We start from the raw sequence: 236487 nt of genomic DNA on the forward strand, positions 1-236487 counted from the left end.
TTTTGTCTTATTTTCTGTATTTATGCACACATCTGAAGGATCTAACTATAATTCAGTGAAGCTAAGGTCTACTACATAACTCATATTGCTTTTTACAATAAATATTATATTATTTACAAGCAAAACAAAATGCTCGACAGTGAAGGAGAAGCAGTTCAATACCTAATACAGATAGGTTGTATATAAATTAACTGGTAAATTTAATTTTTAATACAAAACACCTGAATGGATATTAATCAGGTGTTTAATAGTGAAAAAATAACAGATAGATAGATAAGCACACTATAACAGGTATAATATGTGTACGGGCAACCGCACATGCCTGCTTACTGTGCAATATTGTGTATTCTTGCAATTTCATCTCAATGCATTTCGTCTCATTACACTTCTTTTAGCAATAAAATCGGTGTTCGAGTAGCATTCAATCTAGGCGGTTTTATTTAGCAAAAACCCCTCATCAACCAATCAATCAAATTATCAAGTAATATATTTATCACGGAACTGTGGGCTTAAAATCCCCACAATATGTATTAGTATTGTTTAAAAACCTATTTTATAAATTTGCGTTATAAAATAAGAAGAAATACCCAGACGTTTCTAAAAATAGCATTTCTTTTGGGAAATAAATATATTCAATTACGCCAATATAGTGTTGTCGTGGGCGCCTTTTGATGACTTATTCTATTTTTCCATTAAAATACACTCGCCCAATCAATTATCATATTCATTCACTCAAAATGTCTAAACCAGCAATACTCTTTACACTTCGATCACAAATTCATTCATCGATGATCGATCATTAAGGCAAGTTGCTATTGTATTAAAAATATGAATTGGGAACTATTTTTATAATAAAATTGTATGTTAATGTCAAATATAAAAGGTATTAAATTTCTGTTCTTTCTAGCAACTATCTATAAATTACTTCACATTAAAGGGGAGGAATGTCGACAAAATGTGACATTGTATAACAAGGGATAGGAGGAGTCACGAAACTCATATAAAATTAATGAAATCTAGAACTCCTCCCAACTTCCTGAGAGAGGTTTCAGAGGTGTGCCATCATACTTCAATTTTAGTGTTACACTTAAAACGAAACTTTAATTATTAACGTGACCAGCTGTGAAATTAAATGAACAATGGCCTAATTTCGGTCCCTAACAACGTTAATTAATTATTGATAATCCTAATGACCAAATTAAATCAATACGAAACAAAGAATTGAGTTTCAATTGTTTTTGTTACCTTTCTACATTACCAATTCAATATCAGATAAATAATTAGTTATATTACTTTTTACTAGAGATCCTCGATGGGTTCGCATAGGTGCAATTATTATGGATATCTGTTTTTTTAATAAAATAGTGCAGTCAATCAGTTCAATCTGTTAAATAGTTTCTAAATGTATCTATTAGATCATAAACAAACATATCAAAAATCAAACCTAATCTATTGTATACATCGAAAGGAAGAAAAAGTTTTAGGTATAAATATTTTTTTTAAACATGATTCTTAAAAACCAACCAGCGACTCATATTTTAAACACGTTCTTCTTTAATAAACGTACCTAAAAGTTTGAGTAAAATTTTGAAAATTGGACATCGTCTCGTCGTCGTGACGTGAAGTTTTTTCATATACAACAAAAGTTGAGCCAAATCTCCACAGACCCTGTATATAATGAAAGGAAATTGCGTGCTAAGCAAAACTTTTATTCCGTGTCAAGGGACTCAACGTAATAAACAAAAAAAAACTTATATTTGTTGTAAAATTCTTGGATTGGGATTTAAAATAGTTTAACCCTATGGCTAAGGTGAACCACTGATTTTTATGTCACAGGATTGGCAAATGAAAAAATATGTATGTTCGAAAGAGGTATTGCCAATTTACTTACATCGCGCGGCAACACCATTGCCAAGCTACGGTGCTAAAAGAATTAGCCATGTCATACGGGACCGAATCGGAATCGTTGACTTGTAATATAATTCTTATATACATAAGCACAGAGTAAGCCTGTTTTCAAACGGAAAATTTTTGATTATCTCTTAAATAAACAAAACGGTTTTCAATTATCAATTGTTGTCATAATATATATGTAAATATCTCTTTTATTTAGTTTTATTGGTGTCTAAAGGTGCCGTGTATATGTATTATAGTAGGTATATATTTATATTTATGTATGTATATTTGTAAGTATTTTTAAAGACCTATTTACCTATGTTAGGTAAATTATAGGTTAATCTTTTCCCACTACTTCCCATCAACCGCTTTCTGTTCTTACCTAATAGTTAGCTGGTAGTTCTCTACCAGAATAATGCCATACGGCATTATTCTCGCCAAATTGAACAATTTTTAAAATTGCAATAAATAATAAATAAATAAATAATTATTTAACAGCTTCCATCTACAATATATTTCACCAGTTTCCTGCCGATGCCACTACCTCGAACACACAATACAGAATATTAGCCCCATAGCCGCTAAAGAAGGGACTGTCGCCCATACACATGAGCAGCACTACGGAGATCACTTCTTTATATGAGGGAGATATCTCTCATGAGTTGCCATTCCGGTGGACTAAGATGTTACGTTTTTATAACGTATTATTTTACTGGCGACCGAAGCACAGCTTACGGAGCAAGCGGATTGACAATAAATTTATCGAAATGATCTCCTACTCTCGGTTGAAACTGAAAATAACGAATATATTTGATCTGATTTCAGAAAGAACGTAATCATATCCATGTAAGAAAGAAAGGATTTCATTGACGCATTCACTTCCCTCACAAAACAGAACTAGGTATAATTTTTCCATCTTTTTTCTAGTATTTAATAAATCGCTCAACGCGTACGATTTTGTACGGAGTTTCCGTCTTTAAATTTCTTGTATTTTATAAATTGGTCATTATATTCAGTGCCTTTAATTTGTAACAATTCTAATTTACTAAAACGTCAGTTGTCAGTGGAAACGTGTCGAGTATTTTTCTAATTCCGACTGTTAATGTTAAAGGTCGTGACGGGAATTCAGTTGGTCGTTTTAAAAAGATTACGACTTTAATGGACTTTTGTTTTACTTGTAAAGAGAAATGTTCGACTTTTGCACCGTTTAACTGCATTAATAGTCTCATAGAAGAAGTTCTAATGTTATTTTTCTTCTGGAGTTACATTGTTTACGTGCGATTTTCTTGATTACTTTTTTAATTGTAATAGCTCACTTTCAATTTACATTATTTCATTTAAATATCTTTACAAACTTTGAATGTCATATATGTTTATATTTAATAAAAAGGCTAAAAAGCAAGTTTTAAAGTTCTAGCTTTCGCGATATTTCCATACAAACTTTCATCATTACTTTCAACACCTTGCAACGCTTTTTTCACATTAAAAAGTAGCGTGTGTCCTTTTTCAGGGTCTAGAATCTGTGTACCAAATTTAAATTAAATTGGTTCAGTAGTTTGGCGTGAAAGCGGGACAGATAGTCAAACAGAGTTACTTTCGCATATATAATATTAGTAAGGATAAGGATAATACATATCTATAGAAAAGCAATAACACAAACATATTATATATTGGCGAATACAAATGTTTTTATAGTGAGTTGATCGAACACGCTACTATCGGAAGCGATGCGGTGTATTAAACCGCAAAACCATCAAGTCAAAAACGCTATATATATATTTAACTGCATTATATAATACATACTGATTATTGTAATCGAGTATTAACGCGAAAGTTATCAAGAGTTTGTTCGTTTAAACTTTATTTCTGCGTCCCGATATAGCCACTTTGAAAAACTTTGCGATACTTTCCAATTGAAATAAAGTGGAAAGTTTAAAATGTGTTACCAAGAAACGATCGTATAAGGTCTCACTGCAAACCTTAATACTTTAAATTGCAGTAATTACAAAATAATCTAATTTTATTAATTAAATTATTCTCGTCGCAACATATGTAGTCTTAATGTAATTGGTTTCTGAAATATAATTTATTTTGAAGGTCTCGATGGTCTGGCGTTGGATGTTTAGTACACATTACTTCCGATGGTCTCGGGTTCGATTCCTCCCACGGTATAAATATTTGTATTAATGAATATGATCAGTCTTTGTGTTTTTCATATAGGTATACTTACAAAAATAAAATGTTTCTATATATATATATATATATATATATCAGTTGTCTATTATTCATAACACAAACTCTACTTTGCTTGGGTCTAGTTGGCGCTGAATGAATCTTTCTGAGGTATTATTATTATTATTTACTCGGGTCGGTGGGGTCACTGTCACGATGAGGGTCGGTAGATACTAATTGAATTATGTGAACCCTCCACTAAATATATATATATTGGGTTAAGAATCTAACATCATAACGGCTCAGCTAAACGTAGTTTTCCCATATAAATTATTGTACTGATATTCAGTATAAAAAATAGGAATTCGTGGATGGATGAAAATTTAGGAGTGTAGGGTAAAAATTGTAGGGTGGACCATAGTGGTGGATAAAAAATAACCTATTTTCAGACCTATCGAATACATAAAATTTCATCAAAATCGGTACAGCCGTTCGAGGGGTATGTTAACTAATACTGTGTGAAAAAACACGAGAATTTTATATATTTGACTAGCTGTTTGTAACCCTTTTACCACATTAAAAAGTAGTCTATGTCCTTTCTCAGATTCCAGAATCTCTAAGTACCAAATTTCATTATCAATCCAGTAGTTTTGGCGTGAAAGCCAGATAGTCAGACAGAGTCTCTACTTCAGTATTTATATTAGTAAGAATAGAAGAGTAGAAATATATATACGGTGCGGAGCTGTATAGATGAGTGACCGATGACATCAGATAATCTTGTAGTTGAAATATGGAATTTGTCTATCTAGTCTATAAGAGGCCAGTCGTGAAAAAACGTAAAGGTTTTAGGTTAGGTGTACACTTTTCTTAGCCTACTTGATGGTAAAGAGGTTTTGATGAGAAATAATTATACTACATATCAGGTAGTCAGTCAGTGTCAGCGATAAGGCCGCCTTTTGATTAGTACATTTATGTAAAGTTTTATTTTTTGTAAATATTTTCCGATGCGCAATAGTGCTATTATTATTATATTATTATATAATACATGTTATATACAGTACTTACAGGTGAGACTTATGTATCTAGGCGTACTCACTGTAGTAGTAGAAAAATAATTGTTATTATCAATGACTAAAAATATATAGTGGCTTCGTGTATAGATAGGTATATATAATTTTATTTAATAGAGGCTACGAAGCTTACGGTTCACTGGATGTTAAGTGATTACCGCTGTCCATGAGTACCTTCAGCACCAGGGGAATTACGAGTAGAGAGAAAAGCGTGGTATGTCTTCTCGGAAGAAATATGCGCTTTTCATGAAGGTTTCAATAAAGTATTGGTCCGGTCATACGGCTGGTAGGAATGAATTTATTTATTTTGGCTTATTTATGTTATTTAATCATATAATGTTTTAACTTATTCAATATTGAAAAAATATATTAACAACCAGAACAAACTGTATCGTCACGGCTGTTTTCATAGGTGAGGTAATCAGCATCATGAACTGTCGATGTCCGACCGACAGACCTGTCCACATTTTGCGTATATGTGGCAAAGGCGAGCTACCGCCTTCTCTCAGATAACTTTTGGTGTGATATCGCTCTTTTTTGCAGCGGAGAATTAGTCAGAAATATATATCGACATAGATTTTTTTTACCAATATTTATAATTTTAATAACGACTCCACGACCTAGGACAGATGTGCCAGCCGAAGGACGAGGAAAGTCGATCTCAAATGAAATGGGAAAAGGCTAGGCAGTGTGAGAGAAAGAGTTTAATAACCTAAATATATACAAACTAGCTTTAGCTCGCGGCTTTGCTCGCGTTAATTTATCCCTTTAGGGATGGGATTTATCAAAATTCTTTCTTAGGCTACGTCATAGTAGCTCTATGCAAGCAAAGTTTCAGCCCGATCGATTTAAAATTGACGAAGTTTCATACAAACTTTCATCCCCTTGGGGGTAGAATTAATCAAAATCCTTAGCGGATGCCTACGTCATAATATCTACCTGCATACCTAATTTCAGCCCGATCCGTCCAGTGCTTTGGGCTGTGCGTTGATAGATCACTATGTTAGTCACCTTTGAATTATATATATTTAGATAATAGTAAACGTTTTGCGATAAAATAATCATACAGTTGACAAAAAACTGTTTGTAAGGTAGCCTTATCTTCCCCATTAAAGTGTCAAAGAAAAGAGGTTGCGCATTTTGTTCCAGAACTTTTCCAATATTGGACGTAAGGACGACAACCGTTGAAATTGAGTATTTAAAATAAATGTTCTTGTCAAAATACTTTTACAAGTTATGCAATTAGAAATTAAAAATTATTTAAAATATTGGAACAATTTTATAGTTTTTATGAACACTTGAAATGCCTGAAATATTAGAATAGTGTAAATTTTAAGCAATATCAGATTTTTATATTTTTTATTTAGTATAAGAGATATTGATAAAAGTAAGAATGAATGAAATAGATAGATGCTTGTATAGACGTTTATTATAGCAGAGTGCAGTGACAGAAGTATTATAAAACAAAATGTATAAATATAACTCTCATATTTTAAATATGGATAAACGAATATAAAAACTGCCAGTGACTCTCATTGTAGATCTAATAATAAAAGAATTAATAAAGTATCTATATATTAGGAATATGTTGCTTTTATTTTGCTGTTTTTTATACCAATTTTACCTAATAGTTTTCAATTAGTAATCTTTGCATGTATACGAAAAAACTAGATAATTGCATTGACATCTGTAACCATACAAAAGAACTCGGTGGTCTAGCGGTTTAGCATATCGCCTTACTTTCGATAGTTTCGTGTTCAATTCCTCACACGATACAAACATTTGCAATAATGAGTATTATTGTAACTAAAGTACTAGAACTATAACTACTAAAACTAAAAGTACTAGACCTATAACACAAGCTTTAGCTAGCTTAACTTAGGTCTAAATGACGCTGTGTGAATTGTTCTGAAATTATTTACTCTTTATAAATATTTATTATTTATATTAGTACACGAGTAACTTTTTTACGACTTATTCTACATAATAAATATTTAGAATCATCACGTACAGTAGGATCGAGAAACACCACCTTCTTGTAAATTATTTATTTTGTTTGTATACCACCAATCTCCGTCTGACTCACACATCACTACAGTCTTATACATGTACCTACAACATATTGTTTAGATAAAATATCAAGTTACAGAATAATATGAAACATGGAGGTAGGAATACAGGATATGTCTGAAAAGATTCAATGGTTAAATGTTTATTACCAATTCGACATAAAGTTGGTTCTTTAAGAATATGCAAATATTATTTAATTAGATATTCTTAAGATGGGCTTCGGTGGGCTAGCGGTTGAGTATAGCGCTTTACTTTCTATGGTTATTACAAAAAAAAACTGTTTTTAAATATTTCTATCAGATATCTTGTTACCGTAACATAACTTTACCATAGCTGCTGAGCTTGAGACTAAATGGCGGACCCTGGGATGTATATGTATTATTACATACACAATAATTTCTATCCCACCTCTCACGGCGCTCTTTGTCGGTATGTTAGAGGTTTCCATTTAAATTACATCTACGTTCAATGTCGCCACCATATAAGTCACTGTAGGGCAGTATACACTGACCCGACTCGTTTCAGCTTAAATTATGTGCTATAATTACTCAGAGGGTGTAATATAATTCATGTATATCTATATTTTTGGTAAACATAGAGATTTATTTTTAAATTTAGATCATCTTTTATTTCACATAAATATTCTATTAATGTACCTAATTATGAACATAATTAAATTAAAAGAGCAACACGTAAGTTTTCTGCTCATACTTCTCTTGATGAATCTGCGTTCCGAATGAGTGGTAGAATGAAGAATAGAAAAAAAGAATAAAATCGAAAGTGCTTGTACTAAGTTTATTTGAATAAAGATTCTTTCTATTTGTGTTTGAAGTTTGAAAAATTGACTGGGATATTATGTGCGATTTTAACTCATTAAGCAACACATAGTGTATCTCCAGGCACTTCATTTATCATATTATGGTCATGGTCATTGTTTTGCGTAAACATTCCATCACGACACCTCACATTCTAACTCCAAAGCACTTGGAACTGATGATAGATTTGACACATCATAAGAGTTTATAAAAACCTATACCAAAGATAATACTTTGTACGACGTCATCTGAGTAGGTACTCCTTTCTCAACTATTTCAAGCACCTTGCCTTGTATTTGTTTCGATAGATGATTGACATAAGTTTGGGGGGTAGAGAGGTATGATATCATAGTAATCGGGAATAGTACCACGGCCTTCACATGGTAACACCATATGCATAGTGCCCTGTCAGTTAACAGACTTGTGACATTTTTAGTGAACTTCGCAGGTTGTTTAATAACAAATACTTACAACCTGGTACTAGTTATCTATTAAATTATTTTTTCTTTTGCACAGAAGATTGTATGGCGGACTTAAGGCCTAATCTCTACTATTCAACCGTCGTGTTGATTAGAGATACCACTATTATAGACATATTTTTTATAAACGATATTTTTTCAGTTAATCATCTCAAAAAAAGCCTTGTATTCAGCAAAATAAAACCCGTTAAACCGTAAAACGAGATTATTTAATTTGGTAAATTGGAGCCTGATATAAAGGTATGTCATATAAAGCTTGGAACGGGTTTAATGCGAAATAAATGACTGTCATTTATGAAGCAGGCTATCGCTTCCAGACGATGACACTAAGCTAATAAAACGAGAACATTTAGTAGCTACCTACGAGAATGCTACGCATTTTATATGCTGATAACAGATTTATTAACCGACTTCGAAAATAGAAGGCATTCCCAATTGAAGTATATTTTTTATGTGTTTACGACAATTTTTTTCTTGAATGAATGATGAATGAATGCTTACCACCGGCCTGAGGTAACAATGGCAGAACACCAGTTGATATGAATAAGATGAACATGAAGTCAAGTCTATTATCCCATCGTAGTAAATTAACCAGGAATGAACTATGGTGGTTACCATAAGGGCCGCGTGGTGATCAACCAAATGTGCTACATTGGGTTCTATACAATTACTAGCTGTTAACCGCAACTTCGTCTGCTTTTAAAGACAAAAGAACCCTATATCTGTCTCATGATTAAATACATGTTTGCCATTGTCGTAGTATAAAAAAATACAGTCTTTACATACAATTTCATTAAAATCCATTCAACCATTATTATTGAATGGTAATAAACTGATGGACAGACAGACAGACTTTCGCGTTTATAATGTTAGTATGGAAGTAGGAATGTTCTAACAGAACTTCCAAGGTTTGCTCGTTTAGTTCTTGGTAGTGTTACTACTTGACTTTGTTTCGAGTTGGTGTAGTATTTAAAAGCCCTCTTGTATGAAACCCGACAATCTTACCCTGTAACAGTTAAACTTTATTCAATCCGCAAGCAAATTTGAAACTTACACTCAATGATATTAGAATCTATAATAAAATGAACTATAGAGGTCAATAATAATAATAACCCTGGGTAACACCCACAGCACCATCTAGGCCAAAGCTAAGGAGAGCTTGTGTTATGGATAGTATGTAGACAACAGATATACGTAAATATATTTTTTTTATAATATATATTTTTTGTAAATACATACATAATATACATAGAAAACACCCAGACTGATACAAACAATCATACTCATGAATACAAATGTACCCGGCGAGGAATCTAACCCGCGACCATGCGGTATGCTAAACCGCTGGACCACCGAGGCCGTCAATACAGTCAATATAATATATAGACCCTACAATACTCATGAAACTGAGGTTCTTTCATCAAGCAACAAAGTGGAAATGTGAAAATATATTCTGAATCTTTTATAGTAAATTAACTACTTAATCAATTTGAATGAGGGTATTATTAGTTCTTTTAATTTACTTACTAATGATATTTGTTCAATTTTCATGACATTATCACTGGCTTTTGGTTTAAAAATATTCTTTACGGTTAACCTTATATAATGAAATTGGTATTCTGCTCTATTAATTATCTCAGAATTTGCTTCTTAATGAAATTCGTTAAATTTCATGAATACTAGGCTTGACTTACTATACCATTATTGAATAACTCTGTTTAATGAAATTGTCATCGTATTAACTATAAAAGTAATGTACTGTCACGTTAGGTGGTGACTGGTATTTCAAAAGAAAGGAAAAAGGAGTGTAGGATGTAAATGTTGGAATTCTACCGAAGTAGGACCAAAATGTAGGTGATAGAATGAGTGGACTGTATGTGTGATATAAATCATACAATGGATAGAAAATGGTAAATACTTATAATGAAGATAGGTACGTGTTACATATATATAGGATAGGTTGTGTACAAACGGTTGTAGTCAAAAAGTGACAATAAAATATATGACAATTCAAAAAGAAAATACATTTAAAATTGGTAGAAAAATAAATGTATAAAAATATGAAAAGAGTTTGCAACGAGGAGAGCGTGGAATAAAATTTATTACAGCAGCGTTAAAAAAATTACAGAAGGAGATTTACACTAACACAACATATTCCTAATTATGTTGACCCCAGGAATAAATGGGACTAAGGATTAATGGTTTAGATTGATGATGATTTACAGTGCTATGAACAACACGGCTAACTCTCTGGCGCTGATCGGTGGTGGCAGGTTCTCTAGATCGAGGAGTTATGCTTCATTAACTTCTATGTTGCTGCAATACGATGCACCTTCAATTAATATGCTCAGGAGTTTTATTATCCCTCATGAGTAGGGACAAAAGATCATGCGGCGTACCTGATGGTAAGTGATTACCGCCGCCCATGAGTAACCACAACATCAGGTGAATTGCAAGTACGTTGTCGGCTTTTTAAAAAGGAATCAGCTCTTCTTCAAGGTTTCAATACCATATCGGTATACATAATTACGTCAGAGGGACTACCAAATAGTACGTTTGTATTTTATTTTGCGTAATTGTAATATAATATGATGTTAGAGACACTTCTCCCTGTCTCTTGTCTGGTATGTTTTCCCTCGTAGGTTCTCTCCGAGTTCACACTCGATTCAATCTCTTCTTTGAACAACGGACATTTAATTCGTCTCTCCATATTTTTAATTTGACATATTTTTTTGTGAAAGGTATTTTTTATACATAGATAGGTCTAACGCGGTAATTGTGACAAAAACTGTTTGAAAATGCTCTGGTGCAGAGAATAAATGACTGCCAAATGATTATTCATAGCACTTTCATAAACATTATATATCGTAAATATTTCTGAGCAATTATTAAATTATTTATTTTACGTAGTTCTGTCAACTTCTTCAATTGTTTATTAAAAGGAAAATATAAAAAAATTAAACGCATAAATCCTCTTTCTACTAAATTGAACTATAGCACTCTTAACGTCAAATTTCACGGGGTTACCCGATTAAATTTTCAGTGAACGACACAGAAGGAGTAATTGGTAATTTCACGAACTGACATGGGTTCGACAAATTGCCTGTTAAAACTTGGTGTAGACTCAAAATTGAGAAGCCTTGGTTAGTGATGCCAGATTAGTATTCCCCCTAAATGGGGGATTTTTAGCGATGGGCAAAATTGGAGGGAAGGAATGTGTGATGATTGATGTCGGATATATCGTGGGCTTACGGCGCGTACGATTGAAAAAAACAAGAACACTAGCGTTTAAGAAAAAAGAACAGGTGGCTAGAAAAGCTGAAGATCGTGCCCAGTGGCGTGCCTTGGGAGAGGCCTATGTCCAGCAGTGGACTGCAGTGGGCTGATGATGAATGATGGCTAGAAAAGACCACCAGTCTTAAAAACACATTGAAGAGATTTAAAAAACAGGTAAAGGTAAAAGTCAAGTATCCAGGAATTCTTTATTGGGGGGATTTTTGTTCAAAATATATATATTATTTTGGGAATTTTTAATAAAAAATGGGGTAGAGGGATTGTTAGTATTAGAAACTAGTGATCCTCAACCTGACATTTCATTGCCAGCAGTGACCCTCATTACTGGAAATGTAATGACAGGTTGACTTCCATGGGGACTCCTTGGCATGACTGTTTTAGAATGATTTAACTACGATAGATTGACTGATTTTTTCATGCTCAATCCTCCACTGGTGCTTCACCAGCATATTAATGTAAGCAGGTAAACCATGCCATAGTCATCCATACATAAAAAATACAAATTTTCGAGGACTTCCGATAGTCATCTGGCAACACTGTTCCTGGCCTATACTGCTAATATTGTTAACATTAATAATATTACAGGCTTTACACGTTGAATATTATTTCAAGGTGCGTACATTGAGTACTAGCGTCGTACCTACCAGAAGTAAAATTAGAGAAAATTGGGATTTACAAAGAATCTTTCGCAGATAAACTATAATGAAATTGAATGATAACTGACTGTCAAGTCAGAAGACAAAAAAATATTATGTATATTTATTATAGGTTTATTTTAATATTTTGTATTGGTCTGAGTGTATTTTGTACATTAAAGTGCGTATCTACTATATATACTATCAGTTGTCTAATACATGTAGTATTATGTTATCTGTGCTAATATTCTTAACACAAGCTCAGCTTAGTTTGGGCTGTGTATTACTGTCTATATAATCCAGGGTTATTATTATTATTATTTACAAATAACGGAACCATCCGCTTAAAAAGGATTAATGACACGTACAAAGTCGAGAGCATCACCTAGTCTATGCTAACATCATAAAGATGATTTTGAATTTTCGTATATATAAATAAACGGTTAACGGGTGGGCCAACAGCTCATTTTCCATTCCAATTATATTGGAAAAAAATGAGCCCACATGTACAGTAAAAGCGTGTAATCTTCCATTCCTTGGAAAGAGCCATGTCTCATGCATACCTAATTGATCATTCAACTAATCATACTCTGTAGAATTATATGCTATCTCTGTCTAACCTATAATAAACTATAAGATATAGGCAGGAAACATATTGATAGAATTTATAATTTAAAAATTACATTAAATGTAAAATTGCTGGGTTTTTCTTCGGCCGCCAATTGCTAAAGCACGTCTTATTAAGGATTTATCATACAGTAGTTAGGAATTAAAAATTATTTTATTATAATTTTTAATTTATAATGTTATATTTATAATACGCATATATACAATATTAGATAGGAACTTTATACCTCTATCTCTATCAGATACCTCTTTAGTTTGCATTATTAGTTTATGCTAAATTACTTCCTAAAGGATAACTAGTGCACCGCTCACCATCGACAGGAAAATTATCCTCATACAGCTTGCACTTAAATTGTGGAATGAACACCCTGCCGAGGTTTTCACAAACAAGAAAGGTATATTAAGGGTTTTTATGAGTCAGCAATCTGTACGAAATACTGATGGAGATTCAGTGTATATATAGCATTAAATATAAAATATTCTTCATTTCATCACAGTTTCACGCAAGACAGCAGTTACTTAGTTCTTGTTGCTAAGTACACTAGTTGCTAAGTACTAAGTAACACAAATAACAGTTACTTAGCAACAAGCTCTTGTTGCTAAGTAACTGTTAAGTGTTAATACTTTTGATTCCACAACCAATGTGCCTAATAGATACCCCTGATGTTTGAAACATTAAAGCAACTTTAATCGCTGAATTGCTTTAAATACAACATGTCATAGTTAATTTTTCAACCTAGTCGAAACGTCGAGAGAGGTAAATACCTTTATTTGCCATAAAATTATTCGTGTTAAGACCCGGTTAATAATTTAAACAACATGTCATGTCTCGATTTAGTCATCGCAATATTGACATCCAGCCAACTTTCTAATTTCTTTATGAGTGAGAGATTTTTATTATGATATCATGACTAATTAGTGCTATCACAATTCAAATAACTTCTATCGTATACGTAGTGTACTTCAACATTATTTTGTTAGGCGAAAATTTATTATTTTTTACAACTGCCACACACATTTTTTGTAAATTAATTTATTGTCAAATTTACAATACTCAAAAATATAAGTACGTGCTTACTTATTTATTGTTACTTATTGTTTTCACAACCAACACTGGATATTAGAAATTTTTGTATTATTTTTTTAATTGTAGCACTATTTTATTAGGGTGCGACGTACCTGCTTGAAAATTTAACTAATTCATAATCTATAAAATTACATAGAGGAAATATACTGACAGCTATTGTAATTTAAAAAGTAAAATTACAGTGTTTTCTTCGACCTGTAATTGCCAAATCACTTTCAACTTATTGTGGATATAGCATTCAATAACAAACTATTTTTCTATACATTTCAATATATAAGTTCTATAAATGCAAAAATTGAGTTGCCTTCTTACGGTTTCAAGCAACATAAAATTTGCAAAAGAGAAGGACTTGAATGATTCATTGTGATGTTACGGGCAGAGATAGTTTTTTTTTATAATTTCAATGCACAAATAAAGGTGCACATTGCAAATATTACCTTACTTTACCTTGAGGTCTTTTCTCCCAGTCAACTGTGCAAACTGAGTTATATATCAGCAATGCATTATCTAAATGAAACCTTAGTTCTTCTTGCAAAATCAAATAACTTAATTGATCGTCAATCGTCTTCATCGTTGTATCATTTTTTTATTCTATACAATAATATATGTATAAAAAAACAATTAACACCATATTCGCAAACAAATAGATTTTTCAAAAGTTGTGAAATTTGCCTGCATTAATGACGATAATAAAAAAAATTACGTCACGAATATGGTCCAAATATATTTTCTCTTCAAATCTATCCAAAATACTTATTATAATATAATTTAAATAAGACCAAGTTCAGAAAATAAAAAGTTCTGAAATTATTAGGCATAATATTGGCACTTAAAATGTATATTCATATAATTTATATAATAACAATGTTTAATAACATTGAAATAAATTATATTAACATATGTTATGTTATTTATGTATTTAGAAGTTAATATTATTACATAAATATAACAATAAAGTTGCGAGGTTCTTTACTGCATACTGTTTTTCACTTTGATATAAAAAGAGTTGAATACGTGTGAATAAATCTTCTACCAATCACCCAATGGGTTTCGCTAAAACACCGCAATGCTTTTGCGCAAAATTATGTCGTTTGCTAAAGGGCTCGAAGATTCTGAAAATCCTTTATTGGGTCCAAATTTAAGGGGACTTTATTGGTGTGGCGGTTGGCGAGATGCTAATAAATTTCGTAATGCGCTTTCTAATATTGCTGTATTTTGTGCAGTAACATTTATTACGAGCGAAATTATCGAGGTATATTGTTTACGAAGCGACATAAACAAAATGCTTTACAGTATATCAGTATCTATTTTAAGTGTAATATCTGCGTCAAAGAATATACATTTCATGTTAAATCAGAAGAAATTAAAAATGTTAATTACTCTAATATCTACATATGAGATTTCAGATTCGAACAAAGTAGAGGATGATACTATTAAAGAGATGAAAAAATATACAAAATATGCTAGAATAGTAACATATACGTATTGGATACTGGTTTTTGCGACTAATATCGGAATGATAGTAACTCCTCTCATTAAATACGCATCTGCTGTTTATAATGTTGATGTTGACAGTTCGGAAATGTATCCTGAAATAATCAGCTCATGGTTTCCATTTGATAAGACTAAAAAACCTGGTTACATTATAGCAAGTGTTATACATATTCTAATGTCCACTTATGGCGCTCTTGCAATAGGCGCTTGTGACATGTTTGCTATTACTGTTCTAACATTTATTAAAGGTCAGTTAATAATATTAAACAAAAAGTGTATTAAAATATTTGCAAGCAATTACTCCGAAAGTAACATTTTGGAGGCTATCAGAGATTGTCATCGACGACATAATATTTTATTAAAGTAAGTAAAAATAATTCTTTGTATGGTGACCAAAGTAAAAGTTATATTTTGTCAAGAGAGATATTTCGTCATATATTCATAGATGATAAGATGTGTTCCTACGATAATAAAAAGCAAAAAGAGGTAAATAAAGAAAATTGTTATTAGGCTGATAAAGTCCATAAATAAAGCACTCTCTATTCTAAAGTAGAAGTCCAGCAGGTCGACGATGTTACTTTTTATGATATTGAAACTATAAAAAAAAAAATTTATTGCTATAGGCAACACGGATTTTTTTATGTAACTTGTATGTCACATAAGATAACGCCTTACCTAATAGTGAGCGATACTGATTAGGCAGTTAAATACATATCTGTAAACAGTATCACAGACATCATCTAAAGACAAATGTATTTTTATCATGCTCCTTTGCTTCCTTAAACATACAACACTCCTAAAAAGCAAGCGTAGTACAATAACTTTGTACAAAATCTACTTCATGTAGAGATGATTCCTTATTAATATATAAGTGTGTACATAGTCAATGTATAATATTTGTATATTGGAGTATATAATCAATATTTATATATTTTTAGAATCTATCAATTATATGACTCTTTGTTGTCACCGGTGATGTACATATACGTATTGATTTGTTCAGTGATGATATGCTGCAATGTAGTTCAGTTCACATCGGTGAGTTGGTGACTGGTATATTAAAACAAAAAAGTAAGATACGGCTTGGCTTTGAGAATTAAATGAGAATAAAGTCTTTTTTGTCTTGGGGAGAATTTTCCCCAAATGTTCTTCATCCTCAAAGATAATCTGGAGGATGGAATATGTAGGGTTGTTTTATATTAATCATGGCGTACTTTAAAGCGACTAGCTGAAATCATAACTCATCAAGATTGAATATTTGGGGCTAATGTGAATACGAGATCTTACTTTTTTGTACAAATTTTAACCATTAGATTAGTGTGCTTATATTTGCTTAATTAAATAGATGCATGTATTTAATCTAAGATGTCTTTAAAAGTCAAGATCCCTAAAATATTTAAACAGAGAATGTACATATATAATAATGCATTCTACCAGTGCTAACATACGCTTATAAGACGTGGTCGCTAACTACCGAAAGGGTCACTGCGCTGCAAGTTGCCCAAATAGCAATGGAACCATCTATGCTTGGAATCCACGAGACATACTGCGGAACACCGAGACCACGCGACGTACTGGAATTATCAACGTCATCCAATGAATCACACAGCTTAACTTACTATTGTGACGAAAGGCGTAAGATGGGAAGCAGAAGCTTAGATAGACCAGCTGCCAGATGGTTGGACGACATCAATAAGACGACAGGGCGGAACTGGACCAGATGCGCCGCAGACCGAAGACTGTGTAAAACTAAGCAAAGGGGCTGTAATGGCTCGGTGGATTGTATGGGTGTCTAAATGGTGAAAACACGTATAGAATATGATAATAAAATATATTGAAATATAGTTGCGAACTATCTAAAGAACAATGAATAAATAATTTAAATGTATCAAAAAGCATGAAGAACTGTTCTAATAATATAGATGCATGATCTAGATGTTAAAATAATAAAAAATATCAAAAGAGGCTAGGCATATACTGAAGCAGAGGAAGAATATATATTAAAATACATTTTATATTTAGTGAATTACAGTCTTCCTAAGACTCTTAATAGGGTCGATTATTTAAATTAGTCTTTAAGATCTAAGTATTTACAGGTTTCACCGCTATTCCAGTAAAAGTATCGCTTTGCGGAGCTCTCTAGTATTAACGATTTGGTACTTATAATATTAAATTGAGTTTAACTGAATCGTTATAATAATTAAGTTTCTCTTATACAGAACGATATATCAGCAGCCCAAAAGCTCTGGATCTTACAATATACATTTTATCTCATTTCACAATTGTTTTTGTTCTGCTGGCATAGTAATGAAGTATTAATCGAAGTAAGTGTTTTTGAAAAACTATTGTTTAATTTAGTTTTAAAATTTGTAAATATTTATTGATTGTTATCTAAGAAGAAGATAGTCATTGTCGACTATCATCGACGTTGTGATCAGCGCAACATTCAACGGCTAACCACATTTCACTAAGTATACTATAATCGAATGTGTCCGGGGAGGGGGCGAGTTTACCGTCCTCTATTGAAATATTGTTTTTTGGGTTGTTAACCTGAATTATGCCAAAAAGATCGTCAGTTTAAATCTGCCCTACACTAAACAATTTTTCAATCAATTCATATTTCTGACTAAGTCCAGTGAAAAAACATATTACATACAGAATATGAAAAATTAATTCGAGAGATGGCGGTAGGATCTGTCTGTAGAGTTGGATAAGAATATATATCATATTTAAATGTTTTTTAATAAATTAAAGACTATTATAATAATACAGGTCTGACCAAATCATTAACTAATTAGTGAGGTAATTCATTGCAAAATCTCTTTCTACAGAGTATAAAAGTAGATGGAGGAGTATACACAAGTGAGTGGTGGAAAGGTGATGTACAGACACGCAAACAGATTCTACTACTCTCTGCAAAACTAAACACGAAATTTATAATGCATGCTGGGCCATTCACAGTTTTGTCTGTACCAACTTTCATAGATGTAAGTTTTGTTCTGTAACATCAAATCTGAGCTTTTTTACTATATTTATACAGCCTTACTTCCGGTGGTCGCGGGTTCGATCCCTCGCACAGCACAAACATTAGTATGATTGTTTGCATCGGTCTGTGTGTTTTCTGTGTATATACATACCTATATGTATTTATATTAGTTGTCATACATATAAAACAAGCTATAACTATGTTTATAACCAGATATAGCTTCTTTTCTGATATTTATTTATTTATTCATGTAATATTATATATAATGATATAGTATGGAACTAGATGTAATTATACTGAAAATGGAACATTTCACTACTAACTAGATGTAATTATACTGAAATGTTCCATTATTATAAAGAATTTATATATTTTTGTAATTAGGTGTATAATTCAACTAACTTATTTTTTTTATTTAATTAACATCATTATCATTATCCCTAGCCTTCATCCCTATAACTAGGATCGGCTCTGTCTGGCTATGTCATATTCCACTGATTCCTACTGGATGTTATATCTGCACTTCCTTTAGAATTAACGTATTTTTCCAGTTTGAAATACGACTTACGACTGTGGAATTAATATTTTTTTCTAATTTTAATGCTAAGATGAACTTTGCTACCAATATTGTTATTGATCACAAGTATACTAATATTATGAGGAGGTAAAATTTGCGAGTACGGATTTTGGGGGTAATCTTCGGTACTCTCTCTCTAACATCTCTCAATCGTCTCTCAATAACATCTGATTTTGAAAAATCTTTTTATGTTATAGGGATTGCTTATTTATTGACTACTAGCTACTCGTCCCGACTTTGCATTTCGTGTTTCTTTGGGTGTTCATATATTATACATATTCCTTCATCTTGAATCCCTCTATCTATTAAAAAAAACTTTACAAAATGCGTTGTGTAGTTTTAAAAATTTAAGCATACATAGGGACGGATACACAGCGACCGCGACTTTCTTTTATACTATGTAATAATGATGATTATTTATTAATATGCTATATAACACCACGAAATGACTAATAACAGCGGAGTTGCAAGAACAGGTAAAATCTTAGTGAATCAACCTAATCTAATATAAATATTTAAAGTTGCCTGTACTAATTTTTTTTTCAGATTTTGAAGGCTTCATACAGTTTCTACACGTTATTCTCACAAATGCAAGATGTAAAATAAATTAGTGGCTATTCACCAAAAACACAATAACGCTCTCTCGAGTTCTTACGATCCTACTCATGCCTTATAGATATTAATTTTATATTGATGCACCTGAAATTACTATAATGCATAACTTATATAATACTATACTTATTTCATTTCCAAATATTGTTCTTATTACACATTTTTACTACTGCTACTAGTTACTTCTACCAACGTTTAAAAACCTGTGCTATAGTTTCTATTGAGTAAGTGTTCTTGTAAAATAAACTGTATTGTGATACATAATAAATTAATAATAAAATATATTAGTTGTATTACATAAAAGCTTGATTTTTAAATACTGCTAGTTATTGCCCACGAAAATAACTGCATGGTATTAAATTTAAATATTTATAAATCCTACGTTATTGCATCTCTTTTTATATCTACTTGAAATTGTGATACCTGATTAATGCGACCGGCAACGACAGTGAATATAGAATAAAATAAATAAATAACCACTCTTATAATAATGTATTTAGTAACACATATGACACAACAATAGCAAAACAATATAATAAAATATATATGTCAATAATTGTAAACAAAAATATGTGGTTTAAAATAAGAAACAGATATAAAAAGAGGACTGTCGGCAACATTGATGATAAGTGTTAATGGTCGCTTGTATACATGAAAAGTGCTACGACATCACGTTGTCAAGATCCCCTGTGTATTCCAAGTAATGGCTTCACCTGAGTGGTATACTCAGGTATAGCTATTCCTCTGAAGTAATATATGTCTTATTACATATAATTTTATTGTTTTATATCACTTTTTAACCGACACACAGATTTGAAGACAAGCATCTTGGCGATTAAAATAAGTAAATAGCAGGTATCCATACAGATGATTTTTACAAAACTGTCTTGGTAAATGTTATAATATAAATTTAACAAACTCACATGTTTACAATTGAAATTTTTTATACTTAATTTAGATGTGTTAACCGACTATTAATATAGTCAAGGTAACTTATTTTAGATTACAAATACAGGTTTAATCCTTTTAGAGTATCACCAGTTCGCAAGATTCAGGTCTGACTTAGTTTGTGGACTACTGATAAGAGCAATTAAATTTTATTATCTATACATGTAAATAAAATTGGAGTATCTGTTTGTAATATTGAAATAGCCGTTTTTACTACATGTATATAAATATAAATACAATACATATATAAAATAACATTTTTTATCATTTTTGTCAGTCTGTCTGTCTGTTTGTTCCGGCTAGTCTCTGAAATGGCTGGCGATTTTGACGGGGCTTTTATTGGCAGGTAGCTTATATTATTATGATTTAATAAGTAGTAACTTAGGCTACTTTTATTTTAGAAAAATAAAGTTAAATTCCACGCTGACGAAATCGCGAGTACAGCTTGTAGTAAATAAATGACAATCTATGGGTAAGTAAATTAATTAATGTATTAAGTATAAATAAAGTAAGTTTTATAATAAAGTAAATAAGATTTAATTACATTCAATTTTTATAAATACTGCCTTCAAAATGTTTGTTAGGATTTCTTTTCTTCTTCTGGTAAAAAAATTTAATACTGATATATACCTACATATATTACTTAATAAATAGCATATAATTAATTAATTCAGCCTACATACACATATGTATAGTATATATTTCTTATTGAGGTTAAAATGTTTAATACTAATATACCAATATCATTTAATAAGTAGCATGTAAATGACATTTTGAAATCATTCATTTGACTGGAAAATAACAAGTTGTCACAACAACAGACTAGAATTTCACCCTCGCTACAAAATAATTGGGCGTTCGATTTCTTATCCAATAATATATCATTTTACATGACAATCAAAGCCTGGTGTTTCTTATACCTATAATTTAAATTAAATAGCATCTTATAGCTTAATTAAAGTAATACTGTTACGATGTTTGTATTTGAACTTTGTTTTAATGAAAAGAAATTAATACTCTTTGTTGTTTTATCTTACAAAAAGACAATTATTTATTAATACTAAATATAGTGAAATATAATATTTTATATTAATATAATCAAGTTGTTACTATTAATAATAATAATAATAGTTGAGATGATCTCTCTCTGATACTGAGATTATCTCAGGACAATTCACACAGCGCCATCTAGACCCAAGTTAAGCTAGCTAAAGCTTGTGTTATGGGTACTAGATAACTGATACAAATACATAGATAATTTTTTTTCGTAAATACATACATATTATACATAGAAAACACCCAGACCGATACAAACAATCATACTCATGAATACAAATGCTTGTGTCATGCGAGTAATCGAACCCGCGACCATCGGACGTAAAGCGGTGTGCTAGACCGCTATGCCACCAAGGTCGTCAAATTATGAATTATGAAACTATAATGTGTAAGTAAGATAGAAAAGATATCAATAAAACATGTATTAGGTTACAGTGCCATAGCGTTGAATAGGGATCTGTTCCAGGGAGGTAGGTAACCTTAGGACGGAGAAGAATGTCTTAGAGGTTTTCTTGCGGTGAGTAATACTGCTACTATCTTTCTAAAATTAATCATCTGTAACAATAATATAGAAAGCAACATCAAATGAAAGTGCTTGTATGAATATACAACACAACCTACTTCCATTCTGCTTCACACTTATATAAAGACATTCTATAAACAGTTGCAAGTTCTTCTAAGAAATCATTATAATACACAATGTCTATTAAGAAACTACTATCGGCTCTCGAAAACCCTGATCATCCATTACTTGGTCCAACTCTAAAAGGTCTTAATTTATGGGGACTGTGCCAATCAGCTGGATGGACCTCTGTAGCATACAATATTATACACATATCCGCCATATTATTCGTAATTAGTCAATATATTGAACTCTGGTACATACGATCAGACCTGCCATCAGCTCTTCGTAACCTTTCTGTTTCTATGCTCAGTACAGTCTGCGTAGTAAAAGCTTCTACTTTCGTATATTGGCAACACGATTGGAGAGACATAATGAATTTTGTATCTGCATTAGAAATATATCAAATTTCTAAGAACGATAAAGCAGTGAATTCCATTATCAAGAAGTACACACAGTATTCTAGAAGAATTACGTACGTCTATTGGTTTTTGGTTATTTCAACTGTCCTAACATTGATTTTGGCACCTTTGATTAGCATCTTGTCATCACCTGAGGATAGAGTAAAAATTAAAAATAATACAAAATCATATCCAGAAATAATGAGTTCTTGGGCGCCTTTTGACAAATCAAGAGGTCCTGGTTATATTGTTATAACTATTGAACATGTTTTGATATGTTTTTACGGTGGAGGTATTGTAGCGAATTATGATACTAATGCATTTGTGTTAATGTCTTTTATTGCTGGGCAAATGAAAATTATAAGGCAGAATTGTGAACGACTGTTCGAAGGAAGAGATACTAGTCACGATGTAATATTAAGAAGAATTGCATGTTGTTATCACCATCATATTTCTTTGGTCAAGTAATATTTTTTTTTTACTATTTTAGTATATTAAGAATTTTATGACTATATAATGTATAATTATATATTTCATGATTAATAGATAACACTATTAATATTGTATTGGATATTTAAATTAAAGGAAATCCAATGCTCATAAATGACACTAGTATATTTTTAGAAAAGCATAGTAAGTGCAAAACCATCGCCATTATACTTACAAGATTACTGATTATATATATTATAATATATTTAATAATAATTTGGACTCTATAATTTAGTAATTTCCTTTTTTGTACAATGATTGGCAAACAAGCATATGGTGTATCTGATAGTAAATCGTTACTGTAGCTTATAAATGAATTAATATACATTACTATTTGGGTGTCACACATGCGTTGCAGATCCTTAGGAAACTTAATATAGCCATCTAGAAGAACCACATGCTCTAGTCTCGCGAGAAAACCACGATAGGTAGTTCATTCCAAAATGTAAGTGTACGCGGGAGGAAGCTCCTGAAACCGCACTGTCTGATACCATTTAGGTTCCAGCGTGTGGGGATAAATTGCCTGTTGATGGCGAGCGGTACGATGGTAGAAGGTAGCCATGAGCATCATGTCGAATAATTAATATATGATACTGAATAATTATTGAGTAGAAATTGTAGTTAAAATCACTAAATGATTGTATATGTTTTTATTTCCAGGTTTGCAAAAGTATTCAATGATTTATTGTCACCAGTGATGTTCTTGTACGTAGTTATATGTTCTCTGATGATCTGCGCCAGTGCAATTCAACTAACTATGGTATTAATAACTTACTCTACATTTAGACTAGCGTCCCGCCGCGACTTCGCACGGGTAGTAGAATTTATACACCAAAAATGCATTACTAATGTACATGAAACCCACATAAATATCCGTTCAGTAATTTTCGAGATTATTCTGAGCATACAGACAGATGCGATGGGTGAGGTTTGTTTTATAATATGTAGAGATAATCAATGTCGGTCAGTAGGTATTATCAATCCTCCAAAGGTAAATATCTCTATATAATTAAAATATATTGGTTATAATTATCGTCAAAAGTATTGTACTGTAATATTTATAGTAGTACTAGGCTTAGTTATTTTAAATTTTCGTCTTTTGTACACAATTTTAAAATAGTTAGTCGGATCTGTACATGGATAATTTTATGGTAAATAAGGGTATTTAAATCTCTCGACGTTTCGACTAGGTTCCACTAGCCGTAGTTACACACTAACTAAAGTACAGTGATATTAATTTCGGTAGGTGTAAACAGTTTTTTCATCATACATCACTAGACTGTCCAATGAAAGACCTCGCAATACCGCACTCATGGTAGAAGTCAACTAATAACCACGGTTAGTGTAATCTAGTCGAAACATCGACGGTGGTAAATATGGTAAAAAAACTAATTTCATTATATTAGATAATAAAATTATTCGTTTTAAGACCTGATTAATTATATGAATCACTAACCTTTTCTACAATAATGTACTCGTATTTCCTTTTAAAAAGTCAAGATATAATTGATGTGTACATTTATTAAAATACAAGCATTAGTTAAATATATAAGAAATTGTAATAGTTAGTAAAATCGTATTATTATAACGACTATACTAATAAAATGTCAATATTTTAGAAAAACACAACAAACATGCAAAAGATATGGATATCAGAATATCTTATGTCACTCATAACCCAACTATTTATGTATTGTTGGCATAGTAATGAAGTTTTAGATATGGTGAGTATAGTAATACTTTTAAAGAGTTAAATTCGTATATCAAAGTTCGGGGTAGACTGTATGTTGTAGTTTATTCAAGTAATAAGAAAAAAGACTGGGTAAACGGAGAAAAATATATATTAATTTAGACTACTGACATAACAGAATAGAAAGAAGGAATTGAAGTATCAAAAACAAGAATGTAATATAAAAAAACTATAAATTCAAATACAAATTTAGAATATAAAATATTTCTTCATTAGCCAGTTACACTTTACAAAGTCGATTTGCGTGAGCACCTATCTCTGAACCGAAATGCAAACATCGTGTTTCTGTTGAAGAGTTATAATAGAATTGACCGTGATAGTCAGAATGACATGGCGTCTTAATTCTTCTAGAATTGGTAATTCATGACAACCATTGCTTATATAGGGGTGGTAACCCCTTATATAGGGGTGGTAGCCCCTATATAAGCGATGGTTCGTTAGGGCACAGATAACATAATATTACATAATTAGGGATTGTATAGTCCCATCTAGAGATCCTAGAATGCAAGTGACCGATGGATGGTGGAACTGTGACATACCCACCACTGCTTCGATAGTGATGGTCTTGGTGATCAAGCCTTACTTTTGATGGTCGCGGGTTCGATTCCTCCCTCCATGTAAACATTAAAATTCATTATTATTTATATTTGTCTGGGTGTTTTCTATGTATATTATATATTTACAAAAATAATGATTTAAGTATTTGTAACAGTTCTCTAGTATCCATAACACAATCTAAATAACTTGAGATTGGATAGCGCTGTGTGAATTGTCCAGGGATATTTTTCTTATTATTGCCTCTTTAATGGACTGTCTAGGTTATGTAATGTGTTTTTATTGAAATTGTTCAGAGCAAGAAGGTTGACCAGGGTATTTATAAAAGTGACTGGTGGTCGAGCAACTTGCGTATGCGACGGAATATACTGTTACTGGGTGGTCAGCTCCGGAAGACAGTAATCTTCACAGCAGGACCGTTTGCTGTTCTCAGCTTATCCACATTTATTGCAGTAGGTTTCTCTGTGTATACTGTAATAATTAGAAATCCATTATCTTTAAAGTAATTATTCTATTTACTCTAATAATATTCACTAATTATAAGAAGGGGATCTATCCGACTTACCTATATATAGAGATATATACCAATAGAGTACAAATTAGGCGGTGAAATTACAGGATAAGAGACATCTTGGTCCTTCGAAATGGCAACGTATGAGAAGTGTCATGTTAACATGATATTCATAGTGCTGTTCATGTATATAGGCGACGGTTACAACTTACCATCAGGTGGTACCCTTATATTATTTTATAAACGCTCTTTAAAAATCTTATATTACTAACATTATAAATGTGAAAGTTTGTGAGTATGAATGGATGGATGAATGTTTGTTACAATTTCACGTAAAAACTACTAAACGGATTTTGATTAATATGCTTATACATCAGAAAAAACAACTATGATTTAAAAGAAATATAATGTAAATTCAAGTAACAGTGATGAAAATGAAGTTTCGCGGGTCAGATAGTAATAAAAATAATTAAAAGACAAGCACAATTAACATACATATTTTACTCAGGATTCACACAAAATTTGTATTGTGCGAGAGTCGAACTTGTAATCATCATAAATAAAGTGGTATGCAAAATCGTTAAACCATCCAGAATGTAGAGAAGAATAAATATATAGTTACGTATAGAATTGAGGGTTGCATACTTGAGAATATCCGAACAATACATGCTGTGAATCTAGGAGCCACCTTCTGAATCGGCGGGCACCGACGACCCAATTGCTTAATGAGAGTTTCTTTAGATGTCACGTGAAACTGTGATATGAGGTGCTAGCAGAATCCGCTGACTTTGCTCACGTTAATTAGCAAACGAAGTAACTTATCTCTTAATCTAGGATATGATTAATCTAATTAAGACTCTAGAATATAAATTGATTTATGTTCTATCGGTTTAGCACTCCGTCTTCCGACGGTCGTGTGTTCGATCCTCGCATTATACAAAAATTTATATTCATTAGTATGATTGTTTGTATCGATTGGGATCGATGTTTTTTTATTATTTTCAGATAAAGAAAAAATTCAGTGTATTCTATCAGTTGAAAGCATTCATAACACTACTCTAGCTGTTTTGGGACTAAATGGCGCTGTGTGAATTGTCCTGATATATTGTAATCTATTTTTGAAAATATATAAAATTTTTCAAAACAACTAGACGATTTATGAACACTGGCATATTTATGATAATATTACGATGATAATATATAATTTTTTATTATTTTCAGATATTGAAAGGATCTTACAGTTATTACACTATCCTGAGTGAGAAAGCAGACTAAAGTCTACATGCTGTTTTGTTCTACAAATGACCTGAATTTCTGCGTATTAAAAACATCTCGAAAATATATAAAATCACAAAACACATGGCTATTCTCTATGACACTCGCATTTGCCAATTCACTTGTAATGATTTAAATAATTACTTAATAATTATTGCGGCTAAGCAACTATTATTCAATAATGAAGCATAAATTTATTAAGCAATTTTCACATAGCATTATTTATTTTATGACCACATCGAAGAGTATAACCTATTACGAAGCAAGTAGTATCAATTTCCACCGTTTTTGTTATTATAAACTGGTTTCTAAATTCGAATTGGAGGATAATGATATTTATTTATTATACATTACATTTCGGGTTATACAATATATTTAATAAATGTTTTTTATAACTGCATATTCCTTGAAACTTTGTCGTATTATATCTATATAAAAATCTATATAAAATTACAAGCATGGTACTGTATCTCTTACATATTATATTACTATTTAAAATCATGTTTTTTGATGTCCTATTGTCCAGTTGCTCACTTTATCTAATGAGTGTTCTAACTGTATTTATTTTTATTATACAGAAAAGACGACAATACTTTTAGAGCATAAATAATATGTAATCATATCTGAATTTCTAAGTGATAAATTAATAAAGGATATAAATGAATTTTAATTTAATAATTTGAATAATATTTCCTACCCTTATAATTATAATACGAATAGAAAATTGAATTAACAAATGAATAAGCGGCTGAGCTAAATATCCATTTGTAATTGAATTATATCCCAAAATAACTCCTCATTAATATGATATTCAAGTAATCTGAAAATAAAATATCACTCATTATTTTATGTTAATGAATTTTATTTGCAATTTCCAATATTTAATTTTGGAATAAGGTCACGTGTCGCTTATTCATCGGCACGTACGATTGTGGTCGCTAAACCGGATCAAACTGAATTAATCTAGCAACTGATGATTCCTGAAATGTCATGAGATCCTAGTATTGCAGAATTTATTATTATTACTACTACTACTACTACTACTACTACTACTACTAATTTATACTGTTTTATTACACATAAACTATAATTAACTTAACTATAAAGCGAAGTGAGTGAGTCAGTCTGTATATTTGCGATAATTTCAAAGACTAGTGAGTGGATTTATATACGGTATTCATTCATCAACAGAGTGATTTCTAAGACAGGTTTAGGTGTATAATTGATAGATTGATGTGAAACTGGGGCGAGTTACAAGTACATAAATAATAAAATGAAAGGAATTTGGAGCAGTTATTTCTTCATTAGCAATCATTATGCTTTTTAAAATTCTACTAAACTCTTATTGTATGTATAATAGGATAATTTTGTAATCCCAAATCGTTGTGATATCATGTATGTCATGTATTCTAATATGTATAAATTTAAAAAGATATAAATAAATAAAATATAATAGATATTTCATAACTATAATATAACAACTATTTTTATACCTTTTTTTATACATATATGTTTTTTTATAATATTATATTGTTTCTATATGAGATAAGACAGTTTAATACATAATATTCTACAACTATACCGGTACCGTTTTCTTTAGCTCGTCGTCTTGGTCTCCATCCTTCACAACAATAGTAATTAATTTCAAATTATATAATTATATCCTATGGATGTTACTACTAGCTATATCAGAGAGTACAGGCGTCATCAAATTTTTTACTAAATAAATAATAGATTTATTTCTATTACTTTTATTTAACCTGTGGCGGATGGACTGTATTAAGGCTGGTTTAAAATGAGACACATTCCTAGGTGAGGTAAAATATGTGTATTCAGCTAGCTAGCAAAAACGAAAAGACCAGGGATACGGCCTTAGAAAACAATGGGTATGTGAAAACAGAACATAAAAATATATGATTAAAAAGGTTTCCTTAGGCAACATAACCTATGTGATAACAAAATATTTTATAAAAATTTATAATTTCTCTAGAAATATTTTCTTGAAACCTTAACATAACAGATAAATAGACAATTTTCGCCTCGTTATGGTTTTATGATTTTATTATAATATAAAGAAGGTAATAAATTCTAAACAAAAATAATATCCGTTCAAGTTCTTTGCGTAATATTGAATCAAGACCCTAACTTTTATGGAGTAAATCAGACTCTACTTCATTATACCCGTAATAATGTGCCAGCTGGCTCAATAAATGAGCCTAATAAATGTGGACCATCAGAGGACTAAGTAAATAAAGTAAGTAAATATTACTTACCAGTTACGACGTATGTATGTACAGCTTCAGAATGTGCCCACGAGTTTGTTTATTAAAAAAATATTCTTTGCAAACAATAAAGTCATTAAGTATGTTGTTACTAATAATATGTTGGTATGTTTCGCGGTTACATGTATATGTAAATAAATTTTGATATAATTGAAGAAAAGTTTATGACTAAATCAAATTTCTTGCCAGTTCTTCTAGATTTCTTCTAAATTTCCTGAACTGTACAAAAAAAAAGTAGAACAAAAAATCAATAATAAGTATTTTGCATATAGTTACATGAATATATACTTGACAAAATATGGACTTGAAGTCCACTGAACACGATGTCCACTTAACTTAGAATTATATTTCATCAAATAGTATTTTAATTTGTACTGTTCCATAGTAAAAAGTAGAAGGTAATATATGAATGCTTCAGTCAAGAAGTTTTTTTAGAATTCCATTGCCGATTCGTCGAGTTCGTTACTTTGTTTTCGTTTTGTCAGGCGTCCATGGTCTACAATAACTATTTACCTTTTTAGCCATTATGGTATAAAAAAAATCTTGTATGTTTTTTAAAGACCCATTCACTACTCTTACTACACTACACTTATTCAGTTAGACAAGTTGATATTAACCTATATTGTCATTAATTAATATTATTACTCTATGTCTAAATTTAACAAAGAATATTTAAGACGTGAATGAAGTGAAAACCGCTCATTTATTAAGACGAGTATCATTTACTTTAAAAGCATTTGTACAATTAATTCAATAGTATCTCTCACAAAATTTCCTTCTTATAAATGGGTACCGAACATTTTCTCAAGATAATATTTGAATGAACACTCCCATTTACTTAAGTGTTTTCCTCAGCCTTAATTTAATTGCTAAAATACCTATTTAGATTTCATGAATAGTTCGAATATTTAAGTACAATTCCAACACATTTATTTACAACAACAGCAGTTCGAATTTCAAATTGTTAATTTAACTCGCATTTATGTTATAAATTGAAATGTAATGTATAATACAATAAATATTATTATCCTCCAATTCCAATTTAGAAACCGGTGTATAATAACAGAAACGATGGAAATTAATCCTATTTACCTCGTCGTAAGTTGTAGTTTTCCATGAGATTATAAATAAATAAGTCTTCATTTAGAATTTAGGTAATATTATGATAAAATATGTACTTATTTATTCAATTTCTAAAATATGTTCTGATAAGAGTGTTCGTGTTTTTATAATTTTTTTACGTGAATTTTATTAATATTTTTTTAAAGTATTGTACTTGTACAATAATATTTTATTAAAATTTACAGCTTCTTAATAATTATTAAGTAATTATTTCATAATTTACAAGTGAACAGACAATGCCAAGTCGTTTGTAATTTTTTATCTTTTGTTCAAGATATTTTTAAAAAGCAGGAATTAATTATATTTATTTTAGAAGCTGCGCAAAACAGTATGTAGACCTTACTCATATTATTACACATAACTATAAGACCCTTTTAATACCTGAAAGTAATAAAACCATTTAGTTGTTTAAAATTTTTGCATGCAAAGATAGATTATATCAAGAGATAGTATATTTTTTATGCTATATAATGCGATTGAAGTCGAGGGATGCTGCTAGTACCTAATATCAAAGAGATTTTCCTGACATCTAAAAAAACTCTCGTTAAACAATTGGGTCGCCGGTGCCAGCCGATTCAGAAGGTGGCTTCTTGACACAGCACGTTTTGTTCAGATATTCTCAACTATGCAACCCTAAATTCTGGTTTCGTACTACTATTTATTTCGTCATTTATTTATTCTTCTCTCTAGAATAGAGATTAAGTACAAAGCCTTATTTACGCTGATCGCAGTCTCGATTAAAAAGTTCTCGCAAAATACAAACATTTTTATTCTGATGAATACACTATACATTTATATTACTGATGTAAAATTGTTTGTGTTAATGTGTTCTCTTTTAAATTACGTGTATTATGTATGTATTTATAAAACGATTTATTTAAGTATTTCTATTCTTATGTACTGGCTATTCGCCCCGGCTTCGCATGGGTATACATGTATTATATATATATATATATAAACCTTTACTCTATCTATTAAAAAAAACCCGCTTCAAAATCAGTTTTAAAGATTTAAGCATACATAGGGCCGGACAGACAGCGGCCGCGACTTTGTTTTATACTATGTAATAATGATAAATATTGATGTAGGTTTACTACGTTTGGGACTAGATGGCGTTGTGTGAATTGGTGTTAGTTGATGACTTTCTCTTGTCGTAAATCCGACCAACAGCGACCCACTAATGTACCTTTCATGCGCTCATACGTGACTGGTAAAACCAACTTTATTTATAAAGACTTGGTCGCATTGAGTACATTAAAGTTGTTCAGAATCATTGTACATATAGGTGTAGAAACGCCTCAGACGAGTCTGTAGCGTTTCACGTTCAGACTTCAGACGGTTCTCCTCAGAGTTCTACAACTGTTTGAAAACAGTTGAGCGCCATTAGTGTTAGGTATAACAGCCTTTATTCATTTATTTATTAATTCATAACTTTTATTACATATTCTAAATAATGATTGAAAAATCGATAATAAACAAAATTAAATACAGAGACTGTAGTTGCCACTTTGTTCCTTGGTGAAAGTAATTTAATATTGAAATTTATTACATACTCTGCCGACCCCAAATAATGGGAAAGGCAAGGCAATAATGATGATGATTTATATTTATTATAAACCTTACTAATATTATAAGCGTGGAGTTAATTAATAATAAAACTAACCTTACCTGTACTTGATGTTCTATTATAATTATGCGAGCTACGAATACGTCTATTTTCTATTATTTACAGAAATAGATTTCGTAAAAATCGTTTCCACGGATACCTCTATTACTACTATAAACCTATTTCAGTTGCAAAGCAGCTTGTTTTGTCAGCTGTCTGTCTGTTGAAGAGTGAGATAAGGCAGAAAAATTATAAGTGAAAAGACATAACATCTTATTCCTCAGGAATGGAAATACGTGAGTGGTATCAGAGGTGTCTTGATAACGATGGATTGTCATAGTGCTTGACATGTATGTATATAGGTGATGTTACAACTTGTTATTTATTATATATTACAATTTTAATTACATACAAAAAAAACTAATAATACATAATAAGATTTGAGAATATCAATGCATATATGTATTCTTATATAAGCTACGGATACTACTTATTATTATACGAGTATATTACAATTTTAATTAGATACAAAAGAAAGATCTAATGATACATAATAAGATTTGAGAATATCAATGCATGTATGTATTCTTATATAAGCTACGGTTACTATCTATTATTAGATATTACAATTTTAATTGGATACACAGAAGGATCTAATAACATAACGCCTACAAAATCGAGGGCAACATCTAGTATCGTAAAAATAACGACATAACTAATTTGATTAATTATGAAATAACATGAATATTAATAACAAGGTTTATAATTAATTTATGTTACAATTAATTTATATATATTAATTGTATTATAACAATATTTTATGAAAACATTATTCAATAGTCAGCTGAGTTAACAGCCTTATTTTAAACCTTTAGTGGAAATAGCATTTTATAACAAAAATATGTAAGAAGAACAATATTTGGAAATTAATTAAGTATAGTAGGTATTGTATAAGATACATTATTAAATTAATATATATATATAAGATGTGAGTTAAATCATAAAATTTCAACATATTGTTATTTTCTTCCTTATGATTTTAGAGGGACTTCTCTATTTTATATCATGCATTTGTGAAAATAACGTGTAGAAACTGTATGAAGCCTTCAAAATCTGAAAAAATATATATTGGTTCAGTCAACTCCGAATATTTATCTTATATTATATTATTAATATTTTAAACATTAGTTTGGGAGTATGGATAGGTAGATTGTTTGTAACTCTTTCACGCAGTAACTACTGATTTTAGTAAGAAAATAATAATAATAATAATCTCAGCACAATTCACACAATTCCTATCTATCTAGACCCCAGTTAAGCTAGCTAAAGCTTGTTTTGTAGGTACAAGACAACTGATACAATTACATAGTTTATTTTTTTCGTAAATACATACGTATTATACTTATACAAGACCGATACAAACAATTATAGTCATGAATACAAATGTTTGTACCGTGTGAGGAATCAAACCCGCCACCATATGAAGTAATGCGGTATGCTATATCGCTAGACCACCGAGGTCGTCGTCGAAGTATTAATTCTAGAATCTTGTATCGTATTTCAAATAACTAAGAATAATATGTCAATTTGAAATACAATATATGTATAACTGTGTAATGAACGTTTGAATAATTGTAAATAAAAAACTTACATCTATAAAAGTAGGTACGGATAAAACTGTGAATGGCCCAGCATGCATTATAAATTTCTTTTTTAGTTTTCCAGAGAGTAGTAGAATCTGTTTGCGTGTCTGTACATCACCTTTCCACCAATCACTTCTGTACACTCCACGATCTACGTTTATACTCTGAAAGGGTGTAAAGAATATAAAGAACTAAGAGTCATATATATCTTATACAATAATATGTAATAATACATAATAATTTATTAAAAAAAAACTTTTGCATATACAGAATTTTTAATGTCATAAAATCTTGTGTGTATATTTATATTTCCATCTGACTGTACTGATGGAATAACAGATTAATAAATAAAAAAATCCAAGAAACGGAACAAGGAAGGGAATTGGAGTCACGCAATTTCACCTAAAACCATTAGTCCCTGGTTACAATAGGTAAGCTGACCTGACTCCATTCTCATCTAAATATTCATTTAAGGGTGCCTACCAGTGTGTAATGGATCGGTGGACTATGTGGTTGTCTAAATGATATAAACACGTAGTTTATGATAAAATAATATATTGGAATACAATTGCGAACTATCTTAAAGACAATGAGTGGTACATGCTGATGCGGCTCGAATGCTCAGACGGTAGATGATGTTGTCTTCAGCAGATTACAGGATTATTGGAATTATATATTTTGATTACAGTCTTGAATTTATTGGGCCATACTATTATAAATTACAATTTCAGTGGAGTGAACAAAGGCACGTTGCGTTGATTTTTTAAAGTCTGTACATCGCGGATTTAAATTGGATGGGTGCTCACCCAGAATGCTCACGCTCCAATCAGAACGCTCCTTTTGTTGTTGCTTGTACGCGACAATGAGTAAATAATTAAAATGTATAAAACATGACGTATGTATATAAAGAACTGTTTTGAAAATGTAGATTTAAAAATAATAAAAGTATCAAAGGAATTCGGCTGTTGGTTGCCAACACAGTGTAACATTTAGAGTAGCCTAGTGCATTAGTTCATATATCAAACGGAAATATGTCACAATTGTAATCCCAGATGAGGTAATTAGAGAGTAATTAATGTTGTGGTAAATGCAACACTTGACATGTCCACAATTCGCTTGGTTTATTTTGAATTCAACATGGCAGGGGCTCGCCTACAGTCATTGATTTGATTTCATGTGTTTTATATGTTCTCTTCAACAGAGAGTCAATCAGAAAATTTGACCAACAAACCAACAAAAAAATTTGACAAAACAAGACAAGACAAGTTTTTTACTGTCAGATTTAAACGAACGACCTCTTGGCCGTAGTTCTGGGTAGGATACAACTTTCAAAAAACGGCAGTAAGGTTGGCTATCACCCGCAAATATACTTAAGTAAGTCTTGCATGTATCACAAAGTCATTGATAGTTGACAATGACTATCACTTCTAAGATAACTGTCGTAAAGAAGAATATTTACAAATTTTAATATTAAAAAAAATACAAATGACACTTACTTCGATTAATACTTGATTACCATGCCAGCAGAACAAAAACAATTGAGAAATGAGATAAAATGTATACTGTACTATCCAAAGCTTTTGGGCTGCTGATATATCCGTCTGTATAAGAAAAACGTAAATATTACAATTGTAATATGATATAACATTATAATTAATCGTTTAATCTTAGAGACAGCTATAAAATCGATCATTTATTTTAACTTGAAAATTGAGAATCCCGTTAAAAAATAGTTTCTAAAGGTTAATTTAAACTACAGCCCTAAGTCTTAGGCAGAATTTAATTCATTAATGAAACTAGTCTTTTCATATATGCTAGCATTTATTAGGGGAGCCCTTTGTTCAACAGTGAACGTCTTCCGGGCTGAATTTAATTAAGCGAACATAAGCATAACAAACTAGCTATTAAAATTTAAACAAAAAAGTAAGATACCATATTCGCGGTAGTTCTGAAATTTTAATCCAAAGGAACTGCTTTATTTATGTTCGTTTAAGAGTCGTTATAGAAAGCAAATGCCGAGCCGTGACTTCAGCAAATCGTTTCAAAGTACGCCATGTTTAATATACAACAACCCCACATACCCCATCCGATTCTCTCTGAGGATGAATGACCTTAGGAGAAATTTTCCTTAGGCTAAAAAAGGCTTTATTTTTAGGTAATAACAATGCTTTTTGCATGCTGTATCTTACTTTTTTGTTTTCATATAATATGTCAGCAACTCACCGATGTGAACTGAACTACATTGCAGCATATCATCACTGAACATATCAATACGTATATGTACATCACCGGTGATAATAATGAGTCGTATAATCGATAGATTCTACAAATATGTAAATATATACAATATACTATATTATATTGATATATAGACTATATATAGTTATATAAATTCACCTAAGTGAAGTAGTTTTTGTACATAGTTGTTTATTCTATTCATGCTTTTTAAGCCGTTCTATATATAGTATGTTTGATGAGGCAAAGAAGGTACCTAAGGCATGATAAAGGTACCTTAGTCTTCAGACAATGTCCGTGATGATGTATATACATACATAGGCGACGGTTACCTTTCTATTATGTGGGCTTAGCTTGTATATCATTCAAGTTACATAAAAAAGTCTAGTAATTGTCTACAAGATGGGAGTTTTGTATGTAACTTGTAATGAATATTTTATTTGTGGTACATCTTAGTCCTCCAGAATAGTAACGCATTAGTAGTATCACGGGTGTCATACAATAAAGTAATCCCTAGTGCTGTTTATGTATATAGGCGACGGTTACCGGTTACCATCAAGTGAATCGTTCGCTTATTTGCCATTCTAATAATTAAAAAAAAGCACAAATAATGCATAAATTATAAATAATTTTAGAACATTAGACAATCATTCATATCATAAGAAATTATCATCGTTGCTCTGTGGGGCCCTCTATTTAAGATTGAAGAGGGCTTTTTATTATTTATAGCCTCTATTCAGATCAACGTTGCGTACTAACAATTTTCCTTAACTACCTCTTTTTTATTCTTATTATCATAAGCACACATATTACCCTGGGGATGAACATGTGATGAATTATAGAACTCTACTTTAGTTACCATACAAAGAATTATTTTTACTTACTTTAGTAAAATATTATGTCGCCCATGACAATCCCTTATTGCCTCCAAAATGTTACTTTCCGAGTTGTTATCGCTTGCAAATATTTTAATACACTTTTTGTTTAATATTATTAACTGACCTTTAATAAATGTTAGAACAGTAATAGCAAACATATCACAAGCGCCTATTGCAAGAGCGCCATAAGTGGACATTAGAATATGTATAACACTTGCTATAATGTAACCAGGTTTTTTAGTCTTATCAAATGGAAACCATGAGCTGATTATTTCAGGATACATTTCCGAACTGTCAACATCGACATTATAAACAGCAGATGCGTATTTAATGAGAGGAGTTACTATCATTCCGATATTAGTCGCAAAAACCAGTATCCAATACGTATATGTTACTACTCTGGCATATTTTGTATATTTTTTTATCTCTTTAATAGTATCATCCTCTATTTTGTTCAAATTCGAAATCTCATATGTAGATATTAGATTAACTAACATTTTTAACTTTCCCTGATTTAATGTGAAATGTATATTCTTTGACGCAGATATTACACTTAAAATAGATACTGATATACTGTAAAGCATTTTGTTTATGTCGCTTCGTAAACAATATACCTCGATGATTTCGCTCGTAATAAATGTTACTGCACAAATTACAGCAAGGTTATAAAGCGTATTACGAAGTTTATTACTGTCCCGCCAACAACCACACCAATAAAGACCCTTTAAATTTGGACCCAATAAAGGATGTTCAGAATCTTCGAGTCCTTTAGCAAACGACATAATTTTGCGTAAAAGCATTGCGATGTTCTAGCGAAAACCATTGGGTGATTGGTAGAGGCTATATTCACACGTATTCAACTCTTTTTATACCGAAGTGGATGAGAGTATGCAGTAAGGAACCTTGCAACTTTATAATTAAATTTAAATGATAATTTCAACCTTTAAATATGTATGTATAATATTAAAATACTTATTACATAGAAGAGGGTATTTGCTTTTTTAAATTTTAGGTCATGTTTTTTCGATATATATTTTTTTTAACGTTTTTCATGTGTTAGTGCTGAACTTTCGTTTAAATGACATTAAAGTAATTGATTTGAAGAATAATAGATAACAAACATTCTTTCTCTTCAAATCTACCCGAGATTTGAAGAGAAAGTGTGATCAGTTCATATCTGGGATGTGATTTTCGGAATTATTCCTATTTACCGTCATTAATCAGAAAAAGCCAACGCGAACAGCAAGTTGATTGCACTATAATATACTAAAATATATCTATGATATTTATTTACTTTTTTAACTTATATACATATACTCCTATATAATTGTATAAAATAAAAATAAAATATTTTAATATACATGCTACAATGATGGAGACGATTGACGGTCAAGTAAATTATTTGATCTTTCAACAGGATAACCTAAAGTACATACAGCTCTGTCCGTAATATCACAATGGATTAGGTATGCCTATACTTCAAGTCATTCTCCTACGTGAATATTACGGGGCTTAAAAGCGTAACAAGAAAAATCATTTCAACAGCCTATAAATAAAAATAAAAGTAAAAAATATATCAAACTATTGAATGACAGATCCTCAATAAGTTAAAACTGATTTAGCAACTGAAGGTCGGAGTAAAATACAGTAATTTTACTTTTAGTGTACTTTTTAAATTACTTTCCTGTATGTCTATCGGTATATTTCCTGTTTCTAATAACATGGGCTATGAATTACTTAAATGATCAATTAGGTATGTCGCGCCTCAAATTATATTATTTTGGGAATTTATTTTAGATTTCAATAGCACCTACGGCATATTGCCCATATTACAGTAGCGAAATGTTGCATGAACTGATTGTGGAACTTGAGTACATGGTTTCTGCTGTCAGACAGTCGTAAACTATTTATACTGAAATCAGATGAAAGATTTCCCATGATTTCTATATGATCTGCTGTACGGGTCGTCATTCAAGTTGATATATCAGTGCAATGCTTTTCTTTTGGCGATGACGAATTGTAAGAAATTGATGTGACATTCTGTGACTTTGACATCTATTTAGATTTCCGACTTCTTAGGCACATATTCTTTTTATTTAATGCAGGTTGCCTAGAAATCAAACATTATTTGGGAACTCTTCCACGAAGGCTGTCCCATTATCCGAGATCATTTCTAGTAAGGTCCCTCTTCTCGCAATGAAACGATGAAAACTCAGTATTGCAGAATCAGTTGATAAACTGTGTACTACGTAAGAAAAGGGTCTCATGTGATGAGTAAGTCTCATCTTTGGTAAGTTTCCAAAAGGTGGACCGATCGATCTGCAGATCTGACAGGAATTATAAGAGCTCTGATCGTTGACCTGATGTTGCACATCAGATCTGATTTTTGATGATAATTTCATTATTACGGATATTAAGGATTTTTACCATCAAGCAGGATCGGACTTTTTGTATCATTGTCGATATTTTTCGACATTGACAAAAATATAAAATACAATAAAGATATATGAAATAAAACTGTAAAAGAATTCGATTTTGTAATTATTTGTGAACCAGTACATCAAACATACAACATCTCTATTTTTTAAATTTCCTAAAGGTTCTAACAGGAAAATCCTTAAATTTGGACTCAATACAGGATGTTTTAGGAATCTCCAGCCCTTTTATAAATTAAATTACCGCGTAAAAGCATGCCGATGTTCAGCGGAAGTCAATCGACATTTGCCAGTAAAATTTATGTGCCGTCAAAAATTTGGGAGTATGTTGGCTAACGGAATTTGTTAAACAACCTTTATACGACCAAGGGAGTGTCATTCGTTCTATTGTAGTTTTATTTTATATGTGTATAGGTAAAAGGAATAAAAGAACTATAAATTCAAATACAAATTTAAAATAAAAAATACATTTCCGATTAGCCAGATACAACACGATCTTATGTTCTTTTTATGTAATAGGAACGGCAGACGAGCTGACAACCACCTTGTTGGTGAGTGGTAATCGTCGTCTACATACATGGTGTGATCCGGCTATAGAGAGAAATGTAGCAAAATTACAGGGAATGAACTCATGACATCTAATTTTTCCAGGAGAACATGATAGGCAGTAGGCGTCTTATGTTAACGTGATGTCCGTATTCTTGTTTATGTAGCTATCAGTTCATCACTCTCGATGTACGTGAATGTAAAGAATAGAAGACATACAGAATATAGAAGATAGAGAATAGAAGATATACAGAATATAAAAATAAATAATAAACCTACTATATAATAGAATATTGCGAGTAACCTCAACAGATATATTTCCATCTTAAGCATAAATAATTTAGTCAACAACTTCATTTCATAAAATAGACTTCTCAAGTTAATCCAAGCCTGTTCAAACTTACTTTATAAATTAAGTTGTTGTTTTTATGTGTTTTATTAAAAAATGAATAAAAACACTATGAAAAGGACAAGATATCTCTTAATATATTAATTGACATTAACTTTGTTAACACAAACTAAAGTATTAATACAACACTTTAATTTACTTTAACAAAGTTTAAAATGGAAGAGTTTTGTTTATAAATTCATTATATATTTCTTATAATACCTTAAGTGATATATATTTCTTTTTTTACATACATACTTCTTAGAATTATAATACTAAATGGGGTAGCAGATCATTGAGGCATTTTCAACTGTTGACTTTATTGGGTGAATATAATAAATGGCATTCCCCACATTTCAATGATCATATTTCAGACCAACACAGCAGAGAACATTTCTCCAAATTTACTATATAACTTACGTTTGTTATCAATGTTTTCCATCGTCGAAGAGTTAGGCAGAAATATAACATTGATTACAGAAGTTATAGAGTTACACCACATGAAGACTTTGATTTCAGACCTTTAATAAATAATATAAGATTTAATAATATAAGAATATCCCCTGGATAATTTACGCAATTATCCCGTCCCAAGCTAGGCAGAACTAATTTTATGGGTACTAGACAATTGATATAAATACTTAGATATTTTTTTTGTAAAGACTTGCATACTACACATAGTAAACACCCAGATCGATAACAACAATCATACTCATGACTACAAAAGTTTGCACCTTTCGAGGAATTGAACCCACGACTATCGGAAGCAAAGCGCTATGCAAAACCGCTAGACCAACAAGGCCGTCGGAATTCTAAACCACTTGTCAATGATAAGGCTCTTAATGTGATTATCACATAACATCAGTAAAGCTCGAATTAGGTCTAGCTCATACGCTACACTCGCTACAACAATCTCCAAGGCGTATAAAGTTTTCATTGCTTATTAAACATAACAAAATTTTCATAATTCACTTTGTAACTTTCATTGTTGACGGCACAACTTATTTATATAAGGATATAGGAACAACGAAAACAAGAAACTTTTTAATTTTCTACTAAAACATTGTTTTCGTATCTCCAATCGTTTAGCTTTTTGTATCTAGAATGACAAATATGGTGATAATCAAGTAATATACATTGCAAATAACATAAAAAAAACAAAATATATTTTCATAATTCATGTAGGGTCTATTACAGACTCTTATGATATGTCAAATCTACCGACAGTTCAAAATGCTTTGGAGCTAAAAAAACTGAATCCTTTATAAAATACAGATTCATTTATAATTTCAAATTAAGGAGAGTACAGATCACCAGCATATTTTGTCTAATTTTAGACATTTTTCTATATTATACTTAATCAGATTTAATTAGATGAAAATATATCTTGAACCAAATAATATTCATGACATACTGTTGTGATATACATATTATAATAGTATTTTATAATGATCTTCAGATAATGAACATTTTTCAAGTTAGAATATAGGATAGTTATCTTAGAAATACATCTAGATGTACAATCATATAAAGACGCTCTTATTTAAAGTAGTTGGTTAAGAATAACAATTATTTATTCGGGTCTTAACACGATTAATTTTATGGCACGCAAAGGTATTTGCCTCTCTCGACGTTTCGACTATGTTGCAGTTTTTAATAGCTGACTGCAGCTGTCAGCTCGTGACCACTGTTAGTCTGAAATTATTCGTGTTAAGACCCAGTTAATAATAATAGCTAAATGGGTTTTTCGAGCTATTATCAGAAATGAAAACGTATTTTATATTCGTAATACTTTATTGGTACGTCTTAACAGAACTGTAGCCAAGACAAGAATGAATAATTATCTCTAAAATCGTTTACAGATCAGTTTTGTACCCTCACTATTTTAATAATAATTATGAAACTAACTCGGTCGATATCAATACCTTCTATTTGTAATTAAACAATTCATTATTAATAGCACATAAGATCATGTTAATATTCCATTATTATAAATATATACAACTCTGTATATTTATTATCGAAACTATTATAATCTAACAATAATATAAATAATATGTATATCAAACATGTCAGTTTAAGAATAACAATGTTTTCCTAAATGGTGATAAAGGATACCGAGTGGAAAATTTGGAAAGCAATTTGCAGTGGGCGTACATTACTTCACATCCCTTTGATGAGGGTATTATAAAGTGGTGACAGGACCAACAATGTGTTTTAGTTTTACAAAATGAAACCCACATGAATCTCAAGTATACATACTTTATATTAACTACATGTAACTATAATATATACATTTTATTTGCAACTACCGACCGAAAGGCCAAATTATCTGCTCTAACTTTAAGTTTCAACTAACTTTAAAATTTAAGAAAATAAATATGTAGGTAATTGTAGGACTTAAGATAGATAAGAAGCTTGCAGAGAGTTCTTTTACACTTTCATATGAAGATAAAAAAATACAGTCTCACAAACACATCGAATTATAAAAAGAGATCAATTTCGAAGGACAAGTAACATATAAAAATATTTTTTTTTAAATACAGTTTCACAACCCCATCGAAGTATAAAAAAGAAGAATTTCGTAGTTCAAGGAAATATTTGATTTTATTTTGCTTAATCCACGAACTAACTGTTCTGAATATACTATAGTTTACTCCTCCATATGTGCCCCAGACACGGATGATCCAATCTCATCCATTCAATAAAGAACAAAGTCACCCAGCCCAATAAAAACATGTTTAGTACTTATAACTCATGTATACAGCAAACTGTTATTATATGGGAATCGATTGGTGTTGATTATAATGTGAGGCAGTGTGCAAAACCACTAAACTACCGCGATCAAATAACATACAATTTTATTATAGTGTAAATTAGATAAGTTTCCGACCTTATGGCAGGATTTAATTTACGGTTGTGAAACGTGGACCGTAATAAAAAACACGTGGATACACTAGAAGCCGAGATGAAAATGTATGTACCTACATATATGGGAGTTACGGAATCTTTTCTTACAGTCAGCAGTATCTGTAAATGGACGACAATAGAATACTATGAAAATTTCGAATGTCATGAATAAAAACAAGGAACAGAAGAAGCGATATTTCATAGAATTTTTTAACCAATTAATAAAATATACATTCATAATTTTATATTTATTTAGGAGCGAAATATGCATCATCGTCCTTAATACTTTTTTTAAATGGATGCTTTATTTTTATATGTACAAAATTTGTTAAATTTCAACTCAATTTGGTTTTAGTGTAAGATAACCTTATATATTTAACTTACATTAAAATCTTAATTACTTCATCAACGCTATGCTTCTTCAAAGTAACAAATCCTATCCAGTTAAGAGATAAATCGGAATTTGTACCAATCAACGTTAAGTAAGAGTTAACCCTCCGTCTATTGTTTGAAGTTTCTGTACACTTGCAAATATCGATGTAATTAACGAAACTATTGTTTACAATGAAGTTTATAGGAATAGTGAATTATAATAGCATGTTATATATATACATAGGTCAACGATTCTCAACAGTTGGTGCTGCTGAACAATTTTTCTCGGGAAAGTAATGAATATTAATTCAAGAAATGTTTACAGGAAAGGTAGTGTATTTATTGAATAGTAAACAAGCTGGCGGCCTTGATGGTAAGGTAAACAATTATACATGAACACCACGTTATTATGTGATACCACTCATGCATTGTGGACTGAAATATCATGAAATTCCAGTGCATAATCAGACTCTAAAACCGAAACTCAATATTAATAATAATAATATACCTGAACAATTGCGCCATCTAGTCTCAAGCTAAGCAGAGCTTGTGTTATGGGTATTAGACATCTGATAGATGTACTTTGTAGATATATATTCTTTGTAAATAAATAGTTAGGAAGCACCCAGCATTTGTATTCATACTCGTTAATTATTAATGAGTATTAATACAAATATTATTAATTACAAATGCTTGCACCGTGCGAGAATTCTAACCCGCTACCATTAGAAGTGAAACGGTGTGCCAATCGCTAGACCACCGAGGCTGTTGAACTCACTCATCTGAAATAACAGTCGTGAAGGTATATTAGTTAGGATTATATAAAATTCGATAGTGCACTTGATAGAGAAAGTGGTAACCGCCCACAGACATATACAACTTTCTGGCTTCTCTTAGTGCCAGAACACTACTCCCTCTTGTCAAAGTTACTCCTAAAGTATTTCAAGGGTCACTCTTGGTCTCTTCAAAGGAAATATTTCTTTGAATATTTGGCCATGACCTAAGGATTACAACGTATTAGTTCAACATTTAATTTATCTTTTACTATAGGTATTATTTTCAGTAATTGCAATAGCATGTCGAGTTAGCTTATCAGATGGTAAGTGGTAACCACGCATTGGTTTTCTATATACATGAACAGCACGAATATACATTAAGTATTGCATGTGATACTTTGTGAGAAATCTTTTAGCTGTTAAGCTGTAATTTCACTGTATTACTACAGAACTTTCAACAGAAATACATCTTGCTTGACGACATATATATCCGAAACAGTTACCAATAAAGTTTCTGTGGTATATCCAGACAGAAGTCCATTTATTATTTGTTTTTTTTATTAAATTTGTCTGAATAACTTTGGCTTAAAAGATCAAAGATTAAACCTTTGGTCATTCCTATATAGTTGTATTGTATATACATACATTGTCGCTTAATGGAGTTAAGGATACTTCGGAAATAGTAAGCATTAATCATATTTCATTAACTCGATAACTTCACGGTCTAGTTATTACCGAACCATGCTCATATTAAATACTTTAGATATATCTACTATATACCTCATCTCGTATACCTCAGTATATATATGCATGCTGTTAATCACTCGTTTATATTTTTATTAATCAACCTAGTTTAAAAAAAGGTTCTTAATTCGATGTTATAACATTACATTTTACAATTAAGATATTAATAAATTTCATCCTTAAATTCAAATTCAAATTCAAAATATCTTTATTGATGTAGGTCTATTACAGACTCTTATGATATGTCAAATCTACCGTCAGTTCGGAATGGTACCGAGTGGAACATGTTTATAATCACAGTCATTAAAATTCAAATTTGGGAGAATAGAGTCCTCCTATAGAGAGATAGGCGACCACCAGCATATGCTATCACAAAGAACAAAAAATTTAATCAGTGTTCGCAACCTGAACAGACCAGTCCCCACAAGCAGCACCCGTTCATGAGTATGACGGATGAGCCAGCCATCATTACACTCAACCATATTTGAGGGAGCACATTGACCCGGTCCACCACGCCGCCACAAGTTTAAACTTAGAACAGTACAATGTCTTATTTCGAAACATCAACACCAAGTTTAGAACCATATGCTCCTAAAATCTATGATTATGTCAGAGCAGTAGAGTACAGCTTTGTAGATAGCAACACGGCAGTTACTATAATAAATAACAGAAATAGAAATAGAAATAGAAATAGAAATAATCTTTATTCAAATAAACTCATTACAAGCACTTTTGAATAGTCATATTTTGATTCTACCACTCATTCGGAATGCAGATTCATCACAAGAAGAATGAGCAAGAAACTTGTGTGTTGCTCTTTTTAATAGATGTTTTTTTTTATATAAATAATTACAGTATAACAAGTAAGAGGCATGCGATAATCAACATAGAAGTCGCTACGCACTCATTATTAATGTAATCAGATAATATTGTCAGTGCGGATTTAAAGTTTTTCTATAAAAACATTATTATCGTTAACGAATTCTTCAAGAGGAAGTTTTATTTGACATTTAAATCTTTTTTCTGGCAGATTTATAACAGTCTCTGGTATTTTATGTAAAACCTTACGCAATTGCCATAAAACGAATTACTAACTTTAACCAAACGACATTTAGGTAAAATCAGTTTGTTATTGTTACGTAAGCTTTTATTAGTGCAATCGCTAACTCTTTTGAAACTGTCTATATTCCTTCTGGCATAGATGATATTTTCATAAATGTATTGAGAAAACGGTAGGATATTTGATTCCTTAAAACACTCTCGCAATGACTCCCTGGAACCCATACCATAAATGGATCGAATGGCCCTCTTATGTAAAGTAAATATTGTATTTATATCAGCTGCTTTGCCCCATAACAAAATACCATACGACATAATGCTATGGAAATAGCTAAAATAGATTTAGCCGTTGCCACGTCTTATCTAATTCTTCTTTAAGTCGACTCGCCAATTTAGTAATATGAGCACCCCAAACTTGGAATCTAATGTGATACCTAGAAATACAGTATCGTCAACAAAATTAATAGATTTATTGTCCAATACGATTTTTGAATCTACCGACCTTACATTGGGGAGAGTAAATTTGATACATTTAGTTTTATTTGCATTTAGTAGCATATTATTTGCCGTAAACCATTTTAAAACATAAGAGAGAGAACCGTTTACTTCGTCCATATCATCAATATGTCGATTGACTTTGAATACTAATGAAGTATCATCAGCAAACAGAACTATGTCAGCTATCTTTTCTACCATATAAGGAAGATCGTTTATGTAAACTAAAAATAAGAAAGGACCTAGAATAGAGCCCTGAGGAACACCCATTTTAATACTAGTTCCCTCAGACTTTACACCATTTATTTCAACAACTTGCATTCTATTATTTAGATAGGATTTCATCATGCACATTATTAATTCTAATTTTAGTGTTTATCAACGCAATCAAATGCTTTTGAGATGTACACCGATAGCATCCTGTGACCTCTCCCAACAGTCAAAAATTGTTTCATTAAATACACCAGCGTCAGTAGTTGATTTACCGGCCGTCAAATTGCCGACTGTGAAGCATCTATTTATTTTAAAGTGGTGAAGCATCTGATTGAGCATAATTTTTTCAAACACTTTACTTAGTACTGGTAAGATAGAAATGGGCCTATAATTACCTACTTCAGTTTTATCCCCTAACTTAAAAAGTGGAGTTATTTTACTATGTTTCATTAAATTGGGAAAAACACCGTCAAAAATACATTTATTGAAGATAGTTACTAAATATGGAGCAATAACATCTATAGCGGTGTTAATAACTTTAACAGACATGCCCCAATGGTCTTCAGTATTTTTTAAATTTAATTGTTTAAATGTTTTCGTAATTGTAGCAATGTCAATAAATGTAAATTTAAATGTAACCGGACACGAAGCAACATTGTCAATAAGGAATGATTTAGCTGTGCTTGGAGAAGAGTCCAAAGAGGACGTAATATCAGTTGGAATACTAGCGAAAAATTTTTCAAAAATATTGACTATTTCTTTTGTGGACGTTACTAGTTTATCATTATAATTTAACGTAAAATCATTATATGGACTTTTAACTTTGCCAGTTTCTTTATTAATAATATTCCACACTGTCCTAATCTTATCCTTGGATTCTTTAATTTTTTTATTTAGATAATTAGACTTTGCTACATTACATATCTTTTTAAAAGTTTTTGAGTATCTTTTTACATAATTTACGAATGTACTATCGAAACGGTATTTTTTTTTGATCATATAAATCAAATAATATATTTCTACTTTTAAGAATTCCCTTTGTAGCCCATTCTGAAAATTTTGTTTTGTTACTAATACTGATAGTTTTTTTGTTAAAAGCCTTATTATATTCGTAAGAAACAATATTGAAGAAATCTGTATAAAGTTTGTTAGGTTCATCAGATTGAGGACAAAAATCTAATTTACTACGAACTGATATTTTAAATTTATTTATCTTATAACTAGTCAAGTCTCTTTTTAATAAATTAATTTTCCTAATTTTGTTTACGTGATTTGGAAAAATTACTAATTGACCACAGTGATCAGAAGGAAGGTTGTTTAATATTATTTTATCTAAATATTCACTGTTGCTAAATATGTTATCCAAACAAGTAGCAGACGTGGCTGTGATACGAGTGGGTTCGTGGAAGACATTACTCAAGTCAAAAGATTGAAATAAACTCATTAATTTAGTTTTTGTGGTGTTATGTGATAAAATGTCAACATTGAAATCACCACACACTATAAATTTTTTGTTAATATTAAATACTCTTTTTAAAATATCCTCCATTACCTCTTCAAATAAATTATAATCACTATTTGGAGGTCTATATACACACATAACTATATAATTTTCTAGTTCCACACAGGAAATTTCAATACAACAATTGCCAATATCACTTCGTTCTTTTACTTTTATATTATTTTTCACCAATATCATGGAACCTCCTCTATTTACTATTTTTCTATTAAAGCAGCTGACAATATTATAATTGTTTAAGCTTAACATCATATTGCTCACTTTAGCCAATGTTCAGTTAAACATAGAACATCTATATTATTTTTTTCTAAAAACAATTGAATAATTAATTCACAGCCGAGAAAACTTTGTATGTTCTGGTGAACAATTTTCAATTCTGATAGCTTTCCCTTTGTCTTTTTCAGCAGTTTAAATCTGCAGTCATATTTAAATTATTGTAAATAAAAGGATTCTTACTAGAATCAATATTTATGTCAATATTTTCAGAATGTTTAGTATTAACATTAGTACAAATACTACTAATTGGATTAGTGCAACCCATTATATTACTTATAATCATTTATATTATAAGCTAGTAAACTAGCTATATTTCTTATTTGTTTTTTAGGCAGATAAAATCTATCTCCAGTCATACAAAAGTTTGTAACAAATACTATCAAAAAATAAAAAGTCATTATGACGACAAGTCATATTATAAATTAAATTATTAATATAATATATGAACTTATTTTGTTCAATAGTCAGAGAATGACAGTAAGGAAATGCACATAAAATTATTTTACCTATGCCCATCAGCAATATTAAGCAAAGAGTTTACAAGTTTAATGACATGACTTTTTTTTACATTTAAACAGTTGCCTAAAGCAATGACTAATGTGGTTAACTTATCATACCTACCATTAACCACCTTATTTAAAATATTAGGCAATGAAGCACCAGGTAGACAATTATTTATAACATGTTGAGATAAACTTTCTGATAATGAACGGCCCAAACCCTTACCATATTCATCTGAATAAATAATTGTCCTTCGTACTGGTGCAACATTACAATTATCAGTTTTTAAAGACAAGTTAGAATTGAGTAAATTTGAACAAGGAGTGTCAGTCAAGACTGATGTGATTGACTTATTGTTATTTCCATTAGGGCTATATTGACAAGATTTAGGAGATCAGGTGTCTCACAACAACACTATCAAAGGTGAACCGCTCCATGTTGTAATTACCCAACTCTATTAATTTATCCAGTGATTTACTATAGTTATTAATTTCATGTTGAGCACACTCATATTTATTTGTTAAATTATATAATAAAGATTCCAACTCTTGAATTTTACTCTTTAATTTATTTTGTTCTAAATCCTTATCATGTAAATTTGTTTTACAATTTTGAAGTTCTTGTAACAGGTCTAATTTTTGTCTTCTAATATTTATAGATTTTAAACATTTAGTATGAGTTCTCACTAACTTTTCTGACTTTTTAATAAATTTGTTTATTTTTATATATTTTTTTAATTTATTGACACTATTAAATTGACTAGTACAACTATTTGTGCTGGGTGTATTTGTTAAATCTATGGTCACCAACGGCTGAGTAGACTATTTGATCACAAGTGACATTTAACAATTCTGTATACAGATCTAAGGTGTTATTATAGCTACTCACCCGTTTGTGTTCCAACATAGATTCACTATTTGCTTAGCTTCCTTAAGGTGTCTCTAAGGTGAGTGATACGCTGTTGACTCATATGTGTCCCTGCAGTGATCATATTCATTATTTCAGTCTATGTCAACGCGTATCACAGAATACATTAATGTTTACAAGTTCCCCCTTCAGGGCCACATATTTGTCAAATAGAGATTTCATCTCTATTTCACTATCATCCGTTCCTGTAACAATACTTTATTCTCTTGGGTTTTCTTTAATTCAAATACCTTAAGTTTAGCATCAAGATCACAGGCTCTTCGGGACATCATTATTAAATATGCTGAGTAATAAATTTAAATATAAAGGAATTAAATGGAATTTAAAACTTGTGCTATTTCCTTACAATAAAATTTATTTATAAATATATAAAGTAAGTAATGTTAGTAAATGTTAAATATAAATAACAATACTAAAGATTATTATATGTAAGAACTTACAGTTAGTACTTACAATAATATTTTTAGTGGGTAAGAACCACAATATTAACATGTAACACAAAACAAGTAATAATAAAGGAATGTTATAATAATTTAAATTGAATTACGCGATAACATATACAAGATTGATGTAAATATAAGTTTATTACGAACTTTGACAGTTGACCGGTAGGAAATATTTGGTCGATTTTTGTACACAAATACAATATAAAAATCTTGACTTTTCAAGTAAATTATATAAAAGTATTTAATTATTACGGCCAGCTGACAAAGACAGTTATCGGTAATGTTGCCAGTCGAGAAAAAAAAAAAAAAAAACCGACGACTACTATATGCCTACAAGCGAGGCTATCTAGAGAGTTCTCGGCCTGTTAAATTCATTTCCTTAACATATTTTCCCTTCTATTTTTCTTGTAAAACTATTTTTACTATTAAACTTTTTAGATGTATTCTAAGTGACTAAACCCTCATGAAGTTAAATATATTTCATATTTTGACATGTTATCTGTTGCGGCACATATCTTACGGTCGAGTAGCTTTTAAAGTCAAATATATAAACATTATTAATATTTTATATTTATGTATGTTGTATTTTTAGATAAATTAATTCTCTCATTGAATCTATTTGAAATCCTAAATATACAAGTACTATATACCGAAACTACCATCTTAACAAGTAAATACATTCTAAGGCTGTAAAATAAAGTTAGCACAGACAAGGGATCACTTTGCAAACAGCCACCCGAAGCTTTGGAAGATTCATCTCCAATTATCCATTGTTAAGTAAATAGATAGAAGTTTAATAACTATGTTTAGGTGACAATGAAAGTTAAATTGAAAGTCAAATGTGAGAGAAATAAATCTTTAACTTTAAGTTAGATATATACGATAATTATGAAGTGAAGAAAATAATGAAAAAAAAACAATGAATAATGTTAATAATAATCTCAGGACAATTCACACAGTGCCATCTAGCATCTAAGTTAAGCTAGCTAAAGCTTATATTATAGATACATGATATAATCATATATCTATTAATACGTACATATTATACATTCAATAAAATGTTATATACAGACACTATATATACGATAGTTTCTTATTTCTTATAAAATAAGGCTATTTTTAGGTAAAAGTGAGGTATCCATGCAGATGATTTTTTATTCTAACTCTTGTTAATATTGGATATTTGATATCAATAATTAAGAATTTAATCTCTTACTAAAAGTTAACTTTGTTTTACGATTTGGTGTTGACATTTTTCACCTAAGAACCACAACATCGATATAAGTTCTTAAGAATTCGGGAGCGCCTCTTAGGGGCTCTGTTTTTATACACCTAATCTTGACTTTTCAATCCCGTTGGTAATCCTGTTGGCATCACAACTTTTGGAATATAAAATCTTTAAGACTACGAAACATTTACCAAAGTCTTTTTAAGTTAAAAGCATTTATTTATTTATATAGGACACTAGCAATTACGCCTCTGTTTTTAGATGAAATATAGCATAGATAAAATACAGGAAAAAACATTAAAACTTATTTCAATAAAATGTTATACACAGACACACTTTCTTATTTCTAATATTAAATACAATATTATGTATATTTAAGTATATCCATACATAAATACTAATATTATCTATATTATAAAGTAACCCCTTTTTTAATAAACAAAAATATTTTGTTTTCTAAAATATATATATTGTACATTCTTGTTTTGATACTTCACTTCTATTCTATTGTCTATCATACAAATATATATATTTTCTCCTTATTCCAAGTCTTTTCGTATTACCTTATTGAAGTTTTATTTTATTCATGTATATGAAAAAAAATAAAACTTTAACAGGGGGTATGTTCATAATATTGACTGGAAAGGTTTTAGACTTTTTATATATACATTTACATTATTTCAAAATATTCTTACATCATTGCTTTCCATCTTTGTAACACTCTTTATAAGATATCACATTTTAGTACAGATTTTAGTTCGTGTATTTTATTCAAAAGTGTCGGTAATAACATAATAATATTATCTAGTTTTCAAATATGCCTCAATTAAATTGATTTCTGTAAAGAATACTTCAGTTCTATTAAATAGTATCTAGGTATAAATTAAGACTATATGGTATATCTATTCTCATTCCGTACCTATTTAAAGTACTAATTTTAAAATCTTATTGAACACAAAACAATAAATATTTATTAAGTATTTTTTAATCCAATAATCAATTTAATAGGATATAATAAGTATTAAGATAACATTCAATTTATAGCCATTACATCATCGATATTACTGTAGAAAAAGCAATAAAGGGTACTTTTATACAGGTAATATGGAGTTAACGTCCAATAAAATATAAATAGAAATTTCGTAATAACGACACAGTAAAGGGATCCAATTGCCATTTCATTAAAATATAAATGCCTATAAGTATTTTCACGACGATCGTCATATTCGTGAACAAGCGCTGTTTGATAGTCGGTTACATAGTAGGGATGTCTCTATGATGTGCTCTAATCACTACGACCGATTTTTGTTGTTATTCGAACAATTGCATACTTTATGTTTTGACTGTAATGAATTCGTGCTTTTTGGTAGTTTCTATTTACTCTATTTATTTTCTTGGCTTAAAAATATATAGTTGTAAAATATTTGTTTAAAAAAGCAACTGACTAGTTTCTGCATTCTTCTTGATATATATTATTGACTTGTTATTTAAAAAAAAATGTAATTCGTCGTAAGTACTTGATTTATGTTTATTTCAATAAATATTATGTCTATACTATTCTATTCGCATATTATTCTCTGATTGGATAAGTAAATGTGCCGACATTTTTCTAAGTATATTTGAATTCACCCTATCTGTACTAGGCTATCACCCTCTCTTGGATTCATTTTAGCCTTTTATCAATATTCCCATAATCGAAAAACTTTTCGGTATAACTATAGAGTGTGACTGATCATTCAGAAATATAAATTGACACATAATATTTTTTATTTTGTCCAGAACTTATTTCTTTTTGGTGGCTAGAAGTTAGATTATTATTACAAAATACTTTAATGTTGTCCAGACACTTAGTCATTTCTTTTTGGTGTCTAGAAGTTAGGTTCTTATTACAATTTGAAACACAAATCATTTATGTAAGGTACTCATATATTTACCAGTTGACCCGCGCAACTTCGTCTGCATCGTACTAGCTTGACAATAATCATTATATTTAGGCCAATTTACATAATATCTTTTTAAACTATAGCCTAAGTATTCTTCAGATGTATTGGCTATATTACTGTAATACATAATCAAAATCCGTTCAGTAGTTATTGCGTAAAGAGTAACAAACATTATTAATATCCGTTTACAAACTTTCGCGTTATAATATTTTTAAGATTACAGCTCATTTAATTTACTAAAAGCAGGTATTTCAAGTGTATTAACTTCCCAATATTTAGTAGCGAACGGATTAAATCACCTTATCGGCAATAAAAGCCAGATAAATCAGGGATAGAATGTGATTAGCCTTAACGAAATTTGGATTCTGTTGCAATTTGACTCATTCCTGCGATGCCTTAATACGAAGTAGCTACAGATAAAGTAAATTGTCTACTCTCTTATATCATTTACAAATTACTATACTGGTTTGTTTTTCAAATTTCGTATTTAGCACACTTTATAAATATAGTTAGTTGGGTCTTAACATGCATAATTTAAAGGTAAATAAAGATATTTGCTACTAAGAACGTTTCGACTAAATTATATTAGCCGTGGCCGCAAATTGTCTAGAGAATAGTGATGTCAATGTAGGTAGATGCCAGCAGTTTATTTAAATAAATTTATTATCCAACTAAAGATCGCGAGACACAACACTCACGGTATCTGTACACTTATTGACTAGCAAACTTTGTATATATTCAGTACAATACTTATTGTTAAGAATTAAGAAAAATAAAAATTTAGAAATAAAATAAATACTTATTTAACACTTGATTCCACATAGATGATAAACTTAAGCAATCTTACTGGTTGAATTTAGAATATCTTTTAATTTCTATCGCCTCCCATGCTATTCGTGGGTAATAATGGCGATCAGTAGACAGAACTTAAGTTTTCCTGTCTATTTCAATGACTTATAGTAAATAAAGGTATTTACCTCTCATGACATTGTTAACATGAACATTAAGATCCAATTACCTATATTTATTATATAAAACGCGAATGTTTATAAATAATTATATAAAATATTAATAGAGGAACGATATTACAAAATTAATATATTATTAAATATGTGATTATTGTTTAATTTACCTTGTAATCTATGCAATTTTAGGAATTGTTATTAAGTTCAACTTAAACTAAACATTTACATTAAAATTGTATGTCTCAAGAAAGTAAATTGAAGCATAAAAAGCTGATTATTATTTACTGTCGCCCAAAAGCTATTGAAATTAAGGGTATTGCCTGTCAGGTTTTTAGAAGGAGGTAAAAAATAAAAGAAACGTGATTAAGAAAGAGAGAGAAGATATCAGTGGTCACGGGTCCGAAAGCATAAGTTGCGTTCGTACCCTACTGATGGGGTTCCCACAAAAGCAACATGGCGGGATGTGTAATAGGGTATGAAAATTTGCGCAGACAAACTCAGCTAGTCTTATATATTTTTACTACGTCTCAATCACAATTTTTTTGTTTATTATTACGTATACAACTGGCAGTGTACAAGTGATTTTGAGTAATAGCTCTTGGAAGTTTTTAATTAAATTCTCTTTCCGCTGGCACAAACACGTAAATAAAGAGTATATTTCTGAAAGACAGATTGTTACTTCTTTGCTCTGAGGGATTTCTTTTGAATATTTGTTTATATATTCCACACCTCACTATATGTTGCTAGCGACTTTGTCTGCCTTTTTGTAGATAAAAGATACAACCTTTGTTCGTTCTTGTCATACAATATATCTTTACGTCTGTTATTAAGATTGATTAAAGCAGCAAACAGACAAACTTACAAATTTATAATTTTAATATGGTTTACTCTGTATCACTTGTGTAGTCATTAAATATTCCTGTAGAAATTCTCTATATTGCGGTTTGGCACACCGCCCGGAGGTTTGATTCTCGCGCGATACAATCATTTTGATGTTATGAGTATAATTGTAATATAAATAAATTAAGTATTAAAGTATTTTTATCTATTGTTTAAACTTTTCTTAGTTTGGGACTAGATGACGCTGTGAGAATTATATTGGGATATTATTGTAACAATTATTATAATAATTAAGAGCGATCACACGATGTAGACCTTTCACAATACCTCTATTGTCTGTATTTTGGTCAATATTTTCTCTATTTGCCCAATATAAATTTTAAGTAGCTCTATTTTTTTTAATTTTTTATTAGTTAGAGCAGATGTTTGAATTAAATAGTCGAAGGGTTATCTTATAACAATATCTTGAAGGTTATTGAAACTATAAAATATGCTGACTCAACAGATGTGTTAAAGCGTTATTGGGTCAAAATCAACATAGTAGGAAGGCTATCTTTAGTATTTATCATAAAAATGTCGCGAAAAGGACAACTTGCATAATGGGATGAGGGTCCATTATATTACTAGGATACTATAAAAGGAACCCTTAACCCTAATAGAGTCTACATACGATACAATTGACAGCAGATCCATATATTTTCCGCACTGCTATCCTAATATGACCGTCCTTTAAGGGATTCCATAAAATAAACAGTTATGAAACATTCGATGGCCACGGTGATCTAACGATTTAGCACACTGCTTTATAGTCGCAGGTTCAATTTCTATAACGGTACCAGCATTTATCGATCAGTGTGATTGTTTGTATCGGCCTGGATGTTTTCTATGTATATTATGTATGTATTTACAAAAATATATCTGTATATATGTATGCAATTCAAATGACATCAAAAATCTTATATTTTAGTCCCCTATGAACGTCACATTTTTGTATTAATATTTGTTCCTTACCGTATTTATGTCAGTTATCTAGTACGGGTAACATAATCTCTGCTTAGCTTGGGACTACATGGCGCCATGTGAATTGTTCCGAGACATTATATTATTCTAAAAAGTATATTTTTTTCTATTTCATATGTAAACAAACAATGACAAAATAATGCACAAAGTTTGATGCTATTAGTACTTACTAGAAATAATTCAAAATATTAATTAAAATAATGCTTTTGATATCGACCCAAATTAGTCGAGCATTTCCATCATGTGGGCCGACAGTCAGAGAACAATTGGTTAGTTATATATCTTATAAGTATACATAATACACTAAACTACCGTTAGTTAGTAAATATTTATCCTTCTGCCTTATTCCTCGACTTCAAAATTATATCAACCCAGTCAGTTAATATCCAGCGAGTATAAAAGATTTAGTACAAAATAACTCCAAAGCGTAACAAAGACACCGCTGAAATTATGAACCGAGAATTACAGATATACAATAAATGTCTAGCTACCACCTTAACATTCCTTAGTAGCCAGCAAAGTGTAATAAATACCAAAATGCTGCTTAGCAAATTCTCCGCAGTCAGTCTTAAATTTCTCTATAACAAAAAAGTAATGAATTCACTTGAGTTCACTTCAATACATTAATTCATTAGTAACTTGATTAAAACTTGAAAATATCCAGAATCCGTTAAGTTATTGTTCTTTAAACCGATTAGCAGTTTCCTTGATCTTTTTGCGTTAAATTTTTATGGGTTCTGAATAAACAATATCTTTGGAATTTCTTTTTTTATAATCAATGTCCTAGTGTCTATTGTAGTTATAACGTGTTTATTAATATTGTTTATAACTTATATTAATATTTGGTTACGTTTATTGTTAATTAATTATAATTATCAAAATTGTTAATAAATTAATATTATACATTAAACATAACCAGACGTATATCAGAGTTACGCGATTCACCATGATCAAGTATGGCCAATCCACTGATCCTTATCAGCCGTAATATCTGAGCATAGTCTTCTTTTATATATTTTATGATTCACACAAATCATCCATGTTTTTGGTCGACCTTTTGTTAAGTTAAACTTTTTGCTAGGTACTTATACAGACATGTAATCTGTGCAGATACCAAAGCTAAAAAACCACAAAAACTTCAGTATAAAGTTACAATATTTTACTTTTTGTGTATTGAAACCAAATATCTCACCTATTGGAAAATCTGCCAGCGTATATTATTAGTGAGCACGTTATGGCCCTATTATATATTGACAATGTTTCTGACTGATTACCCCATCCGGGATAACAGATCGTCTGTAAGAGATTGCTTTAAGTGATAAGACCGCCTTTTGTTTAGCACGTTTATCTAGTTTTCTTTTTATGAACAGTTTTCTGTGCGCAATAATATACTATGGGGTTTGTTATCTTTCACAGCCTCGGTGGTTTAGCGGTGTAGCACTGCCTTACTTCCGATGGTAGCGGGTTCGATTCCTCGCACGGTATAGACATTTGTATACATGAGTATAATTGTCTTCATCTGTTTGGGAGTTTTTTTATGTAATAATTGTAAATCATGACAGATAATAAATATTCTGAACATAATAATCTATAAAAGACTAAAACAATAAGAATACAGATGATTATTATTAGTAGTTTTACTAAAGTAATAATTGGTAATTAGTATGGAACTAAATAGACTTGTAATTTCATTACTTATTATTAGATCTAACAGTTTTTCATAATATCTTTCAAATTTTTTAATATTTCTTTTCTAAAAGGCGCTCTGTGAAATGATAATTGGTTTCGTTTAAACTATTTTTAACTGACTGTCTGCTGTAGAACATAAATGAAATAGAATGAAACGTTATTTTTTTTATTTATTACATTATATTAGTGTTGATTTTTATAAGACCGTTGTGGATTAGTGATTATGCTCTGTATGTATTGCACTAACTCATACAAAAGCCATAAATTCGAATTAAGGTAAAATGAAAATTTTGCGGTGATGGAAACACCGGTAACAAACCAAACTTCGATTATATAAATTCATCCAATCCCATAAGGAATTTCAATGTTCTAGGCGAAATATGTGTATCAAAAACCATGATGTATAATTTTAACAATCTCTCGAATTACCTCCTCTTTAACTAGGTATAATATTGTTATTATAACAAGAGTGGAAAATAGACAAGTAATGGAATAATAATTTCTCTTAAATAACGGCGTCAGCAAAAATAAAATCTGAGCTCAATATTCAGGTAGATATAATGCAACACCGCAGAATAGGATAATAAGCTCATAATTTTGTTATAAAGCTTAAAGTCATTGAATTTATGATTTAATATTAGAATTTATAATTTTATGAATATCCAACTCAGCGTAACTGAGTTGGATATTTTGTGTTGGATGAACTGCGAAAAATTATAGAAAGAAAATTGAGAAAATTTATTAGATATAAATAAAGCGGCTTAGCTGTAGTAGGTAGACAGAAGTTTATAAATATTTTCCAAAAGTTACTAGCTACTACTCCCCAGGCTTCGCCCGGATGTACATGTATTATACATATAAACCTTACTCTTAAATTACTCTATCTATTAAAAAAACCGCATCAAAATCCGTAGCGTAGTTTTAAATATTTAAGCATACATAGGGATGGACAGACAGCGACAGTGACTTTGTTTTACACTATGTAATGATAGAAGAGTGTAGCCTCCTGGCACAAGCAATTTTTATGCTTAAAAGGAGCCTTGAACAACTGTATAGAATTTTTTAAACATTATGTCACCTGAATAAAGAATCTCGAGTTTTGAATAAGAGGTATCATAGGAGTCACATTTTAAATTTTAATATGATGCCTGTATCATATAGATAGACGATCCTACCACATACCACGTATTATCAGGTGGGCCGTATGATTATTAGTCATTCCCATTAGATATTTAGTGTATATTTATTGTAACTAAGGTTTGTTTAATTGTTCTTCGAACCTTCCGTTATATCTTCCCGTTCAATTTTCTAAAAGCGTCTGCCTTTTTAATAGTATATTAGAATATATAAGAATAGAATAGATTTTATTCAAATAAACTTATATTGAAACAATTTCGTAGTCTTAATTTTTTTTAATCTACCACGCATTCGGAAGGCTATCTCATCACAAGAAGAAAGAGCAAGAATCTTGAGAATTTTAAGTAATTTAGTGTAACTTTATAGTTTTCAGTTGAAATGTGTGAATACAAACTACCAACGAGCACTAATTCAATATCTAAATAATAATTACACGACCAACTGGTTGAGTAGTTTTAAAGTTTTAAAAACCTTTGCTCCTAAGAATATCCTTCAACTCTTATCCCTGACGGTCTGGGTAGCGAACTCAGAAAAAGGTCGAGCACTATAGATCTATATAGGTTGCAGTACTACAGCTCCAAGCACCTGAACATAGCCCAAACCCCCCCAGTACACAAAAAAGGTTGAGTAACTAAATAAGCATAAATAAGTCCCTGTGATTAAAGCAGATTAGTCCCTACTAGCAGCACTCGTTCAGAGTATGACGGATGAGCCAGCCATCACTGCGCACGACCATATTTTAGGGAGCCCAATCACCCGGCCTACTACGCACCACATGGACATTTGGCGCGTGGTGGGCCAGGTTCAGGTGGCGTGTGATGGGTCATTGGGATTTACGTCAGCATGGCTACTCAAGACACTGACACACTATTAATTTATATATATAAATTTTGACACTGGAACACAAATTGTGTCTTGTCGCTATCCAACACTTAGTAGACTCATTAGTATGCCGTATTTTAACAGTTATAAATAAATTATACGGATAAGTTAGGGATTAAGGAGTATCTAATATAAATGCAAATACATGTTACTAGAGTTATGAGCCTGGAACGGGCTGATAACGAATTTAAATACATATTTGTACATTTACACTGCTCATTAGAGGATTCTTAGTCACCAAGACATATCTTCACGGCTATAATAGTCTATGGGGTGGGTAGTCGAAGGCATTGTCACTGGCGATATCGTGACCAATGTAACATTCGACATTTTGATTGACACATTTTGCTAAGAATATTAGTCGTAGTTTACTAATATTATAAATATAGATGGCAAATATTGTTATGAGGTAAGTAAGTCCGTAATATAATTTCATTTGGGAAATAAATTCAATGTTTGAAATATTCTTCATTTTTATTCTACAATAAAAAGTCTACAAAAGGCGAGCTTAATGTCATAGGGCATTCTATACCAGCTAACCTTTAGGTAGAAATAGAAAGCGTTGTAGGGCCGTGATGGCGAAAAACTGTGACATTAATACTATATTATATTATATAATTAAAAAAAAACATTATTACAGAGGCACATATTATGTAATATATACAAAATTTAGAAACCCGCTGTTTATGCCACATTAGGTGAGCTACTAGTAACATACAAAAATAATGAAGCATAGCTAGTACTTCAGAAACTTCCACTCATTATACAGAATTACATTTTTGCCGTTCGGAAAATATAGCACAAATGCGCTATACAAAGTAGAAATACTGTATGAATAACGCCGGGGTAAACCACTAGTATTTGATACAACGAGCCTGTGAAAGGCCGTAGCAACTTATTTTCAGAACTTTCAGAGCCGCGTGTTCTTAAGTGTTAATTATCTAAATGAACACGGAATTTATTAAAGAATTTGAATTTTAATGTACAAATTTCAAATTTTCCTATTAACTTCCTGAATATAGTTATTAATTTGAATGCTTGTATTTTATGCTAATTAGTTTCTCTATCATTACCACTTCTATTTATTTTTCTATTTAAAAGACTATAATTTGTAAATTCACTGCATTTATTATACAAGTTGCGTATATAACAAATATGAACTATCAGCTAACTTTTAACTTGACTCTATTGAAATCTGAGATATAGTCATAAGAATGTCTAAATATATTTTTATTACATTTTATATACCCGAAATAATAAACAAACTGATAACTCTCTGAAAACTGCATTACTTTTTCACTTATACATATAAACACCATAACGTATATCTGTTTTTTTATTTATTTTATGTACCTGAAATGACAAACAAGCTGAGAGCTTACTTGATACTAAGTGACTTCTTTACCTATATACTTGAACACCGCCACGAAAATTTCTCCGTAATGGTAACGCATGCCTGTCGTACAACGACTGCCTTGGTACCATGTAATTTCGCTGATATACTTACTCTTCAACCGAAACTGCTTACGAAGCAAACTGCTTGGCGACTGAAATAGGTGATACAGGTATATCACGCAGATGACTATGTACAAAGACTGCTTCGATAACTGTCCACGTTTTCGTTTTCCAGGACCTCGACTTAACAAAAACTCGATTATTGTAATTCATTTTGTAAGTCCTAAATGTCTTGTATAAGTAAGTATTTTAGTTTCATTCTACGTAAAAATAAAGGAAAGCAGGAACACAAAACCTATCTTTAAACTTTCGTGTTTAGTATACATTATTAATATAGTTAAACGAGTTTTAGCACCAATAAGTTTGTTGAAAATAAAGGTCTCGGCGTTTCGACTAGCCGTTACGAGCTAATTCAAATTGCTGACTAAAACACTAAACTAAAGTATATAATTAAAGAACACAAAAAACTACTGAATATAGAAATACAACTTCTAATTCAGACAGATAAATGCGTGTGAAGTAAGAACAAGAGATATAGTCAATTGACCTTCAGAATATTGCTAATTTAGTCGATGTACGTTTGACGAGGGTACTGTTTGATTGACTGGCCTAGTCACTTCTTTCTCATAAATCTATTTACGCAGATGACTTTTATTCATATGGAATACTGTGGATGCGATTTCGTCCGCGTGGAGTAGCATTTTGAATTATATAGGCTAATAAATCCTTTAATAAGCTATTTACGGCATTGAAATGTGTACACAAACTTTCATCCCCTATTTTATTTTAACCCTCTTTTTTTACAAATTTTGAATGTCTAAAACTTATAGCTTTAAAGATGACAATATTTCCGTAAAACTTTTCATCTCGCCTTTCAACCTCTTACAATTATTTTTGCGCATTAAACATTTATTTTATTAGCTCATGTCCTTTCTCAGTATCTAGATTATCTGCGTACCAAATTTCATTTAAATCAGTTTGGTAGTTTTAGCGTTCAAGCGCGACAGATAGACAGACTTACTTTAGCATTTATAATATTATAAATATAAACTCCAAACATATATTAAGTGTTATTGAATGTCAGCGTCGATAAATAGACCTAAACACTTGTTTAAATTATTTTTGTTACCAGATCTTAATGATTTACCAGAGGTAGAGTTTAATAGTCATCGTAATCAGCACTGTGATAAATTTCAATCATCGCTCCGCAACACTGTTGCTTAGTTACTATGATAAAAGAAAATAACAGCCTTGTCATTCGATACCAAATCCTATTGTGAAGACATTTTTTATGTACGTCTATCATTTGTAAATATTTCTACAATATAAATATATACTTAGCCACAACCACAAGCCACAAACCACAAACAGACAGCGCCTATCAACCGCACTGTGGTTGATAGGTCACGCATTCTGACCTTCTTCGGCCATGTATTTCGCCATGGTAATGACTCCATAGAGCGTCTCGTAGTACAGGAAAAGTGGAAGGTACCAGGCCACGTGGTAGATCACCAATGAGATGGACAAACCAAATCAAGGCCGCAACTAAGTGCTCAGTTTACGAATGTACCCGGAAAGCTGCAGTCCGCGACGAATGACGCCATATTACCAAAAACCTCACTCATCGATTCAAAATGTTGACCATGACCACTCTGACAAGAGTGTACCGACTGAGAAGAAGAAGCCACAACCTTTCTCTTCATTTCACTTTGTGGCGAATTAACTATTATCGCGCGGCCTAGTTACAATAAAATAAAAGGCCTATCATTCGAGACCGAATCAATTTCTTGTACGTATCTATATAATATCAATTGTAAATACTTCTATATTATAAATATGTACATAGCCACAATCTGGACTCATCACTTCACCTCCTCTTATCCTGCTGCTGCTACCAAGAACTCAATAAACATAAATAATAGCGGCTCCAACATAACCGCTAAAACCTCCCTCTTCTTGGTGCTTCTGTTAAAAGAAAACACAATAATATTAGCGATTCTATTTTATCGCTAAACACTCTCATATAAATTATACCTGGAATATACTGTTATTTAGCAATAATTTTGCATTTTCAAAACCTAAGAAGGTTAGTTCATGTTACAATGTGCGATATTATTGGTTAGGTTCTTGATCATTTTAAAGACATTTTTATAGCTTTTTTATTCTTGTATAATAATTAATATAGGTCCTTTCTATTCTCTTCGAACACATTTCTATATCACGTTTGTATTATTATATAAACTATCTTAATCCTTTATTCTATTCTATTTACTAAATTATCTGTATACTAAAGTTGCATCTATGTTATTTAACTATGACAAAAGTCACAGTATATACATATATGTACATGAACTACAGTAGTTATTTAGTGAATTTTTTAGGCTCTGTGCTATTGTCGACTCATATATATAATAATAACAGTAACAATATTCTAAATCCTGTAAGAAGCTTACAAGGAAAGTCTATTAGTGGTCAAGTAACCAAGTATAAATATTTCAGACACGTGTTATTCAAATATGTACCTACTAGGGAGATAAAAGAAGAAGTACAATAGAAAATTAATTATCACAGCATTAAGAACGCGTTTTGGACATTATAGATTAAATTCATTTGCCTTTTTAAAGCATGGATAGATTTTCCCCGACTGCAAAACACTCAGTATGGTAGAAGATCTGCATTACATATTGATGGAATGTGTCCAACATGCACTTAATAGGAAATTGTATATAAAAAATAGACTTGATGATGGTAGAAAATTTTCATTTTCATTGGATAGTAGAAGATAAGATTAGTAATAAGATACGAGGGGACTGGCATATTATGATAAAATTGTCTAAATAATTTAAAAAAAACTCCAAGATTAATTCTCATTCTTTATATTTGCTATAACGTTTTTGAAACATTTAATTTATAATTAACTACACTATAAATATAGTTAAGAATAACTTTCACTAAGATCACAACGACATTGAAACAATAAATATTATGATTATTGTAAACACACGCTCTCATCCACCTGGGGTGGATTGAAAGCATAGATCGCAATTTTCACCTATAGTAATTTACTTACACTATGACAATATTTACAATAAATAGATTTTTCTTCTATATTTACATTCTAGTCTCATCACTGATATAAGAACCAATAAATATTAGGGTTTCTTACGATTAAACCATATTAGTTCATGGAACAAAAATTGTTCTATAACTAAATATATGGGGTAACAAAATACAATTTGATGGAATTATTCTAGCTAACGCCACGATCACAGAATTTTTAATCCTTACTAATATTATAAATGCGAAAGTAACTCTGTCTGTCTGTCTGTCTGTCTGTCTGTCTGTCTCGCTTTCACGCCAAAACTACTGAACTGATTTAAATGAAATTTGGTACCCATATAGTCTAGACGCCGAGGAAGGACATAGGCTACTTTTTAATGCGAAAAAAGGGTTGTAAGGGGTTGAAAATGGTAATGCAAGGTTATCTTTATGCGGTTGAATACAAACTTATTATAATAATGGCCTAAATAAAAAATTAGATATTTTGGAAAGTCTACTTTATAATTGTGTTATTAAGTCTATTTTCAAAAATTTTTAATTTCTGAATTACACCAGTATTGTACTAGATATGCGACTTATTAACACTCATATGTCATAAATAAACATATATGTCATTTGTATAAGTTGCGCGCGCAACTGATTATTGTCAATCCGTTGTCTCCTTATGAATTTAAATGAATAAACGTTTGCTCTGCAATTTTATTTTATAAATACATAAATATAATCCTGGTATAGCCTATAACTGATGACCCTGCTCTTGGACAAGAGCGTAAGAACATATTATTAATATTTTTGAAGAATAAAACAACATATAATATTAAAAATGTTGTCAATACATATGGACAACATTTCCTTGGAAGAAACAACATCTACCGTTCCATCCGAGCTATTCAGGTTCGGAATACGCGTTTCTCCATTCTGGCCAGTAGAGTCAGAGATATGGTTCGCGCAAGTAGAGGGATAGTTTGCAATTTAGAATATCACATCTATTATTTTGATTTAACAAAATTTTATTATGTTATTGGCCAACTGGACCACCAATTTACAAAAGAATTTAAAGAAATGTTTAAACTGTTTATTATATATAAATAAATATGACATTTAAATTTGTAAATATCACATTGTCACCATTCAAGGGGTAAAATAAAATAGCAGATAAAAGTTTTTATGGAAATTCGTCATATTTGAAGCTAGAACGATGAAGCTTTTTTCTTACGCTTTTTTGGGTCAGTTTATTTAATAAATACCTTACTAATATTATGAAAGTGAAAGTGACTCTGTCTGTCTGTCTTAAAAGCCAAAACTTCGGAACTGATTTAAATGAAATTTAAAGTCTAGATCTTGAGATAGGACATAGGTTACTTTTTAACGCTAAAAAGGGTTATAAGAGACTGAAAGAGGAATTTTTTAAAAGTTTAAGCTTCAATCTTATTTTTTTGCGTATTGATTAAATATAATTAACGAAAATGGGTTGTAAGGGTCAAAAGGGGAGTTAAAATGTTATATGCATGTATTGTCATTTTTTAAAGCTAGAAACTTGAAACCCATTTTTTAGGCTGTTGAGAAAATATCAGTACTTACCGCCACAGGACTCAGCCATAAATGGTTACAGTATAGCGACATCTTATCATTGGTACATGATGACACTAATATAAGTAGCATTAAAAAAAAACAAGAAAAAGGGTTATAAGGGGTTGAAAGGGGAGATGTAATGTATGTATGGTATGTATGGAAGTATCTTCATTTTAAAGATAGTAGTTTGAAACTTAGTTTTTGGCTGTTGATTGAATTGTATGGAATTATGTATGGAAATTTCATTTTTGAAGCTAGAACGATGAAACTTTTTTATTGGGTTAGATTATTAATATATATTTTTTATTATTTGCTCAAGGTCACTATTTTACGCGGACGAAGTCGCGGGTACAGCTAGTACATTAATAATAAGAAGTTTAAACTTTTGAGAAAAATAAAATACTACACGTATTGAAGCAAATAACTTGGAAAAAAATGAAATTAATGATGTCTTGGAGAAAGACATTACACATTTTAATATGGGACCTATAATTAATAACAATGTTCAGAGCAAGGAGGAAAATGATGATGAGCTCTGGAAGCTTGTAACATTTGTTAACCGAGATACAAATATAAACATAAAATATTAAGGAAATACCATTGTTACATAAAAAAGTGCGTATGAAATTAAGTTACTGGAAACTATTAATTGCAGTATCACAGTACCAAATCATAGTAAATAAGGACAGCTTTATGGTTTGGTAGTTTTTGGGCACGTCTCTAATTGTCGATAAAGTTTACTGTTTAAATTATTTTCAGTATATATACTTTCCTATTACATGCTTCCTTTGTCACTTAATAGTTTCATAAGCCTAATGGACTTAGATTTAATGGTAAATCACATTAAACTTTGAAGCCCACTGCTAACTTTCAATAGATTAGTGCTGTCTAATATTAACAACCGGATTACCTGCTTTAGATGTATCTTTACACAAGCAAAATAGTTTTAATGTATCAAGAATATTTCCTTAAATATTCAGTTTTAATTAAATTGAATTTATTAAAGAAACAAAATGAAATTTATTAAAGATTTAAGGTTTGATCACATTAATAAATTAATAAGTACATTGAATTTTTTTTTATAATTTCTCAACGATTTGGATTATAAAATTTCGATGTTCAATTCTTACAAAATTATCACACTCGTGGCAGGATAGATTTCTAACTACAGAAGCCTAGGAATGTTAGGAATGACATTAATATCGTATAAAATGTACCTTAGTGAAAATGTTGTTCTAAATTTATAATGTACAGATTATATTATTTATGTTTATGGTGTTATTTCTATTCATAATCATTTTACAATATTCCAGATAAACCATGACTCTTCTATCTAAATATGTAACAAAATTGCGATCTTATTAATTCCTCAGCACATATTTTATACGATATTTAAGTGAGCATACAATTTCATTAACAATTGCAACACCTAATAATCTAGCATTGACACCGAAACATTGATATTTATTATTAAAAACTCTCTCTTCTTTGCTAAATAAGTACATATATTAATAAGTTAAACCTTGACCAGAAATATAATAAAATTCCACTTAATTTAATAAAATGTTGTTTATCTTATTTTAACTATTTTTTATGTTTCTATCCACATCTATTATAATTATTTGTGTAAAGTTAAATTATATTTCTGATCATAATACTATTAAAGAAAAATATGCAGTCTATAATAAGTTATGCATTCAGTAATATTACTGAACATATTAAGTACAAAATTACACTATCGAATCATTCAGCGTATCAGACTTAGACAACAAGGGTACACTGCTGTAATCTTTCAAATGCTCATTAACTTTTTTAGAACCGTTATCAAAGGAACTAGCTGTTGGTATTTTTGCTATCCAATTATTATTACCTACCTTATTCGATTTATGATTGCCAACTGAATTCATTTGACAATCCTTCAGTTTAACCTTTGGTTGTCCATGACTTACAGAATTGTGATTCAACGAATTCACATTTAGTGATATGGAATTTGTTACACTTATTTTTTCTAATTCGTCACTATTGTCGTTTACTCCATTAGCAACAGGCTCTGTGGGGTCTGAATGTTGTCTTTGTACTTTAAGCTTTTGTAATAGAGGTGTAGCTTCTTTTTCTAATTTTTCTAGTTTACTATTGTCATTTGATTTTTGTAAGAATATTCCAGAGCCTCTTCTACTGGACGAACGGGATCCATGATCTAAACGCTGCCTGAATGGTGTTAAGTGAGATAGAGAACCGCTTTCTGATGACTGTGTTTGGTGTTTTATCAACGGGGGTTTTTCTTTAGGTGCATTTGGGTCTACTTTTTCACCTAACAACCAATACGTGACTAGAACTCCTTTACCCTGTAACAAATTATTTTTAATTATAGGTTTATAATACATATAGTGATGAAGGACGCTTCTCGTTTCTTTGTACACTATTCTCATGGAATCTACATATGGATCATTTTATCTAATAAATAAAAAAGTATTTACACTAACAACTAAATTACTTAAGTTTTTAACAAATAATGTTCCGAACAATAACAAATTGAAGTATATTGTTACACATATTTTAACCTGAATTGTTAATTTATCATACAAGCAATTGCACTTTACCTTCATAGCAACTTCTCCCCGACACTCCAATTGGAATGACTCGTAGCTATCCAATAGACTCTTAGTATCTGGTGATACATGAATCTTTAGAGCTTCTCCATTCGACTCCATCCGTGATGCTGTGTTGACTGTGTCACCAAATAAGCAATATCGAGGCATTTTCAGACCAACGACGCCAGCAACACATGGACCTGATGGAAAGAGAATTCTATTATTTACAACCACAAACAGACGGCCCATGCCCTTTTTAATTTATTCTATTTATATTTACAATTACCTTTTTTGTTTACACGATGTTCCGCGCATTTTTTCTATAATTGCAATTCATTAAACTTATTTAGAATGGAAAACAGATGTTTGAAATGTTATCACAGTTTTTAAATATCGTTCAGAATGCTATGGGTTTAATTGGTCTGCTGTTATAACATAAATAGATGTTATAATTAGCTTAACTTTTATGTGTATATTGCGTTGCGTTACGTTATAACAAAAATATTTTTTTATATGCTTTAAACTTGTAGTAGTCCTGTTATAATTTCTGATGGAGATATTCAGTGGATATATAGCAGTAAATACAATTTATTCTCGATTTCATCAAAGTTCCACGCAAGACATAACTATTACTTATCAACAAGAGCACTAGTCTTAACTGTGATGGATTATACTTTTTATTCCACAACCATTGTGCCTATTAATTTCAAGGCACTTAAATGTCACAAAATCTTATATTCATTAAAATGTCTTTTAAAATCTGTTACTTAATCTCTATATAAAAAAATATCAATTAGTCCCATATACATATATTTTTATTACCAATTTATTTAATAAAACAGACAGAAAAATGTAAATATCTAGAAATAAATAAAAACATCTAGCTTAATATTGAATTGGAAACATAAAAGTACTTTTGTTTAACACGATGCGTATAAGCTGTACTACGTAAGTTTCGAAGGATTTCCCGTCAAACTTACTTTAACAAAGGCGGGAAAGTTTGTCAAGATAGCTTAAATGGATATTGATACTTTCAACCCCGACAAACTGTACGTGTATTTCTTTTAGTAAGTTTGTAACTTTTAGAATTTGATCGACAATTTAAGGGAATAAACATGACTAGTGTAATAGTGAAAGCATTTTTTAAACTTTTTGAAAAGTAAACTGAGAACAAATATAGGAACTTTATTAATGACTCCATTGATCTAAATTTTATATTGAAAATAAAATACATTTACAAAATTACTAGTTTCATTTTATCAAAACATACACAAGTTTTATTACAAAACTAGCTACTCGCCCCGGCTTCGCACGGGTGTAGATGTATTATATATAGAAATCTTCCTCTTAAAAAACTCTATCTATAAAAAAAACCGCTTCAAAATCCGTTGCGTAGTTTTAAAGATTTAAGCATACATAGGGATGGACAGACAGCAACAGCGACTTTGTTTTATACTATTTAATAATTTATATGAAGTGTTTTTAATAAATTCATTTCAAAATACATAATTTTTGAAGTGGTATACTTCTATATTCTATTTCTTTTAATATACAAATATTAAAAGAAATAGAATATATATCCTTTGGCAATCTATATATCTATCAAATAAGGATATTTTATGTTAGGGAACCTGTATAACGAATACAGAATTATCGATGTAGAAAAAATATTGTAAAGTCATGTCATATTGTCAGGAAGATCCTTAGCATGGCTCATTAACTGAAATCATATGGATACGTTAACAGACTTTCGCAAATTGCTTGGAAAATTGCATAGTGATTTCTTTATAGCTTCCAAGCCCTATAATGTTTAGATAATACAACATTATTATTACTTAGTAATAGTATAATAATCGTAATATGTTTACAAAAAAATATACATATAGAACTGTATAAAGCCTATATTACTTTCTAATAACGTACATAGTATAATAAAAAAGATTTTTTAAATCAATTATAAGCAAAATAATTAATTCTATAATATTACTATTGATAATATATGTAAAACAGTGAAAGAATTGCTGGTTAAAAAAATATAATATACATAATAATCAAAAGGGAACATACAAAAGTATAAATAAATATTATTATACATGTAATATTATTCATATTCTATATTAAATATTGGGGATCATAAAATTTACTTCCTCTTCCAATATTATTTTAGGAGGCGATGTGATTTTAGGTTTATATTTCTAATTAAGGCCATGATTTATTATATAACGCTTTAAAATAAATATTTTTTGCATAGGAAAAAATAAAACATATCTTGATTTTACTTTACTACAATACTATAAGAAACTTCCTAGGTATCTATCTGCTTGTCTGAACTATTATAGGTTTGTCTAATTTTATATTACGTACTATTTCATTTGATGTTTTTATTCAAAATTAAAAATAAACATTACAAATTTTACCATTTTTTACACATTCTAAAAAAGAAAGAAATAATTCATTTTTCCTTCTCTTTAATAAAGGATAAAACTGAATAAACTCAGTGTGTAAACACTTTTTATTTATCAAGCTTTTATTCCATTCTTTATATGAAAGAAAATATATATTAATAATTATATGTAGCATATATTACTGAGGAAATAACAAATCTTGTTTTGATTTTGTATTTATCTACTAGTAAATTTTCCTTGTGCTTTGTCTGTGACCCTCTCGGCTAGAGATAAGTCGATACCATCTTTAGAAAGGGCCAAACTATCTTCGTCATAAGGAGCTTTTGTCCATTCTTATGCCAATTGCGTTTTGGCGATTATGGTTAAGAGCTATATGATGTTCCGAGTACTGAGATAAATCTTCTAGTAGTTCTAGAGAAAGGATTCAATGGTTATATCATAAAAAAAACTAGTTGTCAACAGCGACTTCGTATGTTTTAATAAATTTGCATTCTGAAATCATTATATCATATTATACTCGTATATATTTATAAGATAAACATTATTAATGTATATATCTGTATTGTACATAATTTTTTTATCTATTTAAAGAAGATAGACGATCACGGGACCAGACTTAACACTCGTTTATTTCAAAACGTAATCTAGAAGGGAAAAAAATGGGGATGAAAGTATAAAAGCTTACGAAGTCGCGGGTAATAGTTATAGTTCTGGTTATACTTATCTGTACCCAAAGATTATCTGGAAGAGACTGCAAAGTATCTTTTGTATCGTCATAAGCTGTATTTTTTTTAATTTATACTACTTTTAGGTGGATAGAGAAAGTAAATGTAAGAAAAGAGTTGATGGCGCACGAAATAAACAAAAATGATATGTCTATAAATACACAACATTTATGTTTATAGTAAACCATTTATAGTGCAATAAATATTAAATAAGTATATTAAATATCTTACCAGAATGTAATCCAATCCTCAACTTGAGCTGATCATGAGGTCTGTGTCTGATACGGAATCTTCTAACAGCATCTAACAAAGCCAGTGACATCCGCGCAACTTCGCATGCATGCCGTGTGCCATTCCTCTCAGGAAGACCAGATACAACCATATACGCGTCGCCTATTGTTTCTACCTATTTAAAGGTTAAGAAAATTTATGGTCCTCTTCAGAAATTAATTGACTAAATTCAAATTCAAGTTAAAAATCATTTATTCATGTAGGATATTTTGTCCGTTTGCGAACGTCAAATTATTTATATTAATTTTTTTTCCGTACCATCCAGTTCTGTATGGAGATTCAATGGCAAGAAACTCAATTGAATTTCTTTTTTTTAAAGCTACATTATTTACAATATGTGTTATGACTATACATAAATGTAGAAGAAATTACAGACAATCTTTAAACTATAAGTGTGCGTTTCAAACTCTTCCTAATTTTCGTTAAAAAAAGGTATTAAATTTATTCTTAACGTATTTTACACAATGTAAGTACTTACTTTATAAACATCATAGTTCCCTACAATTGAATCGAAGCATGTGTATAAATCGTTAAGTAAATCAACAACTTCCATTGGCGTAGAAGCTGCAGAGAGAGCAGTAAAGCCAACAATATCAGAGAAGTAGATGGTAACTTGTTCAAACGTTTCGGCTACCACAGATAATCCATTAATTAGTTGCGATGCTACAGACCTGCAGAAAATAAATTGTTGTAATACTTAGATGACGCTATCTATAGAGTAGTTAGAATACTAATGCTGCATTTATTGAAAACCAACTATCCGCTCCGGCAAATACCAATTATACATATGAACCTTTCTCTTGAATCACTCTATCTAATGAGAAAATTGCACTAAAATCCGTTGCATACTTTAAAAGATCTAAGCGAACAGACAGCGGAAGTGAGCAATATTTTATACTATATAGAGATTTTCTAAACATAAAATCATTTTCTATTTAGTATCATAAATACTAGTATAGAAAATGTATACTTTTTCTGGTACTAAAATAACTGTCTTATTTTAAGAAATAAATGTTAGATTATTTTTAATAATTATAAAAAAATATATTCCTGATTTTATTACAAAGTCATCATTACTTAAAATATTATTATTTTAAAATATAAATGTTAACATTTAAATTTACTTAAAACGAATAGATTTACTTACTTTGGCAATAATTGATACAATAACTCTTCACATTTTTTCTTTTCCTCTAAATAATCTTGGGTACGTTCATCTACTAAGAATTCTAAATTATTTGCATATTGTTCCATACGAGATAGTAAATTATCTAATATATTACTACTTTCTTGAGTTCTGGTGACAATAATATTATTATTATTATTAATAATTTCATCCGTAAATATTTAGTAAAATTTACTTCAAGTATTATGAAATAAAATATAGCAATTAAAATATAGAAAGCATAGTTAATAAAAGTGTATAATGTAATTTTAATAAAGAAGCAGATTATTTAGTATGATGTCGAAAGCAGAAATATAATATTAATAAATACATAAATATTAATAGAATTATAACGTTTAACAATTACATATATAGTGAAATAAATATTATAATTAAAATTAATAATGGTGCATATTATTAGTTATTTTTTTCAGTATAATTTACTTTATTTTCAAGCAGAATACCATATTTCATTTTCTGCCCTGTATTGGTATTAAGGAAAAACAGAAAGTTGATCTTGGCAGAAAAATAAACCCATATAATCATTGAACTATTGAACTATTTTTTAATCTAATTAAACATTCTATTATTAAAGAATGAAAAGAAATCTTATCTTAAAAATACAACAAAACCTAATAAACATAAACCGCTAATAATGCACATGTACAGTTATTCTGAATACCTAATACCTAGGGATCGCAGTACAAAAGCAAGTTAACCGAAAAGATCACAGATTCAAGTATCGTTTCCAACAGGGTTACAGTACTCATCTAAGCCGCAGATTTGTGTAATTTGGAACTTTTACCTACAATGTGGTTTCCCCTGAAATGCATGAAGTTAGAATTTCGGTAATTTGACTCGAAAAGGGACGAAAGGAAAATAGCATTGGTACAAAGTTTTCATATATTCGAGGAGTTTTTATTTCCAATGTTCAACGAGAGCTGACACCTACCGAAATAGTTTCTGGAATACTAACATTTTCTACCAATTATTTTATTATAAACTAGCTGACCTGCACAACTTCGTCTGCATTACACTTACTTGATATTTATCATCATATATATATATATATATATGATTATCATTATTTGCCTAATTTACATGTGTTAAGTGTACTGTAAAGTTTCATCAAAATTTGTTTAGGTTGAAGATATATAATAATGCATTAGAACTTTATTCTTTGTGAATAAAATAAAATGAAACAAAGACTAAATATTACGGAAAGATCGCATCAGTGAATATTAGTTTCAGATCGGTTAAAACTTTTCTGAGAATGTACAAACGCACAGACATGAGTCTAGCATGTACAAACGCACAGACATGAGTCTAGCATGTACAAACGCACAGACATGAGTCTAGCATGTACAAACGCACTGTGCTGTGCGTTATAAAAAAAATTCAAGATTTTTTCTCTACTAAAAACGTATCATATAATAAATTATTAATTAAAAAAATTATCATTAGCAGGGAGTTTTTGTTACACTTACAAATACAGCCTGTGAATGATTTCCTTTAATGTATGACTCAATGTAATTAAATTTCTATTCATTCTATAGTTTCAGGAGTAATTCAGAAATACTTCAACAGCTGTAAGCGAAGAACCCTCCGTTTCGCAATAAATTCCCGTTCACCATTAATTCAATCACAATGTAAAGAATTTGCTTATTTATTTTTAATTTATCACCCGATGTAACTTTAGATTTATGTGCCGAAATTATTCGAAGAAATTCCTCTTATAGTGTTTTCCTGTTAGAACGAGAGTATTTGCGTGGAAATGAATGTTCAGAAAATAGGAAAATTTAGACAAGGGAACCGCACTAGAACAAAGTTTAATAATAAATAAATTAAGTAGATGAACTACATATAAATAAAACAGTCGAAACTTAGAGTATGTAAATGTTGCTAAAATAATATAGATCTATATAAAAAATATTAAAACTACGAATTCAAAAAATTCTGAAGTAACAGACACTTTGAGAAATTCTATGAAACTATACTGTTCCTAAATTTGTTAGTATGTACATATCTAAGAAAGCATAAAAAAACGATGAATTAAACTGAAATGATAATACAACACTTGTAGGCCTATAATATTCTGCAGTTCTACGTTAATAATGAGGTTAATGATGATGATTCCACAACCAATATGAGGGACATGTACATAAACATTACTTATTGAGGCGCCGTATCGCTATCTTGAGATGTCCAAAGTCCGGTCTCTCGGCAGGATCCTCGGCCCAGCATTTCCTCATCAGTTCTGCTGCATCGTCAGCTTCGCATGACCGAAGGTTTGTCACATTTGGCCTAATACCGCTGCCTATCACCGTTTCTATAATTTCTGATGAATAAAATTAATTATGAGTTAAATTTAAATACATCAGTTATAATTGTTTCAATTTTTTATATCTGTCACTATCTATCTATAGTTAGTACGATTAGTACTCGAGAATTAGTATAAATTATTCACATTTAGTACAATATCGCATATATTTAAAAATACACTAAAAATTTCACTCTAATTCATATAAATACTAGTCATTTCAAGACGTTTAAATATTATAAAAACTTATTTTTTGAAACAACAAACAAGCTGGTAGCACACTCAAAGGTAAATGACAATTTTTGCTGATATACTGGTGTTCAATAAGTATTTTTTTTTTTCTATTTGACTCAGTCGACCTAATTACAATTATATAAATGTAAGAACTTTCATATCACCAACCTTTAGGCGACATTTCAATTCCTGGTCCCAACCAGAATACGCCCTGTCTATTGACTATCTCGTGCATGATTATCCCAAACGAATATATATCACCCTTCTGTGTTCCTTCAGGTGGTGGTTCTGACAAACGGAGTAACTCCGGCGATGTCCACAATAAACCTATATTAAAATAATTATTACATTAAAAATCTTAAGTAACTTCCAAATAAAAATAATTCTAATAAATTGCACCTAAGTATCCCTATTTTTAGCAGGAGCTAAAAAAATGAATTTACTATATATTAAATTATATGTACAATATTTCTTTTATCCAGATAGGCGCCAATGGAAGATATACAAGTGGCATACTGTGCCGATGCCAAATAATGGGATAAATGCAAGGCAATAACGATGTAATTACTTTAAATTTACATATAAATTTAAAAAAATGAAATAGATTTAAATAAATAAAATAATACTTACGAGTCCAATAGCTATGCGCTCTAGAGTCTTTCTCGCAGCTTCTCAACGCGTGGAGTCCAAAATCGGTGATTTTTAATACAAAACGGGAGTCCACTACGCAGTTACTCGACTTCAAAGCCCCATGAGATCTGATATCCGTTCCGTGGAGATAATGCATGCCCTGATTAAGAATTTGCTCCATTAGTCACGTTTTTAATCTGCATAATTCACTCAACGCCAATTAGTCTCAAAATAGAGCTTGTATTATAAACACCAGACAGTTGATACACATAATTTACTTAAGTATTTTTTGTAAATATAGTTCAACACACTGTTTTACATCCGATGGTAGCGCGGCGATTGTTTGTGTCGGTCTTTGTGTTTTCTATTCCCCGTACGGTACAAACATTTGTATTCTTGAGTATGATTGTTTGTGTCGGTCTTTGTGTTTTCTATATATATTATTTATGTATTTATAATAATAATGTGTAAGAATTTCTATCAATTTTCTAGTACCCATAACATAAGCTTCGCTTAGCTTGGGCCTTAGATGATGTAGTGTGAAATGTATGAGATATTATTATATTGAATCACTACCTCAGCAAATAGCAACTTCGTTCCTTGCCTAAGGCAAACAATAACGAATTGTTCTCTTTCTGTCTCTGATTTATATACTAGTAATATGAATTGTATCATATTTATTTTATGAACATTTACAATGCTCTGCGTATAATAAAAAAATTTGCAAACCTTATTTGCTTGGTTATGTTCCTCCCACGTGCTTACCTTTGTACGTTTTTCCAAGCCTGAAGGTATTATCATGCCTAATTATATACCAACATGCTTGGAATTTTAGAAAATTCTAATAAATCTACGTTATATCTTCGCCCCCGTCATTTCTGCCCACTCAATATTAAAACTCAAAATAGATCATTTTAATGTTCTATTCCTACACATAGTATAATAATTAAGAACATTCAATAAATTCTAATTTGTATTAAATTGCCAAAAATTAATGTAAGTACTAATATCCCTTCAACTGTTAGCTGTCAAAATGATATTAACGCCCTATCTGTTAGATCATTTATAGGCCTTTTCGCAGTCACAGGACTTGGGGCTATAGTAGTCGAGTCCAATAAATTAATCCTTCGCATATGTGACAATAAATATTATGTATACTCAGTTTTATTTTCAAACGTTTTTAAGTATTATTTTAAATATAAACTTACAGCTTTTTTCTTAATATGTGTAAAGAAGTATATTTACTGTCGAACTATTTGTGAAACTCTTTGTTTTAGAAATCTCGTATAATTACTATCGAATTAAAGATTAAAATTATTTTAGTTGTTTTATATACTAAAAATGTGAAATTTATAAAAAAAATATGTTTGAAGTAAGTGTTTATTTCTTTAAATAACAAAGCTGTCGTTAATTTTTGTTCAAGAATAAAGCAATGTTAATTAACTTCATTAGAAAGTACAAAATCCTTCCTTCTGGAATTTCTAATTTTGTAATTTTCTAAAATGGATCAATCCAAATATTATTAACATTATTAAGTTAAAATTTACTTAAGCATTAAGTAATTCGTTTTAAACATAGAAAGCTTCTTACCCTCACGATGTCGTGCATCAAACTGACTTTGAACATCCAATCCAATTTTATGTTTTCATTTTCAAGTATATCTTGAAGAGATCCTTTGGGACAATATTCTGTAAGCAGACAACAGTGGGGCGGATCGACACAAGCACCGTAGAACCTGGCCAAATGATCGTGTTCCAAATCCTTCATTTTCTTCAACTCTAACAGCAAAGGTCTAGTAAGATCTATGCGTTGTTTATCCAATTTCTTGATAGTAACTCGACAACCTTTGTAGAAACCACATGGAGCGAAGACTTGTCTGTCGCCTGGTAGGGACGCAACTTCATCTGAGTAGCCAGTCTGGAATTAATAAAAATGTGTGAGTATTTTTTTAACGAAGTAAACTTTGGATAAAGCGTGGGTATTTCTGTCTCACTTAAACAGTCAAGTAAAGTGCTTTGTAAATTGTGTTTCGATTGAAAAGCGATATGACAGTGAAATTACAGGACAGGATATGGAAGCATGACACTTTAGTCTTACAGAATGACAACACTTGAGGTAAATTACAGAGGTCACATGAACGTGTGTTGTCTACGGTCCTGTTTATAATAAACATAAACAGCAGGTTACGATTTTCACTTATCATCAAGTGAGTCGTTAGCGTCTGTACCTAGATACTATTATAGTTAAAAAAAAAACTTTATTATCGCAGACAACGTGGAGATTACTAAAATGTCGTTATCTCCCGTCATGACAAAATACATAACACCCGTAAAATAGTGCAATATTTTAGGATCACTATTTAAAAAAAACAACCTAGCAACTAGTAATATTGCTATAAAATCTATTAAGTAATATTTTATTTTATTCATTAGTAATAAAAAAAAGTCCTATTTATAATATTAACTTAGATAAAAATAGAACAAACATAAAAAGTGGAAAAATATATATAATTATAATTTTTACATTTTTCAATTAAAAGTTATTGCGATTTCCAGGTAACTGACGAAATGACGCAGATTTTCATGTATTTATAGATATTAATATTTCTAGGGTTGTCAAATATTTTCTTTTGTCATACGAAATGTCACAGATATTCGCGTATTTACAGATATTCATATATGTATGGTAGTTAAAGATTTCCACGTACAAGGTATCACATATAGCATGGATTCTATGTCCGATCGCTGTCAATAGCTGGTCTTCATGGCCATAACTATAATATGACAATAACAGAGACAGGAGCTAATTATGGGATATACTCATAATTACGAACGTCCATTGCAGATACAACGTTCAGCCTTCAAACGCCATTCAACCGGCTTGTTAAGTTAACACTTAATTACTCTTGTCTTCCACACATGGTACGGTATAACGATATTTTTTGAGGGAACTGATATCTATTGCTATCTCAATTTGTGATCATTATATGGAGTACCTACTATATGGGTATGATCTCCAAAAGTCTGTGTTAATGGTTATCACAATTTAGTTCTTTTTTGTGGTTTCATTTTTAAGTTGTAGACTTTTTTCTTTTATAGAGATCTATTTGTACATCATCTCTCGATTAAAACAGATGTTATAATAAAATAGGAATAAGGAAAATAAATGTAGCGATATGAATGTATATTTTATAAGGAGATTTTTTTCTAGGAAATATATAAAGGACATTCATAATATACCACATACATAAAAAGCAAGAGCTAGTTTCTAAAATATATACATAAGATAAGATTCATAAAGTATTACGTGATTTATTCGAACCTATATAACAAAACAATAAAAAATCAAGTATAATCAGGATCTTTATTTGAAATCGTCTAATGAACTAGAAAAAAGGTTCTAAGAAGAAAAGCGACATAAAGGAATTGAACACAATGATTGTATAGTACACCTTTTATTTAAGAGGTTACAAAATTCTTTCCGTTGTAAGCATAAAAGCAATTTACCAGAATCAACGATTATAGGATTCGAAACCAGGGAGTCTTCGCTAATACTTTTTATTGTTAAGCAAAAATTACTACATTCGAATAAGGAAATCTTGTTATTTGTAAGGCTTAAAGAAATAATCGTTTCTATTATTTACGGTTGAACAATTTCGGTTTTTGATGTATTTATAGCAGAAAGACAGCCTATAGCAGCAATTTAATGTTAATAATTGTAAATGTTAGTAACATTCATATAATTAATATTCATATATTATAAATACATTTTGCGACTTATTAAGTAAATATCGAACTTTGGTTCCATGATTTCAATATTCAATAACACATTCTATAATTATAAATGAATCCCTAATCATTTAGTTAAGTTTCTCGTTATTGTTTTAATAAATAACGTATCAGATTTTTTTTTAATTCTTCCAATTTAACAATAAAGTGTCATCTATATGTGATACCTAGTTTGTTGAAGTAAAAATTATTAAAATATTGTTTAAATATTAAAAGTATCAAATGTCCTATTATTTTTATATATTTATATCACAATGAATATACTAATTTAATATGCAGATAACGATATAAAGTTAATAAACATTTATATATAATTATAAAACTTATAAACGACATACATTAAGCTCGCCAAATTGTAACAGTGTTATAAGTGCAATAAAATAAAACACATCAGCAATCAACCAGAGAATTGATTATTCGCACTGTCAACTGAATTCTAGTGATGAAACAAACATTGTTTTTTAAGAATGACAGTAGATATAAATCTCAATTTAATTTCTATATTTTTTTTATGTAGAAATAACTGATATACAACATAACAATATATGAGTTATTTCTAGTTCGATACCCACAAAATATAGATAGATCTTACATTATACATAATCAAATTCCAAAGTACAAAATCTACGCTACAAAATACCATAACTGTTAACAATTGACATTTAATCTAATAAACCAACCATAAACTGATAATTAATCACTCGATTATCACGAATAGCAAACATCCATTGTACAGCGTCAGTCATCCGAATATGACGCCACGGTGAATGACGTCATGATCAAATATATTAATTCTGTCAATTCGGGAACAATTAGCCGCAGATGAAACGCGGGTTTCATCCTAACTTTGATTATTACAGTAGTTGAAAATTGTTCTATTATATGTATTATATTAAAGACATAACTGTGGTTGTACACATACATATACCAGATCTATAATCAAAACTTATATTGGAGGTAATGTACAAAGTCATTATCGTATGTTACTATATCAAATTCCTTATTAAGGTACGAACAACTAAAAGCGTGAAGAAGAATTACTTTAAATGGAGAATCTCCAAAGAGGTTATAACCAATAATTACTATTATATCCTATAAATATAGTGAAATCGATATACATAGGTAAGGGTGGAGTGTTGAAATATTTGCAATAAAAAAAAATTAAGTTAATCTGTCTGTATAGCCTGCGCATATATAGAGGTGAATACTGTTCGGCTGTACATTAGAAATATTGCTAAAATCATATCTACGAGTATGTATGTATTTGTTTAAAGTTACAAATGTCGAAACTATATATTTCAATGTCTATATACTGGCGGTATCTGATTTCCCTGGTACAATATATCAGGTTAATATATTAGCGAAAATTAACTCATAGTTTCCGATTCATTTTAGGCATATCCTAGATGTACAGGTCTGGTCAGATATTAGTTGATAGTCTTTATTTTGTACCACCCAAGGCTGGATTAAGAACAAAATGAATTGTTTAAATGTCTCTAAAAAAATAAAAAATGTCATGAACTTACTCCAGTACTGAATCTGCGCGCGATTGAATGCATGCTGCCTCGGAATCTGCCACTGGGATGAAGTACATCGGTCCAGCTGACACGCCACGTCATCATCGCTATCTCCGCTTCCAGCTTATAATGCCTGGTAATAAAATCATTTTTTTAAATATTCACAATGGAGTAGATATGTGTAAATTCCTAATTTAAAATTTATCATAGATAGGGTAGTATTCAAAATAGAGCAACTATTTATAATATTATAAAAAAAGATACAACTGAAGCAAAATTTCAGTGTCTTGATCATAACCTCTTGCATTTACAGACACACTGTCACCCACGACTTCTGTAAAAATTCTCACCTCCTATATATTCCCTGCTTATATTATCTTTTGAGGTAGAAGATTATGTTGGAATACGATGACGACCTCATGATACAATTTAACTACGTCTCAAAATTGTGAAATGGTAACAAACAGATAGACACACTGACTTTCGTATTTATAATCTTAGTTTGGATTAGTACGTCTACATAGTATGGAACAAAGTCGTCGATACCGCTGCAGTCTGTACGGTTATATCGTTTAAAATACGCAACAGGTTTTAATGTAGTTTTCAGCAATAGATAGCGTGATTCAAGAGGAATATATGTATAATACAAGAATATTATTGTGCAAAAAAGCCGAGATATTCAAAGATTTGTAATGCTTCTATGCAAAGCTGGGGCGGATCGCTGATAGATAACAAAACTTCACTTCTTTTCACTTATACCACAGATTATATAAGCCCAGTAGGAAATAAAATATATACAGTGGCCTAATTTTAACAATAGCCGAAACACATTCAAAAGGAACATGAAAAATTGCTAGATTTTTCCTTTTGTTTCATTTTCCCTATGACGCGAGAATCCTCACTGAAGTAGTTGATTTATTGTTATAGTTGGAAGTCTATTTGATGACCGGATATTATGATGAGTTGGTCCTTTATGAATGTGATGCATGATAAATCTTGGTCTCGACAGCAAATGTCATTGACCTGTTTACTCTTGCTTAAGGGGCATACATACGAATCTCATCTTCAGTCTTACTTATTTCAGCCGCCAAGCAGCTTGCTTTGTAAGTTGTTATTCAGTTGTAAGGTCAAATTAGGCAGTGAAATTACAGCATAAGAGGGATCTTAGTCCTCTATAATGGCAACGCATTTGTAGTATCACGGGTGTTACGTGATAACGTGATGTCCGTAATGCTTAAAGTATATCGGCAATCATTTACTATTACGTGGATTATCCAGCTTCTCTGCTATTTTAATGACATAAACTTAAATATTACGTTAATACCTAAAATCTTAGTCCAGACATCAAATTTCATTGACCTGGATAAAATCTTAAGGTGCATTCAGACGATAATATAACGACTTTCAATATAATTATTTGTCTGAGAAATATTCATATTGAAAATTTATTTTTATTTTTATTTAATTACAAATATAGGTACCTACTTCATACTTAAAAATATTGGAATTATTATTTATTCAAATAAACTCAGTATAAACAGTTTTGAATAGTCATTAGTTGTTTTAATATACTATTTATTTAGATTCAGTCAAGAAGAATAAACAAGAAAAAAAAAGAGTTTGTTGCTTTTTTTCTTGTTATGAAAAAACGGATTGACATAACATTGTCCAGAGAAAGTTTGACATATACATTTGTAATATTTATTATGTATATTGGTAGCTGTATATTTTATTATTATTTATTTTTATAAATCATCTATTAAACCTATAATATCGATAAGGCAGTATAGCAGTTGCATTCTTGCCACGTCGATAAAGCGAAAAAAACGCTTATAAATTTATGTGTTTATATTCAACGGGATACGAAGTAGCAGTCATTACAAAGCAAGCTAGTGGTAAACCGTTATTACAATCATACATCTGCGAAATTAATTTCATTAAACATTTTGCGCAACATTAAACGCATTTACTTTTCCGATAACAAAATAATATTGGGCACTATATATAATATAATGTGGAGCCCAGATAATATATATGTTTTGTGTGTAGTATAATGTGAATAGAGTTTTTGTTGGAACAGTAATATAAAGATTTATTTATAAACGAGAGAAAATGGACTCACAACTTGTCTGTGATAGATTGTAATGAATTAGCTTCGTATTTACTTTGGCTTTCTTAGTGGGCACTAATTGCAAAGTTAGAATCATACATTTATAACGTCTTAATATATATATATCTAATTCTTCAGTATGTGTTTGCTACCTAACTAGTAGCAAACACATACAGTAGCAGTTGCTACTAAACGGCTGGATCGATTTGGATGACATTTTGTATGTATATTTCGAAACTATTTCTCATACTTTCCGATCATTTCAGATCCGTCAGTTTGTTCCTGTTATAGTTACGTTACGTTAATAATAAAATCAGCGTTGTTACAAAATATTTCATTCTATAAATAAGCTAAATAAATTATCACTACTAGAAAGTATTAAAATTTATAAATTGATATATTTATTTATTAAACTAAACCACCTTCGAGTATCTCTTCACTCTTTAACGACCTCGGTGGTCTAGCGGTCTAGCACACCGCTTTACGACCGATGGTACTATTAAGATTCCCTACGGCATAAAATATTTTAAATAAATGAATATATATATATATAAATGTTTTCTATGTATAATATGTATGTATTTACAAAAAAATATATCTATGTATATGTATGTGGTTATCATCTTAATGATATTTCATAATAATAATAATCAATGAGACCACAGTGATAGTAATAATAATAATAATGTTAATGTCCTGAGATTATTATTATTATTATTTCATCAGCTGTAAGCTGTGACACACAGATAAATAATATATATTTTTTTTAAATAAATATATATATATATATATAATTTCTAATTAGTACTTTGTCATTGTGAACATTAGTATATTGTATGTGGTTATACATCTTAATGATATTGTAAAACATAATAATAATAATAATAATAATAATAACAAAGACTTTCTTGTTGTTTTACTCACCTGTATATGAATACTGATAGAATGGCCAGCACCACTACTACAGAACTGAGTACAATACTCAGTATAGCGTACACAGGTAGAGCTGAAACAAAAAATTCAATTTAGTCATTTTAAATGATTACAAACAGACATACTTCCATAGTATTTATGATAAGTATACCGGTCATCTAGTACCCATAACAAACCCAAACTCTACTTAGCTTGAGGCTAGATGGCGATGTAAATTATCCAGGAATATTATTATTAGATCAGTAGTATCAGAAATAACTCCACAATATTCAAGTTCAAACTCTAAATCTTATACACATATATATACTCGTATATAAATTTAGTATCAAAGTTATTTATTAATTAGAGGTGCCCATTAAAGTAAATGTTTTCCCCCAAATGGACCTTCTACATACGAAACGTGATACTTTTTTAGAGTGGTGGCTGAAATGATACACTTACGATGTAAGCCAAGTACAAAGTACTAGAAATATATGAGAGTTTCAGGTACCTAATATTCATTCATTTTATTCCATACTAGCTGGTATGACGGACGTCTTGACTTAACTATGAGTATTGAGCCTGCACATTGTACATAGTATGTATGACACATAACGACCATTTTAATTTTATAATGTTCTCGTCACAATAAGAAACACAACAAACTAAACTAAACTGGTTTACATCAAATAATCTAGCGCTTAATTCAATGAAAACAAAATGGCAAATGTAAAACAAGTAACGACAACTGTTAGTATGAATCATCATGTTTTGTACTTTGTTGATGAGACTTCGTTTCTTGGTATTGTAATAGATAATAAATTGCAGTGGGGTCCACATATATTTCAGCTCGGCTGCTTTTGCTATCAGAAAAATTCACTGATACTGCAACAGCGAAACTAGTGTATTTTAATCCATAGTATAATGTCGTATGGTATATATATAAATTGATGTAGAATCAATTTTTATATTACAAAAAAGAGCAATTCGTTCAATATATAATTTATCTCTTAACTCTTTAAAGAAACAGGTATTCTTACTGTTCCCTCTCAATATATATATGAAAATATTATGTATGTACGCAAAAACTTAAATTTATTTCCAAAAAATGTCACTTACACGCTTTTAATACAAGGAATAAAAATAAATTAAATATGCCTAGTTATCGTCTCAAAAAAAAGTACATCTTTCATGGGACATTGTATACGTTTTTATAATAAATTGCCAGATAGTGTTTTAAATTTAAGTGAAGCCAAATTTAAGATACATGTAAAAAAACACTTTGCTCTAAAGCTTATTATAAAATAAACGACTACTTAAATGACTACAATGTGTGGACTTAATTACAATTTTAACTTTTGTTATGAGGCATATAATTTTTCCCATTGACATGGATAATGTAATAACAATAAAGAAACTTATTATAAATTTTGTAATGACATATTGTAAATTAAATAATGTAAATTTAATATTGTAATATATACAGCCTAGTAAATAATATAATTGACGTAGTGGAGTAACCTGAAACAGTCATGCATTTTAAATTCAAACTTGTGGCGGCGTGGTGGGCCGGGTCATGCTCCCTCAAATATGGTTGAGTACAATGATGGCTGGCTCATACGTCATACTCGTGAACGGGTGCTGCTTGTGGGGCATTGTGAACACTGATTACATTTTTTGTTCTTTGCGATAGCATATGCTGGTGGTCACGCTCTATTCTCCCAAATTTGAATTTTAATAACTGTATTTATCATAAACATGTTTATTATTTGAAAAAAATTAATGAGTTTCTTGTCAGTTCTTCTCATCTCGATATCATTCCGAACTGAGAGATTTGACATATCATAAGAGTCTGTAATAGACCTACATGAATAAAGATATTTTGAATTTTGAATTTTGAACAAAAAAAGAGTCAGCGAAATCGGTTTAGCCGTTCACGGCATCACGATATACATATATTACACAATAGTTAAACCCGCTAAACTTTGTATCGCTGATTTTTTTTGTTTCTTAATATATTAGAATAACAAAAACATTATAAGTTTTAAAAAGTCATTTTTATTTACACTTTAAATTTTAAAAACACATTTTAAGTCAAGCTTATCACAATAAATTTTATCTAAAACCGAATCTAACTTAGTTAAGCAGTTTTAGAGATAACTGCACATAGATAAACACAAAGATTCTAATAGTCATTGCTTAAGGTTCTATTACGTTGATAAAGTCTCCATGTATTAGTTTTTCTTAAAAAACTATTACGTGTAATATTCTTTCTTCACATAAAAAAGATATGGAAAACATATAAACTATCTAAAAAGAGCTGAACATTACGCGTCCTCCAACATATAATATCGTATTTAAATACCGAGAATACATCGTTATGGTATAATATTTTCTTCCCTAAAAACATCTTATATTGAAGCAAGAAGGGGCTGAAATCAAATTATCGGCACACAACAGATAATAAAAGTTAATTTTACGGCGATGCGAACTTACCCCAAGGCTCATATTACAAGGTAGGTGGGCAATTTCATACAAGCACTATAATAGGGTACAAGGCAAGAATAATATATAAAATAAAAATAACTATATAAAAGAAATAGCTACTACAATATATACAGCATCTGTAATGTATAAAAAAAAACCAATAATACAAAGAAAAACATGTTAACCAAACACATGACTTTCTTTTATTAACGATAATTATAAAATATATATAAATACTAGCTGTCCTGACAAACGTTGTATTGCCTTAAAATAAAAAAAAAAAATATGGGTGGACTACCCCTAACATTTAGGGGGATGCAAAATAGATGTTGGCCGATTCTCAGACCTACTCAATACGTTCACAAAATTTCATGAGAATCGGTCAAGCCGTTTCGGAGGAGTATGGGAACGAAAACTGTGACACGAGAATTTTATATATAAGATATATTTATCTCTTCTATGTAACGAGTTTTATATGAATCTTAATAAATATATATTATTTTATTTTATTGATATACTTTGTATTACTATAAATCTATTGTAATGTATACTGCTCGTAACTAAACATTTGTGTGTGTGCTGAAGGTACAAATAAAATTCTTATCTATCCATCTTTCAAGTAAATATTGAAACAAAATAAATAAAAAACGAAATAATTAAAAAAAAATGATTTTTCATTTTTTTGTAAAAAGAAAACGACTTCTGTCGTCTACCGATTGGCATACTGCTTTACTTCCGATGATCGCGGTTTCGATCCTCGCACGGTACAAATATTTGCATTTTATTTTATATACGATACAAGCATTTGTATATATTTGTATTATATATATATACATTATGTATGTATTTAAAAAATGTATCTAAGTATTTATATCAGTTATCTAGTACCCATAACAGGAGCTCGGCTTACCTTGGGACTAGATGGCGCTGGGTGAATTGTTCAGGGATATTTTTTTTTATTATATTTATTATTAAATACGCGTAAATACGGATGTGGTGTAAAAATGACGTGAATGCAGACTGCTGAGAATATTTTTGTTATTACATTTAGCTAAAACAATAATAGGATGTTTCCAATTTTCGTCACGCATCTCCCAGGATATACATCAGCTTTTAAATTGCGCGTATCTACAGATATGAGCGTCACCGTCTGCATTTGACGATCGACTGTAAAGAGACTCCTAGACTATCAAATAAGTTGCACACAACTTTACTTTTACTGCTCACAGTGTTGTCTCACTTTTTTTATGAAAATGGGAAATAGTCTGTTACTTTATTACATTAGTGAAATATATTCGACTTATATATCTGTGTAAATTATATTAAATTGTGTGGAAAAGTTTCTTTCTGAATTTATATATCTATAACCATGTTTTGTAAGAAATCTTGCGACTGATAATAGTGTCAAGATTTCAATAAAACACAGTTCTGGTTTGACGTCTTCCTTCTTGGATACAAGGCCAACAGACAACAACAATTGCTAAGAACGCGTTCATTACTTAAACCCTAAAATATAATGAAATCATCAAATCTTGCTTATGCCTAATTCCACCTATTATATTATGTTGAAATAATACTAATATCGCATTTGACGGTTAATTATCAAGAAATTCCTTGACGATCAAATTGGAAGCACGTTACAGCTGTCTTACCCTAGCCACACATTTACGTTAAACGGTTAGATGGTTCGTTCCGATAAGACAATTTGGTTGGCGTATTAGTTGCTACTTTTAGAAATGTGGCTAATAAATTGTATGATTCACACTCGCTTTGCTTTTAAGCGCTTTTGCGCTTTATGTTATATACGACCTTAATGAGTTGTTATATGTAGCTTCATCTATCAAGCCACTTAATCAAGCGCTAATGTTTAGTTTCTACTGGAATGGTAAAGACGTATATGCATCTTACCTTTATACTTACTTAAGTTATACGCTTAACACGCTTAATTCATATTCACCTACCTCATATTCGTATATTGAGATGCTTTATTAAGCGCTAATTATTTTTTCTACAATAATAAGTACACAAGCTGCTTTTAGTATTACCTCATGATACCATCTGATGGGTACTCAAATGACTTTTATTTATGCATTAGGCTGATTTATAAACTTTTTTTACTTGTATAATATAGTTTTTTAATAGGCTATATGTGTGAAAATAGTAGACATAATATAAGTAGTATCACCAATATCATAAAATACATTCATGCTCTTAATGCCATTCACACAGTGTTTGAGATTTTGTATCTGACTGTGGAATCCGTTATTTCATATTTTGCTTTATATTTTACAGTAATGCAGTCTTAATCATCGTCATCATCATTTGCTTCATCCTTATCCCATTTATTTGGGGTCGTGGTAATATATTTTCTCTTCCATTCATCCCCGTTCGCAATCATCTCGTTATTTACTTCCATTCTTACCATATTATCTTTCACACAATCCATTCATCTCTTTTTCAGCCTTCCTCTGTCCATATAACCATCCACATTCATATCTAACACCTTTCTTAAAATATTATCTTCATTCCTATGCATTACATGCCCATACCATAACAGAGGATTACTCTTCAACCTCTCCAGTATGCAGACAGTAATACAGTCCTAATGTTAAGTAAAATCACATTTAACTATGAATCACAATTAACAATCAAATTTAACTCGTGCTTTTTTTACAGACAATCAGATAAGATTGACACAAACTAAAATCTGTACTCCATTCAAGTTGCTCGTCTGCGATGGCCCTAAGAGCGTTAAATACATAACTAAGTTTCATCTCAATCCAGTTACATCTTGTTGATAGAGCTATCAATACCATACAACCCCATAATATATAAGGGTCATGATTATATGGTGGTTGTGAATTAAATCGATATTCACGAAAGCGTATCCTATCTTTGGAATCTAGATTATTAAAATAAATACCATGGTAATAGAGTTGGGAATAACTTAAAGTAAATCTGTCTCAGTGTTTACCCCAATGAAAATGTAATATTCCATTTCAGACATGTAAATTTACATTGCCTCTAACTCCAATGTTTACCAATCTATATCAAAGCACTCCGTTATTTTGTTTGTTTGAATATAGCTCCTGTGACTGAATCGTTTCATCTATTATATTAATAAACATTACTGATATTCTGATAAACATATGGAAACGATAAAAAAGCAAAATAAATCAGTCTTCTGAAAACAGTGGAATATTTCATTTAATTCTGTTTCATAATGTGTAAGAGATACGACATTTTTATTAGGTACTTATTTTGCTTTAGGGCTTTATTTAAGAGTATGAAACAAAGATTATTCGTTTAAATATTTGAATATTACATAAGGAAAATTTAAATTTTTTATGAAATTATAAAATTATTTTATTCCAATATATAATTTCCTATTAATATTTTTAACTTTTTTTTCTCTATTCGTGTGAATAATTGCCTGGAACAACAAATCTCAAAATTCAAATATCGAATACCACGAAACAGACCAAAAATATTTTTAAATCTTTCGTCTTAAAAAAATATTATACCTATAGTTCATAATATTATAAGTTAACAACAATAAGTAACTACAATTATTGTTAGAAATACAAATGAATCCCGTTTACATTTAAAAACTTATATATTGTTTTTAGCATGTTATTTTATTTTATTAATTATTTAATTTAGCACATTTTTATTAGAGTTTTAGGTAATATCCCCACGAATTGTTCCCAGCTCTAGAATTTGAATATTTAAAGTCTGGTAAAAAATATTATCTTTCACAATGCTGATGTATTATTATACTCATTTCTTTATATATATATATATATATTACAATTACATATTAAACAGACCTTTATATAATATTTATATACAATTTTTGTATGTCTATATCTCGTACGACTTATAATTTTGACTTTTTATTATATATACGACAATATCTTAATGTCTCCTTTCATTTTTTCCGTACACGTATGTCTGATTTAGTGAACACATTATCCTATAACATTTTCTAGGTTTGCTGAAAGAAATCTCTTTTTAGAGATAAGCTTCCCCTTGTACATTACATTTGCCTTAATACTGTTATTTTTTCCTATGTTTGTGTAGAATAAAGAATAAATAAATAAATAATAATATAGTCATATTTCGTGATTTAAAAACGCAAGAAATAATAACCTAAATACAGTTGCTCCCGTGTTGTTTTTAATATTTAATGTTGGAAACAACCGCTTGTACAAATATTTGCATAGGATCAAAGATATTCGGATCATGAGGTCGAAATAACAAATATTATATAAAAGAATAAATAACATTGGACATTTAATTCCCGTCTCCCAAAAGTAAGCAGAACTTGTACTAGGTCATAAATGTTTGAAATGAAATATTTGTATTTTGTGGATATCAAACCACGACCTTTGTATGTGGGTAAGTATGGTAAACCGCTAGCTACACAATCGCGATTCCTATTTGTTTAATAATGAAACGAATTATAATTATTTTAGTATTTTAATTTATACCACATCTCTACAGTATTGCCATAATTATTATATATATATATATATATATATATATATATATATATATATATATATATACTAGCTGTGCCCGCGCTTTGACCCGCGTTAAGTTTCAATATCTATATAATACATTGATGGGGTATCGTTAGTAATGTGGCCTAATACCACCCTTTTCAACCCTTTTTACGTCAGTATATTAAGCTATATTACTGTAAAGTTTCATGAAAATCTGTTCAGTATTTTTTGCGTGAAAGAGTAACAAACATCCATTCTTACAAACTTATTAAGATTAAGATTAACTTTTCAGAAGATTCAACTTTTCGTGATATAATTCAAATATAAATAGAATTCATGAACGTCATTCGCTTTGAAGCCGGTTGAAAAGTTCTAATGGATTTGCTAAATGAAGTACGAAACATGGTTATGTATCCGTGATACTCAACAACCTTCCGTCATTATGCTGCCGCGTATCAGTTTATCAATGCACGAGAGTTTGCTTTATCGCTTTCATACCTGAATTATACGGGAGTGAGTTACAACTTTAAAATATTTAAAAAACTGCGACTAATTCTTTTGGTGGATAAAACTAACATAACATCATAGTGATTGTCTAAGTCAGTCCACCTAATCTCTCAATTCATTAGCGATTAGTTGGTATAGGAGTTATGTAAAAATGTAATTTGTAAAATGTCTGTAAGATATTCCTTATTATATTTATCGAATTAGGTGTCATTTTGCGGAAGTTAATTTTATTACTTAATGCATTTATATCATTTTGTTTAATTCCACTACCATAATACTCATATACTCACACATAATGTGTGAGACCACAAATATTCAAAGCGAAATCCTGACCACCGCTACTTGAAGTGCGAGCTCAGTCTCGACTGAGTCACAGTTTGATCCCGGGCAATAAAAACTAGGCTACCAGCTATATCGAGCTTTACTCAATGCCTGATGATGCCTCGTTCAGAGGCGAGACACGTCTTGCAGTGTGGGTGTAGATCCAATAATGATCGGAATTTGATCACTAATGGTCATAACGCTTCCAGTAGCGGTGGTCAGGTTTCCGCACTGAATATATCACATACGCTAATAGAGAATTTAAACAAAATAATATAAATTTACTAGCTGTACCCGCGGATTCACCCGCGTTAAATTTCAATATATACATTTTAATAAAATCATAGGCTATATCTATGTGTTATTCTGATGCATAAGCTATATTATTGTGAAAATTTCATCAAAATCCGTTCAGTAGTTTTTGCGTGAAAGCGGAACAAACATCCAAACATTCGCGTTTATTATATTATTAAGATTCTGTAAGATTTATGTTATATTAGGGATTCGCCGCCTGGAACAAATGCAATTATTGTAAACGCAGTTTTTTCTGAAGTCAATATAACACAATACCTACATATATTGTTAAGGAATACAATTTTTTTTAGTTGGGGCAGCTGTTTTTCTCTGCCCCTCCTCCTAATAGACCCGTAAGTATGTATCTCTCTGTAGTTGTTTGAAAATAAAACATAGCCCATGTTTCGTTCTGATAATGTTATTGTCTACATATTAACTTATTTAGTTTATGAATTACAAACTATAATTTTTTTTAGGTTTTTAGATTTCATATTTATATAAGTATAATTAGTAAATCACGGGATCTTACCACGTTTTATTTTTATTGAGTTAAAAAATAACCCGTTGTAAGATCCCGTGATTAACTACTTATTATTATACTTATAAATAATGACCTCTTCAAACTTAAAACATTTCAAATTTATATTTTTTTATTCATTCAGTACATGTCACAGTCAGCATCATTGTAATGCCAAACAAAGTAGAGTTTACAATATTCGTACTAAGAACAGACAGACATACTCAATTTTTTTAAATACTGACATACATATTTACGGAAATGCAAACAAAACGCATGAACCTCCTTTCTTTGAAGTCGGTAGAAAAGTTTCACTAATGGATTTGTTAAATGAAGCATGGGAAATGGTTATACATCCGCGATTTTCAGCAACCCTTCCATCATTATGCTGGCCGCGTATCAATTCATCATTGCACAAGGGTTTGGGTAGCTTTATAGTACAAAATCGAGTAGCCGGTACCCGCGAATAAAATAATGACGTTAAACCTCCGTGTCGATAAAATCATTAGCTATTGTACTAAAAAAAAATAATCAAAATCAATTTAGAGAGTAAAGAAACAAAATTAATTGAAAATCTTTTTTAAGGTATGTTCAGTAGGTAAATCCATAGCAATTTCGTTAGGTGTCAGGGAGTTGACCTATCACCATCACTCGGTTTTATACGGTTTATGTGTGTTTAATAACCGGAGTGTTTGTTATACATATAATAATAATAATATAATAATACATCTGAAAATGAAAAAAATAATACATACTGCAAATACAAATAACGTACATAGAAAACACCTACTTCAATACAATCAATATACTCGTAAATAAAAATGTACCGTGTGAAGAATCCAACCGGTTACGATCGGAAGTAAAGTGCTGTGTTAAACTGGCAGACCAAAGCCAAATAGTCTATTTAAGACTTGGGTTCACTTTTCTCCAATATATTATGGAAAGCTTCTAATAAAACTTAAAATTTAGTGTTTGTGTTATGTTTTAATATTAATGTGAATTCAATACAATCGCTCTTGTTAAATCTAAAATTCAGTCTATATATTGGCAAATACATTCGTCATACTATACACATATATACGGTATATACGAGTAATCTTCGAAAGGAACAATATGTCACGTTATCACTTAGCAAAGATTTAAAGAAACATCCCCCTATTTTGTATCGTTTGTATATTTATTTTTATCAATTGTGCCGTTCAATAATAAATGCTTGTAAGTCGGTACAAAGTTACTTTTATGACTAGAATTGGTAAACAAACTCAAGGCTTACTGTATGGAAGGTATCTATAGTTAAAATAATCAAAAGATTCGCAGTGTGCTTTGGTATACGTATTTTGATTCAATGATGAGATTAAACGCAGAACAAATTGCAAAAAAACGTCCAAAAATTTTGTACATATACAAAATATACATGTACAAAATCTATCGTGGTATACAATTGTATTATTACTATTCAGACTATCAGATTCAAACAACGAATACTAAATTCAGACGCCTGAAAACCATTTTCTCTTATACAAATACGATTTTAAAAATGTATAATGAACACTTACAGTTGTCGGGACATAAGGAGCCGTCAAACCCACACTCTGGAGTATCAGGCGGTGGGGTGAGTCGCCCTCCAGCCCAGTGTATCGGCCTGTCCGGTATGAACTGAAGGGATGAATTTGCGGCTACATACGTCGCTACCACCTGTTAGGGGAAACAATATCGATTAGGATAATATTGCAGACAAGCTATTTTGTTTATTTTATCTATAATGTGGAATGCATCCACGTAACTGTAATATCTCGCTCGATCAGAATAAAAAGTAGATAATAAGTTCTTTTCCGCAACAATTTACATCTGTTCAGTTAAGACTTCGAGCAGAATTTTGCATTTATAATGGAAAACTAATTTTCGTAATCTAGACGTCAAGTGCTACTAGTCATCCTAGTCTTATTAGTCCAATCTATCCTATTTGTTATAATAGCCTTATGTAGTAGTCTTTTACTGCTACTATTAGTACTCCTAATCCTACTAGATCCACTAGTTCTATTAGTGCTACTAATCTCGCTATCCATACTAACATCATTAGCTATACTTCTGTGATTGCTGAGAAACATTATATAAATGATAGAGGCCTTATGCAAAATCATTAGTATCCATACTAATGCAAACCTGCATCTCATCTACGTATATCTACTGACAAGGCTACTTTGCAAACTACTGTTGTATTATGATAAGTTAAATTTTAAAAAAATAGTCAAAAAAATATATTGGCAAGAGAAGTAACATATTACAGTAATGAAGAAAATCAGATTAATATAACAATAAAGTGACTGATAACAAAGAAACGAATTGAAAACCTACTTTTCCCACTTCCGCTTTTTCCTATTGTTTACTTTTCGAATGTAAATAAAGAAATCCGAATTGAATTGTTTTTGTTCGCAATAAAATACAAGCCGGGGGAATATTAATTAACACGGAGAAACACGTTTCGAAACATTCAGAACAACCAGTGTCCGTGTCAGCTGCTAGGTATTTGCAGCTAAAAATGATTCCCGAACATGGCGTCGTGTGTAGATATTGTGTACAAATCAGTGTCGCTTAGGGCAACTACAAACAGGCGACTACAAGAACCCTGAGTCCCTTACCCCTATCTATAAAAAAATGCTATTATAAAAATGAATTGTGCCCGCGGTTTCACCTGCATAAAATTTGTAGCCTATATTAGCTGACTAGCTACTCGCCCCGGCTTCGCACGGTATATGCACATGTATTATTAATATAAACCTTCCTCTAGAATCACTCTATCTATTTAAAAAAACCGCTTTAAAATGCGTTGCGTAGATTTAAAGATTTAAGTATACATAGGGACGGACAGACAGCGACAGCGACATTATTTTATACTATGTAATGATGTATAAACTATATTACTGTAAAGTTTCATCCGTTGAGTAGTTTTTGCGTGTAAGAGTATCAAAAATCCCTCCATCTTTTCATCCATACTTACAAACTTTCGGTTTTAATATTAGTATGTTAACTAACTAAACTCAATGAAATTTTGTCTACAGGCTAAGGCAACTAATATCAACGTTGCACATTAGTCAGATTTTGTTTAAATGAGAACAATATTTTCTTTAGAATTACGACTAACTTAAATCGATTTTCACCAGAACAAAAAATCTTATCGTTAACTCATTCGTATGAAAAATCCAAGACTGTATAAACATTTGAAAAAATAAAGATATTGGAATTATGAAGTAAAAAAAAATTCAGAATATACAAAAAAAACTTTAATATGTACTGTAATAATGGAGTAAGCAAAGTAGAGGGGAACGTAAATATTTACGGCAAAAACATTGCTATCACGCCTCGGTGAGGGGAGATGCAAGATGTGAATAGAGATAGAACGAATATTGAGAATCATCATCATCATCATCATCGCAGCCCGGAAGAGTATTGAGAATACCTACATGGTAATTTTACATCGTGGGCACACTCCCCTTAAAATATTTTGTGCACCTGTACATTCGTAGACTATCTTTTTTATTTTTACATTATTTTTATTATTGGCGGTAATAATAATAAACGATAACTATAAATAAACCATTTATAAAACACTAATTATCAATTTTATAAAAATAAAACAGATGATTTATAAAATACAATATAATTTAATCTGTTTTTATTATTAACTCTATTTTTCTCAGATTTATTTATGCCAAATGTAGCCCAAATGTAAAAGCATATTTTTATAACTTTTGAGTGAAAGTTTTATACTTTTGAAATTATAACTGACAGTGGTAAGAAAATCACTCAGACGATGTAAAAATGCTGCGTCAAATTCTGTTTTCTAATTTTTAATATTATCATAGCAGACAGGACAGACAGGGCAGATTTATTCATTTTATTACGGATTTTATAATACGTATAGATGATAATAAGATTCTAGAATTTGATTCTCATGTGTTACATTTATTTTGTAATAGTTGTTAGATTTGTATTTGGATACTTGTTTTATCGCATGCCTCTTACTTGTTATACTGTAATTATTATATAAAAAAAATATCTATTCAAAAGAGCAACACATAAGTTTCTTACCCATTCTTCTTGTGATGAATCTGCATTCCGAATCACTCATTCTGAATCATTAGAATCAAAATATGACTATTTAAAAGTGCTTGTAATGAGTTTATTTGAATAAAGATTATTTCTATTTCTATTTGAAATTAGAAACTGTTCCAGTTTAGAATATAGATTGGTATTCATCTAACTCGTATGGAGAAATGTGAACATTATTATATGTAATTTGAGTGATATAGAAAATCGTCCGTGTGAATTCGTTGTTACAAAGTGAAAGATTAATATTTGTTTTGCGACGTGATTTGGAAGTGCCGTGAGGGCGTGCTGTTTGCTTTTACGTTTTGTTTAAAAGGATACATTGTAGCGTGAAAATGCTTTCAGACGTCGCCTAATATTTAAATAAGTTTACATACTTCAGAATTGTGATCCTAACTAATATTATAAATGCTTAAGCGAGTTTACACACACACACACACATACACATACACTTTGCAAGTAAATAATACCTTATTTAATTGTCATTTTATAAATTGTAATTCCAACCATTGTGAATTGTAAGAGGAGGAAACTGGTACCTAAAATTCAAGTTTCTACTTAGTTTAGGTACCAGGAAACTATTTAAATTGTAAATATCGGATGCAAAATATAAATTATTATTATTATTATTATTATTATTATTATTCTTCTTTAGGTGCCATCTCCTAGTTATATCGCCATCGCCATAATGATCGCCATACTCCTTCGGAGTTTGGCGATCATTATGGCGATCTTTACTTTGTCAGCGGCGGTCCTGAAAAGGGACCTGGTGCTCAACCCAAACCACCGCCTGAGGTTATTTAACCAGCAAGGACGGCGTCTGCCTGGTCTTCGGCAACCCTGGATTTTTCCTTGTATTATTAATTGCAGAAGATTGTATTTTTCATTCCGCATTATGTGACACAGGTATAGCAGTTTACGGCGTTTGATGATTATTATTATTAGTTTGTTTATTAGGGTTTAAGGGCTTAAACCGTTATGAAATTTAACAAATAATAATAAGAAGGAGAAGGAGAATAATATTTAAAGGTTTCGGTGCTTTAGAAGATTTAGAAGCTGCCTTATACTTACATACATATATATAGAAAACACCCAGACCGATACAAACAATCATATTCATGAATACAAATTTTTGTACCGTGCGAGAAATCGAACCCGTGATCACTGAGGCTATCTATGATACTGTTCATGTAAAGAGCTGACTATTGCCACTGTGAGTCGTTAGAATTTTTATCATTCCAGCAATATAAAAGGCTCTTTCAAAATATAACTTAGGATGTTATTGTAAAATTTAATGTGGACTGCAATAAAATTTTAGAGAGGTTTGTTTTGTAATAAAATACTGAATAATGTTTTTATTAGGCGCTGGTCATTAAAGTTTATAGTGAGTTCAAGTAAATTTAAACATTTAATATTTCCAACTAATAATTATTTATTTACTACTCATATTTTTTTATACAAGTTGTAGGCGATAAAGGAAACCAATTGTATTGTAGGATATACATATATTGTATATTATAAGAGTATATTATAAAGAAACACTACTAACTAGGGCCAGGAAGGGAAATCGAAAGGAGCAATATACAGCAGTGACAATTTAGAAATATTAAGCATATAAAATAGGTTATAGACAAATAAGTGGCCTGTATTCCACACAAGTATACGGGAATAGGAACTAACTACGAAATAGGTTTATCTATCTCTACATCACCTTTGCATGATAATAATGATTAAATTACTTCCTATTGACAAAAATGCAATAGTATATGCTGGACATTCTTCGTAATTTAATTTAAAAATGAATTATATTTGAAAATAATAAGAGCCGTTTCTTGTTAGTTCTTCTTAGCTTGAGCACTCCGAAGTGACGGTAGATTTGACATATCATATGAGCCTGTAATAGTACTACATGAATAAAGACATCTTGATTATTTTTACATCGAATTTTATATAATTTGTTATAGAGATTGGTTGAACCCTCAAGAAAAACATAGTATATTTTTTTTGTGGATATAAAACTTAAGGGGATGGAAGTTTGTATGAGGAGTTAATTATTTCTTATGTAAGGAATAACAACTTATCATAAAAATGGACTATTCGGAACTACTGAAAGTATTTAGTACTGATGTATATAACACTATGAACACACTACATTGTGTAAAAATAAATTTATGTATATATAGAATCGTTCGTAAATTCTTATAAGCCATATCTTCCCATAAGCCAGATTGAAGTCTGAAGGATTATCGCAAGGAAATCCATTCAATCCATGTCTAAAGCGATTTAGTTTACAACAGTCATTGTTGGTTTGTTTATTCTACATATTTGGAGGAAATAGGGTCGGTTAAAGCAATTATTGAATGCAACGGAAAGGCGGTCTTTGAATATTATACGAATTTATTTAAAAAAACATTTTCTATTTTCCGCCATTTTAAAGAGACTTCCAAGTAAAATATATTTTATCTACAACAGAAAGACAAAGGCACATGACCAAATCTTCCATACGGACTAGAAAGTCCTCAATTTATGAACGATTTGAAAAACTTAAAAAATATTATAATATTTCAAATTTTAAGTAGTTTATTTTAAATAGATTTAAAATAAAACAAATATTTTTATAATAAACGTCGACCGCTATATACATCTTTTTTGTACATCTCACAACGTCATCAAGTAACAGAAATGAATATATCATATATATGCTTTACTTCGTTTTGACTTTGTCTATTATACTCGAAATGTATTTACCATACATTATATTTTTATTCTGTACCTACTTCTTAAACAGATCTATATCTCAGACTTTATTGTTTTGTTTCTTATAAAAAATATTACATATTCTTTTTGTATATCTCACAGCGTAATCAAATAATAATAAACTATATACGCTTTATTATGTTTTAATTTACTCAAATTTACTCGATGTCTATATAATAACTATACATAAATTTATCTTTCTTATACAGCTCTATAACCTAGACATACCTTTTTTCTAAATATATAAAAACCTTTTTTCTACGTATTACAAATACAAATAATTTCAAAAATGATTTGACATTTAGTATAGAATTGTCCATAAACATAGTTGCATAATCTCTATTGAACGCCGATCGCAAATAAATCCTTTATGCATAAAGCTATTTAGTTTACAATAGTTATATTGTCCGTTTGCGTATTGTATACCTATATATGGGGAGGAAAGAGGGTTATTTGCTATAGTAACTCAATGCAGCGTTGAGTCCAACTTTGTGCTTAATGTACATTAAACGGATTGGTGCTTTAAAAATGTACAGTTGCCTTTTTCCGCTCTTTTCTACCGACTTTAAATAGGAAGTTCTCAATTTCTATGTATATATGTTGGTATATCTATATCTCTATTTATTAATATATATACATAATATGAAAATGTATCCAATCGCTGTCTGTATATAAAAGGAATATGATATAAAATATTATTGGTGCATTTTATAAACATAGTAGAACGCAAAATAATGATTATTAAGATTTTTGTGCGCATTAATCTTGGAAACAATTTATCAGAATAGAATAGAATATAAAATAATTTATTCTTCTTTATTTTTCTTTTTATTTAATTTATTTTTCTTTAAGGCTTCGTATTCATATATAAAAGGTATATGGATACGAAGCCTAGATCCAGCATAACTTTTTTTATATATCGATTTTTATTATTCTCTTTGCGAATAAATTAACAAAAAAAGAAACTACTAACAAACAATCAATGACAAAAGCATAATCAAAATCTATTGAGATTTGCCAAAACATCTCGTAACTAATCGAAATTTAAAATCACAAGTTAAGAATAATTTTCTTTCACGTGAAAAATACAGTTTTACTTGGGTATATCAAATATTAACTAGGGATAAATAAAATGCCGGCCGATAAAATTTTCCCGTTCAAATGTCTGCGTAGAATCGAGATCAGAGTTTGGGTGAAATAAACATTGGCCATCTCGATTTAAGTGATCCAATACGAAAAAATATATGCGATTATCATTCTTGATATCCAAGTAAAGGGAAAGTTAGGGTTTCCTTATTTCCTTTTGTATTATATTTTTCTGACCCAAAGATAAAATGAATGACATAAAATTGGACAAAGTATCATTTTATACAATTTTTATATCTTAACACAACTGATCTGATCTGACTGATCTGATACACAACATCTTTTATTTGATTTTTGGTTCTGTCGCACAGTTTCCGGATTCTGTTGTGTATTAAAGGACCAATATAACCAGTTTAGGGTAGCTTACCCTATATATTGATGCTTTTCATTATAACAGCGGATGTTTATCTGTATTTCTAACTGTTACTTTTTCACGACCGACAAGGATGAACGGATCTTAATGAAATTCGACATTAAGATTTTATCACGAGAATGGACTCAGGCTAACAATTATCTAAAAAACAAACCTAGACATAAATAATCACATCTATTCTTTACAATATTTCCATAGATACACAATACTCCATGGTACATATGATATTGGTTTAGGATTCCATCGCGGACAAAAAACTTGACTCGAAATTTATATACCTATATATTTAATAAGTTCCCATTCGAAAAGCTGAATTAATATTTTTCTATTTGCTTCTAATCCTATATCTAATAATAATTTATATATCATCTAATCGGAAAAATAATAAACTAGAGAAAGTATTACGTTGGAAGCTAATAAGTTGTAATAAGTTCGATACCCATGAGTACCAAAATCGAAACGGAATTCTACTCGATTGTATCGATTATTCGAACTCACAACGGTGAATGAGATAAGAAGCAACTTCTCAAGTCCAATACCAAGACTGAAATCAGTATGGGAAACTTTTTCAACGATTGTTTCAGTTCAAAACTTTTGGGAATATTACATTTTCAAGGAACATTTATCTCTAACCCACATTTCAAATCACTTTCCTCGGAGGAATATCAATTTAACAATAGGGTATTACATATATTCGTATATTTTGTACTTCGCTAATTATATTTTAATATTATATATTACATTTACAGTTTATTTTTTTATAAATAAGAAACGTTTAAAGAAATATAATATTAAATTTTTTATTGTTTAATTGTATTTTTCTGAAAGACACTACTTTTCAGAAAAATACACTATCAATACTATTATAATTTTCGTAATAACAAAAAAAAAATTCGGACTATACTGTAAAATTGAATATTTATTATAAATTTCAAATCAGATATACCTATATAAACCTGAATACCAGAAGACAAGTTTTATGCGATCGAAAAATGTACATATATATATATTTCTTCTCACTTTTATTTCTATTGAGAAAATTGATCTAAATATATGGGGTGGTACAGTTCAACACAAAAGATGTTTATAGACAGCTCAAATACTTATCAATAAGGGAAATAAACAAACAAATAAGATAATCCCCACGATATATTTCGACAAAAGTGAAACTCCTACTATACGGTAGATTCTAATCCTACTATACGGTAGTATAGTACGATATAATAATTCTTGTTCCTAAACTACGCTATTCTAAAGATTTATCCCAAGATACATCACAGTTTTAACTGTGGAGATTTGTGCGTGAGGTTTCAAGTTTGTTGACTACTTTGAACTTCAAAGTTCCATTAATTACTCACAACATGCAGACTGTATTGTGTATAATTCACTAATTATATACAATAAAATACAATATACCCTGAAACTAATACACAGCCTGCGGCCAATGGCACGAAATGAACGCAATTATTTCTGACTAGATTTAAATGTAAGATTATTGTTATACCGGCGCAGACATAAAGATAATCAGAAATGAAAGGTTGTATTATAAATATAGCGTCTATTCGTTATTGTAAATATTTATTTCATTCAAAATTTTGAATAGATAGATAAATTGTTTCACCACTGCAGACATATAAATTTACTGAATAGTCTTTGTACAGAGTTGTCTGCGATATAACCTCTGTCTCACCTATTACTGCCGGTAATTAAGCAGGTTGCTTTGGAAGCTACATTTCGGTTAAAGGGTAAGATACAATAGTGAAATTATAGGAGGCATGAGATCGCAGTAGTCAAGCTCATTAGCTTGGTTGCTATTTTAGTTACATAAAAATAGTAGATTAGATTAAACAAGTTCCAGGATTTTTCTATATTTATGCCACCTAAATATATAGTCAACTTTTAGTTAGATTAGGTAGGGCAGATGATAACACCTGAAAGGTGACTTTTCGTTTGGGTAGCATAAATATCAATAAAAACAATCTTGGAATGTTTATCAGGTTCCAAATAGGTAAAACAGTTTATACAATCGGTCAAGTATAATATTTAGAGTCTCTATGAGATCGAGTGTCAATTTCACTAAAATGTTCAGATGGATGAGGGGTATTACAACGGGTCACCAGGCTCCCTATAAATATGTATATTATTGAGAACAATGATAGCTGACTATAAAATCCTTAAAATATAAAGTTGATAATATTTGTTTAAAAGAGCAACACTCTAGTTTTTAGGCTCATACAGCTTTCCGAGTAGTAGTAGTAGTAGTAGAGTAATAGTAGATTAAATAAATTGAGTAATTAAAAGCGCTTAATTAAGAATATTTTTATTATAAATAAACATAATATAATCTAATACTTGCTTTTTATAATATTAGTCAATTAAGCTGAGTGGGCACACATTACTTCAACAATAAAGCGGAACGAGACAGCGATTGCCGCTAAACAACAAAACGACATAAGTTTAATTTCCACTCTCACAGTACGAAATAAAATCTCTCATATTAATAACGTCATTGAAATATAATTATAATGCGACCCGTAATTATAGTTTTCATTTGCAAAACTCCCCTTTGTGTTAGGGACACGTTTAAGGCCTTTTAACTAATGAAATCTCTTTGTGTTGCTAATGAAACGCCTCGTTATACAATTAGCAACATTTGTTTTGTTTCTAAACTTTTCTTTGTCCATTCCGTGTCCTATTTAAGAGGAAAACACTCCTGGTTTTAAATTTCTAAATTATAAGCAATGTACATTATAGCGGAAAAGATAATATTAATATATTTATTTCTAACCAAATATTCTAACAATATTGGCTCACATTAGACATATCTTAAAGACTATTGTAACATGTATATAGAAAATATTAAAAATAATACGACAATATAATAACATTGTCTCTGTGATCATGGCACTGACTACGGTAATCTGCCACGGTAACAGCGGTATACCACTCCATTCGGCCAGTAATCTTCCTTCATGAAGATGGACAGCGGTTGGTGGGGACCCAGCCCACATATACTATGAAGTTGAGTCCCGACTACATCTGCATTACTCTCAATATTAGGTTACTAACGAGAAACTATCGAGAAACAATAGAGAAACTATTGACAAACCGAGGTAGTATCGAGGTAGACTTTGTGCAAAAGCGTCTATAAGTCATCTTTGTTAGTAATATTGTTAGAGTTTACTTTGTAAGCCATGAAATATATCAGTGATATGACAGGATATAAGGCATCTTAATCCTCCGAAATTGCAACACGATTATAGCAGCGAACACAAGCAACATCATATGACGATGTAGCCGTTTTTTTTTTCGAACTACTCTAATGCTGTTGGCCGCAGCTGGCCTTTAGCTTCAGCTTCAGCTTTACCGGACGTTAGGGGGCGAGTACAGATGGTACTCCAAACCCGCGGAAGGACTTATGGAGCGGCTGAAGGCCAACCTGACGGGACGCTTAAGTCTGAGGGCACCACTAGCGGTTCGAGCCTCAGCTCAGGTAATTTCGATCCCCGTTTGAATTGGACGGGGGATCGATCGGAGGGGGATGTAGCCGTGGTGCAGTTAATGTATATAGGCGACGGTTACCACTTACCATCAGGTCAGCTTGTTTGTCATTCCAAATAAAAAAAAAGAAATAAAAGTAATCTGATATAGAGTATTAGTAGTGAACCGTAATAAAAAGAATAGAGTACCACAAGGGAGCTTGAGTGACCATAAAATGCCGAGAAATATCTTATCAGGATTTAATATTAGACGAAATCGACCCTGTGGAGATTCGATAATGTGATGCTTCAAGATGTTCAAAGTCGAGAAATCGATACTGAATATCATTATTATGATATGCGATACAATTATAGAAGCTTTAAGATATTGGTAACTGAAACGAGTGAAAGAGTTTCTTAAATGTCGAAAATATTACTGCTATCTTAGATAGTGGTACAACATTTCGATTATGAATACATCGGCACTCCAATACGATATAATACGAGACAGAAAACTACTTATTTTACTCTTCTCTTATCCTTAATATCTGAAGAATTTCATAGTAGACTATGTTATATAAAGGCCTCTGGACAACCATATGTTATTTTGTATAATAACATTATATATATATATATATATATAGATATATATAAAATGTAATACAATATATGGTAGTATATATTATATAATAGGTATCTATTCCACCATTATTATATCTACGGCTATATTATTCCTAAACGATATCGGCTACTGAATAATAATAATAATATAATAATATCTCAGCACAATTCACATAGCGCCATCTAGTCCCAAGCTAAGCAGAGTTGTGTACCCATAGCAGTGTTATGGGTACTAGACAACTGATATAAATACATGGATACATTTTTTTTTGTAAATAAATACATATTATACATAGGAAATACCCAGACCGATACAAACAATCATACTCATGAATATAAATGTTTATACCGTGCGAGGAATCGAACCCACGACCATCGGATAGTTAAGCGGTGTGCTAAACCACTAGACCACCGAAGCTGTCATGATGAATGAATCATGTCAAAATGAATGAATGTACTGATCTATCTGGTCTTAAACTAAGAACATATAAACAATCCTGTTAAATCTACAATGAGGTTCACTGATATTATATTAATTTTATAATAGAAGTATTCATTACATCTATTGTTTTTTATAGTTCACTCTGTCACTACAGTCTGCTGTAATGAAAGTCATAAAAGAGTATCTCTCTCCTCTTGTTTATTACTAATCCGATGAAGTTGTACAGGGTAGTTTCAAAGGTTTCCAACAGGATTATTATAGTACGAAATAAATCCTCTGCCTTCCGAGATACTGCAATTCTAACTAAAAATAAATGTTTCAGACATCTGTACAGAACATTTTTTTATTTGTAATGGGAAACAAGCTGACGATCCACCTGATGACAAGAGAATCGGTGCCTATATACATATATAGCACAACGAACATCACATTAAGACGTTATAGCGTGAGTAATAATATTAGTAGTTAGAATAGTCCTATTGATAAAAATCTAGCGACTGGTGAATAAATTTTACCGTAGTCTACTCCTACTACTTGACTAAATCCTTTTGCTACTAATCTAACAGACCGATACAGACAATCATACTCATGAATACAAATGTTTGTGCCGTGCGAGGAATCGAACCCGCGACCATCGGACGTAAATGTTTTTCTAGTTTAAAGACCCATTTACACTTAGTTGACTTTCTGTCTGTCGGTCTGTCGACTAAAATGTATGTTCCGTGACTGTTCAAAGAGTCAGTCAGCTTTCATAGCTAGCGATTTTTCTTTTTGCAGATGATCTAACACTTCTTTGTAAGTCTAACAGAGTGACATCGGTATAACAGTGATATTCTAGATGTTATCATCTAGATGCCACGCCTCTTATCATGTAATTACACTGCCGAATACCTTCAACTGCAATACAGCTATAAAGCAAGTTGTTTGCCGGCGAAATATGACCTAAGGTGACCACGCGGGTGAGGGTTGAAGGGGATTGTTAAGTTGGATTGATAAGCAATGTACCATGTCAGTTTGATCTCTACATGGTTCGTCCTGGAAACCATTGTGACAATTTCATGGCGAATTTACCACGATGAGCTAACTGACCTGACCTCGTGTTCTTCTTATCATCCTCCACTAGAGCCCCGTCAACGTAAACCGTTAGCGCAGGCGGGTGCACCATTCCATTGTCATCCATAAGAAAAAAAAACAACGCAGAGAACTTTTTACATAATTAAAAATACTAACTCCTGATGAATTAAAAATACAATTGTTAAGAAAATAATTTAATCTAAAAGATAACGGTAAACCTCACCCACCCTGTCTTAATTTATATTTTACAAGAAGCCTTCATTTATAATCTGAAAATCATAACGTAATTTATCATACAGCTTAGCTATTTTGGATGGTGAAATCATAATTGCGATTTGATGAATAAATTTGTTTAATTTGCAAATATCCGTTTCACATCAGGCGTTCGGAATAATTCATTGGAATTGAATATCAATGAACGCTTAATGAGAACTAATTAATCACCACGCACTCCAAGCGAATGAAAAACTATTGGTTTTTAATTACAATATTAAGATTCTTCTAGTAGATCCAAATATATGGATGAACCTAACCTAATCGAAATAGCACTAAACATATTATTTAGAAAGTTTATATATTTAGAGCTAGTGGTTTTCTATCCTGAATTATTATTCGTAAGAAAATCAAATCTGACCGACTAAAATATGTGTGTGTCCATTTGTAACTTTGACTGTCTCTCTAGTCATTAAAAAACTAATAATTAACAAAATAATGCGACAGACGACTATTGACTCTGGCTCTATCGTAATCTGCCTACATGGCAGGGCACGTGCCATGTTAATTTGAAGTATATATAATTAACAAAATGTGGGCATGTTAAGTATTCCTTATTAATATAGTTAAACAGGTTTTAACATGAATAATTTTATGGTAAATAAAATTATTTACCTCTCTCGTCATATCGCTGTAGCCGTCACGAGCTGACTGGAGTAACAACCCGTTTAACTACATGTATTAATATTGTGTACTAAACGCGTAAGTTTAAAATAAGTATATTAATATAACAAAATACTCGTTACGCGGACTGTAAAAAATTAGGGGTAAAATGTAAAAAATTGTCTATGTGGGTAAAATTAAAAAAAATTCAATATCAGAAATAATTTATTCATGTAGGACATTTTAGCCGCTTATGAACGTCTTTTTTTAGATCATTATTTTTTTCCCCTACCGTCCAGTTCGGTATATAGATCCAATTGAGAAGAACTGGCAAGAAACTCAATTGAATTACTTTTTTTTTAAAGCCATATTACTTACAATGTATATTTATATAGGTGTCTATGTCAAACATTAAATGAAAATCCCGTGCATGAACAACTATTGCCACTATTGGTATCTTAGTCTCATCTACTCCAGCCGCCACGTAGCTTGCATTGCAAGCTGTATTTCAATTATACGGTGCGATTAGGCTGTGGCAATTATAAGATAAGATGCGTGATATCTTACTCCTCTCTAATAGCAACGCATGAGCGGTATTACGGATATCACATGACGCATGAATGGTAACTACAGATATCACGTGACGTATGAGTGGTATTACGGATATCACATGATAACATGATATCCTTAAAGCTGTTCATGTTACCACTTACCCTAAGGTGAGTCGTTAGGTTATTTACAATTTCTCTCAGCAGGATATAATGGAGTAGGTGTGGCAATATATTTTAATATTATTTATATTTTAGGCCGCCGATAATTTTAATAGATTACTAGTTCAATAAAAATTCATTGGACAGCCGATTTTTTAATCATTGAGAAAGACTAGGCTATATAACATCACGCTACGACTAATAGGAGCGGAGCAGCAATATAAAGTTCTACGGGTATTTTTTTTTTTTAATTTTTATTTTGGGCTATTGTCAGATGTGTAGCACCTGTAGCACTGCGACCTACATAGATCTATTGTGCTCGTAATAGACCCGTCAGGGACAAGAATTGAAGGATATTCTTAGGAGCGATCGTTTTTATCTCCTCGGGAAAGAGTGTAAACTTTCCAAAGGAGATATTTCGTTTATGCATGAGTGGGCTACAACCACATAGGATGTGAAGCGGCGTTTCCTCTTCAGTTTGGCAGAATCTGCAGATACTTTTCGTGCATAGGCATATATTACTTGAATATGTACATGAAAAATGCTGAATAATTGTAATCAAAACAGTTTTAAAACTACAGTTTATAATCCCAAGGCCAGAGGTTAAAACAAATAAAAAAAGTATGCTACCGACCATATTATAGTTACAAGTCCAGTTGTCAGACGTATTATAATAAAATGGTATGATGGAATGTTTTTTTTACTATAGTATTAATGTCATTGAACTTTAGTTTCTAACCAAAGTGTACAAAGTCACTGTACAAAAAATTCAATTTAAAAGACATTACCAGTGTAGTTCCAATTATAGATATGCGGTTAAATAAAAAATCGCTTAAAAAACGTTCCTTTATCAATACGATTATATGTAGATACACGCTTATAACGGCTAAGCGTTATTTACAGCTTATTTATAGACTAGTAATTTACAGCTTTATTAATTAACTCACTGAGTTGTGACTTCGTATTTTTTTTGTCTGTACTCCAATTGGCACCGAATAAACACAACATTTTTGGTGATACACATACGAAGTGGAAACAGCACTCAAATCGTTTGAGCTGTTTCTAGCGCGCTTAAACACACAGCAAACAGATAAAATATGTATCTAGTAGTCATTGTTTTGGGTTCTATTACATCATTTAAAAAAGTAAACTTTTATTATAGATGATGTTATTGCGACACGTTTTAAATAAGAAATTGCTTAATTTTTTTGAAAATAAGTATAACGTATAAACCGTTATAATAAGCTTTTCCATCACTACAATGATTCTCATTTATTTTTAGATACTTACTTGACTTATGATTATGATCTTAATTAGGATAGTACATTTATTGAATTATAATAGAAAACCAAAGATTAATTTGATTAATAAATTTGAAACTAAAAATAAAATTAGAGTTAGAGGTATGTGTGTAAGAATTAACAGCCTGATGGCTTAAATATATTTCTTTACAATTCCTGTATCAGTATTTGACTTCCACGACTTATATTATTGTCATCCTAACTGATATTTATTTTTATTTTATTTATTTATTAAAGGAAAACAAAGGCTAAAGTCATAGTAAGCCACTGACGAGCTTTCACTAGTAACAATAGACTAATTCTTAAAAAATTTACATCACTACGTATAAAAGCATTATAAAGTTAACAGAATATGAAATTAATTAACAAGAGTACAGTAACTGATATTATAAATGTGAAAGTAGGAATGTTTGTTACGCTTTCACGCAAAAACTACTGAACTGATCATCATGAAACTTTTTAATCATGTTCTTGGAGGTATTAGAATGAACATAGGATACTTTTTATTTAAAAAGAAAATTATAAAAAAAACAAATAATAATATATCAACATTTTGCTACTTCAGCGTCATCTAGCAGTCAGTAATGAAGTTATGCGAGGGAAGCGGCGGATAAAAGCTAGTTATAGTATAAAATACACTCTATTCAAGTTATAGTTTTAAGTTAGTAGTTTTTCAGATGTCAAGCAATTACAAATTTAGACTACAAAAGGAATGTTACAATAATATCTTTTTTACACAAATTTGTGTAAAACGTCGACGTGTGTGTCAAATTTCAGTATTAAATTATCATATTTTATTGTTTTATTTTAAACAGCATGGCTGAGTAGCATTTGTTGGATATTCTATGGTAGAGTAGATAGTACCAATCTACTCTACCATAGAATATTCAACAACGTTCATCTCAAGCAGCTGTCGGTTGTTTTCCATTGTTGTAAAATCGATACAATTGCAGCAGTATAGCACAATAGTGGTTCACTGACCTGAAATTTACTTGTTTCAGGATTCATGTCGAGAAGCGAATATGAGGCGACTCGATCTCCGTTTCCGTCAATTATGACTTCGCCTGTAATGCCTGTAAATGAAATGTATAAGAATAGTAATTGTATATTTAAACTTATAACAGCTAATTTATTATTTTGTACACAATACTTGTACATTAGATATAATAATAGTAAGTATTGAACTAATAACTCCTCGCAGATCAGTGGTTTAAAACGCTACTTTATATAATAACTAGTTATATTCCGCTGCTTGCTTGGAATAGTGCTACTATATATAGAACTATAAACTTAGCTTTCAATAGGGAAAGAATTTTTAAAGTCCGTCAAGTATTTTTTTAAATTGCAATGAATAGATTGCATATATACAAAAAATCAAATCTTATTATATATATTACATACGAGAACGAACGTATTATAATTCTATTTAAATTAAAAAAAAAACAAACAGTCGCGAATAATGTAAATGTATGTATGTATATTACATTATAAATGTATTTCTTTGATAAGGAAATCATATCTAAGCCATACTGCAAACTGTAGATCCATTAATTTAAGTAATGTTTTTAAATTAATTATAAAATGCAATATTTCACAACTTACAGAAAAAAAATAAGAAAGAAAGAAAGAAATAAAGAGAATTTATTTAATGAGCACATTATGCAGTAGCGAGTGACAACCCTAACTTAAAATTTATTTAAGTAATTTTGAAGACAAACCTTGAAACGTTCTATTCCACATGTTTTTTATAACTGCAGCTCCATCTAGTGGTCCTGAGGTACTGTCCAATTCTCTTAGAGTATCGTTCAATGCTAATGCATACAGGAGCACAGCGTCATAGAAGGCTCCCACAAAAGTGGATACCACTTCACCCTTTCCGAAGGTGTAATTATATTTCGTAGCCGCCAACTCCTTAACCTGAAGAATAATAGAGGTTGTAAATATATATAACTAACTTAAGGATACAAAGATATGATAACATAACGATGATAATAATCATGGTAACGGTGATGATGATGATAATGATGATTGTGGTGGTGGGGATGATAATGATGTCTACTCTATCATCTATGCCAAAATTTCTCAAAATATCTCTATTAGAAACTTCTTAATTTATTTATATAGGTCTTCAACACACAATTTTCACCAATTTAGTCTTTATACAAAATAATTTACATGGGCACCTCAGTCTTGCCTATAACTACCCCCAAGCGGTTTACTTTGTAAACTGTATTTCGGTTGAAGGGTATAAAATTACAAAGTACACGCATGACAACTCAGTTCTCTGAAATGACAACACAAAGGATAACTCTGTCTTCCCGACTGTATGTAATATTGTTCATGTACCTATATAGGTTACCGTTTACTATCAAAGTGTTTGTTTGTCACCCTAATTTCATAAAAATAACTATTAGAATGTCGAAAATTTACACAGAAAATAAGACAAATTGTCGTCTCTCAAGATATACGCAGACATTCAGTATTTATGGAATAAGAAACTTCAAGATTTAGGTATCCACTTGAGAAGTCGCAACGTAATATGTTACATACATAACTCCAAGTTTATGAACCTTATATGTTTTACAGGTGTAGTGTATACATCTTTATTAAAATCTTTCTAAGAAGCTAAACATTTGTGAGCACACAAATATTTTTTTTATACAGAAGTTGACTTTGTAAAATTCTTAAAAAAACAAATAGAATACAAAGTATTTAATAGAAGGGATTTAAGGTATTATTAATCGTAGAGTTATTACACAGTAAAATGATTCTTAGCAGATGTACTCTAAGAGCTGAGCTGATGCTACAGCGGACTTTATATAAAATTTATTAATATTAATTTACTCGTAAAAGTGCTACTTTTCGTATTACTAATATTGTATGAAATAGTTATTGATCATATTACTACACACTCTAAACAGTGTCCATGCGTGTATTCACAATACACGCATAGACATTGTTTAAAGTGTATTTAAATTTATTGTATATGTGAAATTAAGGAAGGCACAGGATCTTAAAATGTTTTACCCGAAATTGCGTGCATTGCGATATTACAAATAATTAATTAAATATGCAAATCAAATAATGCAAAGCAAAAATTTGTTATAGAGACAAATAATTATATATTGACCAAAATATGATTATCGATGTAAATAATGCAAGAGCTGGTTTAGTATCATGTAGTAATAATGTTTGGGATTTTTGCACATATGTATAGCTAGCAAATATCGGGAACTTGACAATAATAAATAAATATATCGTTCTAATTGGCAACATATGATTAATAATGGGCGTCACACTATAACGTGATATCTATAGTGTTGCTATATAGACGGTTACCACTTTTCATGAGGTGGGCCGAAAACTTGTTTACCATTTCAATTACATATAAAAAAATATTATCACCTGAATTTAACAACTCTAATTACCTATTATAAGGATCGCTATTTCTAAATAAAATCCCTCTTACTTGCTAAAAACGTAGATTTCTATAAAGAAAGTATGTAAGAATACACTAAAAATAGAATATCCGGGTTATAAACGCATCTTTTAATATGTAAAAAACTTTATATCTAGGTTATTATTCTAAATTTGTATATGCTATATTTTTTTAGTATCATAGTTTACTGGACTAAAATGTTTTTCATACATAATACTGAAACCATTCCATAGAGGTCGAATACTAAGGCGTGTTTCTTATATAATTTGGAGTGGAAGTAAGGTTGTTTTTTCTTCCATTTATTCCTGTTTGCAGTCGTTTTTGTATTCAATCCCTTTGAAGCATTCTACACTGTTGTACGAGTAGCTCCAGTATAAGAATAGATACTTCCTACAGTTTGCGCACTACAAAGATACTCTCCAAGAGGACAGAATGGCCGAGTAAAGGGAACATCCGGAGATATAAATTCTATAATTAAAGACTAGACGCCTTAATAAGTTTTTAGCGAGGTACACTTTCCAGAAAGTCGTCTTCTATTTCAGCCTATATCAGCTGGCAAGCAGTTTACCTTGTAACTTGCTTTTCAGTTGAAAGGTCATAATTGATAATATCTTTAATCAAATTAAAAATTCGATTAAATATGCAATGACAATATTAGTTATTGCATGTCAGTGAGAACTAATTATGTCATACAATTTTAAAGCCATAGTACCACATTTAAGGTACACTATAAATAAATAAATACTCCTCACAAAGTTTATACAAATCTATTTCATTTTTTTTATCCCACAATGGGGTTAAACAAGATCAGAAAAATCGTGATATTCCTTCTTCTCCGGTGCTTGGGCAATAGCATTTTGTTTAGCAATTTAAAAAATAAATGAATTTATCTAAATTAGAAAAATTACATAGAGATAAGATAGTTTTGGTCAGCTTACCTGATCAGAAAATTCATGATATTCTTTCTTCTCCGGTGCCGGGCTGGTGACGGTGAGGACCGCGCTGTACGCACGTTTTGCTCTCTCGTTCCTTTCATCTGTATCACCTTCAACTTTCCACGGCTCCTTCGAAGACGCTGATGCTAAACTGAAAAGATAATGTTACATTAATAACATTTTATTGTCAAGACATCTCAATATTAAAGAGTAAACGGTCTACTCACGACACCAATATGATTTAATGATATTGAATTGCGCCGTAGTACATCTTTGTATATTCTTGAATAATAATACACTAACAAAGCAAAAATTTCGTGTTGAGTTCAAAACTAAGTAACATAGTTGTTCATTTGTTTGGTTTAGTATCGATTCTGCTCAAAAAAAAAAGCACAAAAGTTGTATGAATTGATAGACCTCAGAGTATAGTTAAGAGTTTACTATTATACGACTAACTAAAGCAACAATTCAGTGAGAAAAAAGCATTTCCAACTCCTTTCATTTTACACTTTGTCAAAAAAAAAACGTTGTTCTTCTATACAATGATGAATTCAGAAATTAAAGTAAAGTAAAAGATATTATATTATATTTCCCATTAGACTGCAAATGGCAACCGTCATCCATATACACGAACATCATCATTTCACCACCGTGAGAACCCTCATGCGTTTCCATTTCGAAGGATATTATGGCATATAATTTTCACTGAGCAACACTCAAGTTTCTTGCTCGTTCTTTTTGTGATGAATCTGGATTCCGAAAAAGTTGTAGAAATAAAAATAATATTACTACTCTAAAGTGCTTATATGAGTTTGTTTTTTAATTTGATTCCAATATTTGTAGCGCCAACAATTTTCTCAGATTATTAGGCATATATTTACGTACGTATGGTATATATTATTTGCACCGCCAACAACTTATCTCTGCACAACTCATGGTTGACTGGTAGAAAATGCCATTAGGTATTAAGTCCGCCATATGTTCTTTTTACTTGTGTATGACGTGCATTAAATTTATTTAAATAAATAAAAATAAAGTTATATGAATAGATAAAATGCTATAAAAGAAAATACCAGGTAACAAAAATAAATTATCTAAAGGATGGGTGTGATAAAACTACAGGTTTATGCCTTAGTGTCACATGTGAAACCTCTATTTCACACCTTTACATTCACGTCCTATTTATTTTACGGCGTCTAGAAGTCTTACACATATGAAGTAGTGAATAAACTATGCAGACTTGTAAATAAACAAGTGTACATTTTATATTAATCTCTATATCTGTACAATAAGATTTACATTAACACGATTAGATAATTAAGTGATAAATAAAAGATGTTATGAATGTGATAATTATAAGGGTATACAGCATTTACACTAAAAGCATCTTAAAGTATATATTATTATTAGTGTACATTTGGTAGTTAGATACTGCTTTTTACACGTGAGTTCGTCCGCAGACACACAACTCGTATATATCGATTAACAAAGATAGTTGTGTCTGCAGCGGGAACACAATGACTATTTTATTGAAAATCAGAATAATTTTAGTAAATGTGTATATTTTCCAAAAGGGCTCACAGCGAAAAAGTGACAAAAAATAGATATCAAAATAATATAAAATTTACAAAAATAATGGTGTTCAAGCTGCCAGCAAAATAGTAGAAGGTTATTCAAGTGTCATTCTGTTTTAAACTTTTCTCAATTATTTATAATTGTACACATTATATAATCACAATTTTTACCGTAATGTTTTAACTAATATTTAGTCAAATTTTTCGGGTTACGAGTCAAATATCAGGTTAATATATTACTAGCTATTCTTCTTAATTTCTAAATTGCTGAAAACTGCATTAAAGTCCGTTGCGTAGTTAAAAAATCTAAGCAAACGAAGAGCGAGTTCATTTTATACTATGTAAAGATATGTATGTAAAAGATTTTATTCTGCAAGCCACCAATTGTATATCAGTTAAAGAAATAATCAGTAAACAAACAAGATTAATAATTTTATTATATATGTATGTATAAAGAGATTTGTTCTAAGTGACTGATGTCAACACATTCAATAGCACAAACTAAAAAACAAGCGCTAGAACCTTGAAATTTTTAAGAAAGATTTATATATATCGTAGGTTTTCATTAAGAATGAATTTCCTGAATTCTATTGGGATCGGCAATATTGGCTTTCGTGCAAGAAAAATCGCAGTTAACAGCTATTCTATTCTGAAATGTCAAGTATTGATTACGTTGAGTACTATGGCGATTAGTGATAAAACCTCTGACGATCCCATTTGGGATAATGGGTGTAGCATTATATATATACATATATGTATATAATTTAAAATCTGTTAGGACAACAGATGCTACATTCCTGTAGCTAAGTATTTTCGGGTACGAAATTCTGTATAACAATAATTAAAAACAACAATAATGTGTAACAGCGTAAAACTATTCAAATGCTTGGCACTCGGTGTATGTCGACCTAGGGATGTACAAATACAACTAAGTACTCGATGTTTTTTTTCGATACTAAGCACTTTTGACATCGAATAAATCTTACTAGGTATCGAACGAAAAGTACTCGGTATCCAATCAAAATAGATTGATATTACGCGACGCTAAACTGCAATATGAAAAGAAATAAACATTATAAACTAATAAACCAATTAACGAAAAATGGCAATATGGTTAATTTATATGCGGTCGTAGTGAGAGCGAGAGGAAAACCTGCAAGATCTCTCTACAATCTTCTCAAAGATCTTGATATGTCTAGAAATGTAAGTGTTATACAGGAACGTGTATCTACAACAATACTAGCAGGCTCCTACCAAATTTAGCAGGGCAGGGAAAGAAATACGAGTGGTGAAGGTGAGTATTCACGTACGTCGGAAAAAGAGCCTATTAAACCTACACCCGGATCACAAGTTCCATAAACTGCTCGCAGTTTCCCTCTCTGTTATAGGATGGACACGTTTCGTCTCACTCTTCAAGTATTGATACTATTTAAAGAATTAAACGATTATTACCGAGAAGTGATTAGATTACTGCTTACATGAGTATCGATACTTTGTAAATATCGGAACAACCCTATGACGACCCACGTACATCCAAACCGTAATAAAACAATAAGAACAAGTTATAAAACTACGTGACCGTTATGAATATACACGTTGGAGAATTATTGTAAAACTATTTCTGAATATGTCCTTACGTTACATTACAAACGAATTCATTTATATAAAATGACAGTGAAATGTGAATATGAAATGTATTCTTATGAATTCGCGGTATTTGCTAGTTTACATTCGCATAAAATCTTAAAAATGTAAAATTGTAAAATGTAGCGTTGAAAATTGGAAACAGCAACATGCAAGTTTTAGCACATTCTTATTGAATTGAATTTTACATTTCGAATTCGATGAAATAAAAACACGACTATTCAAAAGTGCACAGGTGGTCACACATCTTTACATCCGACGGTCACGGGTTCGATTCTTCCAACGCTACAAACATCTGTATTCAGGAATATGATTGCTTGTATAGGTCTGGGTATTTTTTATGTATAATATGTATGTATATAAAAATGTGAAACTGTGTGTTTATACCAGTTGTCTTGTACCCATAACACAAGCTCTGCTTAGCTTGGGGCTAGATGGCGCTGTATGAATTGTCCTAAGATATTATTATTGTTATTTTTATTTCATTGTTATCTTTCCATATAATTTTTTATGGATCCTATGGATGGATTATGGATAGTCTTGAGACTAGCCATAAAAGATTCGTATAATGACATGTATGGAAATGACATCATCACGTCATATATTCGATGTAGTTTCATCAGAATCATAATGGTTTCCAATAGGATATCAGAGCACCATATTAGTAGTTCCCCAGTTCTTCCTACTTAACAATCCTTTAATCATCTTACCTCACGTTCAGAGGTATATTTACATAAATTTCTAAAAATAGACTACTCCGAACATTACAAGAAAAATGTTAAGGAAAATATAGTTTAGTCATCTTTAGAATTTCGCAAAACCCTATTCTCGTAACAAAGACACAACGTCAGTCTGTCACAAGCCTTTAGCGATAAACGACATAAGACTGGCACTTGAAATATATAATTACATACATATATACATCGGTAGTTCAAATCTGAAGATAAAATATTGTACACAATGAAGTTTTTTATTATAAAATATAACAAACTTATTTTTTGACGACTTCTAGGATTAATACTCGTAGAAAATTTCTATTTGTTCCTTAGATACTAATACCACAGATAACATAATATTACATACTAACATAATGTATATAATACATACCTAAAAAATGTATTGAATGTTTGTTCATTATCTAGAATCTTATACGCAATGCTTACTTTAATAAACAACACAGAATGTATCATAGACGTATTTTGGATAGAAAAATTATTATTAATAATAATAATAATCATAAAAGCATATAAAAAGCGACAATAGTGTAAATAATAATAATAACCCTGGACAATTAACACAACGACATGTAGTTTCACGGTAAGCAGAGCTTGTATTATGGGTACTATACAACTGATATAATTACATAAAGTACTCAGATATTTTTGTGTAAATACATACATAATATACATAGAAAACAGCCATCAGATACAAACAATCATACTTATGAATACAAATATTTGCACCGTGCGAGGAATCGAACCCGCGACCATCAGAAGTAAAGCGGTGTACTAAACCGAGATACCACCGAGGCTGAATTAAAGAATGATATGGTTTCTTTGTCAACCTCAGACTAAAGTCACAGAGACGGAAACTATGTACTAAATCACCAAGGAAAATAGCGGAAAATACTGTGGAATGTAGATATTAAAGCATGGTTCGTTTTTAAACTTCAGTTTCCTAAAACCCGCCACAGAATCTTCGCTGTGTGATCCGTAAAATATAAAGAGAACTCACAAGTGTTGCTCATGACATTCAAGATTAACTCCATCGTAAAATTGTAATGTGTGTATTAACATGCCAGTGTTATGTTTCGTTATAATCTTCTTGGTTATTAATAGAGATTTGTTTAGGTTGAAGATTGTTGCATACAAAAATAATTTGCATCCTTGCAGGTTACGAGAGATAAAGAAAAAATATTGTTTGAGTCAAGATACAATACTACAATATTTCAGATTAAATTAATACATTATGTATGTTTCTTATCACCAGAAGGTAAGTTAACTTTGTGGGGTGCGCCTAGTGTATAGGCACAATACATTTATTTATTAATTAACAGAAGGAGGTCAACAATATGGAAAAATGAAAAGTCCAGAATGATATGGTTTAAACACGGGCACATAAGCAGATGTAGAGAACAAAGAGCTTACTATCGAAAGACGTGAGCTTCGCGTAACCTTTGAAACCGACTAACTTGCTGTCGCTGCGGTCATATTGTTTACATTTGAAATTTGATTTGATTACATTAATCTGCCTTTGGCCGGCAGGACTCCAGCGCAATGCAATGCGCTAGAGAACTATGCTATAAAATATATTATTGCTATTAAAAGTATTTTATGTAGTGTAATATATATGTATGTTTAATACTATATTAATAAGTGTATAAGTATGCCACAATATTAATATATGACAAAATCATTGGTGTCGGAGCCTTTACGGTGGCGATCTTAGAAGCATTCTTAGAGATTTATTTATTTACATATCTTTATTGATCTATGTTTTTTACGTAAAACTATAGGCGAACAATATGCTAGAAATATTCTCTACCTACTACTTAATCTTTGAAATGATATAAATTTTTTAGTTATGAGAACCATAATAGCCAAACAAATTATTTGGAATTTTTATTCTCGTAAACTTTTCTACTCGAGTAAATAAATAAATAAAAAGAGTGTTTTTTATTTATTTTATTGATTACTTTTAATCCGAATAAATTAATTACAATATTAACCACATTTATCAATAGTAATATAAAAATATCACGTTGCTAGTGTGAAACTCAAGAGTACAAAAATATTTAAAATTTCCCAAAGAAATGGAATTGGTTTCAATAGTTGGCAAGTTAATGAATTTAGGAACTCTTTCTTAAGCTAGTAAGTACATTAATAATGTTATTATACAAGCAAAATGCCTACTCCGCCTCCTCAAGGCAACTCCTTTCTTCTCCGAGTAAATTTCAATATTGAATTATCCAATTATCTATCTTAATATAGTCGATGTTTGTATACAATACCCAATTACTGGTGTAATTAACTATTAGACGCCTATCTATACTAATATAGCTGAATAATTTATTTGTTTGTTTTGAACATATTAATCTTTGGAACTACTAGTCGAATTAGTCATACATTGTCATCAATATATATATATATATATATATATATATATATATATATATATATATATACATATATATATACTGAACTGGGTAGTAGGGAAAAAATATAAATTACAAAACATTACGTTAATAAGCGGCTAAAATGTGAAAATTTGAATTCAAGCTAAGCATACCTTGTGTTATGAGTACTATGTAGAGACTTTATAGAAATACTTAAGTACTTATTTTGTAAAGACAAATCCAAAAATCCATTACAAAAAAAAACATGGAAGATACTCGGACAAATTCAACAATATAATATTGTATCGTGCGAACAATAGAATCCGCGACCATTACCAAAACCATTTTAATAAATTAAACGAAGTCGCAGTTAATAGTTAGTATAAATAACTTCATTTTCTGGTACAAACTAATCGTAAGCAATTTCAGTTACTTTTATGAGTTGTTGATTCTATTAATCTTTTCAAAGAGCCTATTCAAATTGTTTCAAGTAATTTAAAAACGCTTGTTAAAAAGTTTCACAACGAACCCTCATCCCAATCTTGTTAAAGTATGATGTGTCTTTGATCAGACAGAACGCTATCCACGTTGTTACTTTCTATAGGTACATATATACCTATAGAAATATATATATATATGCCCATTGCAGTTCACTGCTAAACATAGGCCTCTCCCAAGGTACGACACTGGGTATGATCATCAGCCCTTCTTGTCCAATCTTTACCTTCAACCCTACATAAGTCTTCTCTCCACCTAGTTTCATTTGCCATAATATAAGTTATATATTGTTACGTTTATTTAAATGCAACATGACAAGTCTACCGCTGTCTCCTGGCTTTTATGAGTTTCCACCGCTGCAGTATATGAATTAACACAAAGTTTTATGTCGCACAGATTTCAACGATGAGTGAAAATGAACCTTTCAGTCTAGCTCTGGGCAGTAACAAGTTTAAGTAAACCACTAAGCCACAACAGTCTCTTTACTTCCATAAGTATCTCTAGAAGTATTTAACTCTCATTAAGTTTTACAAGTAATATGCTATATGCAAAATGTTAATACTAAAGAGAAATATTATATTATACTTATTTATATATTATAATCGACTTTATCGCATTTTGAGATAAAAATAGCGTATGTATATCCTCGCGCTATGTTGAATTTTCACGTCAAATTTCATTAATATCTGCTCAATTTATCGTGAGAAGGTAACAAATAGACACAATTTCAATTTTACAACATTTGATCATATGTTAATATTTGGACAATTTCCACTGAGCCATTTAATTCTATTTGTAAATATATATACACTCAAAACACCCAGAAGTATCATGATATAATCGAACCCATTACCATCAGACGTAAGATGGTGTGCTAAATAGTATAGAATTTTTAAACCACTACCAATTTCAGCAACCCTATGAACATCCAGAGTCGACTTGGATTTACTTATCTGTAACAATTCATTTAATTTGACCTGTCTGAGTCTACTGTTTGTTTGGGGCCAATAAGCTCTAGAGACTGCATTGTATTTGTCATCTTGAATTATGAACTAAATATGTAACTTTGTATTATATACATAAAGGTAAGAAACACATAGAATTCTTTTGCGTTTATAATTATATGAATTTAATTAATTATAAATTACCCTATATTTGCTAGAACTCGAGGCACATAAAATTCTAAAACTGTATAATTTTGGCAACCCTATTCAAGATTTACCGTTATCTGTAACTATTCATTCGATTTGGACCTATCTACTGTTTGTTTGGGCACAATAAGCTCCAGGGACTACATTGTATTGGATATCTCGAATTCTGAATTAAATATGTAAGTGTGTATGTCAGAACTACAGATTTCAAATGTAATTTAGTTTAAGGTAATTTATACTAATATATAGTTAAATTATACATAGAAAATACTCAGATCGATACAAACAATCATACTCAAGAATACAAATGTTTGTACCATGCGAGGAATCGAACTCGCGACCACCGGAAGAAAAGCGGTGTGCTAAACCGCTAGACCACCGAGACCGTAATATGTATATAATAAAACCAATTGGTTTGCCCTGACTAACAACCAAAACTACTAAGACTAAAATAAAATACTTGAAATCGTTTATTCCCATAGGACTTGTCGGCCTCTTTTTCACATATATTTTTATCCCTATCCTGACTTCTATCTCCTAGAAAGGGATCTAGGGCACTCCACACCACTGCTCCAAATTAGTCCCTAAATTAGGGATGGATGTAGGCTGTCTTATTTGAATGGATATTATAAGGCCTTTGAATAAAATGGTAGTTATGAATATAGGTTTTTATACTTACTTTGAGAAAAGTTCTATGTTGAAAAACACGTACTCCCCGGATGAAACCATGTTGAGATCATCAGCAGCTAGCATTATCTCCCTGACTGTGCTCGGATTCGCGCAGACCACGACAACTGTAACAAAAATAATTTAATTAATTTTTATAATAACTAGTGGTTGCCTACTGGTCAAAATTCAATTATATTTAATTTATATTATGGTTTTATTGTCAAAGATTATACTTCTAAGTAAATATGTGTCGTCAAATACATGGTAATGTGTGTTATGTGCTTTTTAATAATTTAATGTATTTATGTATAACCTTTTAAAAAATCGTTAGCAGTCTGCACTCCTTCTCCATATAAACTATAAGTGTGCGAAATTTCAAATACTCCTCTATCCGTGCAATTTACATAAAAAGCGGTAGACATTTTTTTCAGGTATCAAGGTTTAATACAAAGATAATATAACCCAGAACTAACTTTACACGGCACCATGTAGTTTCAAACTAAACAAAATTTGTACTGTTGATATTAAACAATTATAAAAATACTTGAGTATATTTTTTTACAAATACATAACACAATACACACAGAATACACACAGAATACACGCAAACAAATATAAACAGTTATACTCACGGATTGTCGAATTCGATAAAATTACTGCTTGAAATTGTTTTAAGGTTAAAAATAAAAATAAGAAAGCAATATTTAATTTCTTGTAATTTATATTACTTTTTATTTATTAATATAATAGAAAATAATTATAATTGAAGTACTTCTTTCCTGAAAATGTATTTCCTGAGTTAAAATTACAATACACTACCTAAAACATACTAAATTCAAACAAAAGTACAGCACTTGCGAGTATACTTTGTTGATATTTTATTCATAGTATTATACAACATGAATAAAAAATAAACATCTATTAAACAACCTACAATGTATCATCTAAGGTAAGGTTGTAAGGTAAATTGGTCGGAATATTTACATAGGTAAATCATTCTTCAGGGGTGAAACGAGAATGGCGAAATCTGACGAGGGTTGTTCATTTAAAAATGTCCCTTCAACATTTTGGACGGCGTTAAACGTAATGTCTTGTGAAATGGTATTATTCAAATAAGCTTGATTCCAGCCAAGTTCTGACAGATATTATATTGACTTGACAATCTTCAGATTTTTATGTAAGAATGGTTCGCTGATATCGTATCCCTTAAGGGAATAATACTGTAATGTTTCGTGTAACTGAACTGCTGAAATCTTTAATGATACTGGTATTACTTAGATGATTTTTAAGAGACTATTTTTTTTTAATAAATTTATTATTTGATTTTTTTTTTTAATTGAGTAATTAAATTAATCGAAAGTGACAACCGTTGTCTATATACATAAACACCGTAGAAATCTCGTCATCATGTGACGGTAGCGATACCTATATTATTAATTCGTTGACTCTGTGATTTCACCATGTTTCATCCTTCGCCACAAAACTTAGTTTACAAAGAAAGCTTCTTGAGGTCCATACAGACGACTTTGTACAAATTCTATGTCCGAGAAAAAATTGATGGTAATTGGTAATGAAGAAAGTACATATTATATCTCAAGTATACATTAATTTCCTTTTTTACTGTATATATCGTAATAAACTGATAAATTTATATGATTAACTAATAATGAAATGAATCGGTTTAATTGATTTGTTGTCAGTGTTTCCATCGACGAACAGGAAATGTGGCAGAAAAATATAACTCGCTTTACATACCAATCAGTCAATTTATCCAGCCCAATTTGGAGACGTAAAAACTGGTAAATAGATATAGTGAAAAAGAATTGTCAATCACACTAGATAGTGTAATATAGCTATGTATAATATATCTATATTTTTAACATAAACATAAATTTATAACAATATCTAAAACTTCGTCTTGAATGTAAACAGAAATATGAAAGCAAAATGTTTGTAATAGCGTTTGCGTTCCTTTTTCGACAACTTCCAAAAACTGAAAAGTTTGCTCATTGTGAAAATTTATATTCATGGAATAAAGTGCGTAATTCGCACACCATTATTGTATAAAACGTTTTTGATAAGAGCAATTAAAATTTCGTTTTTAGTATGCAGATTAATAAATATGTTCAGATTAGTCAATATGAATTTTTATATTATGTAGTTTACAGGTTATGTCCCGTTATGTGGGAAGAAAATATATACATATTGAATATTGTTACATATATTCAACAACGTCATTTAATCCCTAGCCATCAAAGCGTAGCTTTTGTTATAGGTATTAGACAACGGATATAACTTACTACTTTATTTCACAAATACTTAAATAGTATATGAAGTTAAGAATAGTCGTTAGTTTACATTATTATTATAAATAATAAAAGTTTGGTACTTATGTAGTATGTTCGGTTCGGTTCTGTTCGATGTTCGGTTGTAATGAATAAACTAAATAAATTACTTGACCGATTACTATCTATCACTTTGTTAATATAATTAATAAGTGCCGATTAATTATATTAATAAAGTGAATAATAGTAATCGGTAAAGCATTTTATACATTACATATGTTATGGTAATTACGATACTTATCTTTCTTGATTTCTCGACTAGATTAAACTAGCTGTGGTAACAAGTTAACAGTCAATTTGTCGTGTGAAACCTGATATTATTAATATGTACCTAAAATGGTTGGTTCAATTATAGAAAGCTATATTATATATTTATTTAAGTACGTATGTATTAGGATATATATGAATTTTCATTATAATTGTACCTACTTCGTTTTATTATTTTTATTTCATGTTATTTTTATAATCACTGTTTCCAATATGGTAGACTGAGAGAAAATGTCTTATGGCGTTAAGTCCGCAATATGCATCTTTGTTTTTGTATTTGTGCATTAATATCGAAGTAGAATTGAAGGCGAGCTAACGTACTTCCATGGTAGTTTCTAAATTTTACGATATATAATTAAAATAAACACAGCGCGTATTATGTCCATAAAAATCAGTAACACACTTAAAATTCTGAAAAAGTCACACATAGAAGCCTATTGAATACATAAATAACTGTAAGTAATTAAAATCTATCAAATATGACACAAAATATGTCTTGATTATTTCACATTTCACATTTTTACTAATTATCAAATAATACAACTAAAAATATGAATTTGTCTCAAAATATGTCTGTATAGGTTCATATTTTTATTTGAGACTAATCTTATGAATAACGAAGATTTATCTAAATAAATCTTAGTTATTCATATAAACCATAGTAGTATAGCTGACAGAAGACCTAACTGATAATAAATAGCAACCAAAATAAATATATATATATATACACCTAAATTATTTAACTATATCTGTAAACGTGTGTGGTGGTAGTCGCATGAAAAATTAATCAGAAAGAAAAATTGCCTCTCAAAGTTTGTTAGTTTTAGACTGATTGGACATCTACTTGGTGTAGTAAACTACTGAGTCACGACGGTCTCCTACATAAGCACTTAAGGATAAAAATAAAGGACAGTTCATAACAAGTACACAAGTGAAGTACACAAGAGGGCCTGAAATGTATGCTACTTAAACATAACTCGCTGTAAAACATAATGGGGTCTTCCATTATCAGAATCTACTAGGTAATGTAATACTTTAACATATTCACAATAAAACTTTGATATTATTGTATGTCATCGTTTATTTATTAATTCAATAAACGATGACATTATGGTTTTAAATTCTATATTTATTTCACTTGGATAACTGAACAAATAAACGAAAGTGATAGTTTCTATACAATAATGATTTCGTTTAATGTAATACCAGCCTGACATATGTGAGGCATAATCTAATACAAAAAAAACAATCTACATAAAAAAAATATAGGTCATAATAATAATTCAGCACATTATTTACACAGCACTATCTCGTCCCATGCTAAGCAAAGCTTGTGTTATGGATACTAGAGAACTGATAATACGTAGGTACGTACGATACGTAGATATTATTTTTGTAAATACATAATATACATAAAAAGTACCCAAACAATACATACAATCATAGTTTAGGATAGGAGCGACTTCCGATGGTCATGGATTCAATTCCTCGCATGATGCAAACATTTGTACTTATATGTATGATTGTTTGTATTGGTCTGTGTATTTTGTATGTATATTAGGTATGAATTTGCTAAGACAAATGTATCAATGTAATTATATCAGTTCTCTAGTAGCTACCCGTCATATAGGCTCTGCTCAGTGTGGATCTGGACTGAGTTGTGTGAATTCTGTGGGTTAAAAAAAACTGTCGTACAAATCTTCCGTTTATACAATATACAAATGTAAACGGCCCTAATAAAGTTATAAACAATATCGTATAGTAACCGTAGGTACAACTAGTCATCATTACCTGACAATATTTATTTATAAACTTCAATCTAACAGAAATTACATACTAGGCATTCATATACGTACTTGTTATCCGTAATTTAGGTATTGTAATGCTTCATTATACCATTGCTGTCGCGGTACGTCATAATAATATCACAGACTTAGAAATAAACTAAGTACATATTTCTGATGTGAAACTGAAATACTGACCTTGTTATTAAAGTTATTTATAGATATCAGACTCCTTCCTGCACTAAAACATCGTATACCTACAATGACATTTAATTACAATCGTCCAAACTTTATTTCTCCATAAAATTTTATTCTAAACACGATCAACATTTTTTGGAGTCAATTAGAAGGTGTCTAATTTATGACTTCTAATTCGCACGCAAAATAAATGCCGTTACAAAACCTATTTATAGCTAAATCTGTAATTCATGCCAACCAATTAGTACTTAGAAGCATAATAATCAATATACTCGTCTGTAATAAAATTAGGATTGCTTAATTAATAAATAACAGTGGACACACCCCACTCAATTATTTAAATCTATATTTACATCTACATCACCTGAACTAATATCCAAAATTAATATTGCGAGAATAAAGCTTTTAATAACAGCTCTAGCATCAAAGCTAGAGTAAGTAAAAATAGGTATTGAAATACAAATTCTATTAGCAATAGTATGACCCGCAACCCACTGACCCGGGAGTAGAAGCCCCCGGAGACGAACCCAAGCCATAGTGGCTCTCCCCGAAGATCCAACCTCAACCCCTGTAAGGGGGTGAAGAAGCCTTGGAGTGAATTATTATTACACGTACTCTTAAATATACATATTTACATAAAGTCATATTTGTTTGTAAGTACCAAACCTAACCTAGATAACTGTAAACCCTACATGAGTTAGATCGTACTAGAAATTATACAAGTAAGAATGAAATTCAAACACAAATAATTTGCATGACTCAACCTTGCTCTATAAAAGACATCAGAATATAAGGAAAATATACAACACAATCAGTTTTAAAAACTTCGTAATAAACGAAATCGTAGTGAAAAAAGTGTGTTTGGAATTTAAGAACGTTTAAATGTATTCATATGAATTAACAGCACTTTTCACTTCAGTTAGACATTTTATTAAAAGTCTCATATAAAATCTATCATTTGTACATATGTAATTCGAGGGGCATATTAAATAAATATAAGTATTCACGCAAAATGTTTATCAAAATCTCTTTATTTCATACTCACTTCTAGTGTTTAAGGATAATTTTTGAAGAAGCTGCTTCAGTTTGGTCGTAGTGGTGTTCGTTTCGTCGAAAGGAATATTGGGAATGGTGGCTCCTGATCCTTTGGTCTTTAGAACTGTGAATACAGCGCTAAGGGTTAAGAAGCAAGGGCTGTTGCCTTGTCCAGTGGTAGGGTCGTTATTGTGGTACAGCATGCCGAGCTTGCGCCAGTTGAATTCCTGTAACAATGTTACAAACGTTAGTTAGAACTCGTTTGAGATTTTGTTAAACAATCCAACATCAATAAACAGACAGTGCTAATCTATAGTAGAAAAATAGAAAGTTACACGCTATTTTTTTTAAGTTTCCAGTGATACAAGATACTATATCAAAATTCAAAAACCGTTTCATAAGATCAGTTTGTCGGCAAACTCAAGACATGAAATATGACATATATGTATATGCCAGACTATACAACATTATCCTTAGACGTTGCCACTTTAGAAACTAAGATTATACACCTCTTGTCTCAGAAAATGCTCTTGTACATTTTGTTGAAAGACATGATGTGTCCCATGGGTGATATTAAGAACATAGTTAGAGGTTACTGCAGTTGTACTTAAATCTGATATAATATTGTTTACATTTATTGTTACAATACATTTACATCCACAATTTAGTTGTAAACAACACTGTTATTAAAGACAGCATCACAGCAAAACAATTAACGACATAAAAACCTAATAATATAATATTTTAATTGTAAATATAAAAAGAAGCAAAGAAAGCATAGTTAATATGAAAAAAAAAGAGAAGAAATAACAACAATGACAGTGATTGCAAAAGAATATATTAAAACAAACATAAATCTCTAATTAAAATAAAATATTGTATTTTGATACCAAGCTCTCCAGAATTTGTTAGTAAATTACATCTTATAAACTACATTCATTAGTCTGAAAACTGGTGACCATGCAAATGGTATAAGAGAGAATACCAAATGTCGCTTCCTTTTTTACTATTTTAATAAACAAATCTACAGGATTATTATTCTTCTTGAAACACTTAGGCTTTACAATTATATGGTGAACCTTTAATATTTTATATAATTTAAAGATGCTTTAGAAATTTTTTACACCACAATGTCTACAAATAAGTTTTACCTTTAGCAAAGACATCTCCATTTCATTCTTTAAAATAAAAGTATTATAAATATACTAACAAATTTTATGAATGGCAACATCAAGTCAACTAAAGGGACCAAAAACTTTTAATAATGAGACTATAGTGATAGTAATGTATATTTCTAAATAAAACAGAGCTGGCCTATTGACTAAAGCCCATTTATTTTGGCCTTTAGTCAATAGGGCAATAGTAGTAAAAATAACTTGAAAAGCAATACTATCAATGCTATATCTGAAATAGGTTTCATTTGCAATATCGCGGTGTATGATGATACTCGTAAATATCTCAGTTACGATGCTATACCATTACATTTAACTGTACATATCTATACCAGAACAAAATCGAAATTATCGTGTTATAAACGTATTTCATAAATGAATCTCGAAGTGGGAGCAATTTAGAATATCGAATTCGATTTAATTTTCTTAATCGGTGTTCCTAGAATCTAGAGGGGAATATTAGTCAACTATATTATAATAGTTAAGCCACTTGGTCAATACGGTAACCAAGTGGCTTGAGATTTCATCAAGAATTTCTTCTCTTGTACTATCGTCTTATATTTTTTTCATAGTTGTCTGTTAGGATATCCGAAATATACAAAAGATATACGAATGATACAACATGAAGTGTTATTATAAACAAATTTATAAATATATTTGATTACAGTTAGTTATTTTCCATATCATATTACTGGATTATTTCATTATGAATACAGGATGAGTTGCATGATAACTTAGTCATCAGTAATGGCAACGCGTGAATGGTATCACGGATGTCACCTGATAACGTGATATCCGTATTGCTATTCATGTACATACCGCTTACAATCAAGCGAACCATCGGTTTGTTTTACATCTCAATGATACAAAAAAATACAATAATGACTAAAATATATAAACAACTAAAATATATAAATGTTCTGTTAATGTTCAGAAACAGAAAAGTGATTCAAACAATATATCAGCACTAGCAATTAAGGTACGAACATATCACTTGATACAATGACCTAAAGATCATCACGATATAAAAACATGTTGTTATAAAGATTATATGCCCGTAATTATTCTATCAATTTATTTTATATTCAGACATATACCACTAATTGTAGAGGTACATAATTGCGAGGGTCGAATCGAAATGTATTATAATTTATATAAAAACTAATATTAAATAATTAAAAGTCTATTTCGAAATTAATTTTGTTCTACAGGAAAACCTTTTTATCAAATTATTTTCCTTACCTCATTGTAATATTTTTGTTAAATTCGTCGTCGTCATTATAATTATTATTTAATGAAATAAATATAACGTAATCTTTAACCAACGTTCTTACATTTGAAGTCAATAAAATGTTCATTTCAATTTAATAAATAATTTGTTAAAAGTCGTAAACAAAAAGTACAATTTTTTCATTCTCTAGGTAAGTGGAACCAAGGATAAAATAAAATTTAAAATGTTGTTATTTGATTACATTCTTTTGGCAAAAATGTCACGCATTAATGATGCAAAACACACTTCATTACATAGTATAAAATAAAGTTGCAGTCGCTGTCTGTCCGTCCCTTTTAAATCTTTTAAATACACAACGGATTTTGATGCGATTTTTTATAATAGATAGAAAGATTCAAGTGGATGGTTTATTTGTATAATACATGTACACCCGTGCGAAACCGGTATGGGTAGTTAGTTATTTATATAACAACGATGAATGCGTAGTGATCAAATATGTACTGAATGAATTATTTCCTATTAATTCAAATTCATATCTGTTTAAAGTCACGCACACCAAATGGTTGAACTAGAGCGTTTATCAGTCAAATCACGTTTCGCATCAAGGCGCATTATTAGTGATGAGGACCCTCAGAAGTTTTCGGCCTATCACGAAGAAGGTAACGGCAGTAATGGCGATTGTGTTAAGTTTACACGATCGTTTATTATATTTACATTTTCTAACAATTCATTAAAATGTAATAATGTTTCATTAGATTCTTTTGATTCTTGAATAGAATATAAACTACGTTGCGCAATTCTTGAATATATTATACATTTGACAGCCATTCTGAAATTGCTATACGCATTATAATTGCGTAGTTAGGTATTTAAAGAGAAGTTAATGTTATAATTATAGCTTCCTTATGTACATATACGTACAAAGTTGACAAAAATATATTAAATTAGTCATAATAATGGAATGGATTACTATGTAAGATTAAAAATATAAGTATGTAGGTAAACTTAAGAAGAGGCCAGTTGCAACTACTCATAAGTTATTACAAAATGCTATTTAAAGATAGATTCATATTTCTGTGGTATTTTATGTCTTTATGACTACTACGTAATATCTTCGTTAAAAGTAAATTAATTGTGATAATAATTTTTCCTAAAGACATTTTTTACTTATTTGTTGTTCACGTATAAATTTTGTTTTTTGTGGAACAAATAGTACTTGTTATATTATAAAGAAGTTTTTTTTAATTATAAGAGATCACATATACCGCAAATATTTTTGTTAAATTATTTGTATAACGTAAAAGGATATTTGATGGTTTATAAAAGTATACATATCATAAGAAACTTTTGCATAAACGTTGAATTAGCATACAATTTATCTTATACCATTATTATTACTTACATTACATTAGTATTTTGTATAATAACTATCTATAACGTCGCTAAAAATTAACGTCGTTATGAGAACGTCCTTCTTTTGGTAATTGATTGACTTATTTAATGTTAATAATACTATGTAATATTATATTATCTGTGATAATACTAAACTACCACATGTATAATAAAAAAATACATAAAATTATACTATATTTCAATACTAAATATATGATCTTAAACACAGTTTTCGACCACTACAAAGTTATTTTCTCTTCCAAGTCTAATTTAAAATCACAATGAAAATAAATTGTCTTTGTGACCACTAAATTTCTTTTACATAATGTGTTGAATAGTAAACTAGTACCGCATCTGATTTGCACTAAAAGTTATTACATCAAGTAAAGACCGATGAGTGCGACGTCCAAAGAATTTTTATTTAATTTAACATTCTTCCCATCAGTTCACTCCCATTACAAATTCAGATCTCATAAACTGTTATCTCTAAATCACTTTTTATTTCATACTTAAAACTCTATTATTTGAATGTAATTGAAAACGTCAAACGAAATTGAGGTTATTGAAAAGGCACAGGAGAAAATAAAACCAAAACAATTTTAAGCGAATAACAATACAACTGCTGACGCAAACAAGTTACAGAAAAAATAAGGTACTACGGAACAACATTTAACACACGGAAATGATTACCTCAAAGACTTTCCGGATTGCAACACCAGCTTGTATGTAGCTTCCCATCATTCTAGTTAAGGTCATGTAACTAGGGTGTTTATAGCTAAAGGCCTCTGCTTGTGCTCCAGCTGTAAGTACTGGTATACCCCATGGACCGGCATATCTAGCTACAGGTGCTATGACGTACTCGCACCCCGGTCCAATGAATGCATCTGAAAATGATATAAGACTTACCCAGTGTTGCGATTTTTCTTTCAAAACTAATTCACTGTATATATTGAACTGATAATGTAAAGTAACATGAAATAAACATAAGTCAAAAATTTTCCATTCGCCGAAATATTTTTGTTATATAACGAATAGATTCAAACATAAGTCTCTTTAAAGATTTCATGGCTGGCTTATTTAAGTTTAAACTAACTATTATATTAGTATGCTCTATTGTTACGTTTGCTGATAACACAAAATATATATATTTATGGTAATTAATCGTGTTAAGTCAATTTTTTCGTAGGTTCTAAAATTTTTGCCGTCTTAATTACATATAATTCGTCTGTATTGTTTAGAACAAAGATTTATAAGTATTGACAAATGAATATTACATGCATATAACGAATAGATAAATTAATCATTAATAAATATATAACTTAATTAAAACTCACCAGCAGATTCACTTATGTAGAATTCGAAAGCAGCTAAAGGTCCTTCTACTGAAGAACAGCCCGTGTCTCTGTAATCTACTAAAATTTTCCATCCAGGTAATGGCCCATCAGGCCTAGTTACTGCCGGTACGGCCATTTCTAAGATAGGCAATACTTTCACTAATGAAAATACTTGTCTAGGGTCAGCTGGTAGTAATACACCTAATTTCACAATCTTTTTATGAAACTGATGCCTCTCAGGTCTCAAATTGAAATTAGTTTTCTTGACGTGATATGGATATGACGACAAATTGTGTGGAAATCCGACGGCATGTAAATCGTCATAGAAAAACTTTGGCTTGTGAAAATTATATGGAAACTCAGTGACATTAATAGATTCATCTTTAGTTTTATAATAATCATCATAGTATTTACTAAGATCTTGAGTTTCTGAGCCAGGGTATTTATCGTCTTTTTCCTGAGTATCTGCATCTCTTTGAGGTGTGCGTCCTTTTCTAAGATTTTTGCTATGCAAATCATGTTTATGCCCTCGTTTTATTTTTTCTCTAGAAAACGAATGTGCGTCATATGTCACTTGACTATCTTTATATGTCTTTATATTTACATCACTAACACTAAAATCACACGTAATTATCACATTTATAACACATACATAGAAAACAAGGAATGAAAATAATATTGGAATTTTGACTAATTTTGGTGGTTTCTTGCTTCTTTTAATCTGCTGTGTTTCAACATTGTCCACAATCTCACATTGTTCTCGGAGAGCATCTTGTGTATTTTTAATATTGTTAGCTTGTATTGTGTTGGAGTTTGAAATAATTTCTTCATCGTCAAACGTCTTTGTTGAATTTGTTGGGAGGATCGTGTGCACGATCTCCTCTACCATTTTATCTTACACGAGTTTCATTTTAGTAGGTTTCCACTACACCGCGTTTGTGATCTATTTAATCAATATATTTATATCGGTTTTTTATTTATATTATGTACGAATAATGAAACGTAAATATACTGTGTACCATATATATAGAATATAACTGGTTTATAGCCATATAATTGTGTCTAAGGTCAAAAATCAATATAAAATATTCTTAGAAGCATTTGTTTAAGATTGGTAATACCAAATAACCAATCCTAAAAATAAATTATTTCAAGGAAACTGTAATAGAAGAATCCTTTAGTTAGTTCTCATAAGAACAATTTAATTATAATTAAGCTATAATTATAATTAAATTGTTATTATGAGAACTATTATTGTAATTTTCCTTTAACAGGTTATCAATGAATTAAGATGAAGGAATATTTTTTTTATTCTAGTGTTAAAACCCAAAATATTCACGAATTCACAAAAACTTAAAAAATATTTCTGACACTAGTTATAGGATTATAAAGTTTGTTTTGTTACGCAAAATAAGTGATGTCACGTTAGTGAGAGGGAGTCTCACAAACATGAGCAGCTCGGACAAGGTCAAGGGGAGACTATATAAAATAATATGTAACACTAAATTTTACATTACATATACCGTAAGACCGTAAAGCTTACCTAAAATGCTGTTGGATATTAGGTACAGAAATAGTTGGAACAGAGGTATCCGCGTAACAATTTTGTACAGTCTTCCTCAGTAATTAAAATACGTAAGTACTGCAAAAACTGTACGTAATATTTGAACAAAATTCCAGGAATCACTACCTAAAAATGACCCAAATGGCCCATTGTCAGACCTTTTCGTAACGTTCCATATTTGAAACGTGACATAACATACGGAAGTTAATTCCATTGAACTTGAACTTAGTGGCCTTAATTTAGTTAAGGCATGTGTTTACGATGTTGGAAATAGAGTTATACCTATACAATTTGCAATTAAAAAAAGACTCTATCGTTATAAAAGTATGTATGAAAGTCGCTCTGCAGCAATGTTGTTATTATTAGTCGTAATTCTGACCTTTAATATCTCGTAGACGTAGGTAAGTAAATGCAAGCCGACTCAGATCTTCATAAAGTAGTTATAATCCTAACAGTTGTATAAATATCTCATACGCTTTGATATTACAGCAGACTTGCCAATTTCTTATCCGTCTGTAAGAGCTTGTATTTGCTGAGAGATTCTTTAGTTTGTCTGAATACAGGTACTAATATATTATCTATTTAACCATAATAGTTCACAAAGGAAATAAATAAAAGTAGAAAAAATCTATGTCTACTTATTATTAATAATAATCCACTAGATCTGTGATAAAATAAAAGTGATTCACACCATACTCGTAGTCGAACAAGGCAATTAAATATGTGGAATATTTTTATTCTGTAATTAAAGTAAACAAAGTACAATCCAGTAACGGCTTTTCCAAACCAATACTATATTGACATGTTCTTAAAAATACTTTATTATTTCTTAAAATGCTGGCAACTTAGGTACAACCGTGATGTTGCAAGGTTGACTTACTATCAGGTGAGCCGCAAGCTCGTTTGTTACCAATGTTATAAAAAAAATCGATGGTAAATAAGCTGACGACTCACTTGATGGTAACAGGCAACTGTCACCTAAGAGTACTAAGGACATCTCGTCATCATGTGACGCCTGTACCACCATACATTCGTTGTTATTCCTAAGGACTAAAATGTCAAGTTACCTTATCCAATAATTGCACTATCTTAGCACTCCCCTTCTACGAGAACACATCTTAGAAAGCAAGTCACTAGTAGTTCAGTACATGAATCAATACAAATTGTAATTTTAATTATGTTTTTTATTACATAAATATGAAAGGATGCATTAGCTATGATCTGATTGATATTGCTTTCAACAAGGACCCTATTCCTCACAACATATACAACCCCATCTTCTTTTTTATAAACATAGTATGGATAATTTATTGCTTACTCTAAAAAATCACTACATAATATAAAACAAAGTCGCTGTCGCTGTCTGTCCGTCTCTATGTATGCTTAAATCTTTAAAACTACGTAACGGATTTTGAAGCAGTTTTTTTTAATAGATATAGTGATTCAAGAGGAAGGTTTATGTGTATAATACATGTACACTCGTGCGAAGCCGGGGTGGGTAGCTAGTAAATGTATAAGTAGAAAGAAAGTAAGTTTGATGACAGAGGATAATAGGTAAAACAAAGCTATGCAATGCAAGTACATATACGAATTGTAAGAAATCTTGCTAACAGGAAATCCTGTTTCATGTTTGATTGAATTTCCTTCCTTTAAGGACGAGTACAATATAACAAACTAGAAATTTGTACAAACAAATAATTTTAGAAATTACAAAGTTAACAGTTTTGTTTCAAAATCGTGAGTGTATTTCATAACAATTAGCGAAACAACAGTCAGTCAAATACTATTTTCGTCTAAACATATGCGCATAATGTATACAATATGCGCATACTATTATATTATTAAGGCACAATAGCGTTTGTGGCACGCCTTCTATATTTTTCCATCGAATAACAATGATCGGTTTGATTCCGTTTATCGATATTATTCCAAGTTTTTCCAATTATAATTTGCAATTTCCATAAAAAAATTCCACATGTAGAATATTGAGATATGTATGACACTTACCCATACATCGGAATAAACTATGTCTGTTTTAAAATTCGGAGTTGTTGCCTAGTAATTTATTACCCCGATGCCGATACCATTAGGTAGTTAGTTCAAATCTAGCCGACAGCAAAAAAACTGTATGTATCTATGTTTCTTATTGACTTATATTTCCAATTATAAACTGCATTAATCGGAAAGAAGGATGTAATCTCGCCTCCCCATGTTAGATACAAAAATAACAACAACAACTCGTGCCCACGTTTTAGTAAATATATCAAGTTTTGGGTTCACCAAACGTCGACAGTTGACATGCCTCTACCCTACCCTATCTCTAATACCAGTCGTGAAGGTATAACAATTGTTTTGTGAGAAATTAATTATATTTATCATTATCCATTCTTTAACATAAAACCTGTACCATGTCAGATTGACCTCCACGTGGTTTCCCCTGGAAATCATTGCGATCAATTCTTGGTCATCAGCTTATCATCCTCCACTGGTGCCCCGCCATCGTAAACCGTTAGCGCAGACAGGTACCATTCCATCATTATCCACAGAAAACCTGTCGTAATTGTCCAAATATTCAATAAGAAAGGAGGAAAAAACAATATTAATTCCAATGCACGGTATAGGCTAATGCTAATTCGACACATTGTAATAGAGTTGCCAGAATACAATTTGCACAGACTATAAAGCCAAGTCTATTTTATTGCTTAGTTTCGGTAAAACATGCATATCATCAATAAATCACCGGTCGATAGCACTTGATTCAAAGTGCTATATACAATATATTTCGTTTGTTAGTCTTTAGAATAACGGCTTGTAAAATTTAATTATCTATTACATTATTTTTTTTAATCCGCTATTGCGTAGTTTAAATAAAAATAAAAAGTTTACGTAATTAATAATATTGTATATTTACCCCGAAAGGTATATGAATACTGAAATGTATACTGAAATGAATACTGTATACTGAAATGTGAATATAATTATTATATTTTAATCCCATATATCTATTACTTATATATACTATTTTATATGTATTATACAAAAAACAGCCATTTCAGTTTTAAACAAAATTTTTATAGTATACTATCAACAGTAAGTGCATATAATAATGTGATAAAAAACTATTAAAATCGATTAAAACATCAAGAAAACAGTCTTTATAAATAATAATATTAGTAACGATTAGTTTTCAATTCTTGTATTAAAATCATAAAACAGAATAACTGCTTTTAATATAAGAATTGAGACCCTAGAGACCCCGAGAAATATATTATATATACATCCAGGATAATTTATTGTTCGTTTATTTACTGATTCTGATTATATATCTAGTTTAGCTTTCCTCGATGAAGGGCTATCCAATAGAAAAATGTTTTTTTAGTACGAATCAGTAAATTAATAAATAATAAATAACCCTGAACAATTAACACAGCGCCATTGAATCCCACAGTAAGCAGAACTTGCGTTATGGGTACTAGACAACTGATATAAATACTTAGATATTTTTATGTAAATACGTAAGTAATATACATAGAAAATACCCAAACCTATATAAACAAACATACTCTTGAATAGAAATGTTTGCACCAAGCCGGAAATCGAACTCGTGACCATTCGAAATAAAGCAGTGTACTAAACCGTCAATCAGAATCAAGGCCGTCAAGGAGAATCAGTAGTTCCTAGGATTACTGCGTTGAGTAAAACAAATTATTCACTATACATAGATATAGATATATTATAGAAGTATATAATAAAGTTTCCACACAACTCGCCCAGTTGCTATTAAATTCATTTAAATAGGCTTATTATAATAATATTACGCCGCGGTGACATGAGCTGATATTTAAATATCGATCTAAATACATTATAAAATGTTTCATAATTAAAATGGGATTTTAATTATACGAAATAGCACGACGTCACTTCAAATTTGGTCTAAAGTACATATATATGTTCATTACAATGATTTATGTATGATCATATTATAAAGTTTGTTCTTCTTGACGGCCTCGGTAGTCTAGCGGTTTAATGCACTTACTTCTGAGTTTTGACGGTTTGATTCCTCTCAGGATAGAATTATTTGTATTCATTAGTATGATTGTTCATATAAAATGTCTAGACCAATGTCTGGGTGTTTTCTATGTATATTATGCATGGATTCAAAAAGCATATATAAAAAAATATATATTTAAGTATTTTTATCAGTTGTTTAATACTAATAACGCAAGTTACAATTACCTTGGGGCCAGATGATCCTGTGTTAGTAGTCCAGAGTTATTATTATTATTGCTAAAACTGCGTAGTGGCTTAGTGGTTTTTATTACGACGTAGACCCCACAGGTTAGTTCAAATTTGATTATAACCATAAACATTGTGTAAATTTAAATTTCTGACGACGTTATAATTTCTTCAGTGATGGGAATATCGATAATAAACACAATTAATCCGAGATAACGTGATAGACTTCATGTTACATATATTCAAATATATCCAGCAAAATGTGGTTATGTCAAATATTAAGTTTACGACGTCGATAGTTAATAATATACATGATGAAAAAGTAATATACGTTAAGTAGTAGTAAGTTTAACAAGGTGCCAAACCATTACTTACGAGGAACATTCAAAGTAAGATCTATCCAGGACAAATTGACTGAGTTCAGATTACGTTGGTACGGTCACGTCATCAGAAGATCAGAAGACCATATGACCCAAAAGATACTAAATGTCAATCCGAAACAAAAGAAACGTGGAAGACCTCGACTTATATGGATAGTCGCCATCAAAAAAGATCTAATGTGTGAAAATTTAGACCCAATGAGGATCCAGACACGAAGTCTCTAGAGACGGATAATTAGGAGAGCCGACCCCAATTAAGATGGGATAAGGCCGGGAGAGAGAGACAGTAAGTTTGCCCTATGGTGGACTGGGAGAAAATACCTTATGGTGTTAAGTACCTTTATTTTTGTATTTGTGCATTAAGTTTTAATAAATAATAAAATAAATAAATATTATGAAGGTATATATTTTTTTTTTGGTGACAACCCTACAGCAATCCCAAAATTCAGTTTCCCGTGAGAAATAAAAGACAAAGGCCTATTTCAACGTTCTATCTGTGATCCACCTTACTCGGATCATTTATCTCAAAGTCTGTCTGCGTTTGTTCCCAAAGACAACTGATATTCAACCCGGTGTCGCGGAAAAAATATTATATTAATCGTGTCTTTGTAAGAAGAACTATTTACAAGATTTATGTTTCCCGATTACATTACTAGTTATGCCCGCGGTTTTGCCTGCGTGAAATTTATAGTCTATGTTTTATTCTGATCTAAACTATATTATTGCTAAAGCTTCATTAAAATCCATTAAGTACTTTTTGCATGAATGAGTAACAAACATCGATCCATCCACACTCTCAAACTTCCGCGTTTATAATATTAGTAAGATTCTAAAAAAATGTAGTGATTACAAAAAAACAGTGTCTTGTAGATTCAAGGCGAAGGTTTCCATAACATATTAGACATTGTCAATAATCCAGCGGTACAGCACAACGTCTTATTTCTTATGGACACGGGTTCGATTCCTTACTCGATCTTATCACTTGTACTCAAGAGTATGATTAAATTAATCTGGGTATTTTCTGCGTAAATAATACCCACATTGACAATAACGACAAACAAATAAAATGACTTTATCATTAAATTTATCTTAATTCAAAATTTGGTAAGAATTGGACACATAAATTATATATTATCAAACTTTCGTGTTTTTTGTATTTATTATTTATATTGTTAGTCGGATCTTAAAACGAATAATTTTATGGTAAATAAAGGTATTTACCTCACTCAATGCTTCGATTAGGTTGCAGGAGATAAATATATTTACCTCTCTCAACAGTTCGACTAGTAAAGACTTGCACTGGTCACGAGTTGACCACGGCTAGTGCAACCTTTATTTACCATAAAATTATTCGTGTTAAGACCAGGTTAACAATATAAATAACATAAATTAAATTCACTGCTTTTGTTAAATTTAGTTATGGTTGCATACAGTCAGAATTGAAAGTCCTATTTATTAATCTATTTGATTTGTACTTCTAAATTTATTTTTATTCTGTTTGCCACATTTCCCTGAAAACCTGTTATTGGCTTTCTTTAGAAATGTACTGTCGATTTAATATACTGGATTGTAAATTGATTTTCTAATAAATAAATGCGATACACATGCACTAAAATTCATTCAAAGTCATGCCATCTAAGAGTGAATTATTCAAACATCCAAACATCTTTGGAAATTAGAAGCGCAATCACTCACCCAATTAGGTATAGCAATTAGCTAATTCATACGTCATGCTCGTGAACTGTCTGAGTGATCTAATACTCTCTTTACATTCCTTGTTATCTTATCACACCCTAATGAATTTTCTAGTTTTCTCGCTAGACTGGACATTCCATATCATTTTCGTAACCCGAAAATTTCTAATAACAACAAAAAAAAAATTGATGACTTTACAGTGATTATGGCTACCCTCAGTGTTAACATTTTACAGGAAGAAAAGGTTGTCCTTTTCTCATTGTACTTTTTTATTTAAAAAATAATAATGCCTTGAAGTGGAATTATTAAAGTAAGTGCTGAGATATAATGTAAAGGAAAATAAGTTTATTTGCCATTTTCATCAACTATATTAGCCAAATTTTAGTTATATATTTAGCTAATTAGCTGATCGACCTGATTAAGTACAACCTAAGTACGAAGTAAGTGCAACAGTCAACTATAGAGCACACTTCCGGTGTCCGTGATAACCATACATTGCAACTCTTGAGAACTAATCCTGTGATTTCACTGGATTAACCCTTTACTCTCATCCATCAATCGAAACACAGGCTGTGTTTCGATTGACGAAGAGTGAGAGTGAAAATAGCGAGCATCTTGGCGGATAAAATAGGTGGGCTAAGGTACTCAAACAGACAACTTTATATAAAAGCTACTTTAGGTCTTCTGACATTTCCAATAACAACTTACTTTCGCTATCTACGCAAATGAGTTGAGACTTGAATAATGGTTTAATCCGACTAAGCTGCTCTTTGAATTTAAGAAGTGAAGTACTAATAGAAATATCCTGTGGCAATGCGCCTAATTTAAGTAAATTTTTTTAAAAGTAGCTTGAGAGTTTTGTTAAAGAATTATTTACATTTCTTTAATGGAATAAAGGATAAAAGAATTGTGTCTTCTTTTCTTTTAAAAATATTTATTTTTGTAAAAAGGAGCCTTATTAAATGTTTGAGCTGAGCATTTGTGAGTATTACTTAAGTAGCGTCTTATCATAATTTCTTGTACACAACACTAACTATAAATTTTTGTATCTATACGAATAAAATATTATATTTGGATTTGATTTTACAAAATCATCAGTTAGTTTCATATATTTTACTAATTTACACAATCTTTTAAGTGTAAGTATATCAGAAATAAAATGGAGTCAGGTAGGAATCTTTTTAAAATTAATTGTATGTATTTCGTTTCCTTATTATATCATAACAGTAAAATAATATTTTATAATAGATAAAATTAATTAAATTGTACACAATATATAATTTAAATAAATAAAAAACTACTGTAATGACTATATATTGCCGAATTGTTAGTTGGATTACTCTGTGAAACAATACAGCTTTATAAGTTATAGATTATTTCGAATACGAACTATGGAAAAGATCGATCGACAATAGTCGATCTTTTCATTTCGTTCATATAGGTCTTCTCACTAAATGATTACTTAAATGACAAACCTACATGGCGATGCGTTCGTGCACGGGATTTTCCTTTAATGTTAGACATAGACATAAAATTTATTTTTATTGCTTATACATATTTGACACAGATAAGCACATAAAGTATAAAAACTGGCTTTTAAAAAAATAAATTGAATTGAGTTTCTCGCCAGTTCTTCTGAATTGAATCTGTATATCAACCTGGACGATAGGATAAATATTAATTACAAGAAACTTGACGTTCTTAAGCGTCTAAAATGTTCTACATGAATAAATGATTTTTGACCAAAAATCTCACACGACAAAAATTTAAATACTAATTTGTTATTATTAAACTATTATAAAATTATTATTAAACTGCAATGTATAGCGAAACAAGTTTTAATTGGACACTATTGCGCGTAAACATCTAAAATTTAAAATGCTATAAATCCACATTAATATGACAGATCCTACAGACAATATACAAAGAAATATAAAAATAATATCATAACACTTAAGTACAGATAAAGAATTCAAATGAATTTTTTAAAGGCTGTAAAAAAATACAAAAATCAAGATAGGAAACTTCTCGACTAGACGCTCTCTAGCAAGCCATAAAGACACGGAAGTACATAGTACGTGAGTAAAATGTCGGTTTTTTTCATAGAATACCTTATTACATTGATGTAATAACTTGAGAACGAATTATGTGCAAATCTGTATGAAGCCAAGCGAAACTAATGCTTATGCCATTGTGATAAGGTTGTAATCCGGTTCGCACCGTAATACCGAAAATGGTGACCGTGACTTATCACACAATCTCGTCCAAAAATAACTTGGAATCCGACTATTTTTAAACTTTATAATACTTGTTTCAAATTAATGAGAATGTAAAAAAAACACAATTTTAGATATGTATTAAGTAATAATATAATTAAAATTGCTTTTTTACTGCACAATTTTTATAGCCGTGTAGAATATGTATATTTTTATAAGTACTAAAAATAATTTTTAAATTTAAAAATCGTCATGTTCGAGTCGGTATTGCACATGGAAGGTTCCGTAGATGTACAAATTTTGTACATTGATAATGTGTTTATGGATTTATATTATTATTAATTATGACAATCTTAATAAATATTTTGTTAATTCAAACCATTTTTAATCATAGATACATTCACAGGTAAAAACAAACAATCTTATTGAAATTATGTACTACCTGTATAATTACTGGAAAGTAGTTTGTATTTTCTCAATGTTATATATATACATCTACAAACGTTATATTTACCGTGAATACATTATTTATAACCTAGATTAATAGTAAGTTAGTACATAGCATAGTTTCAGCAAATATTCCATATATGTAATAGGTACAGACGGACAATAAACTTACAACTTCAAACACGGAACCCTACGAAGGCTGCGAGTAACACTCATGATTTTTGTCTTATTACTAAGACAACTCAGGTGTGGTGACCATGAAGTCATCGCGGACTCTACGTCTAAAAATAACTTCGGCTTCGGATATTCTTGTATTGTCATTGGTATTGATAAAAACGTCTATTAAGTCCGATGTTTTTGTGGCTGCATACTAAACTGTATTTTCATTAGCACTTTGATCTTAGGGCTTGCACAGTCGGTACGTTAAAATCGCTTACTTTTTGCGACTGTTAAACAAAATAAAATAATTTGTTACTTACTTTATAGATTTCCAGTACGAGATTCAATATATGTATGTATATTCTATGGGTGCGAGTTAATCATAATAATATCTCAGGACTAATCACACAGCGCCATCTAGTCCCAAATTAAGCAGAGCTGTATTATGAGAACTAGACAACTAATATGTATACACAGATATTTGATGAATAAAAAAAGTTAAAAAACCGTCTTACTACCCATGGTCGCTGTTTCGATTCCTCGCATAGTACTAACATTTGTATTCACGCGTATGATTGTTTTTATCGCTGGGTGTGCTCTGTATTATGTATGTATTTACAAAATAAATATATCTAAGTATTTGTATCAGTTATCTAGTACTCATAACACAAGTTTTGCTTACCTTGAGACTAGATGGCGGTGTGTGAATTGTCCTGGGGTATTATTATTGGGGTGCCTACTAATATTTTTTTCTTTTAAATTATTACTCTTTCCCATATTTACATATAATATTATTTCATTTATCTAAATATATATAACTCAAAGGTGACTGACATAGTGATCTATCAACGCACAGCCCAAACCACTGCACGGATCGGGCTGAAATTTGGCATGCAGGTAGATGTTATGACGTAGGCATTCGCTAAGAAAGGATTTTGATTAATTCTATCCCCAAGGGGATAAAATAGGGGATGAAAGTTTGTATAAAACTTTGTCAAATTTAAACCGATCGGGCTGAGACTTTGCATGCATAAAGCTACTATGACATAGGCATTTCCTAAGAAGAGATTTTGAAAAATTCCACCTAAGAGGATAAATTAACGCGGATAAAGCCGCGGGCAAAAGCTAGTACATTCATAATTTAAGAGCGATGCTCTTGTCGGTGGAGCTCTTGCCATTCTATATCCGATCTTCCATCATACTCTTTATACCTTGATACGACACGACTCCAATTCTGTCTTTCATTTGCTGATATAGCTGTGCCTTGGTCTTACCCTCCCTCTCTTTTCTTCTATCTTTCCATCAATAATTATTTTCATAAATTCATCGCGCCGTATCAAGTGTCCTAATAATATTATTTAACGGCAATGAAAATCGCACAAAAAGAAGATATATCCGAAAGAATGCCCATCGTATATGGAAGCCCTAACGTTAATACATTATTTTCAACCGACTGCCAAGGAGATGATTTTTAATTCGATTTTATTTTTATTTATGAACATTACACGATATCTTCGCCAAAACCAAGCGAATTCAGGGGATTATTTTTACTATCGCTGGGGTTTATTACCGGATTGGACCGCAATTACGATTGGTAGTCAGTTTATTTGTGATATAAAAAACACTTTTAACTTTAAAGTAAAATTAATTAATAAGTTATCTGTTAATCGAAAGTTTTCATACATATAAAATAGAGTGTAAGTGAAACACATTACATTTGTGAAAACCACAGCCAAATATTTTAAGCAATTACTGAAAGAAGCGCTCCCAACGCATGGACAAAATTTTTATTCAGTTAATAAAGTCTCCCAATAATATCTTTTCTCGTATCAGTATCATATCCATGGACGTTATATATTTATTGTATATGTATATAATGTATGTGTTATTGTTTATATATACATTATTGATTTGACTGTATAGAGCTTATATCTTTGCCTTTCCCCATAATTTACACAAAACTATAAAAAAAACAAAATTCATAACGTTAACAAGAAATTGTGACTTTATTTTATTAAAATATTAACTAATAAATAATAAGCAAGTATAATTAATAACATAAATAAATAGACGTTATAAATAAAAACTTAACGTTAACATTAAAAAAACAGACTAGTATAGTCTCTGTTTTTTTTTATAAGCACGAAACATCCATTTCTTGTCGGCATGTTCGTCTAATTTATCTGATGATCAATACTTTTTATAGCGTTCTAAAATTGCAATCTAATTTTGCTATCTTTAAACTAAATTGTACCATTAATATTCTGACATGAAGCTATAAATAGCTTTGAAGTATTTATAACTAATTCAACAGTCTTAACATATTTTAACTTTTTTTGTTGGTAACCTTGATGTAGCGGTATAACACTCTGCCTAACTTTCCGGTGTTAACAATTTCAATTCACGCGCAATTAGAATTAAAAATTAATGATGAAATGTTTTATTGGTTAAGGCATATAAAAGAAACGCGACTTCGCGACTCCAGCAATGATGCTCGTAGGTATACCATGTGATTTTTAGTGGAAAAAAAATCCCACAAACTTCCTCAACACCGAGGGTAGGAAGGTCTTTTAATGATTTCTTGTTAGAAAGATGGAAAGCAATGAAGTAAGAATCTCTCTCTCTCTCTGCCTAGCCATTTCCCATTTCATTTGGGGTCGGCTCTCCTAGTCTTTCTTCGCCAGGTACATCTGTCCCGGGTCGTCGAGTCGGTTATTTCCGCGTTTTTCAGGTCGTTCATGATAACGGACTGCCAAGTTAACAGGGGTCTTGCTCGTCTCTTTGGGCCGGTATTAAGATGCAGGACTTTTTTGGTCATATGTCCCTCTGTCTTCGATGGGCCGCACCTTAAAGCTGCCTAAAATGTGGTTATTCCTCACTCTATCTAACAAGGTGACTCCGCCTGCCCATCTTAACATTCTCATCTCGGTCGTGTGTATTTTGTTGATCTGAATGAATGAATGAAGTAAGAATATTTTGAACTAATGTCAAAATATATATAAAAAGTCTAAAACCTTTCTAGCCAATATTATCAATATTTTTCCACAAGAAAAAGAAAAAGAAAAACTCCGGCAATGGCGCTCGTAGATACACCATGTGGTTTTTTAATGAAAAAAAAATCCCACAAACTCCCTCAACCCCGAGGGGGAGGAAGGTCTTATAAAGATCTTTGCACTGGATAAGAAAAGAAAAGGGTATATAAATAAAAAAAAGTACGACATATGGCATTGTTCAGAATTGCAGCAGTTGGTAAACATTTGCCTAAAATACAGTCATTGAGGTATTTTTGTTTAGAAAAACAATACTGTAATGTATCTTACATAAGAATCAATTTAAATAAATAAATACAGATTGAGATTTAGATACGAATGAAACTAGAAAAGCTTTTATTCCGTAGACAATATTAATAATATTTATATATAACACTTCTTTCAACACTAAAACAGAACACTAATCTATATAGAAAAACAAAAAGAATGAATAAAAAAATATATAAAATAAAACATGTTATTGTAGTTTGGACTACTGAGAAAATATCCACCACTATAGTTACAATTGGAGATTACCGTTGAACCAATTCTTAGACAGGACATGTATTTGAGTTTAAATTAAAAAGGTCTATTTCATAGTCAACAATATTATTAATATTGTCTACGGAATAAAAAAAAATCTATAATTAGTGGCTCAAAGAGAAACGGGTTGTCTTTGATTAAACGCCCTCACTTTGAGGTTTATCAAAGAAAGGAGTTCTGAGCAGTCTAAGTTTTTGATGTGGTTATTTTTGTACGCAGAACAATGTATTCAAATTTAAGCCTTATTTACAAGCAATGTACGATGTTCTTTTGCATCTAGCTCCATAACAATTATCGTTATTTATGCACTTAAACTTGAGAAATTTCATAATCTTCCGTTGGATATTCTCAATCCTATTTATGTGAACATATTGTATTGTATGTGTGTACTCAAAAGTACTAAGCACGTACGAATAATAAAGAACTATTCTTACACTGGAAAACAGAACACGATCTTTTAATAAATTCTTTCATTTTATTAGCTTTTATATATGTGATAATTCACACAACGACAACTCATTTTCAATCTATTTTATATTTATCTAACTATTCAATCATAGTCATGAATACAAATATTTGCACCATGCGAGGAATCGAACCCGCGACTATCAGAAGTAAAGCTGTTGGCTTTAGCCAACAGCTTTATTTATACCGCTATACCACCAAAGCCATCGCTATTTTATTGGTAAACTCTGTTTAGAACTAGATAGCGCTGTGTAATAAGCAAAAATTTTTATATTACTATAATTTTTGTACCTCTATGAAATTGATAGTTATGAATAAATTATTTATATGTACGATATTTCAAAGTAGTTTGTGTTGCAATTTTTTATTTAAAGATGGAATTATAGTTGGTTTTACGTCACCTGATGAAAGTAACTTCAAGATCTAAGATGAAACACGCTTAACCAAAAGATAAACATTTTTAATTGCCACTTCAAGTAGCTTAGTCTAATTACATTTTGTCTATATATATATATATGTATATGCATAATAAATAAAATTCATTTACATACAAAAATAAATTCTATTTATAAACAATGTTCCACATTTGAAAAAAATCCATTTCAATTTAAATTCGAACTACTGTTTTGTCCATGTCATTTAATATTCAACTCTAAATATATATAATTTTAAGCTATTTTTGGTTAGAAGTACACCTAAATATTTATTAAAATATTTGTATTTTATTATCATTACACGACAAAAATAGACTTAAATTCAAATTAGTCGTAAACAATTAATACGAGCTATTTATCTCAACTATTTTTAACATGTCAATGACATTTTGGAAGATATTTAAAATGAATCTATATTTAGATCTAAACGGTCAGTCATTGACCAGTAACAGATTACTACGGACAAAACATTAGCATACCTACTCCTTATGTATAACAAAAAGGAAACCGTGCCGTATCTTGCACTCGTGCTATCTCTTTCCTTCCCATCGGCTTTAGTAAAAACTTTTTTTTATGACTGTAATGGTAAATAATGTCGAAACGCCTAAAGAAAAAAGATAACCGTTTTCTTAATCTATGGTTGTATTACCAAAGGAATTTCTGTTCAATGTTTTAAATTTGTACCATATAATGCCCAAATTTCACGATTATGGAAAATATGGTATTTTTTTAAATAGCTAATAAAATAATTGTGCATGCGCCTGTACTAACGTTAGGATAGCATGAAGTCAGGACGGTTCCCTTGGAATCAACCACACACGTGGTAGGTTACACTGTTATTAGTCCCTATTACTGTTTACAGTAGGAAGATGGTATCCCACTATACTCCCCTCCTCTTATCTTTGAGAACATGGAATCACTGATAATAATAATGGGGATAATGATTTACCGGACATTTCTATGTCGTGATTATTATTCTTTTTAGATCACTAATCAAGCATAACATCCCAGTGAGGCGAGAAATTTTACCATTGTACCTATATCAGAATTTCTCTCTTCTTTCTACCATCATTTTTACATAGAAACACAAAAATAAGCCTCCGGCAACGAGGGTTCCGCAACTCTGTAATATCGCTTTGAAATATCAGTGAAGGAACCTCAAAAATTACATTTTCCTGTGTAATTATTTGATTTGATGTACAAAGGCAACAAATAATTTCGCATAAAAATACGACGTTCTAATACTTCATCCATTTGTTTTTTAATTTCCGACGCAAAAAAATCAAGCTTCTATATGTATCTATATAAATAGGACCTTTGAGTTAAGTTGACATTTTCGTCAGTCTATTTCTTTACTTGCTGCTGCGAAACAATGCAACAGATTATATATTTTTTAATCTACAAAGCTTTTATAATCTTTTGCAACGTAAATTGTTACAACTACCGGAAAACATTAATTTCAAACAGATTTAAATTGATAGCTTTACGATTATGTATCAATCAGCAGTTACAGTTGCAAACCGTACTTACAAAGGGCTTTGCATCTAAAACCGTCAAATGATTTATGCATTATTACAGATCTGTTATCTATACTAAAATTATAAACAGATAAAGTTTGTGATGTTGTATCTCTGAATCCATTGAACCGATTTTGAATTATTTTATAGTGTTGGATAGCCCATTTATTTAGAAAGGAATGGATATGCTAACATATAACATCACGCTACGATCAATAGGAGCGGGGCTGCAATAAAAAATGTTTCATGAAGGGAGCAAAATGTGGCGCAGAGTCAATAGCGAAGGATTAATAATTTTGTAATAAGAGTTGCATGCAATATTTCTGTGTTACTAAACGAATGCACTGGTTTTAATGCAGACATTAATTACAAGTGTACTAGCCTTCAAATAAATTAAGGTTAGTCTGTTAGAACTGTGGCTAGACAAATACTTAAATTTTGTATCTTCTGTTTGATTTCATTATTAACGCTAGTTACGTTATAAAAATAGAAATTAAAATTATATAAAATACAAGTCAAATATGCATACAAAGAATTCTAAATATAAATAATGTGAGCCTGTACCTCATTTTTACAATGATTTTATTTATCTAAATGTAAAAATTAATATGGTATTAATAAAGTATTGCTTTTTTTTGTTTTTGATACATGAATGTACAAAATTAAATTAATATTATATAATATAAAATACAAATTAAATTTACACACAGAGTACTATATAGAATATACTCTGTGTGTAAATTTAATTTGTATTTGAAGTATTCTAATTACAAATAAGGTGAGCATGGACTTGTGTCTTATAATAATTTAATTATCTAAATTTAAAAGGAAATATTCCAAGTACATAAATAATTAATGCTGGACCGAATTAAAAAAATACACCTTCAGAATTTCACGCGGATAATGCCATTGAATACAAGTAGTATATAAAAAATAATAGACAATTGTAAAAATATCTCAGCGCCAACTAGTCCCAACTAAACACGGCTTGTTATTTTTACGTTTGGTAAAACTTCCAAAGTCTATACCGCCTGGAAGCTCTACTTATGACTAGACGACTACAGTTGCTAGAAAGAATTAACTTTTTTTGAATAAATAAAACCCAGACAAATGTTTGTGTAGTACGAATATGATATTTACAAAGTGGAGTGAATTTCCAAAAAGACGTTAAGAATACTTTAATTCATCATCTACTGACACTATAGACTACAAAATGCAAAATCAGTACAAATTCCTAAGGACGACTATAGATTACAAAAAGACTCAACAAAATTCGTTCAGTTTCACTTTACAAAAATATCTCTATAAATATACACATAAAAGAAAATATGCAATGGTTGATTTAACCAATCCTCCCCCCTCCCTCATCCTTCCCCTAGCCACGAAATGACTAATCGTTTATGCTAAAAGTATTGTAAATTCTTTAGCACACTGAAAATTATATGCAGGCTCTATTGTGTATGAATAGTCTGTGACGAAATGTACTGCAATTCACTTTTTGTAAATAACAAATTCTAATGAATATGGAAAATTTTATTACGGTTCACAGACATAGGTTTGGCTGTACGCCCATAGGAGTATGACGCACTCAAGATAAATATACGTTATTTTAATCCATATTGAGAACATATGCTCGCAATTTGGGTATTGGTGTAAGCAAGTCATAAAAGTACGGTATTCAGAAGGGAAATAAAATTATCATAATACATGACCGATAGGCAAATTCATACATTACTAAGTACCTAAGTACATAGATGAAAAATGGCCTATTGATTTATAACCGTCAGGTCATGGGTTCAAATCTGCTTGACACGGAAAAAACTATAAGTGTCTATTTATATTTCTAACTAACTTTCCCATGAACGAAACACCGATAACAAACTTAAAATTAATTCGACTGACGGTGATACGTCGGCAATAGAATATACCATGCGAAATGTATGCTTGTCTGCTGTTATGTTAACCACGATGTGGATAATTGACATGGGCTCTGATTTAGTACACCATTTTACTTCCTATGGTCCCGGGTTAGATTCCTCTCACGGTACATACATTTGTATTAATGAGTTTGATTTTTTCCATGTATATTATGTATGTATTTACAAAAAATGTATCTAAGTATTTAATTATTTATATCAATTGTCTAGTATCGATAACACAAGCTATGCTTAGCTTGGCATTAGCTGACAGTTTGTATATGAGATATTATATTTTATAATATAATCATTATTAATCATACATATTAATATTATGGAACTACTATGTAAGATTTTAATATTTAATAAATACAATTATCTAATTCAATATCTTTCTATTGAATTTAAAGTTTTACTTTCACACAGCATATGTTATGTGTATGTATACTGTTTTAAACTTGACGCGGTCATTATTTAGCTCAGCAAATAAGGATAAAAATATAATAGGGTACTCAGCAAATAAATATAAAACGTGGTAAGATCCCGTGATTTTTACTAATTATTATGTGTATGTTTAATTAATTATTATTAAAAACCACAGTTTCACAAAATAAAATAAAATAAATTAATTTAATTGAATCTGTGACACAAATTCAAAACGTAATACCTACATATTACACCTGTGAATACAAATAATTCACATAATATCCACGTGTTTGAAAACATGCCGAGTTGTTAAGTTAATTTTGACGTTTTTTGTCCGTGTCTCGAGACACTCGCACATACCCACCAGCCGTGACAGCCTTGTAGTCTAACTTATAGCAAGTGTAGCGGTCGATTACCTCGCGAAGTAGCACACAATTAAAAAAATATAATCTGCCCACCTTATCTGAGCCGTATATCAAGACATTTTTTAGTAGAAACTCCTTGAGAAAATGTTTACCCTTTATGTAGGTAAATAGCGAGTATGCGTAAGTTGGATGTAGTAAGAATTATGTAAGTACGAAGTATGTCATATTACCCACAATTTGTCCGCGTGAAATATAACGTCTTTTTTATAAATATAAATAAAAATTATAAGTTACTTTTTATAACATTAGCTATCTGCAAGTGAAAGTCCCTATCAAAATGAGTCCAGCCATTTCAAAGACTGACAAAAAGAAATCGAGAATTTTTTTTTTTAAAACACAATTTTTTTATGTGAATTCCGTATACACTGTCGTTAGAATTCCGTGAAAACTTTAAATTTAAAATTATAAATTTTATTTTAGAGTGAAATAGCTAAATTAAGAAGTAGCTAAGGTTCTTCCCTACTACACAAGCAGTTAACATATGTTTTATTTTTGTTTATGCTAATGTATTATTAATAATAGTGATAAAAATAACTACTATTAAACTATGTAAACAAGTGCAGAACTCATATTACTGTGTGTTTGTTTATTTGAACAAATCAGTTCAAAAGAGGAGAATCACGGTTACCTGGTATTTTCTATAGCCAAGTCAATTTATCAATGTAGCCTGTCGGAACTTGAATGATTCAACAGCAAAAGTATTTACATCACTCCACTCTGACTTGACAACATAATATCCTGAAAATATTCTAATATATTACGAAAGTTGATTTCTTTATTAGTTATCTCTCTGCTTAACTACGAGTAATACTCTTGTTTGACGTATAAATGATACAACCATGAAGACAAAGCCATGAGTCACATGTATACTAAATGTGAAATCTATATGAATATCGCGTATAGTATAGGCACGAATTTAGACAATATAGTTTTTCGTTTCTGTCAGACTGAGAAAAGTAAAGAGCTTTTAATATGTTGTACAACTATCTAAGGGAATTTAATGAGCTTACTATATTTTCGTCTTTCATAACAATCTAAATTTATATAACTCTAAGGTGACTGACATAGTGATCTATCAATGCACAGCCCAAACCACTGGACAGATCGGGCTGAAATTTGGCATGCAGATAGATGTTATGACGTAGGCATCTACCCCCAAGGGTATAAAATAGGGGATGAAAGTTTGTATGAAAGTAGTGTAAATCCGGAAAAACTATACCTCATGATAATACTGATAACACTTCTTAACGTGAGCGAAGCCGCGGGCAAAAACTAGTACTATTATAAAATAGTAGTGGAAACGTGATTAAAAGATTCAAATATTATATAGCTAACAAGTTATTGTATAGTAATGTATAGGCTTATTAATAATAATAAATAATTAATGAATAATACATATTTATTTGGCAGCAATTTAATTAATAAATAAATTCCGAATGATTACCGTATCAATTTCATTATTTAAAATGGTTTCATTTACGTTTTCGTACATTACGTTTCGTAGTTTAAAAAAATATTATATATATATACATATATTTAATAATAATAATAATAATATTGTAACATATACACTACGAAGCAGTTGAAAGATTTGAAAGAAAAATTAAATACCGTTGGCGCTCGGTTCGGATTTCTTTCGGCCCAGAAATCTGGCATGAAAAATCAGATGGAATTCTTGCCAATACGATTCAAAAGAACTAGGACAATGTTTGGTGTCCCATTTGCTTCTAATATTGGAAACAGCGAAGCAAAAACTATCCTAATTGTATCTATTATTCTACAGAATATTATAATGGGACGCCATACCAATTCCGACATGGGTAATAAATCTCTCTTACAAGTTTGTAACCATATTATTATATGACTTGTAAATTTATTATCACACATAATTAATTATTAATTTGTTAAGAATTAGCATTATCATTTGTTATTATAATACTTATTAGCATTTAAGATGTTGCAGTGAATTTCCAGTTTGAAGTAGTATAAGGTCTTAGTTCCCAAGACTAGAAAAATTGTATTAGAGACTTTAATTTCCTATGGATGAATGGACGAATGTTACTTCTCTCTCTAGCTCTTTCACGCAAAAACTTCTTAACGGATTTGAATGAAACTTTACAGTAATATAGTTTATACATCAGAATAACACATAGGCTATTTTCATGCGGCTGAAACCGCTGATACAGCTAGTATTATGTGTATAAATATTGTATAACGTGATGTGAATATTTCATTGAAACCTAAACCTTACCATTTCTTATCATGTATTTGAATATCTATATATTCTTCGTACACTCCCGTACATATATTATGCAAACAGAACACATCACTTCGTTATTTTCTCTATTCCTGACATTTGATATCTCAAATACAGATATCGGTATACCACAATTGGATGTCAGTTTGTTCATTGACGTCAATATCAGACATGGGTACATATCAATACACCTAATGCATCCACACACACTTAAAGTGACAACAAGTAAAATGGTTTTGCAAGTGAAGTGTGATGGAATATTTTATGTTTATTGCATGTTTTTTTGCATTGAACTAGATTGCAGAATTAGGTACGTAGTTAAGGCTTCTAGTGAGATAAGACTAATATTTTTAAGGATAGAAACAGTGCTATACAATATAAAATTTATGATATTCCTTTATATTAAATAACTAGCGGCATAAATTTCAACACTTATATACCCTTTTATATTGATGACTCTTTAAAACTGTAGTACGCATGTATGGTAACTGTATGATGTAGATTTACGTATTCTTTTTCATACGTTGGGTTACATTATTGAAGTTTTATTCGTTTTCCATAATATTGTAATGATTATATTCATCAGGAATAATATAGGATTCAAACGCTAAATATAAGCTTTCGAATCAATCGAGTAGTTTCGGAACCTACACAATGCAAACAAACAATAAAATCATTCCTCTTTATTATTACAGTATAAATATAAAATATTTTGATAACACCGCCAACGGCGTAACTTTATTTTGAAATTACTTTTGTGTAGTGTGTTTTTTGTTATGATTCGTATTATTTTTACTTAAAATTATATTGATATTACAAATCATACTTTGTTACTTTGAGCAACTAAAGTTATTAATATGCGTATACCTGAATAAGTTTTATCATTAAAATTGTAAATACTGTAAAGTTAGTGAAAATATGTTTTATTCTATTTTATTTTTATGAATTGCATAATTAGAAATGTGACTTTACATAAACAATTGGCTGTAATCGGGACAAAATTACCATTCACTACATAATAGTTCATTTATATAGCTTATATAATATTACGTGAGAATTTCGCGGGTAGCTCTTGTTTATGAGTGAGAATCAGTGTTTCGCCTTTTCGAGGGCATAGCAATAAACCAAGCTATGACCATTTTGCGTCACTGTTATTACTGCGGTACATGTACGTATGTACACATGAGTTCATGGGTTCTATCTTATTACTTAACTTTTTTTGTGTATTTAGACATAATAATAATAACACTGTACAATTCATATAGCGCCATCTAGTCCTAAGCTATGCAGAGCTATAGGAAGCATCTATACAAAATCTACTAATCCTATTTAAATGAAATAAGGTACACAGATAGTCTAGACCCTGAGAAAGGACATAGAATGATAAGATGAGCATAAGGTCAGGTCAGTTTGACCTGTGCGATTAAAGAACCAGGAATTAACTACGATGGTTTCCAGGGTAACGGCGAGGAGGTCGATCTAACATGGTACATTGCTAGCAATGAAGACAATCTGTATATAGTATCTCAGATGGAAAGGGGATTACTATATTTATTGAGTTCCCAATATTTCGGCAGTATAATATAAAACGTGATTTTTAAGAATAGAAGAAATTAAGATCCCGTGATTTTTACTAATTATACGTATTATAGATTATATTTTATATAAATATTTTAATAAGCTCTTTGCACTAAAACACTCCATATAGCTTATTAAAGTATTTATAGGTAAATGACTCATTTATAAAATAATTAAAAATGCAATCCAAGGTCGAAGTCGCGGTCACAACTAGTAATAATTGTAAAACTTAGTATACACGAGCATTTTAAGGACATACCGAAATATACCAATGTATAGCTTAAACAGACAATGTCACGGGTAAATGTACCTATAAGTCCACAGACAATAATTAAGAAACTAACAAAAAAAGAATACAAAGAATAGAGCTGACGACACCATCATGGCCGCTCGTAATTTTCGCGGTTTTTAGTCGCATCACTGCCAACGGTATAAAGTTTTAATGATCAAAATCATTGTCGATTTGGCACATTAACAACATAATAACAATAGATATTCGTGTTCAACGGAAAACATCAAAAGATTCGCTTGTGTGCACAACAAGTGCTTTATGTCTATTAGTGTCCTTTACTCTCATTTCGATTAAAAAATAATGTATGTTTTAAAAATAGAAGTTACTTAAGTGTAGTAAATTAAATAGTAGTACCTACTGATCAAATTTCGATCATAATTAATATAAGTCACAAGTTTGAACCATTAAAGTTTATTATCAAAGACTTGCTTCATGCGTTAATATATAGATTACTTTGATGGCACAGAAACAAACTAATTCTTCTAATCTAATTCTAATCGATGATTTGACAATAACAATATTGACATTGACGTTCTGTTATCAATCGTGAAACATAATGTTTTATTTATTGATATAATGTATTTTTATGCGTAATTAAAAAAATATTAGCATTCTTCATGCCTGCTATAGAGAAGGAGTGTGAAATTTCGCAACAAACTATAAGTGAATGAAATTTCATACTTCTACGTCCGCACATTTTCGTAAAAAGGGGTACAAAGTTTTTGTTCACGTATTAATATTATTATAATGCTATAATAATTTATGCTGTAATATAGATGTATAAATTTGATTGTATGTAGTGTATATGTAGTGTTTTAAAGGAAATTTATGTATATTATAGGTTGCCAATAGATTTCTTTCTCTTTTCTACTTTATACTAATAATAAGATTGACTATGTCCGTTGGGAATTCATCTTCACACCAAATTTAGTTAGGTTCAACCGTTCAGTTGCGAAAAAGTAATTATTTCACAGATACACATTAGAATATATATTAGCATAAATTAACGAGAAACCTATAAAAATATTATATACTAAACTAGATAGATTATATTAGTTACTAAGATATGTGACACCATATACAAGATCCGAGATGGCCCAAGATTTATTTTAGGGAAATTTAGTAATAAAATTACTGATTCGTTCAAATAAAGATGTTTTTATTCGTACGAAAAAGAAGTTTTTCAATGATGAAGTAATCTTATGATGTATTTTGTTAATTTCGTTGAGTATATTTTGGTAGGCTGAGTATATTTTAGCGAGAATGCAAATAAAAAAAATAATCCGCGCGAATAAAGACTCTTTCCAAAAATGAGCAATGATATAAAAAAAGTATACGAGAGTCTAGTAGGACAACATAAATCAGAACCCTTGACTGTAATTACTGGAGATTAATCCCATCTACTCGGGAGATTTTATCTAATTTCCAATCTTCCCGTTGATAGGCGATTTTGATTTACGCATTGTCACAAGATCCGAGATGGCCCAAGATTTATTTTAGGGAAATTTAGTAATAAAATTACTGATTCGTTCAAATAAGGGAGTTTTTATTCGTACGAATTAAAGAAGTTTTTTAATGATGGAGTAATCTGAGGTATTTTGTTAATTTCGTTGAGTATATTTTAGTAGGCTGAGTATATTTTAGCGAGAATGCAAATAAAAAAAATAATCCGCGCGAATGCAAATATAAAAATTATTTTTGATATATATTTAATTATTATACTTAATTGTTTGATATAATTTGATATATTTTTTTTTTACACCAGATAGTAATGAGTTATATGAATATAAGTGGATGGATTGTGTTTCTTTAAAGGCAAGGCAATGATGATGATAGTAAGTTATAAATATAAGTTTTCTTTATAGTGATAGTTTAGAACTCGCTTAGATTTGAACTCGCGACCTCTTTACATATAAGTCATCGCATATTCGTAAAGCAATCGAACAAAAACGAGACAACGAAAATTGACAAATGATTTACAAAATATATTCGTTTTACTCATATTTAATATGAATATAATGGAAATGTAATCGCAAAAACGTAGAAAATGTAAAACTCGTTTCCATAATACCAGTAGCGAGCCTGAAGGAAAAATCTAATAAACTCGCTCCAGACATATGTACATAGAGAAATGTGAATTTGTAGAATAATAAAATGATAACACCAAACGAAAATACGTTACTTATAATTCATGGAGGATTATTTTTTTCAGCTTGCAACATTTTCGCAAGGTGTACGTGGGATCTTCTCGACTGAGTACAAGAAAGTTTAAATTTGACTGTCTGTATTATACACGTGTATGGTATAATATTTTCATGGATTAATTTCGTCATATTTCTTTTAAAACTTAGTCGTACATACTGAGTTATATAGAACATATGTCAGTCGACAGCCATCTTGTCTTTATTGGAAGTTTTCGGTTTAAGTATCAGTATTGTGATTTATTTATATAGTTATCAATTTATTACATATACATTTATATAGTAATACAAAGGTACATTATATGTGTCTTGTTTCATAAAATTACGAGGTTCATAAAATGGTTGTCGAGGATAATTAAAGCAAATGTTAGAAACAGTTGGAGCTAATTGGAGGGGGCCTTTGAGAGGTCCTTAATAATAATAGTGCACGATACAAATTATAATATTTCTGCATGTTGAAATTATATTAAATTGTTAGTTGTGATTATAAAGAGTAAAGGAAATAAATAAGGCTATAGTAATAATAATTCTGTATCCTGTTCTGAAATAAATATAAAACATATCCATGTCATATATATTTTGGTTTATTTGAGAAGCGGTTAACTTTCGCAATTTTTTTATATTTCCTTTTTACTTCTTTACCTTCAAGCAAGATATCTTTTAGAGAGAAGCGAGTATCACTTCTTTAAGACTCTTAACTGTACATATATAAATTTAACAGTAATGAAATTCTGGTATTAAATTCCATGAGAGCACAAATCACAAGAAAGGGCTAGTAAATAAAATAACAGACCCAAAGTCATAACAAAACTAAATTAAATAATACCAACACAAGCGACAAATACCAATTCCGATTGTTGACTCAAACTTGTGGATAGGTAACTGTCAACCCTCGTCATTAAAGTTGTTCATAGTGAGGCAAAATGTTACGATTTTCTATGACAACATAACTTTTCCCAGGGCTGCCAAATATTTTTTTTACAATTTCTTATAAAATAACATTTTTTTTCGGACTACTTTAATGCTGTTGGCCGCAGCCTTTACAGATTCACTGGACGATAGAAAGCGAGTGCAGATGGCACTCCAAACCCGCGGAAGGACTTATGGAGCAGCGGAAGGCCAACTCCCGCCTGAAGGACAGATCATTAGTCTAGTTAGGGCACCGCTAGGGGTTCGTATTTCAGCTCAAGCTGTCGTAATTTAAGGGGATTTATCAGAAGAGAAATAGCATGGTAATAGTATGCTAAATCAAAACGTAAATATTCATGTAGCTCTATTACATATTATGGACACTTATAATAAGTCAAATCTACTTATTTATATAAAGGGCAAAAAGACGAAGATAGATCAGTTAGCTCATTTTGGCGAATTCGACTAGAATTAATGATGATATTACTACATGGAGGTCAATCTGCCATTGTCATTGTAATTTTCATTACTAAAAATCCCCCCTCTGTACCCATAGAGGTTGTTATATAGGTGTTATATAGCAACACAATTTCACGTCCTATTTCACATTAATTCTGCCAGATGAAAATTGCACTGGTTCAAACAATGCCTCGGGGCCGCAACGAGCTACACAGTATTATTATTCCCGTCGGGTTAGGTTCTTCTCACATTACTACACCATTTAGTTGCGTCAATAAATCGTATCGTATTTCGTGGAGCTTAATAAGATATTGCAAGTTACAGTCAGTAATATCCTTCATTGGATTTACTTTTCTTGATAGATGCATTAGATGAAGTAAAAAAATTGGTACATATTATTTATACTTACCTAATAGAAGATCTTCCCATGTTGTGTTCTCAATATAAGGAGCAAATACAATTTATAATTGTATAAAAGAGATCTTAAGTATGTAGTTAGTGTAGTAAACATTGTAAAATACACGCATATGTCATACACATGCAAACATACGTATATATGTACAAATATACAGGTAGAAGTTATGCGACTACTATATGGAGTTGAATTATTACTCATTAAAATGGGGAAATACTGTAAATAAGCAATGCAATGACCGTGTTTATGGAATACTTTATTATACAATTTTAGATGTGATGTTATGATGTTATTATATAGAGTAATATTACTAGTTATTTCCGCGACTTCGACTGGTTTTTTGGGACAATAGAACCACTTTGCCCCAGTCGATTTTTATATTAAAGATTAAAATTCCGTTTAGATGTTTAGACATAAAAAGGTAATAGACAGATACATTTTCGCATTTGTATTATTAGCTTAGGTTATATGTCAATTTTCACTATAAAACACAATAAAAGTTGAATCAGTACCCTTCTTTGCAGATTAATTAAAGAAAGGCCTTGCTATTTAAAAATTGTTATTCCTTTCCATTTTTATTCCATATTTCGGTACAGTAGTAAACAACGGAAGCTTGCGCCTTATAATAATGTTGTCGAATTTATTGCGTTCATGTGTAATTATTAATTTTATTTAACGATTACATACGCTTTTAATATTGAATTAGATATTTTTTAAGGAAATGTTTTTCAGATAGTATTTTTTTGAACATATAAAATGTATGTCGTATAAGTACTGTTATTTATACGTCATTTATTGTACTGGAAAATACTCTAGTTAACCATTATGGTCACCCATCCAAATAATGGCTGCCCTCAAAGTTGCTTAACTTGATTAAATAAGGCGCATTATTTACCTTGTTTACGTCTCATCAAGTAACAACTAATAAAGCATGATTTGTTGTGTCTTAATCTGTATGTTTGTACAATCTCTAGTACAAAAGACGTAACGATCATATCCCGAAAAGTAATTATCAAGGGCGGTACAGTGTATTCTGATGACGTTATAAGTTTATATACGAAACCGTCACTTTATTTGTGTTCTATATAATTACATAAATCTGTACTACCAACGAGAGTAGCTTCGTTGTGAGCGCTACATATCAAATATTCTATTACTTTATATCCAAATAAATAAAGGGTTACGTTTGTTAAAGATTTACAAAGCAACTCTGAAAGATATTTAAATGATTATTACAATAGATTATATTTCAGATTTTCAGTTGAAGGATAAGATTAATTAACGGTGTCGAAGGTCTAGCGGTTTAGCGCACCGTTTTATTTTCGATTGTCACGGGTTCGCACAATGCATACGTTTATATACATTAGTACCAAAGTTTTTTTTGTACTCGATGTTATTTGTATGTATACTATGAATGTATTTATAAAAAAATGTTTATTAATTCTATCAGTTATCTAGTACCTATAACACAGGTCACAGATGATCAGCTTAACTGAGAATTAGATGGCGATATGTAAATTGTACAGGATTATTATTTATATATTTACTAGCTACTCGCCCCGTCTTCGCACAGGTGTACATATATTATATATACAAACCTTCCTCTTTAATCACTCCATCTATTAAAACCGCTTCAAAAGTTGCGTCGTTTTAAAGATTTAAGCATACATAGGAACGCACAGACAGCGACAGAGACTTTGTTTTATACTATGTAATGATAATGCAGTGATTACAGGAAACTAGGTATAATATCTTAGGATATAGAGGAATGGCATCGTATTAGAGCTACGACAGGTATCATATGATGACGCGATGTCTATAGCGCTCTTCATGACACATAGACATAGACGACAGTAACCATTTACCATTGGGCCAGCCGTCAGCTTGATTGTCATTCAGTTACATAAAACAAAACTTTTTTTTTTCATTTGTGGAATTCTAAGCAATAAATCAGTGTGACAGAAGGATTTTGACAATACATATAGGCTCGCAATTTGATATTAATTAATCTCAAACGTTTTGTTTACTACAGTATAACATACTATGACCATATAGTTCCACTGATGTATAGATAGGGGTCTTTCCCCATACAAGGAAGATACAAACTTATAAAGACATTGACTGAAAATCAGTACTTTAACATGTTTATCTGTACTAGTTACTGAGTCATACTTAATCGAGGACCTTTTTGGTACCTCATATTATATGGTATATAGTAAGTTATTAGTTCTAAAAAACAAATACATCCGGTTAATCCCTTATAGACTTTTACAAACAACGTTATACGGCTTTTATGGGGCGAGATTGACTCTCCATTCCTTTGTTTATCACAGCGCTACAGATATATTATACATATTATATCTCATGAATTAAGAATTATGGATACAAAAATTTGTGCTGAGCGAGGAATCGAACCTGCGACTGTCGGAGCTGAGGCGGTATGCTAAACCACTATAATAGTGTTATTCATGTATATAGACTACAGTTACCACTTACCATTAGGTCAGCCGTCAGCTTGTTTGCCATTCAGTTACATAAAAGAAAACATATTTTTTTTTATTTGTGGATTTCTAACGCAATGAATTAGTGAGACAGAAGGATTTTGACAATACATACATGTAGGCCCGCAATTTGATATTAATTAATCTTAAACATTTTGTTTACTACAGTATAACATGCTATGACCATATAGTACCACTGATGTATAGATAGGGGTCTTTCCCCATACAAGGAAGATATAAACTTATAAAGACCTTGACTGAAAATCAGTACTTTGACATGTTTACCTGTACTAGTCACTGAGTCATACTTAATCGAGGGCCTTTTTGGTATCCCATAGTATAGTACCTTGTTAGTTCTAAAAAGCAAATACATCCGGTTAATCCAGAGTTTTACAAACAACGTTATACGGAACCATTATGGGGCAAGTTTGACTCTCCATCTCTTTGTTTACCACAACGCTACAAATATAATATATATTACATTTTTTTTATTAATATTTAAGGATAATTCACACAGTGCCAACTAGTCCCAAGCTAAACAGAACTTGTGTTATGAATACTAGATAACAGTTACAAATACATACATACTTCGTTTTATATTTTTTATAAATACATATATAATATGCAAAGAAAATACCCAGATCGATAAAAACACTTATACTCTTGAATACAAATATTTGAACCGCGCGAGGAATCGAACCTACAACCATCGGAAGTAGGGTGGTGTGCTAAACCGATAGGCCACCGAGACCGTCACATTATTTATTGTTTATATAATTCCAATAACAGTGCTCTAGCTGGTTAGCATGCCGGTTTATTTCCGATAGTCGTGGATATATTTACTTCCTATATTTGTGATCTAGTACTCATAACACAAGCTCTGCCTAGCTCGTCATTAGACGGCGCTGCATGAATTGTCTTTGGTCCTATTCTTATTATTATGGCATCAAGTTGACGCCTATTTGATAATACGTCAACTGTATAGATGACCAGCAGCATGGATATCACGTCATCACATAACTCCTGTAGTAGTCCTCATGAGTTCCTATACCAGAGGCCTAAGTTATGTCCAGTTCTCCCCTTAATTCAGACATAACTTACAAATCAAGGTCCTTGGCAGCTAATATAAGTAAAACAGACGTACCCGAGCAGATTTTGCAGGTACCTACACATTATTAGTTTTTTTTCTGTAATCAAAACTATAAAACAAATTCTATATATGTCACTAGTGAGGTAACATATATAGAATTTGTTTTATAGTTTTGACTCTACGGCTACCATTAAAATATATAACTCACTAGCCTTTGCCCACGGCTTCACTCGCGTTAATTTATCCCCTTGGGGGTAGAATTAATCAAAATCCTTTCTTAGCGGATGCGTCATAACAACGTCATGCGTATATACGTCATAACATCAACCTGCATGCCAAATTTCAGACCGATCCGTCCAGTGGTTTGGGCTGTGCGTTTATAGATCACTATGTCAGTCAACTTTGAGTTATATATATTTAGATTACAGATTGTTTTACAACATATGTAATCTGGTTCTACTTCTTCAACTAAATGTTTAGAGAGAAATATATTATTTACCATAAAATTATTCGTGTTACTCTCCCAAGACTACTTTTAAAGTATTTGTTTTAATACGTAGTTTAAATTGTAAAATCTCTTTACATTAAATTTATTTATAATCCTTAGTATACGAGCCTGATTTACACTTAACCGGTTATTTCTATAGTGTGCAATGTTTTTGTGAAGTTTCGCCGTCAAGTCTTGATGATGATCCGTGAAATTGATTGATTTTGGACTTTGAAGTATCTGTTGTTTTGGTTAATGCAAAAAAGTTTGAATAGCAGTCTTCTCAAGTATTTAATTTATTTCCACGTGTACATTTATTCGTTATGTACATATATACGTATATTTTATAATACTAGTTGATCTGCGTACCTTCGTGTGCTTAATTTTTAATCTATTTTTGCTTTATCACAATACCTCTGCTCTTATTCGTAGCATAATATTATATGGCCTATAGTCTTTCTTTATTATGAGCTAACACTAAAAGAATTTTCGAAAACAGATCTATAGTATCGGAGATATACCGAACATCCTAACTCACAAACATTGCTTTTTATAATAATAGTATAGATACATATGGAAATAAATTCAAACTGGTTTTACTCGCGTGTATTTTATGTGTGAAGTATAAGATTAACTTCATTAAGTGTCTGGTTGTGACGAATTGTTTTTTGCTCGACACACAAAGAAAGAAGGAAAATGTTTGCCGCGTATGTACCTAATCAATATGTTTGTTTATTTTAATGTTTACTTCAACGTTTATACTCAACGTCTTGGTGGATTATTATTGTTAATTACGGCAGTGCTATTAATTATATAAATATACCTTAAGAACTGTCATTGTGACTGTATATATATACATATATATTAAGCTTGTAGATATAATTATGGCAAGACGGTTTTTAGAAATCAATTGTATAATCGTATGTATCAAAAGTAAAGCAGTTAACAGAAGAATAGTAATGTCAATATAACATTGTACTCTTCTATATTTTACAGGGTATGCATAAGTATGTTCATCATATCCATACTATGGTTCAAAGAGTGAAACGAGCTATAAATGTTCATCGGTTGTTTGGTTCTTTCAATATTAATAGTGTGCCTCATTAATACGCTGCAATGGAGAAAAGGAGGAGGGTAAACCTCCCTAGTCATGCAAGCTGGGGTTAAAGAAATAAAAATCTCCCAGTATGCAATCGTCCGAAACGAGTGGGTCCCTATAAAATTTTTCCCATTTTAAAATAGAAGGACTGGACTACAGACGTTTATATAGATAACTGATGTTTAATATAACAGTCTCAGAATTATAATGACCATAAAATTTATAAGTACACATTAATAGAAAATTCGTATTATTCCGATTAAAAAAACGAAATAAAGAGTTTATCTATAAATTCAGTAGATTAGTGAACTAAACAGGCTTCATAAGTATTCCAATACTGTACCTTTAAAAAAACAACCTATTATTCGCTGCTTACAAGAAAGAATTAAAATATGTCTGGCATTTTTGAGTTTATAATAAATGTAACCTCTATTTTTATAATATTACTTTTGTTTCGAAGAAAATGTATACTTGTCATTTCAGTTAGCTGTAAAGCTGCTTCTATGCAAGCTGTTTAAGTTAGAACGTGTCGCTGGCAACTTGCCCAGCATTGTCTTTATTAATATTTATATTGTTTTGATACCTCTTTTTGATATTATTGTGGGCCTCTTGAGATGAATATAAACATGAAATTATTTCCTGTTTTATTTTCCTGAATAAGATCATATTATTCAGGTGTGGCAGTAAAATTACAGGAATTACATGACATCTTAGTCTTACGGAATGGCAATGCATGAGTTTTACTACGGGAAACACACGTTGACTTTATGTAGATGATGCTATTCATGCGTTGCTACCTATCACCAGGTAGACCATCAGTTTGTTTGAGGTTTAAGTTGTCTTTGTTCTTTCGTTTCAACGGCAACTAAATACATATATTTAAATATATTTTCCCCAGAACGCCGCGACGACCCTTGCGCATTCCGTCGCATTATTTAGGTCTTCCTTTGTGCAGCATACTGGGCACAAAGGACAAGTCAATAGGTGTGCCATAGTCTGGGATGGCGCTCCGCAGTCCCTTGAAGTGGCACCCCACTTTACCAAGTTATATCTGCAGCGGCCCATCTGGGTACGGACTCAGATGGGCCGCTGCAGATTTGGAAATCGCTCAACAGACTACGAAGTCTGTTGAGCGATTTCCAAATGGGCCATTGCAAGTCGCTACCTGGGCAGGTGTTCGGCTGGTTTAAGTTGTATAAACAAATATATAAAGAAAAGACGTATGATGTGAAGTACATAAGTAATGCAATATACGCTTACGGATACCATATGTATTGATATCCGTGTTTACAGAAACAGATATCTACACATATAGCAACATAATCCTAATTCAGTGTTTTTCAAACTATAGGTCCCGACCCCCTTTTTTTACTTGGAGTACATCCTCCATAGGTATCAACACGTATATCAACTTAATTGTAATTCAGTGTTTTTCAAACTGTAGGTCCCTACCCCCTTTTTTTACTTGGAGTACATCCTCCATAGCTATCAACACGTATATCAACTTAATTGTAATTCAGTGTTTTTCAAACTGTAGGTCCCTACCCCTTTTTTTACTTGGAGTAAATTCAAATGGCGACCCTCACGCCCCGGGTAGCTCCTGACCCTTTTTTTACTTAGAGTAAATGCTCATGGAGACCCCCACCCCGGGTAGGTCGCGACCCCTCTTTTTGACTTGGAGCAAATTCCATAGACTCACCCGCCCCTGGTAAGGCAAACGGATACTGTAAGACTCTCACTCACTAATTTCCGGAATCACGGGATCGCAATGACAGTCCATCGCGACTCCACTGGCTAGCATCCTGAGCCGTAGAATGTAAATTCTTTCATGGGGATCGCAAAAAGAATTAATTTTATAATACTGCCATACCAAGTCCCATTACTGGTTGGTGCAGTACATTGTTGTTGCTTCTATATTAAAAAAAAAAAAACTATAATACTCTAGGTTACATCTTTAAAATCACTGATAAAGTTGCTGTCTTAGTCTTTAGGGGGTCGCATGAATTATTCGACTTACGAAGGGGGTCCCGTATCAGTAAGCTTGAAAAACACTGTCGTTGACAAGGTTTAGGAGATGCAAAGAGCCTTAAATCTGACCATAGACAATACGACCGAAATTACGTACATACGAACGATATTCATTTAAATGAATCCAAAAAATACACCTGGAAACATACACAAAACGAAAATAATATATTTTGTTAAATGTTTTTTTAGTTTCCGCTGTTTTTTTTAATCATATATGACCCTAACTTAATCTATTTTTATTACCAACTAACACATGTTCAAACTAATAAACAAAATCGACTTCAGTCGCATTATTAAGGACCAACTCCATCTTGATATTGATTCACCTATACAAAAGTCCTGAAGCCAATTGAAAATATTTAATCAATTCGGACCAATCTGTTACGCGTATTATACCCATACGGTACGTGTATGGCCAGCTTTAGCTATGACCGAGATCAATATAATAACTTACGGATGTAGGTTTGAAGCAAACATATCCCGTTTTAATATATCATTCTGCGAGAGTAAGGTATCCACTCTGAATGACTATATAACTGCAATAAAAAAGTGCACAAGCCGTTAACCAAGGAACTTAGAATTATAGTTTTTTGAAAGAAAATAAAATTGTAAGTACGTGTGAGTTTAATGAAGTATATTGACTTTTTATATAAGATCAATAATAAAAATGGACAATTTAAATTTGTTTAATAAACGTCAAAGGAGTTTTGCTTAGCCCTGAGCTAACGGTATACGTTGGCGGGGCACCAGTGGAGGATCTTATGATGAGCATGGGGCCAGTTCAGTTATATTTAACCACAATGGTTTTCAGTAAGGACCGCTAGAGATCAATGTGACAACGATATATTGCTATTAATATAGTCTCTAATCACCATTACCAGTGATCTCTCTATCTCTTGTAAAGTATAGTTATAATGGAAAAAGTGTCTTTATGGCTTTATGGTTTACTCTTAGACTTAAATTTCAAAGAACTTGAGTTCAAATCCGAACACTAAAAAGCTTTCTGTGTCACTATATAATTCTGATTAATTCTCCGGGGATAGAAACACGGATAACAAACTAAATTTTAGAGACGATGGTAGGTTCACTTTCTGCCACTGTAAATTCCAAACACATGACTACCCAATTCGAAATTATAGTGGTGAAGATTATTCTTAAATCTCTTCAATTCTTATACAAATAATGAATTATATGTGTAAATATATATTGTGTGGATGAACAGAATTTGTATGTATTTAAAAATATTAAAAATCCTACATAAATAAATGCTTATAAAGACGACTTAATATAATGAAGTAATTTTTTTTTCAATATGCATAAGGATAGGCTATTTTTTTTATTCATTGTCTGTAATAGCTTTGGCATCATTTACTTTTCAGTTTATCTGATTATTCGCAGCAAACTAACCGTATCTAAACGAAATTATAATATTTATGAGCTTCTAATCAAACAAAAGCGATATAAAATTGACTCATAGAATTCTCTTATTTAAATTCTTCTTCTTTTAACACTGGATTCTAAATTAAGTGTAGCTAACCGATTAGAACTGAAAGGTTTTCCAAATAATTGTCTTAAATCTCAGTATTAGATTGAATTAAATATATCCAGACTTGGAAATAAAATTGCACTGAACGTATTAAAGCACTAACACCTAAAATGACATCTTAAGTTATCATGATAGGCATTATTTTAACCTAGTCTATGCCCACTGTTGAATAAAGGTTTTATTAGGCATCCAATTACTATATTTCTAGCTTTGACATTCTACAAAATATTTTTAGAAAAAAAAATATGGAAACATTTTTAAATTTAAATATAGAATACAAAAGTAAAACAAAAATACAATTAACTGGAGAATATTTATATTTGGGATAAATCAGTCTTGTAAAACCTACTATTTACTTACTCAGAGTACGTATATACTATTACTTATATTATATTATATATATTTATATGTACTTTCTAACTGTATGTGTTACAATAAAGAATTATAAATATCCTAAAAGTTTAATTTCCTCCTATGATCGATATATTCTTAATTATCGAGCAATAGGTTGTATTTTATTTTCAAAAACAATATCCCTACTATAATTGAATTAGTCAAAAGCGGAGTCAAACAAGAGTCAGTCAATATAAGCGCGTTACTTCAACATGACTGCACAGATATTTTTTAATATTTGTCATAGTTCAATTAAGGTTCACGGAAAAAATTGGAAAAATCGGCGGGAATATTGATAGAACTTTATTTTATGAACTCTCTACGTGCGATGAATAAAGAATTTATATGAATTTATCGTGAATATAATATATGAACAAAAAATGATCTATCTTTCTATCTTATTTATTAAGCATTAAGATAAATGAGTAATTTTTTTTTTAATTAAAAAAAATCGATAGTTTACCACTTTTTGTCCAAGTGATGTGATAATTATAAAGTGTATATATATGACCTTTTCTGTATTATTTAAATAAAATATCAAAACGAGTACAACTACACCGTGTTCATGAGTTCCTTCCCAAATACCATGGGTCATCATGGTATTTGGGAAGGCATCTTTACTGTGTCTCTTTACATAGTATAAAATGAAGTCGTTACCACCGCCTCTTTTCTAATTGTTATCTTTTAAATTACGCAACGGATTTAAATGCAGTTTCAGCAATAGATAGAATGATTCAAGAGGAACGTTTAAATATATATTACATGCGTCTTTTAGTACAGAACAAGTCAAGGAATTAAAAAAAATTGTAATACATCCGTGCGAAGCTGGTACAGGATCTAGTAACTATTTACATTTAGATAGCACAATGACCTTATTGATGGCAATGGTGTGGACATAATCATGTAATTTTGTACAACAATAGATAATCGTTCCTTATGGCAGTATACGGAGAGGCTCATGTTCAGCATTGAACAATAAATGATCTAAATGATGACGGAATGATAATAATACAATGAATGCATGTAAGTATACCAAATTTTTGCTCGTTCCATTCAGTGATCCGTGCGATGATATGTGAATAATAGCCAAACCTTACAGACTGACGGACAGACTGATTATAATAATAGGATGTGACGTAACCACAAAAACCTCGATTGTCATATTTCTAGCCAAGCCAATAAAGAAATTATTTCATTACTGAATATGGTATCATAATATTTTTAAGAAATAAATATGTATAATATGGACACACGTGTATCAAACTAAGTATATCTTGTGCTGTCAAATCAAATTAAATTAAAATATCTTCATTCATGTACGTCTTATGATATGTTAAATCTACCGTCAGCTCGGTGTGATATCGAGTAGTCCTTCTTAAGGACTGAAAAGAATAAGCCGAGTCTCTTAGCTCTCACTCTTTATAAATGAACTTGATGCTTGAACATGATTGCAATAACACAAATTCAATTAGGAAGAATATAAGGATGGACAACCCTTATCACTTAGGGGTATGAAAAATAGATAATAGTCAACCTACTGAATGTATATAAAAATTCATAAAAATAGTTAATTCGTGTCACAATCATAGTTACCATACTCCTCTAAAACAGCTTGACGTTTTAGAGGAGTATGGTAACTATGATTGTGACACGAAAACTTAATGTATAAGTTAATTATACCCACAAAAGGGCGAGCACAATATATCTATTTAAGGCAGTGCTACAGATTCTCTTCATAACCGAGTAATTAATAACCAAACCCTTTAATAAAAAAAAACACACACATAATAATTATTTACAATAAAACGTATAATAAGTATTCTTTGATAATCTTTTACAATTTCTTACAAGCACTCCGTTGATGAAACCGGGCTCATCCCACACATACATACGCCGTCTAGATCCCCGCCGGTAGGCCTCGTTAAATGAATCTCATGTATTTTTCATTCGACCAACAATACAAAGGGAATACGGAATGTTATTCTATGCTGAGAATGTATAAATTTCATGGGACATATGTTAGACAGGTACTACTTATAGAACATCGTCATCAGGTCAGTTCCAATTATTATTAAGTATTTTAAAGAGTAATATAAGTCATTATTTATTGAATTAATTGAAACTGAAAAGTCTAATATTACTAATAATTAGGTTACTGCGACTTTTATGGAATAACAATGCTTACAAATAATTTTACTTTATATTCCGTTACTTGACATAGGATTTTCCGAAATCCCATGGAAAGTTAGAAAAAAATGGATATATGAATACGGTACAAGTAATACTAAAGACAATATTCTTCTGTCAAAATAAACAAATGTCTGTCTTGCAGACGCAAAGGTATAAACGTTACGAAAAAAGTCGATAAATAATTGAAATTCAAATAAAATTCTATTTATTCCTATTTCTAGTCTAAATATAAACGTAACATGTCACTTAGCATTCCATCACTTAAAGCGTCCAAATCAGGTCATCAAGATTATTCCAGAAGGAGGAAAACGCTAGAAATTCACTGAGCCTCCACAAAACCGTTACGGAGTTCCATCTCATTTGAAAGGTAATGAGACTGCTTCATCCGTTGAATTTTGCATGCGAAGTACAGACAAACAGATTTAGAGTTTACTGTGATAAATTTATAACTAACTAGCTGTGCCCGCGGTTTCACCCGTGTGAACTTTATAGCCTATGTGTTATTCTGATGTATAAGCTATATTATTGTAGTTTCATTAAAATCCATTCATTTCAAAAGAGTCAAACATCCATCCATACTCACAAATTTATAGCCTATGTGTTATTCTGATGTATAAGCTATATTATTGTAGTTTCATTAAAATCCATTAATTTCAAAAGAGTCAAACATCCATCCATACTCACAAATTTATAGCCTATGTGTTATTCTGATGTATAAGCTATATTATTGCAGTTTCATTAAAATCCATTCATTTCAAAAGAGTCAAACATCCATCCATACTCACAAATTTTCGCGTTTATAATAATAGCAAGAGTATCTGCTAACCACGATCTCGTTTGTTTCTTTTGACATGAAAGACGGCGAATATCCGTTCTTGAGAATTAATCTATCTTAACGTCAAATTTCAATAAAGTTCAGCCGTTTCGACATTAAAAGATAACAAATAGAAAGACACACTATCTCACTTGTATAATTGTATGGGTAAATAACAAATTGCCAGATTTGCCAATTGTTGAAGTTTCCCGTCATTACTAATAAATTAGGATATTAAAAAATCCAATTTATATTATACATTTATTATTAAACATTTAAAATAATAAGCCGATACAATTTTATTCAATTGACTGCCTGTGACCATGTTTTTATATGAATAAATACAACTATACAACGGACAAAATTCAATAAAAAGTGGCAACACCTTCCAAAGTCGTAAGCTACAACTTCAATTTATTGCACGTAGTATTATTCCCTTTTGACCTTATTCTTACTATGACTTAACTAGATATATTTACTACAAAATATAAAAGCAGTAAATATTTAATACAAGTGATGAACCTCCAAAAGATATTTACGCAACAGATACAAAATCCTTTTACTTTTTATATCGAAATAAAATATATCATTTCGTTCGTGAAGGGAACGCAATTTTCCGCTTTGCACTTGGTTGGCGTTATCTCCCTTTAACATCACAATATTTCATACATCCATCTCGTTCACCTTTCGATATGTAATGAATCAGTAAACAGCTTTCACTTATGAACTTCCTTTTATTTCACAAATAAAAAAGGCCTCTGTCCTATGTACAGTCCTGTGCAATAATATGTAGATACCAGAACTGTTATGAGGATATTTTTTATGGTATAATGCACCCGCCTGCGCTATTGGTTTACGCTAATGGGACACCAATGGAGTTTGATAAAAGCAGAACGAAGTTACGTCAGTTAGCCCATCTTGGCAATTAGCAATTTAGCACGATGGGTTCTAGAGAGAACCGCGTAGAGGTCAGCCTGTACATTGCTAGCAATGGGGTTATTTATCTACATTACTAATACGAGATATTATAGGATATGGGGATAAGGATATTTGACATAAAATTTTAAACTTATCTCGCTATTTTTTATTTATTATACATGTGTGACTACATAGACGGGAAGATCATTACAAATAAGGATATACAGCCTCACTGTATTTTAAACAATTTGCTTTGAAATGATATATGTAACAAAACATTTTAAAATAAAGCAATCATTAAGATACAAACGTAAGTAAAGCTGATATATTCGTAAATTTATCTTTATTTTATGTCTGTTTGCCTATTTCAAGCCACCGTCTGCCAATTATCGTCAAAGCGTAGGTAGATTGTGATATTTCTTCTAGCATAAAATTTCCTGTTTGAAATATCGATAAAAATTACCGGTCTTCAATAATTTCGTTTGAAATATTAGTAATTGTACTATTCCTATCCTAAGCGGTAACCATCGGATATAAGTACATGAACAGCATTATATATATCAAGTTATCATATGACACCCACCAAAAAAAATGATACCATCCTTGCCTTGCCTTTCCAGAGAACTAAGACGTTATGCCTCTTTTTTTATAATTATATTGACTAATCTGCACTCTACAACTGGATACAAAGGCTTACTAAGCAAGTTACTTGGCGGTTGAAATGGGTGAAACTGAGATACGCAGATGACTTTTTCAGTCTACCACTAAGTTCCTCTTGCATTACTGTGATAAGCTTTGTTACCGACACTTAGGGTTCTTTTATCCTGAATGAAAGAGTTATGAGAAAATGTATTCATTACATTACACACCAGATAAAGAAACACAAAGTAAAATACAATTGTGTGTTGCCAGCTGTGCCCGCAGTTTCTAAGCTGTATAGTAATATTTATAATATTAGTAAGATATAAATTTAGAGTCAATTTGAAATATTATCACTGTCGGTAGATGATAATAGTAACAGAAAATCAATGTAGAAACTGTTCTGTCGAACCTAAACGTACCTAAACTAACTAACAGAAACATTAATCGATGGCACCACCAAACCTCCCGGGCCGTTAAAACTTTCAGAATCACAACAACATAAAAAACGATACCAAAACTCACTTAAAAACATCAAGCGTCTAATAAACCTATTTTAGGCATTAAACTGTTCGGTCATTTTATTCATTGGGAAAGGAAGTTTCAACATACTCGAATTGTATGTAGTTAATGTTGTTGTAAAATTGCTTATTTTTATCAATATGGAAGCTAAACAATACGTAAATAGAAGTTGAAATACCAATACTGTAAAATAACATAATAATATAATATACTAGGATAAAGATAAGCAGAGTTTATGTTGTAGTTACTAGACAACTAATATAAATACATAGACACGTTTCTTTTAAATATGTACATAATATTAAGGTTTCTTAAGGGTCGGCAACGCGCACATGATACCCCTGGTGTTTCAGGCATTCATAGGCTACGGCAACCATTTACCATCAGTACAATATATATATTAAAAAAAAGTGTAAGAAGTAAAGCAGTCTACCGCCGCCGTGAGACCGCCAAAATAAAACGGTTTACGTTAGCAAGGTACCAGCTAGCTTCAGGAATTGAACATGAAGTCAGGCCAATTAATCCATAGTGGCGAATTCAGCAGGAATTTATTATTCCAGGGGAAACCGCGTGGAGCAATGGGTCAATAGTCTACATTAGTAACAATCCCCTTCCGCCCCATAAAAACTTATTAGTGACTGTAATATAAAAACATTAAGTTATTTAATAACACGAGCACATAATAACACAGTAATACAAAATGAGTTTGTGTATGTTGTGTTGAACATAACGTGTTACGTTCATTGACTTTATAGCACCAATTAGTACAGTTTCGGTACTTCCAGATTTGATTTATAAGACTGTAAGGTTGCCTCGCTATTTATTATCAAGCAAACAATGAGCGTTAGTCATAACTTGTTTATAAGTTTCCATTGGCGTATCAATCATTCGTTTATTTATAGAACAAAACGGTATAGTCATATAACAAACCATAATAGATTCTATAGATGGTTGCTGCCTTATTGGTAGGTTGTAGTTTTATGTTCAAGTGTATAGAGAGAGACTGACTTCTTAGCATTCCATGGATGCTCCGTGTGGGTGCCGGGTCCATCGTGTGGCAGAGAGGGAAACTTCGAGTATTTTCCGGGACTTGTAACCCAGTAGGTTTAAGGGAACACTTTGACGATGTTCGTAAAACACTCATTTGTATCTCTGTACTCAGCCAAATGTGCTGCTTTAGATACACGTTCTATTATAGAACTTAATGCAGTTCTAGACAGACCAACATTTTTTAGAAGATTGTATAGAGATTTGGCTCTCGCTCCCACTCGACCGTATTTAAATTAGCCACATAGCCAGTTTTCGGTAATTCTTTCGTTAATTCTTTCTTAATCTTTTCGGTAATTCGGTAAACTTTACCGAAGTTCAAATAAAGATTCGCTTAGTATAAAACTATTACTACTTAAATATTTTTTAATTTGTATAATGCACAGAGTTAGACTTCTCATATTAAGTGACTGACTTTTCATTAATTCATACAAAACAATTCCTGTATCGAATACAGCGGCTTTTCAGGTCTCTTTGTTGATATTGAATTTTATTACTCTTGAGCTTAAAATATCTACTTCGCTTTACAACAACTAAAAAAGAAACTAAAAAAGAAAAGAAGAAAGAATATCCTTAATTTAACAGATTTTTTATCACTGGGTTATTAATTGGGTTTCTCGTAGTCACGCAATATGTACTGTTGAATGTTGGATCTGTATCTGTCTGTGATATCGTAGCTCCTAAACGAATGACCCTATTTGGATGCGGTTTGTTAGCTTGTAAGCTGATGGGATCGATATGGTTCTTAGTAAGACCTTAGTTTTTTTTATTCGGTTGTTAATTATAATTTTAATAACATAAAATACTTACGTATACTACATGTATATACTTTTACAAAACTTAATCTATTCACATTTTTTTCAGTCAGTGAAGAATTTAATTCCGTGGTGATTTCATATAAATTTGATTTCATAGGATTTATTAAATTATACAGGTATATTTATATACAAAAATATATTTTATATTCCAAAACTGAAATCTATTTGAGAAACGTGTTTAAAAATAGATGCCTATGGTTACAATCGTAACTAAAACTAGTCTGAAATCTATTCAGTTCTAAATCAGCTCATTGACAATAGGTCTGAAAGCGTACTGATCGTTCGCATTGTACTTAGATAAAACGGAGTCTGTGCCGCTGCCTGCCTTATATATCTAATTCTAAAATTAGGCTGTTCACAGTCGCTCGACTGTATAATTGGATCAACGTTTGGCACACCTTATTAAACACGAGTATGACAGTATCTTTTGATTATTTAATACGCGTTTCAGAATTAATTATGAATTGACTACGGATGTGGATACACATTTAAGTAAGTTGTCGTTTACTGAATATAATTGCTAAAATTTAAATTACTCTAGCTACATCACGCGGCGCCTCTCGCGTTATTTCGGGTAAAAAATATTCTATGATATTATTTATGTATGCTCTACATTTCATTGAAATTTATTTAGTAGTATTTGCATGAAATAGTAACAAACATTTATCTCTCCATTCACCCTCACGCGTTCGCGTTTTAAAATACATTTCTATTCAAATTAATATTTATTTATTTATTTACAGAACATAATAAATCAATCATAATAAACATGTTCCCAATAAAAAAATGTATTAAATATAAATACTAAAAAAATAGTAGTATTAAATATATTATTTGTATCTGTTGTTAAATTTAATATAATTTACCTTGCTCACTTTTAGCCTCAAAAATTTTTATCTTTACAAGGATCTACTATTTAATAAATTTTTATACCTCTTGCATGGATTACTCTTAACTCGGCCCTCAGTACACAATCTATCTGAACATGACAGGTAATTAATAAATTAGATGTAACATTATTTTAATTATATTTATAAAAGTCAGAAGTCAAAAACAATCTGGGCTTAATATATTTTCAAAAATGATATTACTTTTTCAGATTACGAAACCGTAAACATAATTAACCTTTGCAGATGGTATCAAAACGAATAAAGTTAAAATTTGGACATGATTACCTTAATACGTCTTTTTATACGATTTTATTTAACTTTTATTAAATATTATTTACATTAATTTTTATTTGGGGCAAGTTTTGCTACAGAATTTCAAAGCAATATTTCTGAACTGATTAGCTAAGTAATATCGTCGTAAATCTAATATCTAATACCATCAAGATATCTAGTACTAGTAATTTTTATGTACTATCACAATATCAGTATTAAATGAAAACAGTACCGAAAAAAAATTACCTTACTTTTAATCCAAAATGGCGGACTTCACAGCTTGTTTCTAATAATATTTCTTCCTATTAATTATTTTATACTGCTAATAGAACCTTCTGTGGGTTGCTATTAACATTCAACTAGTATATACGGTTTTGCTCAACTTGGTAGCTACATATTTGTATTTTAAATTCGGATGTCATAATAATGGAATAGGTTTCATAGCTTTATTATTCCGGACTGTCGGATTGTATTATAATTATCTATACATAGTGCCATATATGTCTCTTCCTTGTCAGTTTTGTCTATTGCATACCATAAAGTAGCGAGATGGGACAGGAATCTTGGCAGTTATATCGGCACGTGACATCCGGCGCAGCATCCGGTCATCACTATCACGTACTATCGCCGACCTTTCATTGCAAATAATAGACTTTTCCATATGGAATCCATTTTATCTATTTTTAGACGAGTATTATAACGACAGGTTTATTTTTACATGTTGTCCCCTTTCGTAAGAATTCGAACATAAGAAAATATATAAAAGATCTTTGAACCACCAATAACAATAAACAAATGATTATATATGCGTGTGTGTGTAATGTTTTTGTTGTTGAATTAACGTATTTTTAATGCAGAATAAAAAAAAATAGTATTCTACACTTTTTTTTATGTAACCTATGAATGTGTGAAATTTCATAGTCCTCCGTCGGCGCAATTATTGTAAAATATAGATAAAAAATATTATAAGAATAAGATAGGATATTACAATAGTTCTTCAAGAACTAATAAGTTTCCGTTAACAGTTTCAAGCCATACTAAGTTGTTAGGCGTAATGTTTTCCAATAAATTATCTTTACTTGTACCTACAGATGTGTAATAGGATTGAGCCCAATATTAAATATTATATCTTAGATTTTAAAAGCAATAATGTACATAATATGCTAATATTTTTCTGTAACATTAATAAAGATTTATTTTTATGTTAATTTCGCAAAGAAATACCTCCATAATCATATTAAATCATAAAAAGATAACGTATTCAATTGACTATAACGAAAATACATAGCATTCATGTTAATACTTAAAAATGGTATTTTTATTTTTTTCGTGGGTAAAAATGTACCTATATATTTGAATTATATAATGTACTATAGGATAATAATATTTATAGAGTTATAAAAGTGTATTTTTAAGCAATAATTCAACTATCCCAGCTTACCCCATAAGTAATCGAGTTAGATTGAAAGATAGGTTTCAAAAGAAAGAAAATTGCGTACGGATGACACTCAACTCTCCCTGCTCACCCCGTAAATCATCAAGATAGGTTGAAAGATTTCAAAAGAAAGTAATATAAGAATTCCTTTCTCGGAAACACAATAAACCAGAGACATTAAATGGATAGAAAACATCAAGAGTAGGTAAACCTGGAATCAATCTGCTGCCGTTTCATTAAGTTCTAGAAGTGCTTTCAAATTGTTCCCTATAAATAAAATAAAGCAATACGCCGCTGTCACTAACAGACTGTACTTACAAGTCGAACGAATTTGACCCAATTCACTAATTAATTGGATCGGAACCAATAATTATGTTTCCTATGCCCTATACTACTTCTTTATTTTTTAAAATCAAAGAAATCTTTATTAGCCTAACTTTTTTACGGGATATTCCCCATTTTATATGTCTTTTATATCCGTTAGTAATTAAGTTGTGTTTATAAAGTCTAGAAAGCATTAAATTTAATATCCGGGGACAAGTGTAAATAAACATAATAAAACATTAATCCGGGTTAATGGAAAATCAGATGTGATCGCGATACAGATGCAAGACTATGTTGTGTCAATTATATTTTATTGAAAAAGATTTGAAGAATGATAACATAATGTATGAATATCCAAAACAACTCGTATAGCGTCATCTACTCTCAAACTAAGCGAAGCTTATCATTACATAGTATAAAACAAGGCGCTATCGCTGTCTGCCCTATGTATGCTTAAATCTTTAAAACTACACAACAGATTTTGAAGCGGTTATATTTAATTGATAGAGTGATTCTAGAGGAAAGTTTATATATATATAATACATGTACACCCGTGCGAAACCGGGGGTGGTAGCTAGTTATATATATATCGGCGCTGGCGGGAATCGTCGGGAACTTCGACATATGTGTATAAAATATACTCTCAAAAATATCCCGACAAATAGAAACAGATACATTTAATGCGTTAATATAAATAAAGATATCATGCGGAGATCGAACCCGCTATCATCTGAAATCAGACGGACTAAATAAACCGAGATATGAAAAATTGTGAAACGTTTATAATCATTAAAACTTTTACAACAATGATAATTATTTACAATAAGATTGGGAACAATTATAATTGAGAGTGTGGCATTCCCATTTTTATTATCCTCAATATATCGCGAGATAAACAAGTCCATAAAATAATAATTATGTGAATGAACCAATAATACAAAACTAGTTTATGTTACCGTTACCTTTCCTCGGATAAACAAAATATTGGCTCTATAACTATGCAAACAAACTTTGTTACTAAGATGAGTTTGCGACCTCGTTCATAGTTTTATAGATATGTATCCCTAGATAGATGTGTACATATACACACATCAAAAAAGTCACACATACAAATTTAAATTTTGCAATGTGTTTACGCATTAAAATTCTTAGTATTTTCTTATTTTTATTATTTTTTAATGCTTTTTTGATATTAAACAAAAATTTTTTTTTATTTAACTTTTAATAATCTTAATCTATTCATCTATACATATAAATAAAATTGGAGTGTCTGTTTGTAATATTGAAATAACCGTCTTTTACTATATGCATATGAATATAAATACGGTACATAAATCAAAATTTTTTACAATTTTTGTCGGTCTGTTTGTTCCGGCTAATCTATGATATGACTGGACCGATTTTGACGGGACTTTTTTTGGTAGGTAGCTAATATAATAAGGAGTACTTAGGCTACTTTTATTTTAGAAAAATAAAGTTAAATTCCACGCGGATAATACGCGAGAACAGCTAGTTAACAATAATTACGAGTAAGTACTGTATGTACGTAGTACAAAGTAAGGTTCCTAATCAACTAAACCTAAACTATAATTAAATGGTTATACAAAAATTTGATAAATTAATACAAAGTGTGGCCTCCTCGGAGAACTTGCTGGCACCGATATTCATAGAATCGATAAGACAGTTAATGTTATCCTGCGGAAATTGCTCTCAATGAAATTTTTGTACGTTTAGTAAGTCATATACAGATATAGATGCGATACAGGCTCCGCTTAGTGCAGAGACAGCTGATTTTTATCATAAATGTTTAGGATTTATGTTTGCAATTTTACTGTTATGGAAACTGTTATTTTTTATATAAATATTGTTATTTTTATTAAATAGATAGATATTCTACAAAATGTAACAGTGTTTACGCAATCACGAAATGTAGTTTGTTCAGAATCAACTACAGAATCTATCTGAAATACTATCTATCTATATACTGTACCTATGGGATTAAAAAAATAAGTTGACTTCCACAATAAACATTGATTACGTAATAAATTCGGTTCGATTCTCGTTAAATACAGTTTAATTTAGTAACAATGTTTCCAAAACCGTGTTGAATATGAGACTCGCATATTTCATTATCTGGTTTGATACAGTCAAGGTAAAAGTAGTTACGTCATCCAGCGTCCAATTTAAACAACTTTTTTATGCAACTGGAACCGCAAACAAGCTGCTGGCTGGCCCACCTGAGGGAAAGTACTGCCTATATAAGAACAGTACCTCAGGTAATTATGGGCATTTATATTAATTTTATAAATCTGAATACCTATCTGTCTGTCTTTATACTTATAAAAACGTATACCTCCGAATCTACTAATTTATATATATATCAAAAATAATAAAACTAAAGTATATGCGAATGACCGCAAATTATCCATAATATATACTTCGTTAAGAGAATCAGTATTTATCAAAAACCAAAATCTAGGACAATAAATAATAAACATGAACATAAATCATCCTATATTTGAGTTCATATTTATTATTTTTATTTACATTGATAACTTCAACCTAATCTTTATGGCTTATAAAATAGGAAAGAAAGAATAATAAAGCCTCATATTTCTTTAATTATTTCCTATGACAACACCGTGTAATCACGTGATCACTGGAGCAAAACACGGCAAATAACTAGTATGCAATAATTATACCAAGTTTCTTATCAGTTTTTCTCGGGTCGATACTATATTACGGATTAACAGTAGATTTGACTTATGATATAATATCTTAGGACAACTCACAGAGCCAACTAATCCCAAATTAGGCAGAAATGTGCTATGGATACTAGACAGCTGATAAAAACATAAATATATATTTTTTGTACATGCATAATATATATAGAAAACACGTATGACCAAGACAAAGACACTTATGAATACAGAAGTTTTGCCGAAGGCGCGACCGTCGCAAAGCAAAGCGGTGTCCTGAACCACCGAGCCATCATACTCGTATGTGTTTGTAATATTCCTTGAATAAAGATATTTTGATTTGATTTGATTTGTACGTCACTGTCACGGTCCTAATTTCTAACAAATCTGATCAAATAAGAAGACACAATTTAGAAGAGTGTCCGGTAAGTATTTGTATCTCTTTGTGATTTATTGTATTGTATGTACGTCATACAATAGCCTAGATATAAATAGGCGAATAACTCGCGTTGTTGACACAACATGGCGACTTTTATTATAACCGCATCAGGAAATTTCATTTAGTAATGTGCGTCCAATGGATATGGGGTTACCATGCAGTAATTAAAAAGTAGGACATATCTTTTAGTAATCTGTTTTTACAACTTTAAACGTGATAAAAATTGTATAAATGGAAAAACAAGTCAAAATATCGTTAGTTATATAATATTATATTATATGTGGTTATATCATTATATCTAATACAAATTCCTATGATATGTCAAATCTACCATCAGTTCGGAGTGCTTTCGGGCCAAGAAAAACAAAGATACTCAGATATTATTCTTTTCAAAGGCGCTTGTACAATTAGAAAAATACAGATCCAATTTTAAATTCAGTAAGGGAGAATCTAGTGACCAGCATATAATTATGAGAATTATTTTAGAAGTATACCACACGACATTCCTACTGCATTTCACATGTCTACTTCTCATGGATTAAAATTGGATTGGTCTAAAATTGGATCTGTATTTTTCTAATTGTACAAGCTCATTTGAAAAGAATAATATCTGAGCAAGTTTCGTCGGTTTCATTTATAAAATAAGTTTTGCGTTAATAAGTGTGGCATAGTTTTTTAAAATGGTTTATAGTCATCACAACATCAAACCTAATAAACAAAAGACATTATTATATGGATAATAGATAACAAAGATCTAGAATGTTTTGGACAGAAATGCAGTCTCGACATGACGTATGGTAACCCTAAATAGGTTATACGATTGAGAAAAGGGTCGAACGGGTAATTAAGCAGGGGCCAATAGATCACAGTTAATAAGTGGTTTCAAGGGTTCTGTAAAGTAGGGTTCAGTCTGAAGTACTCAGTTGAAAATTAAGAGACGACTTTTGTGGCACGGTATACGGTATGTAAAGCAGATTTCAATTCGACTCTCTGTTGGATAAATTTACTAAATTGGCTAAATTGGAAGTATTTTAAGAATTAACCATGTAAAATTTATATATCGCGTGATTTGGTAAGCACTTGTGTTTTATATAATGTTTAAAAACAGAAAAACTAACATTTCTGTTGATAATTTAATGTACATTGAGTTATTTTATTGTGTACCTATTTTGTTTAGTAAAAATATTCAGCTATAAACAATAATAAAATATATAAAGGAGCATAATAATATTGGTGATAGCGTCTAACTCATGACACTCGTCAATGGAATTTTATTTACTATAGGTAAATAAAATTCCATTGATATTATATGCGAAAAATTCTTTAAAAGTAAAAGTTTAGTCAATAGTTTTATCTAATGTAAATTCTAAATATTCCAAGTCCAATTTATTGTGAACAATACGTACTAACTAAAGTTGCCATTCATTTAAAATTATGTCTAATATTATCCTTTTAATTAGACCATATAGTATTACTGATATTATCCATAAAAAAACCAATTCTTCAAACCCTTATTCGAAATGAACAAACATTAGGCTTTAAATATTTAATAACCCTTTGAAATTCAAATTTACTATAACTATTAAAAAGACAGATAACAAACTAACGTAAACATTGATAAGGCTACTGCAATACATAGGTGGTCTTATCGCATAACTACTGGCATAATTAAAACTAAAAAGCGTTTAATAATAAATTACTGGGGATTGTACAGGTCTGCGAATACATTAATTACGGAACTGTGGGTTTTCGGTAAATTAAAACCACAAGTTACAAGTGAGGAGGTAAGTCCCACGTGAAAGGTAACTATAAATACCTCTTGTGTACTAATTCAAAACCCACTCGCTTTTGTTATTAATTATCAGTATGATCAAGTTGTATATAGCAGTTAAACTTACCTCCAATATATTTATTTTTAGATAATACTAGTGACGCATCCCAGTTTCACACTGGTCGTATGTAGAAGATGTATAACTATAGACGAACTCATATTATTAAATATAAACCTTTCGAAATAAATTCTCGAAATGGTAATGGAAACCGTAACAAAATCCGTTACGAAAACAGGTTCTTTATACTATTTATATATTATTGAAACGATTTCCCCAAAGAAGCTTTTCAGTATGCCATTTAGAGGTAAAGCGAAATGAATAATTCTTAATTTAAATTGGAGTTGGGATGGAATTTTACTCAGAACAGCATTCAGTATGTTCTCGCCTAGCGTCGTAAAAAAGTATGTAAAATTATGAGATATATAGACATATAGTGAAGATAGAACATAAGTACCGAGATGTCTATCTATCTTCGGTACTTATGTTCTATCTTCTTGATATTGAAGATTGTAAATGACTACCGAGATAGATAGACTCCTGGTGAAAATTGTAAAGGACTGCCGAGATACACTTAGTACAAACTCGTCTGCGTGAACACCAATGTATTATCTATTTCTGTGAGATAAGGCTATAAAATTACACTGTCAGAGTGCCTGATACTTTAGTCCTCTAGTATAAAAACGTGTCACATAATAACGTCATTCATTACGCAGTCAATGTACATAGGCCAGCATATGATCGAACGAGTTTATTCTAGTTACATAAAAAAGTAAATACCAGTTAAGAGAAAATAAATATTTATTAGTCAATAAATTAATTATAATTATAGAAAATAAGTGTAGATAATATCAGTATATACAAGTCAAAGGGTGAATGAGTCAACTAAATGCTTCGGCATAATATGGCGCATATTGTAATAATCATAGCACTGGTTATCTGTTATAGATATTAATTAATAAACATCAGGAAACACGTCTATTTTCCTGTCTTTTTCCTTATATCTGCACAAAAATAGAATCCCTTCATATAAAATATATTAAGTGATAGTTAATTTCCTTAGTTACCGTGATAAATAAAAATTAATTTCTATTTTGTTATGTGAATAATTATAACAATGTAATTAAAATAAAACCTTGAGATATTCATTGTAATAGATATCCATAGAAATGAAAAAGTTAGGTAACTTTAATTAGCTTTATTCTATATTTTAACACCAAATCTTAACAAATTATTATAAGCATAACAATTCAAAATGGTTACATCTATTTGACTAATTTTTTATGTTGTATTTCTAATGGACAAAACAAAACATTTATGAAAGGTAATATTTGGTACGAAACAATTAAAGTTGTAATTTATTTTGTATTAAAATATTCATAAATTAACATTAAATTCTATTACATTTTTTTTATTGGTATACGTGGCTAGATCCTCGATATGCAACTAGCTATTTTTCTGTTAAGGAAGTTAATCTTCATACGAGATGAGTTAGATTCGTGTAATCCTATTTCGCTACATGTATTTGATTATACTTAGATTGGATGCCAAGTTGATATTGCTTGTAATAATGATAACTTGATATATGCATGGAATGTCGTCCTGATATTAATTCGCATGTCTTGTGGCTTTTTGCGCATATTTTATATTTTTAACAGTGTAAGAAGAGTTCCGATGGTCGCAGGTTCGATTACTCGCATGGTACAAACACGGTGCAAACTCATAAGTGTGATTGCTTGTTTGGGTCTGGGTATTTTTTATATATATTGTGTATGTATTTACCACAAAAATATCTAAGTATTTATATCAGTTGTCTAGTACACATAACACAAACTCTGCTTATCGTAGGCCTAGATGGCGCTGTGTTCATTGTCGAGTTATTTATTTATTATTTAGTTAATTTATTTTCTTGCATTATTTTTAAATACTTCAGTTATAAATATTTGCTATTTTTAATAATAAATATATTCTTATTACTTTTTATTTATCTTTTGCTTTTTTCTTGACATTATTAATTTTATTCCAATCCCGTGGGATTTATCAAAAACCCTTTTGTTATGGATTAGGTTGCTAATTGATGGAACTGTTTACAAATTTAGTACAACTCGAGTAGGTAGTTTGAACTGTGCTTCACTGAGTAATTAGTTCATCTTATTTTGTATAATTACCTATGCAAATTAAATGATATTTATGATTGTCATACAGTTTTTATAGATTTATAGATCAATAGAATGAATTCTTAAGTATTAATTTTAAAGTAAAAATTTTAAATTATTGTAACTTATTTGAAATACTCATGTGAAATTAGAATAACTGGTTAGTATTGATTATATATTTATATGATAGCGGCTAAAATGTCCTACATGGATAAATGAGATTTTTGAATATATTTTGATATACTAGGATGTTGTATATTTAAACAATATAGTAATAGCTCAAGATTTGTATATCAACATAATATATTAGGATGCACTCATTAGAAACAAAGAAACATATTCTATTACCAAGTAATCATAAAACGACAAATCCATATATGCTTTAGATATAATGAAAATGTAACTAATTTCTGTCTGTACATGAAAGATATATGAGAAATGCTGTTATTGGGAGACTATCAGCGGAATAAAAAAAGAATCCAAAACAGTAATCGTTAGAATTTATCAGTTTGTCTATGGGTTTATTCGAGTTAATCTCAGAAAAAACTAAACCGATTTGGTTGTGGTTTTCCCTAATAGATTGGGATAAGCTTCACTTTACTTCAGTCACACAAAACATAGTGTTTATTTTATTTGACAGCCTCGGTGGTCGGTTTCGCACGCCGCTAAGACGCAGGTTTAATTCCTCACAGATACAATACTTTGTATTCATCAGTATGATTGTTTTTATCGGTCTCTGTATTTTCTATATATGTTATGTATGTACATATATTTTATTGTATATATTTAAATCAGTAATCTAGTTCTCTTAATATAACCTCTGCTTAATTATGGACTAGATGGCGCTGTGGGGGATTATCTTGAGATTTTATTATTATAATTTCAATTAGTTTACATACAAAAAAGTTATAAACCAATATTCCGAAATTAACGTCGACGAAATCACAGACTCAGCTTATATAAAAATAGGTAATATCAATTATTTCATACTGTCTTTTTTGTTATTTGTCTATATATTACTTGTCTATATTGCCCAGACTCAGCATCTCAGCATAATAACAACCACGACAGTTTATGTATGTTATTATACCCGTTTTCTTTTCGTTTTGTTCAATAAACTATTTATATTTGGATTGTTGATCTATTTTTATCGATACTCATATGTGTTTACATCAATATTCATATCAAGTAACACATAAACATAATAACATCCATTGTTTGTAAAATATATTTTATTGTAACGACTTCGTAACAGAATTAACGTGTGCTACGTGAAACAAGTGAAGCGTGTTTGGATTCTATTTTAATCCAAATATATTATTGTAAACAAACTGTTTCGCGCGGCATTACTCGCATTATACACTGTTTTTTATGCAATACATTCCATATCATACTAATATTGATAAATAACCCTGGACTATTAACACAGCGCCATCTAGTCCCACGTAATCAGAGCCTGTGTCATGGGTACTAAACAACTAATAGAATTACTTACATTTTTTTTGGTAAATACATACATAATATACATAGAAAACACCCAAACCGATACAAACAATGTTATTATGAGTATGAACTCATGAATACAAATATTTGTACGGTGCGAGGAATCGAACCCGCGACCATCGTAAGCGGTGTACTATACCGCTAGACCACCGAGGCCGTCTATAATAAACATGAGCACTCATTATTAATTTCTCAAAAACACCCACAGGAACCAAAACTTAGAAATTACTATTATTCTAATGCTGTACGCCACAGCTTCAGAACCGGCATTTAGAACTTCACTGGACGATAGGGGGCGATTGCAGATGGCACTCCAAACACGCGGAAGGACTTATGGAGCGGCTATAGGCTATCTACAGCCTGACGGGTACGACTTTAGTATGAGGACACTGCTTTGAACCTTGGCTCAGGCCGTCGTAATTTCGATCCCCGTTTCAGAAAATGGCACTGGATATAACTAGTATGTACGTAACGTGTCTAGACTGTATTAACCTGGTTATTATATTGCCAAATATATGAGATTGTACCTAAATTATATGATTTTATTAATCTATACATACACTTTTAATATCATAATAAAATTTTACGATATCTCGTATATAGCTTAGAAATAATGTACTAGATCATGTTTCGTTTCTATCCTATGTATAATCTAACAATATAAATATACATTATATTTGATAAATGACCGCCTTGGTAATGTAATGGTTTAACATACGGACCTCCCGATGGTCGTGTATTCAAATCCAACACAATACAAACATTTCTATTCAGAAGTGCGAATATTTATGTTAAAAATATGTATTTCTATCAATTGTTTATTAACCATAACAAAAGGCTATTCTTAGTTTGGAATATAACTACAAAACACCTTATACAAATAATCATACTCATGAATACATATGTTTGTATCGTGGAGGAATCGAACCTGCGTCCATCGGATGTAAAGCGGTGTGCTAAACCGCTAGACCATCGAGGCTGTTATAATAATAATAACAATAATCGTAAATACTAATATATATATATATGTATATGTATTTAAACATTTCCATCTGTTCCTTAGAGACATTGTACAAGCTCTATTTAGTTTGGGACTACATGGTGCTATAAAGTGTCCCTTCCTTAACCCATTGTGTAGAAACTGTGGCGAGAATCGGAGTCAATGGAACAATTAAGGCGTATAACTGTGAGTCGTTGGCGGTTACTCGTATGAGTGTCTTAGTAGCGGCATATCCGAAACCGGAAAACCACTTACCGCAGGATATCATATGATCATTGACTAATAATATGCAGAATGTAGAATGTGTTAATTGCGAATTTTATTTTATTAAAGTAACAAATACCATTTATATATTATATTGTATATATATTTTATTACAATACTATATACTTACAGCGGTTGTATATAGGTCTATCTGTGTAGCCACCTTACTTCCAATCGCATTGGATTCTTTGCACGGTACAAACATTTGTATTCATGAGTATGATTGTTTGCATCGGTCTGGTGTTTTCTAGACATATTATGTATGTATAAAATGGCACAATGTAAAAACTAAAACTCGTGGTAAAAAAAGGTTACTCTTTTGATTTAAAAATCGACCTACTAAACTATTTATTTTATTTTTTCTATGGTAATCACTCATGATAATCATGGTAATCACTCTGAAAGTATATATAAAGTGTTTTTCTAATTCATTATATACGGTGCAGTTCTTAGAACATAAATGGATACAACCAAATTGTAATTTTCATTGAATATATTATAAACTCTAGAATAAATAAAACATTATTTTATATTAGTTATTAATAGTTTCTTTCAACTACTATGTTTTCACTCTCTGACCAAATTTACAAATTAAAATATAAAAACATGTATATTTAATGAATTTGTAAATTTGGAATGTGATGTAGATTTTTGTTCCTTCAAAAGATTATTTTCTCACAAAACCCAAAAAATGTTTTGACGGTAACTAATTGACATCGATACCGCTCGAAGCACATCAGTGTGAAACTTGTCAAGCGAATCCAAATTAGCGTCAGTGACTTGTCAGTGCTAATGACGTGTTCATACTAATTTAGCTCTCCGAACTTCGGAGATAACACGCACAGATGTCTTGACTGTCATCTAATAATAATCTCACATACACTTGTATGTTTGACTTATCAATATATCTGCCTAATGATAATTACATACAGGGGTAGATCATAATAAAGGGGATAAATTACCCTATAGCTCTTTGACGGCCTCGGTGGTCTAGCGGTTTAGCATACCCCCTTACGTTGGTGCTCGTGAGTTCGATTCCTGGCACGATGCAAACATTTGTATTCATGACTATGATTGTTTGTATTGATCTGGGTATTTTCTATGTAGGTATATTATTTGTATATTTACAGTCTTTTTCATTTCAGTATTTCTATCGGTTGTTGATAATAGCATAAGCTCTGCTTAACTTGGGATTAGATGACTCTGTGTGAACTTCCAAGGGTTATTATTATTGTTATTATTATTATAGCTAACAATAGACCCTGTTAGGGGTACCTATTTTCTTCTGATTACTGAAGGTCGTGACTACTTCCCAGTACACAGTAATGAGCAGATTTGCCCGAAACATCATGTGGGGGCTGTGCCCTATGATTTTTTTCATTCAGCGTGGACCAGTCGGCCTTAAATGTTTTAGATTATAACCTTTTTACCAGCGATGTGAAAGAACTCTATTACACAGGCATATGGAGGACAGTTTGGTTCTTGAAATAAACCCTGACTGATTTGAAAAAAAATGCCTGATTTTTATTTTTCTTATAGCTCCGATATAATAAAGATTTATAACTTCATTATAAGTTGATACTAATGTTATTAATTTTCATGACTAAACGCTTGAAAAGATGTAGTAATCTAAATTGAAGATAGACTGTGTCACGAAGACGGTTATAATTTTTTTATAAATGAGAGTATCCGTCCTTGGCAGCTTTCATATAATTCATTCCATGATAAGATTCCGTAGGACTAAACTGTTATGCCTCCATACCCTGCATATCACTTCCATCTCATTCTTCACAACAAAAGTCAACATACAAAGCTTGCTTACGCATACGCAGACGATGTACAGTCTCTTTTATAAAATTGACCTTCTAATTGACAAAATTATCCTTAATAAACGTACACTAAAAACAATATGATCCAAACGGTATGTCAACAATTTAAGTATGGCATTGGGAACTTGGGATGCTCGCCAACTATTAACCAAAATTCATTGTAGATTACATTGTCTACAGTTATTCGTGTTGAAGTTCCATATGTTTCGCGTCACTATTAAAATACACCGTCTTTAAGTGGCGAACATGTGTTTTGTGGCCAAAAGTAATAGTATTTCGTCTAGTTGTATTATCTACTCTAATTTACCTGCAATCATTGTTATCTAGCCTGCATTCATTATTGTCTAGAAATAAGTTACTTTTGTCTGGTTACATTATCTACAATACTACATTTGTCTGCAACTGTTCTGAAGTCGTTTTTGCCTAGAAATCTTTTTGAGCAAATAAATTAAGGATTGGTGAATTAATCGTATACAGTCTAGTGGAGTTGTCTACTTTAATTTACTCGGATTTTTTTTGCATTTGTTGTCGTTATAAAGAAGTTACTTGAAGGTCTTAACTCAAATATCAATAAACGTTGATAGCAATGGAATAAAATGTAATAGAGATAAAATGTAGCTCAATAAATTTACATGCCCAAAGGCTTTGTAAGGATATAACAGTATGGTATATATCACAATAAAAGATTGAATTCTTGTAAATCTCATATAACGAATGTGTGAGTATAACGTATTTTTATTGTTCTCATATATTTATCAGCAGTAGTTAGATATTTAAATGAATTATAAAACTATACCTTCACCACTGTCATTTAAAGTTTGATTTGATTAGTCAGAAATACTATCAACTGTCGAAATCGTGATAGCAACACTTGACATGTCCAGATTTTGCTGAGTATTTTTCAATCTAACGTGATAGAAGGCAGCAAGCCTACCACAGTTTCTCGGATTAATGTCCAGTTTGACCAAGAAACTGGAGAAGTAATCAGAAATATGAAACTAATTCACATTTTTTTTTGCATTGACAAGATTTGAACTCACAATATTTATAAAATGTTTGCATGTGGTGAATCACTGGGTTATGCGACGTTCTAAAAGCAAATAATAATATTAGAAATTGCAGTTAGTTACACTAATTTGTGTAAAATTATTTATCAAGTTGTATGTAAGGTAAGATCTAATATGATATAGGTAATGTGGTTTGTAGAAACGAATACTATATATCTAAATATTTGATAGAACTCAATCCAAGAATTAATTGGACCTGGATTTATAGTAACTGGGAATGCACTCAGCACAGATACCTGAGCTTACAGCTCAGTTGCTATATCTAATCGAATTATCGGATTCCTTCACGTAATCAATTGCCATAAATATATATGGCATCGCCAATTGTACAGCTTTATAAGCGCAATAAATAATAAACAAGTACATATAAATACATAGGACTGTTTTATTTCAAACTAAAAGTAATGTTATGTACCACCCAGTACAACTGGGTGGTGCATTTGGTTATTGGTCATGGTTATTATAACTAAGTTAAACATGTCTTATTAAGTTTTGAAGCATTTTCAAATATCCAGCCGATTATTTTTTTTATACAAACTAGTTTAGAGTTTATTATATGTCACAACAAATTCTAAACTTTAAATTTAAGGCTCTCTTTCAAAATTCGGCGGATTCTCCAATAACGTCAAGACATGAATCTACAGGTCAAACAATAGTATCCTTAGGCCTAACTGCAATATATACTTATGTATTAAAGAAACTACAATATGCTGCTGAGCACTGAATTACTATATATAGATATATAGATAGAGAATAATAGCCTAAATCGCTCAATAAAAAATATATGATCATACATTTTACGAAATCGAATTTGAAGTCGAAGATCAATGAAAATGCTACAGTCTATTATTTATTTGTTTCAGCGGATATTGCAACACCCACGCTAAAATAGATTGGCCCAAAGCCTTCTGAAACCTTTCCTTAAAATCGATCATTGTTTAAATGAAGTCCGTGGCATATGCCCTTTACAAAATATAATTCCCTATTGAGCACATTTAACAAATAAGCTTTTATATGTAAATTAACACCTACCTGATTATTATTTGCCTAGTATTGTTTCATTCGTCGATGCAAAAAAAATTGACAAAGCCAAAAGTACTAAAGATACTTTTTGATCTAGTGAGAGCATAGTTGGCTAGTGAATTACTGCTTCGACTCATATCAAAAAAGTCACGAATTCAAATCAGGCGATGCAAACAAATTGTCAGTCAATTTATGTCTTCCTCCAATGAACCTATTGATTGTCATCTTGGCTTATCTCAAAGTCTATTGCATCTTTCAATGGTTGACTGGGAGAAAATGCCTCAAGATGTTAACTCCAACTTTATTTATGCATTAAAGTTTTAACAAATAAATAAAATAAATATGTACTGTTATAATATGTTTATTCTGTAAACCCAGTGAAACTCAAGTGTTCCAGTTTGCAAGCAAATGTGATAAATATTGTGACTAAAACTCAACCAAAATTAATCGAACCCGCGATCGGATCGGAAGTAAGGCGGAATGCTAAACCGGTACATTACCGAAGTTATCAATATATACGTTACTAACTGCTACCCGTGATTGAATATACTTATTTTACATAATAAATACTATATTTCTGTCCACGGAATATAATCCAATTAAAAAACAACAAACACACAGATAGACTGACAAACATTTGCATTTATAATATCAGTATGGGTTATTATTTCATATATTTATATTCAATTAAAAAGTTAATTAGCAGTTTAACATGTTTATTTTAATATGATTAAAACACTATCACAGTCATTGAGCAATATGTAAAATTTTCTTGAATTATTATTGAAAATTGTCAGATTTCAGTAACAATCTTAAAGTGTTGTTTATTCGTACTGTAGATATTAATATTACAAGGTAACAAAACCTTTTCAACATACTATAATAGATTGTAATGATAATGTAATATTGACTTATGTAATGTACTTTTAAATTTGAAATAATAGTCTATTGAATATGTAGTTAAATTTAACACCATACCGAGTTATGTAAATAAAAGTGAATCGCTATGAGCCCGTGGTAGGTATAATTGTGAATATGAATAATATTTCAGTAAGGAATTACTGTTTCATATATCTTTACTTGACATTCATAAGCATCTGCGGTTTAAAACGGTTTTGCATAATAAAATTAATAATTGTCGTTATATGTATAATATATATATATGCAGTGGACTAATTAATAGTAAAAATTAATAATATATTTGGGGGAATATGTACTAATAACTTCTAGATAGCCATGTACAACGTCAGCTGAGCCTACACGTAGGAAATCCTCGGATATAACTGAAAATCAGCGCTAGAAACTATGTTTCTATCAGTTATGTTTAAATCGTTTTCTCTATTGACTCTGTTTTGTAATGTGTGTAAATTATTGTTTGCTTTTTGTGTCATTATTGTTGTGTTAATAAATTACATTCTACACTTTAAACTAAATAGGTACAATTTCCTACTTTTAAAATATATATAACTAGCTACACCCCGGCTTCCACCGGGTGTGCATGTATTATACATATAAACCTTCCTCTTGAATCACTCTCTATCTATTAAAAAAAAAACCGCTTCAAAAGCCGTTGCGTAGTTTTAAAGATTTAATCATACGTAGAGACAATTTACTAAGCGCCATCTAATTCTAAACTACGCAGAGCATGTACGCTAAATATGTAATAGAAATACTTAAATATATTTTTTGTAAGTACATACAGAATATACATAGAAAACACCCGGACCTATACAAACAATCAAACTCATTAATAGTGTTTGTATCGTGCAGAGAATTGAAAGCGGAAGTAAGACGGTAAACCACTAGATTACAGAGGCCGTCAGTATACATATATACACATACATACATATAGATATATATTATCTAAACCAGTAGTATTTATAACCTTATATTAATATTATAAGTGTAATTATAAATTTGTTTAATAATAATAGTAGTCATGAAATATATCTGTCTCTTACTTCGTCACAGCTGAACGAATCCTAATAGATTTTAAGATCTGCTAAACAGTAAAAAGGTAAATAGAGTTCCACAACGGCTTTTTAAAAATATTGTAATAACAACATTTTAAAATATTTTTAATATATTTTATGACAACTATTATTATTAAACAAATTTATAATATATCAGTATAAATATCTCAGTTTTATATAAATAAAAACCAGACCATATTACTAGCTGCTGATATAACTCTATATAGAGGTAATATAATTTAAAACAATATTTTATTCCTACGAGTATAAACATTACGAACATACGAATAAATTATTCTTATTTATTATATTATTATAGACATATACTTTACTTTCAATTAGAACTTTTTTACATTGCTTTTTAAAACATGAAAGCTCGTAAGAGCTTAAGTGCTTTTCTCACGACTTCTTTAGTATGTACAACGGAAATGGATGTTGATTCAGGTAAATAAGCTTCCGTGTCAATAAAAAAAAGGATAAACTTACAAAGAAACGAGTGTAGTTATTCTCTGTCAACCGGTTTTTTTAACCGATGTTTTCAAATTTTTATATATATTTTATTATTTATTTACAAATAATATATATACTATATTTATATCAGCTGTTTAGTACCCATAAAATAAGCTCTGCTTAGACTAGATGGGGCTGTGTAAATTGTCCTGAGATATTATTTTTATTTATTTTTTAAATATCCTTTAAACAGTTTGAAATTTCTTACAGACTGGATCATCATTATATTAACAAAATACCATACAAATTTAAAATTCTAACATATTTCATAGATATATATTTATGAAATTATCTAGATATTCCACAAACAAGTTGTAACGGATTTAATTTGCATATTTTTAATTTATAAAAAGCCGTTTATTTTCATGTCGCACATTAATGTTTATGGAATGTGTATTATCGCTTGTCCATCTACTAAATATATTTTTTTTAATTAAAAAAGAGCAAAGTGCACCTATATATATATCAAAGTCGCTGTTTTGTTCTGTCTGTTGGTCCGCTTATTTCGAGAGCATGCAACAGATTTAGATACTACTAAACACATTAAAGAATACGTACATTGAAATTAATCTGTGATAATATAATGTATATATTTTTTTTCGAATATTATAATGCTGTAGTACGCAGCTGGCGTGTACAGCTTTACCGAACGATAAGGAGAGAGCGCAGATGGCACTCCAAACCTGTGGAAGGACTTAGAAACGGTTGTCGAATACTACTTTAGAATGAGGGTATGGTAAAGGTTCTAATCTCGACTCGGGTAATTTCGATACCCATTGGACGTGGTATCGATCAGGCTATTAAGGCTGAACTATATATTATATATAACTTACAGTTCACACTTAAGACTTTCTTTCTTGCCATATCATCTTTCACACTCCATCTATCTCTTTTTCGACCTTCCTCTGCCCTTATAACCATCCAAATTCATATGTATACGTAATACTTTTTTTTTAAACATTCTCTTCATTCCTACACATTACACGCCGATACTATGACAGCCGATCACTTTTTAACTTCTCCGACATATAGCAATCACCTAAACATCAGTGTGGTATAAAAATAGAAGAAAAACAATACCTATATTTAAATTAGGCAAGTTGAAAACAGAAGTTGTTTTCGTTTTACCACGCCAGTTAATATAATCAGTCGCATATAAGCCATGTGTAACTAATGTCTGTATTACTTAGAAGTTACACAATGTTTCCAATATTACTTCAAAAGCGAAATAGTGTATGTCCGTTTGTCAATAAAAGAGTTTAACATCTCAATAGCATTATAAGTCCACTGACTTTCAGAGTTGTAATATCTATTGAAGAGCGTTTCAGACCTAACATTCTGTTATAGCAGAACTTCAATATATTGAAATTAAATTAATAAATTTATTTATTATATCTAGTACAATATCTAATATCGTGTGGGATTCTTACCCATTAAAAACTATACTATACTATACGAGTGCCATTGCCAGAGTCGGTAATATGTAGTTCACCACTATTAGTAAATAATCTAGGCAATAAATAAATATTAAAGTGTGGGATTCTTACCCAATAAAAAAATAAACTGTATACTTACAAGTGCATTGCTATAGTCGCTAACATATAGTTCACCCCTATTAAATAAGTAAATATAAAAGTTAAATATATTTTTTGGTAAATACAAGAACACACCGTCACGATTGTTATCTCAAATGTGGTTGTCAAAGGCATTATCAAATATAGGCATCATAGTGAACACAATACTTGAAATGCCCAGATTTCGCTAGATATATTTTTGAATTCCACGTAACCACTGAAAATAATCCGAGACACGGTGATAGGCGTGATTTTATTCAATTGAGAGTCATTCAGAAATAAAAATTGTCACTATGTTTTTTTTGTGTCGGCTCGAGTAGTACGTCGTTACATCATAACGACTTATTTTTGTAAATACATACATAACACATCCCACCCCTATCTACATTATAATTAATGTTACTGACATATATAATTATTTTTACAGCGTACAAATAAAAAATCAGGAATCATAAATTAAAAACACAACAAAAAGATTTTTAACACGTTAACTTAAACTTTAAACCCCTTAAAACTTTATAACTTTACATTTTAGCTTAGCATTTTAACTTTATATTTTTGCTATATTTACTCGTATATACGGCGAACAAAGCCGTAGACACAAATAGTATATTTAGATAAATATCAACGCTAGCTTCTCTATAGAGCTTGCGTCATCCAGACAAATGTATAACACAAGAAGAAAATTGGGTCTACCCTCGTCGATTTAGCTTCACTCCGTTAATAGAGATAGTACAGGAATGAATTATTAATGCTGGGTTCTGATTCTATTAAGATTTGGAACTTGATCTATTTTTTTCTAGATTTCATTGTTTTTTTTTTACTTATAATTCTCTTACTTATTGTAGTGTATGATTAAATGTCTAGCTATTGACTCGTAGAGTGATCGGTAGTAAGGCCAAAGATTTTGTATCAAGTTGATATCCGCAAGATTGTTTGATTTTTTTTTTAATAAAAATAGCCTATATCCATATCTGAGATAGAATCTAACTTCAAGATAAATTTCATTAAAATCCTAAATGGATTTTAATGAAATTTATCTTGAAAGCCGAAAAAAGTAAAAACGAAAGGAAAACAAAACATTTTGTCACCTAGTAGCCGAAAATCAATCAATATTAATTTAATAATTAGTAAGACTAGAAAAATAATAAGTAAAAACAAGTAATATTGAACTATTCTCAATTTGGCCACAGTCTTTAACAATAAACAAAAGAATATATCCATATATATTTTGGGTGTATCAAATATATGGCAGTGTTTGTAAACTTTTTTTACCGAATGAACATATTTTTTATGCATATTTAAAAAAAAATATCATTCTACACTCCTACTCTATATAAACTATAAGTATGGAAAATTTCATACTCCTCCATTCGCGCAATTTGTGTAAAAAGGGGTACAAAGGTTTTGCTTCACGTACTAATATGTAGATTAATATAGAAGTATGGATTAATATGGATACATCACAAAAATTTCTATTACTTATCCTCAAAATGTAGTATTTGATAGGTCAGCGTAGTAGTATCGTGAAAAATAAAATCTCAGATAAAACGTGTACAAAATCGAGAACATATAAAAGATACTGATTCGAGTCTAACTCAGTTCAATTCAACCCCGCAACTAGCGACCCTGCACGTTCTCCGCTAATACAATCCCATTCGATGCGCTTTCGTAATTCTGGAACACGTAGCTTAGGTAAGGGCTTTCTTATGTTATATGTTCAGATTCGCAATCAGCTACGAGACAAAGAGAAACTCAAATTGTTATAGTATACCTGATTTACATTACGTTTATTTTATATTGATTTATATATTATCGAAAAGAATAAAAGAAAGTGGAAACTAATAATATTAACCCTGGACAATTCAAATCGAACCCGCGACTATCGGAAGTAAAACGGCATTCTAAACTGCTGGACCGCCTTCGTATATAAAAAAAGACAATAGGCGGATAAAATATTTTTATTCATATTATTCGATATTCGACCCGATAATCAGCAAATCTCGATTTTAAATGTTCCCCGGAAGGATATAAAAGTAAAATAAAAAACCAGCAAAAGTAATTTCCCGCCATTGAGCTTAAATTAATATACAATCGTTACGTATTTTTTATTAAGCATATATAAAAATAAAATATACATATTCTGATTAAACTGAAATGTAAATTATGCCGATAAACAGATTAAATACAATAATTAAATTATAGAGCCCACTCTCTCTCTTTTTCTCTGTCTAATTGTATATTTCTAGCTTTCTATTCAAACTACCTCTACTATTAATTAAGGGGATTAACGGGATCAAACTTGAGGCTAACACTAATCAAACTCAAATCCATTATCCTTTATCCTCGGCTTAATAGTTTTACAAATCACTCAATTCCACACTTCCTATATCTACTATTACCAACATTAAATTACAAGACAAACAATTTATGAACAGCACTCTGGACATCACGTTATGACATGTCCACTCATGCGTTGCCATTCCAGAGGATGAAGATTTCATGCCTCTTAACCCGTACTTTTACTGCTTTATTTGACCCTAGTACCAAAATAAATTTTACAAAGCATGTTATTTATCAGCCGAAATAGATGATACAGAGCCATGCAAACGACGTTTTAGAAACTACATCTCGGCCTATATTTTAGGATGACTGAGGTATCATGCCTCTGTACTCTGTACTCTGCAATTTCACTACCATATACCACACTACAAATCAAAACAGAGCAAAATGCTTTGCAAGAAATAAGTATGATACACTATCTTCGTACTGCACGAAGTACTTCGGAAACACAACATTAAAAAGAAGTTCGGAAATCCCAAGTTCACAAATCTTATTAAAGGGAAATGTTATCCTTTGCGTGATAGTTAGTTTTCGTAGAACTATTTCTTCTGCGTCGGAACAAATTCACGTGTTTTTTTCTAATAGCACAAATTGTCCTCATTAGGTAATTTGCTTTTTCATTTTGGAAACTAGTGTAATAAGTACGTAGATTTTTACGCAAACTTCCTTCTGTGAAGTCATAGATTCACGTCATACGTTTTGATAGTTTCTAGATTCGTAAATTACTGCGATCATCAGGGTCCATACTACTCATATAATATATATTGATGCTATACTATAATATATATTTAAAACATTAATAAATGCAAAGGAATAAATAAACAAATAAAGAAGGCCTTTCAAAATTACTCAAAAAGCTAACGTAATCATTTAAAAACATATTACTGGTGATTAAAGACTGAGACCAGATTTTGTTATTAGGAAATCTTATCTGTGGTATACGACGGAACCACTGCAACAATTTTAGAAAAAAATACACTATTTCAAAGCTACATTATTTCACAGTAATATAAACCATATTAATATATACAAAACTTACAAATTTATGAGCAGAAGGACGAAGAAAGGGCGGGCTACTACTAAGTAATATGCCTTTTGTTAAGCATATTATTACATAGTGTTCTTTAGTACTTTTTTACATATACAATGATGAGTTAGATTATTATTAAAATACGGTACAATGTTATTAATAACATGCCTATAAAGTGCCTTTCCTTTTATATAAAAAATATTTTTAGACCCTCAATGCTAACAATTTGGCGGTATTCACAATAATTCAATCAATGTTATATCAGTGATCAATATTACTTCTTTAACTGAAGAAAAGAAACTTGTGTATTGTTTTTATTGTTATGTACATCACCGAGTCTTCTTTTTTTTTATCTTTTTCTTCTACATAAAGGTTGTCTGTAAGAAACTGCTTAGCGATAAGACCGCCTATTGTACAAATCTATTTAAATCTTTTATATTGATACTTTTCTGTATACAAACACTATGCAATGAAGCGTATTTTATTCATTTATAATGAATAAAAATAAACATATAAAGAGACTTTCTGTAACGAAGATTATAGGCCTCATTGGTAACAATACATGCTAGAGCAACTTCCAATAGCCCCCTAGAATCTATCGTGATTCATTCCTGATAAATTTACTAGGACAAAAGAATTGAGATGATATTTACGGCATCATTGAAAGATATAATGATGATGTAGAGGAAAGGAGTAAACAGAGAAACCCATTTGTTTAGTATAAAGCACTATTCTATCATAATCCATTAAAAAATCTGCCATAACGAAAGCTATTACGATTTTCAATATCTGAAATGTATTTTTAATAACAGATGACTTATAAATTCTATTCCAAGGAAAGTAACATGTATATACAGATTATTATTAGTTTTTTTTTTATGTGTACAACACTACCGATTGTGCAAATAACGATACGGTTGGCTGCCCCGTAATATTTTTAGACAAATATTTTTTGTCATTGTATGTAGTTCGTCAGAAGCAATTTACCTCAATATTACATTTTGTTTATGTTTGCATTATAAAATATCTATTTTATATTGTAAGTTTTCTTTTCATCTAACATAGGAAAACCTTTAAATATCTGTTAATATATTTTTTATATCTTCAATTCATGTCCATCGCTGGGGTAAACAGATGGAAATCAATGTTATAAATTAATGCACATAGTATGATGCCTATTCTATTTTTTACATTGCCACTCATTTCAAACTTTTTATTTGAAATAGCGTAAAAAACTATGTAAATATATATCTTGAAAGTAAAAGCATTTTTTAAAAAAAAACTACTGCAACTGTAGCAAATTAATTAGTTAGCGCGTTTTCCATCACTAGAGAGTCACAAAGACCCGTTGACACATAATCGATTTTAATATGAACTAGAATTTACGAACTCTAACGTCTTTACCAGTAATCCCTAACGTTTTTCTATTAATTTTATAAATAAGAGTACTTATGTTTATGTACTGAAAGATGCAGTACAGTGATTCATAAAACTTAATTTTATCCAGTATCTAATTGTTACTTGCAATCAAAATTACGTCAATATAAACTTTGTAGACAGTCGTAAATTGTTTAAACACTGTATTGTTTTTATGGAGACTCAGGTTTTATACAAAAACCTTGAATACGAAACATTATTCCGTAGCAGGCAGTTTGACTAATCTTTTAATTAAGATATTTTTGGTCATGAATTATATAAATATATAATCTTAGACACCAAGGGGAGACGGGCATTGTTGGTAATCATTCATTATAGACCCTATTGATCCATAGACTACCTATCAAAACTGGGGGTAGTTTTGATAGGTAGTCTATGGTTTATCCTCATTATATCCTTCACTGGTACCTACAAGTACATTCCGGTGCACTATTCCAGAATTATTCATTAAAACACACACAAATTCAGCTAATCCTAAACTAAGCATTTGTGCTATGAATACTAGAGTACACAAGATAAAGATATGCCTACTTAAATATTAGATTTTATGAAGATAACACAGTATATATAGAAAATTTTTAATCTGGCTGACATTACTGAAATGAAAAATCTTGAAAATCTTCCGGAAATGAAGTATCTGTAATAATATAAAGAGAGAGACCGGATATTATTTCATATATATAAAACTTACATAAAAATCGCGTAGAGTCAACCTAAAAGAATAGATATAATTTTTTCTTGAAGTCGGTTATAATGTTTATTTTAATAAATTGTGTACAAAATTAAAAAAAATTGTTAAAAAAATCTTGATCGTGTCTTTATCAACGTATATTTGTCAGAAAAATCAAACATATTAATTTAAGAGATAAACTAAATTAAAATAATATTAATGCTATAAAAATATAGGGGTTGGTAGAAATGGTGAAAATTTAGAAGATTATGCAATTGTTAATGCCGCGTCATAAAAATATGAGTAATTTGTGCAAAAAATTAAAAACCGTATTGGGCTAAGCCACCTTTACCTGTTAGTGGTAAAAAAAATAGATAACAATCTTTTCTCAGATCTATTGAATATTCATAAAAAATATCAAAATCACCCAAGCTATTTTGGACGAATATGGCAACTAACATTGGACACGAGAAATTTATACACTAGAGAGATGTATGTATATATTAATATATACATACATATATTATATTAATTACCATTTATTATATTATTTACATAACCTAATTATACAACTAAGAACCTAAAATTAAAAAGCTTAAAAAAAATATAATATGATGACTAAAATATATTATTAAAAGGGGTCCCTTCAGGCAACGTTCCGAAGATACTGGCAGCGTTCCCTCTTTGAATAGCTGGACAAATTCTTTATCCAATGTAGCTGCCAGCTCTTCGGTCTTCTGTGATGTCGACTAATTTTATTAATTATATTAATAGTATATACTACCTTTTAAATAGTGAATTAATGTCTTAAATAGGCGCATTGAATCTGGAATTAACATACTCAAAAAACCTATAAGCAAAATAACGATGCAGGGGCAGACCATTCGTTACTAATATACATTACTTCTAACAATAGATGTCTACAGAATATAGTAAATTTCAATGCCTTTAAAATGTCATTGAATAGACCGCTACCGCTGTCTCATCCATCATCTAGTATAAATAGTTCAGCATATCACTACAGCGGTATGTTTTTGAAGATAACAGCGTCATTACAGTACCTAGTCATTCTATTTTTCCCTAAAGTAAAGGTGCATTTTTCCCATTACGTTGGGTATTTTAGAAACCGCATAATAAACCGACTTTTCATAGAAGTATATTCCATTTGTAATTCTAATTGGTATTTATAATTTCAACAATTAAAAGTGAAGCGTTTAAAAATTATATTTTCCGCAACTGAAGGTGCATTATGCGATGTCGTAATCTATACATCTATACATATAAATAAAATTGGAGTGTATGTTTGTAATATTGAAATAACCGTTTTTTACTACATGCATATAAATACAAATACATATAAAGGTACATACACCAAAATAACATTTTTTGCAATTTTTGTCCGTCCGTCTGTCTGTCAGTCCGCTTGTTCCAGCTAATCTCTGAAATGGCTAGACCAACTTTGACGGGACTTTTTTTGCTTAGGCTACATTTATTTTAGAAAATAAAGTTAAATTCCACGCGGTCGAAGTCGCGAGTACAGCTAGTATGTAATAAGATCAGAAAGATATTTATTATTCCATCTAAAAGTTAAAGTAGTTAAAAAGATATTTTCCGCAAAAAAAAGGTGCAAGTCCCTATGCCGTAATAAGTAATAAGATAATGAGTAATCTCCTTCGTCTAACTTTCAGAAAGATATTTCATTCCATCGAAAAGTTAAAAAGTACTTAAAAAAATATTTTCATATATACTACGTAATATGTTGTAAGATAATTAAGTATTTGAGAAATCGCACACAGCAAACAATTTTCAAACCGGTGTTTATTATATATATTATTATCTGAAAGTTAAAGTACATAAATAAATATGTTTTTCGCGTATATTAGTTGCATTTTCCTATTACGTAATACATAATTAAATGTCTTCTCTCCTCTACCCAAAGGTTGTCTAGAAGAGATCGCATAAGCGATAAGACCGCCTTTTGTACCCATAATCTAAATATTGTTATCTTTTGTATATATGTTTTTTTATTATTATGGTGCAATAAAGAATAAAATAAAATTATATATATCAGAAATCGTCCACAAAAAATAATTTTCAGACCGATATTCTATTATTATTCTATCGAAACAAAAAAAGAAATAATATATTTCCCGCAAAAATAAAGGTGCATTTTCCTATTACGCAATAAGATAAGTATTTCCGAATTCGCTTACATACAATAATCTTCAGAACAATGTTTATTATTCTGACATATTGAATTATTGTATACCTAACCATATATGCAATTTTCCCAATACGTGATAAGGTAACCGCAACGGTAGATAGGTTTATTCCCAATGGTAATTTTCCGTTTGGTATATCTAATTTTAATTGTTAAAGTGTTATTATTATTTAATTTGTAATTAATAAATACTTATCAATTAATTGAATTAAACAAAAAGGAACACCCATTGTTTTATATACCTAGATACAACATTTGAAAAAAAATAGTAGGTATTTAAACTGTAATTTTAACTATTAAAGTATTATTATTAATTAATAAGTACCTAGTAATTAATGAATAGAAACACCCATTGTTTTATATACGTACAACAGCTGAAAGAAAATGGTAGGTATTTAAACTTATATAAACTGGCATAATTACAGTAAAACATTTTAATACGTACTGAATGTACTCGTAAAGTTTGTTTCATTAATACTTACTTATTTTTTAAGTACCTACTTGGGTAAGTTATGAAATTTTGAGATATTTTAAAAATATAAAAATAATTTAGAATAGTTAAAGTAAAGCGGAAATGGATATTATTACCGTGCATGCGAACTGGTTTTTATTGCACATAAAAAGATCCAATCCAGCCACAACATAAATTAGTATTCAAGCCATTATATTATTTGGTAATGATATAATTGGGACTAAAATTCGTCATGCGGCCTCTACATGAATAACAACCAATTTGGCTTTTTTTAGACGAAAACCTGTTTCAATAATGTACACTGTATATTTTCAGTTTGAATTTCAGAATTCTTTTGTATGTAAATTCGTTTACGCGACTCCGTGCGAAGTACATTTGAACAGCTGAATTCTTATAGAAATAATAATATGTGGTAGAACGATCATCGCTTTCGTTTGATACGAGTAAAATCGAAAACAATATTCCATTACAGACCATCGGTAATGATACCGAAAAACACTGTGAACATCACAATTTATTTTTTAATTCACAAACACTTAATAACTTTTTAAACACAACTCGAAAAGAACATTAAACTTCGAATTTCGAACACGATTCTATTTTGAAACGGTGGTTTTTTTCATCGAAAAAAAGTTTTTTTATGTTTAATAACGCGCGACTATTTCCCGCGTAAACAGCGTGGCGACGCGTACGCCCCTACCAGTGTGATTATCGAGACTGGCTGGCACTGGCTGCCTAGAGTGACTAGTGACGTGACACCGTCGCGTCGGGTTACCGAACGCAAAATCTCTTTACCGTCGTAACCTTACTGCGACCGGTTCCATTGGACCCCGTTAATATACCGCCAAAAATAACATCGACAATAACAAAAACGTTTATTTCCATATTTTTCTGAGACACTACGTTGTAACATTAGCGAATACGATTACACTTGTAAGAACTTAAAACACTTGTTATTTGTTTAAAAAGATTAGTTTTCAATGAATATAATTAACACTAGGTTTACGGGCGTTTCTTATATATCTATCTCTACGAGCATCCGTCAAATTGACGGGTGGATGAAAATACGTATTTATTTTTAAAAAATCAATTTATGCAAACTAAATCTGAGTTTAACAATATAAGGCTTCACGTAAAAATAAAATACTAATAAGTCAAAGTTTTTGTTAAGTTATTACGAAAATGATAACAATAATATAAAGGCTATATAATCATATTTATCGAGGACATTTTTTACATACGTATTGAATTTCTTTTGTGCATTTTCCGCATACGATATTTTGTATATGTATTTTTACAATACATACAGCAATTACTGCTTCTATTTTTATTACAGTAGCCCACTTGACAACTTTTTCGCACTCCCGATGTTGAAAGTGACCGATCTGAAACGTCTGAACTGTAACGAACGTTCTCCTTGTTTTTTCCAGCTAATTCATCGGCTAAAGAAAATATAAACTCCTTTCTGGATATTTTCGATCCGGTACACTCTTTGTACAATATCCACGCGTTTATCGCTGCCAAATCTAAAATATTATAAAAAACTTGGAGAGGCCATCGAAAACACCCTGCTTTCACACTATATTTGCGTCCCATCTGCTACCGAAGTCTGTGAAAGTTCCTTGTGTGTGTTGTTTATGTTTGCACCAACACATGAACTGATTATCTTTTCCATACGACATTTAGTCTGCTGCACGCTTTGATTTTCGAATAACGCGAGGATTTGACACCCGGGCTACACAATTCGTTATCGAGGCGCTATTGAGACTATGAGTTGGGGGGGGGCGGGGTCTTAACCCTTTCTATTAGTCTTATATTTGCATTTAGAGGTATAATTTTACAAGCGAAGCAAATATATAAGGATTGTTGACGTAATCAGCTAACCCGTCAAATTGACGGGTTCCGTAGAAATAGGTATACAAGATACAATTTTCAAAATTTATAAAGCTTAGGAAAATACTAATTGTGCGTATAAACTCTTTTAATGAAATTATAAATTTACAATGCAAAATAGTTAAGATTAATGCTATGGTTTTTTGCGTGTTTCATTTCAAAGTTTGAAATCCGTCAAATTGACGGGTCCCGTAAACCTAGTGTTAAAAACTCACTACCAATACGCCACTACATATACGTTACTACAGTGAGACGATAGTTAATTATATTCTAATTAAAGAGAATTTCATAACATTCCGTAATTACTGGTTAAAGCTATATGCTATGTATGCGTATACACTATAAAGATAGTGACGCAGTAAGAACATAATTTATTATACCAAAATTTCATTACCAAACAGTCATAAAGCCAACTAGAACAAATATGAATGCATCCATGCTGAAGAAGAAAAAGTCAACATAGACTTTTTAGCAAACGGACCAGCGGCGTTAATAGCGGCATTAATAGCCTAAACCCTTCTATTGTGATTAAAGATGATATTTACAAGGTTGCAAATCCTAATAAAAAATGTACAAGTTCATAGAAATGCAAAAACCCTGTTCAACTAATATACTTACTTCAACAAGAGTCTATTGATGGAACATTTAATAATCTTCGCCAATAAACACTGTTAAGCTAATCAAAACTACCCGACTGACTCTAGAAACCAATTTTAATCGAATTACATTAAAATGGGCTATTTCTCCTTTGCGCAGTTATTTAACTTTATTTTTATTTTTTTTAACTATAGACCCGGATAACTCTATACGTTATGGTAATACAACCGTCGCATATACCATATACAATATAGAGGAACTGCACTACGAACATCACGTTGCAATACCATATAATTGCTCACTCTTCAACCATACACGTAGCATACAATTACTCTTGAATTGTAGATTAGTAATGTAATATTATCTGTATTTCGTAGTCATTCTATTTCTAAAATGTTCTTTCTACCTTGTCTATGGAACATAGTAGGCTATCCTTATTTGAGAGTGGCTACACGTTCTACTGTATCTACAAGCTCGGTTCTCGACCTAAGCACCTCGTTGATTACTTGATCTCAGAGAGAGATAACGATGATTGCCCTCTCACACCGCTGCTTAACCAAAGCTGCAGGTCATTAGTGGTTCAACACATGATTCAAACATTATTCGCGTGTTTACTGAAAAAAAATCTGTTAGATACAGTCAGATATATTTTTTGTAAGTTAACAAGATGGTAAATAGCAACTGTCGCTTCTAAATCTAATCAGAATTCCGGATACCACGTTATTATGCGATATCTATGGTACCACTTATCTTGAGCCTTAGTCAGTTGGAGACCAAACCAACACACAGCAATCTGTTTACTGACTAATTTATGTGAGACGAAGATATCCACGAAGAAGACTTTCTACAAAGTCTAACGAATCTAAACCACAGACTCAATAATCCATAGTACATTTTATTTTTTGATGATGCAGTTATATCTTCCTGCAACGGCATATCCAGGCCCAGTGGAAATTGATATGTAATGAAAACAAAGGCAGGTCAGTCTGCTCATCAACATCATACCCAACTTCTTTAAAAATCATTTAATTTAAAAATAATTCAACACTATCTGTTTTGTCAGCAAATAACCGAAATTATTATGACTCTGATAAATATCACCTGTCATTCTAATCTTTTAATATTATAAACGCCAAAATTTGTGAGTATGGATGGATGTTTGTTACTCTTTCACGCAAAAACTACTGAACAGATTTTGATGAAACCACAGTAATATAGCTTATACATCAGAATAACATATAGGCTATAAATTTCATGCGAGTGAAACCGCCGGCACATCTACTACTTCCATAAATAAACACAAGGTTTAGAGAGTTAGCACTGCCCTTATGTGGAAAAAACCTTCAAAATTAGTCTATGCAACCGATTTACAACGCTAAATTTATTGATTTTATAGTTTCAAATAAAAACTATTTTGATTTTTTGTTCTTAGTGACCACTTACTGAAAAAAAAATACTATGTGTCATTTCTTTTAAATCTCCCTGGAAGGCAAAGATTGCTAAACTATACAGCCATATTCAAAAACGTTATATTAAAATGATAGTTCCTGTGGAAGCCATATCCCGTGCCTTTTTATTCGTTTCATCGTTTTATTTCTAGTTTTCATTTTCTATTCGCAGCACCGGTATATTCGTGCAATATTCCCCTAGTCACCTCTTACGACAACCTGTATATAAAAGAGGACATATTATTTTCTTACTCCCTCGTTTAATCTGTGGAAACTATGTACCAGTTGAGTTCCATGCCAGTTCTTCTCAATCGAAATAGCTAGCCGATCTGGACGGTAGGGATAATATTATACATGTTGATGTTTGTAAGAGACTAAAATATCCCATATAAATATATGATTTACTATACTTATGATAACACTTTAAATTATGAGCCACATGTTCATGTTTTGTTGGCGTGTTAGTGATAGAAGAAGAGATCAATGGAAGATTTTATACAAATGACAAAGTAAATAATGTACAGAAATTAATAAAATAAAAATGAACTAAAATTACGCGTTACAATTTTTAATGTAAGATGAACAAGCGATTGAATGACATTTCAATTATTTATTTTTCAGTGAATATATTGTCTCATGGCCTACAACTATATCAATCTACATATAATAAAATCGTAACGAAGAAAAAACCGTCTGCTTGTCAATGTGTACGAGTAAGGTGGAATTACTAGTAATAATTTTTCACCGACTAAGCTATTAATTAGAAGTTAACAGACATGTTAAATATAGTTGTGAAAATTCTTCTCAAAATGAACAATGTTATAATTATTAAACATACCAATTTGATGGCCTCGGTGGTCTAGCAGTTTAGCACATCGCCTTACTTCCAATAGTCGCGTGCTCGATTCCTCGCACTGGACATATATTTTGTATTCATGACTATGACTTTTTGTATCAGTTTCTGCTTCTGTATTTTCCATGTATATTATGTATTTATTAAAAAAAAAGTACTTAGTAGCTAAGCTAAATGACGCTATGTGAATTGATACTATTATTATTAATAATCAAATCATAGATCGCGTCACACATACCTTATACATTGTCATTTGTGAGACTGACATATATTGACACTGTCAATATATGAGACCACTATTCTGTACAAAATTTTTAACTCAACCTCGATTATATGATCATCGTTATCAAAGTAATTCATGAGGCGACATTGAAATATTAATATGCTAACGTAGGTACCTATCAGCCTTATATAGACCGCAATGTCAAGAATGGACAATATTGACATAAGGGACACAAATTCTCAAAATACACTACATGTAGATATAAATAACCATAGTGTTGTAATCGTCCTAAGCGGAACATCTTATCAATTGATTGATTCTATTGAATTTTACACAACAATAAATCTTTTATTAGTATAAATTCGAAATTTGAAATTATTAAAATTCGTTAGTATCTTTTTGTATAAATTCTAATTTTGGGGTGAAAAAGTTTAACATTGTATGGATACTGTTGACGACCGCCTCGAAACTCTTTTGATAGCTAGATAGATGCTTTATTAATCAATTAAAATGAGATACAGAAAAATAAATTGTATAAATTAAAAAACAGAGGTGGCTTTATGTGTCGCAAAGATGAAGAAGCAACCATCACAGCAAAAAATACAGATAAATCTACAGCGCTGATATTCGGTTCTTTTATATCTTTTTTTATACATTATTGCTTTCTTAGATCAAAGCTTCATTATAATAATAGGGCTGTGGCCGCGGTTTCACCTGCGCTAAATTTCAATAAAAAATTTACTATATGATACTCTGATGTATAAGCCATATTACTGTAAAGTTTCATCAAAATGCGTTCAGTAGTTTCTGCGTGAAAGAGTAACAAACATCCATACTTACAAACTTTCATATTTATAGTATTAATAAGTTTAGGATATTTTACCATCTAAATCTACATGTTAAACACTAAAACAGTCAACCATTACGTTACACTTACAATAATTTTATTGTGCAAAAACTAACACCGTGACGAGTGTAATTAAGATTGGATAGTCAGACTGACAAACAACACTTAACGGCTATGTTAAGTGTTCTTTGTCAGTCTGACTTCAGTCTCAGTTCAGTCTTACTGATATTTAGAATTCATAGTGAAAGTGGACGATACTACAGATATTTCTCAAATATATTTGATTTCTTAACTATCTTTCATCGGATAATTAGTAAGAAATAATAAATCACATGCAAAGTTTTTTGGTGTTGATTACATTCGAACTTGCGACCTATGTGGTATAGTTCTTGTAGTAAACACGTGGCCAAGGCCACGTTTCTCATATATTTATACTAATGACGTAAGGAGGACAAATATGGATTTATTATTTGTAACGGATACTCTAAAATTTTTGAATCGATTTTAATTTTTCACCTGTTAATTTTAAGAATTGTATTTGCAGAAGACAGCGAATCATTTATTGTAAGACCTTTGTTACCTGTACTTCACAAATAGTGAAAATTTGAATTTGGAATGTATAGTAGCAGCCAATACCATAATTTAGACGCATTTTTTAATTAGTCATCTCAACAACTATGATGATGAAGGAAGGAAGTCACCAGTAATTAAATGAACTGAAATTTATTTTCTAAATTCATTATATAAGTAGATATCACATTTATTGGTTCAATATATTTCGCCACAGAATGGCATTTCAAATAAAGAATATTACCTAATAATACATAAATTAATAACAATTTCATACAGCATTGTCCATTATAATAAGACATCATTTATATCATAAAAAAATTTTACTCTTATTTATTTATCAGTTCTTCTAAAGTAAAATAATTGAATTAATAGTAGACATCGTATCATATTTGGTATTCTATTATATACTTTAATTATCATTAAATAGTCTAGAACTAATCTAGTCTATTTAATAACTATATAATAGACTAGACTATAAATAATAGTCTACGTTGGTCTCTTTCCTACTCTATCTATCTATCTTTCCTACATCAGTCGCCAAACTTGGTTTGTAACCTTATCCTGCATCTTAATCCTCTTAAACAGCAACACATGAGTGGTATCACGAGTGTCCCTTGATAACGTGATGTCCACAGTCTGTTCATGTAATATATAAGCGACGGTTACTGCATGCTTGTTTACCATTATAATTACATAAAAAAATCGACAGATTTCGAAATATACGAGGCAAGCCAGGGTACTCATCGTCATTGCTACATAATTCCTAAGAATTTAGCATTGTGTCTAGACTCGTTTAAATAAATAAATATCTAGTGTTTAAAAGTAATAAAAATAGGTACCTCTATTGTAATTTTAAGACGTCTATTATTCAAATAGAACCTGTTTGTCGCCGTCTAAATATAGACTGTTGTTGTAATTCGTCACGGTCAGCATTATTTAATAGCAGTCAGTGGATGATTATGCGATATCATTCCATATTAACATTATTAATACCTACTTGGGTACTATAAATAAATCACTTCCATTACATATTTGTTTTTAATTAACAGTATTTTCCTTATTGCCCGATATAGACAATGTATACACTGTTTCAAGCGAACTCTATCTTATACACCTGCGAGCACCGCAACCACTCAAGTGGAAGTGCATTCACATTAACACAGTGCCATCTAGTCCCAACCCAAGTAAAGCTTGTGTTATGGGTACTAGATATTTATACAATTTATACAATTTATATACGTAAAATATATCTACCTAGATATATTTTACAATATAATACAATATAAAATATATCTAGGTAGATATATTTTACGTACATAGACCATACTCAACAATACAAATGTTTGCATGCTAGGAATTCAACCCGTAACCAAGGAAGTGAAGTAGTGTACTAAACCGCTAGGCCACAGAGGTAATATATACTATATTAACAATTGTAGTATATTTAGACCTAACTTCTATATTATGTATCTGTGTGCGCTTTGTCTAACATGAAACGAGAGGAAAGTTATAACTAATTTATTGTATGTGTGCACTATATGTGATATTAACGCAAATATCTTCACTATTTACTCTAGTGTTGATTACATAAATTTTTTTTTCCGTTATACATTTTCTTCTTGTTCATTAAACAGTATTAATAAATGATTCTGTGTAATTTACACTATAACTCGCTCAGTTACAAACTGATTTATTTTGTTTTTTCGTATAAATGATTATCTTCAGAATAATAAAATGAAATATTAATAATTTTGATAATATTACAATTATTTTAAATTATTATATCTAAAAATTTAAAGATAAAATTAGAAGAAAAGATTTTTATTAAATATAAAAATACCCAAAACATCCGTAAAATTAAAAGCAAACTCTAATTACCTCTCGTTGTAGTAGACGATAGCCATTTTTTTATAAAGGGAAATTATGCAAACACCCTCATATTTTATTAAAACCGAAAGTATTCCAGTTTTTGTGGTTGCTCGTTATGTTTCTTTGAAGAAACGTCAGAGGAAGCATAGTAATTCTTACAATGGAATTCTGAGACAGAAGTAATAAATTCGCTCTTTGTTATGAAAAGTTATGATATCCTAATGAATTACATCTTGATTCTATATAGATCAGTTTTCTCTCGTAAATATGATACAATAAACAGCACTAAGCTATACATAGATATAAAGCTGTAAAGTTCCTAGTTTGAACTCGCCTATCTCTGAGACCAATCGAATTAAATAAAACTTTTAGACAGCCCATTTCTTTTACTTATAGTTTATTAAATAACGATAAGTCGAGTAAAATGCAGAAGACCAGCAAAGCAGAAAATTAATAGCTCAGAAGGCTGATGGGATTCAATACAGTCTGATGGATAATAAGGATGACCTCTATTTCTTTGAAATTAAACACGCTACTTAAGTATTACGATCTTCCCCATTAGTGATGAAATTACTACCTTTATTGGGTCTACACTCATACGAGGCATCATGAAGCAATGCATAGAGTTCAATATTTGTGTTCTCACACATGCTAATTGTAGCGGAATTAAATAAAATAATACAAACCTATCAGGTAATGTAATGGACTACTACAAGGGGGAAACGGGATTGTTAGTAATGGAGTCCACATTACTTGACCCTATTGCTAGCAATGTACCATGTCAGGTTGACCTCCACGCGGTTCCCCCAGGAAACCATCATGATAAATTCCAGGCGAATTTGTCACGATGGGCTAACTGACCTGACCTCATCATCTTATCATCCTCCACTGGTGCCCCGCCAGCGTAAACCGATAGCGCAGGCGGGTGCACCATTCCATTATAATCCATAAAAAAAATATAACGCCTATTCAATAAATAATAGTCAAGAATAAATCATAATACATATTGGATATCCAATTATCATGTTACATGTTACATTTTATAAGCGTCACGGGATCTTCTAAAAATGTTACTCAAAGAGTAATGAAACTACACCTTTCACCTTTGAACTTAAAGTGGATTTCCTCCCGTCCGTAAATAGTTTTGTGGCTGCGACCCGTACCTAACGTCTTTAGTATCCGTTCGAGACGGCAGCAACCTGTGATATATAATATATGTTGAAACTACACCTGACTGACTTCATTAATATATAGTATATAATAATATGTATAAGGGTAAGCACCTAATAAATTATTTACATTCCCTAATAGAGGGGACAGCTTTAATCATATCACGATCATTAAAGAATTTTATTAAAATATATAAAAGTTCCTAAATAAATCTAAGATTAAATATATATATATATATTAATCGGAATGGTAAACGGCCTACCTAATGGTAAAAGATAATCGTCTGCCATATATATGTACACGAACAACACTATGAATCATGTGTCACCCATATTACCATTCAATCTTTGCTGATCCTGAGGATCCGGAGATACCACACCTCTTATTCTGTAATTTCACTGTCATGCATCATTTCCTGACACTTTAACAATAACACACTTAACGAAGCAGGCTGCTAAATATTTCAAATTACATCAGAAATACAGCTTCATCCTAAATACAACTTAAAAAGTAAGTTACTTGGCGGCTGTAATGCAATGGATCTGAAAAACCCAGAAGAGGATTTTTAACAAACTTTCTTTTCTTACTTATCTAATGATGATAATAAACGATGAAACCTCGGTCTCCTAGTAGTTATACATAAAGCCGAAAAACATTACTCTCCCTTTCGCGGTAGTTGGCTAAATTACACGTAACTGAGGATCTCTTATCGAATATTGAAACATGAGAAGGATTAAACTTCGACAATCCATTAACGGCCATCGAATTAGAGTTCCTGCCTGTTTCAATTTCAAGTTTCAACTGTTAATTATCAATATCTGAAATTACTGGCCCAGAAAACTGGATTTATATGGTTTAATTTTGTTTAGTGACTTAATGGGTACATTTTTATTATAGTTTAACTGATGATTTCCAATATTTATTGCTAAGAATCATAGTCTAGAAACCGATTGTAATTATTTTTATATAACTTTATGTTAAGCGATAATCGTTGCCTATATTGCCTTATACGGCCTCGGTGGAATAACGGTTTAGACACTGCCTTCCTTCGTTCGCGGATTCGCGGATGTTCGCGGATTGGATTCCACGCACGGTACAACATTTGTATTCATGAGTATAATTGTTTGTATCGGTTTTGGTGTTTTTTATGTATATTATGTAGATATTTCCAAAGAACTGTATATTTGTGATGATTGCTAGACAAATCATGTAAATACTTAATATTAGATGATTTGACTAGTAATCTACCACAAGCTCTACTCCTCCGATCGATCCCCCGTCCAATTGAAATGGGGATCAATATTACTACGGCCTGAACCGAGGTTCGAACCCCTAGCGGTGCCCTCAGACTAAAGTCGTATTCGTCAGGCGGGAGTTGGCCTTCAGCCGCTCTGTAAGTCCTTCCGCGGGTTTGGAGTGCCAATCTGCACTCGCGCCCTATCGTCCGGTGAAGTTGTAAACCGAAAAAAACCACAAGCTCTGCTTAGCTTAAGAGAAGAAGGTGCAGTGCGAATTGTCATAAGATATTAAATAAAAATTTCATTAAATATTGACATGACACTCAATAATAGATATGCTTGTATTACAGTATTTTAATAATAAAAACTATTCACATGTTATTTTAATTATTAAATTTTATTTATTATTAATAATATTTATTAAATATTTTAGTTACACTAACGCTGTCATTGAATCTTTTCATGGTTATTGGAACATGGAATTCCTTGGTGTAGCGCATCGCTAATTGAGATTTTGAACCTTAACCCGTAAACTTGAAAATGCAAAATGCGGCAAAAATAATTAATTTAATACAAAACATTCTAAAGCTCCTTCTGCAACATAAAATGCCACTATTCAACTCTGTATTCCGGGAATTAAAATTATTCCATGCCTCTGTTATATTATACAATTTCCACATTCAGGAAATGTAGAAATTGTACAATTATGTTGAGTTTGGCTTTGCTGTTATATATAAAGACATAATAATTTGTTAATTACGTTTTTTTTAATGTTGGTGTCACTATTTTTTATAATCTAATAATATTTTATATGCAAAATACAGTCTAATGTTCTTTATATCTGTTGTGCCAATCTGGGCAAAACCGAATCGGACAGTTAATTTAGAAAAAAGATTTTATCATCTCCGTCTGTTGGTGACACTTCCACTGCTAAACTAATAAATCAATCAATTCCAATTAAATAGACATAATGTTGTAATAAATTTTATTACTGTTAATGATAACTAGTGTTGGTATACACTACTATTATAGAAATAATAGTAAAATCCTTCCATAATAAACACAGCTTAAAATGCTATCTACTTTAGGATTTTGTTTTATTTGTTACTCTACCTGATAATGTAAATAGGTAATGAAAGATCATCAGACGCCCTCGGCGGTCTATTGGTTGTACACCGGTTTAATTTCGATGGTCGTAGGTTCGATTACTCGCACGATACCAACATTTGGATTCGTATGGGTGTATTGTATATGAATTATTAAAAAAATGTATCGTAATATATTTTATTTATTCTTTATTGCACTTTTAAAACTTGTACAATTTGGCGAGCTTAATGACATATGGCATTCTCTACCAGCTAACCATTAGGTAAGAACAGAAAGCGGTTGATGGGCAGTAGTGGGAAAGGATTAACCTATAATTTTACCTAACATAGGTAAATAGGACTTTAAAAATACTTACAAATATACATACATAAATATAAATATATACCTACTATAAGACATACAATACATAATATATATATATTTATATGCCACATATACACCAATAAAAATAAATCTATCAGCTGTTTAATAATAATAGCTGAGCTTGTACCTATTGCCAATAAATAGATTTATTATCATTATATAACACAATATAAGAACTAACTTTTGTGAACATAAGTAATTCATGTATTTTCCAGCTACTGTAGAGCTGATCTGAGCTACTGTAATATACCATTGGCTTATCTATAAATAAGGTCTAAGATGTAAGTTCGTACCAAAAAAACGCCGACAACGCGAACAAATAAAATACGAGGCGGCACATAAAAAAAAACTATTCTCATGGGAAATACAACGCGCGTACATTCAATATGATTTTCTTCAGGTTCGTAAGAGAAAAAAATGTCATCTGAATATAAGATTTATTAGGAACATTCAACTTGCTTAACTTTGTGACGGTATATTTTTCTACATCATCACGTACGCTCTCGTGATTATATTCCAGAAGATATGTGTTAGGACAGTTGTGCTCAAACTTTGTAAACTAAAGAAAATATCGTCTGCGACAGATTTATTAGTAAATATAAATTTATTATAAAATTATATACTAATCGTAGCTCGCGGCGTTGTCTGAAGTAGAACATAAAATGTCTGTGAATCTAATAATTTATCCGTCCATGCACCAAAAGTTTATTAGAATCACCTTAAAAACTAATAATTTTATACTATTATTAAATAATTATAAAAAAGAAACGATACTTTATAACAAACAGACACTGCATTTGTAAGATTAATATGAATTAAGCAATATTTTTATATAAAAACCATTAATTTAATTTACTTATTACAGAGAAAAATTCTGACATAGCGTTAAAAATAGTTTAGTAATAAATAATTTAGATATCACTCATTTTTCAAAAGTTCAAATGAAAAACTATCAAATCAATATTTATGATTTACAAAATAAAAAAAAATAATATAAACTAATACATTCAATATTTATGATTTACAAAATAAAAAAAAATTACGAATATAATGTGAAAACAAATTAAATTGTTTTGCGTACCACATGGTGAATTACACTTAACTCATTCTATTATAATCACCACACTGTGGTACCTTTAAGTGCAAAAAAATTGGTCGATTGATTGATTGATAATACTTGTTTTAAATTCAAATTACGTTAAGCAGTATAAAACGTGAGTAGTCGGCAAGGAACGTATATGCTTGCTACCACATTATATGAACCAGTATATGAATGCATGATTTGTGTTCAATCAATATATCAATATTGATTGAACACAAGTCATGCATTATTTAAATTGGATAAAAAATAGTGATCTATTTTTTATATAATTCAAATAGCAAATATACCAACGGCCCACATGTAAGTAATTGGTAACCGTCCGCTATATAAATGAACAGCACTATGGTCATTACGTTATCGTAGAATACCCGTGATACCACTCATGTATTACCATTCAAAAGAACTAAAATGTCAATCTATTAACCTAATTTCGCATATGTGTTTTTTTTGTTTTCTATTGCTCTTCAGATACAAGATAACTCTTCAATAGAAAACTAAAAAACACTAATTACAAAATGTTTCCTCTTTCAGCCGCATAAACATAAACAGAGAATAAACGACTGAACTAGAGTCGTAGTATATAGAAATTCCCCTCTGTATATAGTTCAATTGACTACAGACGGTATTTTTATAAAATCTATCTCATATTATATTATTTATAAATGAATAATTTTTTCTCTTTAAAGCTAGGAGTCACCAATAATGATAAAGAATAAATGGCCCAGCGAATAGAAATCTAGTCACATAGATTGGGAATTACTGTGTTGGAGTATCATAAATTTTTCGGAATAAAAAATACACGGGCACGGAGGGAGCGGCCCGTGAATTCTCGAAATCAAACTACCTAAATTGAATTCAATATTATCAAAGAGATATACGTGGCCATAATACATATCAGATGAAATGCATCACAAAGGCTTTTAAAAAATATGAAAAAAACTGTTATTTTTGTTATATACTAGTTGACCCGTGAAAATTCTTCTGCATCACACTTACTTTACATTTAACATTATATTTCGCTCATCATCATCTGCTTCTTCCTTACCCCATTAATTTGGGGTTGATTTAATATGTTGTATAAAAAAAAGTCTTTCTCTTCCATTCATACCTGTTCGCAGTCATCTTGTTATTGAGTCCCTTTCTTACTACATCATCATTCACATAGTCCGTATGGACTACTCTCTTTTTCGGCCTTCCTCTGCCCTTATAACCATTCATATGTAACACCTTCCTTGAAATATTTCACCCAATTTATATAATATCTTTTTAAATTATATCCTACGTGTTAATCTGAAATCTAAACTAAGCGTGAAAGAGTAAGAAACATCCAACCATCCTTCGCGTTTATAATAATAGTAAGATATTTTAGCCAACTTCAAAAAAGAAGATATTGTTTTTTCGACTGCATTATTTTGTTGTCTTTATAACGCCATATCGTTCCCAGTTGTAAACTAGAGTCATAGCAAAAATGCTATACGACGAAGACGTATTATGTTATAAATTAATTAATATAAAATTTTATTCAAACAATTAATAAGAAGTCAATGTAACATGAAATTATATGTAAATATTTTAATCAACGCAGCAGGATTATTACGTCAAAAACTGGTCAAGTGTGTTTTGTAAACTATTGAATACTTTTATATATACATCATTTTATAATTATTTTGAAAATGAATTAATGCTAGTTGGTAGTTTGTATTTCAATTTCAGATTTCATCTTAAAAAATTATAAGTTACAACTAAATAATTTAAAAGAGCAACACGCCAGTTTCTTGCTCGTTCTTCTTGTGAAGAAACCGCTTTCCGAATGAGCGGTAAATTAAAAAAAAAACTTTTCGAATGTGCTTCAATATAAGTTTGTTTGAATAAAGAATTTTCTATTTCTATATCTATTCATTGTTTCTTGGCCCGTTTATTTTTTTAATGTATTGTTATACGCACTGATATAGGGGAGGTCTAATTCTTTTAAAAGAGACTAGTAACGCCATTGTTATCATGTTTATGACGTAAAACTTCATTTATAAAATTTGTTCATATTTATCAACATTAAAACATGTATCTTGGTACGAGTTTGACTCTCAAACGTCGTATATCGTATTTTGTCTCATTACCAACCTCGTACAGATTTGTACAAGAAAGAAAATGTTCGTGGTTAACACTGCTGTCTCATTCGTACATCACAATATTCCTTTTCTTTATTTCTCATTTCAGTTTCGTGTTATTTATATGATGTCTTACTATAAAATTATAAGACCTAGGCATCACATTATAAGTGATATTTTCGAATACGGAACCTTAAAAATACAGAAATGTGAAAGATCGTCCGACATATAAATAATTATATACAGTTAGTCAGAACAGGAAAATATTTAAATAAAGAGAAATAGCTGTATTTATTATAACATTAGCTGGAATTTATATTTATGTTGTAAACTTAATATTATATGTTATAAACATCGGTTATAAATAACAAATATGTGTGAACTGCCAAAAAAGAAATAAATTAAAAAAAATACAGTAAATGACTTTTTTTCACTGTAGTTAACTACTAAAAAATATACAAACACCAGATTTTTTTAAATTTATTTATACTCTTTATTTCACCATTTACAGAACAAAAATAAATTAAATTCATAAATATACATAAACTGATACAAAAGGCGGTCTTATCGCTAAGCAATCTCTTCCAGACTACCTTTGAATAGAGAAAGTAAAAATAAAGAATAAAATATTGCCAGTCATAACTTTACTAAATGTATAGATTTTTATGTAACACATTTTTATTCGAACTAAACCCGTATTTCCATAACTTTCAACACTCGACTTGGTACCTATCTGCACCTCCACAGCAATTTATGTCCGTTTCGCTGTATGAGCGAGCTTTGCACGTGACATATAAAATTGCGCTTCGATTTGAATAAAAAGTTACAATGTTGTTCGCAGCATTCGGAGCAGTAATGATGTAACGAGATTTTGATATATAGACTTTATTCCAGCATTTAAAAAAAAACAAATAATGTAATTGTGATACAACAACATTCATACAGTAAAAATATAAATATTTCCATATTAAGAAAGAAGTATTAGAAGAATAGATTGCTATTGTTACAATATGAAGTCATAGAATAAAACAAAATTACATTACGATTTATTACCTAAGGAAAATACAAGGGGTTTTTGTACCAGTCTGTAATTTTGTAAACACACAAACGTACATTTTTTAATAAATAGTATACACATATATAACACCCCGATGGATTACGTACAGACATATTCAATAAACCTAATAGGTACAATTTTTTGTACTAGATGAAGATCCAACCTGCGACCATAAAAACGCGAAACGGTATGATAAACCATCAAGGTTAATGATAACAATAAATGATGCAGCAAGAATTTTCTCTTCGATATATTCTGTAAAATCTGACATTTTCTTATACTTCTAAATAAATAAATTATAGTAAACGATTTCGTAATATAGAAACAAAGTAATTTTGTATGTAACTTTAATGGCAACGGGATGGCCTACCAGATGGAAAGTGGGTACCGTCCATCTAACTAAAAATCCACATGAATTGCACCACGGGCCTAATGTATGTGGGAGTACTAGCAGGACAGATGATAAAAAATAAAGTGTATATATATATATATAGACATGATTTAATCTATATTTTATTTTAAGACACAAAACTATAACAACATTGTATACTTGGCTATCGATTTTTATTAGCTAACGTCTAATTCTTGTATTTTTCTCGGTAAGTTTCTAATTTAACTTCTAATTGGTCTTCTGTTCGATGTTACGAAGTTACCCCACAACAGAAGAATTACATTACTCACTGAACTTAGTTTCTATATTAGACTCTACGATGGATAGATTAATCAAACTATACAACAAGTATATATTCACTCTAAAGAAATCTTTAATATGTATTGTTATGAATTTATTTATTTATTTAACTTCAATGCGTACAATAGAATAGGTAGTTATTTGGGGACTTAACACCATGCTGCTTTTTTACCAATCAACCATAGATAGAGCAGAGAATAATTGTTTGTTTTTTGTAATTCTTTATTGTACAGATTAGGATAGATAGGATAGGATAGATAAGAAGGATACGTATTTCTGAAAAACTAAATGGTACAATGTCGGATTTATTCCAAAAGAGGGATTTCTTCCAGTCAACCTTTGAGTGACTGAGAGGAATCGTGGAGTGGTGGATGGACAGGTACAATAAAAAAATACGCGTCGAATAGCAATATATAAATAAATATAGTACAAGTAATAGGAATAAATCTAATTATAATTTTAATAGAAACACAAATAATGACAACAAAATATAAATATATAAATACACATAAATTTATATACTTATTTTTAAATAATTATACGCTTTGATAGAAATAGTGATGCGATGAGTTTATTTTCAGTTCTTTTTAGCTTGAAACTACATTCTGGACTGAAGGTATATTTGACTCACTATGTCTGTAAATAGACCTACATGAATGAAGTTATTTATGAATTAATTACGATTTTGCTAAATAAAAATCATAATTTAGCTATTCGGCAATGAAATTATTGTAGTTTAAACATTCTTCGTGCAGCGATTTTACGGACAGGCACTCACCATAGTAGCTGGTTCGAAACTTGTACAATATAAAAATTCTATTAATGAATATGATTATTTTCATTTCTCTCTCTCTCTCTGTCTATTTTCAAAGTATATTATATATATACATAATTATATGTATATTTCTTTAAAATAAATATACCATTACCATACATATTACGTTATAAATAGCGCAGTTTGATTACCATAGTCATTTATTATTTATTAATAAATAATGATATATATTTTTTTAAAGTGTGTCTACATACAGTTTTCATAATGCACAAAATACGTATGTGTTTGACATTATTACGAACGTTATAAAAGTGTAATTAGCACGTCTAAAAAGTTCTACAAATAAAAGCGTTTATAGAAGCTTGGTAATGAATTCCAATAAGGGTAAGCGATGCTGTTACAATTAATTAGTGAATTCATTTGAAATCAGGCCTGGTACGAATACAATTAACGGTTTTATTTTATACTCATAACATGTAACGATAAAGTTTTATATAACACTATTACTATACTCTCCCCGGCTTCGCACGGATGTACGAGTATTATAGACGTAAATCTATATATAATTGTTAAACAATAGATACGAGTGATTCAAGAAGAAGATTGATTGAAGATGACTATGGTAATACAATAAAAACAGTTGCGTAGTTTAAAAGATCTAAGCGAACAGACAGCGGAAGCGACTACATTTTATACATTACTATTATATATAAAAGTTACTGCCTAGCGCCTATGCCGGCGAAATAAAATAGCCCAAGTTAGTACAGGATAATTTTGTTGTAAGGGATGGCGGTTCATCTGTATGTAATATCATATTATTTTATTTGTGGTAATATTATATTATCTATGACACTAGTTTTACCCGTGAGCGATATTAAGATCGCCACGTTGACCAACATTCTTTAGTAGGAGTGGGCACCTATAAAATAGGTTTCACAATACAAAGTACACTATGTCCTTCTATAACCCAAAGAGCACACATGTACAATATGTGTAATGTAATACATAAACAATCAAACACACTTTAACATATATAAAATTTAAATTGTATTTTAAAGATTTCAAATCAGCCTGACTAATCGAAACAAATTATTAAACCAACTCAGGTGTAAACTTTATACTTCATAGTAAGTTTGTCAAAAATGGGCAGAGCTGGCAAAAAGAAAAAAAAACTACAAATTAAAAAGGTAACCCTGTTTTAAAACGTGTAAGAACAAAATGAATATTTAGTTTAACTATAATACTTGAATACTAACTGAAATCAATTCATGTAGAGTTCCAGCAGAATCCGATAGATTAAAAAAAATATAGAACAATTATAAATGTATATCACTGCCAACGCCACTTATCTAAAACATCGTAATGGGTGGTACCATTACACGAAAGTATTAGGAAATTACAAAGCAATAAAGTTGATGGCTAACAACAATCAACAATAGAACAAAACGTGCAATCAATAAACTTGACGAGGGAATGACTGGGGAAAAGCGTGTCGGTTCTTGGTAATCTGCCAAATATGTTAATCTTAAGTCCTTTCTATGTAGCTCCTATCAAAATATTTGGGACATATATCATTGTTTCTATTATAAATCATAAAATATAAATAGATACCTCTTGTAACTATTTATTTCTATATGTGTATGTTATTTTTCTTCGTCAAAATGTAAGGGATTTTTTTACAAACTATAGCATCTATAGGGTTTTTCAAGAAGAGTATAATATAAATAGATATAACTTCTTATAACTATTTATTTTAATGTGCGCTTGCTATAGCAATTGACGGCCTCGTTGATCTAGCAGTTAAGCACACCGCTTTCATTCTGATGGTCGCGGGTTCGATTCCTCGCACGGTGCAAACATTTGTATTCATGAGTATGATGAGAATGATGATTGTTTATATCGGTCTGGGTGTTTTCGAGGTATTTTTTACCTATTTTTTTTTAAATCCAAGTTCCTAATGATAAGTATTAATGAAATATATTATTGAGACGCTACTAACTAACTAGCATTTTTTATTTCCATTCTTTTGTCTTTTCTTTATTAGATAGAAAATGGTCTATCTTTTACTTAGCGCTTCAGAGAATTACAAAAATTTAACTTAATAGGTACATATATTTCGGTTATCAGCTATTGAAACTTATATTTACAAAAGTATTTCAAGTGGGCAGTAAACTATAGAGTATTTCTCTCAATTTTGATTTTATCGAAGATATCAGGCTAAGATTATATTTAGATTACTATTATTAAATCTGAGAAATATTAATGAAAATTTTGTTTATAAGAGACAAATAATATATATTCACGACTATTATCCCAGATTAGGTGGTCAGAAGCTTTGCAAATGTCGACTTCAAATATTGACATGTCCATATTTGGCAACATGACAATAGGGGAAAGATTGTTAGTAACGTGAACTGTTGACCCATTACTGGTAATGATTCCTTCGTGAAATACTCATGATAAATTCCTGGTGAATTTGTCACGATGGGCTAACTGATCTGACCTCATGTTCACCTTATCATCCTCCACTTGTTGCACCATTCCATTATCATATTGTTTTTATACATATAAAAACAATAAAGAAGGCAAAGGCTCACCGTCCTCCCCGTAATTAACTCGGTTTGTTACTGATGTTTTTCATCACCGGAGAGTTATGAAAAACATATATATAATAAATTACATTTTGTTTTTATTTTAAATCGAACTAACGATTTTTAGGTCAGTTAAAGTAATAAACTATTACGTAACAACTCTCTAGAAACTTATAGTTAGTACATTGTTTCCAAGTGAGTAATAAACTATCGAGCAGTACTTCTACAATTTTGATGTTATCAAAGGATAAGATTAAATTTACATTGTTAATACAAAGTCATTATAGTCTATTTACTATGTACGCAATATTGATCGAAATTAAATTACTAAGATAGAGTTATAAGATGTTAGTGGCCCAGTGGTTTACTGATACTTCGACTTACACCCAAGGTCGAGAATTCAAATCTGCCCGACACCAAAAAATATTGTATCTATTTATTTATATTTGTGACTGACATTCCAGTAAGGGAAACGCTGATAACTTTCAAAAATTATCCGAGAGACTAATAAAGAATAATAAAGCTGTTTACTCTATCTGTAGTTCAGTATAATATTTATATAAACATATATAATAAGAATAAATAAATAAGAAAAAAGAACCAGGAATAAAACATATATACAAGGTTTGTATGATATATAGTACATATATGTATACACACATTATATATACATACACAAAGCCACGCCTACATAAAAAAAATATACCAAAAGATATTTGCTAAAAAGGACTCTGATCAATCAGTGCTGTAGTCGGAATTATATGTTATATATATTACTCGCCCCGGCTTCGAACGGGTATACATGTATTATATATATAAACCTTCCTCTTGAATCTTTCTATCTATAAAAAAAACCGCTTCAAAATCCGTTGCGTAGTTTTAAAGATTTAAGCATACATAGGGATAGACAGCGAGAGCGACTTTATTTTATACTATATAATGATGACGATATGTATGTTAGTTATATTGCTAAGATATATAATTATTAGATATAATTGATTACATTAATAATAAGGGTATCGTATCTTGAACTATGTAATAACAGGACATATAAATTAATTCCTGCCCTTAGATATAATTATATTTAATACTGAGAATTTCCGGCTTCTCTTGCCCGAAGTACATTTTATTAACAATGTAATAAAGATTTCATTAAATAATTAAATATATACTTAAAAGTCTTCATCCGGGAATCTTTCTTTCCCGTTGATTATTTCTGTAAAATACGGTCTGATTAATTTTTTTTTAATTTGAATGATCAACAAGCTCATGGTCAACCTTAGGTTAAGTGGTAACAGTCGTTTATATACATAAACAAAACGGGCATCACGTTATCATATCATTCCGGACGAAATATGTCTTGAAACAATATTTATTTCAAAGAGCAACACGCAAGTTTTTTGCCCATTCATCTTGTGACGAGTCAGCGTTCCGAATGAGTGGTAGATAAAAAAAAATATGACCTATGATTCTCAGAGCTACTGAATATGCATATAAAATTTTATAAAAATCGGTCAAGCCATTTCGGAAGAGTATGGTAACTAACATTGTGACACGAGAATTTTATATATGATATACATACAGATACATACAGACCGCTTTACCGTGGCGGATTTGATTCTTATTTGTAGTACTATGCAAACATTTGTATTCATAAGTATGATAGTTTGTATCGCTTTGGATTGTTTCTATGTAATATATGTATTTTCATATAAGATGTATTCAGTCGTCTAATACCGATAAGACAGGCTCAGCTTACCTTGGGACCAGATGGCGCGTCGCGAGATGTCCTGAGTTATTACTATTATTATTATATAAGATTTGACATATCAAAATCTTATGTATATAACCTCCCTCGCTCGTAAACGAAACGTATTTTATTTGGATCACAATTCGCGAATCCTGAAGAATTCGTATTAACGGATTTACCTGTATCCTTTCTACCCCGTAAAATGTATTTTGTCTCTTTAAGCAAGACATATTACATACTTTAACGGTAAACCAAATATTGCGAGGGTTTGGAGTAAGGCGAGCATGAAAAAGGTACCCAAATTTTATTTATGATTATCATATTTATAGGGTTCTTGATAGCAAAGTAGGTTACAGAGTTATTGCTGTAGAGAAATAAACCAATGCCTAATGGGTAACAAAAAATGTGCCGAATTTCTTAAAACATTATAATATTATTATACATTCTTGTTTGGTTGCCTCGGTAGTATAGCGGTTAAGCACTCCGCTTTACTTTCGATGATCGCAGGTTCGATTCCTCGCACGGTACAAAAATTTGTATTCATAAGAGAGATTGTTTATATCGGTCTGGGTGTTTTCTGTTATTTATTTATTTATATACTCTTTATTGCACCAGATAAATTACATGATTATGTATGTATTTACAAAAAAAAACCTAAGTATTTATATCAGTTGTCTAGTCCATATAAGACAAGCTCTGCTTATTTTAAATAAGCAGTGCTTATTAATGTTAATTGTCCAGGAAAAAAAACTTAAAAGATTATAATATTTATAGTTCTTACATAATTTATCTAGGTATATCAATATCAAATATGAAGTTAATATATTTATTCAGCTTAAAGTAATATAATTGTCGTTGCACTAACATTATTAGCTTTCAGAGTAATTATGATTGAATAAGGAGCATATTTTTTATAAGAAACTGAAATGGCAAAGAAACTACCCACTTGATGGAAAGTTGTAACATACATGCACATTCTTTCCTTCGTGAAAAAGCTTACTCGTGTAAAGGCAGCTAATGGAAGCTTGTGACGCGAAGAGATTTTTGTGCTGATCAAGGTGGCTTAAGACGTCACTAAGGTAGTCGTTTGATGTTTTGGAATCTTAAGGAATTAAACCTTTATAGAATTTATTTCTTGTCCGCCTGTCTCGCGTCTCACTGAGATTGATGTTAAGACCTCTCGAGAACTGAGACGCTTCTAAGATTTATTTGTTGTCCGTCTGTCTTTCTGTCTGGCTGTTCAACTTCAAAGATATTTTATCATGAATTTGGCTTTGAACAAAAATAGTAAAAACATAGAAATAAACTTAATATAAGAACTTTTGAGTAGCCATATTATCTTTTTTCTAAGCACATTCAGAATGCAGACTCATCACAGAAGAATGAAGAAAGATCTTGTTTTTAATTCTTTACGAATTCTTCAATTTGAAAGTAATAATAATTATTATATAAGGTAAATATAAAAGACGACATGTCCATATTTCACATACAATATAGGATAAATATATATGTAAATACAAAATCACAGCTCAGAAACGAAAATAAAACTGTCACTAGAAAAATGCTTCAAAGTTGTTGTTATATAATAAAGCTATACGTATTAACAATTTTTTAAAAGAAATAAAAATTTAATTAAAATTAATATGTCTAAAGCCATTTAATTTAATAACATTCCATCCAAAAAGCCAATGAATATTTTATTTTCTCAAAATGTTCCTCATCATGTTGAAATATTACTTAATTATTGGTTAAAATTGAACTTACAAAATGATGAATGACCATAATCTACCAAAACCAGAGATTTACAATCCTTTATATAAAACGTTGTTAAATCTAAATTAATCTCTAGCAAATGTTACCATTGCTCTCCAGAGCTTTTAATCGTTTATCTTTGTCTTTTAAGTTTTATCTCAATTACTCTGGCACATCGGGGCAGGGAACAGACTGATGCCAATATTTCAATGCATGTGATAACCCTCGTCAAAATATCGCACGATTACCTATGTATACTAAACGGCATTAGCATAAACTACAAATTTTATAAAATAGACTTTAAACTAAAACTATTAAAGTTGGATTCGTAAAAATTACAATGTTGGAGTTAATGCAGTTTGGTAATAATATATTTACATTTTTTAACTATAAAACGCTTAGTATATCATATTCACGCTCACGTCAACCTTCTATAAGTTTTTTCTACTCTGGTTGCAATGCAATATTGATTTATTGGAATGAAGTAAATTGGCATTTGACTCAACGAGGAAGACTTTGAACATACAGAATTTGTGCCTGGGTACCTCTTGCTTCTTCGGAATAGCAACGCATGAGTGTCTCTTATTTGTGATGAAAAAAGTTAACTTGTGACTTTCTATTAAACCAATAATTACATCGAGTACGTATATACATATATATTTATATATATAGCAAATAGTCACCATCAAAATAATAATCAGAAAACAGTATACGATTGCAACTTGTATAGATTTAATAGTATACCAATACTTCAATATCGTTAGAAGAATTGAAAGAAATTGAACAGAATTTTATTATTTTATCAATTTCGAAGTAAAACTAGATGTAATAACATTATTTCCGGTTTGTTTCATCGAAATGATACAATATTTTATTAAATAACAAGGGTCTCTTGGAAATTAGGTCACGGCGCATAGAAACCCCACAATTTTCTTAATGAGATGGCAAATTCTATATTATTTGAAACACAAAACCAAGAATCTGTTACAAAGTTCAATTTTATTATATATATATTCTCCTAATTATTTATACATTAATTGATATATCAAGTTCATGTTAGTGTAACGTAAATTAAAACTTATCTCCTTAAAGAAACATTTTCAAATATTGTCTGATTTTTTTTTCTTATATTTGAATTGGCAAATTGACTGTTGTAGAATTCATTATAACGCCCATAGTGCTACAATTAATTTTGTTAAGCTCGTGATGTTACTCATATATTCCTGAGGTCGAAGGCATACTTACGGCGACTTTGGCCCACCTGATGGAAAATAAATCGTCGTCTATATACATGAGTAACATAATAATCATCACAGAGTTTTTCACAACATCGCACAGGTTAATAATGTAATATATGCTTTATTTGTATATAACATAAAACTATAATATTTAAAATATTAATTAAAAATTTTAATTAATTTAAAAAATTAATGTATCGTATATTTTCATATCATTTCTATTTTAAAACTAAATGCAACTACAGTAATCTTTCTTGGATCAATAATTTTTATTACAATTATTTTTAATTTCATTACAATTCGTTGTGACGTCCGTGGTACCACAATGAATTCTGTGATGCTCATGATGCTACTCAAGCATTGTCATTCCGAGACCAAAGTTATACCTTCGTAGCCATATGAATTATACATCGTAGCATATTATTTGTTATAATAAATTTGTTGCAATGAAGCTGTAAAAAAATGAAAATATTTCAATTAACAGTTATTTATCTATTGACAGTTTGTGGTCTGAATTACATATATACTTGCTAGCTGTATCTACGAGTATGACTGACAAATTTTCATCACCTACTTGAACCTTTACTGATTATTTTTTGAGATAAAAATTAGCCCATATCTATCTTCCCGTCAAAATTCATTAATATTAATTCATCCATATTGTTGTAAAAAGGTGTTACCTTTTTACAACCTTTAATAGACAAACAGAGAGACATGCTTTCCCATTTATAATATTAGTATAAATTAGTTTCACCCGCAATCTGCAAGATTACTTCCAACTTCGTGTACAAATTTCAGTCTATCCGCTAAAGTAGGGCAAATTTTTTTGTCATAATCCTGAAATAAAATTCTAGCGGTCAGGTCATTTGTCAGAATGGGAAGACTAATGTACTGGAACACATTACCGGGTAGCTAGCCAGTAATTTTATATGTGCCTCAACGGCGTTATGCTCGTACAGTGGTATAATATATTTTTAGGGAGCTTATAATTCTGTACGAACAGCTAATATCTTACGAATATTATAATCGAGAAAGTTTGTGAGTATCGATGGATAGATGTTTATTATTCATTCATTCAAAAACTAGTGAACGGATTTTAATGACACATTATAGTAGAATAGCATCAAAATAATATATAGTGTTTCACACAACCGCGGGCACAGCTGGTTTTGAATAACTAACTTGCTCTTGCTTGCTAGCTCTGCATCACACTTACTTGACATTTAACATTATATTTCACACAATCTACATAATACCTTTTTAATTTATAACCTATGTGTTATTCTGATGTATAAGCTATATTACTGTAAAATTTTATTAAAATCCGTTTAGTAATTTTTGCATGAAAGAGTAACAAACATTCATCCTAACTCACAAACTTTCGTGTTTATAATATTAGTAAGATAGCTGCCTTATTGTAATTGTATTACAATTGTTGTATATTTCGTTAATATTTAAATGTACCTATTTTCTTTTATTGTATAATGCAAACAAAACATATTCTATCTATTAAATTTTTGGGACATATTGGACGTAGATTTTTTTACAACATGGGGCAAAATAATCTTGTGGCACATTTGATAGTGAGAAATTAGAACGTTTCAGTATTTTATCAGTAATGAAAAAACATCTATTAAGACTTATTATTTTATTTATTAGGAACACAATACTGCAATATGTCTTACACAACAAACGATTTCAATTAATATATACACATATATATAAAACTACAAAGTTAGTTTTAGTTGCGAAAGACACAGTAATAATGAAATCATCTATTTAAGAAATTCAAAATTACTCAAAAAATATGTTGAAAAATACATTTTTTTAAATGGATATAATTAATAAGCTTAGCTTTATTAGTAAGTCAATAACCCACTTTTTTGTCAATTCTTCTCAATTAAAACTGCGTGATGATTATTACGACAGAATAAAAAGTAATAATAGTCGTGACCTAGTAATTTACAACTAGGGGTCGTGGTTAAATCTGGAGATAACAGAACATTTTATGTGCCAATTTTTTTTTTACTAGCTCTTCCAACTATATGCGTTTACAATGGCGATGACAACGCTTCTGACCACCCCATAATACATTAACAGTGATGAAGCTTAGTTATGTTTATATTGTTAATGTTATATTTTTTTAATATTCCTTAGTTCTCCTGTTACCAAAGAAACGGTTACAGTCATTTATAAATCTTTCACTATTTCCCTATAAAGGCTTTTATAGCTGCAACTGTACTTTCACAGGTGTGTTTGCTACACGTAATCTAGCGAAACGTCTAAATCAAATCTCATGGGTTATTGTCGTGACTTATTGGTGTAACGGTATTATGTCTGGGTCGAAAACAACTAGGGTTAATCGACGAACATCGATGTTTAGTGCAAAAACATCGATGTTTTTTTCATTCAGTTCATCAGATTCATTCATGATTCGATCTTAGATAATCTCATTAAATTGATACTAAGTTACCGATGACATGGACAGAAAGAGATCATTCGGAACGCAAAATGACGTCATATACTATAATGTAATGGCAGATAGGACAAGAAAAAATTTCGATGATTACTGCCATCGATGTTTCTCATTCGATATTTATCATATAGCGCTACTTAATGATCGATGTCGATGTTTTTCTAATATCGATCTTGACTAAAAACACTATGCAATATTATTATTTTATAGATAGATTCAATTCAAATCAATCAATTTATAGATAGATGGAAGTCATTTACTAACATCAGTATGCGTATATTTTTTTTCAATACTACGATGATGGACTAAAGTTTTACCTAGATTATTTTTAGTTATATTTATCCATTCTTTCATACTAATATTTTAAATGCGGAAGTTTCTAAGTTTCTGTGTTTGTTACCATGCATGACTAAAGTTTCAAAATCTTTAGTAATTAGGTGCAACGATAGCAATAATTAAAGACGTACTTGAAATTATGTAGCAAATTATATCTATATTAGTACTAGGTGGTCGATGGTATTCATGTTTCGACTTAAAATGTAAAGTTACAAAGATTATTTGAAATAGCAGCACACAAGTTTCTAGCTCGTTCTTCTTGTGATGAGACAGCTTTCCGAATGAACTGTAGATTAAAAGAACAATAACTGTGACTTCAAAAGTGCTTAAATTAAGTTTATTCGAATAAAGGATTTCTATTCTATACTGATTGACTGTGTGTCTGTTTGATACCTTTTAACGAATATTAAAGAAATCAACTTGGTAATGTTTAATACTCATAGTATCCATAGTAGAGACTCTGCTTAGTTTAGAACTAAATAATGTTACGATTTTTATTTATGTAATTGGCATAACCAACAAGCTAACGGCTCGCCTGATGGTAAATTAAAATCCCCCGCCTATATTCATAAACAGCATTACAGTAATTCCTTCACGTTATCATAATAATATGACTCATGCGTTGTCATTCCCGTGGACTAAGATCTCATGCCACTTATCCTGTCTGTCTAATCGCACCCTACAACCAAATAACAGCTTACAAAGCAAGCCTCTTAGTGGGTGCAATAGGGGAGACTGGGGTACCTAATGTTGTAGAATAACAGCTTACAAAGAAAGCCTCTCAGTGGGTGCAATAGGGGAGACTGGGGTACCCAACGTGGGTATGACTTTTACAGTCTACCTCTACGTGAATTGCCCAGGGTCATTATGATAATTAGAATTAGGTTTTTATAGCGCGCAACTGACAAACTTTTTGTGATCTCCGTATTCGCTATTACCATTAACGCTTAGCTCTGCAAATGACAGGTCAAACGTTTAATGGACGTTGATTATACAGGGTGGTTTGTCCACCCTGTGTAAGCGAGACTTGAAGGAAAATAACTGTTAAATATTGGAGACTAGACATTATTCCCAACTCTGTTCGAGTTTTTATTTTATCATATGAATGTGGTATAGTTAACTGTCCTTCTCTTATGGTATATGCTGGTGAGGCACCAGTGAGGAACGCTATAGAGAAGAACTCACCCTATTCCAAATATTTTTTTTATATAAAATATAACACATAGTTTATGCCAAGCCTT

The 236487-nt window shown here is 30.6% G+C and overlaps 4 protein-coding genes across 5 annotated transcripts; 2 read left to right on the forward strand and 2 right to left on the reverse strand.

Annotated features, from left to right (window-relative positions):
* The first annotated feature begins 15211 nt into the window (after positions 1-15211).
* LOC131846475 (odorant receptor Or2-like) lies at positions 15212-19827 on the forward strand. Its single transcript, XM_059195790.1, has 5 exons — positions 15212-16002; positions 16578-16677; positions 17859-17963; positions 18471-18626; positions 19749-19827. Exons 1-5 carry the CDS (start codon positions 15212-15214, stop codon positions 19806-19808), a joined length of 1212 nt encoding a protein of 403 aa, XP_059051773.1. The 3' UTR covers positions 19809-19827.
* A 2690-nt stretch (positions 19828-22517) lies between these two features.
* LOC131846405 (odorant receptor Or2-like) lies at positions 22518-27421 on the forward strand. Its single transcript, XM_059195688.1, has 5 exons — positions 22518-23305; positions 23991-24090; positions 24950-25054; positions 25932-26087; positions 27368-27421. Exons 1-5 carry the CDS (start codon positions 22518-22520, stop codon positions 27419-27421), a joined length of 1203 nt encoding a protein of 400 aa, XP_059051671.1.
* A 6063-nt stretch (positions 27422-33484) lies between these two features.
* On the reverse strand, positions 33485-37987 carry LOC131846489 (odorant receptor Or2-like). The gene is made up of 5 exons (XM_059195808.1): positions 37194-37987; positions 36298-36397; positions 35571-35675; positions 34083-34238; positions 33485-33544 (listed from the first exon to the last, which is right to left on the reverse strand). Exons 1-5 carry the CDS (start codon positions 37985-37987, stop codon positions 33485-33487), a joined length of 1215 nt encoding a protein of 404 aa, XP_059051791.1.
* Positions 37988-66946: 28959 nt separating this feature from the next.
* Positions 66947-207871, reverse strand: LOC131846461 (atrial natriuretic peptide receptor 1-like). 2 transcript variants are annotated; one of them, XM_059195774.1, is made up of 20 exons: positions 207667-207871; positions 134577-135519; positions 133933-134126; positions 129458-129674; positions 123829-123943; positions 115171-115318; positions 112512-112710; positions 111775-111866; positions 95464-95602; positions 85286-85367; positions 82261-82384; positions 78537-78863; positions 76947-77106; positions 76485-76643; positions 75935-76100; positions 73745-73894; positions 73076-73268; positions 72538-72712; positions 69186-69376; positions 66947-68930 (listed from the first exon to the last, which is right to left on the reverse strand). In XM_059195774.1, the coding sequence occupies exons 2-20, from the start codon at positions 135463-135465 to the stop codon at positions 68316-68318; spliced, it is 4335 nt and encodes a 1444-aa protein (XP_059051757.1). In that variant the 5' UTR covers positions 135466-135519; positions 207667-207871; the 3' UTR covers positions 66947-68315. The 2 variants fall into 2 exon arrangements, with proteins under 2 accessions (XP_059051757.1, XP_059051758.1); XM_059195775.1 differs by lacking the exons at positions 129458-129674; positions 133933-134126 and having other exon boundaries at positions 207667-207870.
* Positions 207872-236487: the final 28616 nt, after the last annotated feature.

The sequence above is a fragment of the Achroia grisella genome, unplaced genomic scaffold (genome assembly GCF_030625045.1).
Source record: "Achroia grisella isolate CSIRO2021 unplaced genomic scaffold, CSIRO_AGI_Agris_v1 utg511, whole genome shotgun sequence".
Lineage (NCBI taxonomy): Eukaryota > Metazoa > Arthropoda > Insecta > Lepidoptera > Pyralidae > Achroia > Achroia grisella.

Excerpts from the sequence above, each read along its gene's own strand:
- LOC131846475 (XM_059195790.1), top strand. The coding sequence starts at position 15,212 with ATGCTTTTGCGCAAAATTATGTCGTTTGCTAAAGGGCTCGAAGATTCT. Across the intron at positions 16,003-16,577 it reads CGACATAATATTTTATTAAA|AATCTATCAATTATATGACT; the intron begins GTAAGTAAAAAT and ends ATATATTTTTAG. Across the intron at positions 18,627-19,748 it reads CTGTACCAACTTTCATAGAT|ATTTTGAAGGCTTCATACAG; the intron begins GTAAGTTTTGTT and ends TTTTTTTTTCAG.
- LOC131846405 (XM_059195688.1), top strand. The coding sequence starts at position 22,518 with ATGTCTATTAAGAAACTACTATCGGCTCTCGAAAACCCTGATCATCCA. Across the intron at positions 25,055-25,931 it reads GTAATGAAGTTTTAGATATG|AGCAAGAAGGTTGACCAGGG; the intron begins GTGAGTATAGTA and ends GAAATTGTTCAG. Across the intron at positions 26,088-27,367 it reads GCTTATCCACATTTATTGCA|ATATTGAAAGGATCTTACAG; the intron begins GTAGGTTTCTCT and ends TATTATTTTCAG.
- LOC131846489 (XM_059195808.1), bottom strand. The coding sequence starts at position 37,987 with ATGCTTTTACGCAAAATTATGTCGTTTGCTAAAGGACTCGAAGATTCT. Across the intron at positions 36,398-37,193 it reads CGACATAATATTTTACTAAA|AATCTATCGATTATACGACT; the intron begins GTAAGTAAAAAT and ends ACATATTTGTAG. Across the intron at positions 34,239-35,570 it reads GTAATCAAGTATTAATCGAA|AGTATAAACGTAGATCGTGG; the intron begins GTAAGTGTCATT and ends ACACCCTTTCAG.
- LOC131846461 (XM_059195774.1), bottom strand. The coding sequence starts at position 135,465 with ATGGTAGAGGAGATCGTGCACACGATCCTCCCAACAAATTCAACAAAG. Across the intron at positions 95,603-111,774 it reads CTGAAACAAGTAAATTTCAG|GTGGTAGCGACGTATGTAGC; the intron begins GTCAGTGAACCA and ends TTCCCCTAACAG. Across the intron at positions 72,713-73,075 it reads GGAACTATGATGTTTATAAA|GTAGAAACAATAGGCGACGC; the intron begins GTAAGTACTTAC and ends ACCTTTAAATAG.